General features: G+C 36.8%; 2 protein-coding genes across 8 annotated transcripts; both read right to left on the bottom strand.

Moving 5' to 3' along the window:
* Positions 1–27,499: 27,499 nt before the first annotated feature.
* Positions 27,500–54,360, bottom strand: MTNR1A (melatonin receptor 1A). Of its 2 annotated transcripts, none has more exons than XM_026697799.2 (2): positions 53,547–54,360; positions 27,500–29,582 (listed from the first exon to the last, which is right to left on the bottom strand). In XM_026697799.2, exons 1-2 carry the CDS (start codon positions 53,725–53,727, stop codon positions 28,714–28,716), a joined length of 1,050 nt encoding a protein of 349 aa, XP_026553584.1. In that variant the 5' UTR covers positions 53,728–54,360; the 3' UTR covers positions 27,500–28,713. The 2 variants fall into 2 exon arrangements, with proteins under 2 accessions (XP_026553584.1, XP_087792395.1); XM_087936269.1 differs by lacking the exon at positions 53,547–54,360 and adding an exon at positions 42,186–42,296.
* A 6,460-nt stretch (positions 54,361–60,820) lies between these two features.
* FAT1 (FAT atypical cadherin 1) lies at positions 60,821–180,216 on the bottom strand. 6 transcript variants are annotated; one of them, XM_087936266.1, is made up of 29 exons: positions 179,283–180,216; positions 164,753–168,045; positions 130,731–131,045; positions 119,678–119,739; positions 115,613–115,942; positions 114,843–115,053; positions 112,305–112,444; positions 106,892–107,167; positions 105,230–105,440; positions 99,279–103,343; positions 96,404–96,600; positions 94,918–95,071; positions 94,037–94,270; positions 93,066–93,455; positions 89,125–89,339; positions 88,676–88,813; positions 86,639–86,782; positions 84,052–84,249; positions 79,860–80,661; positions 78,942–79,073; positions 78,694–78,857; positions 75,776–76,238; positions 74,995–75,148; positions 74,343–74,453; positions 71,265–71,893; positions 70,069–70,206; positions 67,432–67,491; positions 64,116–64,151; positions 60,821–62,479 (listed from the first exon to the last, which is right to left on the bottom strand). In XM_087936266.1, exons 2-29 carry the CDS (start codon positions 168,024–168,026, stop codon positions 61,866–61,868), a joined length of 13,857 nt encoding a protein of 4,618 aa, XP_087792392.1. In that variant the 5' UTR covers positions 168,027–168,045; positions 179,283–180,216; the 3' UTR covers positions 60,821–61,865. The 6 variants fall into 6 exon arrangements, 5 of the variants coding, with proteins under 5 accessions (XP_087792392.1, XP_087792393.1, XP_087792391.1 ...); XM_087936267.1 differs by lacking the exon at positions 179,283–180,216 and adding an exon at positions 177,091–177,168; XM_087936265.1 differs by lacking the exon at positions 179,283–180,216 and adding an exon at positions 175,268–175,615.
* Positions 180,217–260,635: the final 80,419 nt, after the last annotated feature.

The following is a 260,635-nucleotide window of genomic DNA, read 5'->3' as shown; positions in this document are numbered from 1 at the left end:
GCCACTCACAATCGTGGACCGGGACCACCCCAGCTTGCTCGGCCTGCAATGGTTCGCCCCGCTGGGCATCGAGGTGATGGGCATTCATCACACAGACGAGGCCGACTGGGAAGCGACGCTCGTAAAAGAATTCCAGGAGGTCTTCGACAACTCGCTAGGCAAGTACCGAGGGCCCCCTATATCTTTCAACCTTAACCCTAACATCGCCCCGATCCGCCTCAAACCCCGGCGAGTGCCGTTTGCGCTCAAGCCGAAAATCGACGAGCAACTAGACAAGCTCGTCGCGCAAGGGGTACTAGAGCCCATCGACCATGCCCGTTGGGAAACGCCCATAGTCACCCCCATCAAACCCGATGGCTCCATAAGAATCTGTGGGGACTACAAGGCCACCCTCAATCACGCGCTGCAGCAAAGCGCCTACCCAGTCCCAGTAGTACAGCACCTTCTGCACTCACTGGGGGGAGGCCGGGTCTTCGCAAAACTCGACTTGGCACAAGCGTATCAGCAATTGCCGGTCGATGCGGAGACAGCTGAAGTGCAAACGATTGTTACACACCGGGGGGCTTTTCGGTGCAACCGACTCCAATTTGGAGTCAGCGTCGCCCCAGGAGTCTTCCAAAGTCTCATGGAAAGGCTCCTCCAGGGAATAAAAGGGGTGGTTCCCTACTTCGATGACGTGCTGATCGCAGCCGTTAACAGAGAACAATTGGAGACCCGTTTAAGGGCAGTGCTTAACAAATACAAAGACGCCGGCCTTAAAGTCAAAAGAAACAAATGCCAACTCCACACCGAGAGGGTCGAGTTCCTGGGGTACCTCCTGGACCGGCACGGAATACACCCGACCGGGAAGAAACTCAGAGCCATCAAGGAAGCCCCCACACCAACAAACAAGGCGGAACTACAGGCATTTTTGGGACTGCTTAACTTTTACAATATTTTCCTACCCCAAAAGGCGACCGTGGCGGAACCCCTACACCGGTTACTAGATAAAGCGGCCATCTGGACCTGGGAGAAGCGGGAAGAGACTGCGTTCCAACGAACAAAAAACCTGCTGACATCGGACGCAGTCCTGATCCAGTATAGCGAAACCCTCCCGCTCACGGTAACGTGCGACGCATCACCCTTCGGCATCGGAGCAGTCCTCAGCCACACCCTACCCGACGGGAAGGAAGCACCCATCGCCTTTTTCTCCCGAACGCTGGCCAAGCCAGAAAGAAATTACAGTCAACTGGACAAAGAAGCCCTCGCCATCGTCGCCGGAGTGAAAAGGTTCCACGAGTACCTTTACGGTAGGAACTTTTCAATCATAACAGACCACAAGCCCCTGCTCGGGATACTCGCAGGGAACAAGGCCACCCCGAACATCCTGTCACCCCGGATGACGCGGTGGTCCGAGTTCCTTGCCGCATACTCATACGAACTGTCACACTGGCCCGGCAAAAACATTCCACACGCTGACGCACTAAGCCGGTCACCACTACCCGACCTAGACGATGACCCAGTGCCCACAACGACGACCCTGCAAATCGAGACCCTACCCAGCCCACTCTTAACCGCGCCAGACATTGCCCATGAAACAAATAAAGACAAACAGCTGGCGCGGGTATTGAGCTGGGTAGAACGGGGGTGGCCAGAAAATGACGGCGGCGAGCAGTTCAAAGCCTTCTGAAACCGCCAAACTGAGCTGTTCTCACAAAGGGGGTGCATACTCTGGGGCGACTGGGTAGTCATACCGGAAGCGCTGCAAAACAGAGTGTTGGCAATGCTGCATGAGGGACACCCGGGGATCGTCAAGATGAAAGCCCTGGCCAGAAGCTACGCTTGGTGGCCAGGGATGGACAAACAAATCGAGACATGGGTCGCCGGTTGCAGCAGGTGCCAAGAGTCGAGAGCCACCCCCCCGCCACGCCGGTCCTGGAATGGGAGACCCCGAGAGGACCATGGTCGCGAATACACATAGACTTCGCTGGGCCAACCAAGGGGCATACATTCCTCATCACCGTAGATGCTTACTCCAACTGGCTGGAGGTAAGCACTATAAGGGCAACAACAACAGAAGCGGTCATCGACAAGCTCAACGGACTCTTTGCAACACACGGGTTACCGGATGTCATAGTGTCGGACAATGGGCCACAGTTCACGGCACTGGCATTTGAAAAATACCTAGCCGAACGGGGCATCAGACACGCCTTAACCTCGACGGCTCACCCGGCGGCGAACGGTAGGGCGGAACGGATGGTCCAATACACAAAAAAGCCATCCAAAAAATCGAAACCGGCGACATCCAGGAAAAAATAAACAAACTACTCTTCATACAGCACATCACCCCAAACATGACCATGAACAAGAGCCCAGCGGAGTTACTAATGGGAAGGAAACTGAGGTCTCCACTGGACCGCCTACACCCCACCTACAACCCAGAGAAACCCCCGGATTCCTCCAGCCGGTACCGGGCATTCAACATCGGGGACACGGTCTACGCAAAGAACTTCACGGGAGACCCCCTCTGGGTTCCCGCACAAATAACACAGGTAACCGGGCCCCGATCATACAGACTCCAAACAACAGATGGGAAGAGCTGGAAACGGCACATTGACCAGCTACGGTCCCGAATAGGCGCCAACACCCCCGACGCCTCGGCAACGGCAACCAAGGAAAGCAGAGAGGGAGGGGAAGCCTCAACATCCAAGCCGGTAAACGACGGCAGGCCGGAATCATCAACGGCACACACCCCAACGCAAGCCGAACACCCCCCACCAGAAGATAGAAACGCTCAAATAAACCAGCCATACTCACCAGCAGACCTCGAACTGTCGCAGACGGGATCTTCACCTGGAAGGTACAGCCAAGCCAGCTCAACCAGCCCGGAAAGACCGAGCGAGAGCAACAGGAACCGCAACTCGACCAACCCAGGTAGTCCGGGCGGGAGCTGCGGCGACGGGCCCGGCTCACCCTTCCAGGCGGTTCCATCAGCGAAGTGGAGAGCGACGCGGAGCCCGTCCGAACCGGCCGACGACCACACACCGACTGAGCCACGCAGGTCAGCCAGGCAGGTTCGAAGCCCCACCTACCTGCGCGACTACGTCACGACACTGCGTCGGACGAAACCATGAGGGGAGGGGTGTTCTGTATTAACATTCTCGAAGACTCCCATTCTGATTGGTCCACCCAGACTGCAATCCGATTGGTTCAAGGAACGCCTGTGATTGGAGCACTAAGAATCTACCGCGATTGGCTGAGCCGATCGCGGGAGATTCAAAGCGCTGCCATTGGCCGCCGAGCCGCCGGCCGGCTGTATAAAGCCAAGCGGCTCACACGCTTTAGACTGTCCTTGCTCAGAGCTGAAATAAAGAGCTGATTGTTCACTTTCGCGTCTCGCCTCTTATGTGACCTGATCCACCGATTTAACAGTACATACAAACACATTCAATGTCAGGCATCTGTATGCTGTTGTTCTCAAGGTTGCCTGATTAATTTGGGTGCAACATAGCTTCTTGACTTCAATCTTAGCAGCTGTGTCAACTACATATTGTTCCTTTTATAAGGTTATTAAATTCTCGTGGTTCATTATTCAATATGCATGGTAATGCATTTTCTTATTCATCATTTGGAGCTGTTGATGGCAACCATCCCCTCCGATAGGAAAGAAAATATGTCGGTCTTTGACTTATGACCACAATTCAGCACAAAATTTCTGTTGGTAACAAGACAGTTGTTAAGTGACTTTTGCACACTTTTTTGATCTTTCTTGCCATAGTTGTTAGGTGAAATACTGCAGCTGTTATGTTAGTAATGCAGATATAAAGTGAATCTGTTTTCCCAATTTACTCTGCAGGTCAGAAGATTTCAAAAGATGATCACATGATTCCAGAACACTGCAACCATCATAAATATGAACCAGTTGCCAAGTGCTGAATTTTGATCATGTGACCAAGGGTATGGTACAATGGTTGTAAATATGAAAAACCGTCATAGGTGACTTTTTTCAGTGCTGCTGTAACTTCAAACAGTCACTAAACAAATGGTTGTAAGTCAAGGACTACATGTATTGAAATCTTTCATAGAAGCGATGGGTCTCTGAAATAATTTGCAAACCACCTCCTTGTTCTTTCAATATAATATGCCATGATGTTGGTTCAATTTTGGTTTGGTTTGGTGTAATTATGGCAACATCATTGATAGTTATGTACTAAATCTTATCTCATGTTCAAATGCTGGTCTCTGGTCAGGACCAAATGACAGTAAAAGCTTTTGGCCTATCTTGAATTTGTTCTTTTGCAAGTTGAAGGGCTGCAGTTTAGGGGTTTTGTTGTCATAGCAAAATTTCCAATAATTGAACAGTCTCACATTGAATTCCATCATTGTGGAGTATACTCATTCTCAATTCTAGACTGTCTTGAGGATCGATAAAATACATTTGAATACGTTTGACTTGCTGGTTGCATCCAACATAATGATGAATTTATCTTTCAATAATTATAGAAGGATTAAATCCATTTCTTGTTGGAAGGATTTCTTTGGCACCAAAGTTATCATTTAGAAGATACAGTTCTATGGTCTGATGTTCTTCCTGAAGTCATTTGCAGTAGATTCATCATTGCTATACCAATTGAGGAGTACATTAGCTAAAGGTTGCAACTTGCTTATCTTATACAGCACAAACTAAATGAAGTTTCTCCAGCGAATAGAAATGCATGACAGCGAGGCTAGACTGGCCATAGCACCAACATTAGCAGTCATGTTACATTGTGCAAGTTATGGACTTTGCTTCAGTCTTTTTCTGTGAAGGTTTTTTGCTGAAAGCAGATATTGTCATGTTGAGGAACTCTCTCAATTATTAGTGTTTGTCACATATTCTCAAGTTGATTTTCCTTTCTATCTGCAGTTTTTTTGTCTCCTTATTCTGTTTTTTACTTGTGATTCTGGAGATGTACAGCCCTTTCATCCTCTGTTTCTTCCTTTCTCCTCTTCCTTGCTGCTTCCCAACATTTGGTGTCATTTCTTGACTATGGTGTTTCCCCCTTCCTGTTTTTCCACATGGCATAATTACGTTGACAATATTTTAATCTAATTTAATTTATTCTTTTTTTTAACCACAATGTGGTACGTTGCCCTTGTTACCTCAGAACAGTCCAAAATTTTTGCTGGCTTCTCCATTGAGTTGTATGAAGTTGTGGGAGACAGTTTATAAATAGGTTTATGTGACCTCCAGAGGACTGGAGCATGAGAAGTGGGCAGTGTAGGCTTAGATCCTTAGAATGCAGCCTTGGGAAAGACTATGTTAACAACTTGGAAACAATCTGCTAATAAACTCCCTATTCTTGGGAACAGTGATTTGACCTCACTTACAAGAAGGATAATTGGGATTACCGAAACTGTAATTTAAAATTGGGTTCCTTTGTTCAATTGTTCACATGTTTGTAGGAGTCCCAAAATTTCAGTTGGGTCATATTTAGACTTATGGAGTGATCACTAAAAATGCACAATTGAATTTCTTGTTTTGCTTCAGATATATTTTGAGGATGATGGGAAAGAGTACAGTATCAGGATGGATATTTTCTTGAACATCAGCTCCAGTAAATTCAATGGGATAAATTTCTGAATAGATTGTGTAGAATTGTGCTATAAATAGCATAGCTTTTAAAGAGTTTAATATCAGATTTTTTTCTCCAGTTATTTATCACTGAAATGTTTTCCCTAAAAATTTTCTTGCATATTTGTTTAGAAATATATGTGTCTGCACAAGTTAAATGAGTAGCCCTAGGTGGCTAACAACAATAAAAAAAAAACAATTTTAAAAGTACTATAAAATACAATTAAAACAGTCATAATAATTCTTTAAAAAAAGAACGATCATACTCCACATAGCACAACCATGCATATCAGGGACCAGTCATAATGTGGTCTTAATGTTTGAGGGGAAAACCAAGTTTTATGAAAACCATCCCTTTATTGTGCCTTTAGAAAGAAATCTTGAGCACGGCATTATTAAAACTACCCACTCAGATTTATGTTGCAGCTGTTCTGCCTTTTAGCTTTTCTGGAATTCAAATAACTAAGAAGCTGAAAAGGTCAGTACGAGTAATCAGTATTCTTAGCTAGTGCAATATCTATTGCAAATATAGCCACTAATTTGATTATTAAGTGAGATCTGATGCTCTGAGAAAACAAGAGGGGTATCGGTGGGGGCAAAGTTTTTTAAAGTCAACACTATGTGAGGACTCTCAAGGGCAGTGCTAGTTCTTGCATTAAGAGAGCATCAGTGCCTGCCACAAAAGACTTATTAAGACATGCCAATGCATATATTAGCCCAATGACTCAGGGAGTAAAATAAAAAGAGGGAGAAGAAAAAAAACATTTTAAAATTCAGTAGATCAATCTTGAGTATCTCACCCAAAGATTGTCTCTTTAGTTACAGCTAATAGTTTTGAAATTCTTTTCCAATAAACTTCAAATGAAAAATAAAATGAACAACTCCTTATTTAATAGGCCATATAACGTACATCTACTAGCTGCTGAAAATGGCTGGTTCTAAGAGTAATGTGATGCCAAGATAATAAGAAATTTTCAAATGCATTATAATATTATTGCCCCTTTGGTAACAAATGCATAGAAAAAATAAACAGGCAAAGAGATGTCTATAATATTTATGCTGGTTTGGAATATTTACTATTATCTATTCTCAGAGTGAAATATATATATATTCTTAAGTTTTCGCGGGTACTTACATATATGGTACTCAGCTTTGTTCGGGTATTTCCCCACGTCATTATAGCTGTGCTTTTAAAGTTACAGCAACGTTTCGGCAGAATCTCACCTGCCATCATCAGGCTTCTGTATTGTGTTCGTCTGTATTGTATTGTGTATTCTGTACTGTAATGTGTTCATATATAAGACAGAAGCCTGAAGATGATGAATGAGACTTCATCGAAACGTTGCCTAGACACTTCGAATCTTACGCGGGAGAAAACCCGAACAACCAAAGATCCATATATATATATATATATATATATATATATATATATATATATATATATATATATATATATATACACACACACATACACACACATACATATACATATACATATATATATATATACACATATATATATATATATTCAGAATTCAGGGACAGAGAGGGATACTGTATATTGTACCTTTTTCTCTATTGGCTTTTTAAATCAACCCGCCACAGTTACTTCTACTGGTGGCCTTCCTTCAACCTTATCTTCCTCTTTTCAGGGTAAGTTGCACGAATGGGTTTAAGCAAATGAGAATCTCATGGTGAACAGTGTAACATGTGGATACTGCCCAGTTTTCTATAGACAAACATTCTTTCAATTAAATTCCAGAGAAAGTAGGATTAATAATTCAATGAATATCTTAACAAGTATAGAAAAATAAATGAAAAACGGTGATGTGTATAAGAATGTAGACACTAATTATTTTTTTCTGTTTGAACATTTTTGTTATTATATCTAATTTCCCCCTCCCACCGCATTTTTATATCTAAAAGTTTTATAGAAAAGTTTGTTTGAAAATAATATTTAAATAGAAGTTTATTTTATACTTTATAACTTTTGCACAAAAACTGTCCTGTTTTTGTTATGAAGTACTCAGCTCTTGATATTTTTGCCCAAAATAATTTTATTTGATCAGGTTGTTCTCTTTTTCCATTTCCTCTCTAAGATTTATGGATATGCCAAGTTCTTTCATTTCCCTGATTGATGGCATAACATTTGTTCCATTTGGTAAGGCTGGTTTTACATAGTAAATTTTCATGCCTTTTTACTTCTGGTCCATCTGTGTTATGGTCCTTTCTGATCTAACCATCTAATTCACATTAAAGAACCAGACTTTTCAAGCTGCTACCTTTAGCCATTAGACATGTTTCTGAGAGAGTTAGCTGATTCTTTAGAGAAGAAGATGACAAATTGAGAACGAGCAATTTCATTTATATATTTGTTGGTTTTTAAAGGCTATTCACTGTTTTCAGCCTATCAAAATGATCTGAAAAGCTCAACCTATCCTGTCACTTCTGATCACTCTGAGTAATAGCTTTCTACTTTTCCCCTCTGATCCTATAAGACCCCCCCAAGAGGTTGGCATGACCAACCATATCATTTTACTAAAGCATTTTGGATGACTCAGGGAAATTGGGATGCAGAGGAAAAGACCTAGATGGAAAAAAAACCCAAATTTTGTAAATATGAATTTTGTTTCAATGAGAACAGTTAGTGAAAAACAAACCAAAAAGCATCTGGTCTTTGTATTGTTAAGCAAAGTGGGGTGAAAATGGGAAATGGCGATAGGTGTTGGAGGAGAAAGCTGTACTGTGCAGTTCTGAAACTGGACTCTTTCTTCCAAATACAGATTATACTATTCCATTGTTCATTGAAGAACTATTAAGTATTGTATATTGGCCAGATGAGATATAATCTTTTTCTTTTGTTCAGGTAGCAAGATAACTTTGCAGGAAAGGAAAGGAAAGGAAAGGAAAGGAAAGGAAAGGAAAGGAAAGGAAAGGAAAATGGACACAAATTTTTCCCAGAATTATAGACACAAATTAAGTATTAATTAAGCATTATTGTGTTTGGTATGACCCCTCCTTTCTTTTACCACAGTCATTCTATTTCTATTTGCAGATCTTTGTATTTTGTTATCTTCTTTATTTTCTTTTCTTCTATTCTGCTGTTTCCAGGTACTTCCATGTTGACTATCCAGTCTTTTTAATCTTTTGTATTGACAATTGTTAAATCTGGGTTGTTATGCAGCTGGTGCCCATCTATCTGAATTCTAAAGTTCCAGTGCATTTTTGCTTCTTCTAATTTATGATCCACCTCCAGTTTTTGCTTGCAGCCAAATTGTATTTCTTGAAGATCCTCAATGAACCATTCTTGCTATTTTGTAATGTTTGCAGTCAATCTATGTGATCTTCTTGCAGCAACTAACTGGGGGGGGGCACTGTTTCTTCAGCTTTTTTGTAGAGGTGGCACTTGTTATTGATTGCTATCTTCTCAATTCTGGTTTTGTATTCATTTGTTCTTGAGGCTTTGGTCTTGTGCAGTCAGAATTAGACCTGCTCTCTCTTTCTTCAACTTTCCTGTCTTGACCATTGGCAGGTTTTATTGTTATCTGCTTTGCCTGCTATCTTAATGGTCTTATAATGCTTAGTCTTCCTAGGTCTTTTTTCTGTTTTTTATTTGTTCTTTCTAGTAGGCCAGTTTGTCTCTTCAGCAAGCCTTATTATTATTGTTAAAAAAATTTTTTCTGCCCATCTTGCAGTTCGAGGCAAGTCTGAGCAGCTTACAATCTGGTGAAATATATAAATATCAAGAATTGTAAATATAAAAACAGATTAAAATTACCAAAAATTCAAACAAAGACATAATTTCCCAAAAGTATATACCTGAGTTTGATCAATTTTACCAATTATTCTTTCTCCCATATCTATTCCTTTATATAGGCAAGAAGCAATTATATATTTTTCTTCTGTGATTGTAAAGATTGTAAAGAAGACTAATTTTATGTTATATATATATTTAATGTATTTATGTGAAACCATAGTGTATATGATATTTATCCTTGCTTTTTAAGTGCTTAATAAAACTGACTTTGTAAGAAAGAAAGAAAAACCCACCCATGATCGAGAACCCAATCCCAACTGGGATTGAGGTCACAGGTTAGTTTTCTGGTGGAAATTGCCTAACATGCTGCTATTTAAATATTTAGTAAGCCAGGAAGGAATTGCTTTTGAAGCAAAACATTTCAGTAGAAACTCAACTCAATTTACAAGTTTGAATAATGCCATATGCAGTTTGACCCTCATGCATAATTTATGTCAGGCTTAATAAAACATTCTAGCAGCGTGAAGATCAAAAGAAGTTTTAACTTTTATCTCCAAATTACCTTTTAATATTTATTTGAATTTTATTTTTAAATTTAATTTATTTCAACATTTATTTGATTACGTTTATGTGGATGTTGATAGCAACAAAATCCGCCCTTCCCAAAATTAGCTGCCAATTTTATTAACAGTAGCGGACAGAATGACATGGAGATTCCACCCCGCAATGTTACTTCTCTCCTCATAGATAAGGATGAAATCCTGCAATCACTTCGCTCCTCTGATAGAAAGAAGAGCACGCGGAAGAGGAAAATCAACAAAATAGGATAACTAAAGATACTTATTTCTTGTCTATTAGTAATGTTAGAAGATTTTTTTTATGGAAGATACTGTTTGCTGCTTGAAAGTAAAAATGAAATTGTACCATTTAGGGAGGAGTTTTTTTTTTTTTTTTACAATGGAGACAAAATGGCAGGTTTTTGCCTCTTAACTGCAATGCAAAACGTCAAATGATTCAGCGCTGCTTATACTTGGGACTTGGAGAATGAGATATGAAATTGTGGTGGTGGGTGATTTGTCTTTTAAGGCTCTGTCTTAAAATTGTCCTCTAATTCCATATAAATCTGTACATAAAGGTAAAAGGTAAAGGTAAACATTTCCTTGTCTAATCATGTCTGACTTTAGGAGCCAGGATGGTGCAGTGGTTAGAATGCAGTAACTCTGCCCACTCCAGGAGTTCAATCCTGACTGGCTCAAAATTAACTTAGACTTCCATCTTTCCAAAGTAAGTAAAATGAGGAGCCATGTTGTTGAGGGTTATATGCTGATGTTGTGAACTACTCAGAGAGTGCTGTAGAGCACTGCGGAGTGGTATACAAGCCTAAGTGCTATTGCTATTGCTCATCTCTTATCTAAGGGAGCCAGCATTGTCCGAAGAAACTTCTCTAGTCATGTGGTCAGTATGACTATATGCCGAGAAAATGCTGTTTCCTTCCCATCTATTTATCTACTCACATTTCCAAGTTTTTGAATTCCTAAATTGGCAGAATCTGGGACAAATAATGAGGGATACCCCGTCAAATGGCACTAAGGTCTTGTCAGCTGACAAGCTTCTGAGCTATCGTACTTTCTCATATCTGTACATAAGGGTGGAAAACAAACCTGATTTTGTTGTAGCTCCTGGTGCTGGTGAGATAGCATCAATGAAGAAGGCAAAGCTCAAATCAGAGGCACCAACAATATAATCAATGCTATGGCCTATTTAATTTAGGCCGTCAGTGCAGATATAAAATGGACAAAGTTTTGTTTGCAATGTTGTGGCTGCCATGTCAACATTTCTTACCATTCACTGCAATTACAACCCCGCAAAAAAACTGGTATTTTATTAAAAAAAAACCCACCAGAGTCAGAAATAAATGCAGGAAGCCTGGTGAAAGCTTTGTATTTTAGAATAAAATATTGTTATAATTTTATGTGTTTATGCATGCAATTTGATCTACTTCCTAAACCCTAGGCGGATGACAGATAATAAAATATACATAATAAAAAGAACAATTAGATTAATCATTAAAACTAGTACAAATACAGACATCAATGGGTCTACAGTTCATCCTTTTCTGGAAAAGCCAGATTTTAAAAATCAACTTTGGGTGGGAGATAAGAATGATTATGTTACCCCAGAATTTCAGCAGCACAAGGCTGGGGGAGGGAGAAAAGGAGGAGGGGGGCTGTGTATGGCTTATGAACCACACATCCCTCCTCTTGTCATATGGTATATAGGCTCAGAAAGACAAAACTTTTAATGCAGCTCTGATTTTCTCCAATTACATTTCCAGCAGATGGAATAGCATTAGTTGAACTGAGGATATGAAAGCTTTTTTTAGATGTATATGCATTGGAGTGAAAGATAAAATAACAGGAGCAAGAGCTGGAAGCCTTTGAGATAAAAATAACTTCAAAGGTAACAACAAAGCCATGAAGACGGAAGTGAAATGAAGGAAGCATTGGAAAGTCAGCAATATAAGCATGTTTTATGGACTGAGATGAAACAAGGTTCAAAACCTTAGGAGATATTCAGGGTTCTATGGCCAGAAATAGAGATGATCATTAAAGGATAATATTTGTAGCTCATGATTGAAATGTGGGATATTTGGTGCTTTCTGATCCCCCCAAAAGTCTCTTTCAGACATAAAAATAGGCAGAAAAGTGATTTAAAAATAATTTTGAAGGTTTGGTTTTGTAGAAAACAAGTGGTTAAAGGACAATATTCTGGAGAATTATAAAGAGGTCTGAATAGAAGCTTCTAGCTTCTTAACATTATTATTCATAGATTAGGTTAGTAATTTGGGGAGGAGCTATCAAAGGAGATTTAATTCAAGACCCTTTCAAAACAAGAAGACTCCAAATTAGCTGAATAAGGAACCTGCAACTGTTTATATTCATTTATGTTTTGAGTATATTTGGGCCAAAAAAGCTATTGTGAATGCACTGTAAAAACAGACCTATACTACTTCCTTGGCTGGCTGTTGTGACTCAGAAATGCAGACATCTACAGCTTTATTCTACTATAAAATATTTATCAGGCTCTACAGATAAAAGCTTATGTTTCTGAAATCAAGTGCTAAAACATACTGAATAAAGAATCTATTGTTCCATAGGAAGTTCCTTAACGTGAGAAGCTTTTTCATTAAGACAGACATGGATACATTTTCAGAAAGTCAATTAGTATTAAATAACAAAGAAAATATTGACTGGGTTATTGGATCATTAAATTCAATTTACTCTGACTTTGTGAAGCTGCTTGATTCTTTTTTTCCCCACTTTACGCTCTCTTCTTCCCTCATATTTTATTATAATAATGCCTTCCTCAAAAGTTTTGAATGTTTTTCCTAAAGGAAAACTATGATTTCTGCTGCTATTGTTCAATTTGCTCTAATTTAGTTGGGGTTCTTGAGAATTGAAACCCAAAACATCTGGAGGCAATCATATTGAAGAAAACTGCTTCAGTGAACTTCATTGACATAAGAAGACAATTAAAAGTTAATAGTAGCCTCTACTGTGACACCATTCAATTCCCCATTAAATATGGAAAAGCAAAGCAAAATTTAAATTCATAGGATTGAAAAATTTCCTGTTTTGAAAATGTGCCCACTTTACTATTGGATTCTTTATTGAGCTAAGTATTTCAGTAGTAAAAATTGGAAGACTGACACAGGATAAATATAAAATGTAATGGCCAGAATTTAATAGGCTCACCTAGAATTATTTAGATGTCTTAACATGAAGTCTTTTTTCTAGTCACCAACTCACCGAAAGATAGAAAATTGGAAAACATATCTCCTCTTATGCTGTTTATTTATATGGTCTTATATAGGGTTGCAGTACCCAGACAGATCCTATGCATAACCTGAGGTCCTATTGGACTTGAACTACTTGGACTACTATTTGTCTGAAATGGAATTAGACTAGAAGGTCTCTTCCAACTCTGTCATTTTATTATTCTGACCACACCATAATCAGATCTCCAAAATTTATAATCCAAACTTAGGTACCGTCTTCCTTCTTGTCAGGGATTTATCGTTAAAGAATGAACTAAGCAAAGATCATTTAGTCAACTGAACTAATACCACACTTTTGGACAATGCTTCTTTTTGTAGCTCAGCCTCTCCTTCTAGTGACATTTTAATAGCTCATTAGATGGTAATACATTCTTCAAAACAAGAAGAGTGAATAGACTCTTAACACTTACAATTCAATGTTTCTTATCTTTTGGGGCAGTATATAAATAGGAAATCAATCATTTATTTGCTGTGTAAATATCAGAATGCTTATCTAATAAATAGGTTGGCATCAGATAGAGATTTCCTTCACCTTACCCACAGTTAAATATTCAGAATGACAACAGAACGGTCCTATCACATGTGTATATGCATATGCATTTATTTGTTGATTTGTTTATTTATGTATTTATTTATATTTCAGGTTTCTCAATCAGCCATCTCCCTGTGGGCTAGGATTCTGTACAATAAAATGTCAGAATATAAAAACAGTGTATAAAATTAAAACGTTGGAATTAAAATGTCAAAATTAGAAGTTTCTAGAAGAAGGCAAGAATAATTAAATCCTATTAAAATTAATTGAAAATGTGAAGGGAGGGCCGTTGGGGCACCAACCAGCTCCATGCCTGAATGCTCCTTTGGTCTCTACACACAGAGCCATGTTTTAAATCTTTTTTGGAGGACCAGGGGAGTGAGGGTCTTTCTCTCACCTCATTGGGGAGAATAGTCCAGAGGGCAGGGTCAATGACAGGGAAACCTCTCTCTCCAGAGCCCACAAGTTAGAATTCTTTAAGTGATGGGGTCCACTGCATACCTTCCATACTTGTCTGGGTGGAATGGGCTGATGTAATGAGTAAAGGTCATTCCATAGATAGTCTGGTTCATAACTAACACCTTGAATTAAACGCATAAGTAAACTAGCATCCAATGCAGCTCATGGAGCAGAGGTATTACATGTGCCCTTTGCTTACACAATGTAGCTCATGTGGCTGCATTCTGCACCACAGCTGGAGTTCCAGATACATTTCAAGGGTAATCCAAGGTAGAGTATGTTGCAATAATCTAAGTGGGATAGGTGACTGAATGGATAGGTGACTCTTTTCCCCAAAAGAGGAAGTGGCGATTAGGTGAAAATTGTCCAGATGATAGGGTCCAACAATGATTTCTTGAGTAGCAGCACACCAATGCGTCTTAAAAGGAGCTGGAAACACCTTTCCATCAAGGATGAATTCACCATCACTTGGATTCATCCACATCAAACCTGCCAGACAACCTTAAGAGCCACAGCAGCACAATGGTTACACTGCAGGCTACTTGGTTACCTGCAGCTTGGCAGTTTGAGTCTCACCAGCTCAAGGTTGACTCAGGTTTCCATCTTCCAAGGTAAAAAGGGGGACCCACATTGTTGGGTGCAATATTCTGATTCTGTAAACTGCTTAGAAAGGGCTGTAAAGTACTATGAAACGGTACGTAAGTCCAAGTATTATTACTATTGCTATTAATCAGCCAGAAGAGCCATGGATCTAATGCACATGTGGTAGTGTTTGCATTCTGTAGGATCCTGTCCACTTCTTTAGGTCCAAATAACTGGATAAGTCTGCTCCCAGCCATCTCCACAGAACTTACACAAGCCATTGTTATCCATTTTAAACATTTTTTTATCCTATGAGTTTTAAAAATATCTCTAGTACAGTTGGAGTTGGGAAGAATGAATGCTAGGCAAGATCCAAGTTCAGAATCTGGTTGGTTGGTCAAGCTGAGGAAGATCACACCTTATAATGTTAGAACTAGATGTTCCTATTTAGGTAACAAAAAACTGAAATGGTGAGCTTAGCATGTACCAATGTCTATGAAATCTATGAGTCTGATAAAACAAGCTTGCAAGTTCAAAAATTAGCAACGGGGACTAATTCTAAATATAGCTTCTCTCAATCTCTCTCTCTCTCAACAGCTAATTAGTAAAAGTTATAAAAAGGACTTTAACTTATTTAGAAGACCCATTCAGCACTCAAAAGACACTTCCATTGGATTAGCTAGCTCGGCTTAGTTAATAAAAGCAATATTATCCTGCTGAGTTTGACCTGAAAAAGCTCTCAGGGAGTGGAAAGGTCAAACTGACTTTAAATTTGAGAGAGAAATTAAGGACAATTTCTCTTCTTTACCAAGACTTTAATGTGCACTCTGTCTATATCAATTTCTCTCTCTTTCTTTCACACTCTCTCTGCCCCCCACACATGCATACACAATACATACATTCTTTATTGATCCAGCTGCTGTAGCACTGACCGCAGGCACATAGCTTCAGAATGACAAATTTGAACTGAACATTTGTAGAGGGTTCTAAATGCAGTAGTTTACATCTACCCTCTCTACCACAAGGGAGAGAAGAATCTGCCCTGACTAATCACAAATTATCTGGAATTTGACTTTTGATCCACTATGCTTTGCCTAATTTGCTTTAAGAGCAGGTGGGCTTTTATTCCCTCATCTTTGAAAGAAGAGCAGATCTTCTATCTTGATCTAAACAGAAACTTTCATTCTGTGCCTGTGCTTTTTTTCCCCCCAGGCATAATTATTGCCCCAAGCCCATAAAGTACACATTTCTAGTGCTATTCCCCAGGGATTTGTGTTGCAATTACCTGGAAAGTAAACTAAATTTTAAATCTAAAACATGATTTATTATTTGTGGTAACATTGTACACCCTGAGCATTGTTCCTGATGTTCCTGATTCTCTGATAGGTTACAGTACCCAAACTCCCAAAGAATTGAGGTGGGATTTTTCTCTTGATCCCACCAAGCTCACTAGCATTTGCTCCAGAAAATTATTTTTGAAATTATTTTTCTGATAGCCTAGTTCCAATTCTTTCTTCATGTCATTCATCCAGTTGGTCAGTGATTTTGAATAAACTGATCTCTTGACTGACATCCACTTTGTCATAGAAGTCCATTCCATGTTCCTTCTGTTTTAAGACATTGTACAGTTTTACTGTTGATTTTATGTCATTGTGAGTTTCTCTTGAGTATTGGTATAATAATTGAAAGACAACATATGTATATACACAGTTTTTTAACAAAAAATATGCATTTCCCATGCCTTCTATGTCATGGTATTAGAAAAAAAACATTTTATTTTCCATATGCTTTTAGCATTTGATACATCAAGATTACAAATATGAATACAAATTAGCACCCTTGTATATAAAGAGAATATATATTTTTTTTAATCTGTGGATAATCAAATCAGACAACTCAATGCAATAGGATTCTATAATAAGAATCCAAATATATTTGTCTTATTGATTTTGAGGAAGATGCATACGTTTTTCTTGTCTTTTTACAGAAGTTTCTATTTTTCTTCCTGGGTTAAAGATCCTTTGGCTAAATATCTGAAAAGGCATTCTACGTTACCTTTGATAACATATTCTTTTTAATTGCTATTTTTTCTTATTCCTGAACCAAACAAAGCAAAGTTGCATTCAATGCTTCATGCCAGAATGTTGAATATTCTTCAGCTTGCTGCATTTTATATGTTTTACATCTTCTTGGGGGCCTTGAAATAACCAAAAGTTTGAATTTAGAATGAGCAGTAACCTCAACTTCTATAGTAAATTTTAATGGCTTTTCTTTTATTCTCAAATTATACTATTATGTTTAGGAGCATGAATCGGGGGGTGGGGGGAGCCCTGTTATTAGTAAATGGGGATACATTTTTATTTCCTTTCCTTTTTGCTTTAATTGAAAGGACCCGAAGTTACAAAGAAAATGGGTGAAGACAACTACAGGGGTGTCTCAAAGATAGGATCAAAAACAATGGCCATAACATAGGAATTTTATGTTATTTGTATTCATGCAACAGCTTTCAGCAGTTTGGGTGAAACCCCAGGCCTACATTGAAACAGATCATTGTGTTTGAAATGCATCTATTATATGTCCAGTTCATGGCTTACTTTATAGTTTAATGTAGTCTACAGTCTGACAAGAGAAAAAATAATTCAGTAACCGCAATCTCCTCAGAGAATGCAGTCAGAAAAAGAATAATGATTTATTATATCTTTTTTCTCTTACTTTCTCTTACTGTAGTAAATTTACTAATGAGTGAAGAATCCCTGCATAAAAATGATACTGCTAGGAATGCTTTCATTTTTGAAATCACAATAATTTAGAATAACCAATTTGTCTTTTACCATATTAGACTATGTGAGTCGGTTTGCTGAATTGATTAATGCCTCAAGGTAGAACCCAGGAGACTATACATCAGGGATGGGATTGTACCAGTTCGGATGGGTTCTATAGAAACGATTGTTATGATTCTGTGCAGTTTGGAGAACTGGCAAATTGTGCCCCTGGCTGGCCCTGCCCCTCTCTGCCCGTCCCTCTCCTTCTGCCCAGCCAGTCCTTATCACACATATACGACATTGCATGCATGCCTGACATCGCTGATTGCATTCTCCCCCGCCCAGTCACTCCTTAAGGTATTTCTTTTCCCCCCTCCCAATGATCAGCTGTTCTGATGATCAGCTGTTCCAGGATCCCCCTCGCTGTCTTATTGCTTCACCCAGGAGGCTTCCCTGAGGCCCAGGAGGCAAAACAATGGGGCGGTGGGCGGGTTGCTGCAAAAAAAAAAGTCATGCTCACCCAGTCACATGGTCATGCCTACCTAGCCGTAGCCACAGAACCAGTTGTAAAAAAATTCCACCCCTACTATACATTCTAGCCCTGCCTTGGGCACACAGCTAGGTTGGTGATCTTGGCCAATCACTTTATTTCAGCCCAAAGAAGGAGGCAATGGCAAACTATTTCTGAACAATGTGCCAAGAAATTTATTTAGGTAGTCCCCAAGAATTGGACACAATTGAATGGAAGAAAAATAATTATGAGAATTTCTGCTGCAGTAGAATGAAGAAATGAATAAATAAATATAAAAATTCAGGAAGGAAGGGAAGGAAAAGACTATTTTCTGGTTACTTTTCTTTTTCAGGTACTGTTGACTTTGGAACAGAGGAAATATTTATCTCTTAAATCATATCATTGGTCAGTTTAATCTGGCATTTTTTACATTAATTGGCAGAGGTTTTCCAGATTTAGGCTAGTTTCTTTCAATTTAGCAGGAAAGCTTGTGGAATAGAATTTGAAAACTTCAACATCATGAATATTTTTAAATGTGTGAATCTATTCTTTCTGTATTCACTTTTACCTATTTTATCTCTTCAGCTGAAATACACATTCTAAACATGACTCAGTATAGCTCCAGACTAGATAAAGAAGTAGAATTGGCAACCTGAAAGAACACAAAATGAAATCGCTTCCATGTCGGGCCAGAAAATTGCATTAATATATCTATATAAGTCATTAGGAGTTAAGCTTTAATTGAAAGAGATTTTAGATAAAGATGAAACACTTCCACTTTGTGCTAATGCATTTCTAAAATTAGGGAAATGAAAGGAAATAGCTTATAAGTGCTTTACAATGTAGAAAGTTATAAGAGACAAGGGGATGGGTGAAAAGAAGAAAGTGATTGCTTTGCAAGGTCATTTAAAGGACTCTCTTAGAATTACTGATGCAAAAGTAAGCAATAATTCAGCAGCTTATGGTTTTTAGTTCTGAATTTACTGAGATGTAAAAGTTGAACTTTAATGAAAAATTTACAAAATAATCAAAAAAGGAACCTAAATTAAGTATTAAACATTTTACATAAATGACAAAGGAGCACATTGGAAAAGTTAATGGAAGTTGTTTAGTGCATGCTACAGCATGTAGAAAAAAACAGCATTGTATTTTTTTTCTTGCTAAGTTAATAAAAATAAAACATAAAATCAGATGTAGAAATTAGTGATTAGCCAAATAATTTCCCTGTTTAATTTAAATTCAGGAAGACACCACTGGGACATTGATCTTACTTCATTGAGTTCACTTCCAGAAAAGTAGTCCTGAATTGGACAAATATTTGTGCCATTGCATATACAGTACAAACAGCTACCATTAAAAAAGGATATTTAAATAGAAGAAAATCTAGATGTATCAGTCAGAATACATGTCCTTACCAAAATCAAAGTACACTCCCAAGATATTGAGATAATATTTCATGTTTTAGTGTCCTTGCATCTTCTAGGTTATGCTGGGACCATTCAGTTTTCTTTGCTTAAATAAAGGGCCATTTGTCCAACATAAAGTGTTGATGGACATTTGTTAAATTAAAATCAGCACCTTGATGAACTTATTATAATGCCTTTAGATATGACGGATAGCAACTGTAGATCTACACTTATTGTGTTTGTGTTTTATGGGTATATATATATGAGACATAAATGTCAGACCTTTCTTATTTACCAGCTTCACTCTGGCTAAATCGCTTGGCAAATGTAAGATAGCAAATATAAATGAAATATGAATTCCAAAAGTTTTGAAAATAAAAATCTATATTTCAAAATTTCTATACATTTTCCTTTATAACTGTATAACATTAGAAAGAAGAGTAATATTAGCTCTTTTATTCAAAAATTAGATAGATTCTTTACATCGCACCTTACAGGTTGGTCTTGGGATGATGTTCTCTTAGTCAGTGATTCTTTGAACCTGACTCTTGTAAGGAGTTCTCAGAGTTCTTGCTTTCCTGCCAGCTTTTCATAGCCAAAGTCAATGGAAGTTGGAAGTTGTATTCATGGCAAATCTTTGCTTAGTGATTTGCTTAACAATGTAACAGTGATTTGCTTAACAATGGTAACTGGGGTCTGCCAGAATTGCCATTGCTAAATGCTATTGTCATGTGATATTGCATTTTATGACTATATTGCTTAGCAATGAAAATTCTGGTCCCAATTACACAACAGTTCTCTAATGACACAGTTATACAAAAGGGTACATAGAGATTATTCCCAGAGGAATAATTCATATAGTTACTATAAAATATATTTGATTCAGAGATTTATCTTTTGATGCAATTGATACTTTTAAGGGACATACTAGTAGCTTATATTATATAATTAAGTTAGATTGTGATTATACATATATGACTCAATTGGTAGTCTTCACCTGGATTGCTTGTTAAATCAGATAGAATGATTTGGTGGACTATGAAATAATATTGTGGCCTAGAATGCTGTTATTCGAAGTCCCAGACAGCCAATCATAACTTTTTCTTATTGTTCCACATCATTATGTCTTCCTGTCCAACAATATATAATTAAAAATTACCCTATATTAAATTTTCTCTCCCTTTATTTTCTTTCTTAATTCTCTTTTTATTTTTATATTTTTGATATGTCCTCAAATCTGATATGTCCCCTTATCTTTACACTTTTGATATCAAGTTTACTCCTGCCTTTCATATATCTGTGTGCTGATGAGCTATGCACATACTTACAAATTTCAAATGAAATGAAATCTGCTTTGATTTGAGGTACTTGAGACAATTGTATAAAGATTGGCAATTTTTACAATTATGAGGAGGATTTTGTCTCTTGTTCCTCTGATTGCTGTTGTTCACTTTAAGGATCCAGAATGGTGAGATATTGCTCAGAGTATTGCAGTATAAATTCAGTGGCAGAAAATAAGCACAGATGTCTGAGGTTTCATTTAACTTCTTTATAAACACAAATAGTAAATTTTACAATACCAGTTGTAGATTTCTCCAACATGGAGCAAACTCAAACAGAAGCAGACATGTTACAGGTTCAGAACAGAACAGCAACTCGGGAGCTCAGAAACAGACATTAGTTTCACTTTAGTTCAGCAGGCAAGCAAGATACACAGCAGAGGAGAGAAGCAGTTTCATTTTCAATAGACAGACTCAGAGCTTAACATAGCTTCAGAGCTGCAGAACTTAATATAGAGCCATGCCTAGGCTACTTCTAGTTTCAGATTCCAAACAGTCCTCATTGGCTGACTTAGTTGCTATGCTTATTCATTGGCTGACCTTGTATATTCCAGTTCATGAATATACTCTGACAGATATGTATAATGAATCAGAAAAGCTCCTATTTTTAATAGATAATTTTAAATTTCATAAGTTCATTACTGATAGTAGATTTCAGTTTTAAGTACACTGTAAAGCAAGTTTGGAGTTTGAAAATTTAATGCTCTGGGAGATTAGCCTAGCAAATATGTGAATGGAATATACATCATTGAACAGAATGTTCTAGAAAACATTCTGGAATTTTCTGCCACAAATGTCCTATTTGCAAAGGGCATTTACAGAAAATATTTGTAAAATCCATAATACTTATCTGTATATTAACTTTAGAAGCTGTTAAGTTGATAGACAGGTAGCTAGCAAGAAATCTGGGCAGCGCATGAGAGCTAATACTGGTCTGACTTCTCAACTTAGTAAATCATATTGATTCATTGGAATAATTTCACTGGAGAGGTCTCTTAGGAAACATGTCACATTCTGGAAAGAATGCTAAATCATTCTAAGTGGTTTAGTTGAATACAGAATTCCGGACTCATCCAAATTATTAATATAAAATTTGTTTAATATATCACAAAGAAGTTTCTCTTTATATCAAGATGAAGAGATAACTGAAGTTTTTTTTAAAAAAGAAAGTCTTAAGTGTGTGTGTGTTTTTTATGAAGAAAGCTACTAAACTGTCAAAGGAATCAGCAGTCCATAGATGAAAAAGTCATTCTTCCTCACCCCATCCCATCTGTCATTAGAGATTCTGTAATAATGTCTTGCATTCACATACAGAAGAACAATAAATCTATTTCAGGTTTTCTTTCAGTTATAGCTTTAATCTGAATCCATCTTCACATCAGTTTACAAAAGAAAAGTTGCTATGAAAATATCACACCTTCATGTACTTTTTGCTACAAATATACATTTATCTGCTCTTTTTCCAGTGTGTATTTGGTTCTTATATTCATATTTTTATGCACACTGTTCCTTAGCACAATTTTTTTTTTGCATGCAGGGAAACTGTTGATATTTTTAAACATGCAACCTTTCATCATATACACATTCAGAATCATCTTTTTAAGTGTGAAGAATATAATTTGGTCAATGTGTATACAAATTATTATTTTTTTTAATTCCATATCTAATTCTAAATATGGACTTTATTCATGAAGGTTTTGGAAACTTGGACCAATCTGAGTAAAAAAAAAAAACATAGTTGAACCTAATAGTTGAAATTGTCAAAGATATTCCCAGATGCAAAGGTAGACAAATAAGTAGGTAGAAAGATGGTGGATATTTAATCTGTTACTGTGTAATAATGACAGATTCATTGCAAGCAAATAAATATTTTCAATCACGGTAAATTTTTACTTATTCATGAATATGAACATGTTTGATACTACATTGCTGTCAGCATTATTGAGATGTTCCAAATAGTAAAAACTTATGGATATATCTGTACTACAGCTAGGATGCAAATTTATATTTTCATGGTTTATGGAAAATTATTTGTTCAAGATCTGTGATACTTACTTTTTACCCAGCTACAATTTTCATTGGTTTCTGGAAATTGAATTTAAATCTGAAGTAGAAAAGCATTTTTAATTCTCTGTGTGTTTCCTGTGCTTAGCTGCAATTTGATAGCATCTATATAACTTATTTTAATTCCTATTTCAGATACTTTCAGATAGGGTAGTTTTGTGCTATTCATTCATCTACATAAATTAAAAAGCATACAGGTAGACTTCGACTTATAAGAGTTTACTTCGAGACTGTTCAAAGTTACAACAGCACTGAAAAAAGTGACTTATGACAGTTCTTCATACTTATGACCATTGCAGCATTCCCATGATGACATGATTTAAATTGAATGCTTGATAACTGACTCACGTTTATGACAGTTGCTGTTTTCCGGGGTTACGTGATCACCTTTTACAACCTTCTGACAAGCAAAGTCAATGGGAAGCCAGATTCACTTAACAACTGTGTGACTAATTTAACAACTGAAGTGATTCACTTAACAAACATAACAAGAAAAGTTGTAAAATGGGGCAAAACTCAATAAATTTCTCACTTAGCAACATAAATTTGGACTCATACGTGGTTGTAAGTTGAGGACTACCTGTATACCAGCATAACTTTATTCAAATTACATTTTTTTTGCCTATTTTTAACACATTTCCTGAATTTTTTAAATTTAATATAAAATAAATTTATGCCATTGAGAAAGTTTCTTAGATAAGTAATGTGGTTTATTTTTATGCATGACTTTATCCAAATTACATTTTTTTGCCAATTGTTAACACATTTCCTGAAATGTTTAAAATTTAATATACAATAAATTTATGCCATTCGGAAAATTTCTTAGATGAATTATGTGATTTATTTTTATGAAAATATTTTGTTTCACATTTATGGTCTCAGTATAATTCATGCAGAAGGCAATCATTTGTCTTTGTTCACAAAGCTGCAGTCTGTGATTGTGACTGCTGTTTTAAAGATTATTATTCTTTCTGACTTGCCGGTATTTATCTTGTTACTGAATTCCTAGTTTCACAGGATCTGCTAAATTGTACCTTCCCACAATAAGCTAATGATCTGTTTCAAACTCCCTACTTCTTCAGATGACTAATTAACTCTGTCCCACAATTGGCTTGGTTTAGAAAAAGTTTCCTTCCAGTCTATGAAACCTACAAAATTTTGAAATGAAAATTGCACCTTAGTGTCAAATTATTATGAATCTCCTTTTTTCTCTTCTTTTCATCTGGAATCTGCTTCTTCTGGAATTACATACTTTGGGCTTAATGCATAGCATGGTTTCTTTTTGCATAGAAAGATGCTAATTGCATGGAAGCAGAGGAAGACTTATTTCTTTGATCTCCAGCATAGCTGAATTAAAACAAAATCCATTGCCACTCTTGAAAGGGGCTATCCAGCTCTTGTTACAAAATTCTACTACTCTAACTGCCTCATTCCCCTTATATTTTATTCCTTTCCTATCCAGCATACCAAGCTGGATACCAAGGCCAATTCCATCTATTACGTTATAATGGTGCATTTCACCACACAATTCACCATCTACCAAGCAAAGGATGGAGACATATCAAGTCACTTTTATTTTGACAGTTATCTCTGAAAGCCGACTTTAGTTTTATACCATGGACGTTTCTCTCATGGAAGTGAGAAATATGTAAACTCTAAGGTCATCTAAAACAAGCCTTACTGACAGAATAACTGTCAAAATCCCCAACAATTTAAAATGCCCAAATTGTAAGTGAGCTAAATCCTGAGAGAAGGGAATGGATCATTTTCCTCAGTGATACCTCACCTTAGCTTCATGAATATACCAGAATGGTGACTATGGTAGGTGTTATGTCCCACCTTCAAAAATAAACAGATAAGGCTGAAAGCAGCAGTCCTCGCAAACAAAGGCAGCAACCAGGAGTCTCCACCGATCACAGCTGTGGCCAGCCTCCACAAAACAATCCAAAATAATAGTTCCAACAAATCCAATTCAAACAAAAATACTTCAGACCCAAATCCTCCAAGTCAAAGTCTTCAGCTCTCCTTGCAGACAATTTGTTCCCGACAAGAGTGCAGAGTCATCCCTCTTCCTTTTATAGAGCAGCAGCTAATTAGTCTAATTACTGATCTGCCCTCCTCCTGTGCTCCCGTTGGTTTCTCTCGTCAGGAGACGCCTGCTTCTGATATCCACCCAGCGATTATCTAAATTATTACTTTCACCTGAAGACTTCCCGGCTGATAACCTGATTGAGAAGCCGAGGAGGTTGAAGGTTCAGGCCGGTCCTGCAAATCAAATGTCCTCCCTTGTAACATTCTCATTCAAAACTGCAGGCAAAACTGTTAGGATTCCCTTTTGAAATTCAAACAGTCATTTCACGATCAAATCAAACTACAGGGAGTAACGTTCTCATTCAAAACTGCAAGCAAAACTGTTAAGATTCCCTTTTGAAATTCAACAGTCATTTCACAATCAAATCAAACTAAAGGGAGTAACGTTCCCTGGTTCTGACGTCAATCCATGATCTAACAGTCATCAGATTCAAAGTTCCTAACAGGATTGGACCTTCCAATCACAACAGGTAGGTATAGCTACTTCCAGGCCTAAAGAGAACCTGGGAATGGTACTTTTGTAATTGTCTTTCTCTAACCTCATCTTTTTCCTGTTTTGATTTTGTATTAATAACGATAATTATTTTTCATTTTTATTCTACACGGCAATACACCTCTTGATTTTTAAATTTCTTCCTCATCATTTGTTACCACTAGCCAATCTGTATCATAACAGTAGGGAGTTGCTGGTCATTTAGTCAAATTAGCAGATGTCACAAAATAAGTACTTTTAAATAGAAGAATTTTACATGGAATAAAGTACAGATCCCTTAGCTTGGGGGTCGCCAACCTTTTGGATCTTAGGGACCACCAAAATTTAAATTTTAAATCCTGTGGACCAGAGACCCTGGGAAAATCCCCAAAAAAGTCTGCAGGAAAATTTCCCTCCCCGTTTTCCTACTGATCGATCATTCTTTATTTGGGATGGCAGGATACTGTCTCCAGCTCTGTTCTCAGGTGGAGAGAGAGAGAGAGAGACTTTTGGCTTCATGCAAGGAAAGCAGCAGAAACAACAGAAGTCTTTCTTTCTCTCTCCCAAACTCCGCCAGAAATGAGTCTTTGTGAGACTTGTCATGCTGGCACAGCTCTTGGAGCAGGATGCCTTGCAGGGTCCCAAAGATTCATTTCTGGTGGAGTTTGGGGGACGGAAAGAAAGACTTTTGCTGCTTTCCTTGTGTGCAGCCAAAAGCAGAAGAAGAAAGAAGCGGAAAGAAGCAGCCCCGTAGCCAGGCGAGGTGCATGGGCCGAGTGGGGTAAGTTGCCCCCTCTGCCCAGTTCCCCCCTCCCCTCACAACCTCATGTTGTTCTCAATGCAACACCGCAAGCCTTGTGTTTCCACAGGCCATGTGGGCGTCATAGCCTTGTGCTCCCACACAGCCTGGATTAATTGCTTTGGGGAGCTTCTTTGATGGTGACATTTCTCTGCAGACCTCCAAAATTTTCTCGTGGACCACCATTGATCCCTGGCCCACTGGTTGGCAACCACTGCCTTAGCTAATCATATACAATTTTGCGGAATACCTAGCCTATGAAAATACCTGAGCAGGGATCAATGCATCCCACACCCTCATTTGAAATTGGTGGCATGCTCTCAATGGCAGCATCAGATTAACTTCAGAATTTTCTAATAACACAACTCTTCAGCTTAAATAGTTGTATGGTGAAGCTTATTTCTCCTTCATTAAGTTGGTTGGCTTTAAATATTTTGATAGATTTAAAATTCACCAGGATAGAATAAAGTAAGGGTCATGAATTACTGAAACCAAGAATATAAGGAAAAACATGCTAAATCTGGTAACTTGCTCATTTATTCTGATGTTCTACAGGTTAATCAGATGCTCATAAAAAGCTCATATAACTACCTGGTTGCCTGTGTTCCTCAAATAAAGTATTCATGAACAATATGGAGTATTCATTGAGTATGGAGTGTTCATGGACATATTTATGTAGACTTTATTAATGGGATAATATATAACCTATTATTTCAAATCCACTTTTATTTCAAGGTTATTTAGAGAAAACAAAATATTTTGTTAACTGGTCTGTTTCAAATATGGTAAAGCATGTACAATGATTCTTGGCTAGGCTAATCCAAGAAATGTTCACAGGATTGTGAAAAACCATCTATTACTAAGATGATTTTAAAGAATATTATAGACAAATTATGTCTGCCTTTTAAAATTAATTCATGTTCTTATTTCAAAAATCATTTTTAGAAAAAATATTTCTGATTCATATGCATTTGGTTTCTACAAAGCCTTATACCCTAATATTTATTCTGGATTATTGTATTATTGGATTTTTTTTTTTATACTTTAAAGGGAACAATTAATAAATTTACAATGTAAAGGAGATTATAATTTTACCAAAATTGATTCTATGAAAACAGAATTTCTTCTGGAAAAATGATTTTCTTCTATTTTTAAAATACTAAGAGTTATAATTAATCATGAACTCATTTTAGAAGATCCTATTTGATTAATTATATGAATACATTTAAAGTTTTTTTCTAAAAAACCCACAGAACTAAAAATCTTATTATATAAATCAGTATATAAGAGTCATTAAAATTACTGCTGTAGTTAAAGTTTGTTAACCACTAAAATATTGTAAATGTATCAGGTAACTTTATAATTAATGCAAATGAATTAATCTTAAAGCACCAAATCATTATGTGCTATTAATTTTAACAAAAATTCTATCAAAATATAAATTAAGGAATAATGCTTGTTTTTTTATGTGCCAATATTTTATTATATTTCCACAATTTAAAAATATTTTATTATCCAGAATAAAATGGAGATATTACTGCAACTTTAAGTTAAGGATACCCTGTTTGAGGACATCTGCCCCTTCAGAGCATAAAGAAAAAAAGCCTTTCCTTGCACTTTGCAGCTCTTTCAAGACCTCATCCAGGTCTGATGTCCAAAAAACCAAAAAGGGAAACAATCTTGTAGTTTGTCTTAGGCAGATCAAAGGAGGCTTTATATCAAAAGTTTTTCTGGTTCTAAGATGTGCCTCCAAATTATTAGCAACAGAAATAGATTTGGATCCATAAAATTATAATGTTCTTTTGGTTGAGGCAAAGAAGCAACTAATTCTCACAAACTCTTTTTTTTAACTTCCTCTACATGTAATTGTCCATACAGGGCATCCATGGACAAATTGTGTGTACTGACAGAATCTCTTCTAGGGATAGCAAGCAATGGAAGAGGCTGCTGAATGTTGGAAGAAGCTGTGATAAGCATAGGAAATCAAAGTAATGAACGGATTAGTTTTAATCCTTCTTTTTTTGCTAATCTAAATTACACAAGAATTTACAGTGAATTATTTTATAATTCTGTTGATAACCTAAAGGTACAATTCTATACCTTCATATACCCAACTATAGGCCATTGTGAATTCAATTATCTTACATTAGAGAAGACTAGGAGTGCAATGTACATTTGTGGTGTCACTGAATTACTGGAAATTATCTAATTATCTAAGTCAGGTGTAACTGACATATTTTCTTAACTATGATCAATGGTTTTCAAGTATCTTTGTTGAAAACATGCCTACTGTGTATAACATCATACATAATGTGATAATAGAATATGTAATTATTAACTTGGTTCAAAATGTTATACATGTAATCTTATCTAAATGCATACAATATATGCACATAGGTTTCCATGTATTGTAACAGAAGTTGAAGAACGGGACTGGTATGTGGATGTAATACTTGGGTGTCATGTAACATAATATTGAGTAATTGTTAGTAACTAGATATCTCCCTTCATACTGAGCCAACCCTCACTAAATTGTTTTGTGTGAGCAGGGGTGAGGGCTTGCTTTTTATCCTTTCTGGAGCATCATTAGAACTGTCCTGGAAGAAAATTTTTCTTGTACAAATTGTCCTAAGTATTCTTTTATATTCTCGCCGGAAGTTCTGATTTAGAAGTCCATAAATGATAGCATTAAGGCAACTATTGAAGTATGCCATGTAGTAGCTGGAAACAAACAACCACTCTGGAATCTTGGAAATTATCATTTCCGGACTGACTGCCACTGCAAGGCCAATGAAATTCAATGGAGCCCAGCAGACTGCAAACAGTACAAAGACTACAAACATGGTGATAAAGTTCCTGAAATCATGTGGCTTCAGTTTAGGTTTGTAGTCAGGTTTAACTCTTCTCCGTACCTGGATAACGAGGATCCATATTCTTAGGTAACAAAATGTTACGATGGTTATTGGAAGCATGAAATGAAAAAAGACCACTGCTATGGTGTATGTGGAACTCACTGACTGAGAGAAAGTACATGAATAAATCCTAGCATCATACTGAAGGGATCCAACAAAAAAGTTTGGCACAATGGCAACAAAAGTCAAAATCCATATTAAAATGACATAGCAGACAGAATTCTTTTCACTGTACAACTTGTTGTACTTGAGGCTGTGGCAGATGTAGCAATATCGATTAATTGCAATGCCTGTAATGTTGAAAATAGATCCAATCACACTGAGGCCCATAAGAAATCCACTGAGTTGGCAGTGTATATATCCGAGGTTCCAGCCATTATGAAAGACAGATGTCAAGACCAGAGGATATGGGTAGATAGCTACAATCAGATCAGCGATAGCTAAGTTGACCACAAAAACATTTCCTGAAAAATAAATATAATATATTGGTAAATAACTTATAGCATTTTTAAACACAAAGTTATATACAAGCTTATTGAAGATCAAAGTGTGATTTTATGTGCATGTATCCATTCATTTCTCCCATGAGAAATATATTTTTAATTCAACCTATTAGAGTCATAATTTTGATCATAATAAAATGTTTGATATAGGAAAACACACACATACCAGTGGTGGGATTCAAAAAATTTTTTTACTACTGGTTCTGTGGGCTTGACTTGGTGGGCATGGCTTGGTGGGCGGGGCAGGGGAAGGATACTGTAAAATCACCAGTCAGAGGTGGTATTTGCCAGTCCTCTGAACTACTCAAAATTTCCGCTACTGCTTCTCCAGAACTGGTCAGAACCTCCTGAATACCACCTCTGACAAACACACACACACACACACACACACACACACACACACAGAGAGAGAGAGAGAGAGAAATGATAGAAACTCTAGGTGATTAATTCAACTAAGACACTATTAGTCAATTATTTGAGGATATTATAAAGACTATATAATATTATTATTACTTAGAAACATTGATTTCTGTACATACATACATTAAGTTTCATTGAGTAGACATTTTTGGAAAAATATTTCCAAATCTGCCTCTCTCTATATATACATACATTAAAAATGACTTAACTTTTTCAAAATAAACAAATGTGTGAAAAACCATCAAGTTGAATTACACCATAACAATCTTTTGATGCTGAAATATCTACAATCACACAGAAAGTATTTGTGGGAGATGCAAGACAAAAAATATTTTTTAAATGTTTAGAAAAGTCTAGTTTCTTTAAAAAGGAAAGCATATTGGGATAAATTACAAAATCTAGATCTTGACAATTCACTAAATGATGATAAACATAAAGGCAAATTACATAAATTATTTTGAAAATTAAAGTTATTTAGCATACATTAGAGAAAGTTGAGTATGTTTATAAAGTGAAAACTGTAAATGAAATTAAAAATTTTAACTGAATGGATAAAAATTCACTCCTGCTAAAATACACAGGAAAATAGGATAAAATTGGGCACATGTATTGAAAGCTATTTGATCTGCCTTAATATGGAAAGAAAATAATTTAGGTAGACATTTAGGGTTACAAAATTATTATCATAGTATCATTCTACTTTAATAATCCTAGTTCAATTTGGATAAACAGACCTCCAGTCTTTAGGCACATAATGGTTAAAGGAAAATAAAAATATGATCAGGAATATTACATTCTTTTCACAATTCTTACATCTCCCTCAAAAGTCTTTATAAACCTACATTTACTGTATATGTATAAAAATTCATGCATATTAAATGGTAATTCATAAAGGCCGATGGGAATTACTTCTAGTAGTGCAGGTGGCTATATAAAAGGATGTAAATGGCTTTAAACTCAAAGTGTTTATTTCAGCATGTGTACCTCAAAATATCTGTCCATCTAAAAATAGGCCATATATTTTACATTAATTTACTATATTTACTATAATTTACTATATTTACTAATAATGTAAAATATATGGCCTATTTTTAGATGGACAGATATTTTGTCCATCTAAAAATAGGCCATATATTTTACATTATTAGTAAATATAGTAAATTATAGTAAATTATAAAGAACCCCATTCTCAAAGGGTTGCTGTCCTGCTTAGTGCTTGGACCCAGCTGAAAATCTGATAAAAAAAATCAGTTGATTGTTTTGTATGTAATCTAAGGTATTGTGATTGTGTTACAATCAGTGATTGTGATTATAAAGTGATTGCATTATAATTATTTGTGATTTCAGAAAAAATTGTATAAGTAACTATTAATAAGATATCTGTGTTACTCGTAGAAACTAAACTATTACAGAGCTGTAATCATAGTCAAGTTGCAATGCCTATTAAGCCACATTAAGGAGTTGTTTTAAATAATATTTCCATTAAGTTCATGGTTAATATTTCCTTAGCCCACAAATGCTGTTTGGAGCAGAAAATTTGCAGCTTTCCAAAAGTTTGAAGAAATATGTCCATCATGTAAGAAAATCAGTTTCACAAAATATTACACTATCTTGGCTAACTTGTACAAAATGAATTGGCTTACTCTGAATTAAGCTCATATTGATAAATTCCTGAACACTCTTTGCAAAGGTATTTCATTGAAACAGTCCACAGTTTTTAGTTTAGTTTAGTTTAGTTTAGTTTAGTTTAGTTTAGTTCATGCTTGTCTTTGTTAATTCAATGAAGTAGCTGCCAATCTTCCTTCGATGAATTGCTGGACAAGGATTCATTCTCAAAACCACATTTCCTAAGGAACTGCAAGACTTTACAGTGTTATAATTTGGACACTTGAAGGGATAAGAATCTTATAGTTCTATCAAATTTCTTATCTTAATATGGCAGGCTGAAATGGAACTTGAACAGAGTAATTAGGCAATATAATCTTCTGCAATGTTCAACAAGCGTTTAGCATTTTACAATTGCAAACAGTTCCTTCAACAATAAGAGTAGATATTCTTTTTATATAAAAATCTGTCTTTGTAGTAATTCTCAGAATTAGGGTGTAGTTTTATATTTCCATTTATAAGTGCTCATTACATTTATCAGTCTGCAAGAAGTATATTGAAAAAGATTAATCAGATGACTTTATCTGATTTTGATAGCACACGAAATCCATTTATGCTAGAAGTACAAAATATTTGTTTAATTGTACATAAATTATATAACAGTAGGTCTATAACAGTGTTGAATCAAGGTGTCCTGTTTGAGTTGTATTTTAAACTGTGTAATATTAATAGACATAATGATTATGGATGTACATGTTCAGTACGTTATTGTACATATCAGAACAAATGCTTTTAAAACTTCTCTAGATGAATACAAATTCTGTTCTATTATACAAATTAATCTTCAATCTCTCTGAAAATTTCTTTCTCTGACATTAATTCAATGAATGATTTTTTCAGAAGGATTCTTACTGCTTCATTAAATTTTAATTTATATTTGTAACATATATTTTTAAAGTCTTAAACAGCTTTGAGTCATATTAACATTTTTTGCCAGTGATTCCACAGCTTTCCCCCCCAAGCTATAAATTACATATAATGTTTACTACTTGCCAAGGCATACTCATTTGAGTGAGAACTAATGGCACACTCTCAAGTTCTCATTTCTCAAACAAAGTCAAATTTAAAGCATTCTAATATACCTTTACTAATTTAAGAAAACAGTGGGTATATAAATTTGAAGTTTGCCATCAGCTAGCTAGCTAGATGATAGATGATTGATAGATGATAGATGGAGTCTTCAAGTCAGTGTTGACCCCTGGTGATGAACTAGACTAGTCCCCAAGTTTTCTTGGCAAGATTTTCAGAAGTGGTTTGCCATTGCTTCCCTCCAAGGTCTGAAAGAAAGTGACTGGCTGGAGAGCACCCAGCTGACTCCGTGTCTAAGGCAGACCTGGAACTCACAGGATCCTGATTTTTAGCTTGATACCTTAATGGGCACTGTAGAATATGTTAGCTAAAATCAATTTAGAAATGTCTCAAATATTTCATTTGCAAATACATATGCACACACATGCATGCGCACACACACACACACTTACTTGCTTTCATCTGTGAAGAGCACAGGACACCAGTGGCGAATTTGTCAATCTTGGTGTTCTCTGGAAAATGCCAAACGTCCTGCATGGTGTTGGGCTGTAAGCACAACTCCCGCCTGTGGGCGTCGGGCCCTCATACCACCCCCATGAAGTCTGTTTCTGACCATTTGAGCAGCCACATGCACATCTGTGGCCACTGGAGGTCATTTGCAGAGCTCTGGCAGTGATCCTCCTGTCTCTCCTTGCACAAAGGCAGAGCTGGTGGTCCTGATGCTGGGTTGTTGCCTTACTATGGCCTCCTCCACATCTCCTGATGTACTTGCCTGTCTCCTGGTAGCACCTCCATGCTCTGGACACTACGCTGACAGAAACAGCAAACCTTCTTGCCACTGCTCGCATTGATGTGCCATCCTGGATGAGCTGCACTACCTGAGCCACTTGTGTGGGTTGTAGACTCCGTCTCATGCTACCACTAGAGTGAAAGCACCGCCAGCATTCAAAAGTGACCAAATCATCAGCCAGAAAGCATCGGAAGTGAGAAGTGGTCTGTGGTCACCACCTGCAGAACCACTCCTTTATTGGGGATGTCTTGCTAACTGCCTCTGCTTTCCACCTCTTGTCTATTCCATTTGCACAACAGTATGTGAAAATGATTGTCAATCAGTGTTGCTACCTAAGTGGACAATTTGATTTCACAGAAGTGTGATTGATTTGGAGTTACATTGTGTTGTTTAAGTGTTCCCTTTATTTTTTTGATCAGTGTATGTAGCATGTTGCAATGGAGCATGAAGATATGCTGTCTCCACATCTAAATGGTTTATTGGCTATTTATTCTTTGCTGCCCATACTAATGCTGCTCGTAATGTGGTAGCCTTCAGACTAGGTGCAAACACCTCATCGTAGTCATTGGCTGACTGATCAAACCCTTGTGCTACTAACCTGGCTTTATGGGAAACAGTCCCATCTATACCTGTCTTAAGTTTATAAATCCACTTACACCCTATGGCATTCTTACCTGGTGGTAACCTGACATTTTCATATAACTCCAAACTTTGTAAAGATTTCAGTTCCTTATCCATTGCTTCCTGCCAAGCATCCTGATCCTTAGCAGGATACAGTTTCGGTTTATTGTAGTTAGTAGGAACTGTATTTACTTGGCATACAATACTAGCCTGATATCTATCTGGTGGTCGTGTTACACGGGTTGAACGTCTAGTTAACTCAGGGCTTACGGATGGACTCTCCTGTTCAACCTGCTCCTGTTCTACCTCATCCTGTGCCTGTTCTTTTTTAATTGCTATTGATGGTTTAACAATCTCATCATTAGGGACTATTTGGGTGCTGATAACTACATCATTGTTAGAATCCTGTTCTAGTTTATGCTACCCAGCATGCTCAAGAAATTTAGCACTAGCACTACAGTAAATATTAGTTGTGCCTGGATCCCAAAAACTAAACAACCTATGGTTGGCCTTGTAACTTACGAAAAATAATTTCTTAGCTCTATGTTGCCCTTTCAGTCTTACTTGTGAGGGAATATGCACCCATGCTGGAGCTCCAAATGTGTGTAGATAACTTAAATTTGGTTTTCTGCTATGCCAATGACTGAATGGCAATTCACCAGTTGTTGTGTTCACCACATTGTTTAACACATGGTTGCTACACATTATGGCTTCATCCCACAGTGTTTCAGGCAAACCTGAAGATAACATAGTGTGAACCATGGCTTGTAACATTTGCTCCCTTCGTTCTATAAACGAGTTATGTTGTGGCCTGTAAGGTGCAGAACACTTATGTTTGATACCAGCCAATGTTAACATCATTTGGAATCTATTGTTAATCAACTCAGTCCCGTTATCAGTAACTAAGGTAATTACCTTATGTTTCATTTTTCTTTCTGTAAACCTTAGCCAATTAAAAAATGTTGGAATGTTTCTGTTTTGTTTTTGACTAAATAACAGGAACCGTACCGTGAGTAATGATTCATTATACTCAAAACATAGCAGGCACCTCCCAAACTGGGATTCTTAGGACCAGTTATGTCAGCAAACACAACCTCTAAAGGTTCTTTGGTCTTAAACCCATTAAGTCTGTTTGCAGGAGTAACCTTACTTTTCTCCTGGTTACAGGTATTACTACAAGGTTTTAATTTTACTCCCTCTGACAACTTAACAGTTTGCTTCAGCATTTTGAAATTAATATGCCCCAGATGTCTATGCAATAAATGTATACATTTGTCATGTGGCTTAACATCGTTATAAACTGAGTTAGCCATCTGCAATTGGTCATCATGTATAACATATAAATCATTGTCTAAAGTAGCAGTAACACTTTTACCCTCTTTCTCTATTATACAGTTATCTCCCCTAAAGATTATTAGATAACCAATATTAACTAAAGCCCTAACTGATTACAAATTAAACATAGTTAAATGCTCATTTACACATGAACAATATGCAGTACCTTCACCAGATGCTTTCATCTTCCATCCATTTGCCAATGATACATGTTGCTTACTCGTGGACATCTTTACAAACCTCTGTCTATTTCTAGTAATGCACTGCGATGCTCCACTATCAACTACCCACAAATCATGGTTTACAGTTGAATTGCCAGACATAACTAAATTAACATTCTTCTTAGTCTTCTGGTGATTACTAGTATTTTGTCATTTTCCCTTCCTACAGAATCTAGCTATATGTCCCCTAACTCCACAAGAAAAAAACATCTCCTAACAGTATAGGCAGTTGAAACAAATATTCTTGTGGTAGTTTTTCCCTCAGTTGATCTCTTTCCAGCCTTCTTCTTGTCTCTTCTAACAATTATGTTATGTCAGTCCATGTCAGTTCATTTTTGGCCAGGACTTCCAGAGAAGATACATAATCATCATAACTTTCATCCAATGAGGAAAGAATGATGTAAACCTGATGCAGCTCTGAAAAAAAATCAGTTCCTTTTCATGTACCTCCTGAAAAGTTCTTTTCAAGAAGTTCAAATGAGCTAACATGTCTCCACCTTTCAGAAGACGTGCTCTGAACAGTTTCCGTGTAAGATGTATGTGTGCACCTACACTGTCATGAACATAAATCCTCTTCCAATTCTCCCAATACCTAGCAGCAGACTCTTCTCCACGAATATGGACTCTAGCTGCTGGTCACTCAGTGTTAGTCCAATTTTACAAAGAGCTCGTTCGTTGTTCCATTTAAAGTCAGCTAACTTTTTGGCATCTTCCTCATCATTTGGATCCCAAGCATTTACATCCGGTGGATCCTGAACTGCAGACCATAACCCTTCCCTACGCAGAAGTAGACTGTACTTCATAAACCAGGAAACATAGTTTGTTCCATCCAACCAGGTTATCAGTGATAGACTTGTTGATGGGTCTTGTGCCATCTTTACCAGGACAGTAACCCACTATTAAACAGTAAACAGCTGTCTGTATAAGGTACTGTGTATTCACACTAACTCTCAGTTATCTGAGCCTGGTATGAACTGGGCCCATGACCAGTGTTGAGGTATTCCCTGTTAGGAGAATGAGTGCACTCAGGGAAACGTAGTGAGAGTGATGTTGAATAACACACAACCAGCATACAGATACACTGAATAGTAAAATGTAGGTTTTACTTCCAGTAAATGGGTAAACGAAGTCCAACAAACAGTCCAAATCATACACAGTCAAAGCAGTTAGTATCAGTCCAGGGATAATCCAAAAACGAAGTCAAGTATTATAAACACAGTTCAGCAAACGGAGTTTGCTAACAGTTGCAAGACTCACAGCAATCCAAGTAGAATGATGATCAGGCAATACAGAAAAACAGGAAATGCAAGGAGAAAGAAACCAGGTTTCTGGCTCCATCTTATGGCTGTTGGAGAAAACTCAGCCAATCACAATTACAGCATTCTCTTAAAGATACAGTATTGAATTACGATCCTGGTTTATGTATTTCCAACCCAACTGTTAGGTAACTATCATTCCTAACAATCTTAATATAAAATTAGACTATCACAAACTATTATGAGAATATGGATTAACTGACTTGAATCAGGAACTACATTTTCAGATTGAAACAAAAAATTAAAATCACAAACATTATACAGTAATATGCTTCCAGTCTCCTTAGAACCGGGTCTCATATTTTGTTCCTGGCTTTTAAAGTTACAACTCTCTGTTAAAACTTTGGTATTTTGCTAAAGAACTTACAAATAATTCACTGATCTACAAAATATAGAAGGATTATTGTCGGCTGCTCCTGATACAACAAATAAGCAAAAAATATTTACCAGAAAGATATATGAAAAACTTTAAATATAGTCTTACTAGAAAGAAGATGCAAAAATTCTGAGTAAGATATTAAATATACGATGTTGTCAATGTAACTTCATCTTGAATTGTAGAACTTTTATTCCTTTTAATGTTAATCAGGGAATGAAGATGCATGTGACAAAAAGATCATTGATTTTTTTTTTTACTGTGGTCTGAGAATTCTTGTTTTGAACTGAAAGAATGGACATGGAATCGATGACTCAAATGTTGATCAGTCATCTGTTTTTCCCCCAGAGTTAATGTGAGCTGACCTTTCTTTTTCTATCTTTAAACTTCCATGTGCACATTAATTGTGCGAGTGATTTGGATGCAAAAATTCATCCTTTTAGTAGAAACAATCTAGAGAGAAGTTAACTCTTTGGCATTCAAACAAAAAAGTCCTTTATAAGGCAAAGGCACATAAAATATTTGAAACATATTAACTGTAAACACTCTAAGCCATCCTTAGAAAAGCATATGTACTAAATGTAATAGAAATTGATAAAGAAGCAATTAAATCTGATTTTAAATGCCTCTCATCATTTGCAGTTTGATTGTGAATGTTCACAGATATCAACCATGCAATATTAAAAGAATTGCACTGTTAAAATGTAGTCTGCAGTATAACCATCGGTATTTCGTCTGTTTGGGATTCCATGCCTTGAATGCAAAACTACTACATAGGAACTAGTCTTTTTTCTGTTGCATTTGTGGCAAGTGTCCACAGTTAGATAAGTGTCATTGAACGATGATCCCATGATGTTTTTCTTTTCTTCATTTCTACTTTTAAAAATGAAGATGCAATTATTAAAGATATTCGTATGCTACACTTCCAAAGAAGGAAGAAAGCTATTCAAGGCAGTTTATAAATAATATAAATAGTGATAAAAATGCACAGTAAAAGGCATAGCATTCATGGTTTGCTTTAATTTTAGTTTTCTATATACCAAAAGAATTTTTCATAACCAGTCATTTAATACCAAGATTTAATTGCTTCATCACAATTCCACACGTTACTTTTTTTTCTGACTTGATTCACAAAACAGGTTAATAAATGTTTATTTGATATTTCAGATGATTAATGTTGTGATTCATCATTTCCAGGACCAATGGAAAGTTAAAAGAATATTAACAGTGTAGTCCTTTAGATATCCAAACAATTAAGCTTTGAAGAATACTTTTCCCTTTAAGAACAATCTATAATCTTCAAAAAATATTTAACCTGAATGAAGCCTGAGCAGAGTATAACATTCTTTGTTAAATTCCTTTAAGAATCTTCAGTGTGTGTGTGTGTGTATGTGTGTATGGTATTCAGGTTTGTTCAGGTATTTTCCCACGTAAAAATAGTTGTGCTTTTAAAGTTGTAGCAACGTTTCAGCAGAATCTCATCTGCCATCATCAGGCTCGTGCATTGGGTTCGTCTTCGTCGTGTGTGTCAGGCTTTCACAGCCATTTCTGTTTTACATTTGGTGCTAGCCAAAACAGCTATGAAAGCCTGACACATACAACGAAGACAAACCCAATACACGTGCCTGATGATGGCAGATGAGATTCTGCTGAAATATTGCTACAACTTTAAAAGCACAACTATAAAGACGTGGGAAAATACCCAAACAAAGCTGAATACCATACATATAAATACCCGTGAAAACATAAGAATGAATGAATGAATATATATATATATATATATATGGATCTTTGGTTGTTCGGGTTTTCTCCCGCGTAAGATTCAAAGTATCTAGGCAACGTTTCGATGAAGTCTCATTCATCATCATCAGGCCTCTGTCTTCGGTTCTTGCTTTTCAGAGTGAATTCACTGAATTCCACTGAAATTTCATAAAGACTCACACTTAGAGGCCACCTGATGGAGAAATCACTTGAGGAAATTATTCAAGCAACTTAAAGCAGTAATTTAAGTTTTTTTCTTTCTTTTTACTCACACTTTACAACATCTGTATTTGAAGCACACTGCTTTACTACTGAAAAGTAATTGCCTCTTGAGGGAAGAAATGGAAATGAATGTGGTGATTTGACTTACTGTTAATTAATCATAGTTGACAAGAAGCCAGATCTTCAATAATGTGGATTTTATTTCTGAGAAGGCAAAAATCCCTACCTAAATTCAATTCAAAATTAAAGTAGAACCTTTATCTTTTGATGCATTTAATTTTAAGGTGAAGGAGTGAGAGAATGAAAATAAAATTTAAAGAGCCAGAAAGTTTTTTATTCCTCACCGAAATGACCCAAAATGTATACTATAACAATAGACCCTTTTCAATAAAGCTCTGTTTCAGGTGGGGCAGATAAATAAAGGCAGAGAATCTTGTTTTTATCTGAAGGCCACACTTTCAAGTTTTATTTGGAATGGAGATTATGGCTGATGGCTGATAAATCAGTGCAAGAATCCCATTTTTCTGGGGTTGGAAAGAGGCTTAAAAAAAACCCCTTGCAGCTCTAAAATAGTGTTTTTGCCACTGAATTGCAATGTCCTAAACTGGAATTTCTTTGACAACTTTAAGACTATCATAGTGACATCTGCAAATCTGGCTTCCTATTCCTAATTTGTAGGATCAATGGGAAAATTGTTCTTTTTCCAGTTGTGAAAGATTGGGGGAGGCTGGAAAAGTATCACCCAATAAATAAGAGATTGTGTCCAGAGGGTGCTGTTAAAAAAAATAAAATCTAGCTGGCATTTGTGATAGGGCAATGAAAATTCTGCCTGTTTTTAATCTGTGTCATAGGGACATAAATAAGGCAGAGTTTCTATTGCACTGTCAAGTACCAGCTAGCCACAGACAATTTGGAAATTTTGATTTGATTGCTGGCAGAAGTTGAGTTGCGGATGTGACAAAGTAAACTGAGCTTAAACTTTAGTGAAATGTTCAGAAACAGTCCTATCAGTTCCACTTTCATTTCTGGAAGGAATGGCATTGCCCCTGAAGGAAAAGATCCATGATTCAGACTCATGATACTTCTGAATAGGAAAATGGAGGCCATGCACAAAAGTTTTTGTTCAGCTTGTCTGGTGTGCTAGCTGTGGGCAGAGCTTATAACTTGACTATGAAGTATTGAACATGGGCTGCCTTTGAAGATTACTTGAAACTGCAAGTGGTACTAAGATATCAACACAAGTGGTAGGATTCAATTTTTTTTACTACCGGTTCTGTGGGCATGGCTTGGTAGGCATGGCATGGCTTGGTGGGTGTTGCAGGGAAAAGATCCTACAAAATCTCCATTCCCACCCCATTCCAGGGGGAAGGTTACCAGTGGTTCTCTGAATTACGCAAAAGTTCCGCGGCCGGTTTTCCAGAACCTGCTGAATAGCACCTCTGATCAACACATGTATTGGTTGGCAAGGATCATTAAACTCACATACAACTTGCGTTAGAGGATATGCAATTTCTAATAATGTAAAAATAGAGATTGCATTGCATTAATTAACATAGTGTGGAAGCATAGGTTTTACAGATGGGAAGTTGGGGTTGAATTAGCTGAAAGTTCATGATAAAGAAGGAACTGAACCACCAGTTTCTGTATATGTAGTAATTACAATATACCATAGCCACGGAACATAAAACCCTTTCCTGAATAAAAAAAGAGAAAATATGGGCTAAAAATTAAGACTCATTCTTAAGGATGAAAATTTCCCAGTTATTAAATAAGCAAAAGAATAATAAAAATGTCAAGGCAAACATCATTCTCCCACCAACAGGAAACAGGTTCCTTCTGCTTTAAATTATTTATGAGCAAATTTGCTAAAAATTTATAACATAAAATTATTCTGCTTACAAAGAAAGTTCTCAAAAAGCAATTTACAGCACTACTGGTATTTTTTGCCAAACTTTCCCTACAAAAAAAAGTGCCTAATTAGCATGAAAAATGTTTTAATAGTGAAGACATATGTATTTCAAACCAAAACACAAGTGCATCTATATTTTCATTTTCCTAAAGTTGAAATTGCTTAAGAAACTTTAAAAGAAATATACAGTCATTTAAAGTATTAGCTTGGCAGGTTATTTCAAAAGTACGTAATTCATGATTATCCTTTTTTTCTGCGTATTATTTAGCTCACTAGTTGTGATCATTCTTAGATCCTTGCATTACTATTTGTGGGTGACTGGAGAAGAGAGTCAGAAAGAGTTCAATAAGAAATAAATATCATATTTCATCCAGCTCTCAGGTCTCAAATTCAGAAATTGATGGAAACCTTTTCCTAATTCAATAGTTTTCAGACATAGCAGCTCCACCAGTTTCAAAATTCCCAGTCATCAGGACAACGTGATCAGGAACATTGGAAATGAAAGTCTCCCAAAATACAGAAGGCCATCTACGTTGGAAAGATTTGATGAAAATAAGAAAATGTAACCTTTTTTTTTTTTTAGAAATATCAGGAAATAGCATTAGAAGATTTTTTAATTGTTGTACACCTCCCAGTGTCACTTATATGGTCAGCCATATAAACTTGATTAATGAATCAAATAAATGATCATGATATAAATTTCACAAAGAACGGCAAAAACATTTTTGAAAGTTTTTTATTCTCCTCTTGCAGAAAAATTTAAGATGCAATTCTATACACATCTATGGAAAAGTGAAGCCCACATATGTTCAAGGGGACTTACTTCCTTGTAAACAGATGTAGGAATTGCAGTCTAAGGTGGCTAACTCCCACCCCCTCCATATATGGAATTTGCTTACCCTTCACGCTACCTGATGAAAGGCAATTCTGAAATACAAATGTTCACTCTCTTCTCATGAGATCCTGAGTTTGCATGTAAGTAGCTGGTCTTCTAAAAGTGAAAATGTCCTTCTGATGGTTCAGAAGTCTCCTCCATTTTTGCTCCAAAAGACATCTGCAATAATGACAAGGACTTTTTTACTTCAAAATTCAAGGCAACAATCAATGTATTTTTTATGACATGGAAGCAATAAAAAATTAAAAAATCTACTTCAGTTCAAAAATAGGCACCAAAAACAATGAGAGTAAAAATGACAATTTGATTTTCTGAAGTAGATTAAAATCTAGCATCTGGCCTTTTGTTTTTCAACAAATATTTCTGTAAAAAAGGGTCCTTCATTAATTAATTAAACTGTTGTTCAAAATTTCATATTTGCTTCAGAAAAAAAAAACAGTTCTGCAAAGCCAGTCAGCAGGAACTGTGTATGATTCCAAATATAGACCTCAATTTCTTTACTAGGTCTTTAAATGACTGATTAGAATTAACTTAATTCAAGGGCTGCAATCAGCAGAATCATATGTTGCAGCTCATATTTACACTAGAGATGGTGTAGTGATGTTTGAAGGACCCAGATATGAAAGTATTTGAAAAGGAGACATCACACTGAAAACCTAAAATGGTATCCATCAATGACCATTTATAATGTGTTCCTGTTAATTGTAGGATTCACTTGAGGGCTGTACAAAACAGTTAAAAGGTAAACTTCACAAGACATCCAGAGACAACTGGGAATAGCATTCAATGTATGCCCCTGAGTCTTGAAAAAATGTGGCTGCTTTAATGATTCAAAGAGCAACACTTTGTTATGCTCCAATGTATCATGAGGCACCTCCTTTGAAACCCTTATGTACTCCTCTCTGTTTTGACTTGTTTGTATTATTTATGAAGCCTTGGTACAGATATTATGCTTATTCTTTGACAGTTATTCTTCACAAACTAAGGACTGGCTGTAACCCAGTGGTGATTCAATTTTTTTTACTACTGGTTCTGTGGGCGTGGCTTGGTGGGCGTGGCAGGGGAAAGATACTGTAAAATCTCCAGTCAAAGGTGGTATTTGCTGGTTCTCTGAACTACTCAAAATTCCTGCTACCAGTTCTCCAGAACTGGTCAGAACCTGTTGAATACCACCTCTGCCTTAACCTCTCCAGGAGCTATTCTCCTCCTCCTCCTCTTTCTCCCCAACTTTAACTGTGATTAAATCATTTAATCATATAAACTTTCAAATGAATTTGGGAGTAGTTTTAGAAACCAATAAAAATGCAGTCCTCATGAAAGTTAGTCAGGATTTAGGCTGATACAAATCCAGTACTAAACTATCCCCAGCTGGCTGGGGAATTCTGGGAGTTGAAGTCTGTCAGGCTTAAAGGATCGAGAGCCCTGCCCTAAAGAGTATCTCTGAGAAGAGAAAATTTGCACAAGGGGGAAACAGAGAAAAGATCAGAAGTGACTGTTTCCAAGGTTGCTTTCTGATTACGAAAGACCCTTGATGTTGTTTATATTTACTTTAGTATATATTCTATATATCAGAAAGAGAGATATACCTCACTCATTCATTTTCAAAGTTATTGAATTTGATTAACAATCTTTTTGTTTGGCTAGGAGCAGTTTGGGTTTGGTAATACTTTGGAAATATTTCCCATGTAGAAGACATGTCTTTAGAATATCAGTTCCCAACTATCCACATCGTCCTTACAGTAAGAAAATAAATTAAAACAAGCAATAATTTTGGTGAGTGAATATTTATATTTCAATGATGAATTGTGCCATGAAAGTCAAAAATTGAAATTTGGAGAAGGATTAATGCTGTTTTATATTAGAGCAAATATTTGCAGGAGTTGAACAGACTGCTCTGAATAATAATTTAATCACACTTTCCTATTTAAGATTTTTTTTTAAAAAAAAACCCATTTCTACAGTTGGATTAAGAACTAATTATTATTATTTTCCTGAAAATCAGTTTATTTGTTAAAAAAACAAAAATAAATCAAAAATTAGTGAAAAATCTGGATAGAAAAACTTGCATCAATTGAAGATGATAATGTTTGTCTTAATATGTTGTGGCAGTTGAATCAAGCAATCAGATAGCTGTCAATCTGTGTCACAAGAAGTGACAATAGAATGGATATTGCAATGGAAAGCAGCAATAGCATTCACCTCATCAAATCCCATTAAATACATTCTATTTCATCAAAAGTCATTGATTTTGTATATACTTATGATTAATTTGCTAAAAAATAAAACTGGATTGCTGTATGCACTATTTTCTTTTCAGAAATAACAAAGAAGACATAAGAATGTTACTAATTGTAGAAGTGACTAAATATGCTACAATCCAGACTGGTTGTAATTCAACTCTTATAGTTCTGTATTCGCTAGATCAATTGAAAATTACAGAAATTGAATTCCAACTGAAACACTGGAACTTAGGGCTGTCCTGTTTCAAAAAGAGAATATGCATATTCAAATACGAATTGTTTTCCATATTTAGTCAGCAAGCTTTAATTTCAAAAAATAGCTGTAATGTGATATGCTGCTAACCCATGCAGAGCTTTGTTATTCAGCAAGGCTAACACATCATGCCCAGCACAAGCCCCATCCCACTCTTATTTCTGTGAATCCAGGATGTCAGTGGTGGAAGGAGATCTATCAAATCCTAAATCAGTCACAACATATGGCTAGACTGTTCAGCTTGATCACTATAAGTATAGACTTAGCCTAATAACGATTGAATTTTTGTGAAACTAACAAAATCTTCATAATTATCAAACGCTTTATCTCTGATTATAAATAATAAGTTGCCAAATAAAGTGCAATAAGGACATAATTAGCACATGAGGAATCCTCTGGTATTCCTGAATGGCAAAATAATTGAAATAAGTACATCTGCATCCCCTTATACAGAAGAAACCACAGGTAGCCATATAAGACTCTGTTACTGTTACTTCTTTGCTTCCTCAGTCAACCAGCTCACAGCTTTATTGTACACCATCCCATATCAAAAACTGTACTCAAACACATGCGGATCACATAATATGCAGCATTAGCTGATTATTATCATCATTATTTTTCATAAATATACAATTGTCTATTTCCCTATATAGGTAACAATTTCTTGTTCAGAAAAATAAGTACACGTTCATTTGCCAGACATTACCATACAATATGCTATGTGAGAAACACAATAGCCAAAACACTTTTCGCATAAATTGTCTCGCAGTGAAGTGCCTGTAATTTTCTTGCTTACTAAGGGCCTTGTGTCCGCTTTACAAGTAAAGGGAGAGAAAGGACGTTCATATCATAGCTGAAGTTTGGTTATCCAAGAAAGGTCAGTTTCAAGACCTTTAATCTGATCTCAGGATAATAGACTGTAACCAAATGTTTTGGCTCCTTAACCAAACCCTTTCATCAACAGAAAATTGTGTAATAAAAGTTGGCTTATAAGTTCAAAATTATGGCATAGATATGTTTGTAAATGTACAGTCCTTAAAAAAAATTTTTTTTAAATTAAATTTCATCAAGAGTTAAATTCAGGAAAAGAGAAAATCAAAAAAGAATAGGAAAAAAGTCATAAAGAAAAGATTAGGAGCACAAAAGATTAAGGAAAAAAAAAACACGAGTAACTTCCATACTGATACAAATATATAGTACTGTAACTTTTTATTTTAAGAGTAACAATAATACACATATGGCCATAAATATTTCTAATAGTCAAATTCCAAAATTAAAATTTGATTTCTTTCAGTTTTGAGCAAAAAATCCAGATGTGATTTCCAGGTAGAAACAAAGCTACTTTTTCTTTAATCAAAACAATCACTTTTCCATTTCCGTCAACAATGTTATTCTTATCAATCAGTCATTCTTCCATGGTGGGAATAGGTAATATCTTACAGAAGTCTTGCTGCTATTATCATATATAAAAAACAACCTTTCCCTCCTCCCCCATTTTAAGCTATTTTTCTCAAAGAAAAGCCTCTGGTTTTCACTGTACATTTATTCCAAGAATTTTCTGAATTACAGTTCATATCTGACTCTATTATTTCTTAGCTTTCTTCCATATCCCAATGAAGATAAAAATCATTGATTACAAATTAATTCAGATTGATTACGTTTCTGACATATATTTGACAATACTTTTACACATTTTTGATAATTTTTAGGCATTGTTCCAATAACACATCATCTTATAAGTTGTCTTTGAAGTTATAATTTAATGTAAATTTCAATCCTTTAGTCTACATATTTTTCTTTGATCAAGCATTATATCATACGAAAAAATGTGCCCATTGAATCATTATTTCTTGTCATATTAATCTTCCATATTCATTTTTCATAATAGTTTTTATACCTTAGCAATAACATGCTGGTCATTAGTACATACATCTAATTCAAAATTGTTTTTCTCATTTGTAAAACCAAAATTCTTCCTGCCCAGTTTAAATCTTTCTATTACCTGAACATAAGCATTATGTTCATAAACATATTATTGACATTTCAAACGCTTTTCCCGTTTTCAGTTTAGGTTCTTTTTTAGAAGTCAGTAGGTCTGAATAGCTCAACCAATTTTGTAAGAACTTCTAAAGAAAGCTTAGAACCATGGAGAAATTTGGGAATCAATTTTGTTTTATACCTGTTTCAAGCTTTCAATATGAAATGCCAGATATGATTTTGGAAATCCATATTTACCTTATTTTTTTCATACCATTCATAGCCGTGCCACCCAAATCTCAAATCATGTCTTTCCAACAGGATACTTTTAGATATAGGAAAATCTAACAGAGTCACAACAACAAATTGTGCGTTCTGTATATAATAAGTTGATTTTGTAAAAAGTGACTATAATTTACTGGAGAATCAAAATATTTCATGAAATTACAGTCTCGGCTTACATTTCTTGACTATCCCTGGCTTATTGCAAAGTCAATTATAAGTCGTCCTTCATACTAAAGTCAGAATTAACTATTATAAGAAAGAATATAACAAATAGTTCCAAGCAGTGGTGGGATTCAATTTTTTTTACTACCGGTTCTGTGGGCGTGGCTTGGTGAATGTGGCTTGGCTTGGTGGGCGTGGCTTGGTGGACATGGCAGGAGATGGATACTGCAAAATCCCCATTCCCTCCCAACCCCACTAATCTGCTTTCCAGCTCCGTTCTCCTGTGCAGGGTAACAAAAGAAGACCCAGATGATCAGCTGTGATTCGGGAGGCAGAGAATAGGTGCGGGTGGGGCCAGTCAGAGGTGGTATTTGCTGGTTTTCTGAACTACTCAATATTTCCACTACTGGTTCTCCAGAACTGGTCAGAACCTGCTGAATACCACCTCTGGTTCCAAGGATAGTAGTGTAGTGTAGTGTAGTAGTGTAGTGTAGATGGAATGTTTGGAGAGAGAGAAAGAGATCCTTCTAACAGAAAAAGATATTGTTCTATAATGCTACTTTTTTACATTGTTCAATTGTGTCCAATTCTTAGAGGATGTTTGGGCAAATCTATGCAGTTTTCTTGGCAAGTTTTTCAGAGGTGGTTTGCCATTGCCTCCTTCCTAGAGCTGAGAGAAAGTGACTGGCCCAAGGCCAGACAGCTAGTTTTGTGCAGGACTAGAATGTAGTTTCCCAGCCTAATGCCTTAACACTGAAGCAAATGATTATAATATTATGCAAAAATGCACCGTTTCTAATTCCTACATTTAACTCAAAGAATTATGTTGATTAGTCAAATGAATTTATTTATTATTAATATTTCATGCACATCAAAATTCATATATGCACGTTCTTCAAGTTATAGGAAAATTAAATTAAATCCTGAAATATTTTAGAAGAAATTTATCACAGTAAAGTACAGGTTGTCCTCGACTTACAACAGTTCATTTAGTGACCAAAGTTACAACGCTACTGAAAAATGTGCCTTATGACTGTTTTTCACAGTTACAACCTCTGCAGAATTTTGTGATCAAAAGTCAGATGCTTAGCAACCGGATCATATTTATGGTTGTGTCCCAAGGTCATGTGATTAGCTTTTGCAACCTTTTGATAAGCAGTCAATGGGGAAGCCACATTCACTTAACACCCAGGATACTAATTTATTAGCTGCAGTAACTCACTTAACAACTGTGACAAAAAAGATTGTAAAATGGAACAAAACTCACTTAACAAATAGTGCACTCAACAACAGAAATTTTGGACTCAATTGTGGTCAAAAGTCAAAGACTATCTGTATATTCAAAAAAACAACAACAACAACCAAAGAGTCCTAGCAATCATGTCACCTTCTTTCTAAAGAGCATTTTCTGGATCCCAACTTGGGCTATGATGGAGCCCTTTATATCTGCAATATATTATTTTCTTGAACAACATTCTTGGAAGAACCCTGAGAGCATCAGAGTCTTTTGATTTGAGTTCTGCAACTCTAGCTGCAAAAGTTATGGCTGCTGTGAAGAAACACTGAATTGTGGTCTCTTCTACACAGTGCATAGCTATTTCTCTTTCTCTCTGTCTCCCCCCTCAACAATCAATAAAAGAAATGCAGATCTCCCAAATGTCATTTTCTTCAGTCATTTGGTAACATAATGGAAATAGTGAAGAAATATAGATTGATTTCCCCAAGCTATCACTTCCAGCTGGTCTTAATCAGTTTGTTTTCCTTGCAGAAAAAAGAGATGATCTTCACCGATTTATATGTTTCTCATTGGCATCTTCATTCATCTTCTCATCTATGTCAGATTTCCATCATGTGGTGAGGTTTTTCATAGTGAAAATGTCGCCAAATAACTGTGATAATTACCCAGGTTCCATGTTCTTATTCTGCAATTATACCTTCTTCATAAATAATACATTACAAATAAAAAGTATGTGTGCATGTGTGCATGTACACACACAGAGACGTACTATATGTATTATTGTCTTAAATGCTTTAAATAGCAATCAGAAACTTAAAAGAAAATCTTTTCTCACAAAACACACAGCACAAATAATACTATGCTTGATATATATCCTGTATCCTTTGCATTTATATCGTATCAGTATTACAGAGAATTAATGTTGCTTTGATGTGCCTCATTTAACAGTCTTCTCACAATTATAAAGTTACACAAGATATGTAAATGAATATGTAAATACTCCTGAAGTCAGAGTTTGTAACAGTTATAGCTAAATGTTACAGTTTAATTAATAACAATTATTTAAAATGAGTCAAGCTTGCATTTTAAATCTCTTCTCTCAACAGCTCATCAGCTGTAAATGCTTTAATAAAAGAATCTAGCACTATTTTGCCAAAAAAGGATAATAGAAAATTTAAACTGCATTTTAAGTGGAAAATTCTTAACCTAAACATTTTCAGGAATATTTTTAAAAGTTGCAAAAAATGGTGGTTTTTTTTTTAGCACATTGACATAGAATTGTGCTGCTCATTACAATGATAATTTCTTTATAAACACAAGACTTCCACATTTTACGTTGAATACAGTTATTCTGTTAGCACACCCTTGACCACAATAATGAAAAGATAATTAGAAAATCAATACTTGGGTTGAAGACAAATAAGCAAATATGTGTGACAGTGCTTATGGAACATGGTCAGAAGCACAGAAGACTAAGAAAGTAGAACCTTGTTTTTAGCAAAATACCAGTTGCAACCTAGCCATTTCTCTCCTAGCCACAATTTTCCTCATGTTCATGATATTTCAAAGCAGAGGTTCTCAATCTTTTCTTCACTACATATCCCACTTAAATACCTTTTGTGGCCACTGACCATGCCACATACCATCAAGACTCAACTCAAGATTTAAGGTTTGAAGAAACCTTCGTGCCACTTCCAATGGGATGATATTGTATCCTATAAGAGTCTACAGATCACTGGTTGAAAACTATTGCTCTAAAGCATTTTCTATTATTTTAGCCATATTAAAGTCACACATTGTGACTTTCTATATAAAAAAGCTTGTGATAGTAATGTTTCGAATTTCTTAGACCTACCCTTGGCATATATTCCCAGAAATGGTAAATTATAAAAATTGTTGTGGCAAAGGGAGAATTGTTGTGGTAAAAGCAGGGGTAGTCTTTATGTTTTTGGAATTTTATTATGGAAGACTATAGAAAATAGGCTCTTCTAATTTCAAAGAAATTATTCTGACTAGAATTTGTTTCATCTTGTCTTCTGCTCCAATTGAGAGTCACTTTCTAAGATTATAAGCACTAGTTGTTCCCAATGATGTTATCTTGAATAGTTTAATTCATTGCTGTATTGCCCTGAGCAGTGGCAGATTAAGGTTCACTGGTGCCCTAAGCACTGACAAATCTTGGTGGCCCCTCCTTTGTACATACTGTACAAACAAAGCCATATTCTCAACTTTGTGGTGCCCCCTTTGGGCCTGGTGCCCTAAGCACATGCTTAGTTTGCTTAATGGTTAACACACCGCTGGCCCTGAGCCCTGCAGCTATCTTGGACCATGCTGTCAAATTTCAGTAGTGTGGTTGATAAAAATCAGTGATGCAATTTATGCCATTTCAAGATAGAAAATACAAGAAAATGATTGGGTATGCTGCACCAATAGAGTATTATCATAAAAAAATGAATATATTACCCCTATCCCAGAACAAAACCTATAAAAACATGGAATCCTTAAGCATTATCCAGTCCTATACACTTTGGAACATCATGTAATTACAACATTTGCACAGTCTAAAAATATTTAGTGTGATTCTGACTATAAATATTCCAACTTTCCACTCCTCTTCAAGCTTAAAATACCAAGCATGGAACTATAATATTCCTGTAAAACAATTTTTTTACACTTGATGTGGAAAAAGATGCATTTAATGGATTGAGAATGCCTCTCAATTGATGCACTTTAAAGAGGCTAGTGATTTATTTTTGAAATCAGCAATGCAGGTAAATACGGAAATTAAATTATTCATGGATTCTGTACACAATACTATATATTAAGCTATATTTAATATGCTATTCCAATCTTACGCAAAAAAATACTATTTTGTGGGGAAAATATTCAAGTACAACAGATATTACCTTCAACTCCTGAAGTAAAGTCAGATCATAAACTAATAAATAAAATAAACTTGCCTTAGGTAGGAAACACTTTTACATAGGAAATAATACACAGTTCTCATTCAAGCAATTGCACATTATGATTCTACCACTTCAGGTTGTTATGGTTATACATGGAGTTCTTGCTTAACAATAGTAATTGGGACTGGAAGTTTGGTCGCTAAGCAATGTAGTCTTAAAGCACAGTGTCACATGACTTCATAGCTTAGTAATGGCAATCCTGGCAGTCCCTGTTGCCATTGTTAAATGAAATTTGTGGATCATTAATTCACCACCTCCTTGTGACTTCCTACCAGTTTCCAACAAGCAAAGTCAATGGAGAAGTGAGGTAGGAGTTGCAAGTCCCACATGGGACCAGGCTAATGTTAATTGAGGGCTACCTGCCCTGGAAAACCTAATTTGCTTGTTTGCATATAGTGTATGGAATAGAATGCACTTGTATTCATTTGCCCTGAGAGAATTGGTTTCTGTTGCCTTATTTTCAATATCAAAGTAAAACTTTGTTTCCACTTGGGTCTGTCCCTTTGTCAGTACTGTAGAATAGGTATCTCCATCCCATGCAGAAGTGTGTGTTTATGTGTGTTTGTGTGTATGTGTCTAGGGGCATGCAGAAAGGGCTGCAAGAGAAAGACAAGGAGAATTCTATAGGGCAAGTGGAAGTTCACTTTGTAACCCAAAATGTTATTTAATATAGAGTTCCAAAATTTAAAGTCAGTTGAGACAACCTCCCACACATAACCTATGTAATCTTGTTTTCGGAACTCCCCAGACTGATGAAAAGAACACCAGCAGCAAATACCTCAAAGGAAGACTGTATCCTTTGATTTCATGCTGTAATAATTACTTTGCAGCAGTAAAGAGGTGATTAATTCTAAACCTCCCCACCTCAAAAAAATAAAAATAAAAAAAAATTCTGGGAAACACTGTAGTCTGTTAGGTGCTCTTGTGGATACCACAGGAAAAATATGTGCTTCCCCAGAGTCATCTGTCAGATTTCATCTGCCCAGATTGTCAAAACACTGTGCAAGAACAACTCACATTCCATGTGATGCCCTTCAAAGGCCGGCAAGACATTTCATTCAGAGCTTTAACTAAAGATTGGAATTCTAGAAGGGGGGCGTGGAAACACACTTGTCTGCTTTGCTGACGCAATTCCCTGCACGTGTTTTCTGCTCCCTGCATGTGTTTTCTGTTCCTACGGCAAGCAAGATTTTTTTTTCTTAATGAAAGTTTAAAAGAGCCAGAGAGGCATGAGTGCCTAGCTGTAGAATATGTGTGCATCCATTGAGCTATCTTGATAAAGGGAATAAGGAGAGGACTTTCCTCTATTAGAACAAGCATCAAAGAAGGCAGATTGGCTCAAGAGATTCTCCTCTTTAAATACACGCACACAGGGAGAAGGAAAACTCTGTTTAACTGCCTGAGAGTTTCCCAATGAACTAAACAGATGGGGAAAGACCAAAGAATAGGTTAGCATTGAATTGGCTGAATCCCAAACAGGCATGGCAGAAACTCTGCACCACTATTTCTTACCTTGGATTAGAGTATGGCTTAATTGACCATCTTGCCATTCATTCATCCAAGAGAGAATTGTATTGCTTCTCTCTCTTGCTGGATTGCATGACTCCAACCGGAACTAGATCTTACCAATGCCAATGAGCATGGAGTTTTATATAAACCTGTTCCTGCTAAAAAAAAAAAAATCTCCTTGCTTACCCTCCCATCTGAAGTGGGGGGGGGGGTACATTTCAGCCCCCTGTTTTCTGTCACCGGTTTTGAAGCTGATGCTCTGCATAGTACAGGGCTGGGGAATAACAGCGAGGACAACCTGCAAACCTTGAAAAACTATTGAATACTGTACTTAAGATGCACAGAAGGAAAGGGTGAATACATGAGGATACATCCTATGGGCAGGTCATAGAAAGGGCGCCACCCCAAACTTCCGGGGATGGCAAGCTTGAGCTGCAGAACTTGCCTTGAACCCAACCACCCGGCACAGTCCGGAGAATAAAAAGCGGGCGGCTGGATGGATCCGGGCTGTGCGCACAGGAGTGCCTGCCAGATTAAAGAGAGAAGGGCACTAGGGGAGGCAAGCAATCGCTTTCTGGGGAAGGCGGGCAAAATCACAGCCAGAAAAAAACCGCCTTACTGCCTTGCAGGGGAATATTGTCCCGGGTTCGAGTGACCCTCCCCCCCAACCCTCCCCTCCTCTCCCCGCAGTGCCGCCTGGAGCGCGGCTGAGTTGCTTTGCTTTCCCGTTTCTCACCAGCGTTCCTCAGCTTCTTGTTCCTATACACGGACAGGATCACCAGCAAGTTGCCCAGCAGGTCCACCACGATGGTGAAGATCAGGACCACGGCCAAGGTGGAAGCCACCCAGGGGGGCCTGTCCAAGGTGAGCTGGTCCTGCGGCCCTGAGACGTTCAGCCCGCTCTCATTGGCTGGCATGCTGAGAGGAGCCGCTCAGCGGACGTCCATGCCAGCGATGCCAAGTTGGGCAGCAGAAGAACTCGGTCCCTTTTCCTCGGCCCTTCCTTACGGGAGGCGCTGGACGTGGACGAGGCGGGCTGGGAGGAGAACGGCATTACTCCGTCTCCCTGTCCCTTGGCCAAAGAGCCGGCTCCTCGCTGGCCCTAGCGCCGGACGCCTCCCATCGTCGTGCGCCCCATCTCTCCTCTTTACTCAGCCTAGGACGTTTCGCCGAAGTGGGCATGTGCTTCCCTGGAGTTATTTTTATAGCATTCCCCCACCCACCCCCCTCCCTTCTCCTCGTCCCGCCTTCATCGCCCCGACGCTTCGGCTGCTCCACTTGCGTCCACACCTCAGCGCCTCTCCCCAAGCCCCACACAGACGCCCCAACAGCCGCCACCGTTGTCTCCAGGTGACATTCCGCGTTGGCGTCTGGCCTCCCTTTCCCGAGACACGTGCGGCGCGAGGGGGGATTCCAGCTGCCGTCCGAGTGGGCAGCGCGGGCACAGTGCCCTCCTGCGGCCTTCGCGGGAATAAGGGCCTCCACTTCACGGCGAAATTGGAAGCGGGGAGGGCCTGTGCGGGCGAGGGCGCGGACGCGCGAGGTCCCATTCAGGTTTTTTTTTTTTCCTCCCAGGCTTTCCCTCCATTCATTCCTTCGCTCGCTCATTCATGAGCCTACCGGGGTTCATTCATGAGATTGGCCGTCGGGAGGTTCTGGAGAGACAGCACCCAGCAATTTTTCTATCTTTTGCCACTTGAAGTAGCGGCTGGACAGCCTTCGGGTGGGCTTTCTGGCTGAACAGAAGAACGGAAGAGCAAGAGGAAGATCAGAAGGAGGAGTTAGTTATTTATAATAAATGCGAATTTTATGTATGCTTTCTAAATCGATTTTTAGTCAGATAGGTAAGGAAGGGGAAGACTGATTGGGAACGGAGGGAAGGAAAAAAAAACTGCGACAAAAACTTCCTTTGACTACAGTATTTGCTTTGCATGAGGAATGAGCAGAGAAGGCAACTTAGACCTCTGCTTTTGGGGGGGGGGGTGGCGGGGGAAGAAAACAGCAAAGGAGAGTTCAAAGGTCTTGTTTTTATTCTTTACCTTTGTAAAAAGAAGTAAAAATCAGATCGTGTATGTTTATGCAATATTGCTTATGAATCTACAAAAAGATGCAAATTAACCTTTCCTGATTGTGAGATTCAGGGCAGATTTTTCATGTGATCTCAGAACACATCAGGATGGTCCTATCTGAAACCGGGATCTTTTCGATCCCACCTCTCAGGGGCTTGCTTGATTTTTCAGTGGAGATATTGGCAGCAGAATATTATTGTTATAGGGATTATGAATTGATAGCCAGATAGTGCTATAAGCCGGTATTTTTCACCTTTGGAAACTTTAAGGTGTTTGGACTTCAAGCTCAAAATGTCGACAAACATTGCTGTAAACAGTCTGATCTGTGTATAAAAAATAGCAGGGAAATTACTCCTTTTCCCTTCTCAGAGAGAAAACGGATTGTGTTTATTTTTTAAAGGTGCATGTCATTAAATTCAATTTATGTGCAAAACATGTTTACATTATTCAAAAAGCCATAGGAAATGCTAACAAAATAGTCCATAGAGCTAAATCTCCTTCTCATTTTGGTGTCTAGCTGGAAAAGAAAGAATAATGTCATATACGTAAGCTCAATATATAATTATTTGGAGATTTAGAGACTTGCTCCCTTCTTTTTTTCAAAGGAAAAAAAAGGAGAATTTACCAATCACAATGCCGTGATCCTTAATCATTTGGTGATTATGTCATTTTTGAAGTCCTTGACACCACATAATGAAAGATGCTGTGCTGGGCTATAAAAAGGGAAGAAAAAGCAATCATAATTCACAAGCTGAATAACAAACAAATGAAAAAGTAGGAAGTGATAGACATGTAAAAAACATCCTCTAAGAAAATGCAGCAGTTTCCTATGATGGCATGCCATTTGCTAAGAGGGGGAAGAAAACTGTGCTAAAAATAGCATCCAGTGCTCTTACACGTGCCTTATGCTACAAGGATTTTTTTTTTCTGATTTGTACTGATCACAGATTCAGAGGAACAGTGCAACAGAAAGTGAGGAAAAAGGATGATGCATCACTATACTAAGCCAGTTTTTGTCAATCAAGCTATCCTTGCAAGAAAGCAGACTTATTAAAATCTTTCAAAAATATTAAAAAAAATATTCAGGACCTCTTCTAACATCATGTTATTTCAGACCAGTGTTCAACTATTTTATCTGAAAGAAAGATGATGCTCTGTTTTTAAAATAATCCCCCCAATTAAATGTGGGCCATGATTTTGTGCAATACCAAACTTCTCCAACTCTAATTGTAGCGGTCCTCATTCCTGGAAAACTTGGAAGAAAATTTCCTGTGACATGAATATATGCACATGACACATTTGCATATATGTTTATATATCTGCATATACTGAATTGCCACATCTACATCAAAAGACAGCTTGGCTGGAATTCTCTTTCCAAATTTATATTGCTTTTATTGTACATTGCCCAGAGTCATGATCATAAGATGAGCAACTATATAAAGGTGACAAATATTAATTGAAATAATTACTAATTTAAAATAAATTACCTTTAACATAAAGTAGATTATTTATAAAGTTAATTGATTTCCTGCTGGCATATAATTCATATAATTTCCTACTGGCATATAATAACACAAATCAGTCTCAGACACTCACTATCTTGCTGCAGTAGAAAAAGTAAACAATAAAGACAGAGGAGACAAGGGAATAACATCAAAGGGAAGGAAAGGGAGGGGAAATGAAAGGAAGAACAAATTAGATGGAAATGATACAGAAATATGTAATTATTAAGCAGTGGACAAAAAAGAGGAGGAAGTCCCACTAAGGCCTTACCTACATTTATCTTTCTCTAGAGGATAAAAAGCTGTTAGAAGAGACTTCATAAGTGTTTGTGGGAGAATTCCTTATAGAGTGGATGTTGCCACTTTCATCAAAGTAAGCACGGTGCTTGACACAGCTCTAATTAATGTAATAAAACAGGGGTGTCAAACATCATCACAGTGGCATCACATGACATATTGGGACTTTCCCCCTTCGCTAAACTGAACATGGGCGTGGCCAGCATGTGACGCATCTGGCTCCTGGGCTGGGAGTTTGACAGCCCTGTAATGAAATAAATAACACTCAATAATGTGAATAATTTGATATAGAATTAGGGAAGTGTAAATTTTCTTACTCCAGAAATCATTCTGGAAATTTGGACCACCACTCCATTTTGGGTTGATCCAGTTTTGAAGGATGGGGGGAAAAGGCACTCAGTGAGGTAAAACAAGGAGATCCAAACAGCAAGATTGTTCTGAACAAGATGGCCCCAAGTAGTTGCAGATCCTTGAAGTCACTGCTCTGTCATGTTTTCCAACTAAACTGCTTTTTTCCTCTTCCTTTATGCTTTTCACTCTAGTTTTTCATCTTTCTAGTTTGTAAGCTTTACCTTATGTAATTAAAGTAAGTATATTCATATATTACTTTGAAGGATATAATGCTATATGTGTGGCCCTTGCTCACAACATAAAACTGCTTACCTCAATACAATTCAGGAAAATGTACCTCTTTATCTAACCTCAGTCAATTGTCTCTTGAAATACCATTCTGTATTATTTCAACTACAGTAATTTATTTTAAACATATGTCAATTGCCTGATGCTGCCTCTTTGTGTTAGTGTATACCCATTAAGGCCGTATTTCAACAATGGTGTAATTAAGTGATTCATTAAAAGATGTAGTTGTTTCATTTCATTTGGGAAGACGGATCAAACTCCGTGTACATTTTGTTTTTCTGTGATCGCTCCTTACTTTCCAGAGCACCAGTTTTGCATGCACTTTAATGAATAAGCATTCAGGTAATCAAGACATGATTCATTTTATATAGTAAATGTCACCAACATAAACATTGCTGATGGGTAACATCATCCCCAATTCCCTCCTCTGCCCTTTGATTTTCCTTTTATCAAAACATCTAAACACCAGGGAGAAACAGTATTCATTAGCAATGAGCCAAAAATGGCTTACATATTTGAAAGAAAATCCTTGTTCAGCTTGGACAAGAAATTGCCTGTTTAAGGAAAATCTTAGGAAGATCTTGACTTCAAATAATTTTGTAAGAGTTGTCCTTGTTTTGTGAAGTCATCACCCAGTAATTTGAAGCCTCTTTAGCTTTCTCAGTTCAATTAAATTTAAGAGGCTATGAATGAACTCCTCCTAGGAGCTATTTATTATCAGGGATTAAGGGCAACCACATATACTGCAGGTAAACAATAAAATACTGTTATGCAACAATAAGAACACTACCTTAAGTTAAGCGCTGTCAAAAAGTTCCAAAGTATTTCTTTGAGAATTAGAAAAAAAAACCAGAAGTCTTTCAGAAAAGAAAATATAGAAAACCAGGAAATAATTTTTGGTACAGCATTAATCCATTCTTTCTGCTCTCCTTTACTTCCTTTGTTCCTTCATTTAACCACTTTTGCTTTTCAATGCTGCCTGAGGAATTCTGGGAGAGTCCCCTGAGGTTGAAAACACTGTTGTAGAGTTCAGGTAGGCAATTTTCTCCACGTTTCACCAGCTGTAAAAAGCAGTTCTTCGCAGTGGAAATTGTATTATGCCCTATTATTGAAATGCCACTTTAGTGGATGCCATTTTTGATGTAACTACAAATCTCTATAAAATCAAGAAAATGTTCCTATTCCTGTTATAAATCAATGTTGTATATTTAATATTGGAATAGGAAACCTTATTGCGAATTCTTCCTTGCAAATTTCACAGCACTTTCCAAAATCGCTGAACTCATAAGATTCCACTTACTAGATTTATTTTCTCTCAGGAGAGTATAATTGAATAATAGAAAGCAGCATTTTCCCAAGACTAATCTTAAAATTTTCCCAGTGATGCTAAATCTCTTTGAAAATGTTCTCATATTGGTTTTTTCCTAACATAAGATAGTCCTTGATCTATGATCACATTTGGGGCCAGAATATACATCATTAACCAATTGTGGTCATTAGCTGACTCGTAATTTTATAACCTATGACCTCTTTTACTGTAATTGTTAAGTGAAACATGAAGTCATTAAGCAAATTTGGCTTTCCCAATTGGCTTTGCTTCCCAGAAAGCTCTGTGGCAGGTAACAAATAGTGATCATGTGACTATGGAATACTGCAATGGTCATTAAGTGTAAGGACCAGTCATAAGTCGCTTTTTTTTCAGCAGTCGTAACTTTAAATGGTCCTTAAACAAAGGGTTGTAAGTCAAGGACTACCCATATTACCATACCATCCCTGAAACGCTCTTAAGATGTAAGTCAAAACTAAATACAGGTAATCGTCAAGTTACAAATGTAATGGACCCTGCTAACTACGTTAGTAACTTAAGGATTCATAGGAGTGAATCATGTAACTTGAACATGATCACTCCTGCTTTCGCCTATGCATTTGCTAATCAAACTCCTGAGTGTTATGTGCAAAAGGTATCTCAGGGTGGGGAAGACCATGGAAGTCCTAGTGATGGAACAGGTCATTCAAGGCGTTCCCAATCCAATGATACCTTCTCCCATCTGCAGTGCCAGACTCACTTACCTTGCAAATATCTGTCCCCTCTGCCACGGTTACTTTGCCTTTGACGGAGAGAAGGACAATTTCCCTTTTGGCATCCGGTTCGCTTGCAAATGCTTTTCACACCATAGGTGAAAAGTTCTGGGGACTGATCTTGCCTGACTTCAGATGCCCAGCCACTTTTCCAGAGAATGGGTACCTGGAGTTGCGTAAGATCACGGACCCCAGAACCTTTTACTCTTGACTCAAAAAGCATTTGCGAGCTGACCAGACGCTGGAAGGGAATCGTCCTGTTATACTCTCCCTCAAAGGCGAAGAAACCACGGCAGGAGACAGATCTTTGCAAGGTAAGTGAGTCCGGCACAGCAGGATGGGAGCAGGGGAGAAGGCAATAGATGAATGTTGCAGTGCCAGTCTCCAGACAATCATAAGGCTGAACAACTGCAATATTCGTAATTTCAGGACTTTGTCGTAAACACTTGGGGGGAGTTATCATGTAACTTCAAACGGTCATTAATTGAACTGTATTACCTGTATAATTACCTATATAATTATTTTGTCCTTTGGTGCACATAAACAACAGAATCAACTGGGAAATTCTATTCCAGAAGTTATACCAAGATAAATGTTCTTTGGTAGAGCTTGCAAGAGGATTTCCACATACACTGTATGTGGCTCAAGGGTGGAAATCAACCATATGGAAATCCAAAGTTTAAGAAAAGTGCATAGTTAAGCTTTCTCACACTATACCTCAGATTATCAAATCGGATTGTTTGAAATATATGAAGGATAATTTCATTGGAATTTCTTTTATTCAACAAAGCAAATCTGGGATATTCTGTTGGCCCAAACTATAGCGGTCCAAGTGCTCACCAGTGTTGCTTTGGTGGCTGCACATGGTATCTGTTTAATAGGCTCTGTATCAGTTTTTGGATACAATTTATAAAGTCCTCTGTGACTTGGCATAGTTACCTGCTGGATCTCATCTCCTCACAAGAGATAGCCAACCAGTTCAAGATATAGTTTATATCCAAATATGACCCAATTTTGTATTAATACAAAACATTGTGTACTCAATAAAGTTTAACAGCTGAAATTTTTCATTTACTAAGAGCATCACTACTAAACTAAAAGCTATTAAACTAAAGGCAACAACAGTTAATAATAATAACATAACTATTTACCAAGTAACTTGCAAGTCTTATTTTGTGTATTTGTAACAGGCAATATATGAAAGATTGTAACTATGTTATCATTTGTAAGTATGTTATCTATTATCTCTATACTATCAAGGATGTATTTGATTTTTAAACGAACAAGACCCTTCTGCCACCTAGTGGATTGATTGCACACAACTAAAGATTGGCTGTACCAAGCAACTTTACGCTTTTTGTATCTATAAATCTATACTACTTATATATACAATGTATGAAATAGAGTGAACAAAGCTAGAGTATTTTATTAATAATTTATTATCTGTAAGAAAGACTGGCTAATGGTAGATTTCAGTAAAAACCTTTACAAGACTGCTGCATCACAAATATACAGACACTATAAAAACTGTGCTGTGATTTTGGTTCTAAACAGGAATGCAGTGGGCCCCAACACACTTTTCAGGAAAAGGAAAAACGGATACTGTTCCAGAGTACGAAACTTGTGTAAGACAGTGCTATGTTTTTTGCCCCAAAAATATCAGATTATGTTTTACAACTGGAAATTATGTACAGTTGGAAATGCATCAGTTATTACACTAAAATATAGAGGTGATAACACTGAATTGCTATGAGAACACATGTAAATACAGTAAACCTTTGATTTAATGAACTAATAAGGGGAAAGAGTATCTGTTACAGCACTGTGTTGTGTAAAATCTGAATCTGATTTTACAGCTGCACCGTGTATAATATTCTATATGTACGTATACATAAATTATACAGTGTATGGGTCGATTATATTCTGTGCAGTGTAAGCCTGCTAAATAGAGAACTGTTCAATCAAGGGTTTACTGTATAGTGATTACTGAATATAATGCAGCCCAGGGTTTAATGGCACACAGAACACCACTAAATTAATGGAAACCAAACCTTAAAATTATCTACAAAATCTAGGTAAAATTACCAAAATCAAAACTGTACATAAAATTTACAAAAATATAAGAAAAATGATTTGTTTCTGAATGATATAAATACATTTATCATGCTAAAATGAGGAAGTGGTATGCATTTTTTCCCTGTTTCTAACATAGACAATGTAAGTACAAAAAAAGGAAAAAAAAACACCACAGGAGACCTGTGATTAGTGAAACTGCAGAAGGGAAAATAATGGAAAATTGGTTAATATGAGCTGCATATTCCATTGCAGCCATGCCAGTTTTAGTTCACTGAAATAATAGCGCTCAAGCATTGCCAGGGGGGGAAAGCTCTCCAAGATTCTCTACAATCCTTTTTCTTTTTAGTTCATTAGCATCCAGGCACTTTTTTTTTTTTTTGAGGAAGAATATCAGACTTCTGTGTGCTGCTGAGGATCAAGTGGAGGAATGATCACATCTTCAAAATGGCTGTCATCCCCACTTTCATAGTCACTCATCATTACCTCAGACTCCATTTCGCAGAATGCTGACATATCAGAGCACGAAGCTGTGGAAGCGTACGCAGAAATGGACATGTTGTCTACAGGGTCTCTTTTGTAGCCTACCGTGTAAGGAGCAAAAGTTTCTTGGAAATTTGTAGGGATTCCATTTATTGTGTTCTGAGGTTCTGAAATGTCTGAAGGATAGTGATGGGGAAGATACTGGTTGAGATTGAATCTTTGCCTGCTCCTCACCGAAGACCCTAAGCTACCTACAGCAGATACGTCCCTGGATTGCTGTATGGAGTCAAACTGATCATTATATTCCGGTGGCAAGGGTGGGAGGTCATCTGGAATCGGGAAATCATCTGGTGGAGGTGGAAAGTCACTTTCAATGTCATAACCGCCAGCATAATAGTCAGCATCAATCGAATTTGGATCTGCGTACAGAGGTGCCGTCTCTTCAACTACTTCATAATTTGGATATTCTTGTATGCCAGGCAGTTGGACATTTGGCATCCAGTCAGAAGTATCCCAGTGATAGCCTGGAGAACAGAAACAAAGAAAGATTGAATATCTTGCTCCTGATCTACCATTAAGACTGAAAAACCAAAGCAAATGCATTAAGAGCAACTCAGCCAACCAGGATTAGAAATACAAATAACTGGAGCAATTTGCCTGCAATGGTTAACAAAGACATTCAGTGTTACAACCACAAGTTCACAAAGTGCCATGCAGTATATGTATAGTTTATTATCCAAGGCTGAGCTACCTTAATTTCAATATACCTTATGACGCAAAGCTGTGAAAAGATGTAGTTGATACAAGGGCATAGCACAAGGGTGTCTAACCTTGGCAACTTTAAGACTTGTGAAATTCAACTCCCAGAATTACTCAGCCAGCTGTGGAATTCTAGATGTAGAAGTCCACAGGCCTTAAACTGCCAAGGTTGGAAGTATCATTCTTTGGGTAAAAGAATGCAACCGCCAATTGCCTGGTGCACGGCAGCCACTTACTAAAAGCACTTTCTTTGCATGTAATGCTTATACTTTTTTGATGAATTTCTGACTTCAAGGGTTTTGAAATAGGATTTTTTTTCCCATCCATTTTTGGCATACTGATCTGTATTGCTTTTCCAGTATAAAATATGCAGTAATTGTTCAAACTGCGCATTTCTCCATTTGCAATGTAAAATTTACAAAGTTATTTCGATATATAGCAATAGTACTTAGACTTATATACTGCTGAGGGATGTAGTCAGATTATTCCCTCCAACAATCTGGATCCTCATTTTACCGACCTTGGAAGGAAGGAAGGAAGGCTGAGTCAACCTTGAACTGCTCAGAATTAAACTCCTAGAGTGAGCAGTGAGTTAGCCGGCACTATTACATTCTAATCACTGCACCACCACGGATCTTGTATGTCATGTGTGTGTGCATGATACGTATGTGTATAGACAATACACATATGTACACACATCCCGAGTACCTATTGTAGAGAAAAGTGGGTATTCAGGAAAAAATTTCTTGTTCTTTTATCTTTTAACAGATCAGAACAGACTGCAGTAATTTTAGGATATATTGTCCTGCTATACAAGAAATAGGTTTACTTAAATATTATTATTTTTTTCAAAAAAATACCCATATATTAAAGTAAAAAATGGAATAAACAGATTTACGAATAAGCATAGTATGCAAATGGTACAGCAACAAGTTTATTTTTGGTTGGGATTATGACCAATAAATCTGATTTAAAAAAAATAAAAATATGGTTAATATTACTGCCACTAATATTATCAATGATCAATCAGCTCTTTAATAGAGTATAAAATATAACTGAATACCAGATTTTTAAAAAGTATTAGTAACAGCATTCAGACATTCACATATCTAAACAAATATTAAGCTAACCATGCAAAAATTTGAAAACTGCTTTGTGTTGTAGAACAAATATAACATAAAATATACTGAAAATAAAGGTGGACTGATTATAAAAACACTGTAGTATTACAGAAAATAACATTTCTCCAATTCATGATAAATTCTAAAAAGGTGTATTTTAAAACACTGCAATAAAGTGTATGAATTACAACACAAACACACACTAAGCAACCAATTAAAGTCAAGTTAGTGCTGTGGACATTTAAATGCGTATCACTGAATATCTACATGCAGAAGTCACCTCTTGAATTGCCCAAGTCAGGAACAGCAAAAGACTCTTTAGAAGAGAAGTGAAAAAGAGGAGGAAAATACACAGTTGATTAGTTCCAAAACTCTTAATGGCACCAAATCCTACAAGATGTCATGATAAATCCATGTTCATTTTTATCTATTATGGTTATGGAACTATGGAGGTAAAGGCTGAAATCCATGAAGGAACATTAGATTAGTAGCTAGATGACATTAATCAAATAGCCTTACAAAAAGGGCTTCTGAAAGTAACCTCAGTTTTAAAAGATAATTCTTTATCTTAACCAACTTTTAGGTGCACGAAATCAGTTATGTGCCTCCTTGGATCTAATAAAAGTGCTTATTATGAACCTGACAAACTTCCAAATCACCAGGGATATCCTTATGTTCTTCTTAATTATGAAGACACTCAACTATCAGACATGCAGGAAAATACCTTTTTGTATGTGGTTTTTAAGCTTGGAATTTATATCTTAGGCAGGAGAGTTGGGTCCCACTGTCCCAAAACTTGGGAAATTGGTAAAAGCATTTTTGGTCAAGCTTTTAGGTCAAGCTTAATTTACCTGATTTAATTACTGATTTTACATGAATTTTAATTTGTTTTAGCTTATATTTTGTACCTTGACTGTTGCAAGCTAACTTAATGGTCAAATAAAGAGAAAGATGTGATACAAGTCCAATACTTAAATAATGACAATAATAATAAATATCTGAGACCTAGGGAAATTTTTAAAAGTGTAAAGCTTGATCTTATTTGGTTTATTTTAATGTCCATATTGATCTTACACCACCGCTATGACTAATATGATTACTGATTATTTTTACAAATAAAAACATTTTAAGTCTAATGCATATGTATAACTGACTGGACCCATGTCATCTTGTTTACTTTTCCAGGGCTCTGCTTACTATGGCTACATGATCTATTCTAACCATATTCAGGTAGATATTGACTTAGTCCTTAGGCTTTTCCCTTTAAAAAAGTGTTTACATGTACATTATTGTAAGACATGAGTTTTCCACAACCTACTGATTCTATCTTATTTGTAGATGGAGGTATTTATAAGAAGGGCATGTTTGTGGTCAGGTTTTTTTTGTAGCATTTAGAGAATTTGTGTAGTTGCCTTCCCTAGTTTACTTCGGGAGCTTCCAGGAAGAAAAATAATCCATTACTCCTCCTCTTCTTCCTATTTTTAAGTTATCACATGAATGGAACCACATAAGCAATACTTTTAGAAAATGGTATCTCAGAAATATCACTTGTAGTAATTGTTGATAAAGATATTCAAATATATGTATTTCTATATATAGAAAATCGAATTAACACAATTAGTTTCATATTGTTATTGCTGCAATAATAGTCTTATTGGTCAATTATCTTTCTACCCTAATATGATGTCTTTCAGCTATGTTTAGAGTAGATTTCATTGTCTCTTGTCCTGCCATCTGCTTGGAATTCTGAGAATTGCATAATACATTTGGAGAATACTATAGGAGTTTGCTTCATTCAAATAGCCAATATAGATATGTAGAATTTAGTCCTTTTGCATAGTCACCTTGCACTAACCTGAATGCCAAGAGACATAAGAAGACCTGAAATAATAGTTGTTCTAACACACTAATTTTAAATAGCTCCTCCATTGCAAACTATTCTCTCTCCCCTCCTCCAAATTGGGAACACTTGTATGCATAAAAATAAATTAAAATTTTTTTTGGTATAGGATGAAACAATATGCAGAACTGTTAATATTTGGAGATTATTCCATTTGGATTATTCCTTTCATGTAAGTAAAGAATAAATGTATGCAAAATGGAAAGAATTCTGACAAAGAACTGAATTAAATTGTATACGAACTGAAATGAATATGTATATTACCATTTGTTATTCAAACTGATTGCATCCATTTAATAACATTCTCACCAATATTATTTTAGAAGTGGGGGCAAAGAGATGTATTTATTTGGAGGAATTCTTCATTGCTGAATACTTGAGCTGAAATATAAATCAGTGTCTTGCTATTTCATAATTTGTACTTTTTATCAGTACAATAAACTCTTCCAATCTCATTCCCTCCAGATGTATTTAGAAGTTATTAACATCCCAACTAGACATTCCCCGCTGTCAAAATCCTAATTTATCTGGAGATTTTCCATGGTGGATAAAGATGCATTATTAGACCAACTTTTAATTCTTATGCTTTATGCATTAATTCCACTGTTGTCAACATGCCCATTTGCTATCTAAACATGAAGACAGAAAAAGGGAACTCTTTATAGTTATACAGTATTTAGAAGGCCTTTAGAATGGGTCATCCATTCACATTCATCCCTCTTCTCTCTCTCTTTTTTTCAGGAGAGTGAAGCTTTCAATTTTCTCTACAATTGCAACCATCACTAACGCTATCTCAACCTCCCAATACTGAAAAAATTTGCATACTGGGGTTGTATCAGAGAAATAAAGTTAGGGTCAACGATAGGAGCATCTTAGCATCTTGCTAAAACCCCCAAGATCAGATTGTTTCAGTTTTCTTAGAAACTCTCCTACAATGGCTGTCAGAACTCTCTGGGTTTCAGTGGCCATTTCAGCAGCCATCTAAGAACTAGATGTGATGGCCATAAGCTCAATATGCATGGGAATAAGCTCAAGTAATAAAGAAAGACACTATCTAAGACAATGCTCAGATAAAAGGAAACTGAACCTAAGACAGAACGCGAAGTAAGAATCTCAGATAAGATCCTCTCTACTTTTCATAGAGGAAGCAATTCTAAGAAAACATGGTTGAAATGATTATGTTTAATTTAAGAGTGCATTTACTTTCAGATGTTTATGTAAGTTCATATGGGGTAAACTGAGGCAGAAATACAAGGAACTGCTCAAAGCCATCTAGTTAATATCTACTGCATTTAAATAAGTATCTGGCTTCAAAACAACCCCGATTGCATGAACTTCACAAATAGCTGGTTCACCTCTATCATTCATTTTATGCATCTTGAGGATTGTGGAATGTTACCATTCATATTCTTGAATTTAGTGCCATTTGATTATTACAGAGCTTCTGTGTGGATGTGAACTTTTGGGAAATCAAGTCAGAATAACACAGAGGTACATTAGACATTTAATCTCCTACATAAATAAATAAAGATGTCTATTTTAAAAATATATACCAAGGAGTATATACAGCACACATTGTTAAATCTACACATTACTAATAATAAAGCAAATATTGTTCCCTTCCAATGTTTTCTGCTTAAAATACAAGGCATGCAATGTTCTACGCAGGCAATAAATAAAAATGAAAACTATATACCTTCTTTTCCCACCGAGTCAACAACAGCATTGACAAGGTGTATTACAGTCACTAGGGAAGCTTGTAAAAAGTATGGAAGGAGTAAGTTAAAAAAGAAACCTATGATTAGCAACCATTTCAAATAGCACATAATATTATGTCAACATGAACTGATGTAATACTTATATATTTTATAAAAATTACATGCAATGCAAAACAATTCTCTATGCACACCCATACAAAACATACATTTGCCCGCCTCACAGATTAGCACTAGCATTGCTTCATTTTGATTATATAGAAATACTGAAGTGAGTTACAGTCTCTAGTGGAATGAAAACATTTTCAACCTGCAAATATGAATGATCAGTCCTAGCCACATGAATGGCTTACAAAGGTTACCAAAACTAAAAGTGGATTGCAAAGAGAAACATGCACATACATTTTAACAATCATTTATACTCAATCATTCTTCTTTTCATACTTGTGTATAGATTGTCAAACACAAATGCAATACAGCAATTATAAATAGTACACATGGAAGTTACTTTTCAGCAAACAGAAGTGGATTCAAGCCTTCCACTATTGCACTAATCTTTTTGGATAAAAGCATCAATTTACAAGGATATGCATCATCAAGAAATTCCTACATTGCACCTGGGCTCTATTTGTTTTGAATTATGTCTGAATTAGGTCCTTATCAAGTTGCAGGAAACACCTTTAGATTTACTGATACAAGAAAGTGAGTTTTAAAAAGTGTGAGGAATGTCAGTCAGAGCAATTAACCCCAAACAGATTGTTTTATGACTATGTGTATCACCTGTGGCTTGCCACCTGTGTGCAAGCACCCATTTATTAGGGAAGTAAATACAATGCAGTATAATCCATCTTTTGTGCAGGCAAGATGTAGAAACAGGTGTCCTAGCAAGTATTATGTGAAGGTTAGAGTGACACCTGGAAAACTGACAGGTAAAAAGACAGTGGTAGGGACAGAAAGAAAGAAAGAAAGGAGAGGGGAAGAATATTTTACAAAACCTTTTGAAAAGTACAGGGACAAGGCAATGTCTGTGGGTTTTTCTCCCCACAGAATAAAATTGAAGTTGCTTTTCATAGGTTAAGGCAGGAATTTTATGGGAACTAGTTCAGAATAAACAAGCAACGGCTGGAAAACAATTAGGATTAGAGTTAGCGGAAATAGAGGTGCAACAAGGAAGCATAAAGTGGAACAGTATTTCAGAGAGGTTTAATTACATTTCTGAATTGTGCTTTTAAATTTGCTTTTGCATTTTATTTTGTTAGCTGCTCCAAGCATCCTTAATTGGGTGTAAAGTGGAATACAAAATGAGATGAAGTTGACAATATTGAAAAAGAAAGTGTTACTAGAAGTAGTAGGACATAAGAAAAGAAATCACAGCATGAAAGTTAAACTATGGAAGGTGGGAGACGCTTTGATATAAGCAGCCAAATTGCTGGCTCTATTTCTCTGTTTCTTCTTAATTATTATCTGAACAGGCTGCGTCATGTTTGTAGCCACATAATACTTTCAGCTGCAGTCTGCAATTATGATATTTGTCATTGCTCTTCTTTTCTTATCATGCTGTATTATATTAACTTATTTGGAAACAGCATTCAGATTTACAGAAAGAAAGAATAATTTCTATAGTGATAAAAAACAGGAGCACATTTTGAAAATTCTGCAATTTTACAAAAAGTATTATCTACTAAGAAACACACACATACACATACACCATTAAAAAGCCAGAAATCAATAAAATTTACTTTTTTAAAGTAATAAAAGGAAGTTTTAAGATGTAACATTTTTATCAAAAATGTGTTTTGATATACTATTTAAAATTTACAAAAATGCTTTAAAAATAGCAGGCTTTTGATAATTTAAAGGATGAAATACTTAAGGTTAAGTCAAATTTAAAAAAAAACAACATTTTGAGCATATTGGATGGGTCAGGCAACTTTCCTGTTAAGATTATAGTCTGATTTTATTAAGTGGAATATTTTTAACGCAGGAAGAGCACATTATGCCATGATAAAGACTGAAGGGATATTTAGTCCTTATCATGGCATAAAGCAGACTGCAAGACATTTATAACAAAGCCCCACCAGACAACTTCCTTCATTACTTATGTAATCAGACTTACAAGCAAATCCCTTATACTCTGCTTTCGCTCAGTACTGCTCTGATCCATATGGGAGCTGAGGCAGCAGCAGCAGCAAGGGAGAGAAAAAAAGGAAACAAATAAAGCTGTAATCCAATTTTAGACGTTCAAAGCCTAACATCAGCATCAAACAGCTGATGTTTATACTTCCAAAGGATTATTTTGCAAAGGAATTATTTAGTTGTATCTATAATCAATTACCTATCAAACTAATACATAGTAACTGATTTAACAACTTTACTGAACTAACATTATGTGGAACATGTACATATCTACTGAATATTATGAAATTGTTTATGATAGTGTAAAACAGATTATCTGGTGATGAAAGTTAAGGAGATGGTAGGCTTCCTCAACTTGGTGCCCTCTTGATGGCATTGCACAAATCCCACAAGAAAAGTTGTAATTCTACATGTCTGGAGGGCCCCAAGCTGGAGAAAACTAAGATGTAGTAATGACCAATAATGATCTGTTGTGTACCTACCATTGTCATCACATGACTCTGACTGGAATGAGCTGAGGGACTGGACCTCAGACATACTTTCCCGAGCACTGTAAGGCTGAGACACCTTTTCTTCCAGAGGCTTCTTTGGCAGGCAGGAGTCGAGATCCACAACTTTAGCTAACGGGGAAAAACCCACAAAATAAGACTCATCAGAATGAAACCAATCTACATCATAAAATATAAAAGAAATATGAAAGATATGTACAAATTTTATTTAGGTGTGCCTTTCTGTTGATCTCACCTAAGATTAATAAAAGGAGGAAAGCAGACTTTAGCTACTATAAACAATATATTTCCACAAAGAACACAACACAGAGGAGCGAATGGATGCTTCCTACTCCAAGTTGTGCTGGAGAAGTCAGTGATTGGGTAATTGTCCACAGATAACAGCATATAGATAAGCATTGCTGGCCACTGCTTATGCCCTCTTCCCAGTTTGTGTACTTAGGGATAATGACTATTGCCAAACTTAAACTATGGTTATGTAGAAGTGCCAGACAAAGAGAAAGGGCTCCATTTTTCTTTCCCTTCCATCTGAAACACCTCATAATACTGGGGAAAAGAAGACCTTTAATTTCATGGCATACATCTCCTAAATCCTATGTCCCTAGTTAAAAGATGCATATTATAAAACAATTAAGTGGCTTGAACAGTCAATATTTTTCATTTCTCCTCACTCCAACTTTTTATAGTTCTTGGTGTTTTCAATACTAAAGTAACACTTATTTTAACATATCTGAAACTAGGAAAGTAGAATGTTTCTTTCCTCTCTAATTGAAAATTTTCTTATTTCTATGATCTCAAACTCTTGAATCTCATAAATTTGTATAAATCATTCTGCATCCTTTATGAAAAGGAGGAAATGCTACATTAGTTTTTTTCAGAAGCACATACATATCTATTGTTTGAGTTTCCAGGGCCTTCCTGACTATACAGAAAAGAGTTTTCTATTTTTGGATGATCACATTTTTCTTGCATTCAACCATTCTAATTAACTATCAGAGGGAACAGTTTACATAAGTGGTAAAAAGTGACTTGTTACTAGATGTTTAGCTTATATTCTAAATTGCACTGTCATTTTATTCCTAGTCTATGATTGATAATATTATTGCAAGACACATGTCTCAACATCCTATCAGCAAACCATTATTAATAGAAAGAAAAGGAGCACTTACTGTCATAGTCAAAGTCCCAGCTGGGTTTCTGTATTGAGTCACTGTCTGATGGAGAATTGGATGGAGGTGGTGGTGGCAAATTAGGAGCTACACTGCAAACAGCCACTGTTTTTCTATGACCATGTACAGAGTCAGGGTTAAAAGTAGTGAACTCTGGATGTTCTGGAATAGTGGAACCTTCAAAAGAATTTCTGTCCAAGTTGTTTCTAGAGTCACTTGGAATGCTTGGAGTATATGAAATGGGGCGTACAGGCACCTGAGGTGGAATGTCAGAATAAATGTTCTTATTCAGTTTGGAATCAAAGTATGGTCTTTGCAAGAAAGCTGTTGTGGTTCCTAGGTGTTTGTCTTCTGATTGTGGCTGGCTTTTCCTCTTTTTTCTGATCATTCGGCGACAGAAAATGAAAACCCCCACTAATACTAAGATTATCACTATGAAAATGATTATTCCAATTACTTCAGCTAAGCCAATGTTCCAGGAAGTTGAAACATATCTGTTATGGACCTCAACACAATGTTTTCCTCCAAATCCTTGACTACAGGTACAGTTATAAGCACCGTATGTATTCTCACACAAAGCACCATTCTGGCATGGGTTTTCAATGCATTCATCGACATCAGTTTGGCACCTGCAAAAACATTAAAAGATGTTGGGGATATGTGTGTGAATACCAACAATGTATTATCCAGGTTACACACTCATGAGTTTATAGATACTGTAATTGTAGTGGGCTGTAAAGTAATCTGAAATCCTGCAGGGAACAAAAAATAAGTTCACTTTTCTAGGCCAATCACAGCAAACTAGAACCTGGTCATCTTATTGCATCCAAGTTACTTTTCCATTCTGATCCACTTTCCTAATTGGTTTGTGATCATCCCAACAAGCAAAGGGGAGATAAGTTTGCTTTCTGCTACCTGGGGACTATTGCTTGGACTACCCGAGTATGTCAGAAGTAGAACATAATTTCAGGTCTACAGCACTGCATTGACAAAAGAAAGAAGTTAATGCATGGTTAGGTGGAATGGAAGGTAGCACTATGATCAGAAGAAACACTGCCTTTTATTTAATAATTGGTTCTGATTACAGCAGAAGGGGATTTTTCCAACTAGCTGTTCTACAGATAAAATCATTGCTGATGAAATTATATGCTGAGGAGGTCCAACTTTAAGACTTGTGGACTTCAACGCCCACAATTCACCAGCCATTCATTCTTGGAATTGAAGTCCACAAGTTTTAAAGTTGCCAGGGTTGGACAACTCTATTTGATGGTAAAAGAGCTGAGCACAATTAAGCACTTTGTTGCCATGATGATGGTGTTCCTAACCTACTCAACAACAGTTAAAAACCCTTTTTTAAAAGCTATTATTATCATGAAGAAAACTCTAAAACTAATGCTAAAATTTGGTAGGACACATTGTTTCCTATGTTTCTCATCATTTACTATTTTTTCAAACAGGTGTCTTAAGGGTGCACATTTGCTATAATCCAGTGTTAAGCAGAATTATATATTTGTTTGAATGCCAATACTTGTGGCAAGCTCCCTTTGGCAGATGAGGTTTTGCTGCTGCACTCACCACACATATCCCAGGGGTGCCCCCTTGTCCAGCACCTGGATCTCAGGCCATAAGCAGGAAGATGACAATAGCAAGGTTAACTGGGGGAAGCAGGAATTTGTTGTAAAGTACAAAGCATCCAAAAAGGTGAAGATATTGAGAGAGTGGAAAATAGGCAGGTGGAAGGAGCTGAAGCACCCTGATGGTCATAATTGCAGGCAGACTGCCAAACGCCTGCATTTTTATAACAGGACCATGGGGATCCTGCAATGCAATTTCAGAGACCAATTATACTTCTGGTCATACCATTTACCTTTCTTTCTACCTTTTCCAGCATTAAAGTTTTCTCCAGAGAGCTAGGTCTTCACATAATATGTCTGAATAGGATAATTTGATCCTGATCATTAGTACCTCTAGTGAAAACTGTGTGTTGATTTATTTAATGATCTGTTTATTTTCTTGGCTGTCCATTGTATTCTTGGGAGTCTTCTAAACACCAAAGCTCAAAAGCTTCAATATCCTTCCTATCCTGTTCCTTCAATCTCTTAACTTTCATTTCCATAGTGTCACAGGAAATCTCATAGCTTGCATTTTCTGATCTTAGTAGGGTTGTACATACTCATGGTACCTGAACATCTTTTCTAAGGCTTTCATGAATGCTCTACCAGGTTCTACTCTATGTCTTGATTGCATGAAATTTTGCCTATTACCACTGTAACTGAGCTATCCACCTTGCTTGACCTCAAAAGGCAGAAGCTATCTATTACTTTGATAACTTAATTATTAATTCTAAGGCTGATGTTGTATCAGTTATCATTAGTTTTATCTTTTTTCTATTTATTTGTTTCAATATTCACTTTGGCTTTCATTACTAGAAATTGCAGATCCTTTGCTGTTATACCTATGTCATCAACATAGTATATTTACTGATGTTTCTTCTTCCAATTTTAAAACCATGCTCATCTTACATTAGTATAGTATTAAGCTATCTTACAACACAGTCAATTCAAATGATATAGCAAGCTTCATTTTCTTTTATTTTTTTAAATTTATTATCCCAACAAACACTTTTGCTTTATTAAATTCAAGCAATTTGCTGGCTTGTGCTGTACTTGTAAAAGTACAAACCTTATCTGTACTTTATAGGTTATGTTTTCTAAACAAAATCAAGCAGAGGCCTGCCTCAACACCATAGCAAAAATATTATACTTGGGTTATCCATGGTTTGCTGATTGCATAGGAAAAGCCAGTAGATATCTATTCACTGATAAACTAAAATTTAGTCAAGTCTTTGTCTCATGTGTCAAATGAAAATAGTAATACAAGTTATCTTTAATCAGAATGTTCTGTATTCAGAGACCATTCCAGGACCATCTTCATAGTTGAATTTATGTTTCAGCCTCTTATGATAGAACTAAGCTTTAAAATGGGTAGATAACTAACACCACCCTTTGTAAGAATTTTTATTCCACATACAATGTAAATGGGAGCAATGAAAATCATTAACTGTTCAAAGGTACTCACCTCTCCCCATGAAAACCAGCCTCACATTCACAAACAGGTCCATCTAAGCTATCAATACATTTGCCGCTGTTTTTACAGGGGTTGTCTTTGCAATATGGACCAATCTGACACCTAAGGGAAAAAATAATAGTCAATTACTTCCTAAATCAATCATTCAAACTCAATAAGCTATGAATGTCAACATATTCAGCCAGGTGGAGTGGAAAGTTATTTTGTATAGTAAATAGCATGGGTCACAATATGATTCCAGGATTATTAATATTTATCCTGCCTATGTATTTGCCCATACCATAAACAGATATATCATAGATTTCAATTGTTTTTTCTTCTTCTTCTTACAATTCTTGCAGGACAAATATTGATTTTTCCAATAAATGTGCATTCCACAAAATCCATAGCAGGTTTTGACTCTCCATGAGAGTGACTGAACAAGACATATGTTTATATATGCAAGCTTGTCCTCATTTGTACCCCACTTCTTCAAACATACATGCAAACCTTTTTCTGCTTCAAACAAAGTAAATGGATGCATGCTCACACATACCATTTTCTCAAAGTACACATGCGAGCAGAAAATATTATAGAGGTAATACTGTGAAGATAAACATACTGGGATGAAATTTATTTCAACAGTTAGAAAAAGATCTCTTACCTCTGACCTGTATATAGCCCTCTGCACTGGCAATTGAATCCATCATTGATGGAAATACAAGTGCCACCATAAAGGCAGGGGTTGGAAGCACACGGGTTGATATTTACTTCACAGTGTATACCCATAAATGCAGCTGCACATTTACAATAATAACCTGCAACGAAAGCCAAGAATGAACGCATGTCATCACTGCGCTCACAAAACTAAATGATTCTTTTCTGCACAGAATAGACAACCAGTGGAGCCTTTCTGAAACCCAAATCTAGTTAAATTAGCACAAAAGCATTACAGATATACACCACTCCTAAAAAGATGTAAAGAACCAATTAATAAAGCTTAATATCTTACTATGGAATAAGTAACTGTAATTATGATAGCTATTTCAGAAATGATTACTGTATTACAATCAAAATAACATAATACATCTCATTCCTTTTAAAAGGTTGACAGTGTATCAAAACTTTTAAATGTTGAAATACAATGGAGTCCAGAAAGCTTTACTTTACTAGCAGTTTGAAAACTAGATCCAGTAGTGTTGTTCCACAAGGCATTTAACATTTATGTTAATTGAACTGAATGGCACCTGTGATATTGCAAGTTATTTTTTTAATATCTTCACCTGTTCTAGGGAAGGTCTGGTTTTATACTACTACTTGGGAAGTATTCCAAACAGCTAATACAAAGTTGCAGTGAGATAAAAGAGATCTTGTACAGCATTTACATTTATGATAACAGAAAATAAAGCCATGCTAAATACCAATAACAAACAAACAAACCTTACCTCCAGTGGGAAGTGGATTACAAATGCCCCCGTTCTGGCATGGACTGCTTGAACAATCCTCTATAGTTGTCAGTAAACATCCAGGAGCTACATCCACAGATTCTTCCATTTGAGCATAACTCCGAGGTTTGTTATTTAGGGGCAGTTCTTGACCATTGAGCACAATGGAATCCATACAGCCTCTGAAGCCATTGCTAACCAGAGGGCTCCTTCCATGTCTCATACCCTGCTGCCGAATGTGACCACCGAAAAATACATGGTTGTCTAAATTCAGTGTCCTGAGAGTACCAGGGGCAATACCAGAGGCAGTGTGTACCCTATCTAGAATCAGTTTAGCGTAGTTTCCATCTACCTCAAGAGACACTGAATGCCACTGGCCGTCACTGATTTGAATGCTCTGCACAGACACAATTCCAGGACCGCTTCCACAGTCAAATTTGTACTGAAGTTTCCCATGGTGGATCTAAAAGAAAGAAGAAAGGTAACAATTAACCATGAAGAGATCTTGTTAGCTCTACTTACAAGAATGTCGAATATGAACAGCCTTCTCTGACATAATCCCTGAAATCTTTAAAAACAGCAACTCTTAGATTTCTGAATTCAGTTTTACACTTGATATCCCATCCTCTCAGAGGGCATCAAACCATGGTTAGATTATATAATCATAGCTTCATCTAACACCATTGAGATTCACCCATTCTTGGTTGATGGCCACTCATTCAAAGTTCAACAGTGCTGAACGATTGCAACTATGACTGATCTTCAAAGTTCAGTTGTCCCAGCAACATGACTGCAATTTGGCAACTAGCTTGCATTTAAAATAGTTGCATGGTCACATATTTGCCATTTGCAACTTTCCCTATCGGCTTCCTACAAGTGAACTCAGGGGCAAGCCAGGAAGGTCACAAGTTGCTTTGGTAAATCTCCCACACCCGGTAGCAACCACCCCAAGATTCTCTCTGCTTACGCCATGCTAACCTCATGTATCATTTCACAATCCAAAGCACCCCAAGCCTTGTTGTGCTTGTTCCGCATTGTATATTTGTACACCCGCCTCTAACAGAAATCACTCCCAGCTTCACTGTCCTTGTGCCATACCAGACCCTTATGCCCCCTTACCTGCCTCACAGCAGTCAGCCTAAGCCTTACTGTGCTCCCACTGTACTGGACTCTTGACCACCTGATAGTAGTCATCCCAAGCATTATTGTACTTGCACATATCAAATCATGCCCCCTCCCCCCCATAGCAGCCACTTACATAGCCCCTTACATAGCAATCCCTGCTAGCCTGTTTGAAAGCCCCTGGGAGCTGCAACTTCCTGCCAGCTTCCCTACTGATTTTGGTTATTGGAAACTGGAAGAAAGTTGCAAGCAGGTCTTCATGATTCATAAACCTCACTTAAGGATGGCAATGGGGACTGCCAGATTGCTGTAGCTAACTAATATGGTTACATCATGTCATGGTTTATGACTGCATCACTTAGTGTTGGAAATTCCAGTCCTAATTACCATTGTTAACTAAGAAATACTGTAATTCAGCGGTTGCAAGAAAATTTTGGCGGGCTGCAGAGAAATCTCACCCCCCGAGCACCCCCCCAAAAGCAATTAATCCAGGCTGCACAGAAACACAAGGCTGCGCCACCCACATGGTGCACAGGAATCCTTCCGCCCACTCACTCCTTATCTGGCAAACTTGCCTGCTAAATTGCTATTTTTCCTTTTTACAACCATCAGCTGTTCTGCCGTGCAGGGAGATTTAGATTAGCTAGGAAGCAGGAAATGGTTGGATTTCTTGCTTTCTAGCTAGTCTTTAGATCTTTGGCTCTGCTTTTAAGCACAGCTGAATCTCCCCTAGGACTGAAGTTTCTATTATTCAGTTCAGACTCACAGCAAGCAAATTTTATGTGACAGACTCAGGTAGCTGATGGCAGATAGATAGATCACTGAATGAATCCGTGATTCTGTGAGCAACTCAATCTGCCTGATTTTGGGTAAAAGTTGCTTTTTTAAAATAAAAAAATTCAATATTTACATACATGGTGTGTTGTGAGTTAATTTTGTGAGTTTGCTTGCAAGCAAATTTTATGTGACAGACTGAGCTAGCTGATGACAGATAGATAGATCTCTGAATGAATCTGTGATTCTGTGAGCAACTCAATCTGCCTACCTGCTTTGCCTGATTTTGGGTAAAAGTTGCTCTTTTTTTGTAAAAAAAATCAATATTTATATAAATATTTATAGTATTTACATACAAGCCATGCTCAGCCAGTCACATGACCACCAAGCCATGCCCACAAAGTAGGCCTCATCACCACAGAACCAGTTAGTGATCCCTGAGATTTAAAATTATGAGTTTGGTGGTCCTTGAGGTCCAAAAGGTTGGCGACCCCTGCTATAATTCATGTCTCATTTTTCAAGATGATGTTTTAATGATTTATAAACTTTACAAGTTAATTGGTATGCTGTATTTCTTCCTATATTAAAAGGAGAGCAATTAAGTAGAATGATGTCTGAATATTTACAGATATAAGCTTAAAAATCTAGATGGAATTATTAATGCCATTTAAAATTGCTAGTCAATTCTCAGTAACTCTGAATCTTTGTTTTCCCCTTCTCTTTATCTATTGCATTTATTTTTCCACTATGCTTCACACCTGTATTATAGACTACTGTGAGTACTTTTGTTCAAAAAGGTTATTAACTTGGAATATTAAAATACATATTCTAAAAAGCATTAAATATTTAGCTAACCATCTAAAGCATTTCCTTTGCTAATGTAGGGTATTCACCTGATGATTAAATTATAGGAATCTAGTAAATTATTCTAAGTCTGCAGCAATTTAGATCTGAAGTAGATACAGAATGAAATTCAGAAGGTTTTTGTTAATTAAAATGTTTTAGAATTTGGACCTACATACCTCTAAAATACTATAGTCAGTTCCTCGGGCATACATGACAACTGCATGAGTAGAATACGTTCTGAGCCTCATAGTGAGTTTCATTTCCTCTTTGTTTTCATTTTCTATGAGGCGATACTTCACATAACTGTTTCCAGTAAAAGTCACTGCTTGCCCAGCTGATACTTAAAAGAAAAAACATAAACTAGGATTTAAAACTGCAGACTGTATCTGAATTAGACAAAGAGGATTAAGTGATAAAACCTTACCAGGGCACTGGGTGGCAGTGCTTCCATCACAAACACAAGTATACTTCTCTTCCTGAAGGTCAGCTAAGCATTCAGTACCTTCAGGGCATGGGTTTCTCTCACAAATACCAATCATGAGTGGACATCTTCCATCTGAGGAACACATAACAGAGCATGGCTTTAGTTTTATTCCTGCCTCTCCTCTCCGTCTGTCAGTAATTCTTCAAGCAGGAGCAGCTAAACCTCTGATCCTAATTTTGCTCAGGCACAACAGGTGATGAAAATGATAGCTGTCAGAAAGCAGGAGGTAGGAGAATATGACAGCCAGCCAGCCAACAATCATTCCATCATTCAGTTGTAAATTGCTATCAGATCAAATTCTGCTGGGAAAATTACTCACCCAAGATTGTACTCTTTTTTTTTTCTATCCCTCTACAGAACTCATAAATTATGTTATCTAGGTAAACCATACACTGTTTATCATTTTCAAATCCTATGGAGCCAGCAGGCAGAATTTCAAGGAGTTGCAATTCTCCAGTCACACCACAAATGTATGTTTTCTTAAAGGCCCACACTGAATATCCTTAGGGATAGAATTGCTAGCTGTGAAAGCCATCAAGATAAGGATAGGAAAAATGAACCTCTTAAATGTTTGAGAGACTTCTTATAACAGTCCAGATCCTCCAAACATTTCCTAGAAGTTACGGTCAGCATGATTTGGGGGAAAAGCTATTTATGATAGTGGGGTCAAAAACATAGTCTCTTCACTGTTTTACATTTTGCTCAATATAAGGTTACACTTATTATTGTGGATGTTAAATAGGACAGAGTCAATTTTTGTATTTTATGCAAAGGATATTCCCTGTACTTCAGTTATTGTTTTTGTGCTTAAGAGCGTAGAAAGTAGATTTTGTACCTTATAATAGAAATAGTCCTTACCTTTACAAAGGCAGACTGCATTTCTATGGTGATGCGGTGTGACAAAACTCAGTCTAGCCGTGCTGTGAGTTGACATGATTTTCCCATCCACCATCACTTTTTCATCACAAAATTTCCAAGGGCAATCCAAACCCAAACAAAGTTTGTGGAAAACTTTAAGGATCTGGACACCTGAGATCTCTTCAAGATCAGGCACAGAGGAATTTATTTTGTGGAGCAAGGCTCTGGTTGAATGCTGAGAACTAGCAGCCTTTTCAACAAACAGGAGTACATCAAGATTTGATGGATGATCGGAAGGTTGCAAGCTGATTATCTGAATATCATTTCTTCTAACTCCCAAGGAAGTCCTTAAAGCTCTTTGAAAATTGCGCCAATAGTCACCAATGAATTCTTCTGGGGCAAGGTTGGCAAACTGAAAAGTTATGCTGTGATTCAGCAATTCTTGTGTCACCTGTTTGATATGTACTGCAATGACAGCTGCAGTAGTAAACTTTCCATCTGTAACAGTAACATTTAGGGGGTAATGTCCTACATCTAACCTTGTATGGGCAATCAATTTGCCCCCAGTGCTAGAAACACTGAACAGAGATTCCATTTGGGGATCCAGTTTGTATGTTAGAGTGTCATAAACATCCTGGTCTGTTGCATGCACTTTTCCAATGACACCACCACCATATTCTTCTCCAGAGATTGTGATGAAGATTTCTAAAGGCAGAATTGCAGGAGCGTGGATACTTTCCTCAATTACTTTAATGTCAATGTTAGTCACAGAAGACAACTGTGGCCTTCCACTGTCAGCCACCTAGAAAAAACAATGAATTTGTACTCAATCTAACTCACTTTTTAAAGCACTGTAAGATGCATGATACAGGTAATTTTTAAAAACATAAAAGATTAATGAAGATTATATAAAACTGAACTTGAAAGAAGCGTTACCAAGGAATGGAAAATATACAGTATATTACATTTATTCAGTTCAATCTGCTTTCGGTATCTCTGCTGTGATGAAGAACCATTACACAGGAAACTTTCATTACTGGCAAAATTTCAAAAGAACAGATGATAACTAGCTGGTAGCTCTCTGGAGGAAATAGAATACTTCTGATTCCACATTTTTTAAAGAATAATAACAACTATAAGAATGAAAGAGCTACTGTTTCAAATTAAGTTCATTATTAGCAAGTTTCTAAGCTGACACTGCATAAAAGACAAGCTTATTTTAAACACACTGCTCAAAAAATAAAGGGAACACTTAAAGAACACAATGTAACTCCAAGTCAATCACACTTCTGTGAAATCAAAACTGTCCACTTAGGTAGCAACACTGATTGACAATCAATTTCACATGCTGTTGTGCAAATGGAATAGACAACAGGTGGAAAGCATATGCAGTTAGCAAGACATCCCCAATAAAGGAGTGGTTCTGCAGGTGGTGACCACAGGCCACTTCTCAGTTCCTATGCTGTCTGGCCAATGGTTTGGTCACTTTTGAATGCTGGCGGTGCTTTCACTCTAGTGGTAGCATGAGATGGAGTCTACAACCCACACAAGTGGCTCAGGTAGTGAAGCTCATCCGGGATGGCATATCAGTGCGAGCAGTGGCAAGGTTTGCTGTGTCTGTCAGTGTAGTGTCCAGAGCATGGAGGCACTACCAGGAGACAGGCCAGTACATCAGGAGACGTGGAGGAGGCCGTAGGAGGGCAACAACCCAGCATCAGGAACGCTACCTCTGCTTTTGTGCAAGGAGGGACAGGAGGAGCACTGCCAGAGCCCTGCAAAATGACCTCCAGCAGGCCACAAATGTGCATGTGGCTGTTCAAACAGTCAGAAAAAGACATGAGGGTGGTATGAGGGCCTGACATCCACAGGTGGGGGTTATGCTTACAGCCCAACAGGACGTTTGGCATTTGCCAGAGAACACCAAGATTGACAAATTCGCAACTGGCGTCCTGTGCTCTTCACAGATGAAAGCAGGTTCACACTGAGCACATGTGACAGGGTCTGGAAACGCTGTGGAGAACATTCTGCTGCCTGCAACATCCTCCAGTATGACCAGTTTGGTAGTGGGTCAGTAATGGTGTGGGGTGGAATTTCTTTAGAGGGCCACACAGCCCTCCATGTGCTTGCCAGAGGTAGCCTGACTGCCATTAAGTACCGAGATGAGATCCTCAGACCCCTTGTGAGACCATATGCTGGTGCGGTTGGCCCTGGGTTCCTCCTAATGCAAGACAGTGCTAGACCTCATGTGGCTTGAGTGTGTCAGCAGTTCCTGCAAGGCGAAGGCATTGATGCTGTGGGCTGGCCCTCCCGTTCCCCAGACCTGAATACAATTGAGCATATCTGGGACATCATGTCTTGCTCCATCCACCAATGCCACGTTGCACCACAGACTGTCCAGGAGTTGGGGGATGCTTTAGTCCTGGTGTGGGAGGAGATCCCTCAGGAAACCATCTGCCACCTTATCAGGAGCATGCCCAGGCATTGTAGGGAGGTCATACAGGCACGTGGAGGCCACACACACTACTGAGCCTCATTTTGACTTGTTTAAGGACATTACATCAAAGTTGGATCAGCCTGTAGTGTTTTTTATCACTTTAATTTTGAGTGTAACTCCAAATCCAGACCTCCATGGGTTGCTAAATTTGATTTCCATTGATAATTTTTGTGTGATTTTGTTGTCAGCACATTCAACTATGTAATGAACAAAGTATTTAATAAGAATATTTCATTCATTCAGATCTAGGATGTCTTATTTTTGTGTTCACTTTATTTTTTTGAGCACTGTATATAATGCAGGATACTATTTTTGAGTTCTGTAAGTGGCTTTTTAGATTCTGCAAAACAAAGTTTTGTTTTGCATTAATTTAAGTCTGAAGTCATTGCTCATTCTTGAGCCTGTGAGGCATCTGAGATGGGTTCCACTATCATTAGAGTTCACTTTGTGTTGGCTAGAAGACCTGACATTAAAGTGCCACTTTTCCCTATTACAAGGTTTCAGCAACATCTATTTATAAAAGCTTCTCTGATACAACTGAAACAGTTTAATTGCTTCCTCAAAACTATTTTTAATATAGCTTAATTCATTTAATTTGAAATCAGTGGGGTAAAATGGTATAAGACACTCATTATAAACCTTTATATGAAAGGCAGGCTTTTTAAATATGCGAAAAATTTATACATAATAAAAAAGACTTTGGAATCATAAATTCAGAATAGAAGTTCTCTAAGGCACTAAAATAATCAAGGATGCAATAGCAATCACAAACAGCAGATGGCAGTTGGATTGTTTTTTCTTCTTTCAGAATTAAGAGCAGTTTTTGTTCAGATCCTAAACTATTGCAGAAATTTCTTAATATAATTACAAAAGCATTCTTTTACAATTCCTTAAATAAGCCATTCTGTACTGCATCAGAATTAAAAACCATTTATTTTGGTATCATGTAGGAATGATGCCAAAATCAGGCTTGAAAGGGAATGAGGTGTTATGGTGCTATTTATGTACGAATTCCACTGATCCATGAAAGACACATTCTTGATAATGTTGTAATATTATTTTATTCATTAATATGTCTAGATTAAATGATTACTTTTTTATGCCACCCATCTCCCCTGTAAGGGGACTCTATTGCTCTACAGGGGTAATTTGACAGGTTTCTGGAAATAAACCTTCCATAAAAAGTTTCACAATGATTCAGATGTAACCCTGGCTAGGCTGATGAGTTCTGGAAGAAAGACAAATATAGTATTCTGCTGCACTAGAGTGCTAGCTCATCTCTATTTCCTAGTCGAGAGAACCAGTGTTGTCTGAAGACACTCCCACATAGTTATGTGGCTGGCATGACTATATACTGAGGTGCATGGGACACCTTCCCAATGAAGTGGTATCTATTTATTACCTGCATTTTTATGCTTTTGAACTGCTACGTTGGCGGGACTGGGAGTTCACCCAGTCAGGTGGTGTTTGGGTCTTGAACTGTAAATCTTCTGGTCAACAAGCCCAGTGTCTTAATTTTATTAGAATGGAATGACCATCACATTGTATTGTAATAAAACAGTAAGGATATAGTAGTGACAATGATTTGGAAAAGTTGTCAGTCTAAACTGAATTGATGATTTGACCATATTAGTATGTACTAAGCCTTTCATAGACCAGCTATTTCAACATATTTCAAAAACATATAGCATTTCATACCTTAATCTGAAGCACATAATGATCCTTCACTTTGCGCTGTAGCCGAATACCAGTTGTAAGTACTGCATGTTGGTTGATCTCAAAAGCATTATCCTCATTTCCACTCAGAATTGTGAAAAGAAATGGGGGGCCATTGTGGGAGGAGTCTTTATCGGTGACCACCAGCTGCTGAACATTATATCCAATTGGCTTATTTTCCTATAAAAGTGAGAAGAAAACTTCTGACACAAGCCCTTAAAGGATGCTTTATGTGGATGTATTAATATAGTTACAAAGCTACTTTCAACTACAAACACGTAACATGACAATGGAACAAGAAGCCCTATTCTGAGTTCAAAACAATTGTTTCAGATTGAATGGGATATTTCAGTCTTTCAAACTACTAAAATTATTTATGAGACAGATACTTTAAATTTAGGATACATCTTTCAAACTCAACATGAGTCATGTAGATTTTAAATTCATTTTTTTTTGCACATTACTTAGCAGGTGTGTTTTGTCTTCCTTCTTGGCTTTGTACAGTGGAAGAAAACATGATCAGCCTGACTTCAATTTTTACCACATATAAAGCACTAAGCACAATGATCCAGTTCAACCAGTTGTTCCATTTCAAAGGAGGTTGCTGCAAATATGCTACTTTTACACATATTACCGTGTTCTTTCTAGATCATAGAAAGTATTAAAATATAAGAGTATAAAGTATAAAAAACTGTAAGACTCAGTAACTGAAATCTCCCTCTCCCATCCCCGTTACTGAAAATGGTTAGGTGAGGTAGTCCCATAATTTTCAATTCAATCTCTTCAATTAATGGACTAAATCTAATTATAATATAACATTTCTCAAATCCACTGAAAACATCTTAAAGTCCTTCCAAACAAATAAAACTGCTTCATACATAAGATATGAATATATGTTATAGTGAATAGCTCTGGCTGTTAAGAAATTACAACTTATTAGCTAAAATGTAAGTTTCTTTATTTGGCTTTTTTCAAATGGAACTCAGGTTTCCTAGCTCCCTCTTACCCTTAATATAATATCACCTAACTGATGTATTTGCTTAATATAACCTAACCTTCAACTTGGAAGAACAGAATATACCGTGTTTTGCTTCTAAAAGACTTCTAGTTCTTTATTTTTATTTTTCTGAAATGACCACTGTTGAAGTAGGATGCTGGATTAGATGAAATGTATTTAGCTATTAGGACAATCCTAAAGTACAAAAGTCTCAGCAACAAAACATCCAGGATTACTTCCTGTCTGTGTCATAACCCTCTGTGAAATAAATCCTCTGAAATAAATCTTTCTGTCACTTTACTTCCTATGCAGTTAAAGGAGAGCTAAGCTTACTGTTTCCTATCCTTTGTTTGGTTCATGTATTTTACGATGCAATCCAGCTAGGATTCCAACCATCAATTCTTGTCTGACAATCAACATGCCAAAAGTAAGTAGGCTTAGCTAGTAAATTCTGTTAAGAGTGAAATTAAAGATTTCAGACAGGACATATTTATAATGACTATATTATTATTTTTGAGACTATACAAATAAATGCACTATTATCACAAAGCAAGCATCTGAATGAGGATTTTTAGCTACAAATAAAGGGAAATGAGAATATTTTTCATCCCTTAATAAAGCCCCCATGGTCAGCTTTATTGTATATTTGCAAGAGGATAAATTTGATATTGCTAATTTAAGTGTATTAAACATTGTTTTCTTGTTCAACAACTATATTAGGTGTATCCCTGGTTTTTGTTTTTTATAAGCTTGGGTTTGTGTTTTTAAAAGAAATCTGTCAATTACTAACAGTAAAAGTCTCCTTTGCTGACTTTTTGAGAATTGCAAATTCAAATATTAAAACCAGCTTTCAGATGATGTTGTAAAATTTATTTCTTGTCTAGTTGCTCTGTACTTAAGAGTAGCAACAAAGGCTTAACAAATACATTTTGAGTATGAATATATAATCAATTAACATTTAGCATCACTTTTTGGATAATCACTGATTTCCAGTGACTTATTGAATCAGAAAAATCAGTTCATTGAGCTATGATAGTTCCTTTCCCTTTCAATTATACTATGATTTGTTTCTCTTGGTAGAAAACAATAGAAGACCTGCATTTCTCACGTTGGCAAAACTAAATCTGTGAATTCTGCTCTACTTATCTGTCCAATAAGAAATACACTTTCCATTTGCAAGATGAACTTACATAAATTATCAACCTAAAACTAGTAACATAGCAATAAATATCTATGAAAATCAAAACATTCTCCCCTTTGTCCTACATACATTTTTGAAGGAAATAAAAGCAGCGAAGTTGTCAATATGGATCTCCTTAAAAACGGACTGTCTTCTTTTCTTAGGTCATACAGGGAAGGGGAATTCTTAATTTGTTAGCATTATCAGGGATTCTTTATCAACTCTCAAAATCCATACACATTCAAAAGATATCATTATCTAAACGAAGACTCTGGAATTGATCAAGTCTCACTGAGAATTTATATAAATGTTTTACAATCCTCTAAGCTTTCCAATAGCATAGAAAACAAACAAAATACATCAAATGCTGGAATATAATATGTATGAATTACCTGAATAATAATGCTATAATTCCCCTTTGAAAATAAGGGTGGATTATCATTTATATCAGATACATCAATATTTACTGTAGTTGTATTACTTCTTGGCGGGTATCCATTGTCTGATGCTTGAACTGTCAAAGTGTAACCTGAAATCTTCAGAGTGAAAGACAGAAAAATATTAACACAATTAGGCTCTATTCTTTTGAACTATAAAAAGTACATATTCTCCACATTTTGCATTAATAAATTTTATACACATGTAAATGAATAACACAGCATCTGGACAATAAACAATGCTAGATGCTTTACACAATGATTTGGATATCCATTACAGTACTATGTTGTACAACTATGTACAACAAACAACATAACTAAAATGTAATCTTGTTCTCTTTCCAAGAAACAATTTTTGCCAATACAAAAATTGGGCCAATAGGGCCAATTCATATACACTGGCCTGTGCTCTATATATCAGTTTTAGTAATATGCTACGAACCTCTACACCAGTGATGGTGAACCTTTTTGTTGTGGGGTGTTGAAAGCATGCGCATGCCAGCACCCACGATCCAATGTGCTCCCCCTGCACATGTGCACATCTCCCAGCTGATATTCGGCCCATTTGAGGCCTTTTTTGTTCTCCCGGAGGCTCGAGGGAACCCTCTGCAGCCTTTAGAGGCCGAAAAACGGGCTTTCCGGAAAGACTGAACAGGATCGTTTTTCAGCTGAACAGGCCCGTTTTCGGCCTCCAAAGGTTGAAGAGGCTTCCCTCGAGCCTCTGGGAGGCCGAAAACTGTCTCAAATGGGCTGAAAATCAGCTGGGAGGCGCACGCATGTGCAGTGCAGGTAAGTTTGGCTGGGGTTTGCATGTCCACACAAATGGCTCTGCGTGCCACCTATAGTACGCTTGCCATAGGCCATCTACACTATTAATCTATTTTGACTACTTCAGTGCAATTAACACAAAACCTAGCAGTGATGATGCAACTTGTATAAGCCTCAGTTGCTTGTATTAAAGTATATGTGCTTATTGGTAAATGTTTACTAAGTGCAATTTCAACTTCTTGGATTAACTGTTAAATCTCTAAATTGCTTAAGAATCAACTATATGAAAGACAATCTCTACTGTTATAAAGTAGCCTAATCATTACAGTAAGCAGGAGAAGATGTTCTCTATTTAACAGGTCCCCTATTTGGCACGTCAAAGAAAGCCGTTTCTTTTTTCATCTTTCCCTTTCTTTCTCCCTCTCTCTTCACCAAACTACATAGCTATTTTATTTGCAATAGTGGCAAATATGTTTGCTGGAGCTGTTTTGTGTAGGTGTGGGTATAAATTAAGGATTTGGGATCATGGCATTTGACTGCCAGCCAGTGTTTGTGGATCCATATTCTGATACACAGTACCCAAACCACAACACATCACACAGCCAACCACCTCGCAAAACCTAACCTTACCATACACAAAAGGGGCGTCGGAAACGACAGCCAGAATATTCCAAACTTTAGGAATAGCAGCAACCCTCTCCTTTCCTGGACAGGTTCCAAATTCACCAGTTCCTTGGATTATGCCCTGGCTATTTACTTCATTTTTGCAAAGTCGACTTCACTTCGCCATTTCTCCTCTGGAAGTCCAGAGAAAGCCCCCCATTTTAAAGTTGCTTGTACCTTCTTAGAAAACAAGTTTGATCCCCATTCTCTCAACATTCAGAAAATCTTTGAAGAAGTGGACAACCAGTTCACATGGAGACTAGCTACCTGCAACCTTGGTGTCTCTTTCTTAGGTTCAGAAAAAAAAATCATTTTATGATTTTAATGGAGTCAAATTATAGGAACTACTAAATTTAGTTTTTCTATTTTTTTGACAGAATGGAAGCTTTATATGGACTTTTTGCTAAAAAAAGAAAACTGAATTGAGGATTTTGGATTTGAAGACTAAGCAATATTAGGACAAAATGAGGGGGTGAAATTACTTGTAAAATTCTTAATAGATAATATCTAGAAATACTGTTAAAATCATTACAGACATAATCTTATAACGTACGATCCTACCTTCTCTCTGTCAAGAGGTTTAGCCACTTTAATTTCCCCCAAGGCGTGATCAATTGTGAAAGGATTTCCTTGGTTGCCATCTATAATAGAATATTGAATGTGGTTGTTCAAAGGCCCATCAGCATCAGCTGCAAGAATCTAAGAGACATATTTCTCCATTAAAACCAAACCAAGTAGACAGTGATTTTCTTTCAAATAATTTAACTTTTCAGATAAATATTTTCTAAACCAATCTATCTTTAATTATAAATTCAATCCTATTATAGAATCAATATTCAGGGCATTATAGTATTCTGTATCCTCAATTTAAAATAATATTTCAGAAAAATCAGCAAGTATAGAACAGTATTATTCTCTCGTGCAGTGCTTTTTAAGCATAATTTTTGTTTTTCTAAAATGCAAGAGTCACAAAGGACTATCTCAGGAAAGCTGGAGATGGAGGTACATACTGTGATGATTGATTGTTCAACCTCAGCATCTTCACTGATTACTGCAGTGTAAGTGTCTTGACTGAATGCTGGAGTATTATCATTGATATCAGTTATGTTTATATTCACTGTTACAACATCACTTAGTGAAGGTGTTCCTCCATCCGTGGCTTCTACCATCAGAAAATGCTCAGACAAAATTTCATAATCAAGGTTTCCAATAATAAAAATTCCACCTAGAAATTAGAAAGTGACATAATAGTTAAAGCAAATAAAATGATAATGATAAATTTCAAATTGTTTCATAAATTCAGATTTAGTAACTGGTTTGAAGCTTTAAATGTCTCTTCTTTGTAACATGGGAAAGAGATGATAATAAATAATGGCTTTTATGGCTGATCATGTTCATACTATGTCCAAAAGTATTATTTCTATGATACACTTCTGCCAAAAAACCATGCATCAGTAATAAATAAATGTTAATAGCAATCAAAGCAACAGTGGGTAATCAATGATAATCCTTTGAAAGTTGTTGATCTGCAATTCCTCAAATCTGTTGCCTCTATGACTTCTTAAAGACTGTTTTTGTAACAGGATTTTAATCTTTCACTCCGTGCAATCAAATCTATTCCCAATCTCTAAATATAAGGTGTGCATAAGTGTCCATACAGTAAGTCCAAGAGAGCAACTGTGAAATGTCACAAAATGTTTCCAACTTATGCACTTGAAGATATTAGAATGTAACTATATAATAGCAACATTTGTGTAATTGTATTGTCTTATGTGTTGTCATGCTGGCATTACGAGCTGGATATAAATTGGTGATAATTATGTATGTGCTCCTCTTTTTAAACAAATGAAAAGTTGCTTGAAAGCTTTGAGGTAATCTTTTGTTAATTTAAAATGAAATTAACCTAACATAAAATCTTATTTCACACCTCAAAGAAGTTGGTTACAATTCTTTTATTGCTGGAAATATAACTTGTGAGTTGTGGCTTCTTCAATATATTTTGAAGTTATTCACCAGCCTATTAATATAATGATATTTTTTCTGTTTCCTAACTATTAAGTTGCTATCAATAGAATCTATCAATATATCAAGTACTACAACAGATTTTTCAAGCTTTGGATGTAGCCCACAGAATAATCATATAAAATTATTATTGTAGTATTAAAAACAATATAGTAATGCCTGATTGATTTTTTTTAAAGTGTGCATTTGTGTGTGTTCCTATATTTGAATTTTTATTCACATATGTAGAAAAGGATTTTCAAGCAATTTGTTATATTCATTTGTTTAGTTTATGATTTTTTTTTCTTTCCTACATCAGCAGTCCCCAACCTTTGCGGCTTGGTGGCCTCACTGGGGGTGAAAGGAGAACTGGGCTATTCTAGATTATTAAAGGAGGAATATTTCTTAAAAATATTTTTTTTGTCTCACGACCCCTTCATTTAAAAAAATTACAGAGGACACTGAAAGAACTTTTGATGATACTGAACAGCTTTATGACTAATTTACATTTATATTATATTCCTTGCAGACAGCTGGTCATTTGCATCCTTTTAGAGGATTGTTGAAGCACTTGGAGGCTTATCTGTGTCCTCAGAGTCACCCGAGTAGTGCTCCTGGTACCTGTAGTCTGCAATTTTTTTCTCTGGAAATCCATTCCTACTCCTACACCATTCAAAGGGTGTTCATCCCAAATTGTATTGCTAAAAGTCTGTAAAAAATCTCAGTCAAAACCATGACCTGAACACAGTGCTTCAAAGACAGGGGGCAACAGGACGGCCTCTTGAGTCAGATCTAAGGTTGACTCCATTCCAGCGTGGATGGCCACCACCTGGTTGTAGAATTCTGGCGCCCATACCATAACCTCCTTGCCCCGCTTGTTGGCCTGATCTCATAATCCATGAGGCTTCCCTTTCACTGGGACCATTCCCCCATTGGAACGCAACTGCCCAGGCGCAAGCGAAGGGTGCTCTGCATGTGCTCAGAGGCTCCTTCACCAGACTGCAAGGCTGCAGTCTCGCCCCAAACTCATCTCTGCCCGTGGCACCCTCCAGATGCAATGGGTCGCTCACGATGTCCATGGCCAAGCAATGCTTCAGAGCACAGGGTGATGCTCTGGCAAGGCATCCAGATTGTGAAACCCAGACCAACTTTGCCAGTGGAACTCTAGGCCAGGGGTTTCCAATCTTTCTGGACCCCAGGGACCACCAAACTCATAATTTTAAATTCCGCAGACCACTAATATGAATTTTAACTGACAGTGGCTTGCTGGTATTGGTGGGAAAGCCAGTCCCATATTCCAGAGCTGCAAAGGGCCAAAAGGCCAGTCCTGTGACTACTGCAGTTCTGGAATATGGGACTGACTTTCCCACCAAAGTCAGCAAGCCACCCTGGGGCGGATTTCCCTCCCCAGCTGTTGGTCTTACCTTCCAGTTCCAGGTTGTGTGGCTCTACTCAAGGTAAGGTTTTCATTTGGCTGAAAGGTGAGGGCCAGCAGGTGGGTAGGCCATGTGGGCCCTTGTGTTCCTGCACAGCCTGGATTAATTGCTTTGGGGGGGGACATTTCTTTGTGGACCATCAAAATTTTCTCACGGACTACCAGTGGTCCCCAGCCCGCTGGTTGGCGACCACTGCTCTAGGCAAGCCTTGCAGATCGATGTTCTGACCCAGATAGCTGCCAGGTTGATCACCTCTTGGTTGGCCTTGGACGGCCGAGGCACTGCGGGCTAGTCCTTCACTGTTTCCAGGATGGTTCTGCAGGCCAGATCTAATCACGTTGTGGGCCAGATCTGTCCTGTGGACCTTGGGTTTGACACCCCTGCTTTAAAAAATGCAAATGAGCTGTCTGCCAGGAATATAACTCTTTCCGTTCCTCACTATCCTGTCAGAGCTGAAGAAGCTTCTTGGATGACAAGCAAAACATCTTTAAAGAAAAACAAGAAGTCCAGTTGCTTCCAGAAAAAGCACCTTAGAGTCAGTATGTATTTCCTGTGCCTGATCTTCTGCTTTTTTGGCAGCAGGAAAGTGTCAGGAAAAGGAGATTGCTTTTTTCTATCTCCACTCCTTGCAAAGTAGATATTGGAGAGGAATTTCAAGACACTACTGTAAGCTGTTTGTGTAGTGTGCCTGTAGCTCCCAGTTCTGGGTTGCTGGCATAATTACATCACTTTCAATATACAGAAGGGAAAACAACCTATTCTCTTGCAATCCCTTTCTCTGCCATCTTTTTTGCATAGTGGAAATACTGGAAAAGGAGTTGCAAAAGAATAAACAGATACAGTCTGTCATAGCCTGTCAGAACAATCACATGGCTTACGATGTGTACAAGATATTAAACAGGCATTCAAGTTTTCCAAAGGGTAGGAATAAAGGGTGCTTAGGAGGCAAAAAAAGCTGGTGTGGAACTGTCTAGTCTTGTCTCTTTCCAACATAGTTGCAGTCATATAATTTTCCATGTAGCGAACACTTCGCTTAGCAATTAAGTTGCCTGTCCCAATTAGGTTGTTAAATGAGGACTTATCTGTATTCAATTATACAGCAATCTATTTTTGACATCTTTTCATATAACCAGTGTAGGATTGAAAATCACTGAAATAACATAATGCTACCTAACTGACAAATAAAGTGAGAGTGTGTATCATTCTCACCCCCACTAAATTAGATGATTCTGGACTCATTATTTTCAAATGGAATGTGGCAGCACTGCATCACCTAAAACTGAGCCATTATTTTGAGTGGATGTCAGAAAAAAGCTTTTAAAAAAAGCAAACAATTTAAGAGCAATAATTTGCCCAGGACTTTTACCTTTAATTTTTCTATCTCGTTAAATGAAATATTGTGTTAACATAACACATTATAGAAATGTTTAAAATGCACACATATTTGCAGCCCTCTATGCAATGTTAAAGCTAGTAATTTTTCCTTATTTATTAGTAGTTACATGAACAATTACCTGTTTTTGAATCAATACTGAATCTTCCATGTTCATTTCCACTCACTATGGAGTAGGTGATTTCAGCATTGGCTTCAATATCCCGACTAGCAGCATAGACCTGAAGAATTTCCATTCCAACTATGGCATCTTCTGAGACGGTTGCACTGTATTCTTTATATTCAAAGACAGGAGGATTGTCATTTATATCCAGAACAGAAACCATCAGTGTAGCAGTAGAAGACAGCTTCTTTGGTGAACCTTCATCTTCAGCTTTCAATAATAAATTATATACTGCTTGTAACTCCCGGTCTAAGGGCTTTTCCAATTTAAGAATCCCAGAGAATTCGTCAATGGAAAACTGCCCATCTGCATGTTCTAGCAGAGAATAATGAATCTTCTGATTTAAACCTACAATTAAAAAAGAAATAGCAAATTAAGTCTCTAGTATTTTCAAATGAATCTCTTTGATTGATGCAGAAAATAATGACAACTGTCACTTTCAAATTCTACTACATAGCTTTTTGCTAGTGTACAAACAGTAGAAATGTTTACACAAGTTACCCTATTTTTTTCAAAATGCATGCGTAAGTTCAATATATGCATATTGATCCACAGAATTTAGTCTAAATGGATTGATTGCCCATGGCTCTAGTTAAATTATATGTTATTCATCCATAACCACAAAACCTACATTTATATTCTTGTAATGATTGTCTTCTAAGCAGTCAGTTTTTCCATAGCCCAGAAGATTCTGGATAATAAAACTTGACCTAAGGTAAGAAAGACTTCATAATCACATAGGTACTGGCTGCCAGCTGGAAGCAGTAGCTAGTAGTAATCCATGCACAGGAGCTGTGAGTTGTGATAAGATTATGCTCAGCCACATCTACAAGTTATAGATTGCATCATAAAAAGACTTATGAAATATAATTAATAAACAACTGCATAAATAGGGTTTTTTTTAGAAATAATTATTCTATAACTCATACCTGCATCTGCATCAGTAGCATGAACTCTTGTCAGCAAAGTGCTCAATTCAGTGTTTTCAAACACTGTGATGGAATAGGTTTCTGCTGTAAACTCTGGTGGATTATCATTTATATCTTCTATATTTAGAATAATATTAGATTGACAAAATCTTCCTCCTGCATCTGAAGCCTTCACCATGAGGGAATATACAGATTTTTGCTCACGATCAAGTGTTGCTAATGTTTTCAGTTCACCTACAAAAAAAGCAATGAAAATAAAGGAATGGAACCACATGATGTTAAGAACTAAGTGCATACTTTGAACTATCATTGACCAGATTAAAGAGACCCTCTGAATCTCTACAAAATGACATGTAGTTATTACCATACCAAATAGTTCAGTACCATTCACAAACCGGTTCTCGCTGTTTACTAATTGTCAAAACATTTACAACTTTTAAGAAGCAGAAAGACCAACAAAATCTTTGCAGAAGATTTTTACTTCCTTCCGTTGAGAAACCTATCCATTTATCTGTCCTTTGATTTCAACCGTTAATCAGGCTTTTCTGCTAGGTAGATTTTATATTCATTATTTTAGTTATAGTAATCCTAACCAAGGTAATTGACAGACTCAAACTAAACTTATTTGGGAGCACAGGTAAGTATTAGTGATTCCAAAACTCACTGTAGCATTTCTAGGTGTCAACTTTAGACAGTCTTTGGTAGCTACAAATTGGTAGAAGAATCATGCTCTATAACTGCTGTTCTGCCAAACTAATGAGGAGCTTTGTTCATGGTGGCCTTCTCTTGCCTAAATCAGCAGAAAACCAACTATGCAAACACCTATTAATAGTAAGGAAGGGCTGAGGTTTCAATAAAAGTTTATAACCTTTAAATACTACCTGTGTCTGAACTGAGTCTGAATTCTTCTGCTCCTGCACCATATAATGTATAAGTTATTTCTGCATTGGAACGGATATCTGCATCTGTGGCCATGACTTGCATGATAAATTTGCCCGGTGGAGAATCTTCTGGAACAGTGTCTGTATACCAGGCCTAAAAACATTTGTAAAATAACCGTGAGTAAAAAATACATCAAGGATTTAAGAAGTGGACTAAAAGACATGTCATCATTTAGATCAGATATTACAAGATTTGAAAATGTGAGAGACAAAGTATAAAAAGATTTAAAAGTTACTCTTACATGTTCTACTTTCTAGAGTTCCTCACTGTTCTTCTGATTCATGGAATAATGAATGTCAAGCAGTGTATTTGTTATTAGCTGAGCATTAAAATAGAATATAGGTAACACAAGTCCCATGGACTAAACATCATCCACAAATGTTTTGGTGCCATCCCACTAATCGAGTTATTGTCAACAAAATTTGGCATCAAATCACAAAAGGAACAGCAGAAAGAGAATCACCAGAAAAAGGAAACAAAAAGGGAGAATAAAATCAAGTACATATGAAGCCACATATAGTTTTAATGTTGAAAAATGGAGTACAGGCAACCAGTGCCCTCAAAATTGAAAACATAACAATGGAATATATATGTTTTCTTATGTTTTTTCTCATTGGTTGGGGGTTTGGCTGTGTTCTGATTGGTTGGGGGGGTTGACTGTGTTCTGATTGGCTGGGGGTGTGTTCTGTTCAGGTGGGGGCTTGGTTGTGCTCAGGTTAGTCTTAGTTGCTGAGGAACACAATGAGAACATACCCCCACCCAATCAGAACACAGCCAAGCCCCTACCCAATCAAGTCACACCCCCACTAGCAGTTAAAAGAAAGAAGCAGCTGCAAGCTCACATTACTCCGAGAAGCACAAAGCCAAAGACACAAGCCTGAAGATGATGAACGAGACTTCATCGAAACGTCGCCTAGATACTTCCAATTTTACGCGGGAGAAAACCCGAATAACCGAAGATCCATGTGTGTGTGTGTGTGTGTGTGTGTGTGTGTATATACACACACACATATACATACATACATTCTCTCTCTCTCACACACATGTCCTTTTTGTGTACTATGCATGTGTTTCAATATTCTGAATAGTTTCAAAGCTTTAAAAAATTATAAATAGCCTGATGCCAAATAGATAAACCAAGCCTCCCACCCCACTTTAACCCAACAGGGCATAGCCATCACCACTCTGCCCTAAAGCCTAGGATAATAAACAGGTCTTTTAATAGTTTCCTGAATAATATATGATTAACTTCCTTAGGTTAACTTCCTTAACCTAAATTAGGTTAGCAGATATACTGACTAAAAATGTTTCTGGGATTTGATAATTTTCTCTTCCCAAAATAATTATTCAGTTTGAACATTAGCATTCTTGTTATTTAGATGGTAACATGTTTTCAAGCTAGAAATAAACATCTATCGAAAATACCTTTTCACAAACTGGGCTATTGTCATTGGAATCAAGGACTTTCACTTCTACCACTGCTTTGGCAGCAAACATCCCATCTGTAGCTGTGATATTTAGAAGGTAATTATCTTTTACTTCTCTGTCCAATTGCTTTTTGACATAAACTTTCCATTCATTCTGTATATTTTCTACAGCAAACTGTTCCAATGGATCACCTCCTAAATAATCAACAAGAGAATATATGCTTATGCCATGAAAATAATGAAATATATATATATATATATATATAATGAATATATCCAAAAACTCAAAAATTCTAAACATGACATGGGAAGATGCTGAAGTACTCGCCCAAGTCTGAAAATGCTGGATATCCCTTGCTCCCTAATATGCTACATGTAGCATAGAATGATCTAGTGCTAATAAAAAATACAATATTTTATGCAAATAAACTGGCACTATGAAGGTATATGTACAATACATGGAAATCAATAGTTTAAATTATTACAGTAAAACAAGCCCATATTAATACAACGTATTATAAACCTTATTACATTTAGAGTATAGCTCTACAATTTTAAATAAAAGATGTAATAGCATATTTGAGAAAACATGCAATGCTGCTTCAATAAGAATTATATTCTGGTTCAGCATGTTTTGCATGCAAACACTATTACCTCTGTAAAACCTGTATCCAATGCTTTTGTGTTTTTTAAACATGGAAACTTTAATATAAGTGGATTTCAACTCTTAGAATTCCCAGCCAAGTTTAAAAAATGCTACTTTAGTCTATTAGAAGTATGAAAGATTTTCCCAAATAATTGTTATACATTATTTGATATAACAAAGGTGTCTTCTCTTTTCCCAGGCATTCCATTCTTTTCTATCTTACTGTTTTTAATATTGTTTTATGTTGTATTAATTGGCTAAGAGAACTTGATGGATTTTTTAAAAAACCCATAAAATCAAGAGTTATTTACATATTGCTAAATAGGCAGGGCAAACAAATATGCAGACTTGTAAGCTATTGTTGCTCAAACATTGTTAAAGACTTTAAAGGTTCAACTATTGCCTGCTTCTTTATAGTGTACAAACTGGCAATAATTTTGGCTGGGAAAAAATATCAGCATTGTTAAATGTAAACTAGACACGTTCAGAACTGTAGATACTTATTTGACAGAAACACTGGTATTTTTTTTAGTAATGAAACTCATACAATCAATACAAGTAATTGTCCCATAATAAAATTATATATACTGGTTTCCCCAAAAATAAGCCCTAGAGTGGTTTGTACATTTGTTCCCAATATAAGCCCTAGCCCCCAAAATAAGCCTTATATCAAATCCTATTGGGGTCTGCCATACCTGGGAGGGGGATTAGGGAATGGTACGACAACCACCAGCAGCAGTACAACGACTAACAGTGAATGGCAGTGGCAGTCTTGGCTGCTTGAAACAGCTGATTGGCAGCATGCCAGGGCCTTGACAACCAGCTGGTTGGCGGTGGCTCAAAAAGCAGTGGCAGCCTATAGAGTGGTGCCCTGGAAGACTGGTTGCTGGGCAGGGGTGGACAACTGGTTTCTGGGGAAGGGGATCAGAGCCCTGACAGATCGTTGGCTGCAAAGACAGCTAAAGAGGGCCAGTCAGCTTCTGGATTGAGGCTGAATGGTTGGGGGCTTGTCCAGGGAGGAACGGCATGGACTCTGCCACAAAAGACACTGGGAAGCAGTGGCTCCCAGTGCTGACTTTACAATGGACTTACACTTGTAACTGAACTAAATTTGTGCTGAGGCTCAGGCCCTGAATAAACCTGGATTCTATTTCACAGTTCCAGAGAGGTTGTGCTTCTGTGTTGGCCAGATCCAGAGCTTGGACCATTGAGACCCTATTTAAGAGCCTGCACAGTAAGCTGGCTACCCATTCCATCTGGTTGCTTGCGGTACACCACACGAGGGGGATGGTGGAGCTACCCCATGTGTCCTGCACCGGCTTACCTCAGGGTCTCCACAGCCAGGCCATCCATGCTATGACACTGGTCTTGCAGAGGCTCCTGTGGAGCAGGAGCCCACATGGCTGCGGGCCCATTTCTGCTTCCATGCAACTGCAATGGAGCAGGAGGCCGAATGGTGTGTTGTGGCCACAAGGCAAGACAAGGCAAGGTGTCAGGGAATAGGTGGTAAGCTGGTGTGGGAAACATAGGCCAGCTCCAATCCCCTGCCTCACAGTGGTGCCAGCACTGGTGTGCGTGGCCTCCTGCTCTGTCATCAGCACGCAGAAGTGTGCCTCCTGTACATGGGAAAAAAGACCCCCTGAAAATAAGCCCTAGTGCTTATTTTGGGGTCCAAATGAAGATAAGACCCAGTCTTATTTTCATGGAAACACAGGTATATAACTTTGTTGAATAAACAATAGCTAGTTAATTATCAAACAGATTCAGATTAATGGAAGAATTCGGAAGACCTGAAGTTATCATGATGGTTGCATTACATTATTTTTTTTCTCCACAGCATACTCATATTAAAATCTTAGCTTCTTAACATAATTTTAACATACTGTACATTTTTCTACTGGCTTGAAACTACCAATATTACAGGCATGGATAAAGAAACATTAAGTGCAATGACTTAACGACAACATGGATAGGAATAATAATAATAATAATAATAATAAATATAGGACTGCTTAATTTAATGTTCCATGTTTCTTATATCAAAATAGCACATGGTTTTGACCTTGTATTTCAAGACCACTGCCATAAAACAGCTTATGGAACAATGAATATTCCTCCTTCCATGACACTGAATCTCATAAATAAAAAGCTATCTATTTAAGGTGAAAGCTATATTATACAAAACATATAAAGCAAAAATTGTCTAAATAGATTTCTAAATATTTACCAGTAATAAAATAGTTGACTTGTCTATTAGAATATTCTGAATCAGCATCGGTGGTGCTTATTATAGCAACTACTCCTCCAACTGGATCATCTTCACTGACTGTTCCTTTATAAATCTCCGCAGTAAATTGAGGAGGGCTGTCGTTCACATCAGCTACATAAACTTCCACAACAGTGGTGGAGGACAACTGCATTTTTTCAGCACGGTCAGATGCCACTACAATAATTTGGTATTTATCCTGCTTTTCCTGGTCAAGCTCTCTTAGAGTGGTAATCCATCCAGTTTCTAGATTTATGCCAAAAGACTCTAGGATTTCAGTATCCTGGGTTGGCTCCAGCTTGTAAACAATTTGTCCATTGTTCCCAGAATCTTGGTCCATTGCTTTTACTTGTATGACTTTTGAACCAGCTGGCATATTTTCTACTAAGTATGCTTCATAAGGATTGGCTTCAAAGATTGGTACATTATCATTTGTATCTTTGATTTGAATACTTATGTCAACGGAAGAGACAACTTTATAATTTTCCTTCATAAAATATGCAAGCACTGAGAACTGGTACCATTTAGTTACCTCATGATCCAAACTTTTTTCAACTTTTAGCCTTCCATTATGCTTGTCTATCACAAAATAATCCTCTTTATTTCTTTCAGGTGTATATCCTTTAACAAGACTGTATAACAAGGTATGGGTGTGCTCTGCTCGTATAATATCAATTTCAGTCCCAATAGGAGTATCTTCAGAAAGAATGTAAGAATAAAATGGTTCTGAAAATTTTGGCAAACGTATTTCAGGAGAGAGTATTCTAACATAGAGGGGGACACTAGAATCCTTTTGTGGGGATCCACCATCCACTGCTCTAACAAAAAACGTAAGAAACTGGTTTTCTAGCCCAATTAAGCTTTCTTTTGTCGTTATTATTCCAGTCAAATGATCAATTTCTAAATTCTCCTGAACATGTTCTGAATCTGCTTCAATTGTGTAAGTTATATCTGCATTGGAACCTTCATCAGCATCGGAAGCCAAGACTTTGATGATAGATGTACCTCTTGGAACATCGGACCCAATACTGACTTCATATTCAGTTGCTCGGAACAGAGGAGCATTATCATTAACATCAGTAAGTATGACATTGATGCTGCAGAATGCCACTTTCCCCCCAGCATCTTTAGCCATGAATCTAATATAGATGACCTTTTCAGCTTGAGTTTCACGATCAAGTATTTCCAAGGTAAATAACTGCCCTCTCTCATTAGTATAAAATCTGTCCTTTGCAAAATCATTCATAATATGGTATGTTACAGATCCATAGCTGCCAGTATCTTTGTCCGTAGCTCTGACTTCGGTCACCAGAGTATGCAATGGAGCATTTTCAGCTAGTTCCACCTCATATTCATTCTGACTGAACACAGGAGTATGCAAGTTGGCTCTGATTACATTTATGTGTACCTGGGCTGAACTTCTGAACACTCCATCAGAGACAGATATATTGAGATGATAAACTGGTTTCAGAGTCTGTCTATGTATGTTTGAAAGAGTGATAACCCCAGTCTTGCTATGGATAACAAAATGCATGTTATCATTCTCCATTAATATGGAATATTCAAGTTTTTCTGCATCTGAACTGTCTGGATCTGAGGCTTTTACACATGTTACAAAGTGCCCATGGGGAGCCAATTCACTGATATTAGATTTATAAAGCAGCTGATTGAACACTGGTGGATTATCATTCAGGTCTGTTATATCAACAGTTACAACAATGTCACTGCTCTGTGGAGGCATTCCACTGTCTATTGCTCTTACCAACAATATGTGTTGTTGAGCTTGTTCAAAATCTAAGTTCCTTGCTGTCAGAATGAGCCCTGTGCTATCTATAACAAAATAATCATTGTTCTTGCTAATGTTGCCTACCAAGTGGTAAGAAATCTTCCTGTTTAATCCAGAATCAGCATCAGTTGCCCTGACGTGTACAACAGATGTTCCAATTATAGATGCCTCAGAAATTGTGGCAGCATATGTTTGCTCTGTAAAGACAGGAGGATTATCATTGATGTCTTCAATTATTATATCCACAAACACTTCAGCATGGGCTCCTGTCAATGAATCAGTTGCCCTGATGCTCAATTTGTAAGCAGGATGGGCCTCAAAATCTAAGGGGGCAATAACATTCAGAACTCCAGTGTTGAAGTTGATATTGAATTGATCAAAAGGATCACCATCTGTGATGCTGTAAAAGATCTTCAGTCCCTCTGGGCTATATGCTTGCACATGAACCACTGGACTATGGAGTTGAATATTTTCTGGTATCTCTGCACTGTAGAAAGTTTTTTCAAATATTGGCATGGCTTTATTTACCACAGTGATTGGAACTGTAACTTCAGAAGATAAACTTGGTTTTCCTTTATCTTGGGCTATCACAGTAAGACAATACTCTTTGTTTAATGTGTCTAGGTCAAATTGTTTCTTGAGTGTGATTTCACCTGTTTCATCTATTTGGAACTGGTCACTGGGTTCCTTGAAATAATACTCTATTTCACCATTTCTACCAATATCATTGTCTACAGCAGTGACATAGTGAATCACTTCACCAACTTCAGTATCTATTTTAACAGTGGCATAATATGGAAGATTGACAAAGACAGGGGTATTATCGTTTATGTCTTCTACAGTGACCTTCACCACAAGGTGTACAACGATGGATGGATTATGTTCTGCAGTCACTTCTACCACAATATCAAATGATTCCTGTTGCTCCCGGTCAAATGGTATTCCAGTGGTTGAAATGACTCCAGAAGTATAACTGATTTTAAAACGATTATCTGGGTTTAGAATCTGATAGAACAAAGGTTCATTTATTTGATTTCCTACAGTAGTGATGACTGCTACTGTTCTTGCATCTGTGGAATTTTCCTGGACCACAGCATTATAAGAACTTCGTGTGAATTTCAGCTGATTTGCCTTGCTCTCTTTTACATTAATTTTGACAGAAGTAGTGCTTGCAAACCTGCCATCTGATGCTCTGATTGTCAATTCATATCGGCTTCTTAGTTGAGTTGTATTTTGTACTGTTATCCACCCAGTCTTGGAATCAATTGAAAATTTTTCTCCAATATTGCCTTCAATGATGGAATACATGAGTTGTGAGAAGGCTTCTGAATCTGGATCATATGCATTTACTGTAATAACTTTTACTCCTTTGTATGTTGGTACTAGAACAGTTGCTTCATATAGGTCTTTAGAGAACACTGGAGGGCAATCATTTATGTCAATTACTGAAATGGTAACATTAGCTGCATATTCTGCAGATAAGTGTGGTATTCCCATATCATATACTTGCACAGAAAAATGAAAAAAATTGGTTTCTTCATAATCCAAGGTCATTACTGTACGAATGGCTCCTGTACTAGAATCAATGGCAAAATATTTGTGGGCAGATGGCTCAACAATCTGATAGACAAGTAATGCATTTGATTCTTTGTCAGCATCTGTAGCTTGAATCACCAATGGCATATTCCTCTCTGTTAGAACCACACTGTTAATCGAAGCAGATTCACTGATGAGTCCTGTGTATTCTGATTGCATAAAAGTTGGTGCATTATCATTCTCATCTCGAAGGTGCACCAGTACAGTGGTGTTAGTGGACTGGCCAGCCATATTAGTTCCCTGAACAATAAGACTATAAAAAGGCAAGGTTTCAAAATCAAGAATCTTCTGAGAAGTGATAACACCAGAATGTGAGTTTATAGTGAAGGCATCACCTATGTTACCCTCTTTTATTTCATAGGCTACAGATGACTGGCTATATGTAATAACCATGATGATGAAGCTGCCAATGTTGCTGTTTTCACTGATTTCTGCAGAATATTCTTGGGAGGAAAACTTGGGCAATGCATTGTCAGAGATTGTGACAGAAATGTGCACAGCTGTGACTTCATTCATAGGGGGTATTCCTTTGTCTGTTGCCTTCACCATCAAAGTGTACTCATCCTGAATCCTGACATCCAATTCTTTTTCAGTAGTGATACTACCCAAGACTGGGTCAATATTGAAAGCATTTCTAATATTTCCTGTTTGGGAGAAAGAAAAATAGAAGGATAGGAAATTAATGATCTGAAAAAAATAATTTATTTAGATAAATCTATAGGTTGTTAACTGTACCTTATTGAATACCAACTTATTAGATTCAAATAATGTAAAGCACAATGTCCTTTAAATGCCATGGAATTTCATGCTAAAGTAAAACAAAAAGCTTAGAATGAGTTTTGCATATAAGCTCCCAGCTGATAGCCAGCAAAGGAACTGAATTTTGCAAGCGCCTGAAATTCTATGCAGTCAGGAGAAGAAATCAAGTGGGCTATAAGCAATGGAAAGGCCTGTGCCCCCATGGGCTGAATAGGAATGTAGTGGGCTGCTGATGGATGGAGTTCTCTGAGCCTGCTTTTCTAAGTCCATAGTAATCTAGAATATTTTGGGAGGGGAGAGGTTAATTTTTGTGGTCCCATTTTCAAAACTGATTTCTTCATACATATCCAGCCTACAAATTGTAGTCAAATGTCCTTTGATCAAGTCTCAATTGAAGCTTAATTAGTACATAATTAGCAGTCCTTTTATGTCGTTATTTTTAAATCTAGAAACACTTCAGTGGCTTAATTAAAGCATTTTAAGTTAAATTACTCCAATTAAAATATATAGACTTGGGGCTCTGTATTAAAATTTTTACCTTGAGAAAAGGCAGTTTACATTCTGACTGCTGAATAAAAAACAGGAACAAATAGGCTTTTCTGGCTGGCATTTCACATTGCCTAGGAAATTCCCAAAAATTAAGACAGCAAATATTTTTCCTAATAGTTTAATTATAGAACATATAAAGTAAAATTTAAATCCACCACTTCATAATGACTGATTTTATTAGTAAGTTTAAATTATGTATTTGGGTAGGCTGTTGATATTATCTTTTTTTATTACTGAAAGTCATAAACAGAGTGCCATTCTTAGAATACCCATATCTAATCCTTTAAGCCATTACAAGCATTTAAGGAATGTTCATTTCATATGCCTAAAATGTTTGCCCTAATACTTTAGCTGTAGAGTTGCTGAATAGACCAGAAAAACAATGTTGAGAAAGTTTTAACATTTCCTCCCACAATGTTCTCTGGATAAATAACAAAGAATTTGTAAGGAAAGAAGAGAAAGGTTAGGTGACAGGGAGCAAGCTGGAAAACAGAATTTGACCAGATAAGAGTTTTCATTTCAAAAGAATGTCCTCTAGAAGAGACTAACTGCATACAGCATGGGATGCTATGTTTCATATATTTTAATTGATACATTATGATCTAAACTCAAATGTGGGGTTCTAATCTTTATATTTAACTAAAAGTAGAAGATTCCCTTTATATAACCTTCAGCGCTGTGAGGGTCTGGTTGAAACCTATTGCATCAGAAGCTGTCATACTGTAAATGGAAAACCATGACTCTAGATACACAGGTCATTTTCAGAGATGCCTCTTTATTTATGGAACTTCCTTTTAAAGTACCAGCTATATTTCATATACCATTTTGGATCCCAGAAAGACATTTCTAATCTCCTTGCTGCTTTTAGTGTAGCATATTCCAGATAATATACAGATTGTAATTTTTTTAAACTTCTAAAATACTGAACCATTACTCAGCTACATCTAAAACAGGGAGAAAACAAAATTAACCAATCATTGCTTAATTTTAGTAGATAATAATCTGAGGATTTTTCTTTTTGGGGGGGAGATGTTGTTTTGTTTCATGCTATATAAATAATTCAAACAAAGAAATAAATTCAGTGTAGATCAAATACTTCTGAAAGTAAGCTTTACACTATTTTGAACAATGTAAGTCTGGTCACAATTTGCATATTGAAAACTGCATTTTTTATACTACTGCATTTTAATCTTTACCGCATATTGAAAATATTGGAATTTACCTGATTCTATAGAGTATATGATTTCTGCATTTTCGCCTTTATCCTTATCTAATGCTGTAACTTGAACCACCATGGATCCAACAGCTGCTGATTCATATACTTGGCCTTCATAAGAAGAACTGGTGAAATATGGAGCATGATCATTTGTATCGCTAACATTAATAATGATTTTAGCAAAGTTGCGCTTGACAGGAACATCTTGATCTCGTACCTAAAATAATTAGCACACCGTTAACATTATTTTATGCTAACATTATTTTATCCAAATCAGCAAAAACTCCATTTTACATGCAATTTTATTCTAAACAAATCTTCAAAACTACACCCTACAGAAATGGTTTTGTTCAATACAAATAAACTAATGCAAGAGAATATTACTTTTCACCTATTTCTTTTGTGAGAGGTGTGTGTGTGTGTGTGTTTCTAATATAGTGTACAATTCATAAGCTTACGGTTACAAATGGCTTTTTATATAAATCTCCTTAATTAGATTAGACCAGTGGTTCCCAAACTTTTTCAGTCCACCGTGCCCTTGGTGCTACAAACTCATCCTCAGTATCCCCAACCCAGGGGTGGGATTCAAATTTCTTAACAACTGGTTCTGTGGGTGTGGCTTAATTTGTGGGTATATGACTTGCTAGGTGTGGCTTGCTGGCTGGGCATGGTTTGGTGGTCATGTGACTGTGTGGGCATGGCCAGGTGGCCATGTGACTGGCAAACCAAATATAAGTGGTTCTTATTTAATGGCTGGTTGCTTAGTAAGTGTTCTAATTTATGACTGACCTCCTCAAAACTACTTGACCTGTTTTTGGAGTTTTGACAGCCATGCACACACACGCACACTTCTAACCCTGCTAGAGCAGGTGGTTGGACTAGATATCTCATTCACTTTCTCCTCCCTCCCTCCCTCTCTCTCTCTCTCTCTCTCTCTCTCTCTCTCTTTCTTTCTTTCTGTCCCTTCCTTCCATTCTCCCCTCTTTCTTTGTCTATCCTTTTTCTTCCTTTCTATTAAGCAGTTTGAATGTGGAAAAAGACCATAACATTAGCTGACATTAGTATTTTATAGTGTTTTGAATTTTTTTTATCTTTCAAATATGTTATCTAAATAAAGTTTACAAAATTCTTATAAAATAGATCTTTTCTACAGTTTTACCATCTATATTAGTCATCCAGAATTGCTGTAGTAAATTGGCAGGCCTATAATTTGGATAATTCATTTTAAAGTCAGTGCCTTGTGGATTTGGAGATAACAAGTTGCAAAGGCCATTGTAAGTAGTATCACAGAAGAATTAGCATTTCAACAAATGAAATTTTAATTTACAGCTCAGAGTTAAATTGAAATGTGGTTTGAATGAGAACTAATAATGAGTATATTGGAAAGGAGAGGCATTCTAAAAAATTAGGAAAAGAAGGTGTGACTCTTTCCAACTTAAATACCCCACAAAGCTTTCCTAAGCAAAAAGAAGCAAATGGTTAAGATATGTGCTGTGTATAAGTGTAAGAGGTAGCTGACCTGCAGTCATTTCAGTTTCTACTTATGAATGGTACTTTGTTTTATTGAAAAGCCAGGCATTTAATTAATTGTTTTTCAGATTTGGATCTACATACTGCTTGTTCGGTTTAGCACTTCAGCTAAAAACAAGTACAGTAACAGTTCTTTACCATGATTGTGAGCACATGTTGATGGATGACTTCATGATCCAACTTTTCAACAGTATAAAGTGAGCCAGTTACAGGATCAAGGCGAAATTTCCTAAGGCTGGTAGGATCCATGCTGCTTTGCATAGTATAAATTAGTTTATTCTTCTCATCTCTGTCTGAGGCACTGACTTGCAAAATTTCTGTCTCTGGCAATATGTCTTCTGCTATAACCACTTGGTATTCTAACAGAGAAAATTCTGGTCTGTGATCATTTGTATCTATTACGTTAATGTACACCTGAAATGACATGCAAAAATAAAACATGGCAGCATCAGTATTGGAACACAAATATGAAACCCCACAGGAAATCAGAAAATAATGCTACAAACAAGCTACAGAGGACCATATAAAATAATATATATTAGAAATGATTGTCAGTCTGTTGCAGAGGAAAATAAATTGTCCATCCATATTCCACTTAGAAATTTTCAAGATTCTGAACATGATCTATGAAATTCTTATTTTGTCTTTTAAACAACACAATTATCTTTGGGATGGACTGGTCTTTTTAGAAAATATAACACTCTTAACATATGACAGACCTTTTCAGTCATATCTACTATAACATGCTATATTTACTAAGTTTACCAATTAGCAGAAATTATAGACTATCCCAATCCAAAGATTCTAGGTCAAATTATATAATACATATAATTATATAATTTAGAATAGTAGTTTATTTTTATATAAAAGTGAGAATATTTGTATTATTTTACCAGTGTTCAACATTTTAGAACTAAGAAAAGCAACATATTAAGATGGTTTGTAAAATATTCCATCACATACATATTGATTGAAATGGTCATGCCTGTTATTCATTTACTAATAACAATTTTTCATATAAGGATAGATCAAAACAAATCCTTATACTACGTGTGCTTGCTTCCTCCAATCGTTTATTTATTAACCAACTTTAACACTGTAAATATTACTGAAATATTTCCTTTTCTACATGTATGCAGCATCAATCTCTATTTTAGTCATTAAGTTAGCATAAAAGTACATTATACAACTATTTATAACCATCCAAAAGTGAACAGCCTAGCTGATGAAAAAATACAATGTAGAATTACTAACACAAGAATAAAACCTTAACATCACTAAAATGTACATGTAAACATATAATTAATATTAATTAATTAATATAGATATTATGTAAAAGCATAATATTGTGCAGAATACAATATAGTGGTATAAATATTATGATATAAAAAGTAATGCCAATAGAAACTATAAAACAAAGCAACTAGAAATAAATCAACAAGGATACATCTAATACATCTAACTTGTGTATAATCCAGCAGTTCTAACTGCTATAAATGATTTACTTTACAGAAATTATGGATGTAACAGAAAAAAAAATTAAATATGTAAAACTACAATCACTACACACACATTGAAATAAAATCTTCCAAATTTACAATAATATATATATATATATATATATATATATATATATATATATATATATATATATATATATATATATATATATATATGTTTTCTGAGGTTCTCGCGGGTATTTGTATGTGGATCTTTGGTTGTTGGTTTTCTCCACGTAAGATTGAAGTATCTAGGCAACGTTTCGATGAAGTCTCATTCATCATCTTCAGGCTTCTGTCTCCGGCTCTGTGCTTCTCAGAGTGATGTGAGATTGCAGCTGCTTCTTCCTTTTAACTGCTAGTGGGGGTGGGACTTGATTGGGTGGGGGCTTGGCTGTGTTCTGATTGGGTGGGGGTGTGTTCTCATTGGTAGGGGGTTTGGCTGTGTTCTGATTGGTTGGGGGGTTGGCCGTGTTCTGATTGGTTGGAGGCGTGTTCTGTTCAGGTGGGGGATTGGTTGTGCTCAGGTTAGTCTTAGTTGCTGGGGGATTTGAGTTGGTGAGCTGTGATCTTGCTTCTTCCCTGGTCCAACACCTCAAAGCCACAGGACATGAAATTTATTTTAAAAATACCAGAACTATCGCCAAAACCGAACACTTCAACAGCAGAATAATCAGAGAAGCCATAGAGATAGAAAAACGCCCACACAGCATGAACAAACGAGATGACACCTCCCACCTTTCAGCCATTTGGAAACCCGCCCTCATGAACAGACGAGTACCTAACATGAAGAAGGACACCAGACCCACACCCATGAGAGCCACACAAGATGCCACCACCACACTTCCATGTAGAAAACAGACTCACACCCACTCAGAAGATGAGACACGACCATGGACCAGAAGCTGCACTGCAGCTGCATCACTACCCACTTCAAACCCCTCCGAGCCATACATGAAGCAAACCGACACCCACTATGAAGATGCAGCACGACCACAAACTCGAAGCCAAACAGCAAGATCACAGCTCACCAACTCAAATCCCCCAGCAACTAAGACTAACCTGAGCACAACCAAGCCCCCACCTGAACAGAACACGCCTCCAACCAATCAGAACACGGCCAACCCCCAACCAATCAGAACACAGCCAAACCCCTACCAATGAGAACACACCCCACCCAATCAGAACACAGCCAAGCCCCCACCCAATCAAGTCCCACCCCACTAGCAGTTAAAAGGAAGAAGCAGCTGCAATCTCACATCACTCTGAGAAGCACAGAGCCGGAGACAGAAGCCTGAAGATGATGAATGAGACTTCATCGAAACGTTGCCTAGATACTTCGAATCTTACGCGGGAGAAAACCCGAACAACCAAAGATCCATATATATGTATGTATGTATGTATGTATGTATGTATGTATGTATGTATGTTTGTCAACTGGTAATTGGGACAAATATCTGAGTACCCTAGAAAATCACTGATAACAGTGATCAACAGGGCTTATAAGAACTGACAAGAAAGAAGACCAGAGACTATGGTTTCTATGATACCAAAAAAGTGACCAGGATCATCCGAGTCTGTAGCAGCAACAGCACTCCACTCATCAACATTTAGATAACTTTATCAAATATTCCACAGATGCTCAACCCAATTACACTTCAAGATTATTTTTTCCCACAAGATCTTTCATGCAGTTACGATTTTAAATTTTTTTAAAAAAAAACCCACAGGTAGTCCTCAACTTACAACCATAATCGACTCCAAAAGTTCCCCTGCTAAGCCAGACAGTTAAGTGAATTTTGCCCCATTTTACCATTTTTCTTGACATTGTTGTTAAGTGAATCACTGCAGTTGTTCAGCTAATAACACGGTTGTTAAGTGAATCTGGCTTCCCTATTGACTTTGTGTCTAAGCGAGTTGCAAAAGGTGATCACATAACCCGGGACATTGTAACTGTCATAAATATATTCCAATTGCCAAGAGTCTGGATTTTGATCATGTGACCATGGCGATGCTGCAACAGCCTAAGTGTGAACAACAATTGTGTCATTTTTTTTCAGTTGCTATTGTAACTTTGGATAGCCATCAAATGAACGGCTGCAAGTAGAGGACTACCTGTATAAATAGTAAATCTTTTAGCACATGGGGAATGAATCAGTGGAACATCATGATTTTAAGTTTCTCCCCTTTTGCACTGATCATAATGTGAGGTTACATGCATGCAAAAATTGTGCCCTCCCACAATGCAATGTTGCTTTCATAATTTTGAATAAACCTGGAATCCGCAGGATAACCCTGGATGAACAATAAAATATAATAAATAACATAATAATGGTATGATATAATATAATATTACAATAATAAAACAACACTTCAAAAATTTCTTTTAGAACTTTAAAAACTGAATTCTTCAGTTAAGAGAATGTTGGGAAAATTGCCTTAGACAATAAACATGTCTAGACTAGTTGAAAACTTTGCTGCTTATTAAATAAGCACAGTTCTATTTCATTTACACAGTAATGCTAAATTCCTGTAGCCACAGTTCAATTAATTCTTTTACGAAAGGAATATGAAAATTCAGTTAAGCTTTTATCACAAAAGTAATTCTTTTTCTTTCCTTTCTTGACAAATTAAAAAAAAAACTTTTAAAAATGATCTATATATTTTAATCAAAACAAACATTTTACAAATGCATTATGATAAGCAATTTTTTTTCTTAAATAGAAAACTACAGTATTATTTTCTAGAGAACATGGTCAATATTTGATTCTAACCATGACAAAAATCAGAGCCAAAGATGCTGTTCTGACAAAGAAACAAATCTATCCTTTGATTAAATAAACAGCCAAATCTCAACAATGTCTGCCATAATGACAATGATTCTGTGTATATAATGGCATTCTTTATCTCATTCTGTTAATAAGTCATAGTCTAACTTCTCAACAATTGGTAGTTAATAAACCTTTCAAATCTATTTCAGTTGATGTTAATCAGCACATCTTCTGGCATCATATTACTGAGTTTCACAATAAGCTATGCCAAGGTTCCTTCCAATCCTTTAAAACCAGTTAATTACACTGGATAACCATGTTTTAGATAAAGGGGGAAACTTTCTCTATATTCATGTTCATCATACCACACATAACTTTTCTTTCTCCTCTTTTCAAGGGGAAAGGGAGGGCAGAAGAAAGAAGTTGTGTCAGCTATTTCAAAGTAGGACTGATAATAATTGTCTTTTATTTTCTATTTTCTTATCTTTAAAATGAATTTATTCTTTAATCATTTCATATGTCACCGTTACGTTTCTTCAAACTACTTTTGTTTCATACAGTCTTCCTCAAAATTCTAGTGCCAAGTTGTATAGAGAATTGTTGTCATATGGAAGCTGTTTCATGTGGTTTCAACAGAGAAGTTACATTTACAGCCATTTTATCTTGACACCAAAATCAACAGGTGGTCCTTAATCATTGGGATAATTCATACAAAAACAACTATTGTTGCTTTATTTCAGGGTTTAATTTAAATAACTCCGAATGCAAACATAAATATAATATTAGTATATACAATTAAGACATATAAACGGATGGAAATTCTTTGGGGGGAACATCTAGTAGCAAGAAACCTAATCTGTCATTATTACTTTTAAGACCAGCATTAACCTAGACATCAAAACAAGATTATTTCACTACAACAAATGATTATTTTCACTGAATTTGTTGTGTATGTATATACAAATTTTGGTATTTTCCTATTACTGGTATACTTTCTTTTCCTATGTGAATTGTAGTTTTTTCTTGCTTCTGGTTTTAATTTATTCTACTAATGCAGAACACTGTCCTGATTTTAAAGCTGAATTTATATACTTACACAGAATCTTCTCTCTTAGAATTATGTAGCTTTAAAGCTATTGTATTATATTTGTATAGAAAACTCTTTTTCAAATAAAATTATGTAATTCTTTCCAGGGACACCAAGAATGAACACATGAATGAACAAACGAATAAACACACACAAAATCAGATTCATAAACAGTTCATTAGAAATTCCGTTACCTGAGTACTAATAGTCCTAGTTCCATCTGTTGCTTCTACTGTCAAATTGTAATTTGATTTCTGTTCTGCATCAAGAGGTTTAGCGACAACTATTGTTCCTGTGCCCTTGTCCACATCAAAGCGGCTGTCAGAGTTGCCACCTGCTCCAAAAAATTGCACAAGAAATAAGTTCATAAAATCCAGTTTTCATATAACATGGGAATATTTTTTGCTCTAATGAAAGGATAGGCAACTATGGTCCCTTTAAGACTTGTGGACTTCAACTCCATGTCTGACTTTGGAATTCCAGGAGTTGAAGTCCACAAGTCTTAAAGGGCCATAGTTGACCATCCCTGCTCCAATGTTTTAATCAAATTCAAAAAATCAACTTTGAAGCCAAAGGTAAACCAATTGGTAATCTTACTGGAGTAAAAGAGGAATAACCATTTGAAATCTCTATTTCATTCAAAACTATGCATTTAGTGTTAAGAATCTAACATAACTGATTCACCATGCTATATTTTTACCACTAGAATTACTTCAAAGGCTTCTGAGTAAAAACAAAGATAAAGACATTTTTCTTTTCCTTAAATTAATTCTCACCATGGTAAGATTTATTATGAATGGAATCTACTCTGCAGCAACACAGTGCTCTGCAATGGTACTGTATTTAACATTATTAAACAAACTTTAATTAGCTGTAACATATATTTTTTGCTCACCCAATTTTATTGATTCTCAATTTTGCATAAAATATTTATAAATAAGAAATCATGTTATTAGCAAGTATACTCCCTCAAATTACCTTACTTCCACGGTGCACATTCATTATATTTTAAAAAAATTAAAAATAATTTTAAAACAGATGTTGTCATGCATTCTTGAGCTGTATTTCTTTCACAATTAAATTGTACGTTTCTTCCAAACATTTATTTAGTTCTAAAGAAGCATGAGATGTTAAAGGTATCTAATCTCAAGTATATTTACAATTACATTCCCTGAAATTAAGACATTTTATTTTAGATGCTGCTTCAGTTTTAGGACAAATCATTCATAATAATGGACAGGATGTTACCTCATTATAAACACTACTGAATTTCTAGATTACAAACTCTAAAAGCAGGATAAAGGTTCTAACTACTGCAAAACACAAACAGAGCTACAACAGAACATCATACCCTTTATCTGAATTGCTTAGGAGCACACTGCATTAGGAGACAATAAAACAAGACGCAACCATGTGCAATTATTGTGAACTAGAACGCTGTGAGCAGATAGAAAATATTCTACATCAGAATGTTTTACTGTAGATCTCATAATCTGACCCGCAATTATGTGATCTAAGCAGATACCTTCTGTTATACAAGCCATGGGAAAGATGTAAAAAACTTCACTAGCAATTTTGTCATCTGATACGGCCAAAAAGAGAAAAAAAAAACAAAGCAAATAGGAAAACATCAATTAATTTGATTCATGCTGGCAGTAACAGTCAAAAGCAGTCAACTGAAGGATCCCAATCAGTACATTTTATTATCTACACAATGGCAGCATGAGTCTGGGTGGCTCTGTGGTTATAACGAGTGCAGTACTGCAGGCTACTTAAGCTGACTGTCAGCTGACTGCAATTCGGCAGTTCAAATCCCACAAGGCTCAAGGTTGACTCAGTCTTCCTTCCATCCTTCTGAGGTGGGTAAAATGTAGACCCAAAATTTGGGGCGGGGGGGCGGGGGGGCAATATGCTGAGTCTGTAAACCGCTTAGAACTATCTCTTATCTAATAACTAGATCTCACAGAGTGCAACCCAAGCATTCTGGCTTGTTCTACTCTTAATAAATGGTGTGTGCTTAATAAACTGAAATTGAGCCGCAAAGTGCATTGAAGAAAGTCTTCTGGTTGATAGTTACTTTCATGGGAATGAAGTGTGAACCAGATCTGCTGTTCTCCATTTGCAGATCTATTGTTTGGAGTGCAGAGCTTTAGAAAATAGTTTGCATCCTTTTCTAGAGTGATAGACATATCAATGGCTTTTTTGACAGAACTCTTCAGAAATTAAATTTAAGCAGAACACCTGAGGTGTGAAACTTCATTGGGATGATGGGAGCCAAATCTTTGTGATTGGCTAAAAGAGGCCTGACTGTTTGGTCATGCATTCAAAATACTGCCCCTAATTATCTTTTTTTAAATAAATAAAATCTAGCTATTAAATTAGAGTGCAATTATTTTTCATACTGGAACATAGAACGTTGAATTTATTTATGAAAAAACTGAAAAAAAATCACATTCTCTTCACTCATTAACAGCATATATTTAATTAAATTCTTCCCGTATTTCTTTTCATTTTGTAGCTACTGAAGAAATGTTAATTATCATCTAAATCAGGAGTGTCAAACTCACATAATCACGTCGTCACCATGTGATGTATTGTAGATTTTTCTCCCTTCACTAAACTGGGGGTAGGTGTGACCAGCACATGACAAATCCAGACCATGGGCCATGAGTTTAAGGCTCCTGATCTAAATAATCAAGAAGTAGCAATGAAAAATTCTAAAATACTCTTACCTGTAATATCAAACCAGAGTGGAATACCCAGTGGCTCTACACCTATTACTCCAATCATGTGAGCTACTGGATCACTTTCCATGACCGTAAAAGAAAAAAGAGATTCTTCAAAAGAAATGGGTTCAGAAGATGGAATGGGTTTTGAGATCCATTCTATATGAAGACGGGCTGTTGATGACTTTTGTGGACGACCATTATCCACGGCCTTGATCTAAAAATATAGGATTATTGGCAATTTTAAATGTTTGAAGGAAAATAAATTATATACAACACAGAAAATACTGGACTAAATCAGGAAAGATCAAGAACCAGTAGGTTTTGTAGCTGGAAGACAACTTTCAATTCAATCCTATTCAGACATTTTCAAACATTTTTTTACTTTAAGAGGGTTTATTTTCAGTTACATTAGAATAAACGGCCTCATGTTACCTGTATAAAAGGTATATAAATGTATAAAAATGTACAAAATTGGGATGTATGTATGTAGAAGTAGGCTAACATAACTACTTACACAACGAACATCTAAATCTTGGGTAAGAGAATGTTCTATAAAAAAACATGATTATTAAAATGTTACATAAACATTTGATTTTTTTAATAAAAAAGAAAACACTCATCCCTTTTATATTTTGAAAAAGTAACTTTAGTTTGCTATCAAAAGATTTTCCAGTATTTGTACCATTTTCCAAATAAGCTATAATAATAGTGTTACATAAAAATGCAAAGGCACTGTCAGCATGCAAGGATATGTAATTGAAACCCAAACTTACTGTAAGAATGTCATATTCTCCAGCTCCAGAATATTTCTTAGATGAGACAACACCAGTTATTGGGTCAATAAAAAATTTGCCATGCTCATTGCCATCCTCAATTTTGTAAGATATTTCTGCATTGGGACCTTCGTCTTTGTCTGCAGCTACCACACGGTAGATGGGTTCTTTTCTTGCTGTTCTTTCTCTCTCTGGTTTATCACGCTCGGGCAGTTTGATTTGATAAAATTTTTGCAAGAATTGAGGTCGATTATCATTTTCATCTAAAATTTTCACAATGACACGGGTAAGGGTTGATTCTGCTGGTGTACCATTATCTGTCACAGTTACCTAATTGGACAATGAAACAATTCACAAAAATAAATGTTTCTTCTTTGTTACAGATCAAAGCAGATTGTGACTCCCCTTCTATTTTTCTCACTGTAGAACTTTCAATATGGTTTCCAGCTGTAATGCCTAAATATTTTGAAAAGGGGATAAAATGTGACTATCTTTGCCAACAATATCTAATATAAGCCTAGATTAAATCAACCTCTTAAGTATTCATAATTGTCTTTGTATCAAAATGGAAAATGTGAGTCACTTTATTGCAAGCACTTGGAAAATAACTAAATACTGTCCTTAAATGGTGCTAATATTAAGTATAGTTCTAATGTTCAAAATATGTTTATTAAACAAACATCAGGACTAGAAGCTACATTCCACAGTGCTGGAGCTAGAAACAGGTTCAAAATATGTTTATTAAACAAATATCAAGACTAGAAGCTACATTCCACAGTGCTGGAGCTAGAAACAGGGAGAAAGGCACTTTTAAAATGATGCATTTATCACCATTATTGGGGGTCAGCCTCACTCTATCCCAAAGCTTGGGGGAAAGGCCTGACAGATCTCATGGTATTTCGTGCAGTAGGACTGCTACTTGGAAACCATTCTTCCTAGGCACCATCTACCTGACCCAATGGAGCCAGAGGGAGCTGGGGCTTTGCAAATAACCTGGCCCTGTGCCATCTAGAGCTTTAATAATGATAACATCATGAATTACACCTGCAAAGAAAATGGAAGTCAGTCAAACATACAGCAATGGTATTATAGAGGCAACCAAGAGGACACCTGAATGTTAAGATTCTGCTCCTAAATTTGAAGTCTATTTTTAAAACTCTCAGTAATCGCCAAACTTGCAAAACTCTTACCCATTTTAAATTCTTATGTGAATTTATTTTTGCCTGAATATTGTATTTCACATCACACACACAAATTGTTCATTTCATGTGAAAAGATCATATGTCATTCAGTAGAACTCTACTAAAGTTGTGACTCCTATGATGGGATGGATAAGATTGAATCAACCATACCATCATGCTTATGCTTATTTATATGAATGTATGCTTTGTTTTTTTTTTAACTTATATGTTCCTTGCAGTAGTTGCCATGAACATGCTAAGTACAGAATTTTCCTAACTGTACCAAACTATCTTTTGTTAGTAATTAAGCTATTCCTTTTTGATGTTTCTGATCCATACTTTTGGTTGTTATCTGTTGGAGAGCTATAATATCTAGTCTCTGCTATGAATCCTGAGTATGTTTGTTGATATATTTGTCCATGAAACTGAAAGTAAGTAGTGAGACAAGGTTCATGGTTCTGATTATTTCAACATTAATGTATTTGGTTAGTTTGGCTGTGTTTGGTAGTACTGCTGCCATGGACTTTTTCACTTGTTCTGTGTCTACATCTGCATTCTTTATATCCATAGATCCAGAATTTGCAAAAGAATGGTGTTGGATATATAAAAAGAAAAAAACACCACTGTAGAAGATTTTTAAGGTGGCTACTGCTTTTAAAAAATATGTTTCTACTGCTCACTAAATCAATTTGCTTTTGATTTTCTATCTGTATAATGTACATTAAAAGTTTTCCTGCATATTTCTAAGGCAGGTACCCCACTCTTCTAACAGAGCAACCAACACACTTTTGACTTAAGAAGACACAATATGTAAAGATAAGGAGTCTGCTTGTAGGAGTCTGCTTTGCAGCCTTCTGTACTACTTTATAAATTTCCCTATAAAATCCCTAATTCTCAAGAATGGATCTGACGTAAATAAAGGGAACAAATGAGAAGGATAGAATGATATTTCATTCTAATGAATAAAATAACTTAGATTCTGATTTATTTTAGAACCGACAGTAGGAAATATCAGGCTGAATTTGCAACAGAAAATATATTTGTACTCATAAGCAATTGAAAAGGAAGTCTAAATGTACCAAAATGATGCTGAAGAACAAAACTCTTTGTTAGGGCTACTTCCTTTAGAAAGGAAAAAGATATGTTTTCGTGAACAAATGTGAAAAAGGAATGGAGAAATATATGTTGAAGTAAAGACCATCTGCTAAATTTACCTACTATGTTGCTACTTGAACATTCAACTCTACTATATTTCTACCACACCTTCCCCAAATATCTCCAGGGCTGAATTTGATCCACACCCCAACTATATTTCAGAAACAATAAACAGATGAACATTCCTCATCCAAGACCACCTATAGATTTTATGGCTGAGTAGAGCTTTGAAGACATTATTACTAACACTCAGAAACTTATAAAAAATAGGCAAGTAGCTAAGGGGGTTCTACCACAAACAGCCAGAATACCAAAATACTTGTTGTACAACAACAAATATCACTAAAGAATCAAACAGAGTTATTCATACTTTTAATTAGAATTACAATCCAGTGCAGCTCTAACTAAAAGTATGTCCATTGAATGCAGCTGCCATAGTCTTTGAGGCATGTTTAGGACTCTACTATAACTTCTAGAGATATAACTAGGTACAGAAAAAATAATTCCTCCCCCCGCCCCCAATGTTATGTAGCGCATTTCAAGAAAAATTGGATGTAATTATAACACATATGTACTTACTGGGCAGTATATAAAGATTAGTTTATAACCTAAGAAAACATAAATGGGATATCTTTGTTTCAATGGAAACCGAAGTAAAAGACAGGATAAATGTTAATAGTAACTAAAAATAAACTTGTTAGTTTCTCTGGTCAAAATTTTAATGCCCAGAAATGCTATATTCAATAAAAGCTAAATAAATACAACTAGTAAGTTCCAGGCTGGGGAATGCTACTTAAGTAACATTTCTAAATTAACATATTTTGACAATTTTTAAAGTGTCCCTGGATGGCAAGTGCAATTTTTCTTTGAAATCCCCATTATGGTTTCAGTGATTCTCAAACATTTCCCTCTGGCTCCTAAAGCAATACAGCTTTTACTATCAGCAGAACTACTGGTGAAAAAGAAAAAGAAAGCAGCCAAATGTTATTTGATGAATTGCAACATTAATCTCTTGCTGATCAGGTCTGCAAACAGCTTACTGAGCAGCCTTCATCGAATTGTCAGAATTGGCATTGCTCTAGAACAATTGACTAAAGAATGGCACACAATGCATTACTTTAATGTAATATATAACAACAGCTCAATGTTGGATTGCTGTTTCACAAGAGTAATTGAATTTGCAGGAGGTTTTACTGGGATCACTGCAATGGCAGGCTCTCCTGTTCCAAGTATAAATGGACACACTGAAGCATAATAACAGGAAGCAAATAGTCAGATCATACCCAGACAGTTTGCAAGAAAGAAATGGAAACTGATTTTCATTTCTAAAGTTCCACCTCACAAAACTGACTCCAGCTGGGTGAGAACCTTGAACAAGGATGTAGGTGTGCCAAAGGAATGAACAGATAAACAGATAATTAAGACTGCAATACATGTAATTGGAGGCTTGAGAATGGAGAGTTGTCTTGTAAGGAAAAAAAAAAAAACCCTTCCTCCAGCAGTCACAGAGACTGTTTAAACCCCAAATTTTCCTCCCAAGGACTGAAGAGGGAGGCCTAGAGCTTAGAACTATGGATTCCCATTTATTACACTTTCATTGCACTGCAGGGGAAAGAGCAGAAGGGCAGAAGTATTTATGAGGCTGTATTTTACAGAAATCTCCCCTCACCTCCCATAAACAGAATTATTTTGTGTAGAAGTGTACTAAGAACACAGCAGCATAATTTACCTCTAATATATGTTCAGCTTGCTGTTCTCGGTCAAGTTTTCTTGAAGTTGTTGTAATTAGACCTGTAAATATATATATATTATATATAAAATCAATTCATTAACCATTATTTGATTTGAGAAGAAAAAGATAATGTCAATTGCAATTTTATAATCTAATTGTTACAAAAATATTGTATTAGTCTGTATATACCCAAGCCTATTTAATATTTGATTCATTCCCGACATACTTGATTCTATGATAATAAGCAATAAAGTCTTAATGCTAATGGCAGAATAAGAGAAGACCACTACTGTTGGCTAACTTTTCCTTTCCATTGAATTTATTTATCATAACCTTCACTTTCTACATTGATTGGTAACGTATCTATTAATAAACTCAACATTTTCCTTTCAAAAAAGTTGCCAGTAAATGATATAATCTGGAGTCTTTCTATATTCCTAGAATCAAAATGCAAAAATGTTTTATCTTTTTCTTTCCTGCATTATTGAATTTGGATGCGTACTTTTTTTCTGCGTACTTTTTTTCATGGACAACCTACTTGAGAAACAGACACATCCAGAGTGTAATGGTATGTGGGAACGACCCTGGAAGACATAGCCAAAGGAATTGTTAGATATAAGGTAGCAGGTGAGGCAAGAAAATACCTTGCCTAAGTTTTTAGGCTGTAAAGGGCACTGAGGCCTAGAATGAGGTGGAAGAATTCAGCCAGAGTTCTGTTCTTTATTTGCTTTCACACAGCAAACAGAATCTTGCCCTTACTACACCCAGCCTAATAGATATAACCTGTAAGATTCTAGAGAGTGGTTATTCTTACTCTTGTGCTCTGTCTCCTCCTATCCAGCTCAGGCCTGTGTTGCCTCGCCTCCCTGCCCTTTCTGAAATGTGTTTTCTTCTCCCTGTTTTACTACAACCTATCAAGCCAGCTCCTGTTCCATAAGCATCATTTCTTACACTGTTGTTGAAAGAAGTTCTTTCAGACTTGCAAAATTCTGCTAATATTAACTTTATAAAAAGTAGCTTTAGCTCATCTGGTTATGTTTGTTGTCTGGTCTACCTTGCAAGGCTAATATAGCTTCTACCTTTTCAAAGTTAATTCATTCACATTTAATTTCTATTGCCACGTATCTCAAACAAGTCTAATTACAATAGTAATTAGACTTATATATCACTTCACAATGCTTTATAGCGCCCTTTAAGCGGTTTACAGAGCCAGCATTGCCTCCAACAATCTGGGTACTCATTTTACCAACCTTGGAAGGATGGAAGGCTGAGCCAACCTTGCGCCAGTCAGAATCAAACTCCTGGGCAGTCAGCAGTAATACTGTATTCCAGGGGTGTTAAACTGGATTTCTTTGAGGGCTGGATCAACATTGTACTTCTCCGTGAGCCAGCCAGGGAGGAGGGGAGACAGGCCGGCTGGCCTTCTGCAGCACTTTGCTGGCCAAAATGGAGTGCAGGAATCCACACGCGTGGACCCCTGCAGCCTGTTTTGGTTGCCATAGGCCCTGCTTGCCCCATGGGCCTGATTTAAGCACCCCGTGCACCAGATCCGGCTGCAGGCCTTGAGTTTGACATCCCTGCTGTATTCTAACCACTGTGCCACCATGGCTCTTAGCAATTAAAAAAAATTAATCAGTTACAATATACTGTAGTACACAATGTAATATATATGGCAGCTAAGAAAAAAATATCATCAGGATCCTTCAAATTGGGGGCCGAAGCATAGGCACAAAGCCATATCTTCAAGGCCTTATAAAAGGCCATCAGAGTTGAGGTTCATCCTCAACTCTGAAGGGTGAATGTTCCAGAGGCAGGGGCAAGCATAGAAGGAGTATATCCTATTTCCTGCCAATCAACATTCCTTGGCTGATGGGAGCTGTAACACGCAAACCTGCTGGACTAAATTGTGTATTTTCATACAAGAGCCATTAATACTTAAGGAACTTATATAATACAATTTTCTTTTATTTTTGTAGGTAAGAGAAGGCCAATGTCAGTCATATACCAGAATTGTAGTGTCTGTTTAAATATAAATAACTGTGCAGCAACAAATATATAAAAATGTGTTTTTATCTACTCTGATAATTTATTCTGCTAAGTTAGCCACCTAGAGTTCCCAAATAATGAGATGAGTAGTACATAAATTTAATAAATAAATAATATTCTGTATTTCTTCTGTACTTTAAAATGCAATAAGCGCCATATTTTCCCAGTGTTTTCTGGAATAATTGCAATATAAAGTTTAAGATTGCCTTTGTGTTCTTTGACTCAGGTGACCAATCTTTCAGTTACACTTTAAAAAGTATTTTTAATGTAGGCAAGATTGTACTGACAAATATAATATAAAAACAAGTGGACTGGATTTTAGCTTCATGAATAAATGGAAAAATTACGATTCTTTAAACATATGAGGATATTGTTTGGTTCCTGAAAATAGTGAAATCACGGTTCCTATTTGTCAAAAGTAAACATTTTGGTCCTTTGGGGACTGCATCTAATCCTAGAATCATGAACTGCTCTAACTGAATATAAATTGTATTTTCTTTAAATGTTTTCCTCCATGTCCACTAAACTGAAATGAAATAATATTTTGGAAAAAAATACTGGCAAATTATGAACCTTTGAATTACTTTTTAAATTAACTGGAATATAAAAATAAGATCTTTTTTTAAAAAATAGATTTTTCAAAGTATCAGAACAAGTAGTAAAGTTTATGAAGGTTTTGATTGAGGATAGTCAAACTAACAAAAAACAACAATATATTCAGAATAGACTATTACTTAGTTACTTGTCCACAGGAACAATATAATTATTGCTACTCAAGAGTACAATTTAATTAACTTTGAAGCATTTTAACCTGCAAATGGTTGATAACCATAACCATTCAAGATAAGAATGCATTCTGCAGAGAAGTACGACCATACGCCAAAATAGAGATGGCAGCATTTAAACAGACATTTTAAAATCAATTAGTTTTTAGCCCTCTGGAATACAGATGTGTGTACACACATTCATGAGACTTTGGGCTTAGGAGAGATCCAAGTAAAATCTTTCATTCAGCAAACTAGGTAACTTTCAGTTAATTCTGTTCCACTGACCTAACCTACTTCACACTGTACAGTTGTTTTAAGAGTCTATGTAAACAAATTTGATCATTTAGAAAAAAAGCAGAATATAATTGTAAAATAAAAAAAATCAAACTGCTTTGAATTTAAGTATGCATTGTATTATGAGGATGGGAAATAAATATTTCCTGGAGAAACCATCCACTAAACTTTGTACGGTTCCTTGTGAGATGGAGATCATATTAAATTTAATGGGGATTTTAAAATTTATCTTTTTCTAAATAAAATAGTTTGACTATTATATTTAGTTTGAAGCACAAATGGTGGACATTTGCTTTATCTTTTAGGATTCTTTATTTGAATATCAGAATATAAACAAAGAATTAACAATGACATGTGCAGTTTGACCAAGGCTGTGGTCATCTTCAGTTTGTCTGAATAGCTTCAAATAAGACAGAGAACGGAGCACGATACTGGTCCTGTCTTTTTCCCCCTCTAACTTCTATACATTCAACTGGAGAGTTTAAGGAAAGCAAGCTGCTTAAAATTCTAAATCATGAAGGAAAAATTTCTGAGTTGAAATAAATGTGTATAGTTTTCCTTTAGCCTCATGTTTTCAGACTTTGTCCCGGCTAAAGTTCTTCACGACTCCAGCTAAAATGTAGAGACAGCTTTCCCATTTATCATTAAACTGCCCTTTTGCACTATTAACTATCAATAATGCAATATACTAAGCTCAAATGAATGCTGAATCCCTAATTAAAAAGTGCCTTTAATGGACTGGTATGGAACATTCACAAAATAGTAAGGAAACAGCAAAAATAGGCTCTCATCAGCTGCATTTTAGAGCCTGAAAGATAATTACAAACAGCATTTGAATATACTTTCAGCCTGTCTTTTTTTGACCTCTATACGTCTGGCAGGGCTATTTTCTGATTTCTAACAGATTGGACATCAATTAGCATATTCCACCATCTGCCACCATCTATGTTAGCACATCATCTTAAGGCTGTCTAAGAACATCCTTTAAAATCTCTCCTTTCCTGCATTTTTATGTACTCATTCTTAGAATTAGTTCCAACTAGACAGACATGGTGAAAATACCTAATGCAAAAATCCATTCTACAGAATATATAGCAGTGTCAACACCAAATGTTGTATACGTTTTACAAGTATAGTTGTTCCCTTCTATGTGCACAAACACATAGCAAAAAAGAGAGATAATGGTATATTATAAAACTGATCCAGTTATAGAATTACAATTTTCTTAAAACAGTTTTAGAATACCAGTTACTTAGTTGTCTTTAAATGGAAAGTTCAAAAGCCAGAGATACATTCCTGGAAACCCATTTTAGAATGCTGTCCATTTTAAGCATGAATAGTTCTATTAGGTTATCCAGCTTAACCAGAGATTAAGTAAATTCTATTGTAACACTTATTGGAAAATTTAGACAGACTGCATTCTACAGCCTTAAAACAAATTATCATAATTATAGGGCAAAATGCAAGTATTCTTGAGATGTCATTTCTATAATGGTATTCCGGTTACCTTATCTTTAAAAAAGTTTTCCTGAGCTGAATACCCTTTCTAAATAGGCTTAATGAGTTACAACCTCAATCTGACATGCAAAGGGCTGCCCTAAAGTATAACTTGTGAATGAACAAGTGAGCAACAGTGCCCTATGGGTAACAGATGGCACACCTACTTAGCACAAAGTCAATAAAGTACATGCTGGCAAACTTGTTTGATTGGTATATATGTCAAGGAAGTCTCCAGGACTTCATGTGCTAGATCAAAGGTTACCATTTTAGCTCATACTTGGTATTTTGCTGTAACAGTCATTATGTTATCAGCTGTCAGGAAACACTAGAATTGGTTTCAGCAAAACTACAAAGTATCGGCATAAGAGTGCATATGTGCCTGTACCAGACTACTTCCTCAGTCTCTAAGCAACATTAAGATGTTAAGATAATGAATCTGCAGATTTTGCAAGAAGTAGACTTTTAAGTCATATAATGCCACATGAGAAGATGGATTCAGACATTGGCTTATTGCCCAAGAACAACACATAATAAAACTAACATTCAGAGTATAACAAAAGGAACTAGCCACTCATAGCTTTACCCACTCACTACAAACTTTTTTATGGGCACTTTATATATTTTATATGAATTCTCAAACAGTGAACAAGAATTTAATTGCATAGAATTTAAATTAATCTGGTTAGTCTAAAAACAAAGGATCTCCTGTTCACAATACTGTAAACATTGCTTCTTGAAAGGGAAAGGCAGACATTTATAAAAATATATAAATTTAATAAATATTTACTTTCGAATAAAAATGCCAACTTAGGGCAACATTTTTGGAAAGGTAAAACTTCAACTAGATCAGGGGTGTTAAACTTGATTTCCTTGAGGGCTGCATGAGGGTTGTGTTTGACCTCGGAGGGCTTTCTCTGTGTGTGTGTGTGGGGGGGGGCTGGGATGGGTGTGGCCATGGTGGGCCTTTGACACAGGCTCAAGATGCATTTTTCCCCCTTCTCTTCTTTCTCTCCACAGTTCTTTACTAATATAACCATTTTTCTATCTCTTCTACCAGATATTACTGCAAACATGTATTACTTACTCTTCATACTCCACTAAACTTTTTAATTCTGAATTTATACCCCATTGTTTAATAGTAAATTGGAAAAAAGCTATTTATACTATTGCATTTTTATTATTCAACTAATAATTAAAATACAATAGCATAATAACATAATACTAGATCCAACAGCAGAGGTTGGTAAAGAGAAATGGCTGTCAATTATAATTCTTGATTGTAGATTAAATGACCTACAGTATATAAAATCTGACATTAAACTGTTAATATTAACATAGGATGTTGCTTGTTCTCTATCCCGATCAGGCACTTACTTGAGGCCAGTCCAATCCAGTCTTCCTGTAGCACTCTGCCCACCAAAAATGGGCCACATGGAGGCCCCGCAAGGTCCCTGCATGGCCCATTTTTGGCTGGCAGAGTGCTACTAGAAGCTAGGGAAGCCAAAAATTGGTCACCTGGGCCCCCCCATGCAGCTGAAAACAGGCCACGGGGGCTGCACACACCTACCCTCAGCCCATTTTTGGCCGCAGAGGGCCGGTCCTTTAATATTTCCAGGCTGGCACCGTGGGCCAGATTTAAGCACTCCATGGGCCAAATCTGGCCAATGGGCCTTGAGTTTGACACCCCTGAACTAGATGATACCTATATAGTTATGAAAAATGCTTGAATGATTAGACAAAATTTCAGTTTTATTACTTTACTAGTGTATTAGTTTTTGTTTTAGGATGAATCTCTTACATAATTTTTAAGCAAGTGTTGTGTTAGAGGGCTTGTTTTATGAATTAAGTAAAGATTTAAATCACTTAAATTGACTTGATTTCAATAGTTTTGCTTTAAAACTAAAAAAAAAAATTTCAATATTCAACTGATTTTTGTCTTGATGTTCATTTCAAAGAAAAAAGACCAGCTTGTTTTAGGAAAATGAACCCCACTTTGATACCATTGCTTTTTTATATATAGGATTAGTGTTTTTGATTTAAAAAGAAGGAACTGATGGCAATGCTTTGCTTATCTGCATGACTAATGTCTACATAATTTGTTCTACAAGTTGTGATTAAAATAGACCCTTTTTTCCTGTGATATGAAAAATACAGTCATTTTATACCTTTTGGTAAATTTAATTCTAAAACTAATCTACTGAGCACTTGTATTGTTTATCAAGTCAGATTTTATTTTAAAGCAAATTATATATTCTTTAAGCAAAAGAGCAATTCAACCCATATTTCAATTTCCCCACCATGGTTCTACAATTATATCCAGAAGTTCTGATGAGTCTTTATGTGAAATTTCTTTAATCTCAGTTTTTCCTTACTGGAGTACTATTTTGTTGCTTAATTTCCATTTGGTTAAATTAACAAGGGCTAGGAAACAGGAAAGCTCAAAGATAAAGATCAAATTTAGTTGATACTATTTTTAATCTATTTGATTACTTCATTGTGTTTGAGAATCAAGATCATCCAACTCTGAGGTTTGTTTGTTTCTTAACAAGAAAGGCACATACTTGAACAAAATGTACCACACTGCTTAGCAAAATAAGCTCATCTAGATGAAATATTCATACTTCTTTACTTTTTTATTATGTGAAACTAGTAAACTGTATTATCTGAAACTAGTAATTTGGCAAAAGACAATATATAAGACTTCTGGTCTAATGAAAAACCCAGACAATATTAAAATATGTAAATTAAAAAAAAATCCTTGAAAAAGTGTAGGTTATACAGTATGTGTGTCCTGAGTCTGGGCAAAAAAAAAGAGAAAATATTTGCTGTGGGCAAAACTCAAAGGCAGGAAGTCCAAAATAACCTTTTAAGTCAAACATGGCCACCTAGCTGATGTTACCAGATACTCCAAAGCTAAGCAGGTCTTTGGAACTTGCTTGCAACTCACACTTTCCTAAGTCTCTGTGCTTATTCTTCAGATGACCCATCAAGGTGTTGGCCAGGAGAGTTGAAAGATGATAGCAGAAATATGATAAGGTCTCTATTGTTATATTTTGCATTTTAGATACTGGCAATCTAAAGTTAATTCAAAATAGTAATACATCCTTTCATTTATATGAGAATCTTGTGGGAAGCTGATTGCCAACAGCTTCATTTCTTTGGGGAAAATATACTATGATATTCTGTTCATAAAAGTAGGAAATGCCAGGTAATAATTGTTAAAACAATCTAGAGAATAGGAGAACTATTTCTAACATCAGTGAAATGATGAAATTATGTTCTAAAGTAACTTTTTAGTTTTTGAAAATAGGACATAAATTGATCAGGTCTCAAAATATATGTCTGATTTTCTCTCCATTTATGTTTGTAATTGAATTCTGTTACAATTCTCAAGGTTTGGAAATATTAGAAATAAAATACATTATTTAGCAAATGCGTATGGGGGAACTTTCCCCTTCCCAAGTGATAACTCTAATCCTAAATAGCTTGCCAAAGAGAGACTAATTGGTAAGTGGGCTTATCATATGTCTTTTAAAGGTCTTTTACCCATCATTGGTAAATGGAACAATAATTAACAAAATATGAAGATATTGTTATCAGTATGTTATAAATAATTCCATTGTTATCATATTGGACAGATTTGAAGCTTACACTGAATTCTCAATCACTTTCAACAAATCTATGCTTGAATTAGATTTTCTGCTCTCTAATTGAGTGTCTATTTAACCAACTAATGGAGGGAGCCTCTAACTGCACTGTCATAAGAGGCAACCTTTAAAAATTGTTCAGAATTGGCAGCTGATCCCAGGATGACCGTAAGCTTATTAATTAAAGCTGATATTTATCCCCATTATACCTGTGCTGTGTCAATGCAATGGCTCCCACTCCATTTATGAAAGTAGCATGAAGTGCTTTCCAAGGCTTAAGTGCCGTTCTATTGTACTACTGGAAGACTGCATTTTCCTATATGCGTGTTCAAACTTCATAGTCCAAATCCTCCAACCAAATTTAGGGAAACAATTACTGGAGTCAGAAATGGTACTTTAAGTTATTGCATATTTTTCTTACGTAAATATGGCATGGTGTGCACTTTCTTATGTATTATGGGTTGATATGCTGATCTGAAAATTGTGTTTTGTCTGTTTAAATTCAGTTTATGTTTTTACGCTAAAAACTCCAGAGGATTATGCACATCTCCTTTTCCTAGCCAAGCAAGTCAGTGCTGGCAAAAATGTATCCATGCTATATGACCAACATATTACCATGCTGTATATCAAGGCACATTGAATGCTGTTACCTTCCCATTGAAGTGGTACTTATTTATCTACTTGCATTTGCATGCTTTCAAAAGGCTAGATTGGCAGGAGCTGGCGTAAGAACGGGATCTCACCTTGTCTCATGGTGCTTGAATCTCAAACTGCCAGCCTTTTGGTACCAAGCTCAGTATTTTAACTTCTAGTCTACCCTCTCTAAACTAAACAGAACACAGCAGCTGTTATAGGACAATTATAAAAATATGGCAAATAAAAATAAATTTTGTTTATTATTATCATTCACAATCAAGAATGCATAACAACATTCAGCTCAAGATACTTGGACTTCTTTTTTATATAGGAATCTAGGAAAATTTACTGGCACTAGGCTAATTAGAGCAGGTTTGGCTCTATTCCACTGAGAATTAGTCATTTTTGATGCGTATTGCAATGTAATGATTGCAGCCTCCAGGTAATTAACAAACCTCTTCTTCACTTGAATTCAAGTGGCTTATATGGCTTCCCTTTAGAGAAGCTTAAATCAAAGTCTTTTACTTTCATGTTACACTTTCATTATAATAACGAAATAAATTGATTTCATTTCTTAAAATTCAAGGAAGCAGAATAAGGAATGGGTGCAAAACCTTCCCTCTCAATGAATTTGACCCCCAGTAGAAGACAAAGTACATTCAGAAAAAAATAATAACAGAGGTGTAAAAAGAGGATAAAAACACTGTTAAATCAGGCTCAACCACTGATGACTTTGTGGAGATATTATATAATTTTTACTAAAATATTGTCATCACATCAACGATGTAATTGTAATCTTTGTTTCTGTGGAACTCGCTTTCTCCCTCCAATTTTATATTCCAGGTGGAAACAGAAATTATATTTTTTAGTTTCATTCTGTTTTGGAGTTTTGGGTCATTTTTCACAAAAACAATAAGAACAAATAAAATCAAAGAATATAATGTAATATTAATAATGTAGTCCTTGGTTAACAATCATAATTGGGACTAGAATTTCCATTGCTAAGTAATTTGATTGTTAAGTGCAATGTCAAATAACTGCACTTATTTAGCAACAGCAATATGGCAGCCCTCTTTTGCTGCTGTTAATTAAATCCCACCCAGTCATTAGGTGAGGCCCTCTCTCATCCAAGCCAAGCCAAGCCACCCACAGACCTAATTAATATGATTGCTCCAATGCAGTCGTAAAAACAGGTGGGTCTGAATTTTATTCAGGTACCTATGGAGGTACTGAAACAGCTGGGTCTTTGAGGATCAGAAGTAAATTCCTTTGTTCACACGGTTGTAACTTTGAATAGTCATTACCAGCATTGATTTTTTGAATGAAATGCCTAATAAGTTCTCTAATTATGCTTGTAATAATAAAATAACAAAAACTACAAGATAACTCATAAATCTATTTCTGAAAGCTATCAAATATGTCTGATATAGAAGATTCATGAACTGAGAATTCTATAAAAAATGTTAATCACTTCCTAACCGAATGAAAGACCCAAATAAAAAAAATGTATCCCAAGACTAATGAATAAGGCACCCAGGCATGCACAGCATAGGTAGCACTGGGGAGAAATGCTGAACCAAACAGTTGCATGTGCTCTTTGCGTATATTTCAGTTTAACTCACTGACTCCTTGATGAAAGGAAATGACAAAAGCTACCTGAAAAATTAATGCAATGAGTTTGCTAGATCTGAGGGTTTCAAGGGCCTAAACAATAATAAAATACACAAATATAGAAGACTGCATTACTGATGCAGATTTGCATTTAATCCTGACCTGGAGAGCACTTTACCACATGCGCTTATTTCCTGTGGCAAATTAAATCTAAATCATTTAAGTCTGTATTAATGAAACACTATATACTTGTGAAATAAAAAGTGGCTGAAAATGAAAGACTTTGAAAATCAAGCTCTGAATTTTATTCATAACTTATTCAAATGCAAGTACCTGCCAGCATTTCCAATAAAAACCATTTTTTCTATTGAGCCAATATATAAATTAGTTTTGCAACAGCAGTCCTAATATTATCCATATATTTTTCATACAGGTACATATTATCTCTCAAAGTCTCAAATGATTTTCTCCAATTTAATTTCTATTTAAGAATCTGAAGAATCAATTTACTTATGTAAGTTCACAAAATAACATCTGCCAGCTACTTACCAGTTTTAGGATTTATATGAAAGAATCCTTGTGGATTGCCACTACTAATCTTGTAAGTGAGCTTTTCATTAGAGCTTGAATCTGAATCAAAGGCTTCAATCTGGATGATTGAAATGTCCTTGGGTGAATTTTCCATAACTTCTGGGTAATAAATGGGCTGCGTAGTTTGTGGAGCATTGTCATTAACATCCCCAACTTCTATGTAGATTTCAATGAATGAAGACAGAGGAATAACACCTTGGTCTGTTGCATAAACAGTTAGCCAGTAGTGGGGAGTAGTCTCTCGATCAAGCAGATCAACAGTGAATATTGTACCTGTTTAGAAAGAGATTAAAAAAAATGAAAACTCCTTTGTATCAAGTATCAGAATTAACTTGATAAGTTTTTAAATGCTTTTTCCTTACAGGACAGGTCAAAAATACTTTTGCTACTCTGTAAAGAAAAAAACCCAGCTTCCTATACTTATATAAAGAATAATGTTCAAGCCAGTTAATTACAGATGGGAAGTAAAATGCAAATCCTATTTAGCTAATTATTATGAATCAGCATTATAAGAAAAACCAGCACAATTAAATGTACATGTAATTGTATACATCAAATATATCCCAATTAATATTTGAGCTGCAATGTTGCCTAACCTGTCAACACAGTTGATCCATTCCCACTTGCAAAAGCAGGAAATAAGTGCCTTGTCTAGTGGTACTATAAACAGGTTGCATACTCTTTAGAAATTTCTGGTTAATTCTAGTCAGTTCTTTAGGAGGAGAATTACAAGCTTGTGAGGAAATAGTCCATTGCATTTCTCAAGCCATGGTTAACAATTATAGCCAAGAAGCCAATTAACATATTTTGCTAACATGGATGTGATTCTTCTTATAGAAAGGAACCCATGAACTTCAATCTTTTCCCATACTATTACCCTGTTGATCAGACTTAAACTTATCTGTTCACATGCATTAATCATAAGGTTGGGACTGACTACTGCATTTCCATGAGCTAAATTCAAAGTCAAACTGTCTAGTGAAGGCCTGCACTGACTGACTGGTAAAGACTAAAATCAGGCATAGGGAAATGTGTTCTCCTTTCATGATACTTTGACCCAAGATGAGGATAAGTTGCCACTTTTATGTTCAGAAGCTTGTAAAAATTTTGTGTTCTAGAGCAGTGGCTCCCGATCTTTTGAGCACCAAAGACCGGTTCAGTGGAGAGATATTTTTCCATGGACCAGAGAGCATTTAGGACTTCAGTGCTGCAGCCTTCCCAGAACTGGGATTATAGACTTTTTGCAGAAATTATACACAGTATTTCTGTTATTTTATCCAGTATTACTATTATTGGCTATGTGTATTGCCTATGTGATGTCTGCTTCCATAAAGGATAAAACTGACTACAGTAGTTTACAAATGTATAAATTAAATAAAAATCAATAAACTATACATTCAGAAGATTGGGCTACACCCACACATTCTCCATATTTTCACTATGCTTCTTTGGTGCTTCAATCCCAATGCAGCAACACCAAAGAAGAATTAATGATCTTATTGGTTAATATATTTTAAGCTTTCCCAATTCCAAAGAAGTCTGACCCTCATATACTGTATTGAGCTATACTATGATCAGGACTTTTAGACACCAAGATTTCAAATCTTTTTTTCCCTTTTTGTTTCTTGCCATCTCTTTCCGATGAAAAAGAAAAAAGAAGAGGACATCTAATACAAAGAGGAATGGTTGGTTCAATTCAACCACAGAATCTTTATAAAAATTGTTTCTAATTCTATCTCACTTCAAAAATCCACAAAAAGAAAACCAATTATCATACTTAGTTTTAAATAGGTTTAAATTGAATTCAGTTTCAAATGTTATTTTAAAAATATCTGAATTACCACCAGATGTCACTGTAGGAAACATTTATAAAAGTAATAGTGATGAAACAATATGAAAAGCAAGTAAGCCAGTAGTAACAGAAATTTGTATCCTGAACATATTTTCATTTTTATTCTTCATGCAAAAATGATCCAAGTTTATTAGAGAAAAATGCTGATTGTTTGTTTTGAATCATGCAAAGCTAAGTCACGAATGCAGGTCAAATTGTCATTTACATAACACAACCAATTCAAATTAATACTTGCATATTTTAATTACCATCTACTATAGACTGCAAAATAGAAAAGCCTTTACATCCTACATACAATATACATGTATTATCACTAATATAAGAAATTCTACAAGAGAACTTTGAAGAAAGAAGAGCATTTCAGAGATAATTGATGCTAGCAGTTATTGTCTGAATGAACTTGAGGGAACTGTGTTACAACGTCCATCAGCAGACCAGTGAAGAAATTACCACCTCTTTGATATACAAAATATTTCCAGATTATCAGTCCAGTCAATTTAAAATTTTTATTCGTTTCTTGTAATTAATTTCTTCCTGCATAATGGAGAAAGTAATGTGGCATAGGAGACCTTAACTGACAGGAAGAATGTGCTATATATGCATGCCAGAACATCTCTTGAACTTCACTTTGATCAGTAACAATAGGGTAGCAACTAATTTTCCAGCTAATTTTATTAAAAGGGATAAGCATACCTAAGCTTAGTTGGAAAAGGTGGTATCAGACTGCTCCAGGTTTCCCCCCCTCCCCTTTGTCGCAGTTCTTGTGTTTACAATTTGATCTTATCAGCTATTCCGGTTTAATCCTGAGAAAGCCAAGTCATGCTGTAACCCAGCCAACCCAGCTGAATCTTGCACAGAAACTAAAGATGACTCACCTCTAGCAACAGACCCTGCCAATTATGTACTGACAAAGAGCAACACCCATGATGTTATTTTATGCAGAACAGTGGAAAATATTCAGTTGGAAAGATCCCTATCATCAGCCTGATCCAAACATTTCTAATATTCACACCTATCTATTATAGCAAATTACAAGCGTACCTCAAATTTATAATGGGGCTTAAAAGTTTGTGAACTCTTTTCAAGATTTCTGCATGTATATGACCCTACTATGTGACATGTTCTCCAGACAATTCTTAAAACTTGATAAATATAATCCAATTAAATTAGTAAAAAACATTATACTTGTTCATTTATTTATTAAGGAACATAATGCAAAGTTACGTATTTGTCCTTGAACTTTTTTCCAAGTTCTATCGGGGAATGGAGATATTGAACACTCTCTAGGATAGTTGTCCTCTACACTACAGAGTGCACAGCTTCAGGAAGAATACAGAGGAAGGTGACACTTGTCTAGGCAACCAGATAAAATAAATCAACCCTGGTGATTGATGGGTCTTGGGGATTTTATTTGGTAAAGAGTATTCTGATCCTTAATACTGATTTGGAATCGCACTATACAGGCAGCACTAAATCATATCATTTCATTATATTTTCTTTTAGTCCAAAATAAATGTACTGTTTAGAGAAAGTTTTATCTGAAGGCTTTCAATTTATACACAGTATATATTGGGAATGCAAATAATGGAAGAAATTATGGAAGAAATTATGGATAGAATGCAAGAAAATACCCAGAATGAAGAGATCAAAAAGAGGTACAGCTTAGCTGGCTAGGAAAGCTGTTGATCCTATAATTGCATCTTACAATGGAAGATTCCCATGATGTCTGGCACAAGCAGAGAATTCTGGGACTCCTTTTTAATGACACCTTGCTTCTTAGGTATGTGATTGTTGTAAAATGGTACTTTGGAAAGGAATTTAGTATTAAACACAGTTAATAATTATTTTATGTCAACCCAGGTTTGTCTCCTCCCCTGACTGCATAGACAAATGTTCATTAGAATTTTACTGAATTGACACTACAATAATGTGTAACTCTTGCAAGGACATGCCAATAATTCCATCCATTCCATCTATTTTTATCATCCATCCTAACCTTAACCAAACTCACTTCAAATGCCCAAATAACAATGACCATTGTTTCAAAGCAGTAATCTGTTTTTATTTGATTCTTCACTGTATTTTTAGTAAGTGTCTCTATCATTCTCAGGCTTCTCTGTCGTACTGCAGTTATTTCAACTCTTTGTAATCTGTTCTGACCTCATGAAAATATGGATCCAAAATCATATTAATCAGTTGGCACAGAATTATTGCAATATTCTTAAAATTCAACATATTTCACTGTTTTATAACAACTACATTTGAAGGGAGCCAGTCTACAATAGAAACACAAATCCTTAGCATACAATAACTACTGCTTGTTTATAATGAGAAGATGATCAAGTGATGGTAAAAAGACAAGGAAGGATGAGAAATGACAAGGTAATAAGAAATTGTATTTTAGCTAGTCAAGACAGTAATTAATATCTGTCAATTATATTACAAAAATGGAAGATCCCAGAATATCTAGTAGATACAGAACATTCTAAGATCGCTTGGATAAATCTATACTAAGGTTTAACTAAACCCCAGAGGAATTAAATGATTGTGATTGGTATTGATTGCAACTATTATGAATAGGACAAGAGAAATGTGAGGATGTGAAGTAACAAGCAGATTAACAGGAATATAGAAAATACAGCCCAAATTGTGAAGATTTGAAGAAATGTACAAAAATTGCTGCTCAAAGTAGCAGATAGTGAGTTTAGTGACAAATCTGCAAGGAATAATTAGATAAATGGCTCTATTAGGAGACTAATGCAAATACATTTTAATCTTCCAGAGTTATACTATCGAACATTCAAAGTCACGGTGATGGTTTTGTCAGAATTGACAAATATGAAAATGATTTTATTTAGGTAGGCAGATTCTATGAAATTAAATCTTATTACATTTTAAAGATTGTATCACCATTATAGTCAGATGTTCAAGTCCACAATATAGAGGGAGGAAATGTAATCACGATGACTTTTTGTGCTTAGCATGACAGTAGATATTTTCATACGTACTTTACATGGATCACCATTTCTGATTACTACAATATTGATCTTACCTTTAGAAAAAGGAACCAAAATATTATACTAATAAAAACTCCATCACTATTCTATAATTATTTGACAATTGATATATATATATATATATATTCATTTGTTTCTATTACCTAAATGAGAGAGAAAATAGAGAAAGCAGCACCAGCAATAAAACGTATATCTGAAAATAAGCAGGTTATTGGGCTGTAAGAGATGGGGAAATGTGTAACATTGACAAAGAAGATTATCCTATTAGATAGAAAAGGGTCATCATCATACAGAAAAAGAATCTATGGCGCAGAATATTCAATACAGCATCCAAATGTCAAATTGTATCTTATCCCTCTGGAGATTGTTCGAGAATTCTTTTGGTATTTCATTAAGAAATCTCCATGGACCCAAACAAATCATAATAATGTTCCATTTAAAGTTGTGTTTCTTTTCAGCATTATGTCTGTTACTCTAAACAAATACTCATTCTATACAAACATATTTTCTATTTTTCTCCAAAGTAATACATTTCTTTCCCTCTTGTACATTCCCCTTAAAAATGGACACAAAACCTAGGTTAAAATTTCTCTGAACCTTTTCAAAAGGCTGTATTCTTTTGTTAATGTGTCTTGCACTTGTTCCAGCTTGACTGCTTCTGTTGAATTAATTATTATAAGGAACTCTGAGCTGCCTAGCAAAATGAATCATTTAGCCATTTTCTCTTGACAAAGGAAACCACAAATGCAAAACAAACAATTTTTCTGTGCATGATGCTGTTTATAAATTAGATTCTAAGTCAGAAAAAACCCTCTCGGAGGAAAGCTGGAAACAATATTTAATTGAAGTATATTTAGATACTCTGATTTCTATACAACTGGCTTGATAGTCTAGGAAAACCACAAGTGAGGAAATAGGTTAGTAGACAGCTGAAAATCTGTCTGCTACAATTCCTGCCTTCAGGAATGATCCCCTCCATGCTCTTCCCCCTCAGGATTTTTGTGGCTTCGACCATGATACGAGTCAGGAAATTAAGTGAAGATCTGTTGTCCTTCCAGGCCTTGTTTTTATTTCTTCGCTTCATTTTATTTTGCTTTGGTCTTTTGTCCTATTGTATACTTTTTATATGAATGAATGAATGGTAAAGCCTATTCTGAAATACAACTTTTAATTGTGCTTCTTGCATTGTGTAGCAATGAAAGCTTCAAAAAGACTACTTTATAGGCTCCACTTCAGTCTCAATTTAGCAGGCCTTGTTATGTGCTTTCCTTTCCTGGTGCTCGCCCCCAAGTACAAGGGTACTTTTTAGTGGCCAAGGAACATCTATACTCAGCTTCAAGAGTTATGCATACTATCCTCTTCCTTGGATAAGGATAACCTAATTGCTCCTGTCCATGTATTGGTAATCACTCAGCTCCATTTTTACCACGGAAGACCAAGAAAGCAGAAAAGAAGTTATCACCATCAACCCAGATTGTTGGGGGCAATATGCTGACACCGAAACCTGCTTAGAGAGGGCTGTAAAGCATTGTGAAGTGGCATGTAAATCTAAGTGCTATTACTATGTCTATTAATTGGCTTTATGACACTGCAATAAGCCATTCGCTTGAAGGCAAAGCCATGTCCTGAAAAATAGTTTTAATTCGAAACCCCACCCCAAATCATAGGAGAATGTATGAGAGTCATTTATTTGGTTCTGAATTGAATGCATAACCGCAATGAGTTTCTCCATTTTTCCCCATTAATGGAGAACTATAAAGGACGCTTATGACATGCTGACATTTGAAAAAAAAAAAAAAATGAAAGAAGGGACTTCTAATGTGTTTTGTTTGTTTAAGAAAACTGTTTTGTTTTCTTAAAAAAAATATTTAATGTTAGCATGCTTTCCTACGTCCTTAGCTGTGCCAATAGCTGAAGAAATCATCCAATGAATGTACTGGATTATGTGCTAAAGCTTGGCATTTCAGAATCCCTTTCTCTTCCTGCCAGAGCAAGAAGAGCAATTATGGTGATCAACTGGTTACCACAACCAATTAGGATCTGTTAACCCACCAAAGAAGAACCAAACTAAATCTGATGAGTAAACAAATAGGGAAAAAGAATAGATTGGACAGAGGAGACACTTTATTATATGTTAGTCATGTTGTCTTGTGACCTGAAGGAGATGTGCTATGGTTTTTTTTCTCCACAAATTAGGAACTATTCATGTTACAACTGCCAGATCAACACATTCATGAAGAAGGTAAAAGGGCTAGAGGCAAAACTTTCTAGACCTTAGTTATCAAATAAGATAGGGAATGCCTGAATCAGACAAAGGAAGCACTCAGAATTTCACCAAGAACCCTTTAAGAAGGAAGCCCAGCATGAAGGTATGGCGGTAGGCAGTAATGTGACACAAAGATTCACCCCTCTCAATACAAGTTCTAAAATAAGGACTACTTATAAAAATAGATTTCAAGATTCATTGTGGATCTGCAACATGCTTGAGAGACTAAGATGACTTTACAGCAGGGGTGTCAAACTCAATTTCATTGAGGGCCGCATCAGGGTTGTGTTTGACCTCGGTGGGCTGGGGAGTGGTGGTAGCTTGGGGTGGGCATGGCCATGGTGGGCATGACACGGGAATTCGTGTAGGAGGCACCTGTGGTGGCCAAGTGATAAGGGAGGACTTTCCTGAGACCCTCCGTCATTCTCATTATAATCCTCCCTCACTCCCTTCTTTTCCTTTCTTCTTCCTTCCCCTTTTTCCTTATTTTTCATCCTTTGCTTTCTTCCAATCTTCCCTTTTTTTCTTTGTCTTTACTCTTTCCCTTTCTTGTCCCTCCTTGCATGCTAAAATGCAACAGGGAAAACATTTCTCCTTTTGTTCTGTTTTTAGTTTGTTTTGATAGCCCTCTGCCAATGTAAATGGAGCTTTGGGCTGCATGTGGCCCCCTCTGCCCCGTTTTGGGCTGCAACAGCCTCCTGCAGCCCCCTCTGCCAGGATCCGGCCCAAAGGTCTTGAGTTTGACACTCCTACTCCACAGGATTTAGAGAGTGACCCTTTATTGTTGCTTCTAATTCAAAAGAGGAGAACATTACAGTAGTCCTCAACTTACAACAATTTAGTGACCTTTCAAAATTACATCACTGAAAAGTGTGACTTATGACAGTTTTTCACATATTTATGACAATTGCAGTGTCCAGGGGTCATGTGATCACCTTTTGTGACCTTCTGACAAGCCAAGCCAATGGGGAAACCAGTTTTACTTAACAACCATGTTACTAATTTACCAACTGCAGTGAGTGATTCACTTAACAAAAGTTGGCCACTGGTTGGGGGGAGGATAGCCTTCCTGTACACAGAGGATATGGCGTATGACTCCCAGGACTCTCTACTGACAAATATCACTTACAAACAATCCACATAGAAACAACACAATAATTTGTTACAATAACTTCCTGACAAAAGTTAACATGATTATTGACAAATGTCTAATTAGATTATTGAAAGGAAAAATGGTTAGGTTACAGAAATCTCAGCAACTGGACATTTTTCACTTGTTCCCATTTTATCTCTAATTCCATCAGGATGGGCAATTCTTAATGAACCTGATGGACAGCAGAGGTGGCAAGCCAGTTTACTAACAATGAAGGAATTTATAGATTTGATATAACTTTAGTAAGGTTTTACAAACCCATTTTCTTGTGTTCTGAGAAGCACATAGCTATTAACCTGAGAAACACTGAGCAGGCTAAAGGGGCTGGGATACGCATAGTGTTTTATCCACTCCTTATTATCAAAAGATATGCCTTAGGAGGAAAGAAAATATCTTTAGCAACAGGCTCCACAGATGGTGCCAAAGGAAATGGTTTGGATTTTTTAAAACAATAAAATGAAATAAATTTTTCAAAATAGACTTCTGGTAAGAAGATTATTGAGAGTATTATATTGAGATTATTATAAACTTCTGAATCCTATGGGAGGTAAAGTGAAATTAAGCCCAGAAAATAGTGTAAAAATAAGTAATGCAGGAATGGGGTGAAGAGTAGGCAGGATGTGAAGAAGGGCACATAACGCAGGTAGGCCCAGGTCAATTTACATGATTCCAGTGTCCTCATACAAATCTACTGACCATGGAAAACGAAGAGGAAGAACTAAATGTCTTAATGCAAGCCGAAAATGATTTAATAGGCATTAATTAAATTTGGTGGGATAAAACTCATGAAAAAAATGCAAAAATTGAAAAGCAAGGCAAAACAAACTGAAATGGAGAGGATGGGTTGTGTAACACATGAAAGAAGAACACACTCACACGGACATCCAAAATTTGAGCATAAAAAGCTTTCGAGAAAATGAGAGGATTCACTTTCTTAAATCTAATCCTAAAAAATACAATAGGTAAAACAGGATATTTCCCAGTTTTCCACTTCTTTTTCCTCCATGTCATTCAAGAGAATGACACTGAGAACCTGGACGCTGAGAAACTGAAACATAACCAGAACAGGAAAGAATGCAGATGATTGAGGCCTGAAAGGAAAAGCTTTTGAAGAACAATTGAAGGTTTTGAGTATGCCTAGCCTGCAGCAAGACTTTACAGCTGTTTTCAAGTATTTGAAATACTGTCATGCAAAAGACAAGGCAGAATAAGGCAAGTAACAACTCCCTTAAATGGCAAAGTGTATTTCAAGTGAAAATCAAGAAAACTTCCTAACACAATACCTGAACAATGATGGAGATTGCTTCAGGAAGCTGTAGATTCTGTATTATTGAAGCTAGGTTTGACGAGATGATCTCCAGATAGTCCTTGACTTACAACCATTTGTTTAATGACCAAAGTGACAACACTGAAAGTGACATGACCAGTTTTCATATTTATAAAACATTGCAGTATCCTCATCGTCATGGGAACAAAATTTGGGTGCTTGGCAACTGGCACGTATTTACACAGTTGTACTGTCCGAGGGTCATGTGATCATCATTTGTAACCTTCCCATCTGGCTTCCAATAAGCAAAGTCAATGGGCTAAGCCATATAGGCATAATGGCAACATGATTCATTTAACAAGTGCAGAGATTCACTTAACAACTGTGGGGCAAAAAGAGATTGTAAAATGGGCCAAACCTCACTTAACAAGTGGTCTCACTTAGCAGTAGAAATGTTGTGCTCAATTGTGGTTGTTATGTCAAGGACTATCTATATCACTTTAAAAATTTCAGTCAACTTATTAAGAGTGGATCAGGTAACTAAAAATAACATAATTTTGAAAAAAAAATTCAGGATTTAAGGTCATTTAAGACATGTGTCTCCTACTAAGAAATACAGGCCAAAGCCTGTGGAGAGTTACTGACCACATAATGGTCAGTTGCCTCCACATAAAGACAGATTAAAAACAAGTTTTTTTTAAAGCGTACTTTGACTTCAAGTGATTGTTAGGACATCTCCATGTCTCTACAGTTTTATTGGCAATAATAGGATTTGTCTTCTAGAATGAATTTTTTCTTATCTTCTAGTCTCGTCTAGTAGTCTCCCATGTATCTGACCTTGCTAAGTTGTTTTATCATGATCACACAAAGTTAGTTGATTCAGCAAATAGATCAAAGTACCCCTGTAACGTTTGGGTATAGGACTGAATCAAGGAATATATTATTGTAGCCTTCTTTGCAGGTAAACATTACCCTTCATAGAGCAAGCACATTTAAGGCTGATTGAAAAATAATTTCCCAAGACTTCTAGACACTGATTGTGCAATAATCCACAAAATCATATAAACCATACAGTGTTTCTCATATAATAAGGCCGCGTCTTTTTTTGGGGGGGGGGCCCTGAAAAAACGGCTAGGACGTCTTTTCGGGGGTGAATTAATTTCTCCCCCCCGTGGGCAGCCACACCTCGCCACCAGCCACTCCTAACAGCTGATCATGGTGGAGTGCGGAGGGCTCCCTATCCCTGCCAAGCGCCTTTCCTGCAGACCTGGGTCAACGGGCGGGCAATGGCAGTGAGGATGTCTGCCAGCAGCATTTCAACCGCTTCTCGGGCCTCCGTAGCTTCCACGTTTTCCGAGGTGCATTTTATTTTAATCCTGAGTGGCTGGTTGGCTGTGAGAAGAGCCGAGTGAGCGTTTCAGCTGCTTCTCGAGTGGGGGAGCCGTCTCCATAACTTCCATGGTTCCCGCTGCTGCCGCCACTGTTGAAGATGGAGCTGGCGAGAAAGGGACAGCTGCAGCTCAGCCTGGGAACGCTTAGAATGCAGGAACAGGCTGTGCACCGGGACTTTTGGAAACTTGCAGAGCCCGAGGCTGGAGCACCAAGGGTAGCAGCGGCAGAAACGCTCGCTTGGCTCTTTTCACGCCCAACCAGCCATTCGGGATGAAACGAAAAAGCACTGTGTGGCGTTCCCAGGTACCTCAAAATGCTTTATTCCCTATTGTTGCGGGAAAGGGGATGGAGGGGAAAAGTGGGAGCGACTCAGACGTTGTTGGAGACAGCGCTGGTGAGACAGGCGCCAGCGCCGTCGGCAACCATGGAAGCTATGGAGGCCCGAGAAGCATCTGAAATGCTGCCAGTGGACATCCACACTGCTGCCGCCCGCTGACCCGGGTCTACAGCAAAGGGGGGGTAGGAAGCCCTCCATGCCCCACCATAAACAGCCATTAGGAGTGGCTGGTGGTGAGGCGTAGCTGTTTGTGGGGCACTTCTAACAGCAAGTCCCCCCGCCCTTCCCTCCATTTCGCAGGTTTTAAAATAGGCCTAAATTTGGGGGGAGGGGCTTGATTTCATTTTATGCCTAGCAAACATGCTGGGATTTCCTATGGGGGGCATATTGTTGGGAGAATCATGGTAGATAGAGTCAAACAAAAACAATCTATCAGTGATTAAAGATGATGAAAGTGCTCCTCTAAGTGACTAACGTTATGGTTCAAATTTTCTTCTCATATACAATTGCAATTCAGAATGTAGCTTGTGTGTTGTAGAAATGGCATAAAAAGTGAGAATTTAAAAGTAGCAAAATTATAGAAATAAAAGATTAAACCAAAGAGCAATACTTTATGCATGTTCCTGTAAAAATCAGTACTTCCCCCTAATAAACTTAATTGCTTGGCAAGAAGGGGTAAATCTTTATTTTTCCTGACTGTACAAGTCAAAGCGATTATTGAAAAAAAATATGTTAATTTGCTTAAGCATGACACAGCTTTTAAATGTCAATTTTATTCCATTAACAAACTGCAAAGCTATCATTCCCTGGATAATCTTCTTAAGTGTGCTATTCATGAGAACTCTTATTAATATTACTAATGATTCTGTAATGGAAATCAAAACCTGCAATCATTTTTCAGCAATGCATGAAAATGAAGTTTAATGGACTATATCTTAGGAGTGATGGCTGAAACAAAGCAAACAAATATTCCACTCTTTGGAATGTGAAGTTGAAATTTTGATTATAATTGTAATTAATCTGAATTCTAATAAGCTAAGCACATTTTTAAAAAGTCACATTTTGGTTGTTTTGCAGTTCTATGGAAATATGTATTTATTAGAAAGGGTGACACTAAGAATATTTAAAATTATATTTCAGAATTACGGTAATACTTTAATAAAATATATACTTCTCCAAATAACTTCTTTAATTTTTTTCAGAATGTCTGCAAATATCTATTTAAAACTGGTTCCAAAAATAGAGACCTATAATCAATAAAGCTGAGCAATGTATTTGACAATATATTTATTGCTTTCTAAATAAAACTGTATAGGTTAATGTGACTAATACGTGAATCATATAATAATGCCGATTATCACTTCTTTAATTAATTAAATCTAGGTACCCCTTAACTTCAAAACAATTCTGGATGGCTCACAATGTAATGCACAATAGAAACATAATAGAATAAAAAAATAATAGGGAATTTGCTTGCTCAATACAAAAACACAAAAATGTATTCAACAAGGGGCTCCAATCATCTTTGGATACAAGGATGATTGGATGCAAGGGTCGTAAAAACAATACAATCTTCAAGATCTTGTGGAACACCAACAGAATGGAGCCACACAGATTTCAGGGCAGAGTCATTCCAGTACACCGTAACATTTATAGGTGAAACATTCCATACAAACTTCACTTTTCAGCTATACTTCCAATTGACAGGCTGTAGAGAGTGTGGTAGAGGACAAAATATAATTAACACATATAGCTATATTTTAAAATGGTTTGCACAAAAATCTCCATTGATTAACCCACAAATCTGTATCTTTAGGAAGACATAAAGTATACCCAGAGGTGGGCTGCTACCAGTTTGGACCAGATTGCCACAATTGTTTTGATTCTGTGTGGTTTGGAGAACCAGCAAATCGGACCATTGGCTGGCCCCACACCCACCTGTTTTGGGGGTCAAAAACAGCCTGGAAAAGGGCCAAAATCAGGCTGTTTTTCGGACCATTTTTGGTCTGAAAACGGTCTGAAAAATGCCCCCCCAAAACATCCTGAAAACAGTCCAAAAAGCTGGCTGCAAGAGGAAGAGAAGCCGGGTGAGTCGGATCCAGGTGTGTCCCGGGTCCCCTTGTCTCAGAAGCAGCAAACTCACACTCTTCCCCTCTCTGCTAGCCCCTTTCTTTGCATGGGATTGCCCAGCAATGGAGACAGAGAGGGAGAAGGGGGCTCCTCCCTTCTGTGTGCTCCCATTTCTGTGTGGCACTCTCCCCTGAATGCTAGCGGCCGCCACTGCCCCCTTCTTCCTCTCTTTCTCTGCTGCTGGGTGATCCCATGCAAAGAAAGGGGCTAGCAGAGAGGGACAAGTATGAGACTGCTGTTTCTAGGGTGAGGGGACCCAAGAAGTGTCTGGGTCCAGCTCACCTGGCTTTTCTTCCTTTTGCAGCCAGCTTTCCCAGTCTAGCTTGATGCAGGATTCCTCCCCAGGCCCCTGTCTGTTTTCCCCTGGCTGGACAAAGCCTCAACAACAGAAGACTTGGAAAGGGCAATGTGAACTGCATTGCCACCTGCATCAAGCTAGACTGGGGATGGAGAACGTGAGCCAGGCAAAGGGTTGAGTGAGGGGTGTCTGCAGCATGCTGGGCCTGGTGGAATTTCTAAGCCTGCCTAAAGCAGGGAGGATAGGAGAGTGTGTTTGTGAGTGTTTGTGCACATGAGAGAGATCCGATCCAATCTTGGAGTTATATCAGGGCTGGCGACGGTGTGAGCTCTCGTGCACACACACACACAGGTTGGATCTTTTTTTCCTCCACCCCCTCCAGAGACCCCTGCATTCCCTCCCCAAACCCTGTCTGTCCATGTTGTGATTCACCAGCAGCCTGTGCAGATAGCAGCATAATCAGACAGTGGGAAAAAAGAGAGACCAGTCTGGAAAGGACTCAGACAAGGGTCCTGCGTCCAATGCAGAGACGGGGTCAGGACCATCTGGGAGTGGGGTGCTGCCTCCTGAGCCTTCCAAGTCTGGCAGCAGCGAGGCAGAGGACCTAGGGGAGCCTGTTCCCAGTGTCCATGTGCGCAGAGCTGCTAGAAGATAGCAGCTGAAACAAAAAGAGGCAACTCGGGAGTAAGGCTGGGAGGTAATTGACCCTCCCATTAGGCATAAAGGGCAGGTGAAGATGATAAAACCTTTGCAGGAATCAAAGTAGTTGGTTCGGTTCAGATTCATTCTTGAAGCTCTTTGTACTTCGGTTGGTTTTTTTTCTAGTTGATTTGACACTGTTATTGGCAGCACTTCACAGAAAAGAAAGGTGGGTGCTTATCTTGGGGGACTATTTGAGATTAATTCCAGCTGGGAATAAAAACAATTCCCAGTGTTGCAATAAAATAAGACTTGTTTTTAAAATAAGCAAGTGTGTAATTACGGTCTAGGAAGCCTTGGTCAGAACAGTCCCATACAGGTGCCACCCACGCAAGGGGACATAGCGTTGGCCATGCCCACAGTCACATGACTCCCCACCCATGCCCACTCACCCAGTCATTAGGGCAGGGAACTGGTTGTTAAAAAATTTGCAGCCCACCACTCACTGAGTATATTATCTATTGGGACTGTTTTACCACTGAATTGGGGAACCAATACTGTCAGCATTTGCATTTTAATTTCAAAGATCCAAAATAATTGCAATAATTCAATATATTATACTATATATAAACTAATGTATTCAGTTTAGAGAAAATTGATTGTACTGCCTCAATAACTATGATCCTATAGGACAGTGGTTCTTAACCTGGGCGATACTGCCCCCCACAGGGGGCAATTTCATTTTCAGGGGGTGATGGAGCGAAAAGGGGCAACGTGGGGGCGAAGGACTGGAAGGGGGGTTGATATGGGGGCGATGGAGTAAGAAGTTTTGGGGACACTTTTGAGACTTTTTTTGTACAGTGAACTGCTGTATATCTGTCGTACAAAAACATCAGATCACTCGCTATTAGTGGATTGAACTGTTTTAAAATGTTTCTCCAGCTAGCTTCAGTACAGAATGTCATACATATGTGAATACACATCGCTCATCTTCACGTTGCGCAGCAGCCTCTATCACTCTACCCATTAAATTTGTCGCTCTGATTTTTGTTGCTTTCCTTCTGTAAAAATTTTCTTTGTGTCTTTTTAACCCTTTTTACAGTGTGCATGAATATATATTTTCCTTGAATCTTAATTTAGTTTCAGAGTTTTCATCTTGAAATTCTTAGTTCCTGCCTTGCGGTTTGTTCTCATGCCCTTTTTTAATATTTCTTTTTGTGTCTTAAAATTCACTTGTAATTAAATCATTAAATGTTACTGTTTTTTTCAGGCATTTCATTTTCTTGCAATTGAATTTTGTTTTCAGTGGTCATTGCATTTAAGTGTCTTGAATAAATAAGATAATAATGAAATACAAGTATCACGAAGTTTGGGAGTAAAGTGATGGGTGCCATCAGAATTTTTCACACAGTTGAGATATGGGAAAAAGACTTGAAATAAGTTATTTGCATTGATATGTCCTGATGACAATTTTAAAGAAAACAAAAAACGTGTTGGCATAAATTGAAAAATTATTTCCCTGTGTTGTGACTGAGAGGTTATGTTGGGGGAGGGGGGAGATGAGAACTTCCTCAATGGCTCAAGGGGGCGATTCTTTCAAAAAGGTTAAAAACCACTGCTATAGGCCATTAATTCAGAAGATCATCAAGATCACTTCTGTGATCTCTTCATTTACCACTACACGATGCCAACTTGCTTTAAAGAAATCAACAGTAATATTGGAACAAAGCAACTTTGTTTAGACCCAACTTCCATATTGTGATGTAAGACACATTTTAAAACACAAGGAAAAATGTGATTTAGATTTGACAACCTAAAACCATGAAGAATCAGAACATGACGAATGAATGAGTCTATTTGATTTATTTGTGGAGATTTGAACTTATGTAAATTTCAGAATGTTTGCTTTGAAATACCATCTTAATTTCGTGTAGATAAGGTGAAGATTCCCAAGAGTTGATTCTTGTAAAAATTTTTAGCAAAAGCAGGTAATATGGCATTGCAGACTATGAAATCTTTTAATTTCAGGATTAAAGAGGCAAATCTGTATTTTTTCAAATAGAAATGCCCAACATCTGGAGCAAAAAATGTACTTCAAAGGAAAAACTGTTCTTCAAAGCAGACATGGATGTGCACTCTGAATCTGCTGGCAAGCCCCTCTGAGTCTTTTCTAGGAACTGAAACCCCAGAACAATCTGCATTTCAATTAAGGAAGTATTGACATAACATGGTCATGAAGCAGCTTCTTTCAGCCTTCCTGTGCCTCCTTAACTCACATAGTTATTCACAGGATCCCATGGCTATTGTGAGAGTTCAGAAAATGATGTTTCATTCAGAAGGTGCTGACAGGACTGGGATCTTCAACATTCCCTATTGTAAAGCATCTTTGTGGCTTTGAAAGTCTCTTATACTAATAAAAATAAATTGAACAATGTATGAGTCCTCTAAAGTTTCTATCCACAGAATACAAACTGAACCAACCAATTTTTATAAAGCAATTTTTAAACTCCTCAAAATGGAAATATGTATTTTTTTAAGGCTGGAGAAATAACAGTGATAAAAAATAGATAATTTAGAACAGATAGAACCCCCTACATTTTTTTTTCAAATCTGACTTTTTTTCTAGACTTGTGGCTGTTTTGGAATTCTTACCAGCTGTTTCTGTATGTGTGTTTTTTCATACTGATATTTCTACTGAGCAAACAATCCTATATTAAACCTCTGCTTACTGAGCTTTATTACAGGGATAAAACTGATTTGGTGCATTTAGGGAAACCCTATGCAAATTACAGTTACTTTTCTGATTTAATATGTCCTAAGCTCAGAAAATGAACACATGAGCATTTGAATTGTTTTTAGCTGAAATGCAGCTTGGTAGATCAGATTGTTAAGATTCTTTGAAAGTATAGCACAAGGTATCTGTCAGCAGCTCTATGTCTTTTTCAGCCACTTCCTTATCATCAGATAATTGAAGATTAACCCTTATTGCTTTGAATATAATTTAATCAAGAAACATCTGTGTAATCTCTATGTGCAAAATATGACTTAGTATGGCTATGAAGTAGAGCATGGGATTTGTTTGTGAAAGGTTCCAGATTCACCCATACCTGGAAAAAACATGCTGCCAATTCTTGATAGTACTATCTCATTAATTAAGCATCACCATGTATGTCTCTACTTTGACACACTGACTTCAGTGGTACTTGTAACCCAGATAATATGTATAGAACTGGAGCCTAAGAATTTAATTTATTGACATTTGCCATTCTATTCACTCTTACTTCTAAGATAAATCCAGAGCTCCATAAATGAGCTAATCCATTAATGGGTCACTTCAAGAGTAATTCAATTCTCCTTTTTTTGTCTAATATGGGGAAAAGGGATGCAACTTATCAATGGACAAAGCACACTGAATATCACATAAATGTGTCCAGGAGAATTTCCAGTTTTAATGTATTTGACTTAAAAATGGTGCTCATATCACTGTCTCTGTTCTTCCAATTTCATGGAATCATCAGAAGTTACATATCACTTTGAGCTTTATAAATGGGCTATTTCTTTTTTCTGCTTCTAAACTGCAGAATTAGTTTTCCAATTTGAAATAATAAAAAGGCCCATTTCAAATCTTCAAAAACACTGATCTAAACTACATCCTAAAATCTCTGAGTGTGACAGACTGCTGGCTCAGCTCATGCATAGCTTCGTCAGCAATGAATTGCAGAAAGTGAACAACTCTAGGCAACAGCTAATTTCAACCAGGGCTCTTTAGCTAACAACAGAGCCGCTTTCAGTAGACAGAGCTCTCAGAAGATTTCAACCTGCAAAAGTCCTCATTTCTCTTTTAAATATACTAGACCTCTCATATTTCTCAGTCTAAGCAACCCAAAACACAAGCAGGCCCTTTGTATCACTGTTATCAACAAAGCAAGTCAGATAAAGGACGAAAGAGCCAAGGAAACAGTTCTACCCGGCCTTAGTGGTGGTTTCAGCTAGGTAAAACCAGCTGCCTATAAGTGTTTTAAGTTGTAACATACATCCCGTTACAGACAAGGAACTATTGAGCGTTTAAAATGTCAGTTGAAAACACAGTCATACATGCCTATGCCCCCTGAAGCAATCTTCAGTTAAAGAACTATGTAGTCTTATGTATCTTCAACTAAAATGCCAGATTTTAGTTGAACAGAAAGGTAGTCATGTTTTGCACTGCAGTTAAAGAAAACCCACAAATATGATTTTGTTCTCTAAGTATTTATAAAGTACTGTAAGCACTGATTAGAATGAATTTTAGAAAACTACTAGAAACAAATTTTTCCTCTTTATTTCAACTTTGGTGTAATATACTCTGGATGGGAACATAAATGGGAAATCTACTTATTTTCTTAGAAGCAAAGTGCTGTTGATTTACATGCATAGCATTAATTGGCTATTTTACACCTTTGCAAGAGGAAATGGGTGAGGCAACTTAAATTCAAATACATAACTTGAATGAGTTCATCAAGGGGAAAACCGATGCCTATTTTAAATCTAATGGGAAAAGATACAATATTATAGACTATAAAAACCCATGTATTAATTACTAATGGATTGTTTATTCATTACCTTCAAGTAACGTTTCTAAGCCAGTTAATAATTCAAAAAGATGCAGTTTCCCAGATTTTAAGATTTTTGTTTGAATATATGCAACTTGGAGGCAGGGAAGGAATTACATGAATGGTCAAAAAGACAAAAAATTATATTTTGTGTTAATATTATAAGTCAAGTGTGAATTCATTTACCACTAAATAGCGAGGAACAAATCTGTTATGAACATAACACATTATCATTACTATTTTAACACATTATATTACTATTTTTAAAAAACTAATAAAATTTCCTTGCCTTGCATAAAAATACGAAACCAAATTTTTTGCTCTGTAAATTATTGTTAAAAGTAGAATTGAATATTAAGCTGTATGCATGTCCCTTTGTAAACATTTTAAAATTGGCATGAAAGATAAATACAAATATTTGGCGGCAATCTTTTAGAAATATGAAATCTATTGTCACAGTGTTACTGTATTTTTTGTTTATAATTCTACCCAATTTCTTTCACAAAGCAATCAACATTCCGAACCTAACAAGCATAACATTTGTTGATCATTAACTGCTCAGGTCATTACAAAAGCAGCACAACTCTCCCTTAAGTTATCTAAAGGCAATGATTTGCCTTTTATTTTCTCCTGCACTTAATCAGCCAATGGATTTAACTTTCACAATAGATTATCAGCTGTAATGCAGTAATAGAGAACTTTATTCAGAAAGATACATGTCCTGCAGTTCACATAATACTATTCTTCAAACTAGGAGTCATCGTGAAAGTGTTCTTCTAAGCAAGACAAAACAGGACTACTTATCTTTTGTGCAAGAAAAACTGCAATGGCATTGTTGAATCAAAAATGTAGTTAGTAAAGACATTCCATTGTTATCTACCATTCATTTTGATACATTCTTCCGTTTTAGAAATACACACTGAGCACTCTAAGGGCACATATTTGGATGAAGCAGACATTCTAGACTTAATTTTTTCCTATTATTAGCAGAGTATGTATGTTCTCAACAGAAAAAGGAACAGAGTGAACTGTAACATTTCCATCTCTCATCAAGCCTGGTGGAAAAAATTACAAGACTGTTAAAAGTGTGTACTAGAAATAAATTAGCCACAAAGTATAAGACAATTCCCAAGAAAACAATGTCCAGCCACGTCCATACCATTATCAGGAGCTGATAATGAAGAAAAACCTCACTATATAGCTCAAATAGATATAAATTCAGGCCTTTAAAGGGTTATAAATGACATTACATGATTTTGCACAATAGGGCAAAATGTAATTACAATTACCCGAGTTTGAAATGTAACACATACCAGGTGTCCAAGTATCTTCATCAAAGTCATACAATTGCAAAAGGAAGTTTAATGAGATATGTCTTTTTTAATCTTTTTTTCAGGAGAACAAAATGCTGTATGAAATCATTTTTCTTTTTTTATTGTAAGGTTGGTCAGAGACCATGATTAAGGTTTGGTATCTCTGGCTCTTAAATTTGAAGCACTGTTTATGTTTGAAAAGACTTCAGTATAAGTAATCAGACCCTCTTTTAACCATTCTTGGGTGTCCAGTTTCAGTCTTACGGAGTAGCCAACTTGAAACTTAATGTAAGCATTATGAATTTTTAGCATTTCAATTCTGAAATAATGAATAGATATTAATGGAACTATTATGGTTTTAGAACTTAGTAATAAATCATAATTTTAATCTAAAAAAATTAGATAATTTACTGGGATCCGAAACTAGATTGCAAGCCACAGTTTGAGCATATTGTTTTAACATATTATTTTTATTATTTGTAATTTATTAAATTTATACGCCATCCATCTCAGGCCGCAGCTCCACATCCAGTCTGAGTCCCGCACCACTCTTTCTGGTCCTGCCATGCAATGGAAAGGGCGACCCAAAGCCGGGCCTTGACACTTGGCTTGTGCCACCCCGCATTCCTGTCTCCCTGTCTTTCACCCCATGGGCCAGGTCCCATCCACTTCCTGATGGGTGGGCCAGCTCCCCCCTTTGGCTTCATGTCCGGTGAGGCTCCTCTGGTAGATGAGGCTTTGGTGTTTACCCTGGTGTCACCTTCCTCCGCTGGAGTCCTCTGGACCCGCTCCACAGGCTTGCCTGGCCCTCCACAGGTACCCTTGATTTGAGGGACATTGAGCCAGCCACGCCCACCTGGCCCTTTGAGGGCAACGATAATGCTGATGTGGCCCTCAATGAAATTGAGTTTGACACCCTTGTTCTACTTGTATATTTGTCATTATTCTTCCACCTCACTGGTGGAATTGTACACAAAGAGCAGGCACTGACGAACACATTTTATTGTCAAAGTCCTCCTGATTTTTTTGTTATCATACACAAAGCCTCTAAAGTGTCAAAAAGGATGTCTGAATCCTGTTAATAAATGAACTTCAATCAGCAGATCAAATTGACTTCTTTCTCAACAGGTTCTTTTCTTTTCAGTCTTAGCTTGAAAGTCATTACTATGGAATTTTTGCTCACATAGTCATGATGCCCTATGGCATCTAAGTATGGTGTCTTCTGGGAAAAAGATAGGGAAATTGAAAGCTTCTTTTTCTATCTCAAAAATCTGGAATAACACAATATCAAATTCTTTTATATCTAGAAATTTGTAAGCATGAGAGAAAAAAAATTCTTGCTCACTCATGCTTTTAAACAAAATGTGTAAAAAAAAGGCAATTCACTGAATTTAATTAATTTATTCTGAAATAAAAGCATCTTTTACTCTGCATGGATAGCAAAAAATGTAAGAACTATATAAAATTATCATAACAATTTTCCCTTTTATTGTGTGGAGTATTTTCATCAAAGATGCATTAAACAGAAACCCCCAATCAGAGATGAATAAGGGCAGCAAAATGCACATTATATAATGCAAATAAGAAAAATAACTACTGCTGCCTTCTTTAAGAAACTGCAGTATTTACTTTAAAAAAAAATTGAAACAATCCTATTAAAGGGTCTCCCTTGAGCTTGCTACTCTTTTTCTAGGGTCACTGATCTTAGACTGCTTATTAATATAACATATACAATCCTGAACTGTCAAGATATTTCCAGAAGTTTGCATAAATGCAGGAACAGGAGAGAAATATAAAATGTATGGCAGACCCCAGACAAAAAGGATGTCATGCAACTACACTGAAAAGGAATACATGATGAAAATTTATTACAGTATCTTGAGTAACCTGCAATCGCTGCATTTTACTTTGCTGCATATTAAACCTTTCCAAATGAAATCAGAAAGATCTATTTTTAATTTGGCCAGTCCAATTACAATCCTGGATTTCTGGCTTAATTTTTAAAATAATAACTTTTCAATAAAATAAGGCAATAATTGTTGCTTGTGAATCTTGAGAAATACAACTGTAATCTAGATCTAGTTACTCTTCCTCAACTGCTTGTCAGAATTTGCCCAATCTCAGCCCAGCAGTGTGTGTCCAATCTTTCAATTTCATGAAATACCCTGGGTATCTGTAGCATTTTCTAATCCTAATTTTGGTATTAGCACATTACTGTTAATTAACATTAAAAAAACCCTTGTATTCTGCAGATAGCAGATGTTTAACATGTATGTTATCTTTCAAAATTGGAAAAAAAACCATAAGGCTATCCTTATTTGATTTAATATCAAAGGGGCATTGGTCTTACCTGAGACACTGCTTTAAAAAAAACACTTTATTGATTATACAACTAAAATATCAAACAAACACATACACAACACACAGAAAAAAAGGAAAAAGGAAAAAAAAGATTAAAAATTAGCAATTCTATTATCGACAGTCTATGGTTCCTTGTTTGTTATCAATATTGGTGATATATTTACAAATACATCTTATTGCAAATATACAATTACTACCTCTTTTACATTTTATGTTGTTTACTAATATATTTTCTCTTTTTGTTCTATTCAGTCATACCAGCATTCCCAGCTTCTGTAATATTCTGAGGTTTCTTTTTCCTTAAGTGCTAAAGTTAATACTCCTTCTAAGAGGGTGAAGATAGGATCCAGACAGCGTGGGAAGACTCTGGTCTGCTTGCTCTTTAGACTGAATTGTTTAACCTGAGGACATGCCTTTTCCTCCCTAACAGTCCCCAGTTTTTGATGAAGTTGAAGCAATGCATGTGGGTGATGATGGCAAATGTCCCCCCACACACACCTGCAACCCCAACCAGTTAGTGTGTGGAAAATACAGAGATCCTCCCTGTATTAGGGCCTCCAGCTCCGATATCTTCCAGGCCGATGTTATGGCTACAAGGAAGATCACCTTGTACATCAGAAAACATAGATTAACGGATCTTAAAAGTTCAAAAGGTGCAGTCGTAAGTGCCTGAAGCACCTTGGATAGGTCCCAGGAGGAGTACCTATGCACCACCAGCGGTTTCAAATTGGTGTCTCCTGTGAGAAATCTACGTACCACCGGGAGCTGTGATAGGGACTCAAAGGCCCCGAAAGTCAAGACCGTTGAAAGGGCTGCTACCTGTCTATGAATAGTGGCAGAGGCTAAGCCCTTATCTAGTGCTGCCTGCAAAAAGTCCAGTACTTGGGCCACTGTTACTGAAATGGGCTGAACTCCCTTCATTGCGCACCACTCGCAGAAGGCTTTCCATGTTGCATCATAAATTCTGGTGGTAGATGGTCTCCTGGCTGCCTGAATGGTTCTGATCATCTGGGAGGAGAAATTGTCCTGTCAAAATTCTCTGCTCAAGTGCCAGATGGCCAATTGGAGCCACTGAGACTCCAGATATTCTATTGGCCCCTGGCTGAGAGAGATCCTTTCGGGGAGGATTCTCCATGACCTGCCTATTGAGAGACCCACCAGATCCACGAACCATGGTCGCCTGGGCCAATGAGGGATTTAAAAAAGGACCTCCACTTTCTCCTTGATGACCCACCTGATTTCTCCTAGTATGAGTGGGAGTGGTGGGAAGATATAAAGGAGACCCCATAGCCATAGGCACCTGAGTGCGTCTACTCCTTCTTCCCCCCGTTCTGGGAATCTTGAAAACAACTTGGCAGCTGACTGTTCGAAAGAGTCACAAAAAGGTCTATTATTGGAAGACCAAAACAGTCTGATATCTCCTTGAACAGGGCTGGATGCAGGCGCCACTCGGATTGGTCTAGAGTGGCTCTGCTCAGTCAGTCTGCTCTCATATTCCTCACTCCTTATATATGCTGTACTTTGATGGAACCCAGTCACTTCTCTACCCAGCAGCTCAGCCGTTCTGCCTCTTTCATGAAGGGCTTGGAATGAGTTCCCCCATTCTGTTGATGTGGGCCTTGGTGGCCACATTGTCCATAAAAACAATCCTGTCCTTGAATTCCCTGAGAGAAAGGTGGGCTGCTTGTAGTTCTAACCAATTGATGTTGTGGGTCAAATCTATGTCTGACTACTTGGCCTGAGCCACTAGGTCTTGGAAATGTGCCCCCAGCCTGAGAGGCTGGCATCCATCGTAATGGGCCTTGTTCTCTGAACAAGAACCCCTTGATGATTGCCTAGGACCTCCACCAAAGTAACGATAACACATTTGGGGATAGTTTTACTTTTGACAATGAATTGCTCCGACCCAACTTCTGAAATGGTAGCAGGAACCACTGCAGGTCTCGTGCGTGCAGTCGAGCCCATGGCATGATTGCAATCCAAGAGATCATCTTGCCCAGCAGCTGAGGTAGTTGATCAAGCGATACTACTCTGAGGGATCTCACTTGAGTCACCAGTCCCTGGATGTCTAACCTTTGCTCTGGAGAGAAGGAGACCACCCCAGCTACTGTGTCTATTATCGCTCCCAGTGTAATAAACGAGGGGTTGGAGAAAAATGGCTCTTGCTGATGTTGATTGATAAACCATGGGCCTGCAATGCCTGCAAGGTGATCTGTAAGGCCTCCTCTGCTTGCCTATGAGATGATGATTGGATTAGAATATTATCAAGGTAGCATTTTATATGGACCAGGATGATTCTGAGATGGGTTGTCAATGCTGCCAGAATCTTTGTGAAGGTTCTGGGTGTTGATGCCAGGCCAAACAGGAGGGCTCTGTATTGTAGATGTCTTCCCTCATACCAAAACATCAGGTATTGATGGTGATCTTGCCGAATCAGTATGTGAAAGTAAGCCTCTGTGATACTGATGGACGTCAAATAATCTCTCTCTCTTAACACTCTGCAGAATGAATTGTAGAGTGTGCATTTTGAATTTTCTGTATATTAGGTAATGATTCAGTCCTTTTGGATTGGGAATTGCTCTCCATCCCTCCGAGCTTTTTGGTATGAAAAGTATTGAATAAAATTCATGCCCCTGTTGATTTTCTGAAACTGTCTCTATCGCTTCTATTTACCGTAAATGCTGAATGGCTGCCTCCACCAGATTTGTCTTGGTTGCGTCTTTTGAGGTTGGACATCAGATAAAGAAGCTCAGAGGTTTGTATCAGAATTCTAGCACCCAGGCATCCGTTGTCGTCTGCTCCCATTGGTCTGCAAAAAGGCTTAGTCTGCCACCAATGGGAGCCTTGGTATGGTAGTCACTTGGGGTGATGGAAAGGACAGTTGCCTTCCCTTGAAAGGAGCACTTGTTTTGTGTTTGGGGCTTGTTTCTGTCCCTGAACCCCTGGGATGACGGAAAGTTCTGCCTCTGGCCAAACAACTTTTGAGTTCGTTGAAAGGCCTGTAATAAGATGAAAGAAAGGACTGCCAAAAAGGTGAAAACCTATTATCTGCTCTGCGCAAAAGAGAAGGCAGGATCTTTCTTTTGTCCCTGGCTTCCACCAAGACTGGTTCCAGTGGATCCCCAAACAGCTTGCCACCTTTACATGGAGCCGACACCATCTTCCATCATTGCTTGTTGTCAGCCTGCCACAGAAGGCGTCAAGATGTTATTGCCAACGTTATGGCCCTGGAAACAAACTTCATCGAATTCAGTGTGGCATCGGCTGAGTATTCCATCGCTGTGATCACCTTGCTAAAATCCTAATTCTCCTGACGTCACTAGTGGGCATCCTCTCCTGCACCTGGCAAAGCCAAATCAAAGAGACTCTAATGAAGAAGGATGCTGCAGTAGTTGTCTTCACGGCCCATGCAGCAGCCTGGTGGGCCTTACGCAATGCCAGCTCGGACTTATCTGCCTTGACAACATCTGCATCACTGAGCATATTTGAAGATGATGCCAACGCCAGGACCAGATCGTCCACTTCGGGAAGTTGTAATGTATTCACCACTTTATAATATTTGTTATCAAAGGAAGTGGCACTTGGGTAAGTGCCTGGCAAATCAAGTTGTTGCTGAACCCATATTCAAAAAAGCTTTGGAGACAGAATCACTTCCTCCTCTTCAATTTAGCCTCTTGGACAATCATTGAATTTTTGAAATCCCATTGGATAACAAGCTGCTCTGTTTCTTTCTACACTTATAGTAAATGTTGTGACTTATTTCTTAATACCCAAAGCAAAAAATTATAAAAAATTCAGTCTGCAGATGTGTTTCTTACCTTGAAATTATCAAGTGCTCATCATTCAACAAAGGTTATGCTGCACCAGCAGCAAAACACCACTTCTGTGTTTTGGCACCCAGTCTATGAACTCAAACGTTAATATTCTATAAACTTAACTCTTAAAGAGAAGTGGAATATTATGTTTAAAATAGTATTACAAATAACCCATTAGCTTTTGTTTAATTTTGGAAGTTTTCATAAACATAAGAAAATTTGAATTATGAGAATGATTAATGAGAATAAGCATTGCAGTATGTTAGTGCATGAGAGTAGGACTTTGTCATTCAGGTGATAAGTATAATGGGAAACTTAAAATATATATATATATATATACGCTAGTCTTAAATTCAAATAAAAAATTCTTCCCTTGAACAAGATTCTTAATTTGATTTTACAAGTATCTGCCTTACCGAGTAGACCAGGATAAGAAAAACCACCACCACATAAGCTAATTCAACTTTATAGTAAAGTTACATTAACAGAATCTTGCAAATATGAAGTATAACTTTCTTGCCATCTCCTTTACTGTCAGAAAAACTAGAGAGGATCTCCCATTTCCCAGTGCAGGCTATGCCCCCTCTTATTTGACTGTTCTCTAAAGCAACATTTCTCTGCCACATCTCCCAAAATCTTTCCCACATACCATCACATATCACCTAACAAAGAGATACGCTGCTCAAAAAAATAAAGGGAACACTTAAACAACACAATGTAACTCCAAGTCAATCACACTTCTGTGAATCAAACTGTCCACTTAGGTAGCAACACTGACTGACAATCAATTTCACATGCTGTTGTGCAAATGGAATAGACAACAGGTGGAAAGCATAGGCAGTTAGCAAGACATCCCCAATAAAAGAGTGGTTCTGCAGGTGGTGACCACAGACCACTTCTCAGTTCCTATGCTTTTTTGGCTGATGGTTTGGTCACTTTTGAATGCTATGTGCTTTCACTCTAGTGGTAGCATGAGACGGAGTCTACAACCCACACAAGCGGCTCAGGTAGTGCAGCTCATCCAGGATGGCACATTAATGTCAACTGTGGCAAGAAGATTTGCTGTGTCTGTCAGTGTAGTGTCCAGAGAATGGAGGCACTACCAGGAGACAGGCCAGTACATCAGGAGCCGTGGAGGAGCCGTAGGAGGGCAACAACCCAGCATCAGGAACGCTACCTCCGCCTTTGTGCAAGGAGGGGCAGGAGGAACACTGCCAGAGCCCTGCAAAATGACCTCTAGCAGGCCACAAATGTGCATGTGGCTGTTCAAATGGTCAGAAACAGACTCCATGAGGGTGGTATGAGGGCCCGACGTCCACAGGCGGGGGTTGTGCTTACAGCCCAACACCGTGCAAGACGTTTGGAATTTGCCAGAGAACACCAAGATTGGCAAATTCGCCACTGGTGCCCTGTGCTCTTCACAGATGAAAGCAGGTTCATACTCAGCACATGTGACAGACGTGACAAGGTCTGGAGATGCCGTGGAGAACATTCTGTTGCCTGCAACATCCTCCAGCACGACCAGTTTGGCAATAGGTCAGTAATGGTGTGGGGTGGCATTTCTTTAGCACAGTTCTCCATATGCTTGCCAGAGGTAGCCTGCCTGAAATTAGGTACTGAGACAAGATCCTCAGACCCCTTGTAAGATCATATGCTGGTGCGGTAGGCCCTGGGTTTCTCCTAATGCACGACAATGCTAGACCTCATGTGGCTGGAGTGTGTCAGCAGTTCCTGCAAAACAAAGGCACTGATGCTATGGACTGGCCCTCCCATTCCCCAGACCTGAATCCAATTGAGCACATCTGGGACATCATGTCTTGCTCCATCCACCAACGCCACATTGCACCACAGACTGTCCAGGAGTTGAGGGATGCTTTAGTCCAGGTGTGGGAGGAGATCTCTCAGGAGACCATCCGCCACCTCATCAGGAGCATGCCCAGGTGTTGTAGGGAGGTCATACAGGCACGCGGAGGCCACACACACTACTGAGCCTCATTTTGACTTGCTTTAAGGACATTACATCAAAGTTGGATCAACCTGTAGTGTTTTTTTTTCCACTTTAATTTTGAGTGTAACTCCAAATCCAGACCTCCATGGGTTGCTAAATTTGATTTCCATTGATAATTTTTGTATGATTTTGTTGTAAGCACATTCAACTATGTAATGAACAAAGTAATTAAAAAGAATATTTCATTCATTCAGATCTAGGATGTCTTATTTTTGTGTTCCCTTTATTTTTCTGAGCAGTGTATTAGAACATCTTCAGAAATATGTGCTTGCTTAAATTAGTTCCTTCTTTAATTTTCAACAATAAAATATTAAATTCAAGAATATGAATATATTCTGAATATGTACAACATACAGTAGAAACCAGAACTGCACCAAGACAAATTCCTTGTGTGTCCAATCACACTTGACCAATAAAGAATTCAATTCAATTCTATGATTAAATAAACGAAAGAAAAACATATACATATTGCCAGTTCTACCCATTCTTTATTTTAATTTTAGCAGAATTTCCAGTGTGATTATTGTATCAGCAACCATAAAACTGGACATATTTTTTTAGTTTTTGACAAATGATTTTCCTGCACTGTTCCTTTACTTGTAGAGTTCTTTCTTAAGAGACCTGGAAAATTCAATCCACCTTCATGGGGTAGTTTAACAAATGAAATTCTCTAGGGCAATCTTAAACTCCTGAGAAAGTGTTTCACACCTAATCTTAGTCCTTTTAAAACTACTCTGTTTTCATCAGACGAAGGTATGAACTGGTCAATAGGGGTCACTGCTAAGCAATGCTCATTTTCAACAGAGAAAAAAAATAACCCAGAAAAACCCAATGTTTTTGTGGTCAGTGCCCTTATTAGGCCAGGCTCCAGGACAGTTTATCTAACTGTACATTTAAAGACCACCTTCACCATTCTCAGAACATTCTCTAATATAGCAAAAGGCTAGGTAAACTTACATGTAAAAAGCCCCACATTAATAAAATTGTTTTATTACTACGGCCCATTTTTCTCCATGAAAGTCAACTATTTCTGTTTATGCCTTTAAATAAAATTTCAAATGATATACCAGAAAGCTGCTAAATATTATAACCTTCTATCCACTATAACATTTTAAGCTCATAACTACAATTGTTGAGCCTTTGTCAGCATAAATAGCTTCATTAAAGGCTTAAACATTGTGTGCTATTTTTTTACAAACAGATGCATTTCACAAATAATATACATTTTGCAGTCATATCAGAATGCTAACACTTGGAATTTATCTTATCGGAGTAACCTGTAGTTCCAGGTTCCATACAAAAATATACCAAACATGATTAATTACAACAAATCCTACACATATTTATATAAAGAAATGTGCACAGGATTTGTTATACTTTCCTAAAATATAAATAAAAAGGCAAGACATTTTAACAGCTAGTAATTTTTTATTTCTCAAAGATTTTTTTTAAAAAACGAGCTAAACCCTTTTAAATTATAAACCTTTTAAGGTACATCTCACAGGAATTTTATTTTTCTTTTTTCTAAAATGGGCGTTGGTAGAAGTTACCATGAACGCCCTTTCTATCTATGCTGCGAGAGAGCCCAGGATGGGTTGACTCCTTCCTATGATGTCATAGCTGAGTCTGTACTAAGATATAAAAGCCAGCCCCCGGGAGAGACCCCAGCTTTGGTGAAGATACTTGACAGACTGAAAGGTGTCTCTGAAAGCCCAAAATAAATACAGAAATATGTCTTACCCTCTCCAGACGAATCAAGGGAGGGGCTGGGCTCTCTCGCAGCATAGATAGACCAACGCCCATTCTCCTCCATGTTGCATCAAGAGCCCAGGATGGGACATACCAAAGCTTGCATGTCCACGGGGCGGTCCTCATCTGGCTCATCACATCAACTGTGGAACCACTAGTTGAAGCACCCATCTGCCAAAGGCTGCAGATGCCGAGGTAAAAGCATCCAGATGGTAGTGCCTGTTGAAAGGAGATGGGGATGTCCACCTGGCCACACAACAAATCTCCTCCAAGGATGCTTGAGTCGCCCAGGCAGCAGAAGTGGCTGCACTTCTGGCAGAGTGAGCCATCAGGCCTTGGCAAACCGGAAGGGCCACAGCTTTGTAGGCCTGCTAAATTCAAGACCTGACCCACCTGCTAATAGAAGGAGAAGAGGCCTTGTGCCCCCAAGTGAGAATGGAAAAAGGAAACAAACATGGCTTCCGACTTCCTGAAGAAGGAAGCGCGCTTAATGTATATTCTAAGAGCCCTTCTTACGTCTAGCATGTGCCACTGCCACTCCAAGTCCTGGTGCGGGAGAGGACAGAAGTCAGGCAAAACAATGTCCTGGGACCTGTGAAACCAGGTGTTAACCTTCGGAATAAATGAGGGGTCCAGACGAAGAACAACTCTATCATCGTGAAAAGAACAGGTCCTGTCTGATGGAAAGACCAGCAAGCTCGGAAAGTCTCCTGGCAGAAGTACAACAAGGAACGCTACCTTCAGAGTCAGAAAACGGAGAGACACTGTTCTAAGGGGTTCAAAGGGGGGCTTTGTAAGGGCATTAAGGACCAAATGAAGGTCCCAGAAAGGATACCTGTGAACCACCAGAGGGTGAAGATTGGAAGCCCCTTTCAAAAACCTCCTGACTGAAACCTCCTGTGATGGGATAAGGAAGGAAGCGAACCCCATGAAAGGACTGAGGAGAGGGCCACAACCTGCCTGCGTAAGGTGTTGGGGGAAAACACAGCTACACAATCAGCTGGCTGGAGCTCTTATCAGTTTGCCGATCGTGTTTTCGATCCCTCCAAACTGCAGGTGTGTGGGAGGTCTGCAGACGCTGCCCAGCTTGCCTGCACAGAGCTCTGTAAAGCTGCCCCCAATGTTGCAGGAGAGAGGAGAGAGAGAGCCCTGCTCTCCTGAGAGCTGCTTGAAGAGAGGAAAAAAGAGAGGAAGATCGCTGGTGATTGCTATCTAACGCTTTCAGAGACGCAGCTAGTGACTGAAAGGAGCCGAGTCAAAAGCTGGGGTCTCTCCCAGGGGCTGGCTTTTATATCTATGACGTCATAGGAAGGAGTCAACCCATACTGGGCTCTCGATGCAGCATGGAGGAGAATGCCCTGCACATAAAAGATATTACAGGCTTTTAAATTCTCTAGTATTGACCCGCCTCACCTCCAATCCACCCACTTCCACAAATGAGAAAATTATATTGAGAAAAAGTACACAAAAGAACTTTGGAAAAGGAACAAGGCTGTCATTCAAGAAATCAATTTATAGCAGTTATTTAAATCAGTTTTCCAGATCAGGAATGAACACCCCCCCCCATGATACTCACACACCCCTTGTGACATAAAACAATTTCCATTATATTGTGGAGAGAAATCCACATTATTTCCACTTTAAAGGGTAATGTAAGGCCTAAACCACTGTAAAGCATGGTGTTTGTGCATTACTGCCCTCTTTACTTTGCATTATTGCTCTTTTCGATTAAGTTAAATTTCTAGGCACCAAAATGGTCAACCTACCTTTGGTCATCACCTTGAACTACAAGAGTACATAGCATATATAAGATTTTATAGACGTTATAAAACTGGTCTATTTCTGTCTTATAGGTACAATTCTTATGATATATTATGGGACCAAAAAACTGTCTCCCATTTTCCTTTTCCTGCTATGCTAACCATAAAAAAAAACTTAGATTACACATTACCTATGTTCCAAAACCAAATTATTTATATTAAATATATAAAATTACATATCAGACATGCTAAAATAATATCCCAGAAATTTACGTTGTAAATTGTATCATATTCACTTTGGAATATATCTTTACCATGTGCTTTCTAATCCATGTTGAAAAATATGCTGGAGCTTAGTATAAAACAGATATTTTTTCCAATATCCACCTACCAAGCATTCTGAATAAAACAACAATTAGATTATGTCCAGGTTTTTAAGTGCGCTTTTAAGTTTTAAGAAAACATATTTCAAAAATTTGATTTTTCTTATTAAACAAAAAGCAGTCCTGTGGTGCATGCGCTGAAGCAACATGTCATGCTGCTTTCTTTGAGCATCTTTCAGGACCTAATCCTAATACTCTTTGGGAACCTCCTATAGGTATTTAATCCTTAACCAATTTGCTAAAGATTCTAGTACAAAGTCATGCAAGAATTCCAAAGATTCCTAATGTACAATAAGCAGAGTATTACGTTTGAATGAGATTTGTTTCTTATTTCAGATTAGAAACTAGTGGAACAGGGCAAGTGAAGGCAAGCCAAGCAAAAGAAAGCAACATGATAACCTTGCATGCATATTGCTTCACAAGAGGGCAGGACAGTCAGTCAGCACAAGCCAGCAAGGACATTTGTTCAATAGTTACAAAGGCCAAGCAGAAAAGTTCTCCACTGTTCTCATTCAGAAGAAAGAGGGGGAAAAAAACCTTGTATCGGGAACAGATGAGAGATTAGAAACAACGGTAACAACAAAAGTAGATTAAATAACATTTTCAGGGTAAACAGACTATCCCTATATCCTTAACAGTGGAAGATAACAGAAACTGCAAGGAAAGGGTTAAATAGTAAAATATGCCAAAATAACAAATACAGCAGAAACATGTTGGCTCCCCAGATATTCTCAATCTTACTGCTCGTTATGCAGCAATGAGTTTATGTGCCTCTTCTTGCTCTTTTTAAGAAAAGCAAAAGAGATAAATATGGATATCTATCCTGTAATCTGCCTAAACATTTTTATTTAATGCTGTAATAATAGTATTAAATTTTCAACAAATGTCTTAGGAAATATCTGGATTGGATGCAAATCAATTAACGACAATGTTTTTTTCCTCCCGTTATATTCTAAAAAATTATATTTAAGACCACTCGCATGCAAAGATATTATCCAAATCAGAGTTATAATACTGGCCTTACAATAAATAGAGTACTTCATTATTTCATAAGGATGCATCATAATTTAATCTTCACATCTTTAAATTTCTATGGAGACTTGATAAAAACAACTTTGTTGCCATTTTTGTCTTATACGTATAACAACTACTCTGGCAAAGAAGTATTCTCTGTATTTGTGCTTTTTCATTAATGGATACCAACCTTTTTACAAATTATAATGAACATATTAGACTTCTTAGAACTCTTTATTAATTCAGGAATTTATAATAATTTGGCCCTAATGAGTTTGGGCAGCTCACAACAATAAAAGAAATTGCAATAAAATCTATCAATAAAAAGAATGAATAAATTGTCAACAATCATTTGTTATTTATATAAATAAAAGTATGGAAAAAACATTAAAAAAAAGGTAAGCATGTTGAAATGACAAAGTGGTTATACTTTTTAATTCCTTTATTACACACGATTCCAGTCATTTTTAGCGGAAATTATACTCAGTATAACTTGTGCTATTTCACTATTACTATATTTGAAACCTCCTATGGATAATTGGGCTTTATGCAAAGTAGTCAAATTAACAGAACAGTTAAGTACAAACTTAAAAATGACTCATCTTTTCAAAACATTTAGAACAGAATAATTTCTTACCTTTTTCTTCATCTATTCTGAAGATACCAACACCAGATCCATCCCTTATTGAATATCTGATTTCACCATCTCTTCCTGTATCCTCATCATAAGCAGACACTGTCATTACTGAAGTACCAATGGGAACATCTTCACTTACAAAACTTTTATCCACAAAATTAGAAAAACGTGGTGGCTGCAGATTTTCATTTACATCAACTATTTCAATTTCAACATAACAGGTAGAAGACAATGAAATGGGTTTTCCCTTATCCTTAGCCCGCACTGTTAGATTGTAAACTTGTTTCCTCTCAAAATCCAGTCCTTTTATAATACGGATTGCTCCACTGAGTTTATCTACATCGAAACTTCCATTTCCACCATCCAAAAGGGTGTACCTTACTTGGCTCGCCTGGCCTAGGTCAGGATCATAGGTTTCCAGCCACATGACAATAGTTCCTTCAGGAAGATCTTCTCGAATTTTCACTCGATAATTTGCAGGAACAAATTTTGGAGGATTATCATTAACATCTTCCAATGATACCTTTAATAGAACTGTTGAAGACAACTGTGGTGACTCTTTAGCTTGATCCCTAGCTTCTATTTTTAAGACATATACTGCTTGAATTTCACGATCTAAAAGTCCTGAAACTTTTACAATTCCAGTGACACTGTCAATAGAAAACTTATTTGTATCTGTAAGAAGTAAGTATCTTACTTCACCATTGGTCCCTAAGTCTTTATCGATGGCTTCTATCTGTATTATTTCTGTATTTAGTTCTTTGTTTTCACTTATATCAATAAAATAACTATCCTGTAAAAATTCTGGAGGATTGTCATTGGCATCAAGAACTCCGATATTTAAAAGCCGCCAGTTAGACTTCTGTGGTATTCCAAGATCATAAACAGTAATATTCAAAGTATACTTATCTCTTACTTCTCTATCAAGAGGAGACAAGATTTTTAGCATTCCTGTTTCCATTCCAACGATAAAACTGCTGTCATTATTACCTCCAGAAATAGAATAGATTAACTTTCCATTGAAACCAGTGTCAAGATCAGTTGCATTCAAAAATATGATGATAGAATCTACAGGTGTATCTTCTTTTACTTCAATGCTCCTGGGAAGACTATTTTCAAACTGAGGTGCATGCAGATTCATTGTATGCGTATCAAAAAAAGTATCCTCTACTTCAACACGACCATGTAGCTTATTTGCTTGCAAGAGTTTTTCTGCCAACATTTTGGCCACACCAGTCTCTTCACATTGTAAGCTCACTGGTTTGCGGCTAGTGACTACAGTGATGTTAATAAATAAGGGTGTTGCAAAATTCTCTCCATCTGTAGCGGTTATTTTCAAACTATGAAAAGATGTTTTTGAACTTAATCCATCTCCTAGTGATTGTTTCAGGAAAAGAACCCCAGAGTTTGGATTCAAACTAAATAAATCTAATTCATTTCCAGATTCTATTTGATATTGTACTAACTGGAGTTCATCAGCATCAATAGCAGACACTGTAGTTATTTGCTCTCCTACACCAAGTTCCCTGGGAACTGTTCCCTCACAGTTTATTTTCTCAAAGAGAGGAGTGTTATCATTCAAATTATTTAAAGCTATTGTAACAGGGACTTCAACTTCTCTGCGATAGGGGGTGCCCCAATCAGATGCTCGAATTCTTAATTTGTAAATTCTTGGCATCAATTCATAATCCATAATTTCAGAGGTGGTAATCACACCAGTGAAGTAGTTTATCTCAAAAGGAACAGGGTTTATATTTGCAATGCTGTATGTGACATAGCCATTTTCACCTTCATCAAGATCCTTTGCACTCACACTCATAACACTTGTCCCTATGGGGACATTCTCATTAAAAGAAGCTTTATAAAATGTCTGAGTAAATTCTGGAGAATGAGTATTAACATCTAAGACCTTAATTAATACTTTTGTGGATGCTTTTCTATCACTTGTCATTATGTCAAATTCAAAATGAGGTGCATGTTGAGTTTTTATGGCATCTATAGTAGTAATAAGGCCAGTGTCAGGATTCAAACTGAACTGAGTTTTGCTTGGTGCATTTACAAACAAATATTTTATGTAGGGATAAGTAGGCAATGCTTTGACCATAACCACAGGTGTGTTCGGTGGAGCAAATTCACTTATTTCAGCTCTATAAACTACTCTTTCAAACTGGACTACTCCAGACCTAAACTGGGGAGAGGGCAGATGAATTGCTTTCACAGAGGAAAACTTTGGAGGGTTTCCTTTATCTTTAGCTTGCAGTGTAAGATTAAAGCCAAAAGGTTGGCTCTCCCATTCAACAATGCCCACTGCTTTGATTTTATACTCTTTTCCTCCTGGGAAGGTCCTCACAGCTTTGAACTGCTGAAGTAGGTCACCTGCTACAATACTTAGAGATGCTACCTCTCCATTTAAACCGTGATCTTTGTCTTCCACAGTTATAATTGCATATGCTGGATCCTTGTCCAGCTCTGAAGGAGTCAACGCAAGGGCTGTGATGACTGGAGCATGTTCGTTAGCTTGTTCTATATGAATTGTCAATCTTGCCATGCTACTAATCCCACTGCTGCCATATAATTTCATACCACGATCTGCAGCAAGGATTTCCAACTCATAAACTTTTGTTTCTGAATAGTCAAGTCTGCCAGTCAGAATGACCACCCCACTTGTAGGATGAATAGCAAACATGTCTGTCCTCTCCTTAAAACTGTAATAAAACTCTCCATTGGTTCCAATATCCGCATCAGTTGCACTAACTTTGGCAATACTGGTCCTTATTGCTGTGTTTTCCGACAGTGAAACACTGTAGGAAGTTGGAGAAAACAAAGGCCTTAAGTCATTTGTATCCAATACTTGCACTCTGACGTTTGTGAGAGCTTCTGAATTTGTATTTTTCTCTATTGCTTTTACAGTTAATGTATAGTGATCTTTTACTTCTCTGTTAAGTATAGCGGTGTTCCCTCCCTTGGTCCGAATTCGTAAGAAGCAAAAATCCCCCAAAACGTATTCTTCAGCTTTAAACAAGTTCTCACTATCCCCAGAAATAATTTTGTATTTTATATCCCACAGGGAGCTTGTAATGTAAATGCCCATTTTTACTGGATGCCCAACGTAAGTCTTAGCTGCAGAGTTTTCATATATTGTGGCACTGTAATGAACTTGTGTGAATTGCATTGGCAGTGCATGATATTGTCTCAAGGTTCCTTCACATTGTTCAAAATCCTGCACAAGCAGCAGTAGGGACAGCAACAGCAACATGGTCAAATGGCTCTTCATACAAGCAATCACTAAAAATCTGGAAAAAAAAAAAGACAAGAAGAGAAATCAATGTCTTTGAACATGGTCCATTAAAATGACTATAACAACTATTCTGTGAATAAAATAACTTGGAGTTCTCTTATAAAGTCTATATGGAAACTTAATGTATAGCTCCATTATCCTATACACACACTATTTTTTTAGTTAAGTTGTCATACCAAAGGATTAAAATCGTGAAATGGAAAAGATTTGCCGTTTTAGTCATATCCAAGAGTCCCTTAGTTTCAGCTAGCTTTGAGGGTCCAACAAAGCTTTAATCCTCTACCAGTCTTAAGGGACAGGTTCTTGTCCTTAGCTTGCATATAAAAATGGATATAAATCAGAATACTGGACAACATTCATAAGCATGAATTTTACATCACTGAATTTCAAGATTTTTCATATAAATTCAAGGGTCTATTTGAAATTGAGAAGTTACTGAACAATAATTACATATTTTTTCTTCTGCATTGTTTAATAGCCAATTTCCATCAACTTTTTCTTCCAAAAGAAAAAAGACAAAATTCTCATAAGAAAGATGCCAGATTCTTGCACTTTAAGGGGGCACTCTGTAATGCACCAGATTCCTTTCTTTCACTATCCAATTTGCCCTCTGATTCCTTCATTTTCCAAACTTACATTAAATCTCTAGGGAAGATACAAGAGAAATGTTCCCAGGGATTTTTTTTTTCATGGTTAGCAAATGAAAAGGCAGTTTTACAAATATGTAACTGAAAGAGCAACTCTAGCATTCTGTAATAGTGCCCAGTAATAAATTCTAAAGCATTCTGAGAATAAGACAGAAATAACAAATGCGTCTTTTATTAATAAAACTTTCAGGAATTTGGAACTGAGTTTTCAAAGTGACATTCATAGAGATAATTCAGAATGTCTTGAGCTTCTAACACATAAGAGGCTAATAAAGCTGTAAAATGAATTCCTTCAGAAGAGGAAGACTATGGTTTCGTCACTATAATACCATTTTTAGAGACCCTGTTGTTTGTGTCATTAATACCAACATAAATGCCTAATATATACTTTTTCATATTTTATTGATGAGAATGAATTAAGATGATTCTACCATTAAGCAATGCAGTCTGTAAGCACACAAGCAAGATCCCACTTAAGAGACAAAACACAAATATGTCTTGTTCTTGACCCTAATCTTGGTATTAACTAATATATAAAGGGTTGAACTTTACCCCAAACTGCAGTTAACAAAACCAAACATTTTGTGTTTCCTGAAACCAAACATTTCTATTCCTGAGATAGAAAACTTACTTTTCACTCTTTCAGGCATGAATAAAATATGCATTAATAGAAGAAAAATAATGTCCACTGCATTCCTAGCCATAACAGCTTTAAGTGAAGATTAGTTTTTAATTAAGACTACCATCCCAAGAAGAAATTCTATCCTTTAAGAACACTGTAAAAACAATTAATAGTTTTACTCAGTAAGGTAGTTTACACAGTGACTGTGTTCTATTAACAAATGCAGTTTCTGCTCCATTCAACTTAGTTCAAATATTTTTAATCATGCTTTTAGAGAGCAGGTGGTTTGCCTTAAACATGACCTTTTTCCAATATACTACTTTTTATTGCATACTGTCAGCTAATACATGATACAACAAGATCCTGTATACGTACTTAAAAATACTGTCAGATCTTAAGATTTGCTTTTCCTCACCTGGAAATAGGATAATAATGAGCTCTCACCTTTGCTCTACAGAATATATGATAACCAATATTTGATTTCAAGCACCACTGTTTTGCAACCAAAACCCTGTGGAGCAATCTCAAAAATTGCAAAGTCTTCTAAACCATAAACAATTCCTTCAATTATCTCTAACTACACAATATGACACTCTGTCTCACAGAAACTCAAGAGGCAATTGTGATTTTTCACAAGTATAGATATTATTTTATGACCTACAATCTCCTAGCATATCCCCTAGCACTTAAAAAACCCAGCTAATTCAATTTTGTAAATTTCTATTAATAAATGGTGAGCAATCCAATATGCTGCAAAACAAAGTATCAGCCTTAAGCTTAGGTTTTACTTCTAAGAAAGGGCCATAATAAAAGACCAACATTTGACACTTTCCTTTTGTTAACAAATGGTTAGATGCTAAATCCATTTGGTGAGCTGAATAGTTTACAGTGATCACTTGAAATGATATTTAGACTGGAACGAGAAAAAACCCTGTCCAATCTCATGTTTCCTAGGGTTATGTATAAATTTGTTTGCTTTCCCCGAGATCTTCATACAAAAATGTTATATTTATCAATAGGTAAAGTATATGCAAAATTCAATCGTAGATAATCTAATTATTTAAAAAGCTTTGTCTAAAAGTGTCAAAAACAACAGCAACCACCACCGATCATTCAAAGAATCAGGAGCTAATCAACTGTAGGGGAACAAAACTTATCAATCACAACTGCGATCAGCAACTCAATTGCTTCCACTGCTAAGTGAGACATCAGATGACTGTAACTTGCAATTTTGACTTCACTGTCTCCATTAAGTCTGCTTGTCAGAAGCAAGTTGTGAAGTTCACAAATGATGATTGCATGGCCAAGGAACGCTGCTATGGTCATAAATGCATGCCTGTTGTGAAGCATCCAAATGGTGATGAAGCAACCAAATGGTGATGAAGCCCAAGAGGAGTGGTCACTAAGCTGTTTCCCCCCCCTCCTCAAACTGTCATAGCTTCAAATGGTTAGTAAGTAAACAGGGTAAGTGAGGACTACTTGTATACTGAGAAGTGTTTTTCCAATCATTTTTCATTTCTGCCCAGTTACCAAGCTACCAAAATGTGTCACTACATTGTAAAGATTGAATTCTTTTACTCTATGGATATGTTCTCCATTTGGGAATAAGTAACAATGGATGTCAATATGATTTGTTCATTGAACATCTTGAAAGCTAAATGCTTATATTAAGTTTTTACTTATTTATTTTAGCAACTAAATATCAACATAAACTATAGTAATATTATTAGCTACAACACAATACTACGTAACAGCAAAAGCTGCAATGGATAAATGAATAAAAAGAGCATTTTATGAAAAAATATCTGTAGGAGAAGAGCAGGCAGAGCTGAGAGGAAGAATTAAAAGCATGTCATAAACTTAGAACAGTTATGTTCCACAAATGATCCAAGTCCAAATGTCTTGAATTGACTATATTAATGACAGGTGCAAAGAATCAGGACCATATGTTAAATTGCAATTCAAAGGATTTATTGTTCAAGCTATACACAAGAATCTAGCCAAAGTAAGTTCAATATTAAGGGGTTGGACTTGGACCATTTGTGGCAACGTAACAATTCTAAGCTGATGGATGCTTAACTCCATCCGCCAGCTCTGCTCACTCTTCTCCAACAATATCAACTACAGAGCGATATAAGTATTCAAGTCAAAACCTGGTTTGCATAAACTGGATGATCTTCAGCAATGCTAAAGATCTACACGTTTTTATGCATAGGCCAGGGTTTACATTCATTTTACATGAAACTTGACTGGATGGCAACACTCAAAGCATAGACTGTAGATTTAAACAAATTCTAGTTATTGAACTAAATCAGAAAAACATAAAGATCCATTCATATACTTTTCCTGGGTTTTTGCTGAATGAATAAAATCTGCCAATACTACATTAAAATATTAATTTCAAAAATATTATAAGATTGAATATTTTAATGAAAGTTTAAACATAGTATGAAAAGTTGTTTGCTTAAGTTAACTGGCAATGGAATACTGTTTGTTTTATAAAAAAAACCTTGGTACTCCTTCTTTTAAAATGAAGGCTTGAGTCTTCCTTTTCTCTTTGTCTTTAAAAGCAAAGGATCATTTCAATAAGGGTTATCCCTTAAAAATGGATAAATATTAAATTTCTATGTTGCTCATCTCACTCTGCAAAGTGACTTTGGGCAGCTCGTAATTAAAATCATAATCATATCAAAACATTAAATATAGAGAGACAAGAAGCAAAAGGCAAGATTGGTAAGGTGGCTGCATCTCTTCTGTAAGTCCACCAGTTATCTCCAACCTAGAGCTCCCTCAGGCCTATTGCAAAGCCAGGTTTAATGTACTGTTCTGGAAAACCAAGAGTGGGCTCAGACCTCACCTCAGGTAGCAAGATATTTCAAAGAGTGGGGACCACAGCAAAAAAGGCTGTCCTTTTTCCTAATAGCTAAAACTCTTTACCAATGGGGCCCTCAGCGTACCTTTGACCAGATCAAGTGAGACAAGCCAAAACCGTTCCTTAGATAACCTGGTCCCATGCCACAAAATACTCTATGTAAAATATACAATAAAAAATAAATAAATAAATACAATAAAAGTTTTGTTGGTCATAGCGGAAAATAGGAACAGATTGAAGAAGCATTTTTAAAATAAATTATTAATCCAAAAACCATTCCGAAGTTAACTTTTTTCCAAATAATGCTTGCCCCTTAATCACTACAATAATCTTTCCTTGGTTTCATTGTGGAAATAATTGTTGGAAAATATTATTCTGTATATTTCATACAGGCAGAATTGCATAGCCTTCAGTTACTAATACCCAAATAATTATAGCTGTTGAATAGTATCTAGTATTGAATAGTATCTCAATTCTAGAGTTTCTCTCAGTTCTTTTAACTTTTAGTTTAACAGATTCATGACTATATGAAAGCAAGTCATTTGCTTATCAAACCTACATAACATATTATACTATAGGGGTTAATTGTCTAGTATATATTACGCAAGTCCAACTAATGCATATTTAAACACTTTTGTTTTAGAGTCGGACAATGTATCAGACAATTCACTTATGTTTTATTCAATAAGCTACAATCAAACTACAATTTGGATTTACTCGGCATGTTCAATGGACCTTTCTCTTTGATTTTGTTTTCTTCAACCTGCTGCAAAGTAACAGATTGCAACCAGTATGATACTCATTTAATAACATGATTAGTAAGTAATACAACAAATTAAAAGAAATAAGATTGGTATCTAAGGGAAACACATTTATGAGCATCCTATTAACAGCCAGTATAAGTTATTTTAACATAATTTTTTTTTTGAGGCAGGCTAATTTTAGTGTCTTACTAGCTGAGAATTTTCCTGTCTAACATATGAACAGAAAATCATTATAAAAAAACAATATAGATGATACATGTGTCACTTACCCAAAATATAAAACAGAATTGAAAAATAAAGTGGTCTCACATTCAGGATCCACAACTAATAAACTAAAATGGAACTGATTTTGAAAACAGGAAGATGACTTGTTCTTTGTTGCAACCTTCTTATAAAACAAATTGGGGAAATAACTAATTTTTAAGACCTTCCTTTATGAATATTCTAAGTTTTATCCTTCCAAAGAATGTGAAGGTCAAACTGTGGTGGACTCTGTCAATAAGCCAAAAAAGAAACAGAAAGATCAAGGATGAAGTCTGCCCAAAGTTAACCACTCTGAAGGCCTACTGAAATCCTAGAGGAATTTGCCAAGGCAATGTTATTCCAAAAAAACTTTTTAAAAGTAATACAGGATTATGTATGTGAACAAACACTAGGCTGTGCAATGAACTAAATACAAAGGGGAAAAGGCATTTTGGAGTTTGTAGGGTGCACACATTGCATCTATTTAGCAACTTCCTTAAAGAACTGCATTCCTTCCTAGATTCATACAGTAAGACACATTAGATTAAGGGAGATCAAATTAATATGCATGTCCAATCAGTCTCCAAATCACTTTCTCCTCTTAAAATTCAGACTGCCACATATCCTAGTATATCTATATAGTCATGTTTGCACACATGGAAGATGTAATATAGAACCTGTTGCTATTTAACTAAACAAAAATTGCTTTTGAATAGATATTGATAGGGTTCAAGCAAGCCTTAAGTGTTACTTGAAATAAGTGGGACTTTGTTATGAATGGATTATATTCAATTATAGACCATATCCTAAATATTGTATTCCTATTAGACAGGGAGATGGCAGACAAGCTACTCCTGTATTCCTACCAAGAAACCTATATGGATATCTCCATGAAGCCACCAAGAGTCAAATTTGATTTAAAGAAGACTATATTAATGAAGGGCTTATACTTGGACCAAGGACACCAAGTTTAACCAACTCAGCATGAGTCTACCATCATCTTTCAAATCTATTTGTCATAGATTTATGTGGTAGAACAAAATAAGAAATCCTCATCTATGCTATCTTGAGTTTTAAAGAGAAAAAGTGGAACATAATTGCAATCAACAAATCTTGGCATTTTAAATGCTTACTTCAGATTATGAAGTTTATAATCTTCCACTATAGGATGCCAAGAATTCTGCATGCCTTCCTTTTTAAGACATATTAATCACCCTTTGCTCTTCAAAACAAACTCTGACATTCATAACAAGAGAAATCACAGCCTCAATCCATAGTTAACAGCTCCTTCCTTTCCAAGCCCACTAATAAGAAAAGATAATTACTACCCACTTCCTTCAATTTTTCTCCAGCACTTTAGTTAGGTCACAACAACTGGATTCTGATCCAATTAGGAAAGACAGGCCGACCTTAATAAAAAAAATAACAATGAACTTAGACCAAGGGAAAAATAATGAAAGACTAGCAGGGATTTTAGCAGCAGATAAAACTGAAAGCACTCTGAAATCAAGAACAGGAATTGTGTTGGAGAGGAGAGGAGAAAAAGTCTTTAAGAGGCTTTATCTCACTTTAAAGGCTACCGCCCATGGATTTGATTTAGCAATTACTCTTGAAAGAAAAGGGGGTTCTCCCCCCCACTTTTTTTTCCTAAGTCCCTTTCATTCCCAACGTGGCTCTGCCGTGCCCTACTGAGCTCATGGCAGCAGGAGGACAAAAGCTCCCGGGCAGGCTGCAGCCGCCCCCCCCCACTTGCTATTCTCCTCACGTCCTGACACCCAGAAAAGGGGGGCAGGGGAGACTCTCTGCCACCCATCCAAATGCAAATGGGGCGGCTGGGCAGAAATGCTCCTAACTTTGTAGAAAGCACTAACTTTCCCACCTCCCCTTATGCGGTAGCCACGGCGCCTCTTTCTCCTGTTGGCAACTTTTGCAGTCCCGCTTTGCTGGCTGCTCCAACAAACCCCGCTCTCTTGGTGCGGGAAAGATCCCGGTGGTAAGGCACCCAGGGCATTCCGATCCCGAACTTTCTTCTTACTCGGGTTTTCCTCGGGTCCTGCCCCGTTTCTCACCTCGAAGGTTTCCCTGGAAAAGGCGGAGGCGTCGGGGGAGACGGCTTCTACAGAGGCAAAGCACCAGCCCGTTCTCTCGCATGGTGCCCGCTCCGCTCCAAGTCTCTAAAAGCTGCCTGCCTTTCTTCCCTCCCTCGCGCCTCCTTCGCCCCTGCTCGCCGCGACACGCTCCGGTCCCCGGATTCCTCCGCCAAAGCAGGGGCAGCCGCCACAAACCGCGTCCGGAACTAATTTCTCTGGCATGGAAAGTTAAACCACTCTTCAGCGACTGCACGGCTCGCAACCATCTGGCTCCGGAGTGATTATAACCCTGCAGATCAAACGCGCCACTATCGTTCTCCTTCACCCCCTTTCCCCGCATTTAACGGAGCAACAGTTGTGATCACACGAACAATGGGGGCGGGGGGGGGAGGGGAGAGAGAAGGAAAGGCTTAAGTGTGTTGGGTCAGAGGCCTGTTTACTCAAGAGGAAATCTCACCGGGTTCATTAGCCGCCTGCAGCAGTCTTAGCTTGACCAAATCTTGTTTACTCGGAAGTAAAGCTAGGTGGAGTTTCCTCTAAACATTGCAAACATCTTTTTTTTTTTTTACCTGGCTGGGAGTAAGCCTTCCTGAGTGCATATGCACATAGTTGATCTTTAGGATAAATCCAGCTAAATCTTTTTAAGAACCTTTAAATATATTTAAGGCTCCTTTGCAGCTACTTTTAAAGCACTGCTTGCCTCTAGCAGTATGTTAATCTTTTCTTTGAACCCTCGAAGATTTGACTTATCATTGGGTTAATGTCCTAAAGCAAGGAAATGTGAACAAGGCATCTTTTCCTTTCCCTTTAAAAAAAATAAAAAAGAACTATAAAGCCTCAGATGATCTAAGTTTCTAGTTTCTACCCGCCCGGATTTCGGCTGAGCCTGAGCTCCGAGTCCGTCTCCTAGCACTTCCATGCCTGTAATTGCACATTGTTACAAGCCCTTAAAAGGAAGGCTCCGCGAACCAAACAAAACTTGCCTCCTTTGGCACTTTAATGATCTACCGCCCCAGCGACACCGACCGTCATATTAACCTGCAGTTGCGCTCACAGCTGGAGAACGGCTCAACCTTTCAATCTTGCAGAACCCCAAAGCACCTCAACGCCCTTCGTGCGGATCCCGCAAAGTATCATATCCCAAACCAGAAATTAAAGGCAGGCAGGAAAGGGCAGCTACGCCAACTTGGGGGGCCCAGGCAGTTCTAAAAACAGTCGCGTATTTGAATTAAAGACAAACTTGTCCGATTTAAACTAAGGAATGCACACGCGAAAGCACCCCTCCCCCTCCCGTAACAGTTTGGACCCAACAATCGTCAGAGCACTGCACAAGCCATCTTGCCTGCCTACTGAAGGCAACCCCCTAGGAATAGCTAGGTTTACTTATGAGTAAAGCACTGACGGCAAGCAGCTTATTCCCAGATACGTCAAACGGATGCTGCCTGAATCGATCAAATCGGCTACTTGATTTCCTTGGATTCAGGCGCCTGCACGCGATTGTTCCCAAACATGACCGCATTGCCCGGGGCTTCGATATCGCTCTGATCGGCGCTGAGATGCTCTCTCGGTTAAGCAACGCCGTTTCAATACTTGAATTATTCATTTCAGCGCGTTCCCGAACAACGTTAAAGGTTACCGGAGCTCAATTCGGCAAAAGGACCGCCCTGTCGGTAACTTTTCAGGAGTGCCGGCAGCCTCTATTGCCCAACAAAAGATTACCGTACCGTAACCACCTCCGCCCGCTTCTAAGGGGAAAATAAAAGGGCATCTTACTGAGGGAATTTCAAAGCTAAGCTACTTACTTTGAGGAGTCGGAATTTTCACGCACACCAGATGCATCGCTGAATTATTTTTGAGAGACTGGGCGCTGGAAGGGATTCTCCAATAGGAACTGGGAGGGGGGGGAGTTTCTCCTTGGAGGAGGGGGGAAACTCTGGGAAAATGGGAGGGTTTTCAGAATCCATTTCAGAGCTTTGATTGAAAATGTAACCCGACACCAGCAATCCGCCTCTTAATTTCAGGAACACTCCGACCAATTTATAGAAAGGTAGCCGACTTTTCTCACCCTACCCCATTGATCAAAGAGGCGAGGCCTGCTCTGATGAATGAATTTTTGAAAAACTGCCGTGTCACGAACGGGTAGTTTGAAATCCTTTGAAGGGTGCAATAAAAACTGGAGTTCACCTGCCTATCAGCAGTGACAGAGTACAGAAGGCGGAGAACGTGCCTGCCTTCTGCAAACAGGCGTAGGCGAATGGATGGAAGCAGCAGCAAAGCCAGGCCTCGGTAGTTCCAGAACGTCCACAAGCAACTTTAGGCTGCTACACCGGTGTAAATCCTTTGGTGGTTAATGGGACTTATTCCTAGGGTAGGATGCTTAGGTTTGCAGCCACAGGTCTACACTACTTACCTAGAAGTATCCTCCAGTTGGCTTCGCTGCACGATCCTATACCCATCCTACTCATAAGAAAATGGATACTTGGCTCTGGTTTCCATTAAGACCAGTTCTGTCAGATTGAACTTCATCTCGATGCTCAGAAATTGTTGGGGCGCGCCCCTTTGGGCTATATCCTTGTAAACGACGGCCGGCCGCGGTCCCATGCAGAAGGGTGGCAGTCGAGTCACGATCCTGCTGGGGAGTAAATGCCTCCTAGACCTGGATGGACCTACTTCCGCCTGGGATGCGGAGTCGGAGTTACCCGTTTCAGGTCGCTGTGATTTCAAATCACTTGAACAACCCAGCGCGTGCCGGCTCAGGTGGCCTGAGGATCACAGGGGCAGCTCGGATCCCTTCGCTCTAGGAGGAGCAGGGGGCACATACGTCGATTTTTGCGCCACGTTGATCTTTGTTGGGGATAACGCGCATTTTTAAGCAACCCGACTGGGAATTTACCAACGGTGCAACACGTTTAACTGAGCATCTCTCCTCCTCCCACGGACTGTTTCAGAAACGGGTTGCAACTAGGAGAGGGTAAAACAAATTGCTGTGGGGCGAGACTTAAAGAGGCATCCCCGAGGAAAGGGCAGCAGCGTGTTTGGTCAGTTCCGGTTTCCAACCTTGCGACCCACCCTTCGAAATTTAATTGCCTGGAAGGAAGGAATCGCCTTTTTCCTTACTAAAACCTCCCTCAAAGAGGAGGGGCTAAAAAGGAAGCAAATTCTCCAAGGTGCGCCACGCTCTTTGCTCACTACGAGCGCTGCAATTTTTTTTTTCTTCAAAAAGGAGGTTCCCCCGACGAGTGCTAAAGGGGGCCCAAATCGTTGCGATCAATCCCACCCCACATCTCGGTTTAGAAAGCTCGTTTCTTCTTATTCACGCGCCCCGTGACTGACTCGGGTCGTGAAACGAGACGCCAACGCTTGCCCTCGAGGCTCACCTTTGGAGAAAACCTGGAGGGACCCCCCCAAAGGTGGGACAACAATGGACGGGGGGGGGGTGGGCGCGCTAGGTGCTCCGATTTCTCTCTCCTCGTGGCTCCGGACAATGCTGAACTTGACTGGCTGGTTACGGGTCCAAGCAGCGGCGATTCGGGCCACAGAAAAGAGGATGGGAACTCGGTTCTGTTCCTTTTTGGTAGCTAGAGGGCGCTGCGCCATAATGCTTCCTCGTGGATCGCCTACTTGTTTCCTCCTTCCCAAAGGCACTATTGCTAAAACAAATTGCACTCGACCGTATACGTAAACGTTAGGAGCGCCCTTTTCCAACCAGGTTCCTTAAACAACGATCTGGGAGACACAGACTGCAACGGGGAATGATTGGTTCTTGCAGTAAAAGAAAAGGGGGGGGATGGGTGGGGGAGTTTTTGCTAGGGGGTCACACAGATAGAAACTACAAGGAGGTTAAGAGGTCAAGCACGCAAAGGGGCCGGTGCCCTCAAGTGTCTGTCCATTCGTCTATCGAGTATCCCCTCTTTCAGGTGAAGCAACGCGGGGGCTTCCGAAACGCAACTTGGAAGGGTTGGGAAGGAGGGGATGAAAGGAAGGGGGCACTCACCAACCAGGCCAGCTGGGTGCAACCTCGCTTTGCTTGCTTTACATCTAGATTCCTTTCGCTTCACTCCATTCCAACAGCCCCGGGTTTCAAAGGACTCGCGTAAACCAAATCAAAGACCCTCTTGGCTCCGTCTCTTCCAGCGCCCGAGACATCGCCCGCTTCTCTCCATCTCCAGGTGGCTGCCTGCCGGATTGAACCCATCCGGTTCGAGAGAGGAAGGAGGCGAGGGGGGGGGGAAATCCTAGCAAGTTGAAAGGGGCGGGACAAGATCCAAGTTTTTCAAGACATGTCCAGGCAAAGCGCGAGGCTGTTGAGCTTCGGCGCCGAGAGAGAGCGAGGGCTGAGCCCGGGTCCCTTCCCCGCTTGCTTGGGACTCGCCGGCTGGAGCGCCGCCCACTCCGGCTCCCAAAGGCTGCTCTTGGAGGAGCTTCTCCAGCCAGGCGCCGGTGGCGGCAGTTTGGTGCTTTCAGTTTTTTGCCGGTCTGCGTCGCCCTCCGCGGAAAGGGCGGCGGCCAGGGTGGGCGAACTCTGCCTTGGCTCTGCTTCGCGAGAGGCGGGAGCGAAGAGCGCCACCCCAACCTTCTTTCCCCGCTCCTCTGCCGCGTGGGTAGCCTGCCCTTCGCCGCTGGGGGAAGGGGACGCGTGGCTTGAGCGACTGTGGCCAGGTGTAGAGAGCGCGGAATCCTAAGCGCTTCTCCTCACTGGCGGAAAAGATCGTGTTGCCAAATCCTGAAGCCACGAATATTCTCCCCGACTTTTTCCAAACATCCTTGGGATCCGTTTGTCACATCAGTGCCCTAAGCACAGCCCGCGGTTCTTGCGTTTAGATACAGTCACTCAACGTACACATACTTCGATTTGCCCAGAAATCTGGGATCCGTAGTACGGATGTTAATCTGCCCACGTTAATCTTGTCAGGGCATGATTTCAACATAGGACAGATCCGTTTAGAGGAATTTGCAATAAAAATTCAAGAACCGCAGGAAAGTTGGTGGGCAAGAAACAAAAGATCTTTTGTTCTGTGGTTTTTCATCAACCCTTTCAAAGATAAACATTAGAATTACATAATCTTAGATAATGGGTTTCACTTTTCAAAAGAATCACCAGAAATAGTCAGCAGAATCCATAGTCTTGGGAGCACATTTTCTCCCCTCCTTTGCCAAGCCACGGCCAAGCATGATTCTTGAGATGTTTGTGGTATACAGCAGATGACACCAAACATCCTGTTTTTGTTTAGACAGTTCATGAAAAAGAAATGAGTGAAAAAATAATCTCCAGCAGACTTCAACAAACCCCCTAGCCTGGGCATCCACTAGAGAGTTTTGACACTGACATTCACAAATGGTATGTAGGAACATTTTTGCTCTACAGAAATTAATATCATATACAATATTAGCGGATACACACAGACAGATGGACGCATTGGAATTGGAAACACACCAGGCACGGTGTAGTAGAAAGAGTAGAAACTCCAAAGTCTATTTATTAGAAATCTAATAAATGCATTAGTCAATATTATTATTAGTAATTGCAATAGTGATGGTAATAGCCACAGAATATTCATTTACCCCACCATAGACTCCTTTAATTGATTTATAGGACCTTCTATCTTGCAAACATGACTGGATGCTTCACTAAAACTAAAAGAAAAGGCCACTTCTGGACCTTCATGACTGGGAAAATTGAAGGACGTACAAAATATTGTGGCAACAAAGGAAATCAGCGATCAATCCACTTGGCTCAGCTACTTCCGAACCTTCATGACTAGCTTAAAATGACTATTTCCCCCCTCTAGAATTCTCAAACAGTTCTCAACTATCTTGATCTTAAGCCCCATTAATCACTCTTATCACATGGCTGTCAAACTCAATCGCGTCATGGGTCGTGATGTAGCATGACATTTTTTCACCTTTGCTGAGCCAGGGTGGGCATGGCCTGTGTGTGATGTATCTTGCCCATGGGCTGACAGTTTGACAGGCCTCCTCTATGAGAAAACTCTTTACCACAAGGTTTTGCATTTATATATTAACTAATATTTTCTTATTACATTTACAGTAAGACTAAAGGATTTACTAACTTGTTCCATGTCTCATCTAGATTATTTCCAGATAGAGCTGTGCGTGCTTTGAAAATTATTCACAAGAACTTGGGATTTCAAATGAATAGCTCTGCTATTTGTTAAAGCAGCCCACCTTTTCTCAGGCTTCTGCCCAAACTTTAATGGCTTGGCTGCTTTAATGAGTTGATTCCTTAAAGCAGATGTATCTTTTGATTGTTTTAAGGCCTATATAGAAGTTTTGGAAAAAATGGCACCTTTAATTAGTAGCAGAGAAGTGTGCTCAGATAACATCCAAAACACTCTTTATGAATCATTGTTCAAATATGTACAGACCTAGTTATGTTGTCGATTGAAAATCACTCTTCTTGGATAAACCTTTTTGTCACAGTTTATGTTTTCTTTTTCCTGGGCAGATGGACATCCTTCTCTTCCAAACAAGAATACTGGCATTGTAATGGCCTAAAAGGCATATTTCTTTTTCTATACTTGAACAAGTGTTTCATTGCTAGGAGCTTTGAATGGAGAACATTTGTAAATGTACATATTATTGTTCTGTTTATTTTCTCATTTTCAAAAATTGTAATATAAAATGACTTAAATAAGAATAACCTAACTATAACATATGGCAAGAATTGAAATGTAAAATTAGTTTTGATTACTAAATGAGAGGATTATATTCTGGGGTGGATTCTTCTCTCCCCTTTTTTGCTTTTTGTTTATAACATCTTCAAAACACATGCACAAAACACTGGAACCATCCAATTTTCATTTTCTAATAATGCAGGTTGAAGATGTGTGGGTCTGGAACTATTCCTCAAACCAAGTTTATGAAGTAATGTACAAATTTCCATTCAAGGTATGGTCAGAATAGTCAGGGTTATGGTCCTTTCTTTATTCATGTCAGAAACACTACTAATTATGGCCATATAATATTCAACACTCAGCAAATAAAATTGGTATAGAATAGGTTGCAAACATACAAGTGTGTAAAAATACAGAGGATAAATAGGATTAAAACTAAATGATATCCGCCAGTATCAGGCCACATCAATTATGCTTGTAACGATGCAATTTAACTGCCTATTTTTTTTCCTGTGAAATACACAGTATTGGAAGAAAAATCTGGTCCAGTTCCAAGCTGGGAGAAAGACACTGGAAATAAAATGGAGGCAGGTTGCAAGAAAAAAGGTCTCTGGTAGCCAGAAACTAGTGACAGCAGTATGTTTCTGCAGTGGCATTGTCAGCCACTGCAGTCAGCCACTGCAGAATGGGGTTGAGTAGGTGGGTTTTTATACATTCTTTGGGGCTTTGTGATTTAAATACCTGTTTCTGTGCAAGAATATGTCCTTCAATATTTTAAAGGCTGTTGCCAGATTCCTGTGGGATCATGCAGGGGTCATGGCTGGCTCTACAGGAAAAAGGGAAATGCAAATCCTAGGTGTTTGTCTGAGCTAATATTGTCAGCTTGGCCTAGTCTTTCTGCATGGGTATAAAATCTCCATTCCTACAGACCAGCCTCTTCAAACTTCTATTTGAGGGTGTTTTCCTATGGCAGGAAAACCTGTTGCTTTTTGCCTTTGTAAAGATTTTTCTCCATATCTCCTCTGGGGCAATATTCTATCCTGCCTCTTTTTAATATTAGGAATAAAGACTATTTTAATCTTGGGGTAGTGGGGCTTTTCTACAATAAGAATAGGCAAGGCTTTGATTGTATTGTTGCTGCTATTTTTTACTTTTTGGACTACCAAAAAATCTGGTAGGTACTATGGATAACCCTTTCCCATTAATTGTATTTGTATTTCATTTCAGACACTTGTGGTTAGTAGCAAAGGAAATTTGGGGTACTGGGAAAAGTATCTGTCATAGACTTCAAAAGATGTATACTCAGGAGAATCTTCAAGGGAGGCAAGAGGAGGCCAAATGTAACATATTTATTGACACCATAGAAATACAACAACTTACATACTTGAGGCCGGCATAATGCCTCAAGAATATAGTGGTAACTTTGAGCAATGACATCATTGCATCTGTGTCATAATTTTGGTGTCATTATGGATTTTTGTTTGCTTGTTTCTTTGTTTTGTAGGCACCATTATCTATGGTTCAGAGGACATGCAAGAATGAAAACATTCAGATCTTCAAGCTTTTGCATTAGCTATTGACATGCTGCTCATTGGACATTTCTATAGTGCTGAGTCCAAAAGATCTAAAAACACATTGTGGTTGTTTTTAAAATTCTGGGAAAAAGCAAAAAAAATATTGCTATCTCCTAAGCTCCTGTCATTGAAATAGCAAAAGTCCCTTTGAGAAAATAAAATAACATGAATGTCTTGCACATTCTCCTCAAATTCATCAGTTCTGGGAGCTGACAAAAGCATCAAGCCACTTTGCTCATTGAAAGAATTGAGGCTCAGAAACCCAGAGGTGGATGAACCAAGAGGGAATCTGGAATTAATGGGGAATCTGGAAACTCCAGAGAGTCATACATTTAAAAAAGTACTTTTACTGCAGTTTTAAATCAATAACAGGTGAAGCAGAAGTAAATCAGATCCATTCTTGATTCAGCTAATCTTGTGAGGTCTCAGTGGTGTGGAACTGCTTTAGAAGATTCAGAATGGAACTTTTTCATCCTTTTCTACAACTAGAGTAAATTAGATGGACGTTTTGTCATAAGTACTGTATGAAAGCATGTTCTAATCAAAATTCAGCACTGGTTTTAATGGGGCACTAAATATCTGTATAAAAGCTTCAAAGTATATATAACTAGATAGTGCCCTGAGAATTCTGAAGCACAGGAATTTGGTTGTTTGTTGACATGCCTTGAATAGGGTCCTTCCTCAAGATGACTGCTAAATGGTAGGAACTTTTTTCTCTTCTGCTGATGATCTGCTGATTTTGCTACCAAAGCTGGTTCTTTGGCAGCACTGCTTGCTGGATTTGAATGGGAGTACTTAGGAATGATCGAAGATGAGTTTTGAATGACCGTGGATCCACCTGGGACAATGAAACTTAAAAATTACACTTCCTAGTGGGAGCAGTGGAAAGTCAGATCATCCATCTTTTCCCCTTGACAGATCATTCTCTTAAGAATGGCTGGGTTTTAATTACACTTTTTGAAGTTTTTGTTTTATTTTGCTTTTTGACTCTATAAGTTAACTGGCTGTTTGAATGCTAATTTATTTTAACCCCCTGCTGGATCTTACCTGGGTATTTGGGGGGCGGGGGGTCTCTTTGTTTCATCTATTTAGTTATTTTGAACAACTCTGGCTTTTCCTTAAGGAAATCACATTGGCCTAGTTTTGCTCACCAAGATGGTTACTGAAGGGTAAGAAGATTTTTTTTTTCTCAGCCAGAAATCTGCTGATTTTGCTGCTGGCTGATTCTCTGGCAGTGCTGCTCCTGGATTTGAATGGAGGTGCTTAGGACTGACACAAAATGATTTTTGGATGCTGTGGACTCATTTGGGAAGGAGAGTCTTGAAGATTCCAGTTCCCTTTGAGAGCGGTCAGAAAGACTTGGGCATATAACTTGCTGTATAGTCAATATCTCTAACTTCTGAGTCAGATTCCTCAAAAGCTTCATGCCTCTACTTATCTTCCACTAGCAGTATCATCTCATCAAACTTTTTAAAAACACATTTTATTAAAAGTTGCATGTAGTCAAAAGATCTTTTTTCAGATTTCATCCACTGCTTGTCTATAATGTAATAAACTGCTGCTCTCTGGAGCTTAAGCATAGAACAAAGAAACTGGAACAAAAAGAAGAAGGAGGAGGAGAAGAAGAAAAGAAGAAGAGGAAGAAGAAGAAGAAGAAGAAGAAGAAGAAGAAGAAGAAGAAGAAGAAGAAGAAGAAGAAGAAGAAGAAGAAGAAGAAGAAGAAGAAATGTTGTTTTGTGGATATTTTGATCCAAGATTAAAATAAAAATAAAAAAATAAACTCCAAATATTTTGTAAATCAAAAAGATACCAAGACCATCTTGTGAGAATCCAATATTTATATAAATTAAATGGGAGCACTTCATCATCAACAAACATGCAATGCTTCTATATGGAAAACAAAAGTTATTTAGAACTTTTAGAACCATTTAATTATTTAGAACCAACAAAAATTAAGAGGAAAAAAAGAGAACAGCTGAAGTCCAGCAAGAGGGTTGAAATAAATCAGCATTCAGCCAACTAATCCACTTTTAAAGATAAAAAGCAAAGGAAAAGTTAAAAAATTAAATTAAGTCCTAGGGATGTGTAAAAACCAAAATGCTTACAGGAAGATATACCCCTTTTATGTTCCTTCTGAAGAATACAGTTTTTCAACTTTTCATATTTCATTAAAAATGAGAACATCAGAATAAGCTATGATTATTCTTTTATTGTATGATAGAAAGCAACAGTAAATCATTAAGATTGAAGACAACATTTATTTTACTACCCATTATTGTTAGTGTAGTTAGACAACTTTTAGCCTACAAAATAGACAATGATTTTAGCAGTTCCATTATGTTCCTTCTCCATTATGTTCCTTCTCCAAAATATGGTCTTGCCTTAATCCCTAGAAACTAAAGCAGTCACTTAATATATGTTGCTGGAAATGTATAGGTTCTTGATATTAAATATGTAAGACTAAGGTATCTCAATATTACATGGTATTGCAAAGGCATATTTTATTGTAGCAGCACAGAATATTTCATCTTATGTATAATTTTAAGCATTCTGTTATTGTCCCAAATAAGGCAAAACTCATTTAAATGCAACTAGTCCACAAATGATGGCGGTTATTGATAAAACATATACTCTATTTGGGAATGCAAAATCTTATTCGACTTTGTTTCTTTTCTTCAATCTTGCACAGCAGTGTACACAGCCCCTCAAATCCCTATTATGTTATCAATGTATGACTGAACAACTTAACATCACAGTGTCTCATTCAGCAGCAAGATACGTAATGACTGGAAGCTATTGCTATGACTTCTGTAAGTTCAGGACAACACAACATCAAGTAAAATGTTTAGAAGTCTTGCCCTAGTATCCTGAAATGAATGTGACATGGGAACGAACCTAATTATATGAGCCAATTTTACCAGCTGCTAGTTCAGACTCTGCCAGCATGATAGGCACTCAGATTCCCAACTGTAAATCAAAGTTGGAGAGACAAGCTTGAGGAAGTACATGTTCCTCCGGGAAGCTAAATCATGACCCTTTTCTTCCAAATTTTTCTGAGCATTTGGATTTGGGGACTTCTTCCAGCTTTTCTTTTATTATTCCCAGATTACAGAATGTCTCATAAACTGACTCTTCCATCCATAGGATTCGTTCCATAGGATTCAATAGCACGTTCATTCCATAGGATTCAATAGAGCAGGTACTTTGTAGCTCATTAAATGAGCAGTATATTCTAAAGAGCCCTAGAGTCTCCTTTGTTGCAGTCCCTACTTTTTGGAAATGCATTGCCCTGGAGGCCTTTAAATAATCCTTGAAAACCTGTTATTTTTCTTCCAAATTGTAGAGTAGATTTGAATGTATTCATCTGGATGTATTCTCCCCTTTTGATTGGGGAGATTTATTTGTTGACTTATTTATCTATATAGCAGGCATTGAACTTGTTTTTAATTTATATGTTACCCATAAACAGTATAATGCTGGACGGTCTTCTAAATCTAAATAAATAAATAAATAAAGGTATTGCTCTGGGAGTTGCATTTGGCCTCTACACTTTTAGCATTTTAGAAAATTTATAAGGACACACTTTTGCCAAGCTTTTAATTGGTTGATGTTAATTCTAAATTTAGCTTTCAATGTTTTTGTGTTTTTAAATTTGTTTTTAATTTTCTCAACTTCCTGAGTACTCACCAGCAGAGAAAGATGAAGGATCAGTCATACAAACAAATAAATAGATGTCACTCCATATACTTTTGCTTCTTTTAGAGAGAGAGTCACATTTTGAAAGAAAAAAAAATCCTTATTTTATATTGTTTATTCTATTTCCCTATTTTAGATAGGAAGTCACATTTTGCAAGCAAAAATATTTCTAACCCCTATAATTTTTATTTTTTAAAGGTATATGGAGTGGGGAATGAACATATTTTTGGGAGGGAAAATTAGGATTATGACTGAATTTTGTTTGCTATCTCTTGATAAATAAGAACACTTAAAACTTGGGAGTCAATATAGTCTGGCAGTTACCAAAAGAATGAAATTAATGACAGTGGGCTGGAGAGTAAGTGATCTGAGTCAAGTTAATCAGATGTCCAGAACTTCTGAACTATAAATGAATCTTTTAATATTCCATGCCACATAGTTTTCATACTTCAAAGTGTGTTTGAATGTTTGATACTTGAAGCTATGATAAAAGGACAAAGTTCAGAGTCTGTAAACTTTCTTATTTCATTCTTTTCATGCTAAGGCCAAAGAGCATATTCTAGAGCCATCCATTCATCAATGCAGTAATATAAAGGCTGCCCTCATTACTTCTATATTCTTCTATACTTCTATATTGGCAAAGGAATGGTTGAGTGACTCTAGAATATATTCTAAGGCACCAATGGAGAAATAGCCTAAGGCAGTGTCACAGTGTGTTTTGACATTAATTTATGTGTCTTTATGCGTTAATTTATTAAGTTGTGCGAGAGTAACCCAAAGCCAGTGAGCTTCCATAGCAGAAGATGGACTTGAACCTGGTTCCTTCCAATGGTAGTCAAAGTCTTTACTGCTACATTCATTTACATTTGTATATTCATGGAAATATGACAATGCATTTCAGCTGCATTTCTCTGAGATACATATCACAGTGCAAAGTAGTAAATTATGAATGGAAGAGGGCTTTCCTATTCAATCTCCATTGCTCTCCTCTCTGTATGTAGAATTGCCAAGCAGCTGGTTTTCTAGCCTAGCACTTGAGGCTTGCGAGGAGGGTGGCATCCAGCAGTAGCAATACATCTGGAGCGTGTCAACTCAGAGATGTGCTGCAACACTTCAAAACTATTCAGTTCTGAATAACATTATTTGAAACATTATTGGGTATTTGTTGAGTTTAAGAGTCTGGTGGAAGAAGGAGAATAACTTATTAGAAAAGCAAAGAATAAGCATTTCCAGTAGTGGCTGATGACATGTGTACTTTTTTTTTTTCATTAAAAGAACTTACTCTTCCATTACAGATTAATATGGGGAAAGAGAAAAATGTTATTGAGACTGTCACCTTATAAGAGAATTCAGGGAGAGATGATTCAGTATAAAATTAATCAGCCTCTTCTCAAGAGCCAGTTTACAAAGGTGCTGATTTTTTTCACCCACTAAGCTTTCTGCATTCATACAAACATAAACATACATTTCAGGAACATGATGTCTGTGGACGTTAATGAATAAAAATCCTACTGTCAACCGAATGCAAAAAAGCGTATGTCCTGCTGGATCATTCCTTTTTCCTAAGTAGCTCTGCTTCAGCCCCAATCAATCACCAAAGGTCACAATACTGTTGTGCATCTGTCATTTTCCAATGGAACATTCTAATAAGGAATCCCATGCAGCAGTGAAAAGGCAGACACAGAGGAACAGCTTAACTTGCCAGATCCTTTTTCTCTTGGGAAAAGAGAAAGATCTCCAAATCTATCACCTCTAATCCACTCTACCCATCCCTGCTTGCTTTTATTGATCTCAGAGAGTCATAAATCAGGCAACTCTTACCATTGGCGTGAAAGCTATCCTTCTCAAAACTATTCTGTATCTATTTTCTGTCTCTAGATGAGAAACATTACTTTGGAATGTCAAGACAGGATAAAAAATGAAGGCCTTTATCAAGTTCAGGTTTGACTTGGGAGTCAAACTGAACCTGGATTAATAACTAGATCAAACAATTGATCCTTAATTAAAGAGGTCAAAACATTTGATTCACCGATAAGTGACTAATAACTGAAGTTAACTATTAATGGTTAGATAAGTATTTTTTTATTTGTATTTTTTTATCCTTTCAACTGGAACCTTTGTACTCAACTCAGCTATAATGCTTGAAAACATGTAACTGTTTAAAAGAGATATTTTAGAATAGGGATTTGAATTTTTTAAATAAAGGCTTTGTACCCTACACCTGAAGAATTGACTGCTTTTGTTTCATGCACACGAAGATGCAACTTCAGAGTTCATTAAAGTTATGCTTTATGAGACCCATGGGTTAAGTAGGAGAGATGAGCTTTTGATCAGTGGGCTGTTTTATACTTTTTAATAGAAAAACGTACAATTCTCCCATTGTGATACCTTTTACAATTCTTTTACTACTTTAAAATTAACAACTCTGTATCTAGTCTCTGGTGGAGTCTGGTCCACTCCTCCATTAACGTGAAATTGTTGTTAATTAAGAAGTTAATGAAAAAATCTTCATGCAAGGCAAATTTGGCAATTGTAATCATCTCTTTTGAAATTATAGAAATGAGTGATGAACTGGGAACAAACCTACCCAATGATATATGTTTATTGATATATGATGTTCATTTTTGAATGTTGCTATATATTTTCTGTTCTCTTTATTTTTTAATTTTAATTTTCTTTATAACCGGATTATTGATCAAAATGAAGAAACTTACTGACTTGCTAATGGGTGGACCAAATACTTCTGAATTGTTTTTAAGTGTTCCTGTATTTTAGGATTATTAAAAACTTCAGTTTCAATTCCAGAAAGATGCTATGTTCTATGAGGGATATAGCTACTTTAAAAAATTGAAGAAAGATGCTATATTCATATCCTGGTATTGTCCCCAAAATATTTAAGAATCAAATTTGATATAGATAGCAACTACTGGAACAATTCTAAGTTATGTTCAGATTTATTGTAATCATTGTGTATTCTTTCAATTTGTAATTTCAAAGCAACTAATTTAAATAAGGATCTACATAAATTCAGTGTCCCAGGAGATATATAAATATGATGCAACTATCATGTCATATCCAATTGTCTGAAAGGCTATCATAGAGAAGAAGGAGAGTCTTTACTGCCTTAGACAACAGGAACAAAACCAGTGAATTAAAATGACAAAAAAGGAAGTGCAGGCTAGACATCAAAAAACCACGAATAACCATACAAATACCTGCGAGAACCTCAGAAAACACACACACACACACACACACACACACACACACACACACACACACCTATCTCTATCTCTATCTATCTATCTATCTATCTATCTATCTATCTATCTATCTATCTATCTATCTATCATCTATCTATATCACTATTAATGTGTGCCAGTGTGCTGTGTACTGTACAATAAAAAAATATCAATAAAACTTGTCCTATCTTCCTTCTTTCTTTCCCAACCCCATTCCTCCCCACTCTCTTCCCAGCCAAGTACTTACCAGATCTTATCCTGTTTAACTTTCTAAAATCAGCCTACTGAAATAAATACCAAACTAAACTGCCCAATAATTTACCTACTATCACTATCTTGCAGCTGATTTCAATGTAAACAGTCAATCTGCAGTATTACTAAATTTTGCTAGGCATCTGCTGTATGTTATTTTCTCTTCCTTGATAATCTAGTCTTAGCTGGGAAAAACAGTCTGGAGTCACTGGCGAGAGCAGCTCAGAGCAGAGAAAAGTCATGTGAGTCCCCATATTCCTTTCTCTATGAGCAGCCTCGTCCCCTCATTTGCGAAGTGCGCTAAGTTTAAAGGTGCTGTGAGAGGCTGCTTGCATGGAGAAAAGTTGGTGGGAGCAGCAGTTAAGGTGGTCGGTCACCTGTCCCAGGGCTCATGCTCACCATACCTGTGGGGATGGGGTGGGGGATGCAGTGGCAGCAAGGTTTCAATGGCGATAGCAGCAAGGAAGGCGATGGCAAATCCGGTAGCATTGGGGTTTCCGGGACGAGCTCCCTGCCGCCAGCCATCCATGCAGCTGCACACAAGATGCATTGGGGCTTCCAGGCTCTGCTTCCTGCAGCCGCCATCAGCTTTCTTGGATTTGATCAAGGGGCGACTTGCTGACATGAGCCTCTCCACATGTTCCTTCCTGCTGCTTTTGCTGGGAGAACAAGAGAGTTTTTCCTGGCACGGTGAAATGCTTGCAAGTCCCCCTCCCATTGGAAACTGCTCCCGAGAAGCAGAGAGAAGCAGGATTCAACCTGGCTGTTTCTGTGCTGCCAGGGAGCCATTTCTAATTGGAGAGGGACTTGCAAGCATTTCACTGTGCTGGGAAACTCTCTTGCTCTCCCAGCTAGAGCAGCAGGTGAGAGAGGCAGCCGCTAACCTGGCTGGAGCCTACACGAGGAAGGCAAGTTGGGGAGAAAGGTGACTGTCGGCAGCAGCCAAAGGCAAGTGGGGGGGGGGGGAGGCAACTGGCAGTGGCAGATAGGTGACCAGGGCTTGCAGAGCCTCACTCACCCAGGAAAATCAGTTCAGGCAGGGCCGCAGCGGAAAGCAGGCAGCAATGGTTGCCCTGGCAGGTGCGCAAAAGCAGGCTGAAGGCAGCAGTGTCACGCATGTGTGCGATGTGCGTACATGATAAGGACTGACTGGGCAGGTAGTGGAGAAGCGGGCGGAGATGGGTGGGACCAGCCAGAGGCCCGATTTACTGGTTCTCCGAACTATGGAGAATCATAACAACCGGTTTTACCAAACCAGTCGAACCGGTAGAATCCCACCTCTGGATGTTACCTAGTTTTAGTAATGAAGCATCTGCAAGAAAACAACCATGCTCAGAGAGCACCAAGGACCCCTAATTTTAACTCTGAGCTACAAATATTATCCTACAGTGGAGGCTGGATAACAACCCCACAAAGGTACTGTTGTGTAAACTGTAGTTAGCAGGATATTGGATATTGGATTACATATAAGGTCTGCAATTGAGTGAAATATAAAATAGATATAAATACTCCAAACATTTGTACCCAATGCTTTATCATTTTTTGTTTGCTGATAATTTGGCTTATGTATCAGTGTCTTTTGAAGGACAGCAAGATGACACATTATACTGGGGAAATATAAACAGTGGGAGCAAAGCTGAAAAGGTTGTGCTCCAGAAGTGCCTGATACAAGCGTGTTTGAAAAAAAATGACAAAATACTCATTGCAACATCATGCAATGCATCATTCAATAGTCTTTTATACTTGCAATGAGAACTCAGATGCAAATATGTAATTTCATGTTTGCACTGCAATGAACATTTCATCATTTTCTCTGCCCCAGCACATGCCCATTGTATTCTTCTTTAATTTTGCCACATGTTAAGAAAATAATCATGGTGTTCAGTTAAATGTTGAAGGCCCCAGTCTTCAACCATATTATAGTGCAAATCAGTATCTTCACAATGATGACATAAAAGTGGAATGGCAAACTAAATCTAATACTTTATTTTTATTAGCACCATTCAGCCAGTAGCCAAAACAAGCACAGCAAGACCCTATAGCTATGTAGAATTTACAAGATTATTGTTCTGCTGACTCAGCTCAGAGATCTGGTAGCAGAGAATGCTGTAGAAGCCCTCTTATTTATTTTAACCACTTATAATTTTCTCTCACATCTGGCATCTGCAGAAGAGGTCAACAAAATCAAGATGGCCTTGCTCCCTTTTGTATGTGTGTCAATGTCACATATATGATCAAAGAGGTATGGCTTTGATTCCCAACTAACTTTGCTTTTTGACATGAACCCTTGCAAAATGCTGTGGTCTTTAATACATGATCCAACTGCTCAAGGCCAGCCTATTACAAGATACTGAATGATACAGATACCATAGAGCAGGCCAGATGCATCATGTGCTGGCAATACTCATGCCCGGTTTAGCAAAGGCAGGAAAAGTCCCAATACATTGTGGCACTACCATAATGATGTGAGTTTGACACCCCTGCCGTAGAGGATAAAGTTAGATCCTCATAGTAGAACACACTAGAGGTTTTCAATTTTGTCACCTCTCCAGATATTTGAAAATCTGATTATGTATTATATACAGCATTGGGAAAATGATAAATCCTACACAGTGTTGGAAGACAGCAGGTGCATCTTATTATGACAGCAGGTGCATCTTATTTTGGGGGGAAGCAATTTTTATTCTCATGTGCATCTGTGGGTGTAAGAATGAAATACCTCAAAAGGAATCCATGTTGTATGCTTCTACACGAACCATTGATCTATCTGCATTTCATGACTGCAACGTAGCAAATCTCCAAAAGTGACTCATCCAATGATGACTCATTGTGAACTTAATGGCTTTATTGAAGGTCTCCTTTAGTGAACCATTGTTATTATTTTGATTGGAAAGCTCCTCCAATTGGAAGCTTTAGAACTGTTTTTTAAAATTTTAGACAGAAAGAAGTAGGGTTTTTTCGGATGGAAGGCAATGCAGAGCATCATGTTCAACTTACTTAAATGAACAATGTTTTATTAAGTAAGGAAATAATTTCATCTAGTTTGAATTTCAGAAAAAAAATAGCATTCTGAAATTCAGCAGTTTAGCAGTTATGTATTATGGAAAAATCTGGGCAAAAATAAAGCTGCAGGAGTCTCAGGGAAGGAAATTGTAAACAAACAAACAAACAATTAAAGTTATCAGGTACAATGATTGATGTTTTGCCCCTAAGGTATCAATGGTTTAGGGGAAACTAGGAACATTGTATGTATTAAGAACAATTACAAATAAACATTTAGGAGATAGTTGCACCAAAGTACATATAAATGTTAGTATAAATTTATTGAAAAAAAGTTGAACTGCAATAAATCTGACAGGTCTGTAAAATTAAGACACTAAAGAACTCTGAACTTGATAAATTTGAAAAATGAAAATGGAAAAAAACTAAAATTGACTTATTTGTCCTTGCCATCATGCCTGTGGGAATAAAAGGAGTTTGTTTCTGCAGCCCTGACAAAAAAATATATTTATTTTGGAATAAGTGCCATTTTATTGGAGAAAAGGGAATATATATTTTAAAGAGTAAAAATAAAATAAGAACTTTAATTGTTGCTCTGGGATTAGAGATATAGAGGGTAGTACATTCTGACCTCATCCATTGGTGAGGGGGCCTAAGGACTGTTGGAAGCCTGTTCTTCCTGCCTCCCATGAAGAGAACAAGAGGGAAAACAACTTGGTTGCTTAAATCAGCCAGAGAAGAAGCATCTGCAGAAAGTTTGCTTTGTTCCTTCTGCCAAACAGAACAAGGCAATTGCCTGGAGACTGAAGAATTGATATTCAACACACCCTTTGTCAGCCAAAGGAATAATAACCACAATTGGCTATTTGAGCAAGAAAGCCAAGAAGGAGAGAGAAGTCCAGCTGAGTGGTATATAAATGCCTACCCAACATTCTGAGCCAAATGGCAAGGCCCATCACTCTGTTCTTAGCTAATATGAACTGCTGCTCGGGGAAAAAAAGAGCAGCCTGAAAAATCAGACACAATATAAGTAAGAGATCAATGTTACACATAATAAACTGCATACAAGTATATAAAACAAAACAAAACAAAACAAAACAGAACAGAACATAGCAGCCACTGTTACCAGTTGTACTACGGCACACAGATGCATCATTTGTGCCGTCGTTAATCCTACATCTTTTGTTTTATAATCATTACTTATAATCATAACCTGTACAGGTAGTCCTTGACTTATGACCACAATCAAGCTGCATATTTCCATTGCTAAGTGAGACAGTTGTTAAGTGAATTTTATTTTTATTTATTTATTTTATTTTATTTGGTTTGTCAATTGCTTACAAGATAATAGGTATAAGTAAAAACAGTTATGAATACATGGATACATATAAGAAAAATAAAAGAAACAATAGGATAGGGATGGTAGGCACGTTGGTGTACTTATGCGCGCCCCCTACAGACCTCTTAGGAAAGGGGTGAGGTCAATAGTAAAAAGTCTAAGGTTAAAGTTTTGGGGGTTTGGGGAAGAAACCACAGAGTCAGGTAGAGTATTCCAGATATTGACCACTCTGTTGCTGAAGTCATATTTCCTGCAATCAAGTTTGGTGCGATTAACCTTGAGTTTGTATCTATTATTTACTTGTATTGTTATAGATGAAACTGAAGTATTCATTGGCAGGTAGGACATTGCAATGTATGATTTTATATACTAAGATCGGACTGAAGGCAGTGTGGTTCTAGGTTTTCTAGGTCTAGAATTTCAAGTCTGGTGGCATAAGGTATTCTACAACGAGTAGAGGAGTGAAGAACTATTCTTGTGAAATATTTCTGGACTTTCTCAACTGTGCTAATATCAGATATTTAATGTGGGTTCTAGACTGAAGAGCTGTATTCAAGTATTGGTCTCGCAAATGTTTTGCATGCTTTAGTTAGTAGTGTGATATTACCAAACAAAAAGCTATGTAGGATTAGGTTAACAACTCTTAATGCCTTTTTGGCTATGTAATTACAGTGGGCTCTAGCACTTAGATCATTAGAGATGAGTATTCCAAGGTCCTTTACAGAGCTTGGATCATCAACAAGGTCTTGACTATTCAGCTTGTATTTTATTTTCTGATTTTTTTTGCCAATATGTAAGACAGAACATTTATTTGTTGAGATTTGAAGCTGCCATTTGTTTGACCATTCTGATACATAGTCAAGATCTTTTTGAAAGGTAGCAGTATTGACTGTGGTGTTGAATAGCTTTACATTGTCAGCGAAGAGAACGCAGTTGCTCTTAATATGATCACAGAGGTCATTTATGTAGAGTATGAAGAGAGTTGGTCCTAGATCACTGCCTTGGAGGACACCACTGTTGACAGGTACAGAATTTGATAGGACCCTCCCAATTTTGACCATTTGTTGTCTGTTTGACAGGAATGCTTCTATCCAGGTTTGCAGGTGTCCAGAGATACCATAAGATTTTAGTTTTAGGAGTAATTTTGCCCCATTTTATAACCTTTCTTGCCGCAGTTGTTAAGCGAGTCACTCAGTTGTTATGTTAGTAATATGGTTGTTAAACGCATTGGGCTTCTCTGTTGACTTTGCTTGTTAGGAGGTCGCAAAAGATGATCATAGGACTCCTGGACACTGCAACCATCATAAATATAAAACAGTTGCCAAGCATCTGAATTTTGTTAATATGACAATGGAGATGTTGCAACAGTCATAATTGTAAAATAAGTGCTGTTGTAAGTTCAAATGGTCACTAAATGAATTGTTGTCAGTAGAACTACCTATAGTTGCAAAGCTCATGTTGTACAGATTTAAGAACAGCATAAAACCTGTGTCAGCCAGACTCCTTATAGCATGAATAAAAGGAAAAACAACTTCTCCTGAGATATGGTAGCAAGGCTTCCTGTTTTCTTTCTTGTTGAAAATCAGTTAACTCTGAAAAGAAAAAAAATAAGGAAAAAAAGCCACAGTATCCAGCCAGATGTGGTTTTCTCTTTCATTATTATGCACATAGGTTTTCATCAGGGGTGGGATTCTACCAGTTCGCACCTATTTGCTAGAACCGGTTGTTAACATTCTAAGCAGTTCAGAGAACCGGTTGTTAGAAGAAATTACTGGCCTAATCCTGTAAGGAAGGCAGGAAGGAAACATTCTGGTGTTGCTTACAGAAACTGCCTCTCCATTAACTCTTATTACATTCTTGGCAGGACTAGACTTCCTGTCTCTGGAACTTCTCTGGAGTTTTTTAATCTCCTTTGCTGGTACTTTGCTTGTGTGGAGTCACCATTCAAAATTACAATGGCACTGAAATAAGTGACTTATGACCATTTTTCATACTTACGACTGTTGCAGCTTCCCCACAGTCATGAGAAGCCAGGCGAGGAGATGCGTGCCTCGATGTGAGTGATGTTGAGTTGGCTATGCCCAGCCAGTCACATGAACACCAAGCCATGCCCACCAACTAAGCCATGCCCACAGAACCAGTTGTTAAAAAATTTGAAACCTACCCTTGGTTTTCATGTAATCCTATCTCAAGTAAATGCCTAGACAAACTTTTAATGTATCCTGACTCTGTCAGATAAAGTAGGGAAGTGATTTATGAGAAAATAATAATAATAATAATAATAATAATAATAATAATAATAATAATAATAATAATAATAATAATAATAATAAAACAACCTTCCACAGGGAAAGGTCTTTTATCGTAAATACCATGACAGTGATTAGTAGATATTTAAATTTAGGGCGGTCTATCTCAGTCATTTCACTGATGGACTGATAGCATAGCTGTTATGGCAGGAAGCAAAGGAGGAGGTAAATATAATTCTCTCTAGCAACATAAAATGAATTTAGAAGAATTACTTTCAACACCAGACTGTACTTATTCAAGAATAAAGCTTGATAATGTCAATGGTGAGGAGAAATCTAAGGAAGATCATTTGAAGTAGGCAACAGTATTTGTAGCTGATAGCTATGGCCATCTACAAAAGAGCAAGTATTCTGAGTGACATAAATTGTACTGATAGAGGGGAATATTCTACCACAAATGGGTGTCAAATGCTCCAGAAAATACCCAAAGGGAAGAAATTTGTACATAGGCATACTTCCACCAAGGAACAAACATTGCTTGGTAGAATGCCTATGACAGCATTCCCTGCTCACCAGTGTCAGATACAAACCTCCAATAAACTGCATTGCAGCATGGAAAATAACTCAAGGAAGTGGTTGGAAAATGGTACAGTTCATGATCACAGATGCACATTTCAGACAAAACAAATATCAGCATGGAAATCCTAAGGGACAACTACAACAGCCCACCACACTAGATCATATGGAAAGGCTAACAACCACCATCAAGACAACTGTCCAGAGATATGCTGGAAAAAGGAAAACCATGCTACAAATCAAACTAAACTCCAGAATCAAAGACGCACCAGAACCTGACTGGGTAGTCAAAATAGCCAGCTGGCCACTCAGCTAACCAATTAGAGTTCTTAGGAGGATTGTTTCAACTATAGGATTTCCCACAGAGACCCTTCAGACAAACTATGATACCACAGACCATATGAAGATGAGAGCAAAACTCAAAGTCAAGAACAATGTAGCCCTCAAAAAACTAAATAAAAAATCTAAAGAAAGACCAAACTACCATCATCCTACCTGCAGACAAAGGCCAAACCACTGTGATCATGGATGGAACAGAATTATAAAAAGTGAAAGAATTATTAGGAGACATAGACATTTTTGTTAAAGTGAACACCAATCTTGTACAAAAACTAGAGAACTGGTTCAAAAAAACTGTCAGTGACTTCACCAAGAAAGGTCAAATTGCCAAAGAAGACCAGTAGTAGATGAAAAGTAGTGGCCCTGTCCTCCCATGCTTCTATGGACACTAAAACATTCAAGCCAAACATACTTCTCCATCCAGTTGCATAATTATCAGGGACCCTAAGCTATAACAATGACAAAGAATTGACAAAACACACATGAAAACATCAATCTCTTCAAAGGTATAAAATTCACTAGGGAAAAAGAAAACATCAACACACTACCCTTCCTAGATATTCTCATCAACAGAGGCAGTGACAGGAAATTAGAAACACAAGTCTATCCCAAAACCGGCCACTCAAAAAACACACAATGTGTTTTTAAGCCAGACTTAGTAAGTAAAAGATTCTGCTTCTGATTTCACTTTGCAAGCATTTCCACCTGGCTTGAGAGTCTCCTAGATTTTGGAATTAGAACTTTTAAACAAACTTTAGGGCACAAGATCAGCCAGGTTCACTGAATGGGGATAATCACCTTATCTTTCTCAATATGCTTGAAATGGAAGAAAAAAATGTACAAAAAAGTGCTCATGTTTCATCACCTTTCAGTGTGAAAGGTGGTTCAGTGTGGTTTCTTTTTTCTTTTCCCAGGTAGTCCTAAACCATTCGTTTAGCAATTGTTCAAAATTACAGTGGTACTGAAAAAAGTGACATAATCGGTCCCGCACTTCAGCCATTGCAGTACTTCCCATGGTTATGTGTTCAAAATTAAGGTACTTGGCAACCAGCATGTATTTATGATGGGTTCATGTGGAAGGTCCATTTGCAACTTTCCCAGCCAGCTTCTGAAAAGCAAAGTCAATTGTTTAGCATTCTATACTTACACAGCATACAACTCATACTTAAATAAATCCTTACTGTTGATCATCCATATTCAATCCCTTATTTTACAGGATGAGAAATTTACTTTACTTCACAGCTTAACAATTGCAGCATTACATTTTTTTTAAACATAGCTGGGGAAAATGCATGAAACAATGGCTTTTAAGGGAATTAATTCTGAATTTTTACTGCATTCAGGAGGTCCTGTTAACATACAGTATATCCATGACAAAATAAAAACAAAAAGTATAATGGAAAAGATGTAAATTCCCTTCCTCTGACTTCTGATTTTATGTTCCAGAAATTTATTTTGCTCATATGCACCTTCCTTTAGTTTTTAGGCAGCAATTTATAGAAATGAATGAAAACAATACAATTGTTAATGTATAGCAAAATTTTGGAAATGCTTAGAGACTGTATTTATAAAGATTGTTATTTCTCTTCCTGAACTTTTCAGAAAGCATTTCGATTTTCAATCTAACAGAATTGGTTTATGCTTCTTGGTGTCTTATTTTGCAAGTTTATTTTTACACAATCCTTTGCATGATATAGCAGCCTATACAAGCCCACCACAGTATAAATTAGACAAATAGGAAAGTCTTTAGAAAATTTTCATTAAGAGAATATGCCTTACTTTTCCTTTAACATATAAACCTCTCATTTACAGAAGGATCACACAAAGGTCAATGACTATAAAATAAAAGAATATATCCAAGTAAGTTCTAAGTAAAAATCTATACAAATCTGCATTATTTTTCATCAATATGTCTATATTTATGTATCAGCCACATAAAATTATTGCATGTTATTCTTTCACTAATTTATTTCTCCTTTTCTCAACATTTGGCATGAGATAAATATTAATTGAAAAAAAGGCCTTATATCTTGAGATTTTCAAATATTAAACTGAATCTATTAATATTTTAATTGATATTAATATAAAACACTTCAGCCCAAAGAGGTTCATGTGAAGTGGACAGGTAATATATAATATAATTTCTGGATGCAACTAGAATAGAATAATGAATCCTTTCTGTAGGTGCAGGGTATTATATTGCTCTTAATCAGAAACAAAATAGTGTACAAGTTTGGAAATTGTGTTTTTCAAACAGTTGATTCACTTCAACATAATTTACTATTGAAAAGGCTCTCCAAAAGTGCTTTTTTGATGAAGTGAACATTTTTTATATTAAGTGATAATTTTTTATATTTCTTAGATCCTGTCTTCTCCCTTCTTTGTAAAAGGTATTTACTAGGTTTCTATACTGTGTGATCAATTTATATAGTATACCACCAACTTTTGATTGTCCCACTTCCACACAGTTATATTTAAGTCGTGCTCCATCTTTCATTTAGAAGTGATGGAACTTACTATCAGAGTATATTAACCTGGTTGTGCCCAACTTATATATATAATTCTCAAGCAATGATGCTTCCAAATTTCCATATTTTTCACCATAGGGAACCAAGGGCTCCTTTCCAGTTTCAGGTAAACATGGTTTTCTACTATAGTTTTTGCCTTAGGCCAGCCAGGAAACTGTTTACTCTAGTTATAAGTTCATTAGGGTAAAGCATTTAAAGAACTTGTGAGTTGCCTTGGAAAAAGTTTTATCTAAGAAAATATGGCATACCAATTAATGTCTAAATCTAATATATTTGCCTTATCTTGGAAAGGAAACTTCTGTGCATTGCAGATTTGGCAGATAGTGTCTTGAAATTAAATAAGTGAGACAGGCTAGAGGTCAAGACACATCTGGAATTTTTATTATATAGAATCAAGACACCATTGTTTAAAGTTTTAAAGATACATGGCCATTTTTTTACTTTTTCTATTTGTATAGAGTGAGTTAACTTTAAACACAATTCCCTGATTTTTATATAGATTATGGATATAATAATGTTACCTCTTGAAGACAAATATATGAATACTATACCTAGACCTGATTTGTGTATTATGTTGCAAGGGTATGTATATGTGTCAAGTACATAGGGAATTATGTGATTTTTTTAAATATGAGAGTTGTTCAGGGTAGGTAACAGTGATATATAAGCTTTATATCTCTGCATCTCTCTGCTATTCAACTTCCTTCCTTCCTTCCTTCCTTCCTTCCTTCCTTCCTTCCTTCCTTCCTTCCTTCCTTCCTTCCTTCCTTCTTTCTTTCTTTCTTTCTTTCTTTCTTTCTTTCTTTCTTTCTTTCTTTCTTTCTTTCTTTCTTCACCTGGACAGTTCAAACAAAGAACAATTATAGAAAATCCGATACAAATACAGTAATAATATACTAAAATGCTCCATTAACTAAATTATTCTAATATACAATCAGAAAAAATATCATATATTTGGTGATGTTTTCATTGTGATATATTTAATTTTAATTATTTTTACTACCCAATAACATATACTGCAATCTGTAGAGTCTTTTAAAAATACCCTGTCTTATATGAGAAATTGAATTTACTATGGGTTGGGAGCGTGGAACAACCATCCAAGAATCATATAAAGCCATTTTTTGTAATTTTTAGCTTATACACAGTATATGAAGATAATCTAGCATTTGCTTGCAGAAATTATTTTCCTGCAATCCTTTAATTTCTCTTTTCCTTCCTATTCACCAGTAGACTCTTTTAATCATAAATTTATCGAGATACATATCTAGAGAATGAAACAGTAATGAGCAAGAAAGCACAAAAGGAAATTACATAAAATTAGAGAAATTTATTGGAAAATACCTATGAAAAGTTATCCTGCTTTGATTTCATTGGTAGCGTAATTGACTCCTCCCATCAATCAGGTGTATCCTTTCTTTGTTCATTCTTAAAGCATGATTATTATATCTGAAATGAAGATTAGTCATAAAAATAAAACATTGCTACTAGTAATACCTGAGCTTTCCTCAGCTGCTAACTGAAGTTAGGGTTTACAGACATTATGAAAAGATGATTGTGTTGGTATTTTTGTCTATATTTTGATTATATACTGCTTACATGGCATAGATACCATGTTTCTCATATAATAAGGCCGGGTCTTTTTTTTTTTTGAGCCCCCCCCAAATGGCTCGGATGTCTTTTCGGGGGTGAATTAATTTCTTTCCCCCCGCGCACCCTCGTCTAGGGCACCCCGCAGTCAGCTACACCTCGCCACCAGCCACTCCTAACAGCCAATCATGGTGGAGCGTGGAGGGCTCCCTACCCCCGCCAAGCACCTTTGCTGCAGACCCGAGTCAGCGGGGGGATGTCTGCCAGCAGCGTTTCAGCTGCTTCTCAGGCCTCCATAGCTTCCATGGTTCCCGCCGGTGCTGGCGCCTCTCTCACCAGCGCCATCTCCAACAACAACATCTGAGTCACTCCTGCTTTCCCCCCCATCCCCATAACAACAGGAAAAAAAAGATTTTGAGGTACCTGGGAGCGCTGTGCACTGCGTTTTGGTTTAATCCCGAGCAGCTGAGTGGGTGTGAGAAGAGCCGAGCGAGCATCTCTGTTGCTGCTACCCTTGGTGCTCCAGCCTCAGGCTCTGCAAGTTTCCAAAAGTCCTGGTGCACAGCCCATTCCTGCATTCCATGCATGCCCAGGCCAAGCTGCAGCTGTCCCTCTCTTGCCAGCACCGTCTTCAACAACAGCGGCAGCAGCGGCAGGAACCATGGAAGCGTTTCAGCCACTTCTTGTGTGAAGGAGCCACCTCTGTAACTTCCATGGTTCCTGCCACTGCTGCTACTGTTGTTGTTGGAGATGGTGCTGGCGAGAGAGGGATAGCTGCAGCTCGGCCTGGGCACGCTTGAAATGCAGGAACGGGCTGCGCACCAGGACTTTTGGAAACTTGCAGAGCCTGAGGCTGGAGCACCAAGGGTAGCAGCAGCAGAGATGCTCGCTCGGCTCTTCTTACGCCCAACCAGCCACTTGCGATTAAACCAAAATGCAGCGTGTGGCTCCCAGGTACCTCAAAATCTTTTTTTTCCCTGTTGTTACGGGGATGGGGGAAATGTGGGACCAACTCAGACGCTGTTGTTGGATACAGCACTCGTGAGAGAGGCACCAGCACTGGTGGGAACCGTGGAAGCTACAGAGGCCTGAGAAGTGGCTGAAATGCTGCTGGAGGACATCCACGCCAATGCCGCCCGCCTGCTGACCCAGGTCTGCAGCAAAGGTACTTGATAGGGGTAGGGAGCCCTCCATGCTCCTCCATGATTGGCTGTTAGGAGCGGCCGATGGTGAGCCATAGCTGCCCATGGGGCACTCCTAATGGCAAGTTCCCCCGCCTTCCCCCCCAATTTCGCATGTTTTAAAATAGGCCTAAATTTGGGGGGAGGGGCTTAATTTCATTTTATTCCTAGAAAGCATGCTGGGTTTTCCTATTGGGGGTGTCGTATTGTTGGAGAAACACAGTATTATTTTATGAACTAACATATTTTAAAATGTAACTTGTAACTTAATACTGTATATAATTTCTTGAATTTTTTACATCTTACAAAACTGATCACACATCTTCGTCTTATTTTTATTTTATTTTATTTATTTATTTGGGTCAATTGCTTACAAAATAATAGGTATAAGTAAAAACATAGTTATGAATACATGGATACATATAAGAAATATAAAAAATAAAATAAAACAAAAAATAGCACAGGGATGGTAGGCACGTTGGTGCGCTTATGCACGCCCCCTACAGACCTCTTAGGAAAGGGTGAGGTCAATAGTAGACAGTCTAAGGTCAAAGTTTTTGGGGTTTGGGGAAGAAACTACAGAGTCAGGTAGAGTATTCCAAACATTCACCACTCTGTTGCTGAAGTCATATTTCCTGCAATCAAATTTGTTGGGATTAACCTTGAGTTTATATCTATTGTGTGCTCTTGTATTGTTACAGTTGAAGCTGAAGTATTCATTGACAGGTAGGATATTGTAATGTATGATTTTATATACTATACTTAGATCAGACCGAAGGCGGCATAGTTCTAGGTTTTCTAGGTCTAGAATTCGAGTCTGGTGGCATAAGGTATTCTGCAACGAGTAGAGGAGTGTGAAATATCTTGTGAAATATTTCTGGACTTTCTCAACCATGTTAATATCAGATTATGTGTATTTTATATGTATTTTATCACTACTGTGTTTTTTTCATGCATCTTTGCTGCTGCTATTTCAAACCATAAATTAAATAAACAAACATACTGACTTATGTCCATCTGATATCTTTCAGTCTGTCACATTCCTGGATTAAATCCTTAGAAATGAGTTATCATTCGTTTCTGTAATGCTTTTGGTAATTTGTTTGCTTTTCTTCTCTTCTATTTAGTCAGGTCAGATTCTCAGACACTTCCTGGGCAAGTCCATTCAATTTTCTTGGCAATTTTTTTCAGAAGTGTTTTGCCATTACCTCTCTCATAGGGCTGAGAGAATGTCATTGGTCCAAGGTCACCCAGCTTACTTTATGTCTAAGGCAGGACTACAAATACAGTCTTCTGGTTTCTAGTCTAATGTTTTCTCTACACCAAACTGGCTTATTTGCTAAAATACACCAAAATCCATTGTGTTTCTCCAATTAACATCAATAGGAATTATGTCCTACATATATTTATATATAGCATATGGTCAAGGTCTATTGATGAAGAAGCAACGGTTGGGAGTTTTTTGGGAATTGCTTGGACATGAACAAAACTTTGGTAGCTGGCATAGACTTAACAGGTTTTTATTGAATAATCTTTGGGATAGCATTGAATCTTTCCATAAACAACAGTTGTGTCCAATCAAAATCAGCACTGCCATGGCATGTCCATGCCATATTATGAACTTTCTGATTATTTTCATCCTGAATTAATTAATACAGCAAATTATCATTCTCTTGTACTTCTTAGCAAAGGACCTTGACCAGCTGGAAGGAAAAAGACTGATAAATTTGGGCAGGGAACAGGATAGAAACTGGAGAAATTAGAGTATACCATTCCTGACAATTTGGAGATGAAATTGAAGCAACATTGAAATAATTTCTTTAAGAGAAAATAGGCCTAGAAGTTTGATATAGAGGTGGAAGTGCAGAAAAATTATTAAGTTTTACAAAACCAGTCTTCACAATATAACTTTGTGTATATATTTAATCTTTCCAATTTTTTCCTGCCAAAACAGGAAGGTTTTGTGCTTGGGGAAGACTATTCAAATATTCCATAACAGAATAAGGGAGTGGGATACAAGCATTACGAATAGATTACTTGTCTCCTGCTTTCTTATGACTCAAACTGGATGAGTGGATATGCTAAATCTTTCCTATACTCTCCAAAACCTGCAAGTATGTCTTCTGTTTTTTTAAAAAAAATATTAGCTGTGTGACAGTTCAGAAGGTGACAGTGAGGTAGAATGTTAGAGACTGATAAATGTGTACATAGCCTTAAAAATATTTATAGTATTAATATACTTAACTAACAGGCTTCAGTATAATGAAAGTGAAGCATATCAAATATCACAGCTGTCAAATACACTTTGGCCTAGTAAGGCCAACTGTGAACAGCTGACAACTAATAATGCTTAAGCAATTCTATTTTTTAGCAACTGATCTAAACAGAAGCATTTAACTGTTGAACCATATATCCATGACATAATCAAGAATTTTAAACACATCTGTAAGAGTATTTTTTAGAATGGTAGCTGCTAGTAAAACTTACCTTTGTTCTTCCTAAGACCTGATTCATCCTCTCCAAGCTAGCAAAATATGTGGCTGGATATAGTGGCAAGCTATTATACAATTTCTTTGGCAGTGACCTGTATAATAGAAAACAGTAGGCATTGTCTGTGTTGAAACAAGTTTCAGTTACCAATCTTGTCAGTTTTTACACATAGCACATGGGGGATTCAAATGCCTTGGCTCTTCCCACAGAAAAGTGAATTCCATAAATTGTAGAATTTGTATCTTAAAATCTTATTCTTATACATGATTATAGCTGCATGGCTTTGAACTGATATGAGTGCAACAGTTCTGTTGCATATTTTGTTAAGAGGACAATAACTTTTGTGAATGTATATTCCTTATTTCTAATAAAAACGTGACTTTGTATGCAGGAAGGGGAATTGGGTTTCTTTGATCAGGAGATATGGAATATCAGTGCTGCTGTAAGAGAAGAAGAATTGGAGACTGAGTCAAGAGAGGAATCAACCTGGGAATCATTATGTTCTGACAAGTGGTCCAAATTTAGCATCTTTTGAATTCCGTTAACTCTTATCTAATGACAATTTAATGCTGTTAGTTAACCAGATTCTTGTGCAGAGGCATGAGCAATAAATCAGTTTAACTAGAACTAAACCCATGGTCCCAATTATGTGTCTGACAGTTCCACTTCTACTTTCCCTTCACTCTATGGCTGTTCTGAATGAGAATGATGGAAGTTGTAGTACAGAGCCTACCAAAAACAACAGGATGAGGAAGGCCATATTATTTTCAAGACTATTGGAAACAACAGTGAGATTAACCTGACTTACTGTATATCGAAGGGTTGCAATTTAACTATATGTCCAATCACATCAGTGTTATTATACTGGATCAAAAATATATCAAGGTGTACAAATGGAAATATTCATGTAATATAAACTGAAAAATGAGTAATATATATTTGAAAGATACATTTTTCCTTTTCTAGTTTTTTTAATGGTTTTTTTTTAAAAATGGACACCTTTCAGTGAGTTTTAGAAGGCTTAGGCAATTGCCAGACAGAAAAGTAATTAGTAAGACATTGTTCATTTAAACTGTTCTCTATAAAGCTAAAACCCTGAAATATTTTTAGCAATAGCTAACAAGTGCATATAGCTTATCTGACAGTAAAGCAAAATTGCCATAGTATAATTATATGCCATTTCACTGTAAGATTAAAGAAACATATGTTTTACTATCATAACCCTACAATTAAGTAGCTGATATCTTGCCATCTAGATTCAAAGTTGATGCACCAGCTTATGAACAATGTCTGGATCTTTATTCTAATTATTTATCCCTTCCAGACTTTCTGGAGTACATGAAGAAAATGTGGATTCTGCTGCCAGATTAGTTTAAAAAAACATATCCATTGTTATTCAATTTACCCTGTTGATTTAACATTTATATTTACTCCTACACATTTTGTAGAGAAAAGAAAATTCTTTTGCTCCAGTTCTTCTAGGGTGCTTAAAAAAATGTGCTCAAAGATCTATTTTTAATGACAGGAAGAATTTTTCCCTGTTTTTTATTCTATCAGATGTCAATCTTTCTGTTCTAGTAGAACATAATTTAAAGTCTACTTTGGATGAATTCTCACAAGTGGAATCTAGAACTGTTGCATTTATTAAGTTATTAATGGCCAAGAAGTATGTACAAATGCCCACTCTTTCTACAGGTTTGTGGTTTCCTGACTTTCTAGGTTTCAGTTTAGATCTCAGGAAATCCCATCAGAAAGAGGAAGAAAAGGAGGAGGAGGAGGAAAAGGAGGAGAAGAATAACATTATTCTTCTCCTCCCTAAGTGGACCTCTAGTCTTGAAAAGTTATTGGAGAACTTCTTCTCCTGGGATATCCAGCAACATCTCTCTGCATGCAGATTTGAAAGAAAATCCATGAAATAGGTCATCTAAGGTCTTCTGAAGATTTCTCATCTGCTTACACATATGATAGTTACAAATAACTCTTAGGTCTAGAAACAGACTACTATTGAATACAATTTTTGGCAAACATCTGATCAATCAGTGCTAATCTTGCATTCTTTTGTAAAGGCAAGGCAATCTAACCCTGGCCATGGTTGTTATATCATGTATTCCCTTACTTCAAATTCATATTACTGGAAAACATAAGGGGTATATTCTTTGTGAGTGGGTGGAGAGTAGAATAGGCATTTCTCAACAATGGCATTGGATGAATTGTTGTAAGTGGAACAGATTGGGGCCATCAGTCCTGAGTGAATCAACTCTGCTTTAGTTTGATTTGGAGAATATAATTAAACTAAAGCCATTTTAAGAGTTGACTCTCAATTAAAAATAATTGTCCCATCATCTATATAGGAATACTTTAAAATGCCCCAAACACCTTTTTTTGGATCAAAGTGGTATCCTTTGGGAAATACAGTATTAATGACAAATTTGAGCTAGGTATCTTCAAGGTTTTATTGCAAGTTTTGAAATATAGTCACTGATTTCTTTTAGGATAAAGATAGCAGTGATGAGGAAAGGACATAGCAACAATCTTCAAGTTATCTCGTAAGGAGGCTTTATAGAAGATGCTAAACCAATGCAGTTAATGTCTAACTCCAGTTTAAAAGAATATACATTCAAAAACACTATTGGAAATAAATTCTTATTTTTCTACTTTCTTTTGTAGGGACTCTGACTTAATGCGACACTAAAGAATGACCAGGCATTTCCCCTTGGCATACTTATTCTCTCATTTTTATGGTATGCCAGGTAGGTTAACAAGTATGACACTCCCCCTCCCCCTCCCCCTGCCTTATTAAGGAACCCTCATGGCTGACTTCAGGATAGTTATAGTATACAAAATTGAGCATCTTTTGGACAGAAACCAGAAGAATTATCATGAATTTGTCCTTATGGGATAAGGTAGTTTGTTACTTCTACTCACTGGAGTTTCTTGGATGCCACAAAAGTTTCATAGCTGATTGTCAAACATGGTTCCTCCTTGAAATGCTTCCCTAATCTCTGCTTGGGCTCAATTTATCAAGATTGTATCTTGCTGGCAACACTCCTTGTTAATTAACTGTCAGAGCCAACAGAAGCAGGATGGCATTGTAAGATACAATTGGACAGAGATAGGCAACTCCTGAGAAAGAGGCTAGCCAGAGTAAATGACACAGATGTTTTTTCCAGTCCTGTTCTTAAAAATAAGTAAGACAGTATCTGTTAAGTGCTAATCTGTCATCTATTCATTCATCATCAAATGATTATATCTTCCATATCCATGCAGATTGTGAAACAGAGATCAACTGAAGCCCCTAGTGAAAAAGCTGGGAGCAAAGCTGATTTCGAACCTGTGTTGGCATGATTAGGAATGAAGTGTAACATTTAGTTAGGAGAGGACAAAGCAAAATGAGGATTAGAACTATCCACATTTTAAATGAATGAATGAATGAAGAACAAGACCAGAAGCAGAGAGTATAATGAAGCATTGAGCTCAATGCCTATTAAGTCTTTTAAAATTTGATTTGTACCCACGTCAATCACTCAGATTCTCAGTATGACTGCTCATGACTATGTTAGATAGCCCAAGCACTTCACTAACCCACACAGCAATTTTGAAATGGCAACACAGTGTATAGTCTATAACAGGGTTGTCAAACTCCTGGCCCACAGGCAGGATGAGTCATGTGCTGGCCATGCCCATGCCCAGTTTAGCAAAGTGGAAAAAGTCCCAATATGTCATGTGACACTGCCATGATGATGTGAGTTTGACACCCCTGGTCTATAACAAATACAAAAGCAATAGAAAAAACCCCCCATAAATATACTGCTTCAAAACGCCACAGAACATTTCAGAGACACCTGATCTGATCAACTATTTTAAAGGAAGCTCCTATGTCTACTAACAAATATGCTTCAATACTGAAGCTTCAAGCTGAAGCATTCTTCTAAGTTTTGCATTGAAGTGTACTACCTGCATCATCTTGCAGTTGCCTTAGATAATTTTTTTTTTCCTTTTGGAACTAATAAAGAAGAAATTGTAAGAGAAAGGGCTATTAACTTCAAGCAAAAGCATTTCACCTTCTATCCTGGATGACCTTAGCTGATAGGCATTAAAATAGAGATCTCTCTCTCCCTTTTAAGATCAGTCAGTAAGCCCCTTATTGCTTCTGGGAAGTCTGAGGACAACTACTATCGTACTTATCTATGTATACTATTTTGTTGTGATGTTAATACCTGGTAAAGCTCAAACAGCTCTTCATGAGGTAGAATGAGAGATCTATAGCTCTTTTGTGTTTGTATAAATTAAATCCTCATGGAAATTCTCTTGATGAAAATATATGCATTTTACTTGAATGAGAAAAGAATAACGCTTACACATACAAATACAACACATAAAAAGAAGAAGAATCTTTGATTTCAGATGTAATTGATTGTAGACAGGGAAAGTTTAGTTCCTAAAAAAATTGATCGTCAGTTTGTTACTAGCAAGAAGTGAATGGTCATTGTCCTTTAGAAACAGAAATACTGTATATAGGCACTTCTATCCAGCCAGCTGTGGCCTGCTTGATCTACAGTCCAAGCCTCTAGATAACCCAGTGTGTTCCAACCACTACTGACAATTCCTGATCTTTTGCAATGCTAGATAAAATTATGGAAATTGTAGTCTGAAGCATTAGAATAATATCCAAGTCAGTGGTGAGATTCAATTTTTTTTACTACCAGTTGTGTAGATGTGGTTTGGTGGGCGTGGCATGGCTTGGTAGGCATGGCGTGGCTTGGTGGGCGTGGATACTCTAAAATCTCCATTCCCTCCCCACTCTTGGGGGAAGGTTACTGCAAAATCCCATTCCCTCCCCACCCCCCACTAAGCTGATTTCTAGCACCATTTTCCTGTGCAGGGCAATAAAAGAAGACCCAGCCAATCAGCTAGGACTCAGGAGGCTGAGAATAGATGGGGCAGGGGCAGTCAGAGGTGGTATTTGCTGGTTCTTTGGACTACTCAAAATTTCCACTACTGGTTCTCCAGAACTGGTCAGAACCTGCTGAATACTACCTCTGATCCAAGTGATAATACTTTAGCTATGTTTGAATTACCTTGTGATGACAATCTCTTTTATCTGACTATGTTTTTGATGAGTAGAGAAAAGGAATGAGTAACTTTGGTTTAATTCAGTTCTAGTGTTAGCAACCAGCCGCATACAACAAAGGGAGCCCTTCTTATCATTATGAAGCTTTTGTCAACCTGCATCTCTAGCTATGTGCAGCTGCAGTGGACCTGTAACCATCAGGAAAGTAGAGTAGGGATCAAGGGAGCTATAATTCAACATGTCTAGAAAGGTGAAGACAGCTACCATAGACTTTTCTGGTTTTGCGAATTCTTTTTTGAAATTAACTGTGGTGTCAGTAGTACTTTTGAAGAAGATGGTAAGACAGAAGTATTTTAAGTATATGAAATAAATTAATGGAGACTCATCTCCCACTCCAGAACATTCATTTTACAAAGAAGAGGACAAGTTCTATACAGTCTCTATATAGAGGAAGTACAGTAAGAAGGCGAGAAACAAAACAGAAGAAAAATTAAATAGTGAAAGAATATGTAACCATATTCACATGTGTGTAGCAGGGCATTTTGTTAGAACATACTGTTAGAATACAGAGTTATTTGAAAAGAGCAGAGAGGAGTGCCATATGTGGCGTTCCAATAGTTCCCACATTCTTTAATATTACAGGTAATACTCAACCTATAACTGGTTCACTTAATGAATGTTCAGTTATAACAGACCTACCCTGAGACTTTTTATGACCCAAATTCAAAGTTTTGGTGGTCACCACTCTTGGGTGGCCATGTGACCAAACTTTGAGCATTTAGAAACACAATTGTAAAGACGATTGCAGTTTACAACGGATTTGCTAAAAATGACTCACTTATTAACAATGATGTTTGCTTAATGATCATGGCATTCACTTAATAACCACCACAAAATGATCATAATATCAGGTCAGTCATGTCAACGATCTGTTTTACAACCATCACAACTTATCATCATGATGGCAAGGCTTCTTTATGATTGTAAGTCGAGGAAGTACCTGTAATGGATTAGAAACTGTAGTTCAGCTACTTTTGAAAAACCAAAGGTCCCCATCGTTGTCTGAAAGAAAGGTTTAGTTTAGAGGATTGAACAGTGACAAAATAGTAGTATCCCCCATTTTGCTCTTCTTACAGACGTTCTGACCAGCCAAAATCCTTGTAGCTCACAAGGAATTCCTTTCCAGGCTGAACCATTTCAAGCAGAAGTTGAGCTCATGGGAACATGATTTTAGTCACAGCCATATGGACAAGCTTCTTGAGCTCTGTGGAATAACTTCTCATCATGAAAAAAGTATTTGTGTGCATCATTGCTTTTGCCTGATAGTTGTTATTTATCTTTCATGCTTCCCCTTGCCAAAGGCTTTAGCTGCTCTGTTAGAGGACCAGAAACATGTGTTGTAGGAGACAACAATGAATAACAAATTCAAAACTGTCAGAACTAAAAGTTCAGTGTAGAATGTAGGCTAAGCATTAGTTAGGCAATCAATTTGGCAAATAAATGCCCTGTTTTGAACATAGAATACACGTAGTCTAAATGGGAGCGATTCCCAAATAACTTGGAGACTGAAAAAAGGTAGAAATTTAATGGATAATTAATTTGCAATGAATCATTTCACTAGTATTTAAATTATTAAAAACTTATACAGTGCTTTGAAGATATACCATGCTATATAATTGCCGTGTATTACCTTTATTGGTAATATGTCTGCTTTAGCTCTTTCTTTTCCCTGAAGAAATTATGCAAAGATTTTGTTTTCCAGATGGGATGTATATTTAGGCCCTTTAAGTAATGAAATATGGTAAGCTGTCTGAAGTATATAATTATAAAATATAATGAGGAGTTAGGCTGAAAAGGAGAGAAAAAAGGCTCCTATTAATACACAGTTTGCCATTATTTCATATAGTTTAAAGAAGACAGATGTAGGGTGGAGTGAAAAAAGTCAGTCTTCCGTTCACAATTGCATGATCAAAGCCCCAATCTTCATTCCAGGCATGAAAAAGTTAAGATGGCAGCTGTAATAGCACAAAGTGCAACAGGTTGGGTTTTTTTTGGGGGGGGGGGAGTATATAAATAATTTAAAAAGGCAGGCCTGCAACCAGTGCAACTGCTATTTTGATTGTTTTGACACCATCCCTGGACATGCCGTTAATTACGATTTGCACATAGGCATACATCATTTAATTGAGCCTTTTCCATGAATTTGATGAAGTGAATTCTATGCACAAAAGTTTACAGTATACATGTCTATAGAGATTCTCAGTCATCCAGTCATGGTTATTCCAAAGGTTCTACTCAAAAGGCAACTGGACTTTCTTTGTTTTGTCCTTGAAGATGTTTCACTTCTAAAGAAGTTCTAAAGAAGGTTCTTGGATGAGAAGCGAAACAGCTTCAAGGAAAAAAAACAAAGTCCAGTTGCCTTTTGAAAAGCACCACTGGGATTTATAGTATACAGTTATACCATCATCTTCAGATTGCTTGCTTCAGTAACAAGAAATCCCAGTAGTACAACAGTTATGCATGTTTTATTTCCTCTGGAAGAAGGTCAGTGTTGACTTATGTCATATTGTAATATTTATGTTTGTTTATAAATATACAGATTAAACATTGATAGGTACCAGCAAAACTGCTGCTTACCTCAACAGAGCTTTCACTCCCCAAAAGTTGTTAGTATATAAAACACAAAGTAATTTTCTCTAGAAGAAAAAAGACATAGTGAAAAGCTACAATTTAATTAACTATAGTTTTTTTTTTTTAACAAACCTCACGTGTCTGGATTTCCATACCATGGTAAGCCATAAACCACAGTTTAGAAGAAAAAATGTTGGAGTTCATAAAATGAGTTCAATCAAACCAAATATATCACATTTTGATTTATATCATTGTGTAAAGCCAAAATAATGTAATCGATATGTTTCCAGATCTACCTGAAACATGTTTTTGGTCATCTAGACTGAATTATCCTTTTTAGGTATTTGCAGAAAATGTAAGAAAAACTGCATATCACAAAAGTAGGTTAGCATCTCCCAGCCACTCCCTGAAATCATGCTGCTGAAATTTGGCAGAAAAAAAATTACATTGTCAATGTTTCAGATAATTTGAAAATGGGTGGATTAAGAATTGGTCTGGCCTAAGGTTGTCTTTGGGGAACCCCTCACTCGTAATCTCCTGCCCCCCACAAAAAATGATCTAAACAATTTTTCAAGGGGTTGGAAAGAAATGAAGGCTTCTTTTAAACTTCAACAATAACTTGGTTGAAATCATTTGTCATTCCCCTGAAAAAGTACTTAGTTGCTTAGTTTCTTCTGAATAAATATGACCAATCCTGGAAATAAGCCCTAGCTTGATTTTTACATGTGTGTCCAATATAAGCCCTACCCCCAAAATAAGTTCCAGTTAGGATCCCGCTCACTCCATTGCACCTGGTTGTACAGGGTAAGGCAAGACGCAAGGATAAAAATCAAACAAGGGTGGAGATGTATGTGGAGCTGTTTACTTTCAGACACCTGCCTCGCCTTGTCAGACCATTTTTTAATTTTTATTTATTTATTTTTATTTGTCAATTGCTTAGGTGTAAGTGTATACATAGTTATGAATACATGAAATGGGTACATAGAAGAAAAATAAAAGAAACAATAGGACAGGAGGGTAGGCACGTTGGTGTGCTTATGCATGCCCCCTACAGACCTCTTAGGAAAGGGGTGAGGTCAATAGTAGACAGTCTAAGGTTAAAGTTTTGGGGGCTTGGGAAAAAACCACAGAGTCAGGTAGAGTATTCCAGACATTGACCACTCTGTTGCTGAAGTCGTATTTCCTGCAATCAAGTTTGGTGCGGTTAACCTTGAGTTTGTATCTATTGTGTGCTCTTGTGTTGCTATGGTTGAAGCTGAAGTATTCATTGACAGGTAGAACATTGCAATGTATGATTTTATATACCATACTTAGATCGGACCAAAGATGGCATAATTCAAGGTTTTCTAGGTCTAGAATTTCAAGTCTGGTGGCATAATGTATTCTTCAACAAGTAGAGAGGTGTAGAACTCTTCTTGTGAAATATTTCTGGACTTTCTCAACTGTGTTAATATCAGATACGTAATTCAGGTTCCAGACTGATGAGCTGTATTCAAGTATTGGTCTAACAAATGTTTTGTATGCTCTAGTTAGTAGTGTGATATTACCAGAGAAAAAGCTATGTAGGATTAGGTTAACAACTCCTAATGCCTTTTTGGCTATGTAGTTACAGTGGGCTCTAGCACTTAGATCATTAGAGATGAGTATTCCAAGGTCCTTTACAGAGCTTGGATTGTCAACAAGGTCTTGACTATTCAGCTTGTATTTTATTTTCTGATTTTCTTTTGCCAATATGTAAGACAGAACATTTATTTGTTGAGATTTGAAGCTGCCATTTGTTTGACCATTCTGATACATAGTCAAGATCTTTTTGATCTTTTTATGTAGAGTATGAAGAGAGTTGGTCCTAGAACACTGCCTTGGGGGACACCCACTATTGACAGGTTCAGAATTTGATAGGACACTCCCAATTTTGATCATTTGTTGTCTGTTTGACAGGAATGCTTCTATCCAGTTATGCAGTTGAGGTTGCTTGCTGCTGCTTGCATGCATCATCCAGGCCTCTGTTTTGCTGTCAGAGGCCTTCAGGAAAGGCCTCTGCAGCTGGATTGATGTGTGTATTGATCTGTAGCCTGTTTCTTGGCTGCAGAGGCCTTTCCTGAAGGACTTTGATGGCAAAATGAGGCTGGGAGTAATGTGTGCAAGTGGCGGCAAGTGGCTTCAGAAGTGGGCCGGCAGTGGCCCCACAGGCTCCTGCTGGGTGGGGCTGTCAGTAGCACCACCGTGAGATGAGTCAGTGGAAGACATACCCTGAAAATAAGACCTCGTGCCTTTTTTAGTGATAAAAAAATAAGACTGGTTCTTATTTTCAGGGAAACATGGTATTATTAATAATATTAATAATTAATATTAATAATACCAATAATAATATTAATAATACCAATAATACTGGGATGGGATTGCTGCTTTCTTGTCCCAGAGTTTATATTACCGAGTCATTTCATGTAATGGTGTCTGGGGATGCCTGGCAGACTAGAGGAAGAGCCACAAACTGAAAACTGTTATGTAAACTGTTATGGTCCACAGAAGTGGGGGTCAGAAGTGTTTTGAAGGGATCTTCCTTGTTTTCTGGAATTGATGTTAGCATTTCCAGATATTCCAGACAAGAGGCACAACTATGAGTACTAGTTCTAACTTTAATTAAAGATTACATTAACAGAATCTTGCAAGAGAGAAAGTATTTCCCATAATTTTCTGAAAAACTAGGCAGGGCCAGTTCTGAAATACTCCCTACATTTTCTTCTGTGGACTGAAATATGACAGTTTAACATGACAGTTATCCAGTCTGTGGCCCTTTTTCCTGTTTCCCAAGGTCATTTCCAAATACCATTGTATTAAATTAGAGAGCTAACAAAGAAATCTTAGGTTTTTTATTTTATTTTACAAATTTAGTCTCCATGAAAAAAATGCACCTCCACCTCCTCCTCCTCCTCCTAATCCTCTTCCTGATTTGGAAGCCCTTCCATCTACTACTTAGCTATCTATTACTATGAGAAAAGACCATTAAGACTAGGTAGGCCCAATACAGCAAGGTATGTTTATGTTTTTCCTTAATAGGCATGATAACTATGTGAGTCAGTGATATGGGAAAAGAAATTAGGAACATAATCAAAGAAACTTACTATCAATGCACAGGCTGATTGTATGAGTGCATGAACAATATCAGGGCAAGTGGGGCTATAGGTTCCACCTAGAATCAGAGTCTCTCTCTCTCTCTCTCTCTCTCTTTCTCTCTCTCTCATTTATAGACAGCTAATGTTAGTAACAGAGTGACTTAGATACAAAGCTAGTCATTTTCATTGTGGTTATATTTTTAATTTTAACTTCCCCTGCAAATGAGTATTGAAATTGTGATGGCAAAGACAGTGTTAACCATCCTTTCCTGCATCATATTTGAGGAAAAATGTCTCTCTGTGAAGATAATAGTTTGTTCTTCAAGAAACCCATTAAGTTCAATGAGATTTTATAATTTGTTTCACAAATTAAAAATGTGTAATCTGTCCTTGTTAATTGCCTCAAGTTGAATCAAAAGTAACAGGGATATCTATTCATATAATGTGGGATTTCAGAAGATTATCAAATTACAGAAAAGGAGCATGATAGATAATTTGCACTCTCCACCTATACCTCAGTGGTACGAGGCAGAAAAATCCAAATCTTGTGATCATCTGAACAATTATTTTAGATGACTGATCTGGGAGGGCATGTTGCCCATATATTTGCATCGCTATTGTTTCAATGTAATTGCCTTCCATTAAAAAGCTGGATCCTATTCCTATACTTGTAAAATAACTTGGTTTGCAGATGTAAGCATATCATTACGTAATGGTAATAATTTACAACCAGCTTTTAAGATGCATTCCCTATATGGTTTATAATTCATAATTGTAAGTACAGTAACACATCTTTTTTAAAAATCATAATGAATTTTGAATGAGGAAAAAAATAGATGAAAAACACTTGGATTCAAAATTTTAAAGGGCAAAGAAAAAGTCTCCCAAAGATAAAACAATATAAATTAAAACACTGGGAATAAAAAAAAAACTGCCTGGCATTACAATTATATCAACTTAGGTTTTGTTATACAGAAGGTTCTTTTTTCATTATAATGAATAAATAAATATTGAAATGAGAAAATAACCTTATGGGGAAAAATTATCTCAACTCAGGATTCACCCACTTAAAATTTACACAGTGAGTATGTAGTGGGTGTGTTTCACAGTGGGTGTGTTTCACAGCATCCTGTATAACATTACTGACTGCATTCAATTTCTCCCTTCTTTACAATATATGGTTTCTTATCCTTGGCCCTCTAATATATAATATCAAAAGTGTCAGAGAACTCAAAAATCAACACTGTTCCAGACCCACAAATACATGTACATTATTCCTCCAGTTACTATATCTGGAACAGAAAAAAATGGAATTAATTATTTTCCAAGACAATGTGACTTCATGCAGTAAAAAAAAATCCATGTTAAGGCAATGCTTTTAAAAAGTCCACCTAAGATTTTGAGATATTCAGATTTCTTCACCAGGTCACATGTTAGAAATATGAAGATTTCAAAAGCTTACACATATTTGGTATCTCTGGAGATGACTCAACAAAGCTACAGGGTTGGGATTTGTATGGGCATGTGGATATGTTAACCCTTATCCTGTATTTTTATCTTTAAAAATTATTTTATATCCAAATGATGCAAATATTTCTGTATTAAATAACTAGGTTAATTTTTTTTTTAAAAAAACTGCTACTTGGACATTCTAATATCTGGACCCTTGTCTGTGCACCTAGAAACACAGTGATAATATTACATAAATTACACTAAATGTTCAATCTGGTTGCCATTTCTTCTAAACACTTCCTTCTTTGTTTGATGCATGATCTTTGATCTTTGTTAATTACTAAAATATACAGTGATTAACCTGTGAGGCCTGACTTTTGGTACATTTTATATTTCTATTGGCTGCAATATGTCTGCCAATAGAGAGTAAATCTGTAAATCTGTCATAGGGTATCTTCACCTGAAGGATTTGTGCCTTTTTACTCTTTATGTTCCAACAATATCAGAGCTGTAATGCAACAAAATGAATTAACCACTGATCAACTCTGATGCAGAAAAATATGTTCTGAAGATATTAACAACTTGGTTTCATCTAGCTCTCTGATTTCATCCTTGTTCCTCTTAAAGTCAAAATGCAATGGTATCATGCAACCATTTCTTCATGTTTTTTTTCATACTCACTCTCAGGACAAACCAATGGAACAATGATAAGGACAGGGTCTAGCTGAAAGTAGAATTTTTCAGTTTTTAGAAATAGCTGTCAATATATGAGAATGTTGCAAGAAAGGAAGTGGTAAGGCCACCTATGATTTAATTTGAAATCTGTGGCTGTGTGGAACTTCCCATGCCCTTTGTTGCAATCCATCCTGACTTTCTTCCATGTTTGGTATTGGAACTACTTGTTGATATGAAATTTGATGGGCCACTCACATCAAATTTATAATCACTATCTAGAGAAAACCCCATAGTTACATAAGGAACTGATTTATATTTTTAAGTTCACCAAGAAAGATTTCCCAGAAGAGATATGATCAGGGTACAAATACAGTATCAGTCTGGTGGTTTTTTTCCATAATATAATCTGTAAAGAAAAATAATCTGGCACTTCAAATGGGACAACGCCTTATACATCCAGATAAAGTTGTCTTAGATGTTTAAATGACTTAGATGAAGGAATAAAAGGAAAACTTTCAAAATTTTCAGATAATACTAAGCTGGCAGGAATAGCTAACTCCCTAGATCAGGGCTGTCAAACTCCAGGCCCATAGGCTGGATGCATCATGCGCTGGCCACACCCACACCTGATTTAGCAATATGATACGTCACCTGGCGCCGCTGTTCCATTGCCATGCCTCTGTGCATTTGACACCCTGCCCTAGATGATAGGCTCAAGATCCAGATGAATCTTGACAGACTAGAACACGGGGGCCTATCTAACAAAATGAAATTCAGTGTAGAGAAAAGTAAAGTCTTACACTTAGGCAAGAAAAACCAAAATATATATATAGACTGGGTGAAACCAGGCTTAATAGCAGTGAGAGGGATCTTGGAGTCTTAGTGGACAACCAATTAAATATGAGCGAACTATTCTGCAGCAGCCAATAAAGCTAATGCAATCCTAAATTGCATTAACCCGAGGGTAACAGTCAAGATCAGGAAAGGTACTAATACCACTCTATAAATTCTTAGTAAGTCCATACCAAGAATACTAATTGAGTTTTGGTCACTTCACTAAAGAAATGATGTCAAGACATGATAGCAGTGTTCAATATTTAAGGTGCTTCCATAGAGAGGAGTGGGTTCAACCTATTTTCCAAAGCACCTAAAGGCCAGAAAGGAATAAGGTGAGATTCAACCTGGACCTAAGGAGAAACTTTCCGACAGTAAGAGCAATCACCAATGGAACAGCTTACCTTTAGGAATTGTGGGGGTTTTATCACTAAAAGCTTTTAAGAAGAGACTGGACTCCCATCTGTCAGAAATGGTGTAGGGTCTCCTGCTTGGGTGGTGGGTTGGACTAGATGACTTACAAGGTCCTTTCCAACTCTGTTAATCTGTTTGAAATTGTAATTGAGCAAACAAATAAATTGTACATAGAAGTAAAATAATCAGTGTCCTTGTTTTATATCTTGATGTTTGCATGTCAAAGTTCTCTGCTAGTCCCAGTGTTTTCTCCTAGTGGTACTCCTAGAGTACCATTCATGGAGCAAATCTGTAATTTTGGAGTTAATCTGGACTTATGGTTCCTATCAAAGCAGCAAATTGAGGCCGAGGTGAGGATAGAATGTGAATTAAAGCCCGACTTGGAGCAGAGTTACAATAACACATGTGTCAACCCTGACGCTGGCCTGACCAAAGCTGGATTTATTACTTGGATTCCTGACAACATGTGGTTATCACTTCATTTCTGGATTTCAGTAATATAGTATGTTGTCCACAGGATTACCTTTTAAAGTAAGCCAGAAATTGCATTTGGTTCAGAAGTCAGTGGACCATGTTCCAATTAGTTGGCCCACCAATAGAACATTACAAGTATGTCACAGGTCCTGAATGGGCTTCCAAAAGTTCCCTGGTATAATTGTGTTGACCTATAAAGCCAAGCTTGGCTTAGAACCATGTTAGAAATGTCTTGGATGACTTTTCATAAGAAAATCAACAGATTTCTGTGTTGCTGAAATAAGGCAGCTGCCCAAAGTAATGACCCCCTCGTTGATATAATTCACCAAAATGCTTAAAACCAAGCTCTTTCGAAGACCATTTAATAGACTGAGATAAGGTGATCCGGGCTGAAAATAGTGATCAGGTTGACATATGACAACCTGGTCATACATTCGGAGTTGATTATGTATCATCTGTTAACTATTATTAATCTTGCAATATAAGCTTTTTTGCCATACATATCATGTATATTTAAATGTTTTAATATTAGCATAAACTACTAGGAATCTTTAATGAATTATAATGGTATAGATATAGAAAAAATAAATTCCAGTTGTTCTCCTATGGAATTATTATGCTTCCTAGGGCTTTTTAAATGGTGCTATAATCAACATGGGAGATATAGTCCAGTATTTCAGAGCAATAAGAACAATAAAATGTTAATAGGCTTGCAATATTTATATTACCTCAAATGCAAATTTATTTAAAAATGCATTTTATAGGTATGTTGTGAAGATTATGAAATGCTTATAGAGATTAATCAGCACTAAATGTCACATATTATTCATAATCTTTTTATTCCTATTAAAAAAGGCTTGGCAATTATTATATCCAATTAATAGCCTTTGTTTTCTTTGGAATCTTCTTCTCCTTTAGCTCCTGTGGTAATGACTTTTTCTTTGTACATTCCATGATCTCATTGTCTTTTACTCTATAATACTGAGCAGCCTTCTCATTTATATATGCCTCCAGTGAGCAAAATTCTTTAGATAAGCATGTGAGACAAATCACCTCTACTATCTTGAAAGAGCTGCAATTCATTTTCCAGTTTTCCATGGCATGTTGGTAGTTTCTTTAGTTTTCAGCTAGAAGAGTTCCTAAAATTCTATATAGAATAAGGAAGATGAATAGAAAAGGAGAAAGAGAAAGAAAAAGGATAGAAAAAGAAAGATAGAAAAAAGAAGACAAGCTTTGAAGAAAGAAGATTTGTTTCAATTTTATGTAACGTGCCTTCTTAGTAGGAGCACACCTACTACTAACACAATTGTAGTTGGACAGCTAATAAATTCAATCAAGTACATGATTTCTTTTAAAAAAAACCTCATTTCTTAAATGAGAAATTGAGTTGAACTGAAGAGGATGTGCAAATCCTCTCATGGGTAAAAAATCTACAACTCTTGTTCTTAAAAGATAATTAATTTTATTAGTGGATTATGAGTTTTAGCTGAGAATTTTCAATAGACATTTATTTTTATAAAATCATATTATTATAATTTGAGGTTCCACATTCAGTTTTTTTGTTAGGAAAGTAATTTGAAATAATGATATTAACTGTTCTGAAGATCAGACAATCTAGATAAATGCCTTGTTAAAAATCATCACATTAACTAGGCTATCTTAGTCAGCTGGTATTTCAATTTTTCTCTAATAGTAAGTTTTTAACGGTATAGTTACCACAGCATTTATTCAGGTGGCCTTTTTGTGGCATGAGAGAATAAAATTAGCCTAAAATTAGTAATTATGTACAATTATGGATCTATTTGAATGGTGAGAACAAGATTTACACTATCTTTGATGAGATTAATATCTGAATATCGGCTTCTTTTATTGTCCAATTCTTGTTCTGTTATACTTTAAAATATTTCTGGGGACTGTGATAATATAATCTTTGCGATCTTGCCCAACCTTTAATTTTCATATGTACATGCCTTTACTGGCATGTCTTTTCTAAAATATGTCTCATCTGGAAAGAATGTGTCTGTAACATTGCATTCTTTCCTGTAGCTCCCTTCTAATACAGAGCATCCGAAATAACAATTGTCCCACCTCCACCTTTTTAATTGAATTCATTAATTTGTTTTCTTTCCATTTTCTTGTTTTCTGTGTTGTGCAGATTGACATAGATGAATACACCCGAAAGAGTGATGTTCAAAGAGCCTTTGGAATGCCAGATGTGTAATTCTGCTGTTAGCTATATGGATAGAGAAAGGAACAGTGGTATTATGCTCATTTTTTTCTCAACGGCTCTTCATTTACCTAGCCTGATAGGAATGTAAAAGAAAAACATGTTTAATAATTCACATTTTTTCATCTTTCTGACAAGCTGTCTTCATCAAAAGGGATCAGTCACCCAGTTGGATGTTCTTATTGACCAAGATTCGGTCTGTGTACAAATGTTAACTTAAACAATAGCTACAAAAAATGATTCCCTCCTGCTTCATTTTCAGTGACCATTTTTCTATCTATTATAAAATAAGCAAGAAAAGATTTTAAAATTTGGAACATGAACATCAGTTTTCTCTCTTGCTAATATTTAACTCTTCATGGAAGCACAAAAAATGACCATCTTTTAAAATAATGGCATTTTCCACATATTTTAAACCTATTATTCACTTTGAATCTGTGCAATTTACTTGGAAGATATTATATTATTTTCCTTCTCCTACCTATGTTAAGATGAAATACAAATCTTGAAAGAGTAATTCACCCTGAAGCATGAATATGCCAAATCAAGTCTAACTACAAGTGACTTATTCAGGAATCAGAAATAGCTTGGCTTGTGGGTTATTACATACAAATGCAACATAAAATCAACTTGATTTAAATTATACACAAAGCTACAAAAACAGAGCCCTCCCTGAAATTACATTATATGTGAAATATGCTCCCTACACTCTCTGCTAACCATCTATAACCAAGCTTGTCAAAAACCCCATTTTAATAAGAAAATATATATCAGGAAATTTGTACAGTTCTTCTTAAAATATAATTTTTGAAAAATGCCTGCCTCATCTCTGCTTCTAAATTTTTTATATATGTATTGCTGAGATTGCAGAATGCTTACGGATTCCAAGGAACAGATTTTATTTTTCCATAGTTCTGCTTAATAATAGTAGAAGGCAAGCTTAAAACTAAAAATTTGAAAAGACTACAGGCTACAGAAAAGCCATTTTTAAGAATATCAAAAACATCACTCATTTTTGGATAGTTCGCACTCTGTGCTGTTGCCTAATATAACTATTATTTATACCAGAATAGCCAATTCCTGATTTTCAAGTAGGATTGCAATATCATAGAAAGTCTGTTATGTTTATATATTCCAGGTGGGTTTAAATACATGTGAAAGATGTTTGTGAGCAGGGGTGGGCTTCAAAAATTTTAGCAATGGGTTCTCTGCCCAGTTGCTGGGTGGGCATGGCCTGGTCGGCCTCCTGCACCATGGGGCGGGGGAGTTTTGTTCTCTCTGGGCTCCGGAGGCTTTCCTCAAGCCTCCAGGAGGGTGAAAATGGCCTCCCCGGGCTCCAGAGGCTCCCTGGAAACTGGAAACGGGCCCATTTATGTCCTCCCCAAATTTCCGGGTGCTATTTTTCCCCCTCCCCAGCCTCTGGGCATGCCCTGCACTTACTTGCATCCAAAATGGGCTGTCTGGGGACTCTTGGCAGGGAAAGGGAGGGATGGGCAGGGTAAGCCAGGAGTGGGATTTGGGAGTTTTCCAAACTGTGCAGAATCTCAGCTAAAGGATCTCCCGAATCCCCACAAACCCCCAGCAGCCCATCCCTGTTTGTGAGTTAATTTAAGCACCCTTTTGTTTGGTCACTTTTTCACCCGTTTACCATACTCAGTCTAAGAAGGAAGAATAAAAGAACTAGCTTTATTATTCTTTTCTGCAATTCAGGAAAGAGTTTCCTTATCTAGTTAATATGCTTCCCATCTCACTGTTACAGTAACTCTGGTGGGCTATTATACTACTATACATATACATATATTACATACCATTATATACTATATGTTATAAAATTGTGACCTTCCAGTTAGAAAATAAATGTTTATAAAATACAAATAAAAATACAAACACTTTCTGAGTTTCACTCCATTTATTGGCAATTATATGTGCTGTGCAAAGTTGGGGTTAATGCACTGGGAAACCAATTCAGACAATGATCAAAAGTTTTGCTTTCTTCTGGAGAATGCATCATTTAAAATAGAAATATAGAATGTTTCTAGCAGAGTTAGTCTTACTAGCTGTCAGTTTCTGTTTTATTTTATATGCTGTTGCAAGAAATGGAAGAGGTATTGCTGAGTTGTAATTAATGGGCATAGATTTGGTCACAACAGCTTAGTCTGTTTATGAATAATGTCTGAACAGGAGTACTCCAAATGTTTCTGTAATAAATACATTTTCAATTATTTCTATTAGGCCATCAACACAAGGACACAAATGGTACACTCAAGAAATCTTACATCTTTTCTAGCACAGCTGAGGAAGGGGCACAACTAGTGTGATATCAGGTTAAAAGGGCAGGGTTAGGTTCAGGGAGATGCAAGTTCAAGTCTATGGGGTCCTTGGGGCTCTTTAAGCTTGGTTGTGTTCTTGTGTTCTTTAAATTTGGTTATGTTAATTATCTAACTAGGTAACATCACCAGATGATGTTATCTAGTTGGGTCTGCAAGAAAACAATCAAGCTCAGAAGTACCGACAATTTCACAGTTCAATCCTGAGCTACAGACATTCTCTTCTGTAAGTTGAAGACTGTTCTTCATCATGCATGCTTATTGAGTGACTTTGGGTCAAATATTCTGTCTTAGCTCATAACTCCCTTTGTTCTAGAAACGCAATCAGGTAAAATTATGCTGTGTATGAGCATTCTGAACTACTGAATGGCAAGATATAACAACCCCTAACAAAATAAATGACCCAACAGCCAGTATTTTTATGAAATTTGTCTGAAATTACAATTATGGTGGTTGTTGTCTGCTAAATCACTAAGGAATCTTGGAATCTCAATAGCTTGAAAACTATTGAGCTGTCGGTATGGACAAACTCTATATCCAATAATTTCTTTTTTACTGGAATAATTTCTATAATCCCATAGCCCAAATGATTCAATAATTCCATGTTTTAGGGAAACAGCAACATTTAGCTTGCACAGATTGTTTTGCAAAGCAGTGCCATTGTATGGATAATGCATTGCATTTTCCTATGCTAGAAGTGCAACACTGTTAAAACATCTAAGAATGAAATAACAGAAATGGATCACAGCAATTCTCAAACCATTTACTTTTTAAGGAGCACTTTATCACAACTTAAACCCAATGTCTGCTTACAATCCATTATAAAACAGTCATTACACTTTTAGATTCTATGTTGCCGTATGTGTGAAAAGAGCAGGTTGGGGGTTGAGGAAATGTTTTCTTGCCTGAACTATGTCTCTTCCACAGCCAATAGTACTTTCCGTTAGAACATATTTCAGATAAAATGTCAGCAAGCTTCTCCTATTCTCTTTAGCAGTAGAGTAAAACACATTTAATTACTAGGCTATGAAAATCCTTTAAAAAGTTCAGTGGTAGGGACAGCTCTTTTTGAATCATTATAGCAACTTTTTAACAACATATTCATACAGCTTCTGAAGATTTCCTTGGCTGCTCAATGTGACACATGGGAGAAGTTGGAGAAGTTTCTGAAACAGCCAAAAATTTCAAATTTCAAAATTTCAGAAAATGCAAATTTTAGAAAAGACATAGCTGCTTCTATATTTCAAAGCATTTTTAATATGTGCTCCATAGCGCTTCTTTGGAAAGACTTGTATGGCTCTATGAAATATATTTTGAAAAGAAGTGGAATTTTTAACCAGCAAAAATCAGTCATTGATGACAGTTGCTCATTCTAAAAATAGTCCCAAACATTCAAGGCTGCTCAAAAGACATTGATAACAAGGGAAGAGAAAAAAAACTTAATTCTTTATGTAAAGCTATGTACTGTGTTTCCCCAGCCTTATATTTTTGGGGCTCCAAAATAGACTAGCACTTATTTTCAGAGAATGCCTTATTTTTTCCACTTTTTCTGCTTGCTTGTGGCCCCAGTAGGCCAGGAGACCACACAGTGTGCCAGTGCTGCCACCATGAGGAAGGGGTGTGTGTCCCACACTGGTTTACCTCAGGGCCTTGCAGCCAGATCATCTATGTCCTGATGCCTACCTCACCTCATGGAAGCAGCTTTGACAGCCCTATCCAGCAGGACCCTGCATGGCCACCGGCCGACTTCTGCTTGCTCATGGCCACAGTGGAGAAGGCAAGCTAAGAGACTGTGGGATGGAGTGGGTGTCCAGCTGTGGGAGGTTTGTCTTTCTGTGGTGGCACCAGCAGTAGATGGAGGGAGAGGCACGGGGGAAGGCATGTGATCCAGATATGCCACACGGTCACAGGTAAGACAAGAGATAGTGGGACAGAGTGGGCAGCTACGCACCTCCCCAGGCTGATGACAATCTTCACTAGGGCTTATAAGTAGAGCATAGGTTAAAAAATCAGCCTAGGTTTTATTTTCAGAGAAGGTCTTATTTTCAGGGAAACACAGTATATGTGTTTATAAAATTTAAAAATTCTCTTCTCACCTCTATGAATTGTATGTGGTCTTGGATCCTCTATCAATGACTGGGAATTTGAAGATTCTGCACACTATCTTATTTATTTATTTATTTATTTTGTCAAACAATTATTAGATAACAGGTATAAGTACAAACATGGTTATAAATACATGAAATGGATACAAATAAGAAAAAAGAAACAATAGGACAGGGACGGTAGGCACATTTTGGTGCTCTTATGCACACCCCCTACAGACCTCTTGGAAAGGGGTGAGGTCAATAGTAGACAGTCTAATGTTGAAGATTTTGGGGTTTGGGGAAGAAACCACAGAGTCAGATAGAGTATTCCAGACATTGACTACTCTGTTGCTGAAGTTGTATTTTTGCAATCAAGTTTGGTGCAGTTTATCTTTAGTTTGTATCTATTTTGTGCTCTTGTATTTTTTTGGTTGAAGCTGAAGTATTCATTGACAGGTAGGACATTGCAATGTATGATTTTATATACTATACTTATATTGGACTGAAGGCTGCATAGTTCTAGGTTGTCTATGTCTAAAATTTCAAGTCTGGTGGCATAAGGTATTCTGCTACGAGTTGAGGAGTGGAGGACTCTTCTTGTAAAATATTTCTGGACTTTCTCAATTATACTAATATCAGATATGTAATGCAGGTTCCAGACTGATGAGCTGTATTCAAGTATTGGTCTAGCAAATGTTTTATATGCTCTAGTTAGTAGAGTGATATTACCAGAGAAAAAGCTATGCAGGATGAGGTTAACAACTCTTAATGCCTTTTTGGCTATGTAGGTACAGTGGACTCTAGCACTTAGGTCATTAGAGATGAGTACTCCAAGATTCTTGACAGAGTTTGGATCATCAACAAGGTCTTGACTATTCAGCTTGTATTTTATTTTCTGATTTTTTTTTTGCCAATATGTAAGACAGAACATTTATTTGTTGAGATTTGAAGCTGCCATTTGTTTGACCATTCTGATACGTAGTCAAGATCGTTTTGAAGGGTAGCAGCATTGTCAGTGGTGTTGAATAGCTTTACATCATCAGCAAAAAGAACGCAGTTTCTCTTAATATAATCACAGAGGTCATTAATATAGAGTATGAAGAGAGTTGTCTTAGAACACTGCCTTTGGGGGACACCACTGTTGACAGGTACAGGATTTGATAGGACGCTCCCAATTTTGACCATTTGTTGTCTGTTTGACAAGAATGCCTCTATCCAGTTATGCAGGTCATGTTCATGTTAACAGTAATTATAATTGCACTGTTACATATAATATTTTAAAGTACTTGGTTTAATAGATTTATTTTGTTATTCTATAGTTTTCAAAAGTCATTTTTACTGATCTTTGAAAGCTACCCAAAGCCAAAGGGGCTGTATGGCATACATATTTTTTGAGCGAATAAATAAAATAAATGTTAAGTTCATCTGCAATCATCCTTGCTCCACAGGCCTCCACATTCTTTTGTCCTGCAACCGTGTGTGGTTTCAGCCATCAGTACTGCCTCGAGAGTTTTTCCAAAGAGAAACCCAGCATGTATATAAAAAATATGAATAGGATATCTACAGAGAAAGGATTCAAATAAATTAAGATAATGGCCATGACTTCATTGTTGAAATCCTTACATATCATACACACACACACACACACACACACACAAACTGTTGGGGGCAATAGGCTGATTTTGTGAACCACTCAGAGAGGGCTGTAAATCACTGTAAAGCAGTATTTAAGTCTAAGAACTATTGTTATTGCTATATGCATCTTGCATGTGTGGCAGACATAAAAAAGAGATGATGTTTTGATTGTGTGGTCATGGCTGCCATTTTCACTTTTTTGAACCCTTCTCTGGATGCTTCTGGAAGTAGCTGACTGCTATTTAAAATTCTTCCAGACATTTCAGTGAATTTTAACATTTTAACATCATTGATAATCCTTGTTAGGTTTTCAAAACTTTGATTGAATCCTGCTTGAAATGATCATGTTTTGTTTCAGATTTTACTTGGCTGATTTAATTTAAAATCTAGGCTCAAAGTTTAAAGAGCAGTTTTAGTAGTTTTATTAGCCTTGGTGGCATAGGATTTGGTTAACTAAAGGACTGGAATTTTTTTGCCTGGTATGTTGGGAAGAATGGGTATGTTTTGAGACCTTTCTATTTAAGATAGTCATCTTGTGGGATGGAGTAAACCTTTTTTGTCGCAGCTCCCATCGTCTGGAACAGCATTCCACCAGAGATATGGATGATACACTTTTTCAAGGGCTTCCAAAAAGCCCTTAAGATCTGGCTTTGATCCCAGGTCTGAGGTTAATGCATTTTGCAGGAGAAGGAAGGAAGGAGGCTGTTTGTTTTAATGGTTGTTTTTAATATGATTTCATTTCATTTATGTTTTAATTGTCTTATTCTATTTTATAAAGCATTCAGAATCTACTGGTATGGGCACCTATATTATATTTAAATAACAACAACAATAAAGTTTATTCTGGCCTTTAAATAAAATCTTTGTATTACTATTAGAATTGAGTTTTCACCATCATTTGGGAAGCACAACAAAGAATAATGATAAAGGTCTGTTTTAAAGTTTCTGTAAATTTGGCAGGTTGTTTTCATGACATCAATAAAATGGAAATAAAGCTGATTTTTACTAAGAGGTTGGTTGCACAAGATATAGGTAGCTCTGGATTAAACCATAGAATCCTTGGTATTCTCTGACAATCAAACTCAGACCGCACCAAGGCATCCACAGAGTAATGTCTTTGTCAGAAATTGACTGTCTTCTCTCCCTTCTGTTAAATTCAAATTCATTATTTTTAATAATAATAAAATAAAAGCTTTATCTTCAGAAATGTTAACAATGTCAATGGAGAAATGGCTGGTGAAAATGGTGGAACTTGCTGAGATGGCTCAGTTGACTTTTTTGATCAGGGAAATGACAATATCTGCATTTATTGATGGCTAGATTTTAAATTAAATCTGTCAAATAAAATCTTAAATTTAAAAAAAAAATCATTTCAAACAGGATTCAAGTCAAAGTTTTGTAAACGTAACGATGATTATATGTTGGCAACTCAGTTCCAAAACAAAAATGATCGCTTCTTGTTACCACAATGGAGCAAGGCCTATCAACAGAGTTTTTCCTAAACAATATGAAGTCCAGGTACCGAAAAAGGTTGCTTTGCCTGTATCTTCAGCTAGTCTTGGTTCTGCCAATATTTAATAAAGAAAAATCTTTCTCTCACTTCATAAGCACAGTTGTGCTTTCTTAAGCATTACCAGAGGCAGAAGTAGAAAGAATGGAACCAGCAGCTTTTGGCAGCTGCCTCATGTTACTCATAAATGCTTACTTCCGGACTAAGACAACAAGTAAGTAATGAGACATCCACATTGCTTGATAGCATGAAGCAGAGAGTGGCAGGGGAAAGACAGGAAAAGTCATTCCATATGAACTTTAGATGCTAACATTTGAAAATGAAAAACAAACGCATCATAACCTCCTTTGAAGAACACGAGAAAAGGATGTGCTTCTGACTCGCGTGCTTGTTAATTTGGAATCACTTCACAAAGGAAATCTTCTTGAATGCAACTCAGAATAAATCACATCATTCAACTTCAAAGCATCAGCAACTAATGCAAACAGTTCTCTGGAGTGCACAGACCAGTGAGTTCAAAATGCTAACTTAGCAACCCTTGCTTACATTTGCCCCTCCTTGTATAAAGTGCAAAGGAACCAAAAGCAATTTTGTAAGCCACAAGTATTTGAGCACCAGCTGAAAGAATAGAAATTGGGGAGCATAAACACAAAGGATTTCCCACACACTCAAAAAAGAAAATAAAAAATGTAATTGTGCTGATCAGGTCAAGCTATGGAAACTTCTTGGAAACATAGAAATCCCAGAACATCTCATTGACTCATGAGAAACTTATATACAGGTCGGGAAGGCACACTATGGATAGAATATGATAAAACAACTGATTCCAGGTGGACAAAGGAACCTGATAAGATTGCATATTCTCCCTTTATTTATTCAACCTGTAGGCCAAATATATATTAAAGAAAAATAGATTGGAAAAATATCAGCATGTTTTAAAACTGGATGAAGAAACTTCAATAACTTTTGCTGTGCTTATAACACTAACCTGATGGATGAAAATGTAAAGGATCTGCAATGCTAGTGCTAAAAGTCAAAGATCACCATGGAGAACAAACTAACAACAATCTGAAGAATGACTACCCTTAAAATAGATAGTGAAGCTGTCAAAGCTATTGAAGTGCTGGATACCTTCTGCCTATATTTATAAAGATCAGAATCATGCAGCCCATGGTATTCCCTGACACATCCTACGGAAGAGAAAGTTGGACTTTAAAGAGATAGAATAGGAACAATATTGATACTGTTGAACTTTGTTGTTTGAAAAGACACCTAAGAATAGGTTAAGGATCATGAAGAAAATATATCTATGTGATCACTAGGAGTTGAAAATGAGTTGTTGGAATATAATCAATCAATCAATCAGTAATATCACCATCATCTTTAAAAAACATATACTTATAGATTTTAAAATTATTTGATGTCACGTATAATTCTCAATGATAAAATTATTTATACACTTGGGTAAATACAGTATATTTAAACCATGTTATAAAATCTGTTAATTATACTACAGTTAAAAAATGATGTAACTTCACTGCACTTTGTAGTTTATGTTTTAAAGCAGGAGTCATCAACCTTTTGGACCTCAGGAATCACCAAACTCATAATTTTAAATCCCAGGGACCACTAATATGAATTTTGATTGACGGCGGCTTGCTGACGTTGGTGAGAGAGACAGAGAGAGAGAGATCTGATCTAACCTCTCTCCGTCCCCCCCCTCTCTCTCTCACACACACACACAAGCACACAGAGGCAGGGGTGGGATTCAAATTTCTTAATAACCATAAATATCTGCAAGTCAGAGTTACAAATCAGGCAGAATGCAAGAGCACCTTGAGGAATGAAAATAGTTAAAGTGCAATGATAACTATCAAGCAGCCAACTCTTGCTCATAAAGTGAAACTCTTTAGCAGAGAGGTTATTTAAGCTCTCCAGAAAAAGCACACCCAGGAAAAGCAATCCTTAGATCCATTTGCACCACTTAAAGCTGGTCTCACTCACTTCACAAGATATCATAAGGAAATCATCTAGATTTAAGGAAAGGTCACAGGCCCCCAAGAAAGGCAATAAAAAAAATCAGTGCCAAGCTTGCATCCTGCCTCTTAGAAGTATACCCCAAAAGGACAGTTCCAGATAGTACTAAAGCAGTGAAGAAGACCCCCTCCCCAGAGAGAAAAAGAAACCACAAGGCAGGAAAAAAATTAAACACAATACAAATAATTAAATCACAACAGTAGCTGTTGCTTGTTGAAGTTGAATAGGGAAAATTATCCCATCATTAAACACAGAATTAAACTTCACCAAGCACAGAATTAACCTCCACCAAGCACAGAATTAACTTTCAACCAGTTTTAGACCAAAACTCAGTATATAAACTCATGTTTGAATGTCAATTTTTCTAGTTAGCCAAGAAGCCTTGCTGAATGTCACTCATCTTGGTTCCCTGTCACTAAAAGCTTTGCTTCATTATTCAATTATTTCTTCAAAGTGCTGATTGTCCAGAGAAGTATTTCCTCCCAACAGCAGTGTAAAAATCTTAAAACAACCCTTCCCCTTTAAGAAAGCCAAGCCCCAAAGCTCCGGAGACAGTAAGTCTAGGCTGTCTGTCAAGAATATAATAAGGGTGGAAGAAAGCAAAAGGAGATTGCTTCTAACTCCTGGTTCTCCGAACTGCTTAGAAAGTTAACAAGGGATTCTATAGAACCGGATAGAACCGGTAGAATCCCACCTCTGTATTTATGTAAATATTGAATTTTTTATGAAAAAAGAGCAACTTTTACCCAAAATCAGGCAAAGCAGGCAGGCAGATTGAGTTGTTCACAGAATCATTCAGAGATCTATCTGCCGTTAGCTACCTGAGTCTGTCACATAAAATTTGCTTGCAGTGAGTCTTCACTGAATAATAGAAGCTTCAGTCAAAGGGAGGTTGAATTCTGCTCAAAATCAGAGCCGAAGATCTAAAGACTAGCTAGAAAGCAAGAAATGCAACGATTTCCTGCTTTCTAGCTAATCTAAATTTCCTGGCACAGCAGAACAGCTGATGGTCGGGAAAAAAAAAAGAAAAAAAGCAATTTAGCAGGCAAGTTTGCCAGGTAAGGAGTGAATGGGTGGGGAGGGTTCTTGGGGGCCATGTGAGTGATGCAGCCTTGTGTTCCCGCGCAGCCTGGATTAATTGCTTTGCGGGGGTGCTCTGGGGGTGACATTTCTCTGCGGACCACCAAAATTTTCTCACAGCCCACCAGTGGGCCATGGTTGGTGACCTCTGTTTTAAAGCATTCGCGGATGAGCTGATTGTTAGACATATTGTCTTAAAAGCAGAATTCATCTCTAATGCAAAAGCAAGAGAACATATAACATTTAGGAGACAGGTTATTTTCTCAGTAAATGTGAATTACCTTATAAAGCTTCAGTGCAAACATTTAGAAAAGGAGGAAATAATGCCATGCTTTTGAAGAACAACCATAACTATAAATCATTCTGCTTCCTGTTGTGTGCTTGTGCAGACAAACTCACCGTTACCTTTAAAATGAATAAGATCCAGATACAGTAAAATACAGTTCTCTCTTCCCCTTCTGGCACAATACAGGAGATGAGATTCCAGAGAGCAATTTTTTACCTGATATTCATCTAACCTTACTAATGGAACACAGATTATGAAATGTATTTGACATTAGGCTTCAGCTATAATAATAATAGAACTATGCTTCTATTCTAAGTTAATGTGAAACGTTTCTGTTAGTTTCAGTGGAAATAGGATCAAGACAAGGCCAAGTAGACCATGTTTCCTTTTAAAGTGTAACGTTTTCCATTTTATTCTGAGCTGAATTTTAGTTTGGTGACTTCTGGCTCATGCCATGCAGATTGCACACATTTAATGGTCAGTTCAATTCAATAAACCTTTTAAAAAGTTTTCTTCCATTACCATGGTAAACGAGGAAAGACATTCAGAACTACTGCTAATATGATGTATTTTCTATATGGTTATTGCTGCTGTCTTGGAAATTCTAAGAATCCTGCTAACAAATTGTGATATGTTGAAATTTAACATGCAATATTTTTTTTAACAAATAAAGCATTGTAAAATTGACACATATGTTCAAACATTCATCACATGTGAAATGACTCTGTGTTGGTTTACAAACACATACGGAAAAAAAAGGCCTGCCTATTAATTTGGAATTTGGTTTTGCTGGACAACTCAAAACCTGAGCTTGGTTATTTTTTTTGAAAATGATGAAAGTATCCTTATTGAAATTGGGTTTATATGGCTAGTGTTAAAGAAATATAGCCAAGTGGAATTAACTTATTGACTTGGAACATTAAGGAAAAAATAAATAAATAAGGTTGGGAAAAAGTGTACTCTCCCCTATTCTAAAGTCAATTGTGACCATAAAACTCCTCAGTGAAATCTGTGCTGTTAAAACAATGCTGAAGAAATAAACATTTTAGAACTCATAAACAATATTGCTCAGTGGAAATGTGGCATTTTTTGTTAAATAATGTGTATATTTGGAGAACTCAAACAGCCCAACAATTATTAAAACAACAGAACAAAACAAAAGGAAACAAAAAGCCATTAATAGAAAGAAAATACAACACAGAGAAAAATAATAGCAACAAAAATATGTGAGGATAATAAAACAATGGAAAGATAAACCAGACAACAGAAGTGTTCTAATGAAAGGTATAGTCTAAGGTAACTGTATCAACCATCATAATAAGCCATGCAAGTAAAATGTAATTTCCTTCACCATCATTCTGTGAGTTTCTCAGTCACTTAAATAAATAAATCCATTCTGCTCTGTCATATGTGGTTTATGAGTGAATTTACAGTACTGCTTGAAACAAAGAACTATTAAAATGCTACTCCTGTGCTTCAAATATTAGGAAACCTAATATAGTCTTCAGAGAAATGACATATGCCACATCTTAATAAATAGTAGAAATTGGATTTTGGTTTCTAGAACTATGTATTAGATATTTTTTAATTTTACTGTATTATTTTTTGAGGAGTATTTACTAGTTTCCCTTCAATGGCGCAGAAGGCTGATGAGAATCTTACTAATGTATATCTTGATGTGCCAATGGTGCATACTTGATTTGAGATATTTCTCTGAACTATGTGCAAAAAAGGAAGAAAAAAGTCCCAGAGGTTCAGAAGTTGCCTTTGTATGAGACATCCTCAAATATCATCCTTAATTAGAAGACATGTTTTGCTAGGAAGACTAATTTCCCTCTCTGCACTTTTCTAACTTTCTGAATGTCACTTTTATACGAGCCAAAGCACATGGCAAAGAAGTAGAGAAACATCTGTGTTTGGTACTAGCAATGAAAAAGACTTCTGGCTTTGGTACATGCTAATGCACATAGCCAGGTTGCCAAACCACTTGTGGATTGTCTCATCCATCTGGATTGGGACTACAATGCCAAGCTGAAAGTTTCAAATTAGTTACTTTGATGCTCTTATTGAAGTATTGTTTATTTCAGTGGGTGCGTAGTCTCCATAACTAAATTCACACAAATATTTCATGCATTGTGACTTTCTGGGATATAGTGAAGATCTTAAAATGCATACAAATGGTTCTCCCAGGGTAGGGCAAATCTGATGTCAAAAAAGGGCATTTAAATATCTTCTCCTTTAATGTTTAACTTGTCTGGAAAGGAGGGGGGGAGTGTCCCTGTGACACACACACACACACACACACACACACACACACACACTGATGATGGAGATTGATAAACCTGGTTCTTCAGATAAAACTGACATTTTTTAAAAAAGCTTTTCCTTCTAAATGTTTATTCTGTACTTCATACTGACTAGAAAAATAAAGGGAAATATAAACGTTGGGTGTTTTAATATATAGTTACGGAAAAAAAACTATACACAGTAAATAGATGAAGCTTGCTACATATTGATTTGTTCCATTCAAACAACAGAGTCTGTCTCTATACTACCATCATTTCTATTTACAAACCCAAAGGAACACTTTCACTCCAATCCATCTTTTATCTAACTGCAGCTAATCTTGTAACACTAAACCCCAGCATTTCTATCTACAATATTCACAGTGGATTCTCTTATCCTGTAACTGACTCAGAAAGTAAATTGGTTAATCTGCCCAATAAAAAGGATGGGCTAGGATCCCAGGAATTCAGGCTGGCTCCAAAACTGAAGCAAGGGCAGCATAATTTAATAGTTATGCCATTGCACTAGATAGGCAATCAAGTCAATTCTCAGCAAGTTATTTATTTAGTTTTGCAATTTATATAGTTGCCAATCTCAAGTACAAGACTTCAGGTGATGTGTAATTGTAGGTTGTTATTACTTCTAGCTTACTGTCATCATTTTTCAGCTTTATCTACCACAATAAGTTGTTGTAAGGTAAATTAGAGTAGAAAATATAAAGTCTGCCTTCTTGAGCTCTTGATGAAATGAATGTCAATGAATGTAAATCAGAATGTAAATTTAATGCAGATATTAATGATTCTCCTGAAATCAATAATGAACTTATTTATTAAGTTAATCTAATCAACTTGTATTGCTATGATGTAAAGTCAACTTGTGCCATTGTTCCAACTAAGTTCTTAGAGCTAAGTGAAGGCGAAAGCACCCGAAAGCAGGACAAAAGCAATGGATGGAAACTAATCAAGGAGAAAGCTAACTCTGAACTAAGGAGAAATTTCCTGACAGTTAGAACAATTAAATGACGGAACAACTTGCCTACTTGCCTCCAGAAGTTGTGGGTGCCCCAACACTGGAGATTTTAAAGAAGAGATTGGACAATCATTTGTCTGAAATGGTATAGGATTTCCTGCCTAAGCAGGAGGTTGGACTAGAAGACCTCCAAGGACCTTCAAACTCTGTAATTCTGCTATATTTCACACTAAAGTGATATTTATTAATGCCCTGGTTTTAGATAACTTCTAATATAATTTTGAATTAAAAACAATGCAAATTACAAGTATAATCAATGAACATCTCATTGTTTAATGGGATGTATATAATCAACCTACCATCACTTTTGACAAGCAACCTTAGATTGGTTCGGTATGTATGTATGTTGGAATCTTGAAACTGCTATATGGAGATTAGGGATAACAAGTCATATCTCTTAACCTGTCTTGCTTTTGGGATGGCATGTGGACAGATCTTTCAAATAGATCTGAAGTATTTCAAGAAGAGCTAAAGTGTTTCATTAAACAAAAGTCTGATGACACCAGACCATCAGGTTGTCATTGTGCATGTGTACAGGACTGCATGAGGACCAACATTAAGAACAAGAAGAAAAATACCTTAAAATAGAGAAGTAGTTTCCCTAAGTCATTATGAGAAGCTTGTGTCAGCCAAACCAGTTCTTCCATCTCACAAAAGATTTTTCCATTTCTAAGAAATGTTTTATTTCCTTTGCTTCACTTTACTGTCAAAGACAAGACATTTTAAAATTAAATAATGGCTTATCTTGTTGACAGTGGAAGCTGCTGTAGAGAAAATAACAGATATTTGGCTGTCCATGCTATTTCTCTTACAGTATGTATCAATTCTGAGAAATGGTGAAAACTGGAAACATATGATGTTAACTGAAGGCTTGGCGAGTGGTCCATAAATTGTGAGTCATCCTCTTATTTTTGATTTGAGTTATTTATTTGTAATAATTTAGTGGCCTGATCTGGATCATTGGATGTGGGACAAAGAAATCCTTTATGTTTTCCATTTCTTTCTTAAATATACCATTTAGGTATAGGGTTTTTAAAAAAGCCTTAACTGGTTTCGTTTTGATTGTGAACAGAACAATCATAAAGAATACAGATAGTTCTTCACTTACAGCTGGTCCTTTAAGGACCATTTTGAGTTATAATTGCCTTGGGGAGGGGGCTTTACAGCCCATAAAGCATTTCCAACTATTGTAAAATATTACTCCTCTCCCTCATGTTCACACAACCATATTTAAGGCACTTGGAAATTGGATCACATGTATGAGTGGTTCAGTATTCTGATGTCATATGACTATGATAAAAATTGTTTTAAAATCAGGTCCAGTCACATTAATGCCTTGACTTATGACTGTCATGACTTACTGTATAACAAAAAGTCCGGTCCCAACTGAGGCTGTAAATCAAGGATTATTTTGGCCATAGAAACCAAAATAAAAAATTAGTCCTATCAGTCTTCATGAAGAATTTCATTGGTCTGTTAAAGGGCTCTGGTTGATTGTTCCATCTTAGGCTTTCATAAAGCTAAGAACTTATCCTTTGAATCTGAAAAATGGTGATACAGATTTGTTGCATTCTACACTGGAATAACAGGTCCTGAGCCTTCTGTTTTTCTCTGAGCTTCACAACCTCATCTAAGGGCTGGGATTCAGAAACAAGGCTGCAAGTTCATTTTCTGGCATTTCCAGGTAAGTAGGGAGAGATGAAGGGAAAATGTTATTCTGTTACTGTAAACAGAACAGAACTGTTGTACAATAGGTATACAAAATATTTGATTTTATATAAGATACCTATGCAGAAGACTGTTTAAACACAGCAACTCTATTGATTCTCCTCTTAGTCTATCATCATTTTATGGTTATAATTATTGGGCATGGCACTTGAGAATGTGGTAGCTGATCAGATCCAGGTACTCTTGGATGAAACCAATTTTCTAGATACATTTCAATCCACATTTAAGCCCAGTTTCTGCATTTAATTTTTTTTTATTGCTCTGTTTTATTGCTCATCTTTGCAGGTATAGGAATCGAAGCTAATATGAATGGAACCAGCAATTCCTAAATAAGATCTCAGTGTTATATAATCAATGAATATATGTTCTTTAATCTGAAATATGTGGAAAGAATTTCTACTGACATGAAAGGGAGAAGAAAAATATTAGATTTGAAATTCTGGAGAAGACCTACCAATTGTGGTTTTTGTGTATACTGCAGTAGCAGTCTTCTGGGTATTGCTTCATACTTGTCTGTAATAAAAGAATTAATATTGGAATGTTCTGTTGTAAGCAAGATTCTAAATGTAGGGTTGAATGTATAAATAGGAGGATTTTATATGTTTCCTAAATCTAGTGAAGAGGCTTACACTGGGAAAGCCACAAGGGAATGCAATCTGGTTATTTCTTTTGGACTTAGTAGTGGCTTTCAATACCATCAACCATGATATTATTTTGAAGCAATTATTAAGATCGTCAAAACCATCGCTAGATTATTGCAATAAGTCTCTCTCTACACTCTCCAATCTACAATAAAAACTTGGACAAATCAAGAAGAAGATTAGGATAACTTCCCAATGTGTGTGTGCGTGCGTGTGTGCGTGTGTGTGTATGTGTGTATATATATATATATATATATATATATATATATATATATATATATATATACACACACACACACACACACACACACACACACATCATATACATATATACATATATACATATATACATACATATATTCCGATCTATCTATCTATCTATCTATCTATCTATCTATCTATCTATCTATCTATCTATCTTTGGTTATTCGGGTTTTCTCTTGCATAAAATTGGAAGTGTCCTGGTGACATTTCGATGAAATCTCATTCGTCATCTTTAGGCTTGTGTCTTCGGCTTTGTGCTTCTCGGAGTGTGCTTACTTGTGCTTATTCCGAGAAGCACAAAGCTGAAGACACAAGCCTGAAGATGAGGAATGAGATTTCGTCAAAACGTTGCCAGGAAACTTCCAATTTTATGCAGGAGAAAACCTGAATAACCAAAGATCCACATACAAATACCCGCGAAACCTCAGAAAGCACACACACGGACACACACACACACACACACACACACAAAGTCCCTGCACATCATGCCCTGCCACATATATCAGACAGACCAATAGAAGAATAAGTACCCGCCTGGATGAACACAAAAATGCAGTAAAAATGCTGGAACACACTTCCTCATTAGTCCAACACATGAAAGCCACAGGTCATAGCATCGACTTCAATGGCACCAAATCCCTAGCCACTATAGAAAACCCCAGCTACAGAATTATCAGAGAAGCCATAGAGATTGAAAAAAGACCTGAAAGCATGAATAGAAGAGATGACTCCACCAGACTGCCAATTATCTGGAAGCCTGCACTCACAAACAAAAAAATCTCCACACCACAAGCCAAGCAAACACCTGGGTACAAACAGACCCCCCCCCCAATACCTCCAGCTGAAACACACCCCAACCAGGCACCCAAATGAAACCTAGCTTCCTAATAAATGATAGCCATCCAAGCCGCACTAAAAGCCTGCAATGCAGGAAACACAATGTTGCCAGCCAATCAAGACAAAAAAAGCTACAAAACAGACAGAAGATATTAGAAACACCAATCAAGCAGAACACAGCAAACTCCAAGACCAATAAACACAGACCAAGACTCCCAACCAATCAGGATGAAGAAAAAGCCATTCTGGCACAGTGTAGGCTAGCACCAAATTTAAAACAGAAACAGCTGTGAAAGCCTGACTCACAGACGAACACAATACAGAAGCCTGATGATGGTAGATGAGATTCTGCCGAAACGTTGCTACATCTTTAAAAGCACAACTATAATGACATGGGAAAATACCCAAACAAAGCTGAATACTGAATACTGTATATAATTGGGTGGTTAAAAAAATTAAATGACAAATAAATGAATAAATAAATAACAGGACTCTGGGCCACACAAATCTGAATTACCACAAACTGGCAGAAATTAGTATCTGTGTGTCTATCTTGTAGTTATCTGACCCAGCCCAGGTTTAATAGCTGTAATAAAAGTCTGCTTGCTTTCTGATTTACTTAAAAATATTTGGGATTCTTTGCTGGATTATGCTACTATTTTTACATTCAAGATGATTAGAACTTGATTTATAATTCTATTAACCTCAGTAGCTGCATTGGTTTGAAGAAAAATGCCAGCAGCCTCTGTGATCAACTTGCACTTGTCAAAGGTCAAAAGGGAAGCTGTGATGTTTAGAATAATTGAAGCAGGGTGAGGCCTGTGCTGTTCTGCAGGCAAGAGGAAACCCCATGTATCTAGGATAAGGAACTTCAAAATTAAAACTGGAAGAATGCAATAGTAAACTATTTCCTTATCACTACATTTAAAAAGGGTATAATACTTACGGTGGGTGATTAGCATGCCAATTTGAAAAATAAAGAAACATAAATAAATTGGGCTGAATAAATTGAATAACGCAAGAGATAGATTAATAGAGTTTTGTGAAGAACAAAGAGAATTCTCTGCTCATTGTGAACACTTGTCAAGCAATATAAACCATGCAGACTCTGCACCTGACAGTACCAGATGGAAAAAATTGGAATCAGATTGGCTACATAATAATGAACAGAAGATGGAAAATACAATCAAGTCAGAAGGACTCTTCCATAGGCAGATTGTAGAACAGATCATGAATTATTGGTGTCAAGCGTATGGTTAAATTTAGAAAATTAGAGACAGTAGGTTTGTGAACAAAATTTGGTCTGGAAGACATACAGTCAGGCTCTAAGATTAACTGAAGAAACAGAATGCCTAATTTATGTGAACACGAGGAGCTGTGGGATGAAATAAGAGATATTCGAGTTTTCCAGAATGTGTTAAAATTTTGACTTTTTCTCCAGGAACTGGGATAAGGTGAAGCTGAAGCCTAGTGATTGTGGGTTTTTTATGTATTGGGGAGGTGGCATACAAAATTAATAATAAACAAATAAAACTAATATATAAAGAATATTGCCTACCTTTAAAAAAAGAAAAGAAGAAAAGAAAAACCAACTGACTTTCTCAACAAACTATGATGATATGCAGGAAGATAATAGGACTGAAAGCTTTGGGCAATAAAAAGCTTTGGGCACTAAAGGCAGAATTCCAATGTCAGGTGAAAAAGAATATGATAAGATGTCTCTATTAAATTGTTAATGGGTAAAAATTGTAAGAAAAGAAAAATAACAAATGTATTGTAAGATGAACATATAAATCACAAGACAATTCACAGCTAAATTATAACATTTCAAAGGTGATTATGAGACACATAAATGATGCTAATGAAGTACACAGAAGATGAAAAGGCCATATCAAAACCTTAAAAATGGAAGCATGGAGTGGCAGAAAAATCACATCTATAGATCAGATCTAGTGATTGATCCGTGTGGTGTATGTGTGTTTGTTTCACTCTCTCTCTCTTTTTCCATGTTGAAGAAAAAAACATAAAGAATGTGTCAATTACTAAACTATTAAATTATTTCTTTAGACCATCAAACTTATGTTTAAAATCTTACAAACAATAGAGCTGTACACAGAAAACATATGAACTACACAATCAGGGCAAAGCAATAGACTCTACATAGACTTCTGTAAAGCCTTTGATTCAGTGGTACACAACAAACTACTTTTAAAACTAAAATCCTATGGTATCTCCAGACAGCTGCATAACTGGATAGCTATTTACTTGTCAAACAGGCAACAAGTGATCAAAATAGGGAGTGCCCTATCAAATCCCATACCTGTCAACAGCAGTGTCCCCAATGCAGCCTTCTAGGACTACCTCTCTTTATACTTTACATAAATGATCATATTAAAAGCAGCTGCATTCTTTTTGCTGATGATGTAAAACTATTCAACACCACCGACAATACTGCTACCCTTCAAAAAGGTCTTGCCTATGTGTCAGAATGGTCAAACAAGTGACAACTTCAAATCTCAACAAATAATGCTCTGTCATATATATTGGCAAAAAAATAAATAAATCAGAAAATAAAATGCAAGCTGAATGGCTTCATTTTTCAATTCTTAGAAATGGAGATTTGGAACTATGAGAAACAACAAGAAATGTCTGCAAAACAAGAAGACTGGGACAAAGAAGAAGCCATCTTTAATGAACAAGTAATTCTATGTGGGGAAGAAAAAGGAAAGGGAGGAAAAAGAATGGAGAATTTAAGACTTAAAAAAACAACCAAAGAAAAGAAAAATAGTTCGAAAAATAAGTATAATAATGGAAAGCAGCAGAAGAAGGGAATACAGAAGAGAGAAATAGAGGTAGAGAGACAAGGGGGTAAAAAGGGGAGAGAGAAGAAGAGAGGGAAGAAGGAAAGGAAAAGAAGTTACAAAGGACAGAAACAAGATATAGAGAAACAGGGCCTATTTAGAGATAATGGGTGAAAATTTAACTGAAAAAGGGATTCTGTAAAGGTACATAAGATTGTATTGTTATATTAGTAATAGAAATAATTTTAGAAAATTGGAAACAATGTAGGATTAAAATGAGGGAAAAAATAGTTACTGTAACCTAGTGAAATGTTTGTTAATAAAATAAATGAAATAAAATAAATGAGAGAATTGAATTAGGAAGGGACAGGAACATTTTAATTAGTTAATGTTTTATAAAATATAAGTGAAGGGGGGGAATTAATTATGGAAAGCTTATAACTGTTCCCATAGAAGTATGATATTTAATTGAAAAGTAATGTTAAAGAAGTTAAGATTTTAATGAATATTAACATTAATGATAGAATTGAATTGGAATGGAATGTGTTGTTTTAACTACATATATTTATAATCTTATTTTAAAAGAATATAGTGTGTATTTTAAGAATGTACCAAGCAGAATCCGAATGGAAGTTATGTATTATATTGAATGTTATAACTTTAAGGTATACATTGAAGCTTAAATAAGAGTTAAATGGATAAAATTAAAAGATATAAAGGTGTCATACTCCAATCAGCAACTACAGGAGAAACTTTGTTTAATGAGAAAAGATAATATGAAATTGAAACAGGACAGAAAAAAAGTATAAATATAATGATTTGAATTGAGATGAGATAATTAAAATAAAATTGAGAAAATTAAAAGAGGGGAGAAGCTATGTAGAAAATGTAAAACAGTAATAAGATATGGAATAGAACATAAAAATGAGCATGAAATTGAATTTGTGTCTGTATGAAGAAATGTAACCCGGGATTACGCTACTTTCAAAAAAGATATTTTATTTGTATTTCTTTGTGAAAACTCAAATAAAATTTACAAAAAAAAAAAAAAAGCAAGCTGAATGGACATGACTTTGTAGATGACTCCCACTCTGTCAAGGACCTTGAAGTATTAATCTCTAACAATCCATGATGGCGAACCTATGGCACGTGTGCCACAGGTGGCACCCAGAGACATTTGTTCCAGCATGCAAGCTGCAGACAAATTTACCTCACTGCACATGCACACATGACTCACAGCTGATTTTCAGCCTGTTTGAGGAAGGTTTCTGCAGGCTTTCTGGTATTGCTGAAAATACCGGAAGTGACAAAATGGGCCTAGTTTTTGGCCTGCAAAGCCTGCAGAAGCCTTGTTCAAGCCTCTGGGAAGGCAAAAAAAAGCCTCAAACCAGCCAAAAATCAGCTGTGAGGAGCAGTGCAGGTAAGGGGGTGGTGGGTGGGTGGGGATTCAGCACACATGTGTAGAGGGTGTGGGGGAGTGTGCTTTGCCTTCTGGGTGCTGAAAGGTTAGCCACCACTGATATAAGTGCTAGACTCCACTGTAACAGCATTGCCAAAAAGGCATTAAGAGTTGTTAACCGAATCCTGCACAGCTTTTTCTCCAGTAATATTGTACTACTCATTAGAGCATACAAAACATTTGCTAGACCAATTCTCGAATACAGCTCATCTGTCTGGAACCCACATTGCATATCGGACATTAATACTATCGAGAGAGAGTCCAGAGATATTTCACGAGAAGAGCCCTCCAGTCCTCTATTCGCAACAGAATACCTTATGCCACCAGATGTGAAGTTTTAGGCTTAGACAACTTAGAACTATACTGCCTTTGGTCCAAACTAAGTGTAGTACATAAAATTGTCTATTGCAATGTCCTACCTGTCAATGAATACTTCAGCTTCAATCACAACAATACACGAGCACACAATAGATACAAACTCAAGGTAAACTGCACGAAACTTGATTGCAGAAAATACGATTTCAGCAACAGAGTGGTCAATGTCTGGAATACACTACTTGATTTTGTGGTTTCTTCCCCAAATCCCCAAAACTTTAACCTTAGACTGTCTCCCCATTCCTAAGAGGCCTGTAAGAGGCACGCATAAGCGCACCAATGTGCCTACCATCCCTGTCCTAATGTTTCCTTTTATTCATATCCATTTCCTGTATTCATATATATGTTTTGCTGCTATAAGTCATGTTTATCCTTATATCTCTAAATCATGTTTATATTTATACTTAAAAAAGAAAGAAAGAAAAATGCCAAATTAATAGGCAGTTTTTGGAAAAGGCAAAGGGACACAATATCAAACAGCTCATGTAAAAAAAAAAGAGTTATTTTAATTGACTACATAAATCCTTCATGTATATCACATGAGAATATGGAACATATAAAGACTAATGGATATGATTTATTTATAAAATTGATGTATTTATTTATTTCATAGTGACTCTGGGTGGCATACAACACTAAAAACAGTATAAAAATAGCATAATGAAGAAAAAAGAACAGTAACACTTAGACAAAGGGACAAACATATATCTTAACATTCATACTCCCATAAGAAATCTGAACATATGTTAGCCTACAGCCTGGAAGAAAACATCTTTTAAAGATTGTTTGGACAAGGTTCCATAGGGGCCATATAAATCTCTGGGAGGAAGTTGTTCCAGGACTATGACAGAGAAGGCCACTTCCAGGGTCCCATCAGATACTATCATTTAATTTATGGGACCCAGACCCGGCCAACTCTGTCTGATTATAAAGATGAGCAAAAACTATCAGAGACAGAAGGTTTCTCAGTTAATAAACCCTGTGCCATGCCAGAACACTTCCTCTTTTGTGGGGGAGGGGAACCAGACTGGAAACAGTCTTACAAAAAATAAAACAATATTGTTTTTTACTACAAACAATAAAAAGTTGTTGCAACTGCAGTATGGATGGGGGAACACTTACTCACCCAACCCAAGATTAGTTAATCTTTCATTTTGATACAACATTCACCAAATAATTTAAAGTGTTACTGTATTTTTCTTTGATATAGTCAATAAATAGAATATCATTATACAAAGAATTATATTAGGCATGAAGCATAGCAAAAAGATATTTATTAAGGGCTGGGAAGACATAGTTATGCTGGGTTTAAAATCTGGGAATATAGCTATGTGCTAACTTTCCTTGAACTGTCACTCTGTTGATAAAACGAAAAGACTTATCAGTATGATTTCAAGTAGTCCTGGTTTAATGATTTAACACAAAAGTTAGCTTAATAATATATTACCATTTCTCTTTTTCCTTAATATTTATTCTCTTTTTTAGTCTTTTCTTCTTGTATAGAAGAAAGATTAGTACTTTTTAGAAGTATGTACAACATGCTGTACAGTATAGCTCTCTTTTCTTGATTTTTTGTATAAAGTATTTTTTTAAAATAATAAGAAAATATTATAAAATCTGATGTTGGAGCAGCAAAGTGGTTCAAAATAGGAAAGCAAATGAGATAATGGTACATACCATCTCCATTTCAGAGGTGGTATTCAACAGGTTCTGACCAGTTCCAGAGAACCGGTAGCGGAAATTTTGAGTAGTTCGAAGAACCGGCAAATACCAACTCTGACTGGAGATTTTACAGTCTCCTTCCCCTGCCACGCCCACCTAGCCACACCCACAGAACTGGTAGTAAAATTTTTTGAATCCCACCACTGCTCCATATCTAGTATACAGATAAAATGGCAGAACTTCAAGAAATAACAATGAGAAAAATAATTGCAGTTCAGAATGCTAATAATTTAATGCATGCATATGACACATTTTGTTAATTGAAAATAAAGAAGTTGACTTCTTAGTTAAACAAATCAATTTGTTAGATAAAAGTAAAGAATTCAAAGAATTCATTGCAAAAAAAAAAAGAAAGCTGAAAAATTTGAGCTAATGAGAGATAATGTCAAGCACATGCTTCGTGAAACTAATGATGCAGATGGTAGATAGTTTTGTTGTCTTGAACGATGAGATAAAAGGAGATTAACTCTGGAGACAAAGGCAATAACATACATAAAAAAAAATCACAGATGATAACAAGATCAGGATTCTTAAAATCATGGCATTCCCAATTTTAATATATGATTGTAAAAGCTGCAAATTAAGAAAGAGGCAGAAAAAGAAAATACCTGCCTTCCAATGATGGATTGGAGATGATTATTAAGATTACCATGGATTTCAAAAGGATCGGTCAATTTTAGAAGAAAAGTAGCCTTTCCCTTGAAGGGATTAGCAAACAGAAGCACACCTACTTTGAGTATGGGATTGAATGATGGTTGGACTAGAAAAATTATGTTTACTTGTTAATAAAATCTGTTTTATGTGATTGAGGGTAGAAAAAAGAGGTAGTCAAGAGATAAGGACAGAATTATGAATTTCACAGAAAGTTGCTAGAAGAGCTTTGAATTGTGCATGAGGACAAAGCGAGATGGAAGACATTCTCCTTATCAGGAGATGAATCTGACTTGATAGTATGCAGCCAAAGTTAAAAACATTTAATTATGCTTTTTTAACATTTTCATTTGTCTTTTTAGCATTTTTTTCAACTTTGGATGCTGCTTACAATTAAATAAATCAATATTTGAACTAGATTCTTGGGTAAAAGCAAAATATATTAGACAAAAATATTAGGCATTGATTTTGCAATGTAAATGAAGTTACAAAACATTTCAACTACTAATAAACAAGATGGATACTTTTAAAAATTGGATATTATAATTTTCACCAAACAGAAAATACCTTCATGATTGAAAGGTAAAAATCATAAAAGTACTGTAGTAATAATAATGTGCGAAACTATAATTCCATAGCTGAAGAATAATAATGTCTGGACATAGGTTGAAAACAAACCATGAACAAAATGTCTGATGGTAACAATTAGAATTTTAAATAGTGTATTTAAATTAGTAATGTACAAATATTTTAGATTTTCTTGTTTTGGGGACTAAAAAGTAGCAATATTAGGGAGTAACATTAGTGTGAATATATAAACATTTTATCAGTCCTGAGAATCTTTCTTATTTTGTCTCTTCATACTTCTGGAAATAGTGACATAAACAATTTCATCATATCAGTGATCATACACTGAATAATATAATATTCATAGCAATCCACAGCATATTTATTCAGAATTGAGCACCACTGTGTTCAATCAGATTTAACAGTGAGAAGACATTGTTGAGGCTGAAATGAGAGGTAATTTAAATGCATCTACTCTATAACATTCATGATATTTATGGCTGCAACAAAAGTTGATTATTATATGCAGCAGTAAATACTAGCATTTATATGCATATATGATTCCATGTTTGAATCAAACTATCTAAAACATAAAATATTGATGATGTTTATCTATATCATGCAGGCTTTTGAGAGCTGAGGGCCTTGTAGTGGCTCATAGCCAAATTGGGGGCAAATGCAATCTATGCAACTTGCCTGAGTCAGGTAATGGTGGTAGGTCTGATGTTGTATTGTTTTGGCATTTTCATCTTCTCCAAAGTTGCATAATATTTTTTTAAAACCATGGTGCCATTGGTTCCAAAGCTATTTTGCTAGATCACAAATCTAGCCTACAGCCCTGAGATTTGCTGGTGGTCTCCCACCCAAGTACTAAATACCCTTTTTTTTTTCTGAAACAAAGGCTAGTTAGGATGATTCACAACTGTTCCAAATAAGGAAAGTCATATCAGACCTATCCCTTTGTTCAAGAAATTTTAAATATTCATTCCAGAAGGGAAATAAGTATGAATTCCATCTTTAGAGCATTTAAAACCAAACACATTATTCTGTTCCTGGCCCTATTGTGTCAGCCTTATGAGCTAGGCCAGACACAAAGCAGACCTATATGAACTAATTCTACCCTATTGTAAGGTTACATTAATAGAATCTTGCAAATATGAAAGTACATTTCTTTCCTGTGGCCTTTACAGCCCCAGAAACTATGGGGAGTCTTTTCTGAGACATTTGCTGTATCCACATTTCTTTCGTGGGCCAAGCTGACTCTTATCTGACCATCCCATAGCTACAGCTCTTTTCCCTGCCACAGAAGGCCATTTCTACATTCCCACGTATCATTACATATCAGAAACAAATATGTGTGCTCCAGATGTAGAGGCAACATGTAGAACCAGTGTATGTAGTAGTAGGAAAATGCCATATTTGAAGGTAAGTTTATCCTTGACATAGAAAGAAAGCAGTTCAGCAGCCCAGCAATAAGTGTTATGGACAAATCTCTTTGATTATCATTTTTAGAGATTTTCGAGCAAAGGTTGAATAAATTTAGGTAGTGCTCAACTTAAGACCATTCAGTGAACAACCATTCCAAATTATGACAGTGCTGAAAAAATGGTGGTTGTGACCATTACTTGGAGTTTCAGCTGTCCCAGCATCCCTGAAGTCATGCTTGGTGCTTGACAACCCGTTCACAGTTACATCCAGTTGCCAAGTGCACGGCAACTTCCCAGGAAGTCAAGGGGGAAGCTGGCAGGGAAGATTGCATGTTGCTGGGATGAGTCTTCCCCACCCATGCACCTTTCCCAGACTCTCTGCGCTTGTGCCACATTGCCCACTTATGCACCACTGCCAATTCACATGGCACCTCTTGCATACCTCCTCCTCACACTCTTGGGCACCTTCCCTAACTCACATGAAACCTTCTTACACACCTTTGCATACCCTCTTTACCAATGTGTCATTGCTTGCACACCGTTACTCTTTCTTTGACCTTCTGCATCCTCACCCATCTCCTTGCACCATCTCCTGTCTGACTGTAGCCATTTCCCTGCCCGTGACCCTGGGATTTGCATCTTTTTGCCAGCTTCCTCACTCACTTTAGTTGTGGGAATCCACAAAAGAAGTTGCGTTAGCTAACAACTATGGTATTCAGTTAATGACAACAGCCATGACTGCAAGGACTGCTGTTGCTAAGTGATACAGTTACTGTTTATGATTACATTGCTTATCAATGGAAATCCTGGCCCAAATTTCTGTCATAAGTCAGTCATTATATCTACCTTGATCATAGGTGATTTAATTTGTATTTTTTTCATTAAATAAGTAGTTGGAATCAGAATCCTTAATAGACCTTTCCTACTCTGTAATTCTATGATCACGCATTGGTCTAATGTTGTTATAAATTAATGAACATGTGCCCTACTGCCAGAATAATTGGATTGTGCATGTACAGTTCAGTTATTCCTACCCCTACACAATTTCCTTTTGTTTGCTCTTTTCCCAATCTGCATTTACTTGGCTTTCTATAAACTATTCTACCAAGAATGGGACTCTGACCTGATTTACAAAATAGACAGGTGCAATATTTTGGAAACAAAATTTAAAAAATGTCTTCTGTAGATAACTGCACTCTGAAAATAATAAAAATCTCCTGGTTTAATTTTATTTATTTGATAGGAAACTGCTTCATTGGCTGAGGAAAAATACACACAATTAATAAGACAGAAATAAGCCATTAATATTTAGGACTGCACTAATGAAAAATACCAATTTTCTGATAACTTGTTTTGGATGGCGGTGGGAAAATTATCCATGCACATAGAAGAATGTGACTTTTCCACATACATTTGGTCATCTAATTTTTGAACGCTTTATCATTTGAATATAGTTGAAGAGGAATAAAAAATTCACATTCTTTCTTACCCTCTTTTTGAACACTGGAAAGTTAACAGAGCAAAATGGTTTATTGTTATTTTCTGCCAAATGTATAGTGAATGACAGGATATTGAAAAGCCTATGCTGCAATCCCACATCTATTTTCCTTTTCACATTTTTAAAGCTATGTTTTATGTTAACATTCTGTTTTAAATCTGGAATGTTCAAATAAATATATTGTGGTTGGATTGTACATATCTTTATTTCAGAAAACCTAGGATATTCTGAGATTAATAGAATCCACTTGAAATGATAAACCTCCTCTCCAGCAACCTGACTGCTGACAGATGAACATAGCTAATGTGTTGTACTGTTGTGTTATGCACAAAACTGTATGCCTCCAGAGAGAGCCTGTATTTGATATGAGCTTAACATGTTGTTTTGCACATGTATATGCATATCTGATTTCAATATAAGTACAAGCAAATGAACACAGTAACCCATGTTTAAGTAACTGGAGAATTTAGCCTGGAATCTGAAACACATGCTTTAAATAGTAGAATTTCAGTCTCCTTTCTATAAAATAAAATACATGTAGCAGTAAATCCTGTGGTTCTCAATTTTCCAATTTCTAACTTTTCTGCTAACCATACCAACTACAAAACTGCAACTCCTTATGTATTTTATGTTTGTGACTTCTGATCCCCAAGGAATATTTAACTCCAATCCGGATGGGATTAGCAGTACAATCAAGTCATTTATGTCCAAATATGTGAAAAAGCCAACATTTGTTGAAATAATATTTCTGCCATCCAATGAAAAGTCCATAAATTATTATAGCTTGTTTCTGATTTTGATATTTAGTAAAATGGCACCAACTACATAAAATAAACCTATTTATTTGGATACATTCCATTTCATTTAGTGAAGCTTCTGATAATTTTGTATACTTCAGTTATTTCAGTGGGAACGTTAATTATGTATTTAGGTTTGCAGTTAAAGTATGCAATTGTGGCTGAACCATACCCATTACTTTGATATATGACTAATCAATTTATAATAGCTTGTTATAAGAAGTTTAGAGAAAACCCAGAATTCAATATTTTAGCAATAGCACTTACACTTATATACTGCTTCATCATGCTTTATAGCCCTCTCTAAGCAGTTAACAGAGTCAGCAACTATCTGGGTCATTTTGCCAACCTGAAAGGATGGAAGGTTGAATAAACCTTGAGCCGGAGAGAATCAACTCACTGGTGGTCAGCAGAGTTAGCTTGCAATACTGCATTCTAACCACTGCACCACTATGACTTGTATACCATTCCAGGTTGCTTTACCACACTGTCTGAGTGGTTTACATTAGCATATTTCCCCCAACAATCTGGCTACTTGTTTTACCGACCACAGAAGGATGGAAGGCTGAGTCAACCTTGAGGCAGTCCAGATCAGACACCTCCCTCATATGCTACATTGGTTACTATGTGGCTTCCAGGTGCAATTCAATGTTCTGGTCATCACTGATAAAGACCTTCATGGGACCTCCTATTTCCAATTGTTTTTGCCTGTTTTATATGTTTGGGCAGGCTCGGTCCTTTGACTTGCCATACATTAACTCACAAGAATTCTTGCCTTCAAGCCTTCTTTCATTTTGAGCTGTTGCATGCTATTATTTATTCCTTTACATTTTGAATTATTCTTATGGAATATATGTTTAATATTATTAATATAAATGTAATTACCATAAATAATATAATAACTGTATCCATAGTTTTTAGTATTTAGTACACTATACGGGATCATCAGAAAAAGGTATTACATACTTTATGATCTAGAATGTACGTTGTACTCTGAATCAATCAGCAAAAGTAAGCCATTATTTGGCAGTCACTATGATTAGTGGATATTGAATTTTGAATACTATACAAAATAGATCTTGGGAACATTAGTATCATCTACTCTGACTAGCAGCAATTGTCTAGATATTCTTATTAGGTGGCTCTTGAACTGAAGATTCCAACTCTGAAAATGTGTCCAATGGTTCTTTTTTTGAGAACATTTTGCAACAATGGTATAACAATGGTATAACTTTTCTTTCCCCAACCTAGTGCTGTCCAGCTGTATTTCCAAAATTTGTAAAGGCCAAGATTTTTTTCAATACCAATAATTGAAGTTTTGAATGTATGTATGTATGTATGTATGTATGTATGTATGTATGTATGTATCAGTGATGGGATTCAATTTTTTTTACTAACGGTTCTGTGGGCATGGCTTGGAAGGTGTGGCAGGGGAAGGATACTGTAAAATCTCCAGGCAGAGTGGGGATTTGCCGCTTCTCTGAACTACTCAAAATTTCCGCTACCGGTTCTCCAGAACTGGTCAGAACCTGCTGAATACTACCTCTGGTGTGTGTATATGTGTGTGTGTGTGCGTGAGACAGAGACACAGAGAGAGAGAGAGAGAGAGAGAGGGAGAGAGAGAGACATACAGCATATAGCATAATTTTTCATGAGCCTCCATATGTCAATATTTTATGCTTATTGCATCTATTAGGTAGCCAAGGCTGCCTCTCATGCTCTTTTCTGAAGAAAGAATTATAGAAACCATTATAGAATATGTTCAGCAAAGCTGAATCTCAGTTCTAGAAAGTGCTCAGAGTGGATAATATTCCCAGTTTTAGTCCCATTCCAGTGGGTGGTATAAATGAAACAGGCAAGATTAATTATTTATATTTTATGAATGGGTAGGAAAAACTAGAAATAGAAGTAAGAAAATCTAGAAATAGGCCTGTAACACTGATTGAGATGATGTCAAGAAGGATTTAAGTAGATTTTTTTACAATTGCATAAGACCTGTTAATACCCAGCAATGCAAACCTAGGGTTGTCAAAGAAATTCACCACAACTTTCAGTGAAGTAAATTAACATGCTCTACTGAAATAGATGCCATTTTGGCCCAGATAAGTAGAAATGTATGTTATTTTATTTATTTTATGCATTTGTGTACCGCTGAAGCAACCAAAGGATTCATAATGGTTAACAATAAGCATCCATAGTAAAATTGAAATATAATCCATGCCATTATATGTGATATATCCAGACATCAGCAAAATACAGGAGCAACAAACCAGAAAACAAAACAAAAATAATGAAATGCTGCATTACTCAGTTATCAGTTAATCAAGATAGTGATCTCAGAAAAGTTATTGATGATAATGATCATATATGTAATCAAATCATTTTCAGCTTCTAGTGATCAGATACTGAAGATGATGATAATGATACTTTTTGTTCCAATTTTTAAAACAAAAATTGGTCAAATCAAAGTGATAAACATACCTCACAGTCCTCCCTCCACCTTTTCCCCTCACAATTCTGGCAAGTGGGTTGGGCAGAGAGTGACTGGCGCAAAGTCACCCAGCCAGCTTTCATGCCTAAGGTAAACTTGAATTCTTGGTCTCCTGCTTTTTAGATTACCCAAGGGGAAGAGAAGCCTACCCAAGGGGAAGAGAAGGTTATAGTTATTTTTGAGAAAGGTTTATCTTTGATAAATTTTGTTTTTAGAAATTGCATGCTAGATATAATTTTATTTTACTTTTTGAATTGTATGTAAGGCACAGTGTGGATTATCTTCTGCATATCAGGGATAGCAGAATATAAAACCCCTTTATATTAAAGAGAATTGCTCATAATAGAAATAGGGATTGATAAATGGAGTTTTTCCATCATTGTTGCTAAAAATAAACCCAGGCAGAATGAACAATACAAAGAAACCAGCAACCAATTTAGTGAAGTCTCCATGCACAATTTCTTCCACATGTCACATTAGTTTATTGAACAATGGCTCACTGTCTAGTAAAATACTTTTGAAATTCACATAAGTTCGGATTTGGCAACATTGCACAGAGACCAAGATAGTAAAATTAGAACTGCCATATTAATGCATATGTAAAGTAGCTGTCTGGATTGGGGCCTGACCACATCGAGCTAGTTCATACACCAGTGGTTGACAATGTAATGGACAAATATAATTAAATCATGGCAAATGCAGATGTGTTGTTAGTTGAGGCATAATGGGTGAATGATTCATGCACTGGTGATTAGTTTTAGTTCATAAAATCAATTTACTGTGCAGAACTCATTTGGATCTTGGAGCCGCTATGTTCTGAAGCTTTGACCTACATTAAACTCATAAGGAACTTGGAAAGCTCTTTTACTTTTGCACAGTTTAACATATATTATTGGTGTGTCTAGTATCTTGACAGCCATACAAACTATGGAAATCCATTGAGGCCCACACACAGACTGTGCCCCAGCCAAGGATAGGATTTCTTTTCTTTTCTTTTTTTTGTAAAAAACAGCAACATATTTAAGGAGAGAGAAGTTCCACATCATCACTGAAGCAGCTCATTTAGCAAAGTTGTCTAATAACAGAGTTAGGAAGACAAGAAAAGACAAACATAGTAGAATCCATGAAACCAGTTTATGTGTTGAATGCACAGAAAGGCTGGGAAAGAAGAGAAGTTTGGAAGGAGGAGCTCGGTCCTAAAAACAAAGCAGGCCAAAATGAGAAGAAAGGGTGCAGGCAGAAGCTTGGAGAACCTTCTTCCATCTACCTCCCACACATCTATTTTTTTATTGCCAAAGGAGAACAAAGATGTTTGAGAAAAAATGATTTGTTCAATGATACATTCCAGGATACTGAAGAAAAATATCTCTAGCCAAATTGAAAGTCATCTACAATTTGCAAACTATTGCAAACTAACTAGCGGAAAAATGATGAAAAGGAATTATATATGCCCATACAAGAAAGTGCCATAGCTGAAATAAATGTCAAAATTAAGCAAAATATTTTATTCCTCAGCTTTTAAGAAATATGATAGGTTCATAAAGCAATACCCAAAAAGAAAGAAAGGCCCCAGAATGATTCAGTCACTTGGGAGCTCATATTTCAGTAAATATAGAGTGCCAGCTCTGTGTGATGGTAATATGTATTTTTAATCTAAAAATAAACAGGGAAAAAAGAAGACTTTTAATATTTTTGTCTTTTTCTGAAATCTCAACGAAGGCCTGTACTTACATAATAAGAAGAGGAAAGAAAAAAAGAAAAGTTTCTTGTGATATGCTGGAATGTGATATTGCTTAGGGTTGCAACAGAGAACAAAAGAATAAAATGCCTTTCCTCTTGTATTGCAGTTCTAATTCAAACAGGCAACAGATGGATATGGATCCTATCATTTTGTTCAGTGACCTGTTCCCAGCATCTAAAATCTTGTGATGACACTAATTCCATATGACTTTTGTAAAATCATCTGAAGTCCTCATTTCTTGCAAGACTTTGTCCATTTTCCATGTTTTCCATGAGAAATATTTTTAAATAACTGGGAAATAGCAGAATTTGTCAATTTATTTAAAATAAAAATGGCTATTCTATTACCTGTGTAATTCTTGCTGAATTAGGTCAGGCAAACCTTTTAATTTTTGTTTATTCATTTTTTCCAAAGGACTAACTAAACATTGAATGTAATGCAACATTAAGGTTGTAATTCTTATACTACTAAGTACATACATGTAAGATTGTAAATTGTTTGAGTAAATTATAAATTGGTCATTTCCTCCCTTAATATTTCTGTTCCACATTTAATAAACTTCTGCTTCCAAATGGAATTCAACTGATGAAATAGAAGTTTTGGATTCAGTCCACTGTACCTGAAGCATTAGTAGTATAATGGTTCTGAGAAGACAATAGATCTATAAAACTATTAGCTTACATTATATCTGCAGGGCAACTATTGTTAACTGTCAACCCTGGTCAGGTAACTGTGAACTTTTCTGTGAATTCTAAGTCAACCTACATAGGACTGTTAAAATTAAAATACTTTGCTGAATAAAATGTATAATACAATAACCATATGGATCAAGAAAGTATGGGAAGATGATAATAATAATAATGATAATAATAATTTCATCACTAACTTTGGATCCGCAACCACAACACAACTATTGATCTCTTCTAAACCTCTTTTAACCCCCCCGCCCCAAATATTCTCTCTCCAAGCCAGCTAGCTTAACCTTAGTCTCTTTAGAAATAAACTATTGCGCTTCTCCTTTTTTATTTATTCTCATTAAACTGCTTTCCCTTCTATTTCTGCAATCACCCCATGAAATGATAAATTTTGAAATGTGGGTGCTCCTTGTTATGATAATAGTCCCCAAGCCAATCCTGCAAAAGATTCCAGCAGTTTTCATCTTCCAGGAACAGCAGTTGGTAATGAGCATCTTAATGATTGGTGATTATAGTCATACTTCAAAAAGTATCTCAAGATGTGTTATGATTACAAATCTCAGAATTCCTATTGAATATGCCCAGTGAGTTTTCTAAGCGTCAACACCCAGGTCTTCTCTAATCAGCTATAGCTCCCTATGTTTCAGGAATGTTTTAAAAGAATTAAAAAACCAAACAGGTTTGTATATGGCATCTTTTAAAGGCAAAATACCTTGCCTATGAAAAGAAGAGACATGACTTATAAAAAGGGGAACCAAAGAACTGACTCTTCTGCGAAGTAGAAGAATGGCAGCTTCTACAGTAATTTCAAGATCATTTCAAATGCATTTTCATGGAGCACTAGGTGTTATTATATTAGTCAGTGCCAAAGACCATCAGCTGTGTATGAGAACTTACGTTCATGTTTCTTCTCTTTCTAGAAGATAGCCATGTATGTAGAAATACTTCTTAGCTCACCAGGACAAATAGCAGTCTGCCTTCCACTAAGGAAACAGAATCTATTATGAGGGGCGGGGAGAGAGAGAGTGAGAGAGAGAGAGAGAGAGAGAGAGAGAAGCAGATGGATAGAGACAGACAAAGACAGAAACACACAGAGAGAGACAGACAGACAGAGACAGAGAGAGAGACAGAGAGAAAAAACTCAGATCTGGTTCCAGTCACTAGATATGAATGAATGTGAGTTGGTGTGATGTTTTATGGATTTCATTCTATTGTGTGTATTATACTTATAAATAGCCTGGAATTACAGCACTGTATGAATGATGTAATAAATAAATAAATAAAATAATGAAGCATAAAGTTTAAGAGAAAAATGGGGAGAAGTGAGAACATGAATGGGAATGAATCAATGTTTGAGATATTCTGCATAGAGACAGAAAAATTGGTAGGTGAATAGGTCAATCAGAGAAGTCTGTCTGACAACATATGGATTTGGGGCATTTGCTGCATTAATGATCATTAAGTTGTAATCACTACTCACATTTAATTTAATCAATGATCCTGTAGAAACATGAGACCATATTACACAGTGTTTCAGTACTGGTGCACATCATGCAGAATTTCAGATTTGGACAATTCCAGTATAAACATGCTAAATTTAGTGTCTTTAATAATAGAATTGTATGAGAGGAAAAATATCATCAAACAGAGCCAATAATGAAATAATATTTATATTTATAATCCAGCCACCGTGTAGATAAACAATTGAATAAATGTGTACTAGCCTCTAAGAAATGAGTTTGGAATGAGCTCTCTTAAGAGGAAACTGTTGAAAAGTATAAGCTATTTAATCATTATAGTTGTTCTTGTTTTAAATGCATTGCAAAACACCTGCTTTCAAATAAGTGTAGAATGAAAGCAGTTATCATTTCTCCTTCTTGCATAGATTTTATATATGAGAAAATCAAGATATTCATTTACTGAACAATACCTCAGATCTTAGCTCTTGGGTATTTTACCGCACCCTCAATTTTTATAGTCAATGGACATAGAATTACAGTAGAATATTGGGAAATTGTGATGTAATTTGTATTGAATTATACTGAAAGGATGAAAGCATAAACCAAGTTAGTTCTGTTTATTAAAATATATGGTCATAGACCAAACATAACTTAAGCTAGGTATGCAGTTATTGTCTTTAGAAATTCTTGTGCATTTGTTTAGTTTGTGCATTTTCCTGATAATCTCTCTCTAAAACGATTTCAAAGAAAATGGGCTGATGGACAAAAAGAGCATGATGTAAATGCTTATTACGAAGAAATAATTTCTGGTTTGATTAATGTAAGACTATGAAATAAATTCATAATTCTCATGCTGGACAAGAAGTCCTTTGAGAAAAAATATTGTTATCTCGTGAAATGTTTGAATGATGTGAGTTTGTGTTGATGTTAGTATGTGTGTGTGAAGCCACAGCTTTCACCAATCACTCTTTCTATAGTGTTTTACCTCCAATACCAGCAATACTAGCCTGCGGTAAAACAAACACATTCCAAAATCAAGAAAGACCTGAACTCACAGATTAAAATATTGGTAAATATTTTAGATCTTTTTATGGTTTTATGTATGCTGCTTTCAATTTGTGTTTCTATAAGGAGACCCCCAAATTTAGATATAATTCAAACTTTTTAAAAACAAACAAACAAACACACACCTATAACAGACATCCCTCACTTGATTTCTAAGGCTTTAATACAATTAGATGTCTATGGAGATTCTTAGTCATCCAGGCCATGGTTATCCCAAAGATACATTTTCAAGAAGCAACTGGACTTTCTGGTGTTTTTTTTTTTTGATGTTTTGCTTTTCATCTAAGAAGCTTTCTCAGCTCTGACTGGATGGTGGGGAAATTAATTAATACAATTAGAATTAAGCTGTATTTCTTCCTTTGGGATTCAGTTAAGAGACTGATGATCCAAATTCTGGCAGAAATTACTTGTTAGCAATAGCCATAGTCATAACAATAGCACCAAGGCTTATATGTGTGTGTGTGTGAGTGGGACAGCACACCAGTGCTCCTTGTTAGCATTTTTTAACCCTTGATCTGAATAAATTCTGGCTGAATTGAAGCAGAGAATTGAAGTTTTAGATATTCATATTGATTTCTTATTTTTTGCACTGTATAATTGCACCTCCTCTGTGCTCCCGACTCTTCATCTTTATAAAAAATATTCTACATACCCTCACAGGACACCTGACTTCCTAAGGGAGATTACGTAAATGTCTCTGAAGGATCAAGGATGGCATTGTGGCAGAGATCAGTGGCCTAGCACAGTCTTTCCAGAATAAGGAAAGATTGTGAGACCACCCCTTTTCACCCCAGAAAGCTGCTCCTCATGAGAAAACTCCAGGAACTGAGGTTGACTTATGGGTTGAGTGATTGAATAATTTCAACTAAGCTCACAGCTGTAATGCAACCTGTATGGATACAAGGTTCATATAAGCCACACTTTCTTAAATATGTTTAATGCAATTAAATTTACAGCTAAAGAGAAATGTTCTGAGTGGGAGGATAAGAGAATTCCACTTGAATTCAACATTCTTTCCGGACTAAAAAAAAAAGAAAAAAGAAATATTTTTAAAGATTTAAAAACTTTTTGGCAAAAAGCATAATAAAAGGAGAGCATGCAAAAAAAAAAAGTTGAAAAAATAATAAACTGAAACTACTTGGAGCCTTAGTTGGAGGGAATGCTTCCCTCTTTCACTTTTAGATGGAAAATAAAAAATACTGATTAGGCCGGATAAGTATTTCTCATATTAGAGAAAGGAAGAAATGAGAAAACAGGCAAACAAACAAACCA

This window comes from Pseudonaja textilis, chromosome 6 (genome assembly GCF_049901715.1).
Source record: "Pseudonaja textilis isolate UNSWEBS1 chromosome 6, rPseTex1.2, whole genome shotgun sequence".
NCBI lineage: Eukaryota > Metazoa > Chordata > Lepidosauria > Squamata > Elapidae > Pseudonaja > Pseudonaja textilis.
This window is presented reverse-complemented; position numbering and strand designations above follow the sequence as displayed.

Coding starts and splice junctions, on each gene's coding strand:
- MTNR1A (XM_026697799.2), bottom strand. CDS start 53,727: ATGCCAGCCAATGAGAGCGGGCTGAACGTCTCAGGGCCGCAGGACCAG. Junction 29,583..53,546: donor CAAGAAGCTGAGGAACGCTG/GTGAGAAACGGG, acceptor TTTATTTTTCAG/GAAATGTTTTTGTGGTCAAC.
- FAT1 (XM_087936266.1), bottom strand. CDS start 168,026: ATGAAGAGCCATTTGACCATGTTGCTGTTGCTGTCCCTACTGCTGCTT. Junction 119,740..130,730: donor TCATATAAATCCTAAAACTG/GTAAGTAGCTGG, acceptor ATATATTTACAG/GTCTAATTACAACAACTTCA. Junction 105,441..106,891: donor AACATGTGCTCACAATCATG/GTAAAGAACTGT, acceptor TAATTATTTTAG/GTACGAGATCAAGATGTTCC.